The sequence below is a fragment of the Notamacropus eugenii genome, chromosome 7, assembly GCF_028372415.1.
Source record: "Notamacropus eugenii isolate mMacEug1 chromosome 7, mMacEug1.pri_v2, whole genome shotgun sequence".
NCBI lineage: Eukaryota > Metazoa > Chordata > Mammalia > Diprotodontia > Macropodidae > Notamacropus > Notamacropus eugenii.
In genome coordinates, this window is record NC_092878.1 from 87,545,241 (window position 1) to 87,833,598 (window position 288,358).

At 38.8% G+C, this 288,358-nt stretch overlaps 2 protein-coding genes, 1 long non-coding RNA gene and 2 pseudogenes across 7 annotated transcripts; 4 read left to right on the plus strand and 1 right to left on the minus strand.

Moving 5' to 3' along the window:
• The first annotated feature begins 16,686 nt into the window (after nt 1-16,686).
• GALNT7 (polypeptide N-acetylgalactosaminyltransferase 7) lies at nt 16,687-214,032 on the plus strand. Of its 2 annotated transcripts, none has more exons than XM_072622927.1 (12): nt 16,687-16,954; nt 119,095-119,555; nt 178,652-178,818; nt 185,150-185,280; nt 185,594-185,673; nt 189,988-190,170; nt 192,570-192,687; nt 196,862-196,984; nt 198,505-198,723; nt 206,278-206,376; nt 207,686-207,814; nt 211,611-214,032. In XM_072622927.1, exons 1-12 carry the CDS (start codon nt 16,829-16,831, stop codon nt 211,746-211,748), a joined length of 1,974 nt encoding a protein of 657 aa, XP_072479028.1. In that variant the 5' UTR covers nt 16,687-16,828; the 3' UTR covers nt 211,749-214,032. The 2 variants fall into 2 exon arrangements, with proteins under 2 accessions (XP_072479028.1, XP_072479027.1); XM_072622926.1 differs by lacking the exon at nt 189,988-190,170 and adding an exon at nt 190,312-190,494.
• LOC140515078 (U6 spliceosomal RNA) lies at nt 45,671-45,771 on the plus strand (annotated as a pseudogene).
• On the plus strand, nt 83,456-84,244 carry LOC140513318 (SUMO-activating enzyme subunit 1-like; annotated as a pseudogene).
• A 12,914-nt stretch (nt 214,033-226,946) lies between the features above and the next one.
• Nucleotides 226,947-230,071, minus strand: HMGB2 (high mobility group box 2). 4 transcript variants are annotated; one of them, XM_072622766.1, is made up of 6 exons: nt 229,776-230,071; nt 229,204-229,260; nt 228,600-228,772; nt 228,283-228,428; nt 228,001-228,175; nt 226,947-227,483 (listed from the first exon to the last, which is right to left on the minus strand). In XM_072622766.1, the coding sequence occupies exons 3-6, from the start codon at nt 228,747-228,749 to the stop codon at nt 227,331-227,333; spliced, it is 624 nt and encodes a 207-aa protein (XP_072478867.1). In that variant the 5' UTR covers nt 228,750-228,772; nt 229,204-229,260; nt 229,776-230,071; the 3' UTR covers nt 226,947-227,330. The 4 variants fall into 4 exon arrangements, with proteins under 4 accessions (XP_072478867.1, XP_072478870.1, XP_072478866.1 ...); XM_072622769.1 differs by having other exon boundaries at nt 228,600-228,767; nt 229,776-229,867; XM_072622765.1 differs by lacking the exon at nt 229,776-230,071 and having other exon boundaries at nt 229,204-229,559.
• Nucleotides 230,019-230,785, plus strand: LOC140513251 (uncharacterized). Its single transcript, XR_011970121.1, has 2 exons — nt 230,019-230,108; nt 230,572-230,785. It is a non-coding gene; the product is annotated as an uncharacterized lncRNA (long non-coding RNA).
• The last annotated feature ends 57,573 nt before the right edge of the window (nt 230,786-288,358 follow it).

Sequence of the window (288,358 nt, forward strand, 5' to 3'; positions counted from 1 at the left end):
TGTCCAGTTGTTCACGACCTTATTTGGGGTTTTCTTGGCAAAAATTATGGAGTGGTTTGCCACTTCCTTCTCCAGTTCATTTTATAGAAGAGGAAACTAAGACAAATAGGGATTTAAGTGACTCGCTCAAGGTCACACTAGTAAATGTCTAAGGGTAGATTTGAACTCAGGAAGATGAATCTTCCTAATTTCAAGGCTAGTAGTCTATTCACTGCACCACCTAGCACCACCACTGCACTATAATCTTGTCACATTTTTTCTCATCTATTAAATGGGAGATTAAAAATGTACCTATCTTTTCTGTGTGGTGGAAACCTTTGGCAATCTGGTGAAGGTTGTGGATCCTTTTTTAGAATAATGTTTTTCAAATGCATAAGGATTACTGAGGCAACCAAAGGTTAGTGGAAATAAAAATGTAATCTTTGTCTCCTTGAAGTTCACAGACCCTCTGAATTCCATGGATCTCTGGTTCAGAAACCCTTTTTGAATGTAGTTTCAGTGTACTGACCTAGGTTGTTCATTGGTGGGTGCCGTTATTCTCCATAGACTCTGATCAGTTCAGTTGGTGGCACTTAACCTTTAAGTAAAATTATCCTCATGCTATGAGGGAAAGAGCCCTAGATTTGGAGCCAGAGAGCCAAACCTTCCTACTTCTGTGACTTTGGACACAGTCATGAACATCTCTGGCCCTCAGTTTATTCATTTATAAAATAGGGCTGGGGGAAGAGCTGGGCTCAATGACCTCTAAGGTCCCTTCCATCTCTAAGTTAACAATCCAATGTTTTGAGTTTGATAAGCTTGTCTACTTCGTAAGGGAAGGTGGTGACTGCATTCCTTCTCCCCTACCTCCCTTATGTGTGTTGGAAGGGGTGAGTGGGATGGGGTATATATTGTACTGGTGACAAATACTGAAGTTCCTGAAGTATCTCAATGGGCACAACAAAGCAGAGAAGCATATCACAAAAGTGACTTGGGTCTTTCTATGTTGAGGCAACCTCTGACACAAAGTTTATGTATCGTATGTTGTAAACATATGATGAAGTAGAATCATAAAGCCACATGAAGGACACCTGAAACATGCAAAGCATTATTTCCTGTCTATTGAAGTGGATAAAACTGTGAGGTTGAGTAAACAGGGACACAACATGGATGGTATGAGTCATCTGAGCTGGGAGTCATTTCTGGGATTAAGCATAGGAATAGATGCCCAGGGTCAACTCACTTTAAAAAAAAAAAAAAAGGAAAGACACAGGAAGGTAGATATAGATCCAAGGACATCTAGATTTTAGAAAATAAAGGTTAGTCTTCTTGGGATTGATCCAAGTTGCTACCATGAGTAAGAGCTGATGAATAACAGCACAGTTACCGTCATTTAGCCAAAACATTGTGGTGGCTAGTCCTAGATGCTAGACAGAGCATAAGAACAGGCTAGCTGAGCAAAGGTCCACACCTCAAATCATAAGAACCGACCAGACAGAGCATGCTTGTGACTGATTAGTCAAGAGCACAATATCCAGAATGAAGAGAGAAAATAAGACAGTGAAGAGACTAGGATTTCCTAAATTAGAAATCAGGGCAGGAATAATGAAAATAGGGGCCTTCCCAGGAAATGATATTTCTCTTTTCAGAACCAGGAAGAAAACGAAAGCCCCAAATAAATAAATATTGAAAAGGGTATAATCTTTGTGCCTATACATATGGGAAATGACTTCACAGAGACCACACATGTGGGATTAACAAGAGTTAGCTCAGGTAAGGAAACAGATGACAGAGAGAGGGTTCTAAGAGGAACAAACCAAGCAAAGCGGGGACAGCCGCCAAAGACAGGCCCAGGCAGGGCCAGGCAAAGGATGTTGGCATGAACTGAAACAGATTTGTCTAGATAGAAGAGGTATACCAAGTTGACAGCTTCTTCAGTTTATTCATGTTCATTTTCCTCTCAAGTCTTAACACACAAAGCCCATAGAAAATTTTATCTTATGTTTTTGCTTCACTTTAATTAAATTTAGTATGCAAAAAAATACACTTATAAAATAAGATAAACTAAAGGGCAATTAATTCCACAGCTTCCTTAAATCATTCAGTCAGCCAGTATGTTTAAGGGTTTCTTTATAATAGGCAATTAGTATTAATAGCTTACATTTATATTCTGCTTTTAGAACCCTCTGAAGGTAGGTGGTGCAAACATTATTATCCCAATTTCATAAGTGAAAAACTGCGATTCAGAAATTTTAAGTACCATCCCTAAGATTGCAAAGTTAAAAAATATTAGGGCTGGTAACTGAAGACAGCTGGTCTGACTCAACTCCAGTACTCTTTCTGCTGTACCTGATTGTGTGACATAGAGTCTAGGGACAGAAAAACTTTAAGCCAAAGTGTTTAAAACAATAGGTAACTGAAGATGAATCAAAAATAAAAATTAAATGATCTCTGAAAATATGATATTAGTCAATCAGTAAAAAGAATCCAATATACCAAAATCAAATTTATAACTTTAATTGGAGGCATTAATTTATGGCTTACAGTGTTAACTAAGATAAAGCAACCAGGTCTTTGGCCTAGGGCAGGAAACTTAAAGGGCTGCAGTCAGAACCATCCCCCTCTGGTAAGCAGCCACATCTTGGGGTTATCCAAACCCATTCCTCTCTTCCTCCACAACATATGCTCCTAACTGCCCCAAGTACAAGAAATTTCTAGATATGTCCCAATGCTTGAGGACTACCTTCCAAAACAGACATAAACTTAATTAAAAAGCAAGCTTCAGTGTACTCTGTAGGCTAAATTTTTGCAAAATTGAATTTACCTAAAAAACTAACAACAGTATTTTGAGTTTCTACAAAGAAAAATACCATACAAAATCAAATAAATAGCATTTCATTGGCTCTCCAACTGGTCATTAGAAATAAAGCCCCAAACCTAAATAAAGAAAAAAATTAATCTAACTGTTCTGAATCTAGTTACCTTAGGAGACTGAGGGAAATACAGAAATAATACATGTTGAGCACCTGGTAAGAGGCAGAAAGACAGAATAACAGATAGAGCATTGGACTAGGAATGAGAAGTTCTTGGTTCTGGCCTCAGCTATGCCAGAAACTAACTATGGGATCTGGGCAAAACCATTTCACATCCTCTGGGCCTCAGTTTCCTTCTCTGCAAAATGAAAGGTGGATATCCAAAGTTCCTTCAAGCTCCAAAGATTCTATGAAATTACCTTATAAGATCCATTCACAGGGAAGACAGTCTAGTTCTCAGCAGTATGGTGGGAAATGAAGTGAAGAAATAACAGCATTCTAAACAAAAATGTGTTAAGGTAGTGTTTTAAGACTACATGACAGTTTGGGCAGATAAAGCACCATTTTAGTGAACAGAGAACTAGTTACCCAAAGCAATCAGATAGTTCTCATTCTGTGGCAGTTACAAATGTTGGGTAGGGAGGCAGGAAAAGCCCTGCTACCAACTAAATTATTTCTTGATAATAATTAGTAAGTAATTTAGTAAATAGACAGCAAAGTGGCACAGTCAATAGAGTACTGGGCCTGAAGTCAGGAAGACTCATCTTCCTGAGTTCAAATCTGATATCAGACATTTAATAGCTGTGTGACCCTGGGCAAGTGACTTAATGCTGTTTGCCTCAATTTTCTCATTTGTAAAATGAGCTGGAGAAGGAAATAACAAAGTAGTCCATAATCTTTACCAAGAAAAGCCCATATAGGGGTTGGACAGAGAGTTGGACATGAATGAAATAAATGAACAAAAATGAAATTCTTATTATTTCACCGTTTAAAGAATAATGCATTATTTCATCCTTTTAAGGAATCAGAAAATCTAAAACTCTGAACTGACACCCCCCAAAAAGGTTAGAGAAAATGAATTTTTTTAAAAGTGAAAAAGAAAGAATTTTAGCCAATGGATTTTCTGGAACCCCATGGATTAAGCGATTATCAATAATAACTGTTGCTGTTTCCTTTCCAGCTTGATTTAGTTATTTTGTCTTTGGTTCATTAAAGGGGCCATCCCCTGACTACTTCTTAAACTGGCCTATTCACTGAATGGGCGCTACCTCATCCTAAGTGAGTATCTGAATAGGCCTAAAGGGACCAAGATCTCCCATTGCATCCTGGGCCATCTCCAGTCATCCTGATGAATACCTGGTCATTGGATCCAGATGGCTCAGGAGCAGAAAGTGAGACTGGTGACCTTGCACAGCCCTCCCTCACTCAAAACAAAGTCCAATGCAAGTCATGTCTTCATTTCTCCGATGGTGTGGTTTTCTTCAGCAACAAAAGGCAAACACAATGATCTGTGAGTAGACCCAGCTGCCTGAATGGGAACTCAGCTAGCTAGATAACTCAGCACCTCCTCTCCTGTCTGTCTCTGCCTCCCCTTACTTCTCCTCTCCAAAGGAAGGTAAATTTGGATGGCCAGAGGATGCCCAGTTAACTTGGGGGTTTACTGGCTAGATTTCTTTCTCTTTCTCCTTTTCTTTCCTTTCCTTCCCTTTCCTTTCATTTCCCTTCCTTCCCTTTCCCTCCCTTTCCTTTCCTTTCCCAAAACTTTAAACTTACTACACTCTAAAGCCCATAGATTGGACAACACTAGGCCCCTGCCCAAGCTCCACTTAAGGGCTGTTTTCTGGACCCTCCTGGATTAAGAGTGATTATCAATAGTAACTTGCTGTTTCCTCCTCAGCTTGACTTTAAAATGGGTGAGACAAGAACCTAAGGTCTTTGTTCTAAGGTCCAGCTCAAAGCCTATGTCCTATGCTCATATCTTATGCTTATCCTCAAAATTATTCCATAATATATCATTTTATTTAACATCTCTGTTCTTTAAAAAGTCTGACTATACCTCTGCACACTGTTTTCCCTAAATCAATAACATAAGATCACTCTGAGTTATGAGAAGCAACATATCTTTGTTAATACAGACTTCTGAATAGTTACTAATGAATTTCATAAATTTTACAAGAAATTCAAATTTCATAAATTTCTCAAGTATATACTTTTGTTTGCAAAACTCACCAAAAACTCACTCAGGATGGAGCGGTGCATCCCAGAATCGTAGATCTAGAAATGAAAGGGACTTTAGAAGCTATCTAACTGTATGTCCTTATTTTACAGATTAGGAAATAAGAGCTTGAGATAAAATCAGTAGCATGGTCAACATCATAGAAGTAGTGATGTACAGAGCACAGATTTCAACCATAATATAAAGTGAGGGCCCCGATGACAATAGGAATCCATTCCAGCTGCATATAAGAATGGGATTGTTCCTGTGAAAGGTGTCATGGGAGTAATAAGTAGAAAGGAACTTCTGTAAGTGAAGCTTACAATAGCATTGCTTTTGTAGTTTTCACACACACACACACACACACACACACACACAACTGAAACCTCCAACAACCACTGGGCCTTAGGAGTTTAGAGATCAAAGAGATAACTTTCCTCCTCCTTTTCTCAAGGTCCAGCTGAAATATCATCTTCTCTGTGGGAATTTCACTGATTTTTTTCAAGTAAGAATTCTACCCAAATTACCATGGTAATTTATTTGTAATACATATTTATATTAGAATCTGTTGTCACTTATCAGTATATGACTACAGATTTTCTGCCCCTCTGAACAGACAATTCTATGCCCACTATTTTGATTTTTGAACAGACTACTGGCTGATCCCTTAATTTTTTTTCTTCCTGTCACCTCTCCTATGCACACTATCATATTCCACTTTAGATTATGGTTATTTTGCACATTTCCCATCTTTTCTACTATAAACTCCAAACCTCATGAAAGAATGGCCTTTTTTCTTTGCTTTACTCACAATATTTAGCAAGAGCATGCCTTACACAAGGTAGATATTCACTGTATGAATACTACTGAATACATTTTCCAGATAGGGAAACTGAGGATCAGAGAGATTGAGTGATTTGCTCAATATCATCCAGTTAATACTTAATACCCAAACTATCTTCCAGACTCTGCCCTTGATGATAATTGAGATAAAGGTGAGGAATAGGGAAAGAGAGAAATATTTCCATAACTGTTATTATTATTATTAATTTTGAAACTGGGTCTTCCTATCTCAGGCTAGAAATCCATTCATGGGCCCAGCCTTGTCAACGACTGGCACGGGAGTGCTATTTCTGACTTAGGCTAGCTTGTCCCTCCTTAGACCATCTGGTAGCTCTCTGCTGCCAGAGACTCACCTTCTTGGTGTTGGACTTAATGAGATACCTTATCAGCCTCAAACCAACTGCAGCTCAGAACCAGCCTCAAGCAGTCCATCAGCATCTACCTCTTCTGTAGCAGGGGTTAAAGTCATGTACAACCACATATTATGTATTCTATTATTTTTTTCATGTAAGCCTAGATTCCAGTAAATTATTACTCTGAGGCAGAGGGTCACTGAATATTGGTGTCGGGAAAGGTCTTAAGAGGTCATTTGAGCCAACTTGAAACAGAATCTCCTTTACAGTAAGCATCACAAGTGGTTATTCATTCTCTACTTGAAGATATCCATTAATGGGTGATAACTACCTCCTGAAGCAGCCCTTTCCATATCTAGACAGCTATTAAGCTTTTCCTTTAATCTTACGGAAATCAGCCTTTCTGCAATTTCAACACATCTCTTCTAGTGACAAACCTTGGGGTGTGGGAGGGGACAAAACAAATCTAATCAGCAGCAGTCATTGTACCAGCTAGGTTCTTCTCCAAGCTAAACAGTCCAAGGTCCTTCATCATGGTCTCCAGCACCCTTGCTCCTCTCCTATGGATACATGGATCTGTCAAACATTCTTCCTAAAATGTGGCCCCCAGCAGTGAACACAGTATTCCAGGTGAGGTCTGACCAGGGCAGTGTAAAGCAGGCATTAAATATAAAGTGGGAAAGGACTCCAGATGTCACTCAGTCCTAGCCCCTCATTTTGGAGATGAATACTAGTTTGAAAAGTTAAAGCACCATATGAATGTTTGTTATTTTTGAAGTGACAGAGCTAGGCTTTAAACCCAGGTCGTCCGAATACAAATCCAGTATTCATTCTAGTAGCCTGTGTTGCCTCTTATCTATTGGCACACCTCAGATGACACAAGTATACTTGTAGGGCTAATGATCTCTGGATTCTTTTCCAGGCTCAACTGGCTCCAAAATAGATGCTCTTAACCAGGAATTTATGAACAGATTTCAGGACATCCATGAACTTGGATGGGAAGGGGGAAAAAATTTATTTTTATTTGTTTTCTCTAACCTCAAACTAAATTTTATCATCTTCTTCATTTATGAATGTAGGTAACAAACCATAGCAGTATCAGCAGTATGTGTGTCTTTGTCACCAAGAGAAATCAGATATTTTCATATCATATTATAGTTGTCACAGAAATCTCAAAATATCATTTATGCTCATTACTCTTTTAAAATTACTATCATTATTGGACCTACCCCTAGATAAATTCATCACCAATTTAAAAAACACTTTAATAATTACAGTTCAATATTATTTTTTTCTTTGTAATTCTGTGTATTTTATTTTATAGATTTAAAAACATTACACTGAGAAGGGGTCCACAGGCTTTATTATATTCTCTAGTTTATGACATAAAAAGTTTAAGAATTCTTGGTCTAGTGAAATAGATATGGATTCAGATACCACCAGATATAAAGAAATATAAATAGAGATCTATATGGACATAGGGGGCAGCTAGGTGGTGCAATGGATAGAGAACCAGGCCTGGAGTTAGGAAGATTCATTTTCTTCCTGAGTTCAAATCTGGCCTCAAACACTTACTAGCTGTGTGACCTTGGGCAAGTCACTTAACCCTGTTTGCCTCAATTTCCTCATCTGTAAAATGAGCTGGAGAAGGAAATGGCAAACTACTCCAGTATCTTTGCCAAGAAAACCTCAAATAGGATCACAAAAAGTCAGACATGACTGAAATGAGTGAACCAAACAACAAATAGACAGAGAGAGCTATATCCTAGGCAGCAGATACAAGACAATGAACTTTATAGATAGATTAGGCTGGGTGGGATTGAACTGGGGAAATGTCACAATGCTTTCAATGATCCCAAGATATTCAATGCCACAAACCCTATTTCTTTATCTTCAGTATCCTCAACGTGATGCCATTTGACTGAGAATCCTGGAACACTCTCATTTCAGAGGAATCAAAATCTGAAGTCCAAAGTCAAGTTTCACGATGGGCTTAAGTAAGTGACCTCATATTATAAACTTGGAACAAGAAGCAGAACAAAAGAAAATGAGAACATGGACTCAATCGCCAACTGCATTGGAACATAGATCTAAATCTACAATGGAAAGGAAAGGGAATAAGCATTTATAGAGTACCTACTTATGTGCCAGGCAACGTGTTAAGTGCTTTTTACAAACATTTTCTTATTTGATCCTCACAACACTTCAAAGTAAGTTCTATTACTATCCCCATTTTATAGTTGATGGGAAAATGGTTGAACAAGTTATAGTAACATAATTGTGATAGAATTGTGGTTGTTCAGTCACGTCCAACGTTCTGTGACCCCATTTGGGTTTTTTTTGCAAAGACACTGGAGTGGTTTGCCTTTTCCTTTTTCAGCTCATTTTACAGATAAGGAAACTGAGGAAAACAAGGTTAAGTAATCTGCCCAGGGTCACACAGCTAGTAAGTGTCTGAGGTTAGATCTGAACTCATGAAGATGAGTCTTCCTGACTTGCAGGCCTGGGCACTCTATCCACTGTACCACCTAGCTGCCCATTTATATTTAATGAAATTGAGGCAAACAGAGGTTAAATGACTTGCCAAGGTTCACAAAGCCGTTAAGTATTTAAGGCTGTATTTAAAGTCAGGATATGTTTTAAACTCATATGAGTTTCTTCAAAGACCGTCTTCTTCAATTATCTTATTTTACAGGTGAGGAAACTGAGGCCTAGGACTTGCCCAAGGTCACAAAAGTAATATCAGAAGTGAGATTTGAACTCAGCTCCTTGGATGATAGATGATCATGCATTTAGGACTGGGAAAGATCGTATATGCCACTGAATCCAATTCTTTAATTTTACAGATAAAGAAACTAAGGCCCGGAGAGACTGATCAAACTTGCCCAAGGATTACTTATTTAGCAAATATCTAAAACAGAATTGAAGCCCAGGTCTTCCTCACTCTAAGCTCATCACTCTATCCAACGTTCTACAGAGCAGCCTCCAAAACTAATATGCTTTCCACAGTACTAGGGATGATGAGAAAAGGCAGGTTGGTCATGTAACAAGGAAAGAAAACTGAAGAGAAATCCTAAGCACTATGTTGGTATCCCTGAAATATTAAAAAAGAACCAGCGGAAGAACTCCAGGATGTTGTGAATTACTTAGAAAAGCAAATAATAATCACCCCCTAGCTTTTTCTTCCAACTGTTTGTCATCATTTCTCTAAGAAAATATTTTCTCGTCTATGACAGTGGAGTCACAACATTTGGACTCTAACACCGTAGGCCCTGATGTGCTTGCTACATCAGGAAGCAGAAATGGCATTAAAGAAAATGAAGACTGGAGAAGCAACTAGACCAGAGCAAATAAATGGAGGCAGACAACACAATTCTGAGGGTGTTGAATGATCGCTTTTCAAGACATCTGAAAGAGGGGAACAATAACTAAATAACTGGATAAAAACCACCAATGATATTATGGCCAAAAAAGAAAAAAAAAGTGATTTAGAGGACATCAGTAACTATGACCCCTGCTAACAGATCCTGCCTCTGACCCTTATTAGTTGTGTAATCATGGTCAAATGACTTAACTTTTTGGCATTTGTTCCCTGATTGATAAAATGGAGGTAATATCATCTACAGTATTTACCTTACAGGGCTATTGTGAGCATCAGTGATTCTCAAACACTGCCTCCCCCTTCCTGCTCAGTAGGTAACCTCACCAAATATGTCACTGAAAAAATTGAGGCCATCTGTCTCAAGCTTCCTCTTCTCTCTAACTCTACACTGAAAAATCACTCAAACACCATCACTTATTCTAGCCTCCTTTGTTCCAGTCTGGAAGACAGAGGCAGCTCTTCCCCTGTCAACCCCTCTACTTGGGCCCTTGATCATATTATCCCCTCCGGTAGGGGATATTCAATTCTATCGAATTCAAATTTCAATTAATTTCTCTGTCTAGTTTTCAGATTCTCTTTATCCACTAGCTCCATCCCTATTGCTTAAAAGCATACTCAGATCTCCCAAAACTTTAAAATCCCTTGACTCCCTCCCATTATTCCCTCAAGTGAACATATTGTATCTCTTCTGCAAACTCCCAGAAAATCTTGTCTATTCTTTTTACCTCCACTCTCTCATCACAGAATTCTCAACCTTGGGTATTGCTCCCAGTCTTATTGCTTGACTGAAACTGCTGTTTCCAAGGTTACCAATAATTTCTCAATCGCCAGATCTGGTGACCTTATCTCAGGCCTTATCCCTTTTGACCTCCTACAGTATTTGACACTGTTGACACTCTTTCTGCCCTAGGTTTTCCTGGTTCGCCTCCTGCTTGTCTTAACTATCCCTTTACAAGATCACCATCCCTGCTGTAACTATATGAAAAGATATACTTAAAGACTGTCTTGGGTCCTCTTCTCTCTCTGTTCTCTTCTCAAGAGCACTCTGATTATGTCATCAGTTCCCAAGGGTTCAATTCTTACCACTATGCATACAGCTCACAGGCCACACAACCAACTGCCTATAGGACATCTACATCAAGGTATTGATTACAATAATAAATAATCTATGTATATATGTATGTATAGATACATAGGTAGTACTTTAAGGTTTGCAAAGTGCCTGATTCTCACAACAACCCTGTGATGTAGGTGCTATTAACCCCATTTTACAGAAGAGGAAACTGAGGCTGAGAGAGAGGTTAAGTGACTTACCCAGGGTCATATATCTAGAAAGTCCAAGGCAGGATTTTAACTGAAGCTTTCCTGACTTCCAAGTCCAGCACTCTAGCTACTGTGTAACCTAACTGCCTGAAATTTGGCATGTCCAAAATTGAATTCATTTTGTTTTTCCCTTAAGCTGTGCCCCTCCCATCTTCCAAACTTTCCTATTTCTGTTGAAAACAGAACCATTATTGCTGCTACCCACAAAAATTCAGTCATTCTTGATTCCTTGATCGTGTTCTTTACTTCACATCCAATCAGATGCCATGACTTATCTAGCAAACCTCTACAAAGTCCCACATGGCCACCCTCTCTTTCTCATGAACACATCTACAGACCCCTATCACCTCTTGCCTGGATTACTGTAATTGCCTCCTAACTGTTCTTTCTTCATCTCATCTCTTCTGTCTCCAATTCACCCTCTGGACAGCCATGAAATTGATATTCCTTGAGTCCAGGACTGACCATGGACCTCTCCTACTCAAGTTGCTCCAAGGGTGTCCTATTTTCTCTTGGACCAGATATAAACCCATTTTTATAAGTTAAAGCCTTCCACAATCTCACTCCAACCTACCTTTCTAGATTTACTTCACATACTCTAAATGCCTACTAACCTGGTCCACTGGCCTTATTCCATACATGACATTTGTCAGCCCAGGTGCCTTAGCACAAGTCATCCTCCATGCTGGTATGACTCCCTTCTCACCTCTGCCTCGCAGAATCCTTTGTTTCCTTCAAACCAGAGCTGAAGTACCCATCCTATAAGACCTACTTCAACTTCAGCTGTTGTATCCTACCCCAAAGGAAATTATTTTCTATTATGATTTGCATTTTATTTTCAATATATTTTTTTCCTACAGAACATAAGCTCCTTGAGGTCAGAAACTGTTAAATTTTATTTTTTTAAATTTCCTGAGCCTAATCTGAGGTCTGACACATAGTAGACACTTAGGATCATAGAATTAGAACTGAAAAGGTTAGAGTGGGAACTTAGAGTTCCAGCTTGTCCTTTTACAGATAAGAAAGCTGAGGCTCAGAGAAATTGACTTGTCCAGGGTCACACAGGATCTTAATAAATGCTAGTTGAATTAATGAATTGAATGAGATATCTGCAAAATGCTTTGTGAATCTTAAAGGAGTATATGAATGATAACTACTAATATAATAAAATAAGAAAATAGGAGGAAAGGAAGCTTCCACAAAGGATATTCTATAGCATGTAATTTCTTTACATTCACAAAACTGATCGAAAGGCCCAAAGGCTATGAAATTCCACAGTATTTTGTTGTTTTTCAGTCATGTTCGACTCTTCACGACACTATGAACAATTGTCCGTGGGGTTTTCTTGGCAAAGGTACTACAGTGCTTTGACATTTCTTTCTCCAATGTGTCCCCATTTTACAGATAAGGAACTGAGGCAAATGGAGTTTGTTACTTACCCAGGGTCACACTGCTAGTAAGCATCTGAAGCCAGATTTGAATCCACATTTCCTGACTCCAGGCCCAGCACTCTACCCACTGTGCCATCTATTTTATTTGGTTGAGATCTCCTCCGAAAGGTTCTTCTCTTAAAAGGAGTCTCTAATTCATATACTAAGATCATGAAAGAGTTCTTTAACATAACAGCAGAATAACTTTGCTCCACAAGCCTCTGATTATTAATATGAAGCGAGGCATAAAACAATGGTGCTCTGTCACTGATGTGGTTGTTCAGAACAAAGGACAAATTGAAAGGGGATTCCTTACAAAGAGACGGACCAGCCATGAAACAGAAATACAAAATAAGAGATCCACGTGATAAGAAAATACCAAGTATCCCACCAGGCTGGGCAGACTCCTTGTGGGAGACTTTCGGGAGGTTATGGACAAGAGTTGCAGAGGATGAGAGGTCATGGGTAGGTTGTGATATGCACCAATGGAGGAAACAGACAGTGGGCAGCTAGTGGATAGAACACTGGACTTGGAGTCAGGAAGACCTGAGTTTGAATCCTACCTCAGACACTTATTAGCTGTGTGACCCTAGGAAAGTCACTTAACCCGTTTGCTTCCATTTCCTCAACTGTAAAAAATGGGAATGATAATATCATCCTCCTTGAAGGGTTGCTGTGCGGATCAACAGAGATAAAATGTGTAAAATGCTTTGCAAGAGGCAGTATATAAATGTTGTTGTTCAGTCTTTTCAGTCATGTCCAACTCTCCATGATCCCCTTAGGGGTTTTCTTGGCAAAAATACTAGAGTACTTTGCCATTCCCTTCTCCAAGTCATTTTACAGATGAGGAAACTGAATCAAATAGGGTTAAGTGACCTGCCCAGGACTACACAGCAACGAAGTGTCTGAGGCCAGATATGAACTCAGGAAGATGAGTCTTCATGATTCCAAGCCTGGCACTCTACCCATTTTGCCGAGCTGCTCATATAAATGCTAGCTATTAAGTAATCTGTCATTAGTTCAGATCCAAGGACTGGTTTTGTTTAAATTAAGATATACCTACCCTAAGAAAAAAGATGACTCTGTGTCAATCAATCAATCAACTAACATTTATTAAACACCCATCAGGAACTGAGGATACTATGACAAAAATTAAATGCCCCATCTGTTTGATCCTGGGAAGCAATGTGTATGTACACAGCTAAGTTTACATCAAATACATACAATGCAATTTTGAGGGAGAGGCATTAGCAGCTGGAGGATCAGGAAAGGCTTCAGGTAGGACGTGGCACTTGAACTAAGGGATTCTAAGAGAAGGAAATGAGAAGGGATTGTAAAAGCACAAAGACAGTGACATATAGGGAACATGGAGGTGAATTTGGCCGCATTGCACAATGTATGAAGTGCTGAAATGTGCAATAAACCTAGCAGGGTGGGCCAGAACCAGTGTGAAGGGCTTTAAATGTCAAACAGGGGAGTTTGCATTTTTTTCATAATGGCAATAGGGAGTTGCTAGAGCTTCTTGAAGGGGGTGGTGCTGTGATCAGAACTGTGGCTAAGGAATATCACTTTGGTAGCCATCTAGATGACTTAGAGACTAGAAATAGGAAGACCAATTAGGAAACCATTGCCACAGTTCAGGCAAAGAAAGTTACTGAGAACTTGAATTAGTCTAGTGACTGTTGGAAGAAGGGTACAAATGGGGGAGATGTTCATAGGATTGTAGATTTGAAAGTGAAAGGGACCTTCAAGGTCATCTTATTCAAATTCCTAATTTTACAGATGAGGAAACTAAAGCCCAGGTTGAATGATCTGCCTAACATCACATAAGTAAAGACAGAGATAAGATGAGTAGTCCAGTTCTTGGACTCCCAATATCCACAAGACTTGGCACCAGATTAGACACAGTGAGTGAGAAAGAATGAGGAGTTAAGATACCAAGATTGTGACTCTAGATACCTAGAAGGAGAGCAGTTACCTCAGTAGCAATAGGTAAGTTCAGAAGAGGGGTGAGTTTGGAGGAATGATAATGAGTTGTTTGGTCATATGGGGTTTGAGATGCCTGTGAGGTAGTCAATATTATCAAAGCTATTATTTAAGTATTAAAACTATGAACTGCACTGACTTCTGAGACATCCTTGTTATTCAGTCCTGTTTGACACTCTGTGACACCATTTAGGGTTTTCTTGGCAAAGACACAAGAATGATTTGCTATTTCCTTCACCAACTCATTTTACCGATGAGGAAACTGAGTCAAACAACGTTAAGTGACTTGCCCAAGTTCACATGGCTAGGAAGTGTCTGAAGTTGAATTTAAACTGAAGTCTTCCTGATTCCAGGTCCTCTAATCTTCTGCACCATCTACCCCTTTTGAGACATTCTCTATATGCTTAACCAAATGCATCCTATAGCACAATACTTACACCTTTCTTAATATTGCTTTATTTCCACATAGTAGCATTTCTTTAAAAAAAAAATTTGTGTATTGTAGATACTTTCCAGATAGGCTTTCTCTAAATCCTCCAAGGGGAGGGGATTAAATGATTCAGGGGATTGGTAATGGGATATGTAAGCCTTTAATTTATGGGTCACTGGTTCAAATGTACCTTGAGTTCATAGTAACCAAAGTCAGTTAGTCTGACAGTTGGTATTCTATGTCAGTTTGGTTCCAAGAGGTGCCAGGTTCGAATTTCTTAACATCTCCAAGAACAAATTTATCCAAAATCCCCAATGAAGGAATACAGTCACCATAAATGTAAACTGAACGACATTCACACTTTAACAAGTGATTTATAGAGATATGGAAAGAAATCTGGACAGCTAATAGCAAATGTTGTGAGTGGCACAATTTTGGTTTTCCTTTTGGTTAATCACTGTTAGAGCCAAAGACAATAAGGCCTTTAAAAATTCAGTTACTCCTAGAAGTAAGAACTCCATGGACTTGTGATTCTATTTTTTTCAGATATCCCCCAAATGTTTAAAATGTAGATAGATCCTCCCACAATCTTATTTGCTATTGCAAATTAATCCGAGCAGTCTGGACGGCATTTCCACATTTTCCGTTTTTTACCATGAGCCTCAGTATGCTGCAAGCCTAGTAAAAGGTGACTTCTCACTCCCTATTAACGTAACAATGTATCAGTCTTTTAAAGCTTCAACATAAATGTTTTCTCTCATCACTTGTTGAACACCATTCCTCTAAATGAACTGACTTTATCCTCCCAAATCCTCTGCCCCAAACCTTAAGATGCAAGTTAAAAAACAAAAAATAAATTCAACTTAAACAGAAGAGGTCTATCCGAATTGTCCTAGGGTCTTTTTCTTTTTTGGTTCCCGCAGTATTGTTTTGCTAAGTATGGGACAGGGCTGTTTGCCACTTCCTGGTATGATAAAGATGACAGCTTGAGCAGAAAGAATATTTCCTTAGGGTGGAGGATTTGGAGTAATATTTACTGAAGCCCTGCAATAGAACACAGAAAAGCATGGCCCCCTCTCTACAGATTTGGTCTCTTAAGCCTTTCAACAAACAAATGGAAAAAAAAAGTGGCAGAATCGAGGCTGGGGATGGCTAAGAACTGGGGGGTTGGGGGACTGCAAAAGAGAGGTTAAAAAACATCATTTCTCCATATAAACACGGAGTCAAGCCGCCAGACTTGCTAAGTTTCAATACTGCCTTTATTTGCAGAGTGAGAACGTGACCTAAAAGGAAAGGAGGATGGAGGAAACACAGCCTGGCTTCTCTCTCGTGCTTGACGGCGGAGCCCCGCAGCCGGCCCCCGCTGCCCGCCCCGCAGCCCGCTCCCCCGCAGCCCGCCCCGCAGCCGGCCCCCGCGGGCTCCTGTTTGCACAGCTCACCCGGGCCTTTCAGTTACAAATCCAGCTCCTTAAGGAGCCGGGGGCAAGCGAGAACAATCAATAAGCAGAAATCCTCTGGGCTATAAATCAGCCACGTGGAGCTGCTGCGGCGGCTGCCGGGCTCTAGACTTCCTGGTTGCCGATCTTCCCTGCGAGGGTTTCGGGGCGCTGGGTCCCGCAGCCCAGAGTGGGCTAGCCCGCAGTGGTACAATAGGGGAAGCGAAAGAAAGCCGGGGGCTTCTCTCTGCAGAAGTTATTGATGATCCGAAGAAGTGGGGAAGGGGGGGGGAAGTTTGTGTGACTCTGGGAAACTCTGACGGCCACCGGGGAAGAGGAGTTGGGGTGGGGGGCGGACGGGGCGGCGGCGGAGGACCCGGCGAGGCAGACGCGAGTGGAGGAGTTGGAGCCGCGAGCCCGGGGCGGCTGCAGGGAGGGGGCGGCGGGCGGAGGAAGGTGGAGAGCAGAGGGGAGTTCCGGATCTGGGAGTGAGCGGGGAGGAGGGAGGGGGAGGAGTGCAGCCCGAGGAGCAGGGGGTGGAGGGAGGGAGAAAGCCGTGGCGGCGGCGGCGGCTGCGCTGGGGCTGCTGTGTCTCCCGCTGCTGCTGCTGCCGCTGCTGCTGCCGCCGCCGGAGGAAGATGAGGCTGAAGATCGGGTTCATCTTACGCAGTTTGCTGGTGGTGGGAAGCTTTCTGGGGCTGTTGGTGCTTTGGTCATCTCTGTCCTCCCGGCCTGACGGCCGGAGCCCGCCGAGCGGGATGAGGGTGAGTGACCCGCGCCGGGGGCGTGCGGGGGGGACCTGCAACTTGTGCGGGGGTTTGGTGCGTGTCGCGGGAGGAGGGGGCGGCTGCTCGCGGAAAGTGGGTGGCTGTCCGCCGCAGCTCCGCAGGTGGTGCTTCTGCTGCAGCCGCTGAGGCGGGGGCCCGTGCCCCCCCCCGTGTCAGCATCCCCTTCTCCCCTCGGCCCTGCCCCGCCCCCCTTGCCTCCCCCTCCCTCCTCCAGCGCCTCCTCTTCCCCGGATTTCTCTAATGACACCGGGCGCTGCGGCTGCAGGGGCACTGCGCCCGGCGGGGCAGTTCAGCCGAGGGGGGCAGGGCGAAGGGGCAGTCCGGGTGCCCTTGTGTCCTGCGCCACCCCGGCCCCGGCGCGAACCGGAGGCCGGTCCAGGCTGCGGCCTGCGGCGGCGGCGTTTACAGGCCTGAGACGGCGGGGAGATGCCGTGGGCCGAGCCCCTCGCTGGCCGTCGCGTCCCGCTTCCCAGGTTCCCGGGCTCACGTTCGGAGCCCGGCGCCCCCCGCTGCGCGCGCGCTCCGGGGAGGGGGGAGGAGGCAGGGCTGCCACTGCTGCCGCTGCCCGCCGCGCGTACCCAGCACTTACTGCCCCCAGCGCCCTCCGTACATCCCCCCCCCCCGCCCGGCCGAGGAGGGACGGGCGGGCTGCACAGGCCTTTCTCTCCTCCTCATCCGGCGGGAGGGGACTTCAGCCTTGGCCCCGACCTCCAGCCCAGGGCCGGGCGGCTCTGGGGTCTTTACTCGCGGGGTGAGCCGCCTGTGGGGCAGTGAGAACGCGCCCCCCTTCCCCGGGGCTGCCCTGAGCCTGTACTGGAGGTGTGGGTATAGTTGTGTTGGCACGTTCCTGCAGGGCAGGGACCGTTCCCTTTGCATCCCCTGCACTGAGCCAGCGCCTGGCACACAGTAGGCACTTGGTTCATGTTGCTCATCGGATGGATTCGGGTCCGTCCTACTCTCATCTAACTCCGCGCTGACTGGGCGGGGAGCCGAGGCTGGCGGCTCCCGGGGGGACCCATCTATCTGCCGGGCTGGAGGCGAGGGTGTTAGCTTTAACGCTCGCTTGCTTTGGAGGCTTTAGGCAGACACCTTGAAGCGTTAGTTACAGAAAGCCACGCTCTCCTTGGGAGGCAGCTCCTTATTCCCGCCGGTCTGTGCTTCTAGTGGCGAAGTTTAGAGCACGTGCCTGATGCCTGGGGCCGGAGCGGGTCCTTCTGAGCCCTCTGGGTGAGTTCACCTGCTGCTGACCCTCAGCATTGGCGGTAGGCCAGCCCACATGTCCGGAGTAGGAATCCAAGCCCCGGTCCACTTCCAAAACCTGCCCCTTGGCCATAACCCTCTTCCTCCTCCCCTCTCCCAGAGCCTCTGTGGCTGGCTCGTTGGCCTGAGTAAACTGAGGACTGGAACTCTGGGAGTGTTCCTAGAAAGAGCACTTTAAGTGGAGAGGAAAGTGGCTAGGAGAGGCCGAGAATGCCATATTTTTATTAAAAAATTCATTAGAACACTTTGTATTAGATTTGCTGACTTCCCAATCGGATCATGATAATATACAGCCTGCTGCAAAAGGATGACAGAACTATCTTCTAAGGTGGGGAGTCAGAAAATAAAATAGGAATTTTAAATTTAAATAAATAAAAAACAAAACATTTTGCCTTTTCCTGCCATTAAGGCTTAGAAATGAAGGCAAAATTAACGTGCTTTTGGTCGGATTTCTTACATCACTACAGTGGAATCCCTTTATGATGCTTTAGAGGGAAAGCATAACAAGGGACCCAATACCCACCTTTATCAGCTGCACCCCTCAAAACAAGTTCCAGAATCTGCCTTCATTTCTGAAGGCATAATTTTATATGCTGTTTTCCTGCTGCCTTTTCAGGCAAAGCAGTGTTTTTGCTGCATAGACCCAGTGATCAATCAGTAAACATTTATTCAGGTTGACTGTGTGCCAGTAACTATGCAAAGTGCTGGGGATAAAAAAAAGACAGTACCTGCTCTCAAGGAGCTTCCCATCCAACGAAGGTGGTAATTGAAATAGTATGATGGGGTTACCATGTGTCAATATGTGGAACTTACTTAGGCATGGTCAGAAAATTTAGTGTTGGACCCTAGAGCTCATTCAGTATAATTATTATTTTTTTTAATTTTACACATGAGGGAATTGTGACTGACAGTTCGTGAAGTGCTTTTCCCAAGCTTGCGTTTCAACCCAGGTCCTTACTCCAAATCCTGTTTGCTTTCTATTCTAACTTCCTGGCATGATTTGACCCTTGATCTACCTGAATCTGTAACGAGTTTTGTAATAGAAGTTGAATGGGGAAGGCAGATACAGCATACTTTCTGAACCGCTTTCAGTCCTGGTTTTTTCAGAGGTGGTATAAATTCAGTTCTGGTTGTTAAGCTCTTTTGAAAAGTCACCTTATTAAGGATTAGTATAACCTCTTAAATGCTGATTTATGGTGACTCTAATAACTGTTTAAGTAGAATGACTCCACCTCTTAATCAATGACACACCTTACCCAGTAAGACCGATCATTCCATTCAAGGTGTAATTTCTGCATTTTGCCAAAGACACCAGCTCATTAAGCCTTCAAAATATCATGAAGATTAAAAAAGAGAGAGATTGTATGAAAAACTTAAGCCCTTCAATTAACTGTCCATTCAGTGAGTCTGAATTGTAGATGTAATCATTTCTTCAGTTGTGGAAGTATCTTGAATGAAGAAACAAAGTATTTTCCTTTTTCCCCAAAGAAAGTTGGCTACTGTCATTTATAAACGCTAACTAGCCTTTATGGTTTTAGCAGTGCCAAGGATAGGATGGCAAAATAGTTGAATTTAAATAATACTTTAAGTTTTTAAAGTGCTTAGCACTGGGATTGGAGACTGGGGATTTGAATTCAGATTCTTTCCTTGCCACTATCTGAGTGTGAATGTCACTTAACTTCTTTGTCCTCCGTTCAGTTTCCTTATTTGTTAAAAGGGAAAGAGGAGGGAGGGAATTGAAAGCAGATAATAGGATCATAGCTTAGTGGTGAAAGTGACCTTAAAAAGTTATAGATAGTCCAATCCCATAATATTACAAATGGAGGAGGGTTCCCATGGTTGTGCAGGTAGCAAAGTAGCACCCATAGGGTTTAAATCCAGTGCTTTCCCTACAAACATCTGTTTCTTTCAAGTGACCCTTGCAGCTCAACCTATTGAAACTCTGTAAATTATCTAATTTGAGTCTCACAAAACCCAGTTAGTTGAAGTAGGTGTTACAGATATTATCTCCATTTTACAAATGAGGAAATTGAGATTCAGACCGTGACTTGCCCATAGTCAAAACAGGCAGTAAGTCAGATTTGGAATTGCAACTCATCTTCCATTATGCCCAATACATTTTCTTAAGAATATTCCTGCTTGAATTCCCTTGTCCTCTGAATATGTAGAGGACAACAGCTGCCAAGGCTACGCAACTGGCACGTGTGAAAAATTCACTTAGAATTATTAAATAAATAAAAGTCCTTCCCATGCTGACATCGGCTTTAGTCCAGAGTGAATTATTATGGTTGAGTTATAAGACTCTGAAAATAGAAATGTATAATGGAAATGTTGACAGACCTTTGACTTCAGCAGTCTGCTATAATAAATTGAGTACCCGTGAAGTTACAATGCTAACTGATGTCTTCTTCCATTTGCAGTTGAGGCTCCTTTCTAGCGACTTAAAGTATGTAGGGTCAGATGTCTTGCAGCTTATTCAGTAACTGCCCTGAGTTCAAGATCATTTATGTGATAAGACAGCTAATAACAGGTTTGAAAGGAATACATGGTGCTCTTTTCTCATTAGAGTTGAATCAACTCTCAGTAGTGCTTGTAAGTTTAGATTTTCAAAAAAAAAAAAATCTTCGTTGGATAATGTTCAGTTGTAACCTGAAAAACTCTTGACTTTGACCCTGACATTTTGTTTGAAACGGAAACTTCATTAAAACTTCCTTGGTGGCAGAGCTGTTGTTGGTGCAGTATAGAAACTGGGGCTGTATCTTTTCCCAGTGCCTGAATTATCACCACCATCACCACTGGAAGCAGTTCTCCAGGCTTGATTGGCAGCTTTTTGGATGCACACTTTTCTGTCCCTTCTGTATATGTGTAGCCAAGGATCCAAAGGTTCTTCTTTTTTGAATGACTTGCTCCTTGTATTACAGTCTCATTGTGAACCACCACCTAGATTCTATCCTTGTTATCTCTTGCTTTTATTACTGTGGTAACCTTGCTATATAGCTCTGCCCCTCAACTCTTCCACTCTAAATATCGCTGGTCACTGGTGCCAGAATAATCTCCTTGAAATATTGTCCCAAGCTTGTTTAAGAACCTTAAACCTGTCCCTTTTCCATTGAAGTCTGAATTCCTCAATTTACTGCTAAAGACCCTCTAGCTTTAGACTTAGCCACTTTCAGTGAAGCCAACCTTTTTCAATCTCTTTTCCTCCCCCCTCCTCCATCTTGACCTTGTCTCATATTCTTTTCATAATCTTCCTACTCTTATCCATCAATTGATGTTCTTCAAATAATCTGTATCTTATTCTGAATGTTTGTGTGCACGTATGCGTGTGTGTGCTTTGAATTGTTTCCTGAATGTTTGACATGTTTAATTCCAACCAAAAAGTGAGAGGAGCAGTTATAGCACAGCTCCAGGCACATAGGTGTGCATTTTAATTTAGAATAAGGGAATTGCATTAACTTGTGTCATCTCAATTTTCTTCCCCCAATTCTTGAATGTGGAAATCATCAAATCAATGCTAGAAGGTACCTTAGGGATGGACTTGTCAAGTGATTTAAGCTCCTAATACTAGGAATATATGCATTATCTCATTTGATTCTCATAACCATCCTGTGAGGTAAGATAATATAGGTCATATCACTGTTTTACAGAGAAGTTGAGGTTCATAGAAATTAAGTGACTTGACTAGAATTTCCCAGTTAAGTGCCAGAGACACTGTGCCAAACACAGATTACTTCTGACACCCAAGTTTCATGCTCTTGTCTGTATTACAACAAACTTCCTCTCATCTGATTTCTTAAATTTGTTCTTTTTACCTAATAATTCCATTTACTTGCATTTGTTTTCTGTTAAATATTCACAGTTTTTAAGTAACTGTGGGCTCATAAAAGGTATCTAATATATTTTACTCTGAAAACTAATTAAATTGATAAAATGCATAAGTTAAGCTCTCTTTGCCAGGTATTGTGCTGAGTATTAGGGATATGAATATAAAAAGAGACATCCATGCCCTAAGAGCTTACATTTTAATAGGGGCATAGTAGACATAGCAAAGTGGTAACCCAGGGTGGGAGTTTGGGTTTGGAAAGCCACAGAACTGCTCAAGTGATTTACTGGCTGTTAATTGCCAAGCCTTTTCCAGAAGTAACCGTACTTTTAATTTGATTATAGTGCCCAGCAAGAGGTGAAAAGTGATGGGATGTTGGAAGTATATGCAGAAAATGACTTTGGGGGTAGCTGGGTGGGATATAAAGGCAAAGCAGCGGCTAACCTAAAGCTGACCCTGTGGTAACCTCACTGTATAGTCCTGCCCCTCAACTGTTCCACTCTAAATTATCACTGTTCGTCAGTGCCAGAATAATCTCCTTGAAATATTGTCCCGAACTTAGGGTCATCTCATAGAAATAGAGGACTAGTTTATACTGACTCTAGTGCAAATTTCTGCAGGGACTGGAGACGTGGATCCTAGAGGTTCAGCATGGAGGGTGTTTGCTGGTCCAGGTGCAGAGAAATTGATGTTGAGTTGGTTTGGGTGGACAGTTGTATGGGGTCATCGAAGTGAATCTCCGAGTTCCTTAAAAGCTTCTAAATTCTGCCATTTATTAATACTGTACTTTTCCATTCTATCAGAAACCAAGTATATCTTAACAAATGTATCTTCCAAATAGTGATCCAGTGATAGGTACCAGTTCTTGGGCCTCCCTTTTATATTGGTCTGTGGCTGTCCACCCTTGCCTGCTACTCTTCATCTACTAATAAACTCTGAGAAGGTTAGGAAGAAATCTGACATCGTTATCCTAAATTACAATTTGGTTTAAACAGAGATGCACATGATACCCATGACAATACATGAACAATTGATAAAAGGCTGATAGAGGTGAGTGGAAAGAGTTTGGAATAGCCACCAAAATGTTAAATGCCGTTAAATGCCATTTATTCATCAACAAGATGAACAAAAGAATGGCCAAGCTAATGTGAGAAATCCCCGTGTCAAGCAGGCACAATCCCAGGATGATGGTGGTGTTGGGGTTGGAAGCCTTGTAAACTGCAGCATGGAAAAATAACTTTAAAAAATACTGGGAGACTTAGCAAGGACTAGAGGTGAATGAGACATACATAATTCAGATATTGATTTGGTTTTGTCTCACTAATTTGTGCCAAAGAAGAGGATCTGTGCAGAGGAAGGAATGAGTTAGTGGGTGGGTATAGTGATATTTTTAAATGGCATTAATAAAAGATTTTATTCACAAAAGTTCAGGAGACAAACAGGGCAGTTTTGTTACTTCCTTGCTAGATTTAATATACAACCAAAGAAACAAATTACATATTGGAATAGGTTCATATATAGTTCTTTTTTGTTCCTTATATATGCAAATATTAGTTTTTGATTAAATTCATAATAAAGAAATTTTTTAAAAAATCCTGATTACTAATTTTCTTGAGGTTTATCATGAAAACAGACAGCAGATAGCACCTTTTGAGCATTTATTGTATTCAAGAAACCTTTGATTTAACTTCAGTAATTGGAATTTATTTAATAATTTACATTCAATAATTATGTAATAATTTAACCTCAATAGTTAACACCCCAAGATTGACCACTATGAATAACATTGGGAAACTGAGTAGTAGGGTGGGGAAGCATATTGAATTTGTTCAGAAGATCTGAGTTCAAATCCTGTCACTTCCTTGTGTGAGTCACTTAATTGTTTAACCTTATCTGTAAAATTTGGGGATTGGAAGGTGGTGGTGGTCTAGATCAAAGGTTTTCAATTCTTTTTTCTTTTTTTTGGTATCATGAGATCTTTTGCAGTCTGAAGCCTATACACCTCAGAATATTTAAAATGCACAAATAAAGTAAAAAGCATAGACTTACCAAGGAAATCAACTATACTGAAAGTCACTTATCAAAGTATTAAAAGTATTTTTAAAAAATATTTTAAAAACATTCAACTCCCAAAATAAATCAACAGATGTCATCTAGATGTGGTCTTGAATGAATGATTCTAAGAGGTTCTGTGATTGTGTAAGTAAAACTAATGACTGTATCAGAAAACTGCCATCTGAATTTAAAGCTATTAAAGGAATAGATTGGGGCAACTAGGTGGTGCAGTGGATGGATTTTAGGACTTGGAGTCAGGAAGACCTGAGTTTAAATCTGCCCTTAAGACACTAACACATATGACCCTCAGTAAGTTACTTAACCTTGTTTGCCTCAGTTTCCTCATGTAAAATGAGCTGGAGAAGAAAAGGGCAGACCATTCCAGTATCTTTGCCAAGAAAACCTCAAATCAGGTCATGAATAGTTGGATTAGATTAAACGATAACACAAGGCATAGATGTAGGTATATTGTCCCCTTTGTGGAGAGAGAACAAAAGAATGTCTCAATAGTCTTGGTGAATTTTTATCTTTGTGAAGGAAATACATGTCAGAAAATGACTTAAACTTTTCCTCCCCTCTGTCCACCTCCAACCTCTGGTTCTCCTTTAGAGATAGCAGTCATTATTGGATTTTAAGCAGTATTCTAATTCCCATCCTTTTATATTTTGCATTTTTTTGTTCCCCATTTTGCCATTTCTTTGATTTTTGTGGATAAGAAATTTGGTGTCTCTTGGAGGACAAGCTAGAAGGGAAGGGAATGAAAAATGATGTAGTCAGGATAGCCGTGAGATAGCCATACACAGAGTAAACTTAAGCTACAATAGTAATAATTTCCCTCCCTCTTTTAAAAGGACCCAGTGTGTTTAATGGTAACCATCTCAAGCATGGGGAGGGAAGGAAAAAAAAAGGAAATTTACATGATAACGTTATTATATGTTTAAAAGGAATACATAATATATTTGCAGTTTCATGTGCAATCATCTTTTTTATTACACTTATGGAAATGCTTGTTTTATTCCATAAATTAAAAATTAAACAAATATGGAAAAAATAAAGAGGACCCAATTTGAGCTTGTGTTTTTGGGCTATGTGTTAAAATGTGTAGGGGGAGGGGTTTGTGGTAGACCTAGGGAACCCCACCACCATTTTAGAAGCTGCAACATATGTGGCCTTACAGTTTTCTCAGTGCCAAAGGCACCTGGCCCATGTAATACCCAACCCAGGACCTTAGCCTCATTAGCCCTTGCTTGTCACTTGATCTAATCAACTAGAATAACTATCTCAGCTGATAAGGAGGCTGATGAGCAGTTTCATAGGCTTAAAGAAAAAAAAGATTGAAGATTTTTTTGAAAGCTGTAATTATTAGGAAGTAATTTAAAAAGAACTAATCTCTCTCTTTTTTACAATTCTCTTGTATAAATTACATACCTAAACAATATTGTCAGTTGAGCCACCCGGCACATCACAGGTAGTAGTGATCTTTGGTTTCCTGTGTGGATTAGATCTCTTTCATCACTTTGCAATGTGACGCCTAGTGACTTGCATTTCTGTGACCTGGTAAAAACCTAAAATTGAAGGTTGGGGGAACGATCTTTTTCTAGAAAATACAAGGCAGTTTTTAACATAAATGTTACTTGACCCATTAAGAAGGAGAAAGAAAATGGCAACTTTTTTCACTTAACATTTAAGTAATCAAAATTTTATTTTTCTGCTATGAGATTTTTGTGATCTCTTTCTTCCTCCCCCCCCCAAAGGGGAATAAGGTATCACATTGATGAGATTATATATCCTTGAAATACTAAAGTATATGGCCACTGATATATGCTAAATACCACTAGACAAAACTCCCTTTCCCCCCAAAATGAGAACCATAACAAATTATTATCACACATTTCCAAGTCAGATGATTTCTGACTTTGTAACCCCCAAAATGGGAATAAGGCACCTAGATTATTTGTAGTAAAATTCTATGCCCTTGAAGGTACATGGGCAAACATTTAACGGCAGCTACCGAAAGCTTAAATCCTGTTGGAGAGGAAAATGTTCTTGTTTCATTTACTAGATATCTTGAATATTTGAAAATATTAAATGCTTCCAATTTTTCTTCCTTTACAGAGTTGCTTCCAGGCTTTCCAGCCTTTATACCATTCTCAGGCATTGCTTCTGAGACAGCATTTAAACATGCCAATAGGGAAACCTGATTCAGTTCACTGAGTACCAGAACTGGTGCACTGAAACTTGAAGAAAAAATTAACTCTGCATTATCTAATTAGGCTTATAGAACTGTTGCAGAACTCTCTTATTTCCCAAATCTAGAAGGTACAATTAAATTCCATATTACATCAATACCAACCAGCCTGCTAATAGGTTTCCAAAGCAAAGTGATTTGAATATGTGATTGCCAAGGATATTTAAAACTGGATGAATTTAAATTAAATTATATACCATAGGGAACTGTGCTGTATGTGACCAGACTAGGTGATAATCAGTCATTTTGTATACTTCCTCAATTTAAGACTACATCAGGTTCCCAAGAGGTATTCTGTCATTATAAACTAGGGTGTTTAGCAGCTAATCATCTGACTTGATAGGTGTGATAATAATTGGTTATCATTCTCGTTTTGGGGAGAAAGGGAGTTTTGCCTAGTAGTATTTAGCATGTATTGGTGACCACTACTTTAGTATTTCAAGGATATATAATCTCATCAATGTGGCAATCTGGCACAGATTGTAACCCCTCTACCATTTAATAGATGGTCTTATAGAGTTTCTGGGGCCAAAATACCAATCAACTTGTCTGTGACAAGCCAGAGGATGATCGCTTATGAACTCACTCTTAGCTGACCCTTGGCCAACAGAGATGTAATTCATCACCATCACCTTTGGCAGCTTGGTAGGACCATCCAAAACTTGGAGTTGTCTGCCTATAGCTTTTGATTATAATAGCTGAGATTAATATAGTGCTTTAAGGTATGCCAAGCACTTTAGATATAGTAACTCCTTTGAGAATCCACAGTCACCAGCACTGTGTGATGAGGCATTGGGAGAAGCCATATAAAAAGACAAAAATGTATGCTGATTAAAATGTAAGGATGGCTTTTAAAAGATAAAAATGATGAATTGTATAAATGTTAATTGAAAAGTAGCACACCTCTGTGTCACTCCTGGGATGATACACTGGGTCTCTTAGCATGGCTGTTTTTGAAATAGCCTGCCAGGACTATACCTCTCCTGACTTCAAGTTGTCTTGTAGCAAACACTTGTTCTAGGATAAAATCCGGTAGAGTTTCTTGTTTCACAAGCAGGTGTTCTCTTTGATGTGAGCAAGGTATGAGGAGCTTTTACAAATGGGCACAGGCCTAATTACTTCTTGGAATATTTCCTTGCATCAAGAATTTGACTGTGCTAAAGGGCTCTTGATATAAATCGTTTTAGGAAACTTGAATGTGGAAAGACAAAAATATTTGGGAATAAGGTAAACCCTTCAATTTAGTGCTGATGGTAAATGGGTTGTGACTTTAAGAAAAAATTTGTTTTTATTGTTCATTTTTGTCTGACTCTTCACAACCCCATTTGGGGCTTCTTGGCAAACCTACTGGAGTGGTTTGCCATTTCTTTGTCCAGTGTGCCCCCATTTTACCAATGAGGAACTGAGGTAAATATGGGTTGTGACTTGACCAGTGTCACACAGGTTTTAAGTGTTCTGATGTTGGATTTGAACTCTGATCTTTCTGACCCCAGGCCTGATCCTCTATCCTCTGCACCAACTTGATGTCCTTTATTTTAACACTTATGTTCGATTAATTGTGAAAATAACATTTTAAACTGAATCTTTACTGTTGCCCCAGCATGCTAGCCTGGCTTACTAAACCATCATGAATCAGTAGGCATAAGTGAATATTGAAAGCCATCTTACTTCTAATATGAATATTATATCTGGACATGAAAAATGAGAAAAGGAAATAGTTTGGATGGGGTGGGTATCCTTTACTTGCCTTTAAGCTCTCCATTTTTATAGAGAATTGTATAAAGAAAGCCCTCTACTTAAATTCTTACAAAACATATTTGTTGATGGAAACACCATCCTTGTATATTTTTTTTAAAAATCCAGTGGAACTGTGGGATTAGCAGTGGTGAAATATATATTCGTAGACAATGACCTAATTTATACAGAATGAGTTTTGTGTTCCTTTGACCAGATTAACGATATTTTTCAAGACTTTTGGCCCACTGGGAAACACTTTTGATGATATTTTCAAGGGCAGTTAGCTTCTAACCTCTCAGGTTTTGTGCTGTTGCCTAGGATTCAGTCACACAAACCTCCATTTGGGGGTCCCAATGAAGATAATTTTTCAAAATTAAATTGCCCCCTGCAGAATTGTGCTTTCAGTCTCTGTTGGCTGTGTAGGCCATAAATTTTGTAGTATTTGCTACCTCTACAATCTGTCATGGCTTTCAATCTCCAATCTCTTTTGAAAGAGCATTAAAAAAACAAAACAGAATACAACAATAACCCTCTTCAGGTCTCTCCTAATTCTTGCCAGGGTGATTTAAAATGAATAAAAAATCCATTAGATTTTTTGGCAAATAAGCTATGATACTATCGTTCCACTCTCTCAATTATGGTACAGAATAAATGACTACAAAATGGTTTTTAGAGAAACGGAACGGAAATGATGGAAATCACATTGCTTTCCACATGCATATTTTTCTGCTGGAGTAGATTGTTTAGTTTTTGAACTTGGAGAAGACTCACAGAGTTGGAAGACCCAAACTTAAATGCCATCTGATTTTTAACAGAAATGGTGGTAGAAATGAGGGTAAGACCTACCTTCCTATTCATCTCCTTAGTAAAAACTCTGTAATAACAACTCCCATTTAGGTTGCACTAATTGAATCCTTCCAACACTTCCATGAGGTAGATGGTTCATCTAAGTAGAATTACCCTGATGTAAGGGTACCCTGCTTTGAATGGAGGAACTGGGGCTTAAAGAAATACAGTGATTGCTCAGGGTCACCCAATACATGGCAGAGAGTTCCAGGTCTTCTAACTCCAATTTCTGCACTCTCTCCGCCCCACTATCCTGCCCAAAGAGGTAACTTTTATCCTTAACATTTGTCAGAAGGAGTTTGCTGGGGATTGTGTCTGTCTCATGATTCATTCTGGAGTAAGCTTGGTTCTTGCGGTCTAGTGATACCATAAACACTCTGTTCATGAAGGTAGTTTGTTGTTTTTTTTTTTCCTCAGAGTAAGGCCCATCTGTGATGTGCTAAGTATTATGGACTCCTGAGATTTCTCCCAATTTGGGAAACCCAACAGCATAATGGTGATGGGTGGGGACTGGGCTCATGTTCTTTTGTATTAGCATTTCTTAACCTAAGGTCTATGGACTCCCAAAGTATCTGTGTGTGGATTTCAGGGGATCTGTGAACTTAGAAGGAAAAAAAGTATAACCTTTTTGTTTTCACTAACCCATAACTGAAAGTTAACATTTCCTTCAATTGTAAAGGTAGGCAATAAAACAGTATTCTGAGAAGGGATCCAAAAAAGATTAAGAACCTTTGTTTCAAATAAACAGGTAGCTAGGTGATAAGTGGATATAGCCCTGAATATGGGAAGACCTGAGTTCAAAACCAACCTCAGACACTTACTGGCTGTGGGACTCTGGAAAGTTACTTAAATTCTGTGTATTTCCTCACCTAACTTCCAGGTTTGTTGTATGAATCAAAGGAAAGTATTTGTAATATTTTGTAAGCCTTAAAGCACTATATAAATGCTATTATTGTCATTATCATCATTATTGTCAATAGTATTTTGCACAAAACAAGAATTAAAATGCTATATTAATGAGTTGGATTAAAATACTTTTTATTAAAATGGTTGAATTCTCCCCCCATCCAATTTCTTACGTGCATATGCTAGAAGTGAATTTTTTTGGTATTAAATGCCTTCAACTTGAAATATTTTTAAAAAGTTATTTTTCATGGGTGGTGGGGGTGCCCAGTTATGAAACAAGCATTTCTCAGAATGTGTATAGCTTGATTTTAAAGTTTAAAATATAAATATCTATAGGTCACATGTGGCTGTCACAGGTTGTACCAGTATACACTGTGTGGATGGATGGATGAATGGATGGATAAATAGATAGATAGTTTCACAACCCCAGTTATAATTTAAATTGAAAAGCCTTTAGGCCCTAAGTGTTGCAATTACAAATGGAAAAAGCTGTCAGTGATGCCCCCGAAAGTGGGGTGAAATAAGGCCATGCTGAGGGATGATGTTCAGTGTTATTTTTTCATGTGAATTGTTTGAACATTCGAGGAAGGTTTCAATTAACCTGGCTTCCTTTTACTTTCCGTGAGCTGCTGCAGGATTTGTGCCAGACACTGTTATTTGAGCAGTCAGAGGCTACTCTGAGAAATAGCTTTGTAAGGGGGCCCAGTCTTGTTTCGTGCAGGGCAGCTGTCCTGCTTGACCTCTTCTCAATTAACTAGTAACTGCAGAGAAGCAAAGTAAATGTGGAAAGCTTTGCCATGTCTTAATAAAACCAAAACAAAAACATAACCAAAATAAAAACTCCCTACCCCCTTACAGTGCATGCTGCTTACACGTTTATCCCAGTTTAGATAGCCCATGCTGGGCAGTACTAGGGAAAGGAAGCCTGTCTTGTGAAGTGAACACTTCCTCTGCCGTACAAGTCTGATAAAATGCTGAAATAATAGCTCATGGGAAGCTATTGAAAGTAAACGGAGTACTCTTTTATTATAGAAAATGATAAACATTGTGGACTAACTGAGCTATGTCAGATGTTCTATGGGGCACAGTTATGTTTAGATTTGTTTCCTAAATGAAAACTAGAATCTTGTCTTCCTGACTCTCTTTTCTCTGTTAGCTTAAATGTAATCTAATTCCTTTTAGGTTGGGTTTTTTTGAGATAGTTTTCATTTCTCCTTTTGCTGAGGTCCTGCTCTTTTTCTGATTGATTATGGGGTTTGATATTGTAATCACTCCTGGTGGGTATTCAGTGTAAAATGGCTTCCTTCAAGGTTTTTGTTTTTGTTTTAAGATAGCATTATATATACACGTTGATGGTTAGAAACCAAGCCTGGCATTTGGGCAAACAGCATGTTGCCTCCAAATCATGAGACTTACTTAACTGTACAATTTTCTAAGGGAGCTAGCTGGAGGAGTTGCATTTTCTGAATGTGGCCACCTTTGCTAATGAGAGATAACTGAAGCTTTTCAGCTGCCTTTTTGCTTTATTATTTTCCTAAGCTGGTACATGTGATGGGCCAATATGCTATAGAAAAGAGAATCTTATTTCTTAAAAAAAAAAAAAGGTACCAGTAAACAATTATTCTTAGGCTAGTTCTGACCCAGTTATCCATACTAATTCTCTCTCCCCCTGACTTACCACCACCAACCATGCATTTTGGAGAAAAAAAGAAAAAAGCTTATAAGTGGAAACTCAAGTCTTAAGACATCTTAAATTTTAGAAAGGTTGAGTAACAATCAGAAGCCCAGTATTTAAATCGGGATCCTTTGGGCAGTCCAACTCCTTCTCAGGAAAAATTATTTTTTTTGTTTTAAATTTTTTACATTTAATTTGTAGTTTACTTTTTCTTAATTACATATAAACAAAAATTTTTAGCATTTCTTTTGTAAAAATTGTGAGTTCCATATTCTCTGCTTTCCCTCCCCCCCAATTCCTTGAGAAGGCAAGTAATTTGATATAAATTATACATCACTATAATGTTTTTAAATGTATAAAGTAAAATATGTAAGATTATGAAACCAATTATATCGACATACACTAAAACATTAAAATTGTATTGAAACCATTCAGTTATATTGAAATACACAAAACACACACAAAAAGGTCATGGTTCCCAGATTAAAAACCTCTCTACCTTAAGCTTAGTTTTGTAACTGAATCCTCAACAGTACCATTAAGTTGGACAGGCCAACCATTATAACCATTTTTCAAGAGAGAAACTCAGGTTCAGAGTAAGTGATTTTTCAGATAATCTGACTTCAGATCCAAATGGTATGCAGTGGTTTTGTTTGTTTTAAGTCACAGACCCTTAGGTTTGGAAGGGTGGACCTTGGGGATTTGTGTAGTTCTGTTTCCCTTCTTTTCAGAAGCATTTTCCATAATTGACCGAATAGCCTCTGCTTGACCATTTCCATTTGCAGGGAAGTCACTTTTTTTCCCCCCAACTGTCTACTGTGACAGCTTCATGTATTAAAAGTTCTAACTTATAAATTCAGCATTGATAGTCAAGGTTGAGAAAATATTCATTCAATAATCATTAATTCACCTTCTCTGTCAGGTGCCAAGCACAAGAAGTACAAGAAACTCCCCTCCCCTCAAGGAGATCACTTTCTATGGGAGAGAAAACACATGCACATATAAATGTATACAGATTTTTTTTTTTTAATACAAGATAATGAGAGAGGTCATCCTGGTAGGTGGGGCATTGTGAAAGGACTAGTGTAGAAGGGGGTGTTTGTGCTGACTTATGAAGGAAAAAAGATCCTAAGGGGTGGCCAGGAGTAGGAGGGCATTGTAGGAAGGAAAAACAACTTCTACAAAGGCATACTCAGGGAAGATAGGGTGTCATATAAAGTCTAACAAGAATCAGCCTGGAAAGATAGGTTGGAGCTAGGTTGTGAATGATTTTAAGAGCCAAAGAGAGGAATTTATGTTGATCCCAGGGGTAATAGGGAGTCAATGGAGATTAATGAGCAAGAGAGTGACATTGTCAAAATGGTGGTTTAGGAAAACCATTTGGCAGCCCTGTGATAGAATGCAGAGGGGAGAAACTTGTGTCAGGGACCTTAGTTAAGAAACTACTGTAATTGTCCAGGGAAGCCTGAGGAGGACCTGAACTGAGGCTTTGTACAGTGAAGGGAACAGATAAGAGAAATTCATGGAGACCTTCACAATCGCTTGAATATGTGAATGTGAGGACTCAGGGATGGACTCCAAGGTTGTGAACCAGGTGAGTTGAAAGATTATGGTGCCCCAGAAATAAGGAAATTCAAAAGAGTTTGGGAAGAAAAATGACAATCTTTACATGTTGTTTAAGATGTCAGTGAGATATCCAATGGGTGACATAAGGCACTGTGCCATATGCTTGGGCAGGTACAGAGAAGAATCCATTTGAGGAAATAAAATATATAAAACAGAGATGGTGCTAAGTGGCACAGGGCATTTAAAAATAAAGGGATCTAGGTATCTGAAATATTGGGGGGGAGGGTGGTGGTGGTGGTGGTAGAGGAGGGGTCATCAGGAAAACTCTGCATGGAGATATTTTCCTATTGAGTAGAAATGTACCTCCCAGGAATCTTACCTCTGCTTCTGGGGACACCCAGGACAAATCTGTTCCTCATGTAGATGTTTGAAGGAAACTCTCATTGCTTTTCTAAGTCATGGTTATACTTTCTATTTACAAATGCTTTCCTTAAAATGACCCTTTCAGGTAAGGTTATAAATGTTTTATCTCCCCTTTGCAGATGAGGAAACTTGAGGTTAGAGAAATGTTATGTAATTGGTGTCAAGTCCAGGACCCCTAATTTCAAATTTAGTGTTCTAGATGATCAAACTCCTTGATATTATGGGATTATATCATCTGTCATCTTTGTATCACCAGGATTTACTGTGGTTTCCTGCTCATGAGAAAGAACTGACTTCTGACACCAAATTTGGCTTCTGACATCTATTTTATTCAGTGTGAAATGATCATGGGAAAACAACAACCACTCTGAGCTTTCATAAGAGGAGATCAGCGGTTTTTGTAATGATCAGCTTTACTGAGTGAGAGTCTAAGTGGTGTGTTAGACTTGGACTTTTGGAGTTAGGAAAGACCTGGTGGGTTCAGGTCACCTGCATGCATGGGTGTGTTACCCTGGGCAGGTCACTGAGCCTCTAATTTCCCCAGGCCACTCCTATCTACATTGGTACAAAGAAATCCCTCAATGGGAGCTCCCATTGCTGATAAAATCACAGAGATCTATTCCAAGCGGAACTCATCTTGTCTCAAAGGGTTGTTGTGAGGCTCAAATGGTGATAATGTGCAATTAATGTAAATTGTTTGTATGCCTTAAAGTGCTGTGTAAATATCAGTCATAATTAGTGTGTGTTTATTTTTGAATAGGCCAAGCCCAGTTGCCTAAGGAAGTGCTTCTCTGAGGTTCACTATGAATCATTTTAAAATTAGTAATAAAAAGGAGAGCCCAAGAATCTAAAAATCTCTCCATTTGGTCAGGCTCCTAATTTCTTATAAAGACTGTCCTGGAGACCTCTTTTTTTAGCTTAGAACCCCATGACTTATGTTTTTCCTAGTTGATTTAGGGTAAGGGTATTATGTCCAAATTTTAAAATGAATGTACTAGTAGAGATATGACTGACACTTCAAAAAACAGAAACCCAACAATCACAAAACCCCATCATAGTCCTGATTTGGTTCAGTGTGGATCTAATTGCTAGGGAAATAGGACTCAATCTGCCTTTGGTCAGTAGTGTAATCATTTTCACTTTCTTTCTTCATTGCTTCATAAAATTGTACCCCAGCTCCCTAAAAGGAGTTACTGTCTTCAAAAGTACCTAATTCACCACCTGGTGGAAAATTGAGATCCCTGAGCTTCAAAGAAAAGGATTCCATCTTTAAAAGAAAAGAAAAAAGCTAGTGATGTCTTTCTTCGCTGAGGAAATTTCCCAAAGAGCTAAGGTGATGTGATTGAAATGGGCAATGGAATTTGGGGTTGAGTGACCTCAGGCGAATCACCTCAAGACTCCCATTTCTGCATCTTAGAGATGTGAAGCAAAGAGCTGTTTCATAGCACGAGAATATCACTTAATATCACTTAATGATGATTTCTTAAAAAACCACTTAAAAGCTTCCTGTCTTGAGCAATATAATGAATTAAAATGGAAGTGATCTTTATATAGGAAAGACAACAGAGTTCTTCAGCTTATGAACACTAAATATAAATCTCCATATTGTGGGGGTGGTTACCAAAAACAAGTACAAATCTGTTTGACTGAAAAGCTCTCGACTGTCTCCTTGCACATCCTTAGCACTCTCCAGCTTCTCTGTTAACTCAAGTGTAACTCAAGCATTGCTTGCTTGCTTTTTTTTAAAATTCAGTTTTATTTTATTTTATTTTCAGTTCTAAATTCTCTCCCTCCCATCTCCCCCTTCCCTGACCCCGACCCATTGAGAAAACAAGAAAAACACAACTGTTACAAATATGTATAAGTGCAGCAAAACAGATTCCCATATTAACCACATCCAAAATGTATGTGTATGTTTGTGTGTTTGTGTGTGTATGTAACTTCTGTCCCAAAGCCCACTGTTATAGCACTTTGCTTATTGTTAGAGATGAATGCCCTGCTTTGTGTGAAGGGCCCTATCCCTTACTTGCTACACTAGAGACTTTGGGGAGTTCCTCCTTGGGTAAGATCTAGAACTTTCTCTCGGTTGAGCTGACTTACCTTGCACCTAATGGAAAGAGCTACTTCACTCTGTATTGTATGATATATATCCTCCTAAGTATACCTTCTCTAATTTCCCTTTTGCTATAACTGGATAAATGAGTTTCTTTGCTATCTGTTATATGTATTTGTTGAGGAACTGGTATTTGGTAGCAAAGAGGGCAAGCCTTCAGTATAGAACTTGGGATCCTGCTTCCCCATCAGGGGAGCAATCAGAAGTTAGATTGAACCTAATCATATACACCCTAGACTAACATAATTAAGGGAGTAGATAGGTGTAATTCTAGCCTGGTACCTTCTCTCTTTCTGAGGAAAGCAGAGTAGTCTCTGAGGCCAACCTTCTGCCCCCTTCCCAGAAGGAATGAAAGTCTCTCTTGGAGAAGGGTGGGCAGGAGAAGAGGCTAGAGATGTCCATTCTGCTTTCTTTTGAAACTAGTATGCACAGTGACAGCTCTCCACATGCACAGGTCCTTAGAGAAGTGATGGAGACCTCCAGCTCCTCTCATGCCAGCTTCTTCCAAGAGTCTTTTCCTTCAGCATCCTGAAGTGGACTTGGTCTCATCTATCTTCCTTCTTGAAGTTGAAAGCCAGAAGTACTTAAAGCAACTAGAAGCTCAAAGTTGGTTGACAATTGAAGCAAGATCCAGTGCACTGCTTGCACTGGGTGGGGCATTCATCCCCACCAATGAGGAGAGAGTCCCATACCAATGGATTTTGGGACAGGGGTGACATATATGTATGCATGCATGTACTATATACATAATACATGCATGCATATGTACATACATACACATTTTGTATCTTGAGCACATCAGCTCTCTATCTGGAGGTGGGTAGCATGTTTCATCATGACTCCTCTGGAACTGTGGTTGATCATTGTATGGATCAGAGTTCCTAAGTCATTCAGAGTTTAATATTGTTTTCTCTGATTAGACCATAGATCCGTTGAAGTTCAGATTATCCATAGATTTTTGAAAATTCAGTCTTTTGTCTTAGTAGGAGCTCTTGCATAATGAGAAGTTTGAAGAAAGCAAAAAAAAAATAACCCACAAATCTAAGTCTAAGCTCATGGTAATGAATTCAGGTTTCCTGGGGAAAATTAGTTGATATTGATTATGACACATGTAGTAGGAAAATAGGAGGGTATGTTAGTGTATTTGTAACTGGGAGAAGAGAAGAAAGAATGACTCTTAGATTCCTGGAATAAGTAAACTTAAAGAAATTTTACTGATAATAATAGGTAATAATAATAAGTAATACTTATAGAGTGCTTTAAGGTTTGCAAAGTTCTTTTAAAATATTATTTCATTGGATCCTCACCACAGCTCTGGGGAAGCAGGTACTATTAAAAATAATTTATGTAGCATTATAGATGGGCATTTATGTAGCACCTACCATCCCTGTGCCAGGCACTGTGCTAAGTGCTATGATTATCCCCATTTTTTAGATGAGGAAATAGACTGAAAGAGGTTAAGTGACTTGCCCAGGGTCACATAAGCTAGTAAGTGTCTGAAATTGGATTTATACTTAGGTATTTCTTACTCTAGGTCCAGGGCTTTATCCAACTGATCCTCCAGGCCTCTCATTTTATGGAAGAGGAAATGACTGTCCTAAAGTCACAGTGCTAGTAAAATTGATTAAGCCAAGATTGGATGCCAGGTCTTCAAATACCCAGGCAAGTGCTCTTCTCACTAAATTTAGGTTAATTTTTTTTTTTTTGGTTGGTAGGGGCTAACATCACTGCCTTCCATTCAGGAGAGTGAAAAAGGCAAAGTAAGGCCCAAGTACAACCCACCAAGGCCATCAGAGTGGGAGGGCCAATTCTGGGCTTCTTAGCTGTTTAATTTGGGGGCTTTCACGTTAATCAAGCTCAATAATTTCCTATAGGTCCTTTGACAGTATTTCTGTACCTATTTGGGTGGCCCACATATCCTGTTTCTATGACTTACCCTTTTGACCTTGCAGTTCCCTTTCTCTGCTGGGCTTCTGTAAGGGCCCTGCATGAAGACGCTATTCTGCATTATGAGTTTCTGACCTTTTGCCTCTAGACCTCTCAGTCTAACTCAGATTTTTGACTAATCTCATTTTGATCTCTGCTATGCCACAAGATGAACTCCTCACTCCTCCTTTGTACACTGAATGAAAGTCCCAACAGTAGATAACCAAACTGGAAGACTCTCATTGTACAGAATAATAGAGAAAAAAAAATTTTTTTTAATTTAAGTGGAATTTTTTAAAAGTAGCCATGCACATTCACATCCCCCATAGAAACTTATGCTTGATTTTAATTTTGTTGTATCATATATTACCACCTACTCAAGGCAAGAGCAGACTGATTTTTTTTTAAAATGTGGGCAGCTACATGTCTCTATTTTTACAATTACAGAAGTGTACATTGTGGTGCCATAGATAGGACATTGGCCTAGAAGTTAGGAAACTTGAATTTTAGGCCTAACTACAGCTTTATGATGCAGTCTGTGACTAAATTTTTTTGTTGTTCAGTCATTTTCAGTAGGGTCTAACTAACTCTTTGTGATCTCATTTGAAGTTTTCTTGACAAAGATACTGGATTGGCTTGCTATTTCCTTTTCCAGCACATTTTATCGATGAAGAAACTGAGGCAAACAGGGTTAGGTGATTTGCCTAGGGTCACATAGCTAGGAAGTATCTGAGGCCAGATTTGGACTCAAGAAGATGTGTCGTCCTGTCTTGCCCAAGGTCCCACAACAAATAAGTGTCAAATGGTTGGGATTTGAATTTCTGACTCCAGGGCTCTTCTGTCTTTCTCAACACTCTAGAACACTTGGATAGGATGTTCTCAGTGATGTATCATAACTGGTCATTCCAGGTGTGAAATGGTGAAAGCATTAAAAATTTAGGGAGCTGCATTTAGAGAGCTACAGGTTTTTGCAGCTTGGTTTAGAAATATGTTTTGCAGATTTATTCTCTGCCTGTCCTCTTTAAGGAGGAGACAGTAGCCCTTCCAGCTCAAATGATAGTTTGGCAGTGTAGGGGTTTGAACTAATTTTGACTATTCTTTCATGCAGAAAGTACCCAACCTTGAGTCAGGGAGCCAGAAATTTTCTAACTGAAAGAGGAGCTGCCCTCTGAAGGACTTGTTTCTACTGTGAACTTCCTCAACTGTTACCCTCACACATCTCACAGTGTTATTTCTGCTTTAAGATATTTGAGTCTATTGAATTTCTTTTCCTCTCTACCAGGAAGTTAATGGGTTTAGTCACTTCTCAAAAACTATGAAAAGTAGCAGCTGATCCTGGCATTTAAGCCTAACCTGCCTTCTCCACCCCCCACCCCCCCATCTTGGCTCCAGACTTTCTTTTCAAGCTTATCTCCCACTAGTCTTTTATAAAGCCTCTTTTCCAGACAAGCCATACTACCCATCAACCCATGTTAATCCATCTCCCACTCTGTTTATTCCTTGGGTCATGTTAGTACCATGAAAGTCACACAGGCTCTCTCCGTGCCTCTTCCCCATCATCTCTGATTGTTGAAATTAATTAGCTGGTCAAGTTTACTTATTGCCAGGCACTGTGCCAGGGATACAAAAAAAGGCAAAAACCAGTCTCTCCCCTTAAGGAAAGACTAATGGGGGAGACTGTATTCCAAAAGTCTTAGTGCAGTTAATTATTGTTATATATTAATTAGTATGTTAGCTTAATAATGGTGCTAAGACTTTTGGAGAGCTGTATTCTCCAATTATATGTGTGTGTGTGTGTGTTCACACTTACAAGATACTAACAGAAATTAGGTGACTCAAGGGGATAGAGCATTGAGCCTGAATTCAGGAAGAGCCAAATTCAAATCCAGCCTCAGACAGTTAACAGCTACATGGGCAAGTCACTTAACCTCCCTAAGCCTCAGTTTTTTTCTGTAAAATGGTTATAATAATAATACCTACTTCCTCAGGGTTGTTGTGAAGATCAAATGAGATTATATTTGTAAAATGTTTTAGCAAACCTTACAGCATTATATAAATGCTAGCTGTTTTATTATTATTATACAGGAGAGATAGAAGACTACCTTAATTGGGAACACTCTAGCAGCCGGGAGGACCAAGAAAGACTTCCTAATTGAGTTTATAAGGAAGTCAGGGCAGCTAGGTGGTGCAGTGGATAGAGCACCAGTGCAGGAGTCAGGAGACACTTGATACTCCCTAGCTGTGTGACCTTGGGCAAGTCACTTAACCCCAATTGCCTCATCCTGGGTCATCTCCAGTCATTCTGATGGCTCTGGAGGAGAAGTGAGGCTGGTGACCTGCACAGCCCTCCCTCACTCAAAACAAAGTCAAGTGCAAGTCATGTCATTATTTCTCTGATGGCATGGTCTTCTTTGGCAGCAAAGGACGAACACACATAAGGAAGCCAAGAATGCCCAGGATGTGAGGGAGAACAGTATTACACATATGAGGGACAGCTGGTGTAAATGCATGGGGGGAAGAGATGGGGTATGGTGTGGAAGGAATAGCCTGCCTGGATCGCTGTGTGTGGAAAAGAGTAAAATGTAACGAGTCGAGAAAGTCAGGGAAAGGCCATGTTATGAAGCACTTTAATTTAAACACAGGACTTTACAATAGGGAGCCACTGGAGTTTGACTGAAGAAATGTGATGTGGCCAAACCCAACTCAAGGGCTTTTCTTTCACTGAAACCTTAAGAACTCCCAGTAGCTGAGAGTGAACTCTCCCCCCTGAAATTTAGTATGCTAGTTTGGGGTTTGGGTTTTACATCCATGATAGGATCCTAAATTGAGATGAAACAGAGCCTTAGAGTTCATCTGGTTACACCCCTCATTTTATAGAGGAAACGACTAAAGTATAGAGAGAGGTGTTAAGGACTTGTTTGGAGTAAGATAAAAGTGAATAGAGCTGAAATGCTTATCCCTTGCTATCATCTGTTCTGAGTTTTCACAAATCTCTTCTCATGCATCACCTTTGTTTACACCTTCCCCATCCCCAAGTTCTAATCTGTTTGAAGTGGAGAACTATCTTAGTTCATTCACCTTTGTATTCTTGGTCCCCCTGGCACTGCCAAATTTTCTTCCCTTTCCACCTCCCCAAAATGGCATGCAATCCAATGTAGGTTCTACATATACATTCACATTAAACATATTTTCACCTCCCTGCTCATCTTTACCCTCCTGCAGATGATTCTCGAATTGTCCAAGCATTTCTTTTGCCATGAATTTCAAGTTAAAAATCACATATTTTACCAGTAGCAGACAAAGCTCTACTAAGTTTCCAGGTCAGCTTTTTGGTCTGTAGCAAGTGGTTCATAGTTACTGTTTAAAAAAATATTTCTTTAATCAATAGGTGTCAATAAGGAAGGAACTGGAATTTGGATGGAGTGCTTTCCCCACCCCTCTTCACCCTTTCATCCCTGTCAGCCTCTCAATTATGCTTGTGACTTTTCTTCATTGGTTCTCTAATACTTTATATCTTACAGTTTATAAACACTGCCCCCATTCTCAATTCAGTATTCTTAATGTACTTTCATCAGGGTCATCTTAATTGTTGAGAAAGATATTATTGAGAAACAGTTCAAAGATGCTGTTATACTCCCAGTGATGCATTGTTTTAATAGTTCTGGTGAAATTTTAATGAAAAACAATTACATTAAATTACTTTAGGAAGCTATCAGGGAGATTTGAATTGATGCATTGAGATGGTCTGGGCGCAGTGTTTAAAAATAAGAGAGAAGCATGGGAAGATTTATATGAAATGATGCAAGGTGAAGTAAAGAAAACCAGGAAAACAGTATACACAATGACTTCAACAATGTAAATGGAAAGAATAAGAGTAAAAGAAACTAAAGCTGAACACTATGTAATATAATGTTCAAGTTTGGCCATGAAAAAAGAGAGGAGAAAATGCAACTGCTTCCTCTTTTTGCAAAGATGGGTTACTCAGTGGATACATTGGTTAATTTTGCTGAACTGTGCTTTTTCTCTCTTTTTTGTTAGAAGACATTGCTTTCTGGGGAGACGAAGAGGTAAAATTGGAAATGAAGGTTATTTTAAAAATTTATATACACATACATATATACATACATATATATTAGTTCCCAATTCTCTCCTTTACTCCAGTCCCTCCCCCACCTATTAAGAAGGCAAGTAATTGTTATTCATTATACATATAAAGTCATGTAAAACAGGAAATAAAGATGATGTAAAAGCAAAAGATAAATACAAATAAAAAAAATAAGGGAATTCTATTAAATTTAATTCAGTAAACATTTATTAAGCTCCTACTACCATGCTAAATTCTGGGGATGCAGATTAGAAAAAGAAAGTCTTTGCCCTCAGGGAATTTATAATCTATAGCTGAATCTGACCTTCTGCCTTCTGTGAAGGATAATTTTAGGAGGAATTTATAACTCCACCCTTCAGCCTTCTAATCTGAGAGAGGAGACCAAGGGAGATCGTATCTGAGGCTTAGTGATGTGATTAGAAATGACCATTTTATCCTGGGAAGGTCAGCTTTTCCTGTGATTCACTGTTGGAAACGTGATTTTTATCAGTCAAAATGACCTTAAATAAGAATATTACCATGTACTTTGCCTCTACGCCCTAAGGACCATGAGACCTCCCAGATTTGTAGCTGAAACTTTCCATAGGTGGTGTCTTGGCCATTAGAATGTGAACTCCTGGAGAGAAGGAGCCTTACTTCTCTGTCGGTATCTCCAGTGCTCAGCACTGGGCTTTTCACATAGCAAGTAATTAAAAAATTCTTTATTCCTTCATTCATTCATTCATCTTGGGGGAGGAAGAGGTGCTGGTTGAAAAGGGCTGGTTGACTTGGAAGAAATAATAGCTTTATTCCTCAAGCTCTAGTGGGTGTAGCTTCAGGAATTACTGGGCCTCTCAATATAGTTTCAGGAAAAACGGTTTCAATTGCTTGTTTTTTGCGCAGCATCATAAGCCTTCATTAGGCTCCTGGCATGATTGGAAAGGAGCATCATTCTGCTGCCAGGCCAAAGGTAAGGGAAGATATGAGGTTTTATGTTGTACTTCGCAGCAAGCCTCTCCTAAAATCCCTCCCTTGTCTGAAGGCCTTCTCTCCCTAGCAAAAGCAGCCTGTGCTTGTATTCTTTCGTCCTGATCCAAATTGGGTTCTCTCCATCCTCGATGAGTGAGTGGAATACAGAACAGAGAACCTGCTGTTGCTTTATAAAATTTGTTACCATACATACCCCAGATCTGGGGCATATACTCACATGCGTAACCATGCCTTCATGTGTACACACAAATGTACATATATACATCCCAGCCCTTATATTTATACATGTAGATACACACAAAATCTGGAACACATGGTGGGGGTGGGGAAGGAAAGAATAAAAATTTAAATAGCACCTACAACATGCCAGGCACTGTGCAAAGAACTTTACAGATGCTATCTTATTTCATCATCACCACTCTGCAATATTGGTGCTGTTATTATCCCTATTTTACAGTTGAGGAAACCGAGGCAAAAAAAGTGCCCAGAGTCATGCAGCTAGTGAGTGTCTGAGGCTGGATTTGAACTTTCTGACTCCAGGAAACACTCTATCCACTGTGTCACCAAGCTGCTTTCTGGCATACCTTACCTTATATTAAAACAATTCTAAGCCCAATCATTGATTGCCCTTGCTCTAAGAGAAGGTTCTTTCAGGAGCTCTCATACTTGGACAGTGACATGTACAGGCTTGGGGCCAGCCAGCTCCTGGGACCTTAAATAAATCCGTACCTCTACCAATATGGGTCAATATCTCTGCAACTTATTGTCTTAGAGAGTCTGCCTAGAGCGGAGATGTGAAACACACCTGCCAACGTTTCTAGTTTCCCTCCAACCAGATTAAAATGTAATTGGGAAATAGTCAGCAAATAAATAAAAACACAATATAACATAGATAAATGTTTAATTTGTGGTTTTCTAAGGCATTCTGTGCCCAGCAGAGGTCTATTTCTATTAGAGTTTGACACTACTGAATTGTAGAGGATGGAATCAGTCAGTAAACATTTATTTAGGGTCTACAGTGTGTCAGGGACTATGCTAAGACTGGTGATACAAATGTAAATACAAAGATGGTTCCTACCCTCAAAGATTTAAAATCTAATGAGGTAAGACCATATACCAAAAACTACATGGTGGGGAGGTGGGGTAGATGGGCAGGTAACACCTCTGATAAACACTGACTCATCTAACTTCTCAGTGTCTGCTGGCAGTTCTCAGTCTCTAAGTGGAATAGGTGGAGGGACTTTCTACAATGGAAATTTTTAACATTAATGAAGTCACAGGCTGAGAGCACCCCTTCCCCACCTCAAATCCTTAAATAAGATTGGCCTTGGAGGAATAGGGAATTGGAAAGAAAATGGTATGATCTCCGTCTATTCTCTCACTCACCCTCTCAGCCCCTCTCTTGCCAAAGAAAGCTAGGCACTACTGGTTCCTCTTGGTTTTCCTACTTCTAAATTCTTACTTTCTAAGTTTCCTACTTCTAGGCCTCACTGAAGATGGGAGGGACTATGTTGTTCTGGAAACCAGTGTTCCCTCTTCTCCTCATCAACCTTGAAACCTTCTACCTTTTCTTACCTTTTTTTTTTTTTAATGTATTTAAAGCAAGTATGAGGCAGTAATATGTTAGAGTATCTGGGTTAAGGACTTCTTTGCCAAAACCCATCCTTCCTTGCCCCACCCCGTCTTGTGAATCTTGGGTCTTCAGAACTTAATAGCACCTTATAGACTCTCCTCTATTCTCTCCTCCCTTTTGCTTAAATGACTCCAGAAATGCTTGGTTTGTCAGTATAGAAGTAGCTATAATTATAGTCATTTACCCTGAATTGCTCACTAGTTATACCTAATTATCATGTAGCACAATAATGATTATGCATATCATTCAATATGTGTCAGATTAACCTGGTTCTAAGTTTTATTTTATTACAACACTAGGTTCAATCTAGGTTTTCTCAATCTTCATAGTTGGGTCTTAAAACATCATAGGGAATTCTTAAACCCCCAGGACCTCTGCCCCCCACTTCTCTGCAGTGGTGATATATTAAATGTATGACTGTAGGTTGAACTGTTTTCCATATAGTATCCAGCAATCTGTCTTTGTTTGGAAGATGGCCATGGTTCATATTGGAGATGCTTAGGGTCAAGTAGTGCTGCCAGGAAGTTAGGCAGAACAGTGACTGAGGTGGGCAGATTAGTAGAGAATGTTTCCAAGTCTCTTTTATTTACAAGCCAAATTGGCAGAAAGTCTCCTTTCGTATTTGCTTTTGGTGATTGCCAGCCTCTCTTAATAGAACACTCCTCAAACATATCCAATGTGTATTTAGTTTATTTATATCTTTAATTTTACTGCCCTGGGACTTTTGGAATGATTTCTTCCATAAGTTAGTCATTACCTGTCATGGAAACTTTGGGTTTTGGCCCTAAACTACTTGCGTTTGACCTGGAGTACATAGTACCTATTTTGGAAATTCTGAGCTTTTCCAATAAATCTACTTTTATCCTATTTTTTTATTATCATTTTCTTCATATCATAGATTTAGAGCTAAAAGGTAATTCAGTGGCCATCTCATCTAACCCTCTAATGTTTATAGATGAAAAACTGAAGCCCAAAGCATTTAATCATTAATTTCTTCCTTTTTGGACTAGAAATTTTATATTAATGCTACTTTTTCTGAAAACCACTCCATTTCCTTTGTCATTTTGGCTGTCTCTCTTTGAATTGTGTTTCTTCCTATTTTATAAGGCCCATTCACTGTATTAAAGTTGCATTGGGGGGGGGTATTATGAATGAAGGCCAAAAGTGACTAGAAAATTAACATAACCGCAACTTGGACCACCTTCTAGAATATGTCATCCTCCAAGCTCTCATTGTAATGAACCTTTTAGATTATCAGATTGTCAAGCGAGTTGTGTCCCCCAGCACCTGACATTTGCTAGTGGTAGACACTTTATAAGTATTTGTTGATAGACTGGTTTGGTTAATTTAGGATTCAAGTTGCAGGACAAGGATAGAGGAATTATTTGTTAAACTTACCTGTCCTGAGCTTACTTCACCAGCACATACTAAAATTGAAATGATATATAAAGATTAGCATGGCCCCTGCACAAGGATGATAAATTTGCAAAGTATTCCTGTAAAAATAAAGAATAAATGAACTTGCCCATCTTATGTCCCATTCCTGCAGAGTTCTATTTATCCATAGGAATAGGCTACAAATAAATTAATTTTGCCTCTTTTAGGTAATAACTTCATTGTGGAAGAGCAATGCCTTAACTAGAAATATTGGGAAATGATGAGTAGATTAGGAGGGGAGATATTTTTGGCCAGTTTTCCTACTGTGTTACCTTGGGCAAGTCTTTCCTCCTCTCTGGACCCACGTTTTCCCATTTGTAAAGTGATGTGCTGGGACAGGATAATTTCTAAGATCATCATCTTCTAAGTTCATCCTTTTTGAGGTGCAGCATCAAATATGTGTGTATGTTTGCTAGTGTTCTGCTCATCTCTAATAAATTTCTTGATGATGCTTTGCATTTTGTTGCTCCCCAGTGAAGAATCTCTGCTGATACTAGTTCCAGTGCTAAAAGACTATGCTAGCAGAATACAAATCCTGGCAAACCCTGCCAAGCTTTGAGGACAGACCTGGTGAAAGAGTTAGGTCTGCGATCTGAGAACCAGTCCAGCTCAATTCAGAAATGTTCATTGACCACAATGGGAGGAATTTCCCTACTCACACCAAACTACGAAGGCCACTTAATGTCCTTGATATAGATGCAAACTTAGTCCTTTTGGAAATAAAGAAAAAAATATGGAGAGAAGTGCCCAGCATGGTATAGTGGAAAAAGAGGATTAGCTCTGGGATTAGATGACAGGAGGTTCAAATCCCACTCTGATGTTTGGGGGATTAGCTGGCCTCAGGCCAGTCACCCTTTCTGTAAAATGAGAGGGAAGGAATAGATGATCTCAGAGGTCCCGGCAGTTTATGAATCTATGATCCTATTATTAGTAGTGTTACCTCGGCAAATTGTTTCATGTTCTTGGGCCTTATTGTCTCTTTCTATAAGACTAGAACAGATTATCTCTAAAGTTCCTTCTAGGCATGCCTTTGTACAATAGGGTTTGAATCTAGCACCCTGGGTGGCTTTGTTATCAGAAAAATCCATACGAAGCATTAAGTTGTTAAACAAAATCCAAACCATCTGATCTCTATTGTCATGGTTCTAATAACCTCTTGCAGCATTTATTATGAACGTTTAAAATAATACAACATTTTGTGCATTCAGCCCATCACCATAGGACTTAATCATTCAATAAAGCAAATTAGATTTTGAATAGTTAATTTCTGCTTTTCCATTTTCAAATGGGTTTAAAGTTCCGTTGATAGTTGGAATTTGAGAACTAATTAAAATGCTTTCTTACCTGTTAAGCAAATTGGCCTTCCTACTCTGTTTTTCCCTTATTGTACTTGGTTAGGTTACAAATAGTGGTAGAACATGAGAAGCTAATGGAGGGATAGAGGAAACTAGCAGAGCAAACTAATTAGGATTTATATGGCTCAGCTTTTGTGCAACATGCTAATAATGTTATAAAGCTTTTCCCAAATGATACTTCACATGCTTTAGATTGTTTTGAGGTGCTGGAAGGGGGTGGGGCAACTAATGTTTTTGTTTGTCTACTCAGGAAGACTGTGTAGTTGCCTAGGGGTTAATGCACAACATGTTGCAGTTTTTTCCCCCAAATGTCTTGAAGGCTGTGAGGAATTGTTCTTGCCAAATTTTTCACATTCACAGAAATACTCTGTGGCTTTGAATGTAAATTCAGGAACTCAATATGTTCGGGTACAAGGGAAAGATGGACTGATTTTCAGTGATATTAGGATACTAGGAACTAAGTTTGAATACTTGAGTTACAGGTAATTTCCAATGAGTACATGTTTGAGACTATATCCTCCTATAGGAACATCTGCATCTGGACTTCTGAGATTTTTCAAATGGAATCTTTGCAAAGCTCTTCTTTATTTTGTGTGTATGTGGCGGGGGGGGGGGGGGGGTGGGGGGGGGGCGTGTAAGAAGGGGAAGAAGTTTGGATATCAAAGATAGCCTTAAAGTGTATTGCAAACCTAAGAAGTTTGGCTCAGGTTTTCAAAGCTAAATTTAAATTCTTTGGACCAGCTGGAACCAGTGTAGTGCAGTGGAAAGACCACTGTATTTGGTGTTAGAGGATTTGGATTTGAATCCTAGCAATGAACTGGATATGTTGCCTCCATAATCCCTAGGCCAGTGATTTAAATTCCCTAGGCCTCTGTTTCATCCTCAGTACAATAAGAGAGTTGGTTAGACATATAAGAGCCCTTCTAGTTTTGATCCAAGATCCTGTGACTTAATAGGTCCCAAATATAAAGTCCTTTGTTAGTTCTGGGTAGAGCTAACCTGAAATTATTTCAGGTAGTATGCAGTTACGCCTGGAAAAAAGTGGCATGATAGCTATTTCACTCCTCTTCTGCTAAGATTTAACTCCTTTCCTGGTGATTGGGGAATGCAGGTCATGCTATTAAATTATGACTCAAGAGAGGGCATCCCAAAGGTGGATTTGGTCTAGAATAGCTTGTGATTCCTTCCATATCCATAGCAGAGAACCTGGAGCAGGGGACTAGGTTAGTTCTGGTTCTGTATTGGGTAGATTCTTTGGTCTAGGGCATTCTAAGCCTGCCCTCCCCACTCCCCAGATTAAAAAAAACTAGAACATATTGAAGACCTTCTTGAGTGCAATGGAACAGCAAAGTATTTAAAGCCGTAACAGTGACATCCAACAATAATGCATTATTGGTGCAGTATGTGAACTATAGCTGGAACTATGTCCAAAGGGCTATACAACTGTGCATGCCCTTTCATCCAGCAATACCACTGCTAGGTCCGTATCCCAACACTAAAAAAAAAAATTTACAAAGAGAGAAGAGGACTTATTTGTACAAAAAGATTTATGATAGTTCTTTTTGTGGTGGCTAAGAATTAGAAATTAAAGGGATGCCCATCAGTTGGGGAATGGCTAAGCAAGCTGTGGTATATGATTGTAGTAGAATATTATTTTACTATAACAAATGACAAGCTGGATAATTTCAGAAAAAATCTGGACCTACATGAACTTACATGATGCTGAGTGAAGTGAGTAGAACCAGGAGAATGTTATACACTGTAACAACAAAATTGTACAATGAAGAATTGTGAATGACTTAGCTGTTCTCAGCAATACAGTGATCCAAGACAATCCCAAAGGACTAATGATGAAGCATACTGCTGCCTCCAGAGAAAGAACTAAATACAGACTGAAGCATGCTATTTTCACTTTCGTTCTTTTTCTTTTATTTGGTTCTTGTACAAAATGACTAATATGTCAGTGTTTTACATGATTGCATATGTATAACAATTGTTTGCTGTCTCACGGTGGGAGGGAGGGTAAAAGGGAATTTGGAGTTCAGAACTTTAAAACTAAGTTTAAAAATTTGTTGTAATTGGGGGTAAATTATATTAAAATGTATATATATATGCGTATATAAATAAATGAGGATAATTGCCCTTTAATAAAAAAAAAAATCCAAATCAAATTGTAATTTATCTCTCAGCACTGTTGAACCTCTAGGTTCAGAATCGATCAGTGAGCTCTCATTAAATTCCTACTACACAGTATATGTCAGGGACCATTTTGGCATCACCCATGCTGGGGTTACAAATACAGGATGAGAGGCCCTCCCATCAAGGAATTTGGATTATATAGTAAGAGACAGCACGGATGGATAAGTATATGCCAGGTAATTTTGAGCAGAAGACATGAGCAGCTTAGAGAGATTAAGAAAGCCCTCAGGTAGTGAGACCTTTGAAAATTTGGATTGCATTTTGAAGGAAACTGGAGGTCCTAGAGGCAGAAATGAAAAAGGATGCATGGTAGTCATGGGAGACTTCCATATAAAGGGACAGACATGGGATGTTACATGTGAGAAGGAGCCAGAAGACTGATTTAGCTAGACTGTACAGTGTGTGAAAGAGAAGGATGTATCATAAGCTTGGAAAGATGGGCTTGATAGTAGCCTCTGGAGTTTATTGAGGAGATGAGTAATATGGGGCCTGTGTGATAACTTTGGCAGCTGTAAAAGAGACATTGGACGGAGCAGGGAGCCTGGATGCAGGGATGCCACAGGAAAGGAGAGGACTTGACCTAGCATTTGGTCATGTGAATCAGTAGTGGTTAGGAGGGGCTGGGTGCCACATAGGATCAACAAGATTGGATTGGATATGGAAAGAAGGAGGAGTCTAAGATGACTCCAAGACTGTAAAGATGAGTGATTAGAAGGGAGATTTCCCTAATGGATATAGAGAAAAGAATTGTCTCCAAAGTGAATGACAAAGTGACAAGAGGGAGTTTCACTGAAACTTTTTTAGTGAATAATCTGTGACCCTAAGACATTCCAACTAATGTATTTAATTTATTAGAAAGTTAAGAATTTTTGTTCTATAATAATAATAATATAATTATTTTATTATATGTTAATATTATATAATTATTAACTATTAGAAACAGTTAATTTCACACTGAATTTTGTTACTCCTCCTTAAAAGGCTTTCAGATGAAGCTGACTTGGTCAGGCCAGAGAAAAGAAATTTTTGGTTCTTGTTCAATCATGTCCAACTCTTTGTGACCCCATTTGGGGGCAAAGATCGGCAAAGATACTGGAGTGGTTTGCCTTTTCCTTCTCCGGCTCATTTTACAGATGAAGAAACTGAAGCAAACAGGGTTAAGTGACTTGTCCAGGGTCACACCACCACTGGTTGGTGTCTGAGGCCGGATATGAGCTCTGGAAGATAAGGCAGGGGTGTCGGTTTATAATGAATAAAGACACCAGAACTGATATGGAGTAGTAAGAAATGCTCCATGTAATAGGTATGTGTTGGAGTAAAGAGAAATAAAAGACATTTCCCCATATGGTTTCAGTGGACTCTTTAATGAGAACAAAAGGTAAAACATGGTTCATGTATTGAAGGAATAGAGGTAGGAGACTAACTGGCTTCAAAGCAGTGAAGGAAGACCTCATTCCTCTAGGAAATCTGCAGTGTTTTGGAGGAAGGGAAGCAACAATTCTCCAAACATCCCCACTTGTCAGATATTGTTGAAAAAGTGTTAATGGCTGCATGAAACCACCTAAATTGACAAAGGTGGCACGTTGAATCAACTGCCTGACTTGTAGACTGGAAGATCAGAGTTCAAATCCTGTCTCAAACACTTATAACTTATGTGATCCCAGACAAATCTCTTAACTTCAGTGTTAGTTTCTTCGTCTGTAAAAGGAAGATAACAGGATATATTTTGTAGAGTTTTTGTAAGAATCAAATAAAATAATAATATAAGAAAAATATGTTTTTACAAACCTTAAAGTGCTATGTAAGTTATCATCATAATGACATGTCTTAAATATAAGGATGTTGTCTCTTATGATAGGATAATGATATATGTGCATAAGTATAAGAACTTTACAAACCTTGAAATACTATGTAAGTGTTATTATTATCATTGTCCTTACCATCATTGATTACTGAGATAGGATCATAGAATCACAGATTTAAAAGTGAGAGATACCTTAAAAACTATCTTAGTGCACCCCTCACATTTTATACAGGTGACTTGCATAGAGTCACACACAGGGATATGAACCCAGGTTCTCTGAGTCCAAATTCAGCACTCTTTCCGTGCTGCCACATTGTTCATAGCTGGTCCAAATAATTTAAAATCAGTTACCTGTGGACAAAAGAAAATCATGTTAATATTTCCTAGTCTTCATTGTGTGTGTGTGTGTGTATGTGTGTGTGTGTGTAGGTGTGTAGGAGGCTTCTGGAAATGGAACACATGCGGGGAGCTTGGAAGTGAACTTCTCGTTTCAGATGCCAATTCTGTTTTCTGTTCTGAAAAACTTTTAAGAGAACTGTTTTTAAAGAGAGACTAACAAAAATATTAGTCCTCAGAACATTCTTTTGGTGACCTTTAGCTGGTTGGTGGCAAGTGGAGGTTGTACATATAGCAGGAATGCCATTAAGAATTGGTCCTTGAAGCACTTTCAAAAACTAGAGTTCTGATGGGAAATGATTCTATGCCCCTGTGATTTAAAGAAGTTCCAGAATTTCAGAATATCCTGAAAGACCAAGCACCTTTCTGCATCAATTGGTCCTTCTAGTATAAGTAGTGAGTGAAATGAGGTAAAGATGAAGTGCCTTGTGTAAGCTTAATGTCTGTAAGGAACTAGAAAATGCACAGTTCTCAGCATAGGTGGGAGACCCAATACCTCTCTTCCTGCCGTTAAGTTTCTCTCTTTGCAAGGTCTGGGAAGAAAGCCCAGTTTCATAGGTTCAATCACCAGCTCTGTGAAATTTTATTTCCTCCTCAGCTAAGATAGTATTCTTGACTGCCTCTGCAATTTCCTGGGCTTTTAGCAATTGTTTACAGTGTATGAAGACTGTGCTACTTGAATTGTATTATCAGGTCTTCCTGGATGATAAAACAAGGAATGTTCACATTTGGCTGTAGGACTGTAGGGGTTCAAGTGGAGGGAGAGAGGGAGGGAGTATTGTGATAATCTCTGGCTCCAGACTTAAAATGATAGCAATTCAGATCTCAGTCGGTCAACAGAAGTTGGATCCCGTCCTAAAGTATTCAGGTAAGAGAATAAGCTGATCATTTCCTCCCTTCTAAAACATTTCATGTTTAACGGGATGCAAGGTAACCATATTTCCTTGGTTTTTGTCTATGAACTTTGTGAAATCTAAATCTATAATTAATAAGTACTTATAATTTAAGCTTAATTATAAAAAATGTTTGCTCTTAAGCTTGGGAGGTGTGGTGAACTAAGCTGATTGTTTTTCTGTACTGCCTGGCAGCACCAATATGGTGAGTCCCTGGGAGTTGTTGGGTGAGGAAGGAGAGAGCAGCTACCCACTCAGATTGGAAATGGAGTGGATCAGAGTTTCTATACAGATCTGTATTGGGATCTAGCCTATGATTGACTGCTGTATATCTAGCACTGGTAAGATAAAGAAAGACAATATAAAAAAAAAAGATCTAATATTGTAATAGTTTTATTTGTCTAGAAAATGTATGTGTAGCATATGTAAAGTAAAAATATCGCTCCTGTGAGTGCTGATAGATAAGGTCCTAAAAAGTGTGTGTGTGTGTGTGTGTGTGTGTGTGTGTGTGTGTGTGTGTGTGTGTGTGTAGGGGGGTAGGTTTTGTTTCTTTGAGTATATTTTAGTGTATAATAGTTAAACCTCAATCAAAAGTACCACTGAGGCAGAATCTAGAGAGGCTGCACTACAGTTTGATATAGAAAGTCAATCCAGTAGGAAAAATGTTATTGATTTGTCAGGAAAGGGATAGGGAGTTGTGAGTCAAGAGAGGAGAAGGAGGTAGATGTAGAACCACTCTGGAATGTTCTAATAATGGACCCTGGAGCCAAGGCCTTGACAGAGCAGAAAATCGATGACTGTGGAAAGAGGTAGAAGCTGAGTAAGGGACAGGGAAGGGAATGAAGGGGTCAGAGGCTGCAGGCAGGATGAATTGAGTGGCTTCAGTGTGGAAGGAAAAAGAGGGGCATAAAGGGTGAAAAGATAATGAGAAGCTGCCATTTATATAGGACTTTTAGAACAACGTAATGTATATTATGTCATTTAGACCTTGCCTTCATACCTCTATGAAATGAACCTTATAGTGACCAGTTTTACATATGAGGTCTCAACACATTAAGGGACTCATCCATGGCCACACAGCTAGTAAGTATCAGAGGCAAAATTCAAACTGATCCCTCTGGAATCCAAATCTGGTGCTCTTTGCACTGAGCCACACTCCTCCCACAGATAGAGGGAGGAAATAAGCTTTTCTATAGCACCTACCATGTGCCAGGTGCTTTTTACAAATAACAGATATGATCCTTACAACAGCCCTTCAAGGTAGGTGCTGTTATTAGCCTCCCTGTTTTTTTGTAGTTGAGGGAACTGAGGCAGAGATAAAGTGATTCATCCAGGGTCACAAAGCTAGTAAGTGTCTGAAGTCAGATTTGAACTTAGGTCTTCCTGACTCCAAGCCTGTAGGCTGCAGCTCTATCCATTACTTCACTCTAGAGTACTAAAAGGCTATCCCAGGCTATTAAGGGAAGGGCTAGAAACCTTGGCTTTCAGTGGATGGAAACTTTGAAGTTAGCTAGTTCAACCCTATCTGAAGAATGCATCCAACATGCTAGTGGTCATCTCTTTTCTCCTTGAAAAAAAAAAAAGTATTGTTTTCTTCCCCAAATTTCTCCTTTCCTTTTCCCCGTTTTTCTTTTCCTTTGACTTTCACTACCATTTCCCCCAGTGAGGTAGACTCAAAATCTTCAAGTCTCCATTGATTGTTCCCTCTCCCTCTTTATGTACATCCAAATTGGTTGCCGCAGTTTTGGGATTGTATCCCTGAAATAATTATTTCTGGTCCTTTCTTTCTGTTCCACTGTCTGCTTTCATTCCCTCTCACCTGGACTGCTGCACTGGGATAGCCTCCATGCTGATGTCCATCCTTGACACAGTTGCTCTCCCTGCCCCCAAAGCTTTCATTTTTTCCCTTGTACAAAGGGTGTACAAGTCATGCTTAGTTCTACAAATAGGAAAGTATAAATATTGTTATCATATAATCCAGGGGTATTATTTATTCCTTAATATTACTAGGGATGGGACCTGAGAGTTCAGTTGGTAGACAGAATTCCTAGATGAGGAGCCTCCCTCTACCAAGGCAAGTTGGTACTTTCTCTGGAATTGCACCGAGTCACTCAGCCAGGATGGATCAGAGAGGCAAGACTTGAGTCCAGGGCTTTCTGGCTCCAAGGCCAGCTCCCTGTTTCTTTTACTACGCTGCTTCTCATAATCATGATAATAAATACTTGAAATATTGGGCCAAAATTACTAGGGCTTTATTCTTTTTTGTTTCTCTCATATCACACAATTAAAAATAAGTCAACAACCACTTATTAAATAAATGCCTACAAAACAAACAAATAGATCAAAAATTCTTTTGGCTGGTTTGTGAGATTCCTCAATCTGGTTCCTGTTCACCTCTCTTTCTTTACGCACTGCTCCCTTGCATGCAATCTCTGTTTCAGCCGAGCTGGAGTAGTTGGCCAGTACCTTCCTGCTTTGTATGTGCCATCTCTGGATGTGGGGTAATACTCCTCAACATCTGTGCTTTTTTAGATCTTTCTTTTACTTCAAGATGCAACACAGGTGTTTCCTCTTATTCTTTGAGGCTTTCTGAGTTGACCTATATGATAATCCTTCCTCTATCGGTCACTTCTTTTATTATAATTTTACAACCATCATCAACATCATTCCAGGTATCCCAGAAATCTTAGAGCCGTTTTAAGCTATAATAACTTTAAAATTATAAATGCAACAGACTTCAAAGGATTTTTTGAAAGTTTGATTATTTGAATTTCCTTTATACTTAGTTTTTGAATTTAGAATAATTTCTAATTTTAGTTTTAATAGGACATGATTCAATGTCATTATGTGTTGCATATGTGATAATTTTTATTTGACTGATCGGTGTGAGGGAGGTGTTCTGATCTGCCTCCATTAGATTTTTGATTCGTGTCAGAATGCTTATGAGTGCATCAAAACCTCATTCTTAGGCTGATCTTCAGACTGGGATTACAAATGCAATCCTTTCAGGCACCAAGGGACCACTGATAAAGTTAAAAAATTGACTGGAATGAGATGGATAATCAAGATAGAGATTATCTAATATTTATCTACAACATAAAAAAGTGGTCACATTTAATAAGAAACATATCAATATTTAAACATTTTGAATAATTAACCTTTCAGATCTTGGGTTTTGTGTTTTTGTAAGTTTGTAGCCACTTCCAAAGTTACTAAAGCTTTAAATTGCTCTAAGATTTTGGGGGCATCCTGTAGTTTGTATGGTATTTGATAGTTTAACAAACCATTTTACACATAATGTCTCAAGAGGTTCTTTGTGGTGATTCTGTAGAATAGGCAGTATAATGATCATCCCCATTTTATAGATGAAGAAACTGAGGCTGAAAAAGTTTTCAACTTGCCAGTGCCATGAAGTTACTAAGTAGAAGAAACTCCCTGGCTTTCTCATCCTAAACATAGAGCTGTCGCTGGTTGCTTCATTCTTACGAATTGATCTAAATTGATCTATAAATTATCTCCTGCAGTTCTAAATTGTGGTCTTCTTGAAGGCAGGGGCTGGCTTTTCACCTTTGTCCTAACTGCATTTGTTGTACATAAGTGTGTGTGTTCATCCTTTGCTGCTGAAGAAGACCATGCCATCAGAGAAATAATGACATGACTTGCACTTGACTTTGTTTTGAGGGAGGGAGGGCTGTGCAGGTCACCAGCCTTACTTCTCCAGAGCCATCTGAATCCAGTGACCAGATATTCATCAGGATGACTGGAGATGAGGCAATTGGAGTTAAGTGACTTGCCCAAGCTAGTGAGTGTCAGGTGTCTGAGGTGAGATTTGAACTCCTACACTGGTGCTCTATCCTCTGCACCACCCAACTGCCCCTCCCATACCTAAGTGTAGGTGTTGAAAGGAATGGCTTAATGTTCTGGCCTCTGGTGATATGTGGAAAGTCTCATTACTTGTTTTTAGAGCAGCCCTTCAGACAGCCACAGTGTCCCTCTCCCACCTCCTGAGTTTTTTCTTCAGCTCATAGGTGGCAGGAAAGAAAAGAAAGGGGCATGCCTGCATCCACTACTCTGACCAAAAGCAATCTACATATCTTCATTACTGTGGAAAATAACACAAAGGAAATGATAGGGCTAAGCCAGATCTGTTAACTGGTTATAGAATACCATTTATTTTTCTCTACTTAATTCAGTTCTTTCCATTTGGTTCTCCATGAGAAAATGCCTCCTGAAACAGAAACACTTGACCTTTTGGAGTTTTTAGATTGGTACAGAAATGAATTGGGAAATGGCTTACTTTAGTTTGTCGGAAAATGAGAGGGAGATAAATAATGGGACACAAAGAGTTAGATTGGCGGACTTGTAAGGTTTCTGGCTTGAGCCACATCCTGGCTGTGCTGCCAGCAAGAGTGGCAGATGGAGTGCTGGACTGGGTACCCCAAGACCTGGTTTTGGAGTCCATGTCCTGACACTGTGTAGTTCTGTGATCTTGGGTAGATGACTGGCTTGGGTGGTGGACAGAGTGCTGCCTCAGTTTCCCCACCTGTAAAATGAGAATAATAATAATAGCCCCTACCTCCCGGTATTATTGTGAGGATCAAATGAGTATATGTTGGAAATAGTTTGCAAACCAAAACATAAAAGCATGATATAAATAATTGTTATATTCTTATTAGATTCTCTGAGTCTCAATTCTCTAATCTATAAGATAGGGGTTAATAGCACCATGTACCTTAATAATACTGGGCTTTTGTGTGGCATGTACTCTGTAAAACTGATAATACCACAGAAACATGAGCTGTTGTTATTATTCAACTACATTGTGCCCATTTAATCTGAAGTGGGAACAAAAGAAAGGGATTTTAAAGGGTTATTGTAGGCTCCCATTTATTGCCCTGCATGTAGCTAAATAGAATTTATTAGTAGCTATATTTCATATACATGTATTATATATACTATATACATATATGTATTTATATGCTACAAATACATGCTTGAAGAGATTTGGGGTAGAGGATTAGGGCTAGAGGTTTGGGGTTCTGGGACTCTGAGATTGCCAAGGTGGAGTCACCTGGAAGGAATTCACACATTCAAATCGTCTTTCAGTCAAGAGACAGTTTATTATAATGCCCATAGAAGTGGGCAAATTTTCTTTCAGGGGAACTTGCACCCTAATGGGGGTGAATCTAGAACTTATATAGAAAAAGGGGCATGGGAAGGGAATGCCAGGGATGCTAATTAGATAATCTAAGAGTCCAGGTGTCTTTGGGAGCTATGGATGGGAAAGTGTAGAGAGTATACCAGACACTGAGGGAGAAAAGACAACTTTCTGTTTAACAGTCAGAGGCATGGACCTTGGGCAAGCAAGCACCAGAAATAGATCCTTGGGCAAACACCCTGGGTAAGACTCCTTCAGTCAGTATCACTGTCTCTGCCCTGATAAGAGGATTACAGAATCAGGCTTGCAACAAGGGAAAATTTTCTCTTAGGGGATTGGGGGCCTGGGTTACTTAGGGCTTTTGGGGGTACAGGTCCCACAAGCCTATTGAGAATGATAATGTTTAAGGCCCAATTCCTGAGCAACAATTCAAGTGGATTTTTTTTGGTGGGGGGCAGAGGAGATGGACAATCTTGAAAGGAAGGGTCAAGTATATAAAACATATTACATATCCCTAAAACAACTTTAATAACACATCTTTTCTTCTGTCATTTTTTGATCCTTTGTTTATTTCTCTTCTTTGCCCACCACCTTACTCTTCTGGGGGAACCTCTACATTGCGTCTGGCTCTCCTGATGGGTGCTTGGCAGCCCGCACCACTATTTCAGGAAGGGTCCCAAGCAAGCTTCACATCACTTGTGACTGGACTCTTCTCCCTTTTCCTCCTCACCTCTAGCTTTGCCCCCAGCAGATATGTTTTTTCCTCTTCCTCTCTCCTCTCCCTTTTTTTTTACCTTTCTCCATTAGAATGTAATCTGCCATCTTAGATAGTAATATCTCTAACCAAAAATTTTAATACCAAAGGTAGAAATCATAGAGAAGGAATCAGAGGATGTTCTAGGATGTGAATCCTTCATCGAGGGTGAGGGAGGATCCTCCTTCCCTTCCCATCTAGCCAAGGGGGATTATGTTTTCCCAGGCTGTTAGCTCCCAACTTGGAATTAGAATGACTTTAAAATCCTGCTTCAGGATTTTACTTACTGTATGACCCTGAACAATTCATTTAACCTTATGGCACCTCAGTTTCCTCATTTGAAAAACGGAAATGTTGGATTTGATGACTTCTGAGGTCTCTTCCAGGAACCTACTCCCCGGTAGGAATCTAACTTGAACAGAATCTGAAGTAGAAGGGATGCCTGAAGTCACTTAAGAAGCCTTTGTCTGAAAAGGTATCTCTCATGATATTGCTGACAAATGGTCATTCAGTTTCTCCTTGAAGTGAGGTACTTATTCCACACATAGCATCCGCATTGTCTCCCGGTGTCATCTTGGGGTTAAATAGTCTTAGTTCCTTCATTGTTATGCACTAAATATGCTGACCTGGAGTCAGAAATTCAGACACTTTCTAGTTGTGTGACCCTGGGCAAGCCACTTAACATCTCTGTTTACCTCAAAGGTAAAATAGGGATAATAACAGCACTTACCTCCCAGGGTTTTTGTGAGGATCAAATGAGATAATAATTGTAAAGCATTTAAGCACAGAATCTAGCCCTTCCTTTCCTCTCTTCTCCCACTAAGGAAATAATGGTCACAATGATCCTAAGAAAAGTTTACTTCTCCCTTAGAGAAAGAACTGACATTTGGCTTTTTACGTGAGAAGGGCCTCTTAGCAAACCATCTCTCCTTTCCAGCTCTTCTTGCAGGTCTTTGGAATTCATCTAATTGCATCCTGTTGAAAGTCACTCACCTGTTGCAGCATGACAGCTTTTAGCTGTGGTTAAGGTAGCTAAAATGTCAAGCCTTTCCATTCCATTACAGATGTCCCAGTTCCCTTTCGATTCACTCAGGTTTGAAGACAGCAAGGTTCGTCTAATCTTCATTTAAAAATCTATCAGTTGTGTACGTGTTTGGCAAATGCACACCAGCATTCCTCATCTGTTTTGTCTTTGCAGCGTTCTCATTCATTAGTGCTTTAGAAATTTATAGACTGCTGTTTGTTTTTTTTGAACCAAAATAAATGTTACTTAACAATCCCATTTCACTGTGGGGAATCCTAAATAGGGCATTGATATGAGAGAGCTGTCAATCCCATACCTCCTGTTTTAGGATTTCACAGGCAAGGTTATAGAGTATGATCATTTGAATAGCACATGGTTTCTGGAGCTTGTCTACAGAAGCTTTATTTGAAATGGTCTTTATTTGGGTATAGTGTGACCTTTTATGTGAAATCTCTCCTGATCCCCTCAAAGTCTAGCTCTCTCCTTCCCCAACTGACTTGTGTTGTGTCTTCTCTTTTTTCTTTATACTTATTCTGAACACACATGTGTCTCTTCCATTAGAATATAAGCTTGAGAATAAGGATTATTTCATTCCTTCTATCTGCATCCCCAGTGCATAGCTGCTTAGTACTGATTAAATGATAGCATGGATTAGGGAAAGCAGATGTGTTACAGCAAATGTATTTTACAAGATAGACAACTGAAACCAGAGCTGGAAGGTATCTCTAGCATTTATCTAGTCAAACTCCCCTCATTTCATAAATGGAGAAACTGAGGCCTGAAGAAGGCTCCCATTTGATCTTATTGTCAAGCTCATCACCTCCTTGGCCTTCATCTTACTTATCTACTAAAGGGAAACCATAACACTTGCCACTGGCTGCCTTACAGGGCTGTTGATAAACCTTTACAAACATTACTATATAAATGTGAGCTATTACTTATTACTTTCGAATACTTTTTTGTTTTGTTTTTTTGGCAAAGAGCAGGAGATCTCAATGTATGGCTCCGTTCAGTGTAGAAAAATCCCTGGTGTTGATGTTGTTATTCAATTGCTTCAATATCTGACCCTTCATGGCCCCATTTGGGGCTTTCTTGGTAAAGAAGCTGGAGTAGTTTGCCATTTTCTTCTCTAGTGGATCCATTTTGTCAGGTAGTCAGAGGTGAAGTGACTTACCCAAGGTCACATGGCTAGTAAGTATCCAAGTCTGGATTTATTCTCCGATCTTCCTGACTTCAGGCCCATTGCTCTATCCACTGAGTCACCCGTTGCTTCTGTTCTGATGTTGATACAGGTAAATAATTCATCTGGGCCTTAGATTTAGGCAGTTGCCTGGGTCATGGCATTGTTAAGTAACCTGCCTTTCTGGTCAAATAGCCAATTCTCTGTCAGAGGTGGGACTTGAACCCAAATATTCCTAGCTTCAAGTCTGGCTTTTTATTTACTAATGCTATACTGTCCCTCTTTTATCATCATTATTATAGATCATCACTGTACTACTGAAAGTACTATATTGTACCAAAGATAAGAGTTAAAAAGTATGTTGCAACATGCATGCTTCTTTTGTTTGATTACACACAGTCAGAAAGAATAGGCCAGAGGAGGCAAAGATAAAGGAATATTCTAGCTGTCACTTAGGAATCCACCTTGGAATGAGGGGGAGATAGCCCAGGCTTCAGAGGGTCATGGAGTCTAGAGGAGACAGAAGACAAATTTGAAAAAGCTGAACAGTTATAGGTGTCGAGATTAACTAGAAAAGCAATCAGTTTAGAAGAAAGCTAATTGGGTTATGTGTGAGCCATATATTGAGACAAAGCAGCAAGTCATTTTCAGTCTACGAGCTGTTTGAATACCTGTTCTTTGTCATCAGTGATGGAATGCCAACTCTAATAGGCAACTGTGGATTTGTTAACCAAAGAGAAGCAGTGCATAGTGGGCTGATGGGTCAGTTAGGGCCAGGGAAGGGAGGCAGTGAGGTGTATTGATCTTGGATTAAGAGAACTCAACTCTTTGCCTGTAGCTGCAAATCCTAGAATTTTTGAGCAGCTTTCTGATTGAGGATGCCATGGTTGATTTCTGTGCTTGTACAGACTTTTTTTCTGCTGATCTTGTTCTAATTGATGGTTTGCAGAAATGCCCTGTGTATATATGTTTGGTGTAATACTTCTGCAGTAAAGGGGTGCTAGCATCTTTTTTTCTTACCAGTTCTTGCTAGGGTGGGTGTGTGGAGGTGCTAATTATTGTAACTTTTGCTTAAAAGGTAGCTCAGGCATCAGCAGGCTGTCAGGTGATGATGTTCTTTGGCAGATTTTGGAGTTTTGGGACAAGTGGAAGCATTACAGCAAAGCAGATAGCGAATACTGAAATTCTGCCAAAGAAAAATGAAGCAGATCCTCCTTTTGTGAATTGCCCCTGACAGAGTCAGGTTCTGTTCATTCTAGCAGGTTGCTCTGGAAAGCTCAGGTGTGATCACTGCTTTTCTTATACTAATTTTACCAAACATTTATCAGGCCCCTTTTTCTGTGAAGTTTGGATTCAGTCAAAGGGCTGCACCTGGAGGGGTCACATGTGGCCTCAAGGTCACAGGTTTGTCATCCTTGGAATGCATTTATTGAGGCAATTCTCTTAAGACTATAAAGTTCATTTTTATTGTCCAGAGAGTTCCTTCACTGGAAGGGTCCAAATACCAACAGATTTGGTACGTTTCCAATCCAGCCAGATAGGATGCTGGAGTTAGGAAGACTTATCATCCTGAGTTCAAATCTGGTCTCAGACACTTCCTAGCCATGTGGAAGCCTGGGCAAGTCCCTTAACCCTCTTTGCCTCAATTTTCTAATCTCTAAAATGAGTTGGAGAAGGAAATGGCAAACCACTCCAATATCACTGCCAAGAAAATCCTAAACCCTATCGTGAAGCATTGGACACGACTGAAATGATTGATGCTTACATCTCGGTCTGGGGTGTGTTGGAACCAGAGCCAGTTGTTAAATTTTCAGAAATTAATAATGCAAATTAAACTTTTCCGGAGACCTCCATTGTTAATATAGATTATGAATTATAACTAATAATATATAAATATGTAATTAATATATAAATAATATATATTATATATCAGCACATCTCTGAGCTAAATGATGATGCAGTGGATAGAGCTCTGGACTTGGTCAGGAAGACCTTCATTCAAATCAGGCCTCATACACAGCTGTATGATGTTGAGCAAATCATTTAACACTGATCTGTCTCATCCTCATTCTTCATGCGTAAAATGGGTATAGTAATAGTACCAACCTCACAAAGTTGTGAGGATAAAATGAGATACTATTTGTAAAGTATTTTGTAAACCCTAAAGCACTGTATAAACACTAGCTGTTAATTATCAAGAAAATGTTTGCAGGGTACTCTATTAGGTCGTAGAATACAAACATGAAAAAGAATAATACCTACCCTTAAGCATTCTGGGGGGAAAGAAAACATATACATGGAAGTATTATATAAGGTTGGGTTCAGTAAAGAAGTATAGACAAAGTCGTGGGATCATGGATTTAGATCTAGAAAGGGACCTTGTAGGCTAATCCGATCCCCTCGTCTTATAAATGAAGTTGTTATTAGCAGAGGCCTCCCTTTGTAATCTCAGGGATTCTGAGGTGGGTGAGAGAATCTTGTTTGGAGGGAATAGGAAGTAGACCATTTGTGTAACTGATGGAGGAGTAGCATGTAATAACACTGGAAAGGTAGCATAGGACCAAGTTAGGAAGGGCTGTTAATGCCCCAAATTTGCCTGGAGACAATAAGGATCCACTCAATTTTTTTAAACAGTGGAATAATCTAATCAGGCCTGTGTTTTAGGAACAGCAAGTTGGCAGCTGTGCAGAGGGACACTTGAGGCAGCTTCTTGCTCTCTTCCAGCTTATAGATTCATAGGATATTTCAAGCTAGAAGGGATCTAGCCTTAATCCATCCCCTCTCTGTTACAGATATAGAAACAGAGGACCAGAAAGCTTTCAGAGCCTCCCCCAGAACCATCATCCTTTGTGTGGACACTGTAAATAATAAAGTCCACTTGAGATACTTCCCCTCCCTTCCTCCACCTCAAGTGTTTGAAAGGGCAAAGGTTTTTCTCATTTTCTGTAGGGGAAATAGTCCTGGCAGCCAGCCTGGGGATGCCATCCCTTCTTGAGTCAATACTCTCCAAAGCAGCAACAATCCTAAGGCTATTAGGGGGAGGGGAGAAGGAAGAGGGGCTATAGTTTTTCTTTCTTTTTTTTTTTTTCTAAAAATATTTTCAAATTTATTTTGTTAGATGTTTTCCAATTACCTTTAAAAAAATTTTGACATTCATTTTTTGAAAAATTGGAGTTCCAAATTCTCTCCTTCCCTACAGCCCTTGAGAAGGCAAACAGTGATATCAATTATACATACGAAGTCATGCAATACATTTCCATATTTTCCGTGTTGCCAAAGAAGACATACATACACAAAACAACAAAAAATTAAAAGTGAACAAAGTATGCTTTGTTCTACACTCAGACTTCATCAGCTCTGTCTCTGGAAGTGGATAGCATTTTTCATCATGAGTCCTTTGGAATTGCCTTGGATCATTGTCTTGATCAGAGTAGCTAAGTCTTTTGTAGTTGATCATCATGACAATATTCCTGTTACTGAATGCTGTGATCTCCTGGTTTGACTCACTTCACTTTGTATCAGTTTATATAAGTTTATTTAAGTCTTCCCAGTTTTTCCAAGGAGATGCAGAACTGGTTCTTACTCTTACCTCCTTTCCTCTCCATTCTCTCTGACCCTCCATCAAATTTAACTCCTTGGCCCTGCTAACAATGAATGAGCAATAATGTCCATTTCTGTTTTGAATATTACTCCTTTAAAATATAATAGAGCTCACCTTGCCAGGGCTGATATATATTACACATTATATATGTATATTACATATACATATATGTATATATAGTCTCTAAGGAGACTTTAGCAGTCCAATTCAAAAATGTTTTTTTCATTATGATGTTGGAGAGGTCACTTAACCTCTTTGCCCTCAGCTTGTCACCTTTCCCCTCACCTTCCTTCCTTCCCACCCCCAAGTCCAAGGCATCCATCACTAATCCAAGGCAACTTCCATTCTCTTCCACATTCTACAAGCGCTTTTACCACAAGTGCTTTAAGAAGGTTCCACTATTGGAACCTTCTAAAATATTAGAGTGGGATAGACTCTCTGAAGTTATCTCGTCTGCTTCTTGCACCCAGAGGCCAAGAGTCCCTGCATCTCCTAACAAGGCCATGTGGGAGTGATAGGAATGAGGATGGGAATAGGGCCAGTAAAAAAGGCTGAGGATTCTGGGGAGGTTGTAAGGAGTTGAGTAGGAAGGGGAAAAGGCACTGGCAACAATGAACGGGTTTTTCTTTCCTTCCTCTTCTCTTTGCGGATTGAAGCTTAGGAATGATGGACGGGAGTGGGTAGATGATCAGTAGCTGAGGTGCTGAGACAGCATGCCCTTCCTTGGTCCAAACAACCAAAGTGGGCATGGGGAGGAGTGAGAACAGTGAGTGGGGGGTAGCAGGAGAAAGGTCAGAAAGCAGGAGCCAGACGGTTTTCTACTTCCATTCCTTTCTTGCTTAACACTTTACTCCTGCCCCTCAGCTTTTTGCCTAAGGTTGAAGGGGTGGATTGGGATCAGGGATGGAGGATTTATGGACCCTTTGTTCACTTACAGGTCTCTTTTGGATCCCTGACTTGTGGACCCCCATCTAGCACCATGTTAGTGTTTGCATATGGTAGTGTGGTCACTCTGGGAAATATAGTCATTATCCTTAAGGAATTCACATTCTATGAGAATCTATAATATACTCATCCAAGGATTTTTTGCTTGAATGTGTGTCTGTATGTGTATACATCTGCCCCATCCCTATAAACTTTTTCTCTACAGAAATTTTTTGCATAACAAATTTTGTACATGGAACAAGGGATGGCTGTGATTTTATTCATGTTGTGATTCATATCACTTGTATTTTCTGGTTCTGTTTTTTAAACAGTCCTAATGTTCTCAGATTAAAAATAGAATAGTAATGGCTTATTTTAAATACTTCAGTATCATAAAAATATAAATTAAAATGTTAAAAAAAGAATATGTAGGTGACCTTTAAGGTTCTTTTAACTCTAAGTCCTATAATCCTATAATATAGTAAATCAATTTTTAAAATGTGGCATTTTACAGAACCAATTTCCAATGTAATGTGTAACTCTTTATAATATTAAACAAACATGGATAACCTCCTGAAGTCATGATGCCCAGGGTGGCAGACAAACACTTTGGGGTAAAATGTGATCTATTGTGGCATCCTAGAAAAACAGAGAGCAATAGATTTGAAGACAGAAGACTGCCAGTTTCTTAGGTTAACAGATTTTCTCTAGATATTTGCATTCTTTTAGTAGTTTCTAAGTTGAAAGCAAAGATAACTCTTGAATCTTCTCTCTTTCTCCTCCTCCTTTCCCTCCTCCCTTCTCTCTCCTTCCCTTCCTCTCTCACCCTATCTCCCCCCCTCTCCATCACCCTTTCCTTCCTCTCCCTCCTCTTTCAAATCTCTCTTGATTTCCCCCCATTCCCTCCATCTCCCCTCCTTTTTCCTTCCTTCGTCTCCTCCCTTTACCCTGCCCTACCTTTCCTCTCTCTTCCAATACCTCCCCCCTCATCTTGTGTTTTTTCTCCTCCCTTTGTTACCTGTTCTGTGTGTCACTATGCCTATGGCTTGGGTGTGATATACTTCATTGTCCCCCATTATTCAGATGGTGAAAAGATAGGACAAGGGGCAAAAATCCTAACCCTAGCAGCCCTGACTTGGCCAGAAACACATCAGCTGCAGAAATGATTCCAGTTGGGTTACATTCTGTCCAAGTGAACCATCTTAATGGTTTTGAATGACCTTAAATGTCATGCTCTTCCCCACCCCCCAAATTCCTCTCCCTCTTAGTCTATTTGCAAGGAGCTTATTTTGCTTTGTCATATTAAATTAGGTGATGCAATTGATAGCATGCTGAACTTTGAGCAAGGAAGTATCTCTCTCAGATACTTAATATCCATGTGGCCCTGGGCAGGTCAATTAAACTCTCTAACCTTCAGTTCCTTACCTGTAAATTGGGGGTAATAGTAGCACCTACCTCCCAAATGAGATATTTGTAAAGCACTTTGCAAACCTTCAGGAACTATATAAATATTGACTTCTAATTAAAATTAAATTTTTAAAAAAGGCATTTTTTGCCTCTGCAGTAGTCTTTAAGACATAGGTATATCCTGATTTCATGTGAGAGTTTAAATGAGAGTTTGTAAAAGGAATATAATCTGTCAGACTGTCCTAAGGTTTGGTTTGGAAAGTATGAACCATAGTGATTTTGTGACACTGAAATACATATGTTGAAACCTCAGTTTCCCAGAACCATTCAGGAAAACCCTCAGATAACCAGACTTAGGAGAAGAGATACTTCTCTTCTTAGATGTCCCTAGGATAAGGGAAAAAGTAACAAAGGCCTTATGATTGCTTTTAGCACAACTTCTAGGACCTTCTTGGGTAGATGCAGAGGTGATCCAGTCACTGAGGTACAAGAATATATAGAACTAAACAGTAATAACGGATAGCTGTGAATGAATCTCTCTACTGCAGAATCCTCAGTCAAAAAAAACCTTCTATGTAAACACTGAATGTAATTAGAACCTTAAAATACTTTCAGCAACAATGGATATAACAGAAGGGATGCTTAGGTTTCAGCCAGGCCTAAATTTTACTTAATCAGAGGCTCACCCTGCCCCCAGTTGCCAAAACATTGTCATTCCTTGGTGTAGTGGGGGTGTGGTGAATAATTAAAGATTTAAAAATTCTCCTCCTGATGGTTTTTAGGCCTAGACTTTGGACTAGTATAGGTTTGGGTATGGGTGGAGGGGGAGGGAAGTAGGGGCTTCTTTGATGACCCCCAAAATAGAAATTAAAAACCGTTTTAGTGATTCTCTGGGCATTATGGCTTAATGTTATTGTTTTCTACAGTAAGGAAAGAACATTTAGGGGCCTTCAGTTTTTAATATTGAAAAAATTTGAAATCTTTGCCCTAACACTAGAATGCCAAACAGCAGAAGGTGAATATTCAAGTTTGAATGCTCTGTAGACTGGGTCACAGTGACTGCCTTCTCCCTTCCTTCATAGAGGGCCTAGGCTAAGAGCACAGAATACTATTCCAAAAGACAGGTCTTAGAGAAGTCAGACAGTGGTGGTAGGTATTATCATAGCAGAGTTTCAGCTAGAAACTGCTAGAAAGAAAATCAGCTGATTTGTAGAATCAGTTTTATTCATTTCAAGTAAAAGGTTTAAGTTGAATGAATTAGGATGGATTTTTTTTTAACCTGCAAGTCTAATAAATTTGAATGGTCTTTGATGAAACGAATTATTCACATTTATAGCAGATACAGTTAACAAGGGCTGATGAGTAAAATAATGCTAAATCCATTACCATTAAAAGAAGGGAAAGTAAAAAATTCTTAATTATAGACAAAATTTAAAGGTAGAGACAGTTTAGGAAAAGACTATATAGTCATCAAGTTGGGTGAAAAAGTTGCATTTGAAAAGATTTTATGGAATCACAGAAGCTTAGATTTGGAAAGGATCTTGAAGAATCCTGAAATTCAATACTCATTTATAAAAGAGAAACCCAGAGGCCCAAAGAAGTTCAGTAATTTATCCCTCACACAGAAACAGAGCAGAACTAGAATTTAGATATCCTGGCTTCCAGGACAATTTTCTTTCCACCGTGCCAGGCTGTAATGACTGGCTCTCTTCAGAGGATATAATAAAATGTTAAGATGTGGAGGTATAGTCTATCATGACCCATTCACTGATCAGGAATAGAAAAATGATTAAATGTATCCTGAAATATATCTATTGCACTTAAATGAAACATTAACCAACTGCAACCTAGTGAATTATGTTTCCATCAGATTTCTTCCGTGTGTCTTTCTGAAAATTCACTGAGGTGCCATTTGCAGTAAGCATTTTTGTGTCCAACGTTTTTTTTTCTTTCAATAAACTTTAGGTGCTGAGTACAGAGGCTAAATTAGAAAGGTGAAAACAAAGACCCATTATTGTGAATGCACCAGAAAGAATAGAAAAGAATTAGCTATAATATAACCCTGTTTTCTGGGGATTACAAAATTATCAGATTGTTTCAGGCAAAATCCCACTTGTCCAAGTGTCAGGAAATTGCGTGTAGAATACACAGGGGAGAGTATCTAAGTTACCAATGATTGCCTGAGTTCTAACTTATCAGAAATTTGAGGAGAAAAGTGCATGCCCCCTCCCAGTAATTATTCTGAGTTAGCATACTGTGAAACAATACTTACTAACAAAAGACTCCTTCATTTCAAGTGTCTGGCTGAATTTTTTAATACTTAAAAGTCCCTAATCTAAATGAGAGAGAGAACATGGTTCTTAGTTGTTGTCCTACCCATGTCTTGGGTTTATTTGTTGGGGGTGTTTTGTTTGTTTCTTTGTTTTTGTTATTCAGAATAAAAACTTTTAAACATGATCTGTCTAGCCTATGTTTCCAGCTCTTTCTTTCCCTGCAGGCTGAGCCTTGTTGAAAGACTCCTTTTAAGAGGTATTGCGACTGTACAGATGCCAGTATGAGGGACTACCAAGAAAGGGCCTGGTGGAACTGACAACAAAGGGAGATTTTTTCCTCCCTATTTGTCCTTAATCTGTGGGTTCTGTTATCTAAAAACTAAGGGATATGAGGATCTTGCTTCAGTAAAAGGCCCTTTCTGATCTCAACTTGCTGGACAAATCCAGGGTGAGAGGTAGTCAGAGGGCAAATTGAGGAACAGCTATCAGGGTTCAGGATGTATATAACCCAGAATAACAGTAGGTCAGAAGCAAGAGGCAGAGTCTTCCTCCAACGACCCATGAATGGAGCCCGCATCATAGCTCTCCAAGGCTTCCCTGAGGTCTGGTCTACTTTTATGGTTGCTGCTTCCTTAGGTCCCTTTTCCTTTACTGTTCACCAATGACTTCTCATCTGGCATCACAATATAGAACTGTAAGTCCAGGGAATGGGGCCCTGAAGGAATAGTTTTGCCATTTTTCCCTGACATTTATAACCAAAAGTTAGATCAGAGAGAACAACTAGCTTTTGACAAGGGTAAGCAAAAGGTCTCCCAAGTTTTTTTGGTATTTTTTTTTGGTCATCATCAGAGATCCTAGCATATTGTCCATTTTTTTTCTAATTTTAGGACAAGGATAGGGACTTGACCTATCCTGTTGGTATGAGAATGCCCAGTGAAGAGGCTCCCTCTGCTTCTCTGCAGCCAGAGCAGAAGTGTCAGACATATAAGCCTGTGGGCCCCATATGGCCCGCAGCACATGCAACCTGAACTAGATTAAAATATAATTGGCAAATAGTTAACAAAGTAAATAAAAATATAATAAAGCATAAGTATAATAAAATAAAGAAAATAATAAAATACACAATGAAAGTATCACCATAATATAGAATGTAATATATAATTAGACATATAAAAGCATTTTAGAAGTTAATCTCTGTGTTTGCCACTTTCTCTTTATGACCCAGATCTTCTGGCTCCAAGATTGGGTTCTCTATCCACTACACAACACTATTTCATGTGACTTTTTTTACCTTTATAGAAATAATTTAGTAAAGTCAGGATTTTTCTAATTTATTTCACAAATTCAAGGCAATATTAGTTATAACTTACACAGTTAGACGTACAGGTTAATTGGTAACGAGGGTTATATAGGTGTTTACCTTAGTGCACAGTAGTTATATCTATAGCAGGAGTTAAATTGCCAAGTGCTGGCACTGATTTTTCTGTCCTGGAGATCTTTGAGTTACTGACACTTGATCATGAGTAAGAAAAGCCTCTTTGTTTCATAGCAATATTATCAAAATTTTGAACTTTCAAATATTATTATGTTATTCTGGTTAGGTGTCCATGGTAGCATATATAGGCTCAACCCCTACATTCTAGCCAGGCTGGCCTTGCCATTCCCTGTACAAGACATCCCACTCTTGTCTCTGTGACTTTGCATAGTCTTTCCTTAGCCTGAAATACTCTTCCCCTTTACCTCCAGCTTTTGGACTCCCAAGCTGTCTTCCAGCCTCAGTTCCCTACCTAAGACCTTTCCTGATGTCCCTGGTTGTTGGTGTTTTGCACTACTTTAGTAGACAAATAAAGCACTGGACCTGAAGTACAGAAAACCCGAGTTCAAATTTAGCTTGAGATATTTTAGTATTTGTATGACCCAGAGCAAGTTGTAACTTCTGTCTGCCTCAGTTTCCTCATTTGTAATATGGGGATAATAATAGCACCTAATTCCTAAGAGTATTATAAAGATAAAATGAGATACTATACTTAAAACATTTTGCAAACCTTCAAGTGCTATATGAATGCTGGTTATCACCATCATCATCGTTGTCATCATCATCATCATTACCAACCCTATGGGCAGATAAGGTAGATAGCGGGTACTTGGGAGAGGAAGAGAAGCTAAACTGGAATGGAGACCTGGTATTGCTTTGTGGAAGCTTCCTATTTTGAAGTATAAGTTTTGTTAACTAGTTGCTAAGTTGAGTTGTTCCAGTGTGATAAAGGAATATACTTGCTATCAGTGCCCTGTTCTAATTAAGGCTCTTCAGAGCCCTGGACTAGTAATTGAGAGGTATAAAGTTCAGATAAGACTGGGTCCCTTCCCTCATGGCAATAAGAACATATATAAACATAATTTATAATGTGACTTAACATTACAGGGATTCAAAATGAAGTTGAAAATGGGGGAAGAGCAGAGGTCAGGGAAAGGCTACATGGGAAACATGGTTTTTGTGCTGGTCCTTGAAGAGTAGGTAGAGATTTAATAGGCAAAGATCAGGAGGATAGAAGAAGGAAACTATGTATGGGGACAGTAGTTGAATGATCTAGTTTGGCTTGACCCTGGAAAAGTGTCTTATGAGAGAAGGCTGAAAAGATAAAGGTGATACAAGGCTGTGAAGGGCATTGAATGTCAAGAAATCTAAATTCCAGAAATATTTATTGTGTAAAGCAGTTTGAACTTAATTTGATAAGCAACCTGGTACTACTAATGTGACAGCCATTGCTCCATGTTTGAAAGAGTTATTGGCTGTAAGAGTCTGAAGAAGATCTGTATTTGCATTCTGGTTCTGCTACTTATAGGCATTTAACCCCAATGGATCTCAGTTCCATCATCTGTAAAATGGAGAGTGAGGAGGAGGGTGGACAAAGTTGCCCCTTCTAGCTCTAAAATCTGTGATCCTATGTTTGGTGTCCATTGCCTACTGGCCTTGAGCAGAATCAGGATTTGGTGAGATTGAGTCAACAAGGCAGGTGACAAATAGATAAATATAAAATGAATAAATGAAGGAATGAATAAAATCCTCTTTATAGAAACAACAATAAGGATATATGCAAGCATTCACAAGGATACATGATATTTAATGCAATAATTAAGGTACCTCACCAGATCTCTCACATGTCTACGAGGATACTCCTAGGTCAAGGGCAGTAGTAACCTGCCTGAGAGCAAGGAGTTCGTCATTTTCTTATCATTTTCAGTGCTGAGTTATGTGGGGTTCCTCAAAGTTAGCTAAGGCCGACCTTAATGCATTCTGCCATGCCAATTAGTGAAGGGTTCTGTCTCCTCATTTGGAACTGGAGCAGTCTGTGTGTCTCTGAAGAACAACACGCTATTATGAATGCTACCTCCATAGTTGCCCAGATCATCTGGGTCTCTGTTATGTAACAGCAAACTTGGTCCTGTGTGTATGAGCCTTGAATTTCCAAATAACATAGTCAACCCCTTAGGGTACAAGGTCTGGGGAGAACGTGAGGCAACTACATGCTAAGAAGTCATTTTAGAGATATTTTTTGAGCAGAAAAGCAACATGGCTCCTCACATTACCCACAGTACCTTAGATGTAATAGGTATTCAATAAATAATTGATCTTACGCTAAAACATTGATCTTTAAAACCATTTTCATAGTTAGCATTTAATATAATTGAGCTATAATGCATGTGCGTGTGTATAGAACATTTTAATCAGAAATGATTTCCAGTTTATATTTAATCCTGGGAGTTTATGCTATATTATAGACAACTATACATATTATATACGCACATATGCTGTATGTATGTATTTTATATGATAATTTATAGTTTTGTTATTTCCATTTAATTGTATTTATTATGCATTTTATTTTCTGGGTCTGCTTATTTCACTTTTCATAATTTCATATGTCTTTCCTTGCTTCTCTCATCAGTTTCATCATTTCTTATAGCACAGAAACATTCCACTCTATTCACATACCACAATTTACGTAGCCATTTCCCAATCAATAAGCTTGTAGATTCTTGAAGTAAATAAAAAACTCTTAACATGCTTGATGGTTTCTGAGGAAACTGAATCCCAGAGATGATGGGGGAGAAATATGGATATATGAATTTATACATATGTACATGTACACATATATGTACGTATACATATGTGTACGTATGCATATAATGCTTTGTAATCTAGTTAATGACCACATTTATATCTATCAAAAATATCAACAATAACTGTTAATTTTCACGGTTCATCAACCAAAACCATTTATCATCAGATTTAGACTCTGAATTTAAATCTTGGATTACAAAATTATACAGATGGAGAAATTCCTATTCAGCTCCACATCCAGCAAAATGAAGCTAGCTCATCCTGTCCATTAAGAGCTATTTCCTGAGCTTACTTTTTTTAGTCATTCCTTTCTTGAGTCTGACTTAAATAGACGTTAGAGTCTGCATAACAGATCCTTTCCCATCAGTACTATAAAGGATTCCTCTGTCAATTTTTAATAATGTAACTTTGTGTTGATATAGCACCTTTTATCCTAAGTGGCCTCAAGTGCTCTTGGATAAACTTTTAAATAGATGAAACATGGTACAATTTTGAAAGATGGGCCTCCTACTTAACACTGATTTTTTGTTGTTGTTGCTAGGGTGGGGGAAGAGAGGAGGGATAACTACACCTTTGTAAAATTAACACGTCAGTTTTTCTTTTGCTCCATGAAAATTTGATAAACTTCAAAAAATTTCTGGTTTGCAAAGGAACTATCTAGAACTATTTCATGGACCAGTTTTCTTTGAGACAGCTGTGGGGTGCAATGGATAGAGCACAGGGCCTGGAGTCAGAAAGACCTGAATTCAAATCCAAGTTCAAATAATCACTAGCTGTGTGATCCTGGGAAGTCATTTAGCCTCTGACTCAGTTTCCTTATCCGTAAAATGGGGATCATAATAGCACCTACCTTCCAGCTTGTTTTGAGGCTTAAATGAGATAATAATTTTAAAGTATTTAGCATGGTGCCAGGCACATGATGGTAAGCACTATATAAATGTTAGCTATTATTATTATACTCACTTTTTGTAAGACAGAGTTAAATAGATACTCCTCTTTACCTTAAAATGATAACAAATGGAAATGTTGCTTCTAGGAAACAGGATAATAATAGTTTGTATTTACATGGTATTTTCAGCTTTGGAAAGTCCTTTGCATTTGATTCTCCCAATAACCTTGTATGTGCAAGGTGTATGATTATTAATATCTCCACTTTATAGATGACATCTGAAATTAGGAAAAAGTAAATGACTTGCCTGAGGTGTGACCCAGCTAGTAAATGTCTGAGGTGGGATTTGAACTTGTATCCTCCTGATTTCAAATCAAATATTCTCTCCATCATACCACTCAGCCTGGATTTAGAATCCTTAAATTAGCTTTCAGAATCTAAGGTATAGTGGGTTGCAGTACATTCATTTTTACAAACTGAGAAACTAATCCCTGAAGGTCAATGACTTGGAATGTGGTTCAGATCACCCAGATACACAGGGGCAGGTTAAGGCTGTGAATCTCTTCTACTCTCTCTCCCCTGACATATGAGATAGTTTTTCTAGAGAATAGGAAACTTAAAATTTTTTCAGCAAGATTTGATGTTGAATTTCAAGGGCCAGCTCAGGCCCTAAGAAAACACTTTCAAGATTAGGAAATTGATCTTTAAATAGAAAAAAAAAAGTTCAATAAAGGCCCAAAGATGATCTTAAAGGAAAATTAAATATAGTTGCCAACAGCTACAATTTCTTGATCTAAATTAGATTGCCTTTGGAAAACTATCAAGTTCAATTAATGACCCCTAAGGTGATGCTGGAAACAAAGGCTCCACTTTTGTTTTGAGGCAACCAGGGTTAAGTGTGTCTGAGGTCAGATTTGAATTCAAGTTCTCCTGACTCTGGGGTGGTGTTCTATCCACTATACCACCTGACTGCTTTGAGTACCCACTTTTTAATACCAATATCCTTGTCCTGGTCTTGTAGGGCTTTCAAAGAACTGAAGCTTAGCATCATCCAAAAAAGCAATAGAGATGTTTGGGGGATATAAGCAGTCTGGGGCTTATCACTAACAAGGAGTCAATTGCACAAGAAAGCTAATATAAAGGATTGGTATCAGGAAGTCACTCTCTGCCTTTGGATCTCAGAGGGTTGGACACAGTGGCCTCTAATTGTAATAGCTGTGTGACAGGGCAAGTTACTTAACCTCTCTTTGCCTCAATGTCTTCATCTGTAAAATGGGGATAATAAGTGCCTATTCCTAGCCCCCATTGTGAAGATAAAATGAGATAATATTTGTAAAAATCCTGCATAATAAGCACTGTCATCATCGTCATTATTATTACCCTGAATTTGTGATATTATAATAATGCCATCCGACTGGAAAAAGAGACAGGCTGGTGGAATGTGTCATTTATCTGAAGAGACAGATAAATAAAGAGCTTAGTGACCTTTAATACTCTACTATGCTTCTGAGTGATTTGGAGCAAATTCCAAGTCAGTGACCTCTCAAGATTAGTTTCTCAGTTCTCAAATGAACACCCATCTTTCTGCTGCGCTGAGAATTTTGTAATACCCTCTGAAGGGTAGGTATATGTATGGAAGGAATGCCCACATTGGCGAAATCACAGAGCGTTTGGATTGCAATCACAAGCCTTATTTTCTGTGTACTGCAAAAACAATGGCTAATTTGGTCAGATTGTAGCCCTTCCTTATTGCTTCTCAGGATATTTTGAAGTGGTTGGTGGGGAAACAACACTTGGCTCTGTTCCTTGCTAAAATTTGGTCTGACCTTCGATTTGTCATGGGAATCAAAGACCCTTAATATATTGTAAAGGTCAAACAAGTATCTTCTATGACATCTGCTTCTTCAAGAGCCCCAGGAAAATCAGATAATAGAAAGAGGCACTCACTATTCTTTTAAACTTAGACTGATGCCTTTCTTTGGCTTGTAGATTTACAGACTACTCCTGAAGTGGAGTCCTCTTTAGGACCTCCAAAATCTCAACAATTGTGTAGCATCTAGGGAAAAATGATCTAATGTTTTAGAAACCCCCCAGAATGGTGTAAAAATTCTTATTTATTTCTACAAGCTTATTAATTGGGAAATTCATTGTAACTGTTTTGTTTCTTTGTTTTTTAAAAAGGCATAGGTGCATTGTAGTCTGTACCACAGGTGAGATTATGGATCCATTGAAAATATATGTTATCGTTACTCCTACAAAATATTTAATATTATATATATTATATAATATATATTATATATAGTAAAGTCAAGAGGAACTCACTTAACCTTTATGATTGACTAACTTTGAATTTGTAGACAGTAAGTTCTTCCTATGATATGAAGGAAATGTACATATAAAAATATATGTGATATTCTGTAATAAGAAAAAAGTTGTGGCACATGAATGTGGTGGAATGTTACTGTGTTATAGGAAGCAGTGAAAAGGATGAATACCAAGAAGCACAGAAGCTTATATGAACTGATGCAAATTGAATGGAATAAGTGAGATCAGGAAAACAATATGTACATTGGCTTGTAACATGTTAATGGAAAGAAAACAACAACAAAAAACTTTGAAATTATGTTTGGTCCAAACATCCTCCTTCTCCTCCTCCCCCCCCAATAAGGCATCTCCTCCACTCCTCTTTGGGATTGTTGGTGGGGAACAATGCATAATAATTCCAAACTTTTTGATATGTTGAGCTATTTTTGCCCTCTATTTTGTTCGTTATAAGGGATGGCTGTGTGGGAGAGGGATACTTTGGGAAATGCAGGTGATGTACAAATCAAAGATAGAATTCTGAAAACACTGTAGTTTCACTCATAAGTATTTAGTGGTCTAATATCAGTTGTATTGTCAGAATCATAACGGACTTTAGAGTCAGAAGGTACCTTAGGGGTCATCCCGATGAGAAACAGGGACCACTAACCCATATCTAAGGATTCTTGCAGGGGCAGGGTTAGAACACCATCTATTAACATTATCTATATATTATTGTATTTTTATTTAGTTAAATATTTTCCAATTTTATTTTAATCTATTTCAGGAGTCACTGCCTACTCTTGGTCTGTGTTTGATGCCTCTGATGTAAACCTGGTTCAACTACTCTTTAATCAGCTTGGAATTAGGCAAGAAAAGTGTTTATTTATACTCTGACTCATGAAGTCTCATTACTGAACATAAATCTCTCCAGGGAGATAAAAAATGGAAAATGGCGTCTAATATATCCCAAAATATTCATAGCAACACTTTTTGTGGTAGAAAAGAAGTAGAAACAAAATGGGTACTTTTCCTTTAAATTCTAACTAAAATTTTACCTTCTATAGGAAGCTTTCCCTAATCACTCTTAATTCCAGTGCTTTCCCTCTTTTAATTATTTCCTATTTATCCTGTGTATAGCTTGCTTTGTGTATATTTGTTTGTGTGTTGCCTTATCCATGAAAACATAAGCTCCTTGAGGGCAGGGACTAGCTTTTGTCTATTTTTATATCTGTCGCGTTTAGCAGAGTGGTTGGCACATCGTAGATGCTTAATATTTATCAAATGAATGAATTGGCTAAACAAACTATGGGGACAAAGGCAATGAGATTTTATTAGGCAGGAAGAAGTAATTATGAGGAATGAGAGACAAGGTGATATAGAATACTGAACTTGGAGACAGCAAGACTTCCGTTTAGTTCCCACCTTTGACATTTATTAGGCGTGACTGTCAGGAAGTGACTTAATGTTCCCAGGCTCAGCTTCTTTATCCATTAAAATAACGGGGTTGAATTAAATGGCTTCTAAGCTCCTTTCCAGCCCTAAACTTATGATGTTAAGACATTACAGGGGAAGATTTGTATGACCTGAAAAGGAGTGAAATCAGTAAAAAAAAATGAAGGATATGCAATGATGAGAATGAGGATAGACCTAAAAATTAGGCACAGTGCTCTAGAGCAAAAAATGAAACGTTTTTTCCTCTTCTTCGCCCAGAAATGAGAAGAAACTAGTAGGGCTGAAAGTCATCATTATCAGACATGGTTGTATTGTTTTTAACTTCACTGTTTGCTATGGAGGAAGAATTTACTTCAGGGAGAGTTGCTTTTTATCAGATATGACTATTGTATACACACATACACACACACATGCATATATATGGCAACAAGCCCTCCCCCTCCTTTTTTTAATTACTAAGGTAACTTACTATCTGCACAGTCCCTGTCAGTATTACTACAAATTCCAAAATAGTGAATGTAAATTAATGAATGTTTTACTGTTTTTAATTGGGTCAATGCATCCAGATTTTCAAAAGATCAACTGGCAACTTCCTATTCTTGTTTTAAAAAAGGTCTTTTCTTTTGACGCCTTAAGCCTAACTCATAAAAGCCTTTTAGGGCATTTAAAATATTGCTTGATTGACAAACCTTTGACTCACATTCAGTTTTTCTTAGGAATAAAGCCTTTGCATAATAGGGTTCACTACTACTTTCAGGCCTTTAACAAACCACCTTTTCACCATTCACCATTACATTTGCTTTGTTTGAGGTTATTATGCAGTTAGATAGGTTGTATTGTAATACTTGGAGGGTTATTTTTCCCGAGGGATTAGTGATGGCTTGCCACAAATTGAATGGACTATTGCTAGCCAAATTTACTTTAATGTGTATTATGCTTAACGCCCCCTAAAAGTATAATATATGAATGTAAAAAACTTGTCCATGGAAAAACTTGGTTCTGGTTTGTCTTGTTACCTACTTTGTTCCAAATCTTCTACTGTGTATAATAACCCTATTAAACAGAATGTGGAGTCCATAAGCCAGAACTCGTGGCTAATGGGATTGTAGTTTTGGTTCCTGAATGGGGCATGTTACCAGCTCTTTGTTTCATTAGATTATGAGCCTAACCAGCTTTCCTATGAATATGACCTATGGTGGGTCACACAGTGTGACTGGCTTGGCACATGACCATCACAATTATTGGGGGGAAAAACAGCTCAGGCAAAAATGCCTTGATGGTATTGGATCAGTAACATCATCTTTATATATGGACAGCACAGTGGACACATAGAATGGTCTTAAGGAAGGAAACATTAAATACCTATTAAACGCCAAGTACTTTATGATATCTCATTTGATCCACACAGCAACCTTGTGAGGTAGGTGCTATATTATTCCTGTATTACAGTTGAGGAATTTGAGGCAGACAGAGGTTAAGTAACTTGTCTACAGTCACACACCTAGGAAGTGTCTGGGGTCGAATTTGAACTCAGGTCTTCTTAACTCCAGGCTTCTTAACCCCAGAGTTACAGGACTAGTGAGTGGTAGAGTCTGTCCTTTAACCCCCAGGTTTCCTGACTTCCAGTTCAATTGCCTTTTCCATTCTGCATTTCAAATGGGCAACCTCAGTTACTCCAGTTATTTCAGATTTCTGTATCAGAACATATAATCAGTCAGAAAAGGTCACAGACTTTCTATTTCAGCCTAACACTCTTATACAAAAATGAAAAACCACAAAGATGTAATTTCAGAATGGGATTTTTCCCACATGTAGCATTGCAAAATAGTTGTGAGTTACCCCACGGAGTAGTATCACCACTGGAGACTTCCGTATAACTCTGTTTTTCATTTTGTGATAACTGAATAAAGAAGTGGTTGGTTTGCAATTCATATTCATCTCCCAACTTTTAGACCCTTATCTATTCATGTAGAATCTGTAATGCATAGGGAAGACCAACCTGAATATATCTGCCAGTGGTCCAAGAACATGGCTTATTGGATAGGGTTATTGAAGTAGAATAGATGCAGGTTGTGTGACCATGGCAAGTCACCTAACCTTAAGTACCCCAGGAAGCATTCGGATTTCATGACTTAAACCGTAAGTCTGAAACAAGAATAACAACAACAAAAAAACCCACCTAGTAGTACAGTTTTCATCAGGACTAAGCATAGTAAGAATATCTAGCTGTATTTTTCTTTTATTTTTAAATTTTATTTATTTTTAGTTTTCAACATTCACTTTTGTAAAATTTTGAGTTCTAAATATTTCCCCCTCTCCCCTCCCCAAGACAGCACACAATCTGATATAGCTACATATGTATAATCATATTAAACGTATTTTCACATCAGTCATGTTGTAAAGAAGAATCAGAACCAAAGGGAAAGAAAAAAATCACACGTGTCTTTCTGCATTCATACTTCATAGTTCTTTCTCTTGATGTGGATAGCATTTTTTATCATGAGTCTTTTGTCTTAGATCACTGCCTATCTGAGAAGAGCTAAGTCTATCAAAGTTGTTCATCACACAATATTGCTGTGATTATATGCAATGGTTTCCTGGTTCTGCTTACCTCACTCAGCATCAGTTCATGTAGGGCTTTCCAGATTTTTCTGAAATCTGCCTGTTAATCATTTCTGATGGAACAATGGTATTCCATTACATTTATATACCAGAACTTGTCCAGTCATTTCCCAGTTGATGGGCATTCCCTTGATTTCCAGTTCTTGATGACCCTAATAAAAGCTACTATAAAAATTTTTGTGCATGTAGGTCCTTTTCCCTCTTTTATATGGCATAGTTCCAAATTGGTTCTCCAGAATGGTTAGATCAGTTCACAACTACACCAGCAAATGCATTACTGTTCCAATTCTCCCACATTTTCTCCAACATTTATAATTTTCCTATTTTATCATGTTGGCCAATCTGATAGGTGTGACGTGGTACCTCAGAGTTGTTTTAATTTGCATTTCTCTAATTAATAGTGATTTAGAGCATTTTTTTCATGATAATAGATAACTCAGTTTCTTAATCTGAAAACTGCCTGTTCATATCCTTTGAGCATTTATCAATTGGGGAATGACTTGTATTCTTATAATGTTGACTCAGTTCTCTATATATTTTAGAAATGAGGTTTTTATCAGAAAAACTAGTTGTAAAAATTGTTTCCCAGCTTTCTGCTTCCCTTCTAATCTGGGTTGCATTGACTATGTGCAAAAACTTTTCAATGTAATGTTATCAAAGTTATTTATTTTGCATTTCATAATGTTCTCTCTGCCTTGTTTGGTTATAAGTTCTTCCCTTTTCCATAGGTCTGACAGATAAACTATTCCTTGCTTTCCTGATTTGTTTATGGTATCTATCACCCTTTATGTCTAAATTGTGTACCCATTTTGACCTTATTTTACTATACGTTGTAAGATGTTGGTCTATACCTAGTTCTGTCATACTCTTTTCCAATATTCCCAGCAGTTTTTCTTAAATAGTGAATTCTTATCACAGAGCCTGTAGTCTTTGGGCTTATCAGATAACAGTAGATTACTGTAGTGATTGGCTACTGTGTCTTTTGTACCTAACCAATTCCACTCATCTAGCACTCTGTTTCTTAGTCAGTACCAAGTAGTTCTGATGATTGTTGTGTTATAATACAGTTTTAAATCTGGTACTGCTAGGCCACCTTCCCTTGAATTTCTTTTCATTAATTCCCTTGATATTCTGGTCTTTTGGTTCTTCCAGATGAATTTTATTATTATTTTTCTCACTCTATAAAATATTTTTTGGTAGTTTGATTGGTATGGCACTGAATAAGTAAATTAATTTAGGTAGAATTAACATTTTTATCATATTAGCTCTGCCTCCCCATGAATAGCTGATATTTTTCCAGTTATTTAGATATGACTTTATTTGTGTGAAAAATATTTTGGAATTTTGTTCATTTAGTGCCTGAATTTGTCTTGGCAGGTAGACTTCCAAATATTTTATAATGTCTGCAGTAACTTTAAATGGAATTTTTTTTTTATCACTTGTTGTTGGGCTTTGTTAGTAATATGTAGAAATGCTGATGAATTATGTGGGTTTATTTTATATCCTGCAACTTCGCTAAAGTTATTTATTATTTTAAGTAGTTTTTTACTTGATTCTCTAGGAAATATACTATCATATCATTTGCAAAGAGTGATAGCTTAGTTTCTTCATTGCCTATTCTAATTCCTTCAATTTTTTTTCTTCTCATTGCTAATTGCTGTATTTTTCTAATGCTCTATGTAGAATCTGATAGCATCAAGAGATTTGGGTTTGCCTTCTGTTCTTAAAACCTCACTGAAAGAAGGTTGCTTCTATTATCCTAGGACCCTCCCTTTAAAAGGAGAAGTGCTAGGGTTACTGCTGATAGTTTATAAAATGCCATCCTAGATCCATCAGGCTCCAGAAATTCCCCTGATTAAATTTCATAATAGCCTTAAATTCTCTGACTGAATTGCTTCATTAAATCTCTCCCTGGCTTCTGGGGACAGAGTGGGAAGACAGATTTCTCTTAAATTCTAATATCACATGTCATTAGATGGGCTTGCCTGAGATTCATAACAAGTCCGGAAAGATAATAAAGATTGATCGTGGGATATGGTTCATCCCCAGTTCTTAGCATAGATATCATACATAGAAAGGAAGCCATTTCACTTGTGACTGAAATAGACATTTCTAGTGTAGAGAAAATAGGACTTATTTAAAACCCTACCCAATTTTTAGATTTTTCTTCACAAAAAGATTCTCTCGATAATTTTTTTCCTTCTAAAATTGATTTTTAAGAAAAATCATTATGGGCAACGTGATACTATCCAGAATAATTTAGTGGAACACTAGAGAACCAGGAAGACCTGGGTTCAGATTTGGTCAGATTCATACTGGCTGTGTGACCCTGGACAAGTCACTAAAGAGCACTCTTAGTGCTCTCTAGACTAGTATTATCAAATTTACTTAGAAACAGGGTCCACTAACACATACCAAAGGATCCCTGTAGGGAACATATTGACTTAGCAAACCACATATTAATTTAATTCAGGCTGTACTCAGGAGTGTTACTCACAGTAATAGAGCCTCCTGACCTTGTGTTGGGAGCCTGTGGGCTAGACAACATTAGTAGATAAAGTTTCCTCTCTGCCAGGTGTCCAGTATGCAACCCAGGGCCCATGCCACTCCCTAGTATGTTTTGAATCAGATTCAAATGTAATTGAGAAATATTTAACAAAAATAAGTAAAAATATAGTAGAACATAGATAATGTTCATAAGTGGTTTTCTAAGTCCACAACATACGGCAGATAAGGATCCCGGTGTATGGTTTTATTGCCCCTGCTTCTGTTTGAGTTTGACACCACTGCTCTATCCCAAAGAATTCACAGGTTCCAGTCCTAATATCTAACTTACAAAACAGCATAACACTTCCTTAATATTCTTGTGTGTCTGTGAAAGAGTGAGACCTTTGCTTTGTGAAAAGTTTCCAGTAGCTGTGATTCTGGGTGTAGAAAAAGACAGTTGTTGAAGGAAGTTTTGTGCTTGTAGTTCACAGCCAGCTGCTCAGGTAGACTTCACTACTTTGATTTCTTATCAGTTTTTAGTTTGAACATTGCTTTTTGCATCATGACAATTTGGGAAAGAATAAACATTGTACTTAGAGCTAACCAAAACATGATAACATAAAGCTTGTGTTGGAAAGAGCATCTGCGGTGCATCTCACATTCATTCTCTTCTTAAAGTGGAGAAAAGGATAATCTGTTCTCTCAGTTGGACATTGGTTGTGTCTCCAGGAAAGGATAGGCTTGGTCATAATAAGTTACTATGGTTACACACACACACACATACACATACATACACACAGAGTGCACCTTTAAGAAACCATTTACTCTGACTTTACCTCTGATCCCCCAACCTGGAGCTAATTCCAACACAAGTGAAATAGGAGTGTAGCCAAAATTTGTGTTAAGGATCTGTTCAGATAAAGCAAAGTATGCAAACAATCATTATTAGATTCCAAGTATGGTCATTCTGTTAGAAATCCTCTGAATGAATTTGTGGGTTATTGCTTTTGAGAGGGGATTGGTTGAGATTATAGAACAATTGAGTCTGTCCCCTGGTCAGAACCAGGCAGAAGCCTCTTTGGAACGAGCATAGAACCTCAGTCCAGACATGAAGGTGAACACAGAGAATATAGAAAACAAACCTGAGACTTTCTTCACACAGTTAGATACTGTGTGTCTGACCTGCTGTTCCAAGGATGTCTTAGTTAAAATGGACCAGATCCATATAAAAAATAGCAGCAAGTTCCTAACTGGGGATGTTTTGGGCTACCACCAAAGCATGTTTTCTAATATCGGAGAGCATGAGTTCGTGAAGGAGAAAACCAAAGTCCCTAAAGTCAGGCCAGGAGTGGAAGATGAACCTGACACTAAGAAGGCAAAATTGGAAGCCATAGAAATAACAGTGGCCAAAAAGAAAGTGGTTTTCTGTCTATTCAAGTAGGTTCTGGAGGTGGACTGGAGCAGTGAGAAGGCTGAGGCAGCCCTCAGATGGACCGATTATAATTACTTTCTGCTTCAAGTGCTTCTAAAATTCCATATAAAGGGCAGGATACATATGGTAAGGATTCTGAGTTGCTTCAGATCTGAAATCATCTGCTAAAGTCCCTGAGGGTGAACTCTGATCTCCTTCCTTATAACTTTGTCAGCTGCTGCTTTTCAAAGTTTCACCAGTTTGTACAGATGTTGGTAGGTGTTGAGACAGGAAGTTATAAAGGCCATATCTTAGAGGGACCCCCCTCACAAAGATTTCTTCTTTTTCAGTGGGATTAAGGGAAATGGGGTGTCAAGTATCTCGGTCCAAAATGAAAGCAAGCCTTGGTCCTACAGATGACCTGCAGCATGCCACTGAAGTCCAGGTGTGGGTCCCTCCCCAATGTCCCAAAGAGAAGAGCCTTTAACATTGGGATGGAATTCAGCAGGTGTGATTCTTGCAGTCATTAACAGATTCTGGTCAATACCAGGGGGTTTAGAGATGGACTATTAGTGTCTCAGCATGATTGGGTACCACATTTGTCTTCCCAGGGCAGAGGTCACTGATTCCAGCCTTCCTCCAATCCCATTGCAGTCAGGCTTTCTTCCTTTGTTGTATTCTTTGGGATGTTTCTCTGGGATGGGAAGCACTGCTCATCCCTTGGGAGCTTCTCATCACCGTTTCCTTATTCCCTACCTGAAGTCACAGTAAGAGCAATCTGGCTTTAAGTGGGAAAGGCTGGGGAGAGGGGATTGGGGGTGAGGAAAGCCAAGGTTCCAAATTTAGGCAAGTTCCCTTGGGTGAGTTATGAGAAGGGAAGGCACCAGGGCCTGGCACAGAGCCTGACATTTTAGTTTAGAACCCCTTTGTTGGAGAGTCCAATTCAAATTGGGGCTTGTTCCTGGTTTCTCTTAAGAGTTAGTCACTCACTGAGTAGGACATAACTCTACGCTTTGGTTTCCAAACAGATTTCAACCCTTTAATCATTTTGACTGACTAATAATTGCAAAAATTGGGGGGAAAATTTTTGAATTTAAAAATCACTCCACATAGAGGCCCAGCCCAGTGCCTGCTACTGAAGGTAATATTATGTAAGCTCGCAGAATCATTTACGTAGCCTTTTTGGACAGGAGTTTCTTGCATTTTTTACGAAGTTTGAGTGGGGAGGGTATTTTGTTTTTTAATAATGTGTTCTTTTGGCTTTCCTAGAATGGCAGCTGTTGTATTTTACATGTTTTCTGTATTTTCCTGGATTCTAAAAAACATAATAAAATAAAGTTGTTTGCTTCTGGGTTAAAAAGAAAAGCATTCTAAAATGATTGTTCCCTATCTAATCAGATTTGAGTTTTGTAGCTTATTCACAGGAATCATATTCTACAGTACATTATAACAAACATATATTAAAGGATTACTGTATTCTAAGAGTAATCCAGAGCTTGAACAAGACGCCCTCAAAAGCTTAGTAAATAATAATAGCTAGCATTTATGTAACACTTTAAAGTTTGCAAAGCACTTTACAAATATTCTCTTATTTTATCCTCACAACAATCCTGGGAGGCAAGTGTCATCATTACCCTAGTTTACAAATAAGGAAACAGGTCTCTAGGGGTTAAGTGACTTGCCCAGAGTCACACAGCTAGTAAGTGTGGCATACCAGAATTAATTAAAGAGAGAAAAAGAGGGATGGAAGGAGACAGAGGGACAGAGAAGAGAAAAGAATATTGAGCAAGTGTTTAGTATGTGTCAGACACTGTTAAACTCTGGGAATAGTAAGTAAAATGCTCCTGATCTCATGGAACTTACATTCTTAAGAGGGAAGACAGCACAAAAAGGGGTATAGGAAAGCAGGGAGGGGGAAAGTTGTTTGCATGGGGACATGGTGAGAAGTCAACCAGGCAGTGACATAGAGGCAAAATTAGGCAGAAGTTTACCCATCAGAGCTGAGGGAACCAGGGATAGGTTCAAGGTTCCAGTGGCGAAAAGATGAAAGATCAAATACCAGCACAGGTGGGGTAGTAACACAAAATTGTATGCTAAGTACATTAGGGAGTTATAAAACAAAATGTTATGTGAAATCCAAGGTGGGGAGGTGGCTACTGATAAAGGAATCAAGGGTAGAATTTGTGGAGGAAGTAACATTTAAGTTGACTTAAAAGGATGGTTAAGTCTTTTTTTTTTTGTTTGGTTACATTTTCAGTTCTCAACTGTCTCCCTCCCTCCCCACCCTGCCCTAGAGAAGGTCACCATTTAACGCAGTTCTGTAAATATATGTAAAACCACTGTATTTCTGTTTATCAGTTCTTTCTCTGGAGGTAGATAGCATCTTCTTTTCATATGTCTTTTCTAGTTGATTTGAGTCTTTATAGTACTCAGGATAATTTGGCTGTTCACATTTATTCTTGAACAATATTGCTATTACTGTATACCACGTTCTCTCTGTTGTGTTCACTTCACTCTTTACTATTTCATGCAAATCTTTCCCTGTTCTTCTAAAATCAATGTGCTCGTCATTTCTTCTTGCATAGAAGTTTTCCACAACTTGTTCAGTTATTCCCTCAATTTCCAGTTCATTGGCACTACAAAGAGAACTGCTATAAATATTTTAGAATACGTAGGTTCTTTCCCCCCTTTTTCCCTAATCACTTTGGGAAAAGATCTAATACTGGTAGTGCTGATGGCTAAGTCTTAGATAGATGAAGAGGGTAGGACATTCTGTGCATGAGAAACAATGTGAGCTAACACACAGGGATGTGAAAAACAGTTAACATTGGGGAGGTAGCGAGTATAGCCTAGTCTGATTGAAACAGTGTGCACAAAGGAGAAATGCAAAATGAGGCTGGAAAAGGTAGAGGGGTGTTTGATTATGGATGGTTTTGGAAGCTAGGAATAAGAATTTCAACTTACTTGGTAGTACATAGGAAGTCACTGAAGATTTTTGAGCAGAGGATGGCTGGAACAGATATGGTAGACATAATGGCACTTGGCACTTGACCCAGTGCCCTAAGGAGGGCTAAATTTGTAATCAAGTCTTTCTTGAACCTGGGTTCAGATCTCATCTGTAATACTGGCTCTGTGCCATGGACAAGACACTAAGCCTGCTTGTTCATCTTAAAAATGAGAATAATAGCAATAATAAAAATACCTGTAGTGCCTATTTCATAGGATGGTTGTGAAAATCAAGTGAGATGATGTATTTAGAACACTCAGCAAATTAAATAAAGTTTAGGATATGATCATATACTTTGGACTGGAAAGAACCATAAAGTTCCTGTCCTCTAGTCCCCTCAGATTATACATGAGGAAACTGAGGCTTCTAGAGGCCATGCAGTTACCTAGTGGAGTTTAGATTCAAACTCTGGTCCTCTGCCTCCCAATCCAGCATCCTTTCTGCTGCACAGAGAAGCCCTACAGTAGGACTCTAAAGAATAGATTACTATCTACTGAACAGATTACTGTCATTATTGACGATTCTTTTTTAAGAAGTTGAAAGGGAGAGACAAAAGATGGTTTTAGCATGGGATCAGAGTCCCAGAAAGTCTAGTTTTGAAATCCAGCTTTGATTCAGATGACTCACTGATATGAGCAAGCTGCCAAAGGAAACTCTTGGCCTCCTTCACATCTGCAAAGAGTTAGGTTAGTTGTGCTTACCTCTCTGTGAGGATGAATCCATTGATGTTTGTGTAGTCTTTTGAAGATGAAAAGTATTCCTAGAAACTTCACAACCCCACCCGTTCTATGTACAATGATTGGTGTTTAGACTTTAGGCAGCTGCTGTTTGGAGAGGCATATTTTATTCCTACCTGGGTCATTTAAGGTATGCCAGCATGTCAGTTTTTATTACTTCTTGAAAAGATACAAACAACACTCAAATAAGTCTGAACCCATCTTTTATTTTATTATTATTTTTTACTGCCGTAGTAGGACATTTAAGAACTTGTGGGGAGTTATTTTGGCTAGAATTTTAATTTAAATTGCATACCTTCCTTAAAAGAATCAGCTCCTTTCCTTAACCTCTAATATTGGTGCAGCAATTTGTATTTTGTCAAAGCACTTTTGTGTCTATCATCTCATTTGATCCTCTCTAATAGCCCTGTAACTTAGGTGAAGGGTTTGTTTGCCCATTTTACAAACAAGGAAGTTGATTAAGTGACTTGTGGAGGTATGGTATGAGAAAGGACTTCCAGCCCAGGGCTACATTCAACATGCATGTTTCCTTCTCAGTTTCCAACAAGATGAAATTTGGGGAATCAAGTTCACCCAGTGTGTCAGTTTTATGGTTCAGTGTCTCTTTGGAAATATTGTCATACTTTTCATGGCAGCTCAAAAAAATTAAAATTCCCATCCTAGTAGTAGTAACAAATCAAATTAAGTTCTGTGAGCAAATAATATCTAACTGGTGTTCTCTTAAAGTGAATAAACTCTAAATATGTAGAGAGTGACAATATAAGCAGTGCAAGATGTCTGTGAGTTCATAGATTCATAGCTACAAAGGGATCTTAGAGGGAGGTCATCTAATCTAACCTCATTTTGCAGGTGAGGAAACTGAGGGCTAGAGAAGTAAAGATATTAAGAAGCAGTGCTGGGATTCAGACCAAGCTGTAGCCCTCTTTCCAAAGCTTTGGTTATTGTTCATATTACTTAGGTTTTCAAAGAAAGCTAATCCATTCGAGTGAGTTTAATAGTAGTCTGAGAATCAGGGACAGCTAGGTGGTGCAGTGGATAGAGCACCAGTTCAGGAATCAGGAGGACCTGAGTTCAAATCTCACTTCAGACACTTGACACTCACTAGCTGTGTGACCTTGGGCAAGCCACTTAACCCCAATTGCCTCATCCTGGGTCATCTCCAGTCATCCTGATGAATATCTGGTTACTGGATTCAGATGGCTCTGGAAGAGAAGTGAGGCTGGTGACCTGCACAGCCCTACCTCACTCAAAACAAAGTCAAGTGTAAGTCATGTCATTATTTCTCTAATGGCATGGTCTTCTTTGGCAATGAAGGAAGGACACCCACCCACCCACCCTCTTGATACAGATTCTAATCACAGATAGCTTTTAAAGGCAGATAGCAAGTATACTTTACTCATAATTCAGTTAATTTAAAGTTTATAATAGTGGATGTTTGTTCATCTAATTAGGAGGCTGGATTTTGAAAATAAGCAAATCAAGATGTCTGGACTTCTTTTAACTTTGAGGAGAAGTATGCATTCTATTAACTAATCAGAGACTCTTGCTATCTAAGCATATGAAACAAGTTATTTTTTCATGTAGGATAAGTGAATTATAAAAGTATACAATTTCCATGAAACTCTTCATTTCATCCTTTGAGGTACACTTTATACGAGAGCTGCTTTACCATGCCTTAGATAATGTTCAGGCACATCGAATAATGACCTGCAAACCAGATTCCCAAAATGGCAGTGGGACCATTTGGTAGCCTGTGGTGAGTAAGCTATGCATCATGGTGATATAGCATATATAACCAAAGGAAAAGAAGAGGAGAGTTTTCCAGTTATTGTCATTTCTTGATATTGTAATTGATATTTATTACAATAAGTTTTAGTTATAAGGTTGTCCTGAATAATATTGATATTATTATTAACAATTAATATTTTATGGACTTTTCCACTTTTATTATGAACATAAGTCACTAACCAAAACATTTCCATATGCATCAAACAAGGATTTGTACAAGAAAAATTTTGTACTCTGAATTTTAACCAATCATACATAAAGTGCTTTGTAAAGTGCTATATAAATGCTATTGTTAATATTATTGTAGGTAGTTTATTAATATCTAACATTTATGTTTAAAGAATGCCTTCTGCATAATTAGAATTTTCTCAGACCCAAGCATTTTCCACGTGTATTTTATAGTAATCTTGAAACAAAAATATTTCTTCAGCAAAGTTGAAGGAAGATACATAGTTTAAGCTTAGGGTTACTAAAACATAATGATAATAATATTAATGCAGATGCCTCCTTGGAGAAAATCTTTTGGAATACAACTCTTAAGTACTTCCCTTGAGGATTCCTCTTTCAGTCTGGTCCAAGGTGAACAAAGAGATAGCTCTCCTAATTGGATTAAACAAAGACAGTTTCCTGTTTTAATCTGGTCACTACAGGCAAGGTTAAGTCTCTTAGTTTTAGGAAATCAAGATCCTTAATCAACCATAAAATTGATTGTTTTTTGGTCAGATTGTTTTCAGGTCCCATACCCCTGAACCTCAATTAATGCAACTAGAAATATGTCCTTCTACCTTTTATCAGGTGAGAAACATCTTCTAAATGAATATTTTAATCAAAGTTGTAAACAGAGTGGGAATTATTCCTAGATACTTCTATTGAATCAGTCAGCTACAGGTGTAAATTAGGTACAGACTGAGTGAAAGCAGAGGGAATGCCTTGTGATTGGATAAAGAGAAGCAGAAGAACACAGGTCTTCCTAACTCAAGGCTGTAAGCTCTGTCCACTGCATCACCTAGCTACTCAGTTAAAGAAAGACTGACGATTTCTCTTTCAGAATATTCCACAGACTTCAGATTAGGGCAATTTTAAAATGCTTTCTTAGTATTTCTAAAAAAAGATGAGGTGGAACCCTTGCTTCCACAGCGTTTTATTTTATCATCTGTCTTCTTAAGTCAGTTGTTCGCTGCTTTGCCATTTAAGGGATCTAGTTTACTGGTCATTCATCAAGGCGCCTGCACAATGCATGATAAAGCAATTCTTATATGAAGTATGCCCCCAAAGAATGAAATGAAGAGTTGAGGTTTTCCAAAATTACTTTCCTTCATGTTATAATGTGTTAGAAGTGGACCCCTTTAATAAGCCCCCAACAGTGAGAAATGTGCTCACCTAAATAAAGAATAATACCTGTTGTGAAATCAGGGAGGCCTTTATTAATCTTTACATCCATTCGCCCTAAATGGATGGGTAGCCTCCCCAGTAAGGTTACAGGAAGACTACAACACATGGAGGAAGATGGGGCTTCTTAAACTGTTTTCTGAACTTTGGATCTCCCAAGACACTGTTCCCTGGCCATGTGACTCCATGTTCTCCTCTCTGATAGGCCCTTCCTCACACAGCTCCTTGAGCCTGCGCCTTAGTTTCTGACCTCTAATTTGTCCATGCTAGGTCACAACCCGATTTTACAGGTGAAGAAATTAAGAGGTTAATTTGCCCCTGGTTTCCTAACTAGTAAGTAATGGAGGTCTTATGACTCGTTTTAATGCATTTTCCCATTTATTACACGCCTCAGGTAATTTGAGTGATGTGCCCTCCCATTATCCATCCACTTAGAAGAATAAAAAGTTGTAGACTTTTGCTTTGATATGAAAGTGAGTATGGTGTAATGGAATTTAGATGGGATTTGGAGATAGAAGACCTCACACCAATGTGACCTGGCCTGAATCACTTCCTTCCCCTTGAGGAATCCAAGTTTTCTTATCTGTATTAAGGGAATTAGACTCCTTGGCGACTTTCCATTTCTAAATTGGGGTAGAATCCTTATCATTTCTCTGTTGGACCACACAGAAGATACTTGGGAAAGGGAGGAAATGGGGTTAATGATTGAAGAAAGGGACATATGGAAAAGTGATGAGGAAATAAAAGAATAAACTGGGTAGCAAATAAAAAGGTAGGGAAAGAGTGTAGAGGCAGAGATACGTGTAAAGAAATGTGTTGCTACTGCTAAGAGAGTAGCTGTTCAGAACTTCACATCTGGGACCCCCAGGACCTGCATGAAACTTCGCTATTATTCCTCATAGAAGAACTTCAAAAGCCTTGTTGGAAAACACACTGTCTTAGAAAATAACGTTATGTTTGTTTCTTAGAATAATGCTTTTCAAGACAAATTTGAACTCCAGAAACCTTACTACTTATGAATTGCAAGAGAACGGGGAAGGGCTTGCACATAAATTTTTTTGTCATCAAACAGAATTATTAACAGATTTTTTTTTTCTGAGTCCTTCCTTTTCCCATTCTCTTTCTTTTTTCCTGGGGAAAAAAATGTTTGTACTTTAGGAAGTTTGTTTTTCTTGCTAAGTTATCACAAAACCCAATGATTTTCTTAAAATCTTTTTCTTATCATATGCTGAACTCTTATCTTTTATGACATGGGTATTAACTAGGACTGTTCTGGTAAATCTTTAACAACCATTTTTCCCTGGAAGAAAATAATGCATGATGCACTTTTAAGTTTAATCTGCATTATTAATATTTTCCTGTAGCTTTAAGTGTAGGCAGTCAACAGAACAATACATTAAGCCCTGATTTGTGGCATTTGCTGATTTTTGAGCTGTAAATGCTCACACTGACAATTTAGCAGTCAGATCCCTGGCACCTATATGAGCCAGCTCTCAGGCTCCCACTGATAGCAACAAATGTTCATGCACAATTCAAGGGTTTGTTTTTTTTTTTATTTAAAAAAATCAAGTGAAATTTTTAAAAATATGCTATTTTAAAATTGTCTTAAAAGACTGATTGCTTTCTGGGCATACCTTTCCCTCTAAAATAAAATAACTACTCATATACACAGTAATGGCTTTTATAAGAGCTTGAAGAAATAGGAAAAGAGACTTGATATTGACATAAGTCTGGGACACCTTCCAACCAAGTGGGAGCTATGATGGATAAAGTGCTGGACTTAGACATAGAGGGACTAGAATTGGAATCCTCCCTGATATTTATTAACTATGTTAATTAACTATGTAACCCTTGGCAAGTCCCTTCACCTATATGTGCCTCAGTTTCCTCATCGGTAAAATGAATGGGTTGGACACCATGGTGTTCCAGCACCTTTCCAGCCCTAAATCTCTGACCCCTCTAAGACACTGGGTTTTTTCAACCTTACTTGCCTACCTGTGAGGTTAGGATTCAGAAAGTCATTTAACTTCTGTCTGCTTTCAATCTGTCCTAACAGCCTGCCCTTTGCCTGAATTTTGAGATAGACATAAGGCCTGCAGGCTCCCCTGTGCCCTTGACTCCGCAGAGATCCACATGCATCTCCTCTTGACCCTTATTTTAAACCAGCCCTCAAATGCCCAGAAAACCTGGTGCCAGTAACAATCCTTGGCTGTCAACCTTAATGCTCCTACTTTCTCTAGTCTCCTGGCAAATGAAGGAAAGCTGCTCAAACAATAGAAAATGCTTGGCCTTTCCAGTCAGGTGACATCACTGTGTAACCTGCTCTTCATTATCTTTTTGCCTTTTTTAGCGTTGCCAATCCTCTTTGTTGGAAGAATTCTAAATTCCTTAATACTTCTGGGCTCTAGGGTTTTAAAGGGAATGGTTATGGAGCCAATTATTGAGTTAGAATCCTAGCTAGCTACTTGGTTATGCTTCCTTTCAGATGCAAATCTATGGGATTTGATTAGTAGACTCTAAGAGTGAGCTAAGGGAACTTAAGACTAAACTCTATCCACTACTGCCTTATTTATTTAAACCCTTTTTCTGACTTAGAGTAATTGGGTTTAAAGCAGGCCTGTTCAACATATGGCCGGCGGGCCCCTTGCAGCCAAAGGATTTTCAAAATTTAGGGCTGCCACTACACAGTCGCCTACTTGTTATGTGACTTGAGGCAATCAACCATCATCAGTCTGGATCTAGTTGAACCTATCTGCCGCCTGAAGTTTAGCCTATTTTAATTTTGGCCCCTACCTACTGCCAAGTTGTGCAGGTCTGGTTTAAGGAAACCAGCTTGCTCTCTTATGTTCTGGATTTTTCAATTACCCCTGCAGAGAAATCAAAGTACATGTTTTCATCCCAGCTTCTTGTTCCACTTTCTCTCAATGAGGATCCTTAAGAGGCAAAAGCTGAAAACAGTTCCAAGTAATAGGGATCAATAGAGAGAACATGTAAGGTATTTGTCCTGTCCTCCCTACTTTTCCCTGTTCCTATAAACTGCTATTCACCATAGGATTTCCCTGGGCTTCTGTGGGGAATTAACATCTCATTTGACATTACTACCACCCATCATGGTATTCTCTTCCTTGCTTTTAATTAATTGGTAATTGATGGTTGAGAGATTAATAGATGGACTTCCCTGCACTGTTTCTCATTCACTGTAACTCTTTTTAAATGTGGCTGGAAGTTAGGCAGAGTGCAAAAAATAAATGGTGTTCATAGAGTTAATGGAATCCTCTACCTACATTTTAAGCTTACTTAACTCTTAGCCTTTTCCACATTTATATAACATTTTAAAGTTTCTTAAGTGCTTTACAGACAGCAGTGGAAGAGAAAAAAAAGATTGTGTGTCAGATTGTGAATTTCCCTTATGTACGGTTTCTTTGCTTGCTTTTGCTGACCGTGCTTGTGATGTTTCCTGTGATTACGGCATGTTTAATTTGACCAGTGTTCAAAAGGGAGAACTTTCCCTGAGAAATGTTGTAAAGTGTCAGAAAACTATATAGAAAACCTTACAGATATAGTCTGAAAAAAAAAAAAGACTAAGCTTCTTGAGGGCAGCTGCTGTTTATCCCCTATAGCTGCTAGCCTGGCCCTGATAAAAAGTTATTGTTTTGAAGAAGTAGTCTTATTTTAATTTCCACTTGAAAAATTTTCTGCCCTCACTTTGACTAAACTTTTTTCTTCAATTAACAAACATTTATTATTTATTTTCCCTACCTTTTAACTACCCACCCCCCAAAATAAAACCCCTCTTATAACAAATATGTATAGTCAAGTGAATCAGATTCTTTCATTGGCCATATCCAGAAAAGCATGTTTCAGCCTGAATTTGCAGTCCATTACCTCTCTCTTAGGAAATGGGTAGAATAATTCATCATCAGTCCTCTGAATTATGATTGGTCACTGCAATAACCAGTATTCTTTAGTTTTTCAAACTTATTTGGCTTTATAGTGTTAATGTTATAAATATAAGTTGTTCTTCTGATGCTGCCCTCTTTGTTCTGCTTCAGTTCATATACACGTCTTCCTTCGTCTCTCTGAAAACATCCCTTCTATCATTTTTTACAGCCCAGTCGTATTATATTACATTCATATGCCATCATTTGTTCAGCCATTCCCTGATGAATGGGCACCCTCATAGTTTCCAGTTCTTTGTCACTAGAGAATGAACTATTATAGGTATTTTTGTACATATGGGTCTCATCCCTCTCTTTGATCTCTTTGGAGTGTAGGACAAGGGGTGGAGGGGAACGTGATGCTACTTTCCATCATGGATCTAAGTTGTAGTTAAAAATCTGCTGATGGATCATAAATTCTCAGAACTCTAAGGGAATAGACTATCTAGTCTAGGGGTTCTTAACCTGGGTTCTGTGAATGTTGTTTTTTAATCTTCTCATAACTACTTCAATGTAATTGATTTCCTTTGTAATCCTCTATATTTTATTTTATCTTTTTGTATTTAAAACCATTATGCTGAGAAGTCCATAGGCTTCACCAAAGTGCCAAAGGGGGATCTTTGTGACACAAAAAAGATTAAGAACCCTCCCCCCACCCCAGTTTTACATTTGGTTAAGCTGAGATCCAGAGAAATGGATTGACTTTGCCATACATAGGTCACCAAACTAGTAACTAGTAGGTCTGACAGTAGAACTAAGGTTCCCTGACTCTTCTTCTCCAGTGCTCTTTCCACTAAACCACACTACTCTTCTTGCTCTGGATGAATGCTAAGGCACAGGTATTGATAAATTAATGTAGATTTCACAATAACCAGTGGTCTCTCAAGGTGGCTTCCAGCCAAATCTATAGCTGCCCCTCCCAGAGTGATTTATCTATTTATTTTGTCTTTTCTATTAAAGGGGACATCCCCCTAACTACCTTTAAAAGAGACATATTCACTGAATGGGCATTATCCACTTTAAGTGAGTACCCAAAAAAGCCTTAGCCTGAAAGGTCAAGGTCTCCCAGTGTATCCTGGGCTGTCTCCCGTCATCCTGATGAATATCTGGTCACTGGATCCAGATGGCTCTGGAGGAGAAGTGAGGCTAGTGACCTTGCACAGCCCTCCTTCACTCAAAACAGAGTCAAGTGCAAGTCATGTCATCATCTCTTAGAAAACGAAGGATGAACACAACAACAACAGATTAGTTAGCATGCCTTCCTCAAAAAATACTTTGTGAATGAAAGCAGTTTTCCCAGTCTGAGTATAGTTGACCAAGGTAATTTGCAAATGGAAGTTCACAAGACCTCAGGGGTCTTCTAATCGTTGGATTATAGATTTAGAGTTGGAAGGGATCTTAGAGGTCTTCATTTTACAGATCAGGAAACAGAGCCCCAGAAAGTAAATTGACATACTGCAGGTGGTAGGATTTGAACCCAGGCCTTTGTGACTTCAAGTTCAGTGAGCTATCCACTCTGCTATGCTGCCTTTTCAGTTTCTTCCTTTTATAGATGAGGAAAATGAGACCTAGACAAGTTTTTAATAAGAAGATGCCAGGCCAGAACCGAGCCCACAGTTCCTTTTCATATATATTGAACAAATACGCTACACGGAACCCCTTCTTAGTGCCATTTTTAAACAATGTATCTCCTTTACATCATATTTCCTAGGATCATAGTGATCAAAGAAGAAAATATAAACATCAACTTTAAGTACTTTGTAAGTGGCATTGAGGTGGCACAATGGATACAGTGCTGGGCCTAGAGTCAGAAAGACCTGAGTTCAAATCCAGCCTCAGACACTTGCTAACTAGTGTGACCCTAGGCAAGTCACTTAACCTCTGTTTGCCTTGGTTTGGTCATCTGTAAAATGATCTGGAGAGAGAAATGGCAAACTGCTCCAGTATCTTTGCCAAGAAAACCCCCAAATAGGGTTATGAAAAATCAGGCAAGACTGAAACAACTGAGCAACAACAAAATATCAACTCTCATTTTTTAAATTACTAAATTGTTGAGCTGCCTTGAAAGCACCTTAGAGTGCTTTCTAATCGAATCTAAACCCTTCCTTGTGACAGCAACAGCAGTAATAATAGCTTCCATTTATCTAGCACTTTATATATCTTAACTCAGAAAACCAAGGACCAGGAAGCTGGGTGACTTGTCCAAGGCCAAGTTCAGGGCAAGATTGAGACTAGAACTCAGATCTCCTAAATTCAAGTTATAAGTCCTTTGCATTGTACCACACATCTTCAGAGCCCAATTCTGGAAAAGCTTGAACCATAGAATTTTAGAGATAGGAAGAACCTTAGAGAGAGACCATCTAGTCTAACCCATTTGGGTTATAAAAGAGTGAACTTGAGAATGAGAAAGGTGTGAAGTGACATTTACAGGTTGATATTTAAAGATGAAAATAATCACTGTTGAGAGGTAAAAGATAAATCTAGAAGATTCATGAACATTTTAGCCACTTAATTAGTAGCAGCCTATAAAACTAGGTACCCGTGATATACTTTCTCTCTTTAACTAGCACAGGTGTTCAGTTTGCTCTTCATTTCAAGTATTTCCTCACATGACCAGGTAAATTGTCCTCATCTTTCCCTTTTCTTTGAGAAATCAAGATTATTTTCAAAAAATTCTGTAGTAGGTTTTGAGGTTATGTTATTATGTGACTACAACCTACTTTTTGTCAGATCCTGCTATTAATCATGAGCTAGAGGACATCAGAGTACATTGTCACTGGTTATTCGTACCCTTTGTGATACGAATTAGCTTTTGGAAAGATTTTGTAGACATAACCTTGCTGTTTCAGTACCTGTGTTAGTTAATAACATACCTTTTATTTACAAACTTAAGAGTTTATTATTGAAATAAAATTTTCTTTTCCCATGGAATTATGGAGGTTTGACTCAAGTTTTAGAATTCTCTGCGTAACCTTAGAGGTGGACATTCATCAATATAAAAAGCTTTCAAAATCACCAAATTGACAGATTTCCCTTAGAGAGAGACAGAGACAAAAAGGGACACACACACACATACACACACACACACACACACACACACACGCTGAGAGAGAGAGAGAGAGAGAGAAAGATTAGGGCAACCTAATTCCACCATGCCTATTACATTTGGGACTAATTTTATTTTATATATTATTTCTGTTCTCTGAGCCTTTAAAAGAAATCTGACTTTCTAGTTTAGTTCTAGTAAAGAGAGAATATATGGGAGAAGACGGGAAGGATAATAATCATAAAAAGTGAGTGAAAAATGCCTTTTAGAAATAAAGGGATTAACTAACTACTATTTCTCCTTCTTTACTTACTCTTATCAAGACTTCAGGTGTTCTATTCTGAAGGGGGCTGTTGATTGGTTTAGCCACATCAGCCCATTAGGACAAAATTTATACGCCTAGACTAGAGCCCTGCCAAGAAATCAATAATACTAGCAGTGATTAATTTTTTCCATTTTACTGTTCCCTATCCCCTAAACTAGTAAATGCAGGACTCTCATTTTGTGCAGTAAACGGAGAGGTGAGAGGTAATATAATTGAGGTCTTTGATTAGACTTTGTAGGTACTATGTATTTTGTTTATCTCAATTTCCTCTTGGTTTTAGGGGATATAAGACCCAGACTTAGCTACCAAATAAGTATGTGTGGAGTGGAAGGTAGGTAGGGTACAGGCTAACTGATTTAAGGCTCATGTGATTGACAGGCCTCTCACAACTAATTGGTAGAATTGCTGTGGATTGCTAAACAGCCAATGTGTTTCACTCCCCCAAAGTGGCAGGAATTTATTCAAGAGTGAAATTATCCTTATAATAGTTTATAAAGTGTTCCAGGAAGAAAAGTATAAAATAAGTACCATGAGAATTGCTACAATAAAATTACGGATGTGATCCTAGCACCTAAAAGAGGATAGTTAATCTTACTAATAAATGGAAAAAGGAAGGAATAGAAAGCCATTTTAAAGTTAGCTGAGTCATATATTTTTAATATTCTTTTAATATACAATATAATCTATTTCTTTACTTCATGGCAAATGTGCTTCATCTTTCAGAGAGACTGAATAAGGAAACTATACTGTGTTATGTTCTTGGCCTCCAAAATATTACAGCAGTATCTCTACATTCCAACACTTAATCCTGCCCTGTATTTTGCTGTGAGCATTCACATATATCCTAGAAAATAGGCTATTATACTGTAAGTGATTTATGAGTGATTTTTCCCCCTCTTCCATTTCTTGTCACCTCAGAACTGTCTTTTGCACAGAAAAAGAGAAAAAAGAGCCTTTGTCTGAAGTGACAAATCCAGGATCTAACCATAGGGGCTGGACTTGATGAGTGGTGTCTTCGGCTAGTTTCCCTAGTTCACTTTAGAACACAGGGCTAATGAGGCCAAGGCCATAGTTTTACTCCTAGATGAGTTGGCCTTTTCCATTACTGCATCATACTTTTTAGTTACAAAAGGGTAAAAGCATGTAAGCATTAACAGAAATCCTTCAACATTGTGGGAACTGCAACCCTAGGTACACAAGAGTGGGTAAGTAGGGCCACCTCTATAGAGGAAAAACAGTTTTAGTAATAGTATATTGAAAAAAGACTAAAATATTTATTCTCTGCTCAACTATGTTTAAACTGTTTTTCCTTTGTTTCATATCTGGAAAAACTCACCTAAAATAACTAAAAACCTTTGGCAATTCAGGCCTCTTTCATCTAAGTCATCAGAGTTCACTAATGTTTTGTTGTGAGGAGTTTCTCAGAAACAGAGCTTCTAATTTGTGGGGGAAGAACTAATTGAATACAAAATGAATTGCTTATCAATATAAAGATTTTAAAAATTAGACCTGTACATTTTACTGCTTCTGGAAATTAAAACTGATCATTGACATGTATTTTAAAAGAAGAGCTATTTTCAGAATTAAATAAGGGCCTCTGGAATTCCAGACTCCCCTGTGTGTGTGTTAGTATTTGCTTTTCTGTGTTGTTTGTTTGGATTAGTGGGTTAAGGATGAGGGGAGAAATGGGAGAAAATGTTATGTGGCTGATTTCCCCTGTACTTCCTGGTTACCAGAATGTCCATGAGTTTACAAAGTTGAAGCTCTTTAATCATATGCCCTAGAAATATATTGGCACTGGTTAAAAATTCGATCCTGGTTCTTAATGGTTTCTTCTTGCCTCAGGAGTCATAGACAAAAGTATCCTTTCCAGCAGCTGTCTTTGCACTAATAAATGAAGGGTATCTAGCACTTCCTAGTCCCTTTAGATCTTTTTGGAAATCACTGGGGACCAAATTATGAAAGTACTTTTTAAGCCTCATTTTTGGGTTGAGAACTAAAGAAATAAATATTGACACTGTGCCCACACCCTAGGGAAGTCATTCCATTTGGAGTCAGGAGATGTGATTTGAAATTCCATTACTAATATATGCTGACTGTAGGGCTGCTTTATCTCAGCCTCAGTTTCTCTGTGTGCTAAATGGGAGGTAATCCTTAGTCCTACCTGCCTCACATAGGTATTAGCAACCTAATAGTGCTATGTAAATATGAATGAATTCTAGGTTTCTTAGATACTGTGGAAAGTGAAAAACAAGACTCCCAGCCTGGGATTCTTTCTATAACCTAGAGTTTAATTGGAGAGACAAAACCATGAAATAATTAGTGGTCGATAGAATAGCAAGCAATAATAGTAACTCACATTTTGTAACGTATTAAAATTTGCAAGGACCATTTTTGTACCCTTACAACAATTTTATAGAATAAACTTTTTAAAAATATCCTCCCCAAAATCTTATGCAGTGCTATAATTATCCCCATTTCATAGATGAGGAAACTGAGGCAAGTTCAATGACTTGCCTGAGGTTGCATAGCTAATAAATTCATCTGAAGCAGGATTTGACTTCAGCTCATCCTGACTCCAAATCCAGCCATATCTACTGAACCACATATTTGCCTCAGTAAGATAAAGATGGTTCAGATAACCATTGTGGACTTGGAACAGTTAGAGAAAGCTTCATGGAAGAGGTAAGACTTGAGTTAGGTGTGTAAAGATGGGTAATTTTTGGAGGAAAGGAAAAGAGACATTTTAGGTTGACAGAGATCAGTACAGGCAAATAATAGAGATAGGTATAAGTATCATCCATGAGCCAACAGGGAGGAGGCTGAAGACTTCACTGAAGAGAACAATGTTTCTTTCAGAGTAGCAGGAAATGATGGGCTACACAGGTGTTATTTGCTTATGAAAGACTGAAAGCCAGGCAGGGGATTTGAGGCTTGAGGTAGTAGGCTACTAGTAGGGAGCCATTATGTGTTTTTGAGTCTCAGTTCAAATGACAGAATGAAAAGCAGTCTTTAAGGAAGATTGGTCCAATAGCAATGTTCAGGATGGTGGGCAAGCTTAAAGACAATATTAGAAAGCTGAGGTGGTAATCCAATCCCGAGCTGATAATTAACTGAACTCAAGTGGTTAACAAAGAGAATGAAGAAGGCAGTGAATTCAAGAAACTTTTCAGAGAAAGAAATGATAGGGTAGAGAATCAAGTGCCTTGTTCTCTAGAGGTTCACAAAACAGTAAGAACTGTTCAAATTACAAATTTATGATGTATCATTCCAGCTGTGCTGTGAGTATTGCTGGAAAAGCCTTCTATCATCTTATATCAACTCCCTACCTTTCTCCACAGTGATTGGTCCCCAATTTTTTTCTCTCTTCTCAAACACCCAGCCACCATATGTACACCAGATAATTTAGCCTCCTGCTTCATTGAGTTAAGGACCATTAGATTTGAGTTCCTTTAGCTTTCCTCATCCACTGGTCAAAACTTGTCAGCAGCATTACCCACTCGCTTCTTCTGCCTTTTTGTCACTAGAGGTCTCCCCTGTTCCTCATTAAAGCTAACGAGATACTTTCACCACTAATCTCATTCACTAGGTCTTTCTCCATTAGTCACCAATAAGGAGGGCATCATAGGTAGAGGAGTGGATTTGTAGTCAGGAAGACTTGCTCTAGTGGGTTAGCAAAGTGCTCGAGGTACTTAACACGTTTCTTGATTGGTCTCAAATTCCAACTCTGGCATAACTAACTGTGTGGAGAAAATCACTTGGCTGCTGAGCCTCAGTTTCCTTATTTGTAAAATAGGTACATTATAGAGTCTAGAATATTGTCTCATAGGATTGTTTGAGGATCAAATAAGAGAGTGTTTGTAAAGCACATTAGGAAAATTTAGTGCTATGTTAATGTTGCTCATCGTTTTATTCATCCTTTCTGTCTCACTTCAATCTCTCCCCCTTGTTCCTCTTTGCTTTGATTGTTCCAAAACTAAAAAAGCCTTCCTTTGACCCTTCTGTCCCATCCAGCTGTGATACCATCTCTCTCCTCTCTTTAACAGCTAAACATCTGGAGAAAAGTTGGAGAAGACCCAAAACTCTGATTTCATCACCATTCCCTCTATTCATAACCTCTTGTAGTCTTATGACTCCACCAGTCTACTAAAATGGTTTTCTCAGTAGTCAGAAATGAGCTACTGTTTACCAAAACTATTTTTTTCAGTCCCATCCTCCTTGACCTTTGTGGTAGTAGACACTATTGACACAGAATGCCCCCCCCTACTCTTCCCCCCACCCCTCAATTTCTTGAATTTAGAGACTTCATGCTGTCTTGGTTTTTCTCCCTCTTGAATAAATCACTCCTCTGTCTCTTTCACTGGCCCCCTTTCCTCTTGTCCGCCTGTTATTAAGAAAGGTTTTACACAATATTATTTCTTTTATCTCCACATACTTTCCCATGTGTGCCTCATTCACTAACTACCCTTTTCTGTTCAGATGATTCCCAAGTCTATATATCTCCATCCATGAACATTTTTCTGAACTTCACACCCATCTTTCAAACTGCCTAGAGTCTCCAACAGATGGACCATTGGTACCTTAAACTCAGCACGTATAAGACTGAGTTAATTGTATACCTAAAAACCTCCTTCTCCCTTCACTATCTGTGTTTGTGGCAGGGCCACAATGTGTGTCTCACATTCAAAACCTTGGGGTTATATTTAATTCTTCCCTCCAATCAGGTACCAAAGTTCTGTCAGCCCCACCTCTGGGATCTCTTACTTCTGCCTTCTCTCTTCCCACTGCCTTGACTCTGGTGTAGCCTACTCTAAGTCTTCTGCCTTTTTACATCTTTCCTTCCTAAATGTTTTCTTAGTACCACTACCATAAAAACCTCCTTATGAATAACTTTAATCACATCCAACCCCTGTTTAAAAACACAAAAATTTCAATTGTTCCCTATTTTTTACCAAGCAAAATTCAAACTTTGTTGTCTGGCATTCAAGACTCTTCACAAATATGGTAGTACTTTGACATTTATGTTAAATTACTCTTGTCTTAGTATACATACTCCAGCCAAACTGGACTCCTCCATTACTCCTTTTTTCTAAATGTGCTCAGTAAGTTCTTGCCACCAGGCATTTGATTATGTTATTCTCTGTACCTAAAATGTCCTCTCTAACCCTTTTTCCTCTTGAATTTCTACCTCTCCTTAAAAACTTAACTTACATGATATTTTCTGTACAAAGCCTGTCATTTTGTGAATGATTTTTCTTCCCAAACATGACATAGAACTTCATGATTAATTTCTCTAGTGAATTTATTATGTGATATGGTATAGCGGGGTTGTCTATGTTTACATCTTACCCCCATACTTAAGGGTCAACACGATGACAGGGATCATCATGTCTTATTCAGATTTTATATCTCAAACTACCCTACCACCCCCTCTACACAGTAAGTGATTAATAAATACTTGCTGAATTGAGTTGACTTTCCATTACAGTTAAGTAAGAAAGATTAACTGGGGAGATGTTATAACCTTTCTCTAATGTTAGGGAATGTCCACACCCTTGGGAAGCCTGCCAGGCCTTGGCAGTGTGAGTAGAAGCCCATGTTCCCTGATGTAATTTGGGACTTGGAAGCATTTCAGGGGGGTCCCATGACTCTTGTGGCTTCAGTTAACTCTGGGCTAAAAGGGTGAGCTTGATATAGGGAGTGTCAGTCTAAAACTAAGCCATTTTAACCACTGGAGACATCTCTCCCTTGCAACAGTCAAGATTTTCTGTGCTGTACCCAAATCTCAAGCTCTGTAACTTCAGGGCTTCTATCCTGTTAAACTACACCTACTCCCTCATCATTGTTATCGTTGCAGTTATTATTATGGAAGGCCTATTTCAGTATTAACTTGATTGACAAAAGAACATTGCTGGCTATGAGCTAAAATGTCAGAAGAGTTTTGTTTACACATGACCTTTGCCCCTTCCCAAGCTCTCTTGAGTGTCCTTTCTTAATCCCACCCTCTTAATATGAATTCTTAGTCTTGATATGGAATGAGTGATATTGCCATGTCCTCCCTCATCCCCTGTTTCTAGTTGAATATCTCACCTAAAAATAGAATCATTTCTTTTCCACAGGTGATTTTCTAGCCCCACTAGAAAGTGTTATTTTATGCCTTATATAATACCGTTATTTCCCAGTGCCCATCTGGGATCAAAGGACGTTGCTTTTTAAACTTTCAAGGGAGCTTTATATACTATCTGTCAATATACAAATGCCTGATTTGACCCTTTCATTTTTTTTTACTTTCATTTCTGCACATTTGCCTGTCCTTCTTGATCATTCCCCAAGAAGTCATAAGAATCATTTATATTTCTCTCATTGATATAATGTCCTATAAGGTTTTAGGGAAGATTTAGAAATCATCCAGTGACGATCCACTGGAATCACCAGATAAGCAAGGAATAATGATGGGGACCATTTTTTCTATTGTACAATGTAACTGTCACGTCAGTGGATAGAACCAAAGGATCCTATAATAAATGAACACTTCTGTAGGAAGCATCCACTGTGATTCTACCCCTCTCTCCTCTTTGTCCTAAGGATTGGTCTTGGCATTGAACTTAAATTAACAGTTAAATTAACAGTTTATAAGTTACCTATAAGAGGTTTCCCAGGAAATACCAAGCCAATTTGAATGAACAATATGTAACCTGAATAGGCAGAGAATTTTAGTCATATCAGCCTCGTTAGCTGTTAATGTTACTTCTCACTGAGGAAATGTTCATAAGAGCATAGTTTTGGAGCTGAAAGGGATCACAGAGTCCAACCTCCCCTCCCTTCTCTTTTTTCAGATGAAGAAAATGAGGCAAGGAGTAGTTAAGTGACTTTTAAAGTTGTACAGCTAATAAGTGTCTGAGATAGGATTTGAACCCAGATTCTTCTGGCTCCAAGTTCAGCACCCTCTGTTGTCATTATCCTTTTAGAGGGCTGAAGTTTTGCAGGGTTAATTTTTATTTCTTATACCACCAAATGATTCTTTTTAAAAATTTTTGCATCATCTACTCCTTTCAGCATGCATTCATCATCGCACGTGCACTGTCTATGTCTGTGCGTGAGAGAGAAACTTTAGGTTGTATAATAATATTTTATATGTGATGCGTACATAGTATTAGAAGGCAGTTATTCTAATAGATAGCATTTATATAACACTTTAGACTTGTAAAGTATTTTTATGTGTTTTCTCATTTGATCCTCACAGCAACCCTGGGAAACAGGTACTATTACTATTCGCATTTTAAAAATAAGAACACCAAGACTGAGAAAGGTTAGGTGACTTATCCAGGGTCTCATACACAGCTGATAGGTATCTGAGGCCAGATTTGAACTCTGATATTCCTGATTTCAATTCAGCACTCTATCTGTTGCATCACTTACAGAACCTCCAAATCTCCCCCATCCTCACCCCCACCTCTCATGAATCACTTCACAGTGTAGTGTAGTGTGTATCAGGTTTTTTGTTTGTTTGCACAACTTAACCTATGATAATAACTACATTTTCATGAAAGAGGCTATATTTTAAGAATGAAACATATCTGAAAGCCTTTCTAAAACAACTCAGTAATGAGTCATGCAGCAATGTGCAGTAACCTATCTATCACAGCCCTACGATGCTCTCAGATGCTCTATGTCTTTAGATCTACAAGATCTTAAATAATCTTAAATAATCACCATAGTATTGAGGTGGGTGGCCTTGTACCCCTCAAATACAGCTTTACCCTTCAGGGCCTTCCTTACACACTAAAATAATGAAATTAAACACCTTCAGGGATTATTTGACATACACTCTAGAAAAGGATCCAAAAGATAAAATTGGGCTAATTTATTTAATGCCAGTTACTGGTTGTGAAAGGCACTTTATACCACATAACTTGAGGCTGGATGTTCTTTCATATTAATAACAAGGAAGTATAATTAGCATATTCATGCAGATTGGAGGAAAGAGGCAGAGCTGACCTCCTGGTTTCAAATGTGAAGTTGAAATAAGGAGCAAGTTTAAGGGGAAATGAAAATAAGCTCCAGGTTGGACTTGCTCATTTTGAGTGCCCCATGGGACATCCAGGAATATGCCTAGATGCCTGTTTCTACTTCACTTCTCAGAATTATTGTTTAAGCCTCATTACAAGCCCTTAGCAAAGAAATGCTGTTTTCAACTCGCAAGTATGTTTTGAATTTCACAAGACTCATTTCTCTTCATCCTTCCCCAGCTCATCAAATGATTTCCTGTGGTAATAGCTCTGATCAGAGCAATTAAACAAATAATTAGCTTTGAAAAGAAATATACACAAAAGCACAGTTAATTTACTAATTGCCTGTGTGGACAGTAACTATTTAGGGTCCCAAAATTAGCTTTGTGGAACTAAGATTAGCACCAATATATTAACTTGACCACAAGTAGAAAGCACTTCTTTTCTCTGAAATACCAGATTGCCTTTGAAAAGTTATTTATCCAAATCTAAAGAAAGGAAGAAATTAGGAAATGATTACTCATAATTTTAGATATGTGAGAAAAGTGAAACTATTTTCCTCTCTGGGTTGGATTCCTCCTGTCCTCCCGTTAGCTCCAGTTAATGGAATTTAAATTGATGTGTATTCAAGAAAGTTAACAACAGATGGCATACAAGCTAGGTGTTCTCTGCTTGGTTGTCAGACCTCATTTGGTCTTTGCTTGACTGTAAAATTTCCTGTGGCCTACAGAAATGTGTTACGGGAAACCCCTGGCTTGGATTTTAGGGAAGGTAAGGGAACTTAGGCATTAATGAGTAGACTTTTCATGCTAATGTTAATCCAGAGAAGGATATTGTTTATATAGAAAACCAACTTTCCCCCCTGTTTTACTCATTACATTGAAAATTGAAAGCCTATTTTAACCAGTTGACTTGGTAGGTTGATATATCTTAAAAACAAAAGTGATTTTGATTAACTATTTTATCAAAGAATGTTTTTGAAGGAATTGAGAATTTAATGGTACCGTATCTCACAGGAAAATGTCCATTATGATGTCATTCCCAGGTCCAGGCCTAGTCAGAGGATTAATGATCTTGACAGCCCCAAAAGACACACTTTAAAAAGTCAAATAATACTACTTAAAAAAAAAAAACCTTCTTAATGAAATTGGATGTTGTCTTTTGAACTCTTTACATTGTAATACTCTTACAGACAGTTCTAAATTTTTCCCTCCATTTTTATTTGGAAAACTAGAAGTAATATTCTGAAGTCCAGCCTGATCTAACCTAACCTTTAAGTATCAGATCATCTTTTTTTTTTTTTGGTGGGAGGGTGGGGGAAGTTAGAGTTTCCTCAATATGTGTAATAGTAATCAACAAGTATATTAAGCACCTAGCATTATGTGACAGACTGTGCCAGGAGATATGGGATAGAAAGACAAAATGAAACTGTCCTCGAGGTTACATCATTCAGGGAAAACAACATGTGCATGTATGTTGAACATAAAATCAAAAGGCTAGAGACTGATTTCATTGATACAGGGGATTCCCAAATGAGGAAACTCCCTCTACCAATGTAAGTGGGGCACTTTCTCTGTAATTTATAGAGTTGCCTAATGCACAGAAAAGGAAAGGGGCTTGCCCATAGTTACCTAGTGTGTGTGGAGGCAGGAAAAAAAAATTCACAAAGTAAAACTAAGGGAGTGGGAGGGGAGGTACTAGCCATTGGGCAAAACAGCAAAAGCCTCACTCAGGAGGTGGTCCTTGAAATGGGATTTTAAGAAAGCAAACCATATTAAGAGGCAAAAATAAGGTAGGAGTACATTCCAGGCATTGGAGTAGCCTATGCAAAATTACCAAGATGGGAGGGGACACAGATGTATGAGACAGTGAGCATGCTATAGAGTAAGAGAAAGGGGGGTAATAGAGTGATAAGTCTGGAAAAAAAGGCTGGAGATGTTTTGTGAAGGGATCTAAAAATAAACTAAGAAGTTTGCAATTGGTTCAGATGAAGCAATAGGGAGCCAGTGGAACTTATTGGATAATGAAATGACATGGTTAGATCTGCTCTTTAGAATTATGTCTTTGGCAGCTGGTTATGCACATGTGTGTGTGTGTGTGTGTGTGTGTGTGTGTGTGTGTGTGTGTACAAACATATACATATTTGGAGATAAGTAGGTGTCTACAGAGCTGTTCTATTCATGCTATGAATCAAGAGGATTCAATTTACTTTCCAAAACACCAAAATTGATGGTATTGGGGAAAAGGAAATGAAGAGGACTTCACACAGATGAATACACACATATATGAATACATACTCCAAATATAGACACGTGTGTTGTTTATACACATATGGTAGATTCTTAATGCAGAATATATACAGAGAAGGATATATATTATCAGGATGCTAAAATGCACAATTGATTTGTAGTTGGCTATGGAAATTAAATCTTGGCTAATTTAAAATCTGGGAGACTTTTAAAGATACATACATATCTTCCAAAGAATATGGTATGTGATACTGAAATTTTGAAAAATTTTTTTTCAGAATTTGATCTTTAGGGAAAAGAACTTTGATTTTCTTTTACCTATGCCTTATTTTCTTGATAGATTTGTTCTTGTTTAGGAAGGATGAGGTCATTACTCTAAGAGGTCAACATTTGTCAAACAACTAGAAGGAACAGTTCTGAATGAATGAATTAAAACAGCTGGGGGAAGACAGTAACAGACTTCCTTTCTTAAAACAATTCAGAGCTTCTTGAAATGGAGGTAGGAGGGAGGAAGTCACTGAAGTGTTGAGTTCAAGTATTGGCTTACATAGAGAAAACAAATGAAAAATCATTTATTAAGCCCTTACTATGTCATGACTAGGCTGGGGGTACAAGTAGAAGAGTATATAACTTTTTTGGTGAAGGGAGCAGAAGCAGAAGAACAATTTATATAATAATAACAATCCTGTAAAAATAACCTTGAAAGACTAGGAGCTGTGACCAATACATTGATCAGTCATCATTCCAGAGGACCCAGTGTTTCACAGATAACGCACAGGAGACACTAGAGTTTTCATTCTCCAGCCTCTAACAGGTTCACTCCTGATCTAGTCAGACAGGCAGATGGCTTCAGAGGGGTTAATATCTGCTTTATTCTAATCTAGTCTTCTCAAAGAGTTGTAGGAGAACCAGCTCCTACAGCATTCCCTAATCACCCTTCTGGCAGGGACCAGTGAAAAGGGGGGGGCAACTACCCTCACATCTTGATGGGGTCAATCTAAACAGGCACACTTGTGCACTCCTCTAAATCCCCTCAAGCCTCAGTGGGGGCCAGTTGAGGCACACACAGATTCCTCATACTTTTTCCCTGATGAATTCCCTCCTCACTCACTGTCCAATGCCCACTTACTTTTATAGGTCAACAGACAAGTCATCTTGCCAACAGTAGCCTCACAGGTTAACTTTAGCAATATCATCATTCTGCGCAAGCATATTAAATAATACATTATGTCACCCCTTATCTCACGATGCAGCCTCAGTAGGACTGTCTGTCACTATGATTCTAAGAACCACTATCTAGAATCCTTGAAACTATTCTGGGACCTGGAGACTAGACATTCTCATGGCCATGGATCCTGAGAAACTAACTCTAAGAAGAGTAACAAAATCCTCCAAGATAAAATTGTACTACCCAATTCCTGAAATAAAGATGATGGTCTCACTGCAGATTCACACACACACATTATGATCTTTATTTGTGTATATACATATATACACACATAGGTATGCCATACACACACACACACACATATATACACATATATTTTTAACGTGGTCAATATGGGAATTCATTATGTTTGAATATTTATGGATGTATATATATGTTTCTAACTATTGTTTTTCTTGTTTTCTCTATGGGAGGTAAAAGAAGTGGTAGGAGGGGGGAAATGCAGGCTTGATAAGATTTTTTTTTTTTAATAAGCTTCTTGAGAATAGCAGGACTATTTTGCTTTTTTTAGCTCTTAGCCCAGTATCTGGTACACAGTAAATTCTTAATAAAGGCTGTTTTATTCATTCACTTATCTTAAACTTATGAAGTTAAATTCTGAGCCCAAGAACAATGCTTTTGATCTATAGCTATTAAAATTTATCTTATTAACTCTGTCCTGTTATTCTAGCTTTTAATAAATATTGTTGAAATCTTGATATTCGGTATCTCATTTATCTGTTGGCTTAGTAACCCTGTCAAAAAAGAAAATGAGGTAAATGAATCTATACTGGATGAAACATGCTGGCAGTTAGGGGTCATCACTTTAAATATTCACAAATTGTCTTTTTTTAATAGTATTTTAATTCTATAATAGATCCATTATCTCACTGATGCGGATATTCTCTCCAGTGATACATGCTGTATCTTTGTCAGCATCCCCACATAGCACAGCACTGTGTACTGCATAGACCAGTGGTGGTTCAATGAGATCATAATTCCATGGCAGTGTTGATATGGGGACTCCTAATGTAATCTAATGATAAATAGTCTAATGATGCAGCCTGATTCTCATTATGTCTTCCCATAAATCCTCAACAGAAGATCTACTCAGTGTGTGGGGAGAGATTATTTCCATAAATCATAGGCAGGTTATAAGTATTTTATCTTTTTTTGCATGTGTATTCAAAGGTACCTTTCCCCCATCTGTTTTGACCATTGATCTGAAACTACTCATAAAAGCTAATTACTTGATTGATTTACATTTTCCCCATCTGTTTGACCATTAATTTGAAACTACTGATGAAAGCTTGATTTTATTACTCTTCCAGTTACCCATTAAAATAACAATATATTAACCTAGAACCACTTCCTGTTGGCCTTGGAATACACCAAGTGTGTTTCCGCCATTGGTTTCCATATATCACGGGTCAGCATACGAGATTAAATGGGAATTTGAGGGGAGTTTTGCAGAAGCTACAGACAACACATGAAAGCTAGCAGATAACAGAAAAAGCTTAGAAACTCAGAAATGCATAAAATATATGTATAGTATTATATAGTAATCAATCCAGATTTTACAATAAGGTACTGTAAACACCCCATAAAACAAAAAGAAAACAATTCTGACTTCTTCTCTGATTCAAAGGGAGGGCCAAAAATTTTAGGTGGATTTTCCAAATTGGGGAGGGGATGACCACATCCCTAACCCCCTCAATGTGGAAGTGATAACTGTAATCCATTTATGTTATTCCTAATTCTGCTTTGCTTAAGCAACTAGGTGGTACAGTGGATAAAGAACTAGGGTTGGAATGAGGAAGACCTGAATTTAAATTCAACCTCCAACCCTTACTAGCTGGGTGACCATGGGCAAGTTACTTAACCTCTAACCTCTGTTTGCTTCAGTTTCCTCCACTGGAAAATGGGGATAATAATGCATCTATCTCCCAGGGTTATAGGGAAGATCAAATGAGATCATAATTTCAAAGCATAGTGCCTTGCAAATAATAAGTGATGGGGTGGTGGGACCCCAAAAGCTTTATGGCTTTTTTCATATCTCTCTGGAAGCTTCCCGATCTCTCCATATGCCCCTGCCCTGTAAGAAAATTTTCCTTTGTTGCAGAACAAGTGCAGGCCCAACCCTGTAATTCCTTAGATAAAGGACAGATACAGGGGTGCCTGACCCAAGGACTCTCTCTTGCATCAGATCCCCAAGGCCCATGTCTCTGACAACTACCTCAATGTCTATTATCAACAAAGTGAAATAACTCCCTACATTCACCCATTCGTAGATCACTGACACCTGCTCCCAAGACACCTGGATCCCTAGATTACCTAATTAGGATCCATGGCATTCCTTTCCCATGCTCCTTTTCTTTATAAGCTCTAGAGTCACCCCAATTAGGTTGCAAATTCTCTGAAGATAACTTCACCCACTACTATTGGCATTACAATAAACTGCCTCTTGACAGAAAGATGGCTTGAGTGTGTGAATTGGTTCCAGGTGACTCTGCCTTGGCATTCTCAGGGTCCCAGCATTCCAAACCTCATCAATAAAGTACTATTGAAACATGTTATTATTATTGTTAATATTATTGTTAAGTCAATACTAGAACAACTTTAATTCTCTACATGCATTCTTAGTTATGGTGAAGGAAGCAGCCCAAAATCATAGGATTTGGAAAAGGAGGTGAAAGGTACCCTGAAACTAAAAATTTATTAGCAGTGATTCACAAATATAGATAAGTCATAGTGGACTATATTTCATATTTGCAAAAGCTTCCCAGTTTCTTTTCCTCCAATCCCCCTTGGCTTCAATTTTTATATTTGTAAAAGTAATGGTCCTGGGCTTTAGGATGCATAGAACTGTTTTCTGTAGATGACTCTATTGTCTTTAAATACAACGTGCCCCTGTTTTAAGAAAACTACACTCAACGTGTGAGCCTTCAAATTTACAAACACAGATTGCAGATTTTGCTATTTAGCCACTGAGGGCATCTGGATGTGAATTTTGTTGGTTTATGTCACCACATGTGTATTCTAAGGCTGTCATCTCAAAGAGTCCTAGCTTGTTGCAACTCTGATAAATATTTCATATATGGTGACTATGCAGTTACTTTTCCTTATAGGAACATGACTTTATATCCAAGCTTACTTAATAGTTAGGGCCTGGTGTACCTTTCAAGTTTGTCACCTTTCTATTGGTTTCAGCCCTTCCGCAGAAACAGGGAAACTTGTGAGACATAGAGCTCAGTTGACTAGCACCAATTCTCTGGTTTTTAAGCATAATGACCCAGTTGAAATGGACTACCTAGTCCAGCCCTATGATTTTTATAGTGTAGCAGTTGTTTCCTATTGCTTAGCGTAAAACATAAACTCCTGTTAGAATCTAAATCCGTGTAAGCTAGCCCCAACCTGTGATCCCAATGAGGTTTTAACAAACTCCATTGGACATTTCTCCACCTTTTGACCAGAAAGCCAGCGTAGTGTCCCATACAAATGAACCTAGAAAGTAAGGACCTAGTTTTGGGAATCCAAGGTGACACATCAAGGGTCTATGTTGAGCCTAGAGTTGTCTTGAACATTCCTACCCATAATCCATTGCACCTTTAAGATTAAGACATGGCAACAGCAACGACCACAGCGCGTGAGAGTTTTTTCTAGTAGACTTGGAACTTCATAGCAATGCAAGGACTTAAAAAAAAAATTCCCAGTGGTCTTCTAAGGCAAAATGCCCTCCACATCCAGGGAAAGAACTATGAAAGTCAGTTGCAGAATGTAGCAGTTCATTTTTTTATGTGTGTATTATGTTCTGGTTTGTTATATGATTTCTCCCATTCATTTTAATTCTTCTATACAGCATGACTATGGAAAATATATTTAATAAGAATGTATGTGTAGATCCTATATAGAACTGTATGCCATCTTGGGGAGGGAGGGGGGAGGTATGGGGTAGGTAGGGGGAAAAAAATCTAAGTTATATGGTAGTGATTGTAGAACACTAAAAATAAATAAAATTAATAAAATTAAAAAAAAGTGATTGGATGCCAGGGTGAGAAGAGATGGCAACATGGCAACAGGGGTTGTCTGCCAGCCTCAGGCAAGGACTTGGCAATGTAAGCATTTGATCAACTTCAATCACTGTCATAAAGCAAAAATAAAGCAAAACAAAAAAATCCCTTAAAAAAAAATTAAGACATGGCAGACCTCAGGTTCAGTGAGTGCAGACTTTGCTTAGTTTCTTTTGCCTCTCCTAACTCTTCTATTCATTATGCCCAGAGTACCAACTCCTTTAGTTAAAAGCTACTGAATCAGCAGAAGGAACTGGAGAGAAGATGCAGACAACAGCTTTATTTATGGAAAAGATCATTTGGGGTTCACATTTTTTGAGCTGGGGAGACAGGTTTGTCCTTAACATTCCCTGGTCATATGGAATCTTGTAAATAGAATACATATTATTCAGTAGTGGCCATTTTTGAAATGCTGAATGCCAAGAAAGTGATTCTTGAAGGGAACCAGGGGCTTTCCATAAGCCTTCCATTAAGTTCATTGCCCACATTTTGCTTATTGTTGTAGTTTGCTTACTGCCCTAAATCTGATTAAGCCAGTGATGCTTACACGATCTCCAAGGACCATTTTTCTAAATCCCTTTGAGGTCATATCACTCCTTTAAAAGCCTAGCTATCTTGGGGAAATATTATAAACAATTTAATTTTATTTTAACTTTGTAAGAGGGTGAGGCTGTGCTGAGTAGCCTGACCTAACCACCATCTGCTTAGAAGTGATATTATTTTCCAGTATATTTCCACTCCATGAATAGGCTGACCTTGGAAGATCATCCAGTGATTCTCTTTTCTATCCCTAGTCAGTTGGGTTTTGTTGAATTTGGCTGCAGAATGAGACAGCTGGACTTTATAGATGGACCACATTTCAATAGATCGTATTTTGATTATTATTATTATTTTACTTTTATTCATTTATTATTAGACTTAATTACCATTCAGAGATTATGCATATTCTTATGGTTTGGGGGAGAAGTTTGGAATCCATTCTTTTATCATGGTTATCTTAAGAATTCCTTAATGTGAAAGTCTAGCATGGTGATTCTTAATTGACTTCAATCAGATTGTCATTTTATATAATTAGAAAATGTGATTTCTTCAGTGTGGGTACTTTCTCCAGTGAAGGAGATTGCAAACCATATGTGTCTACCCATCCTTCCCTGCTCTTGCCTGTATAAATCCTTCCAGTACATCTAGCTAGATATGCTAGCTAGATACCTTCTTCTCTTCTTGGCATTTCATAGAAAGGATACAGATGAGCTTGTAGGAATAGGATCCATTGGGTATCACTCATTCTTCCTGCTCATCTGGCCCTGCTTTTTTCCTGGTCCTATATTTTTTCCAGTGATAACCTTTTGTTATTCAGTTGTTTCCATCATGTCCAACTCTTTGTGACCATATTTTGGGTTTTCTTGGCAAAGATACTGGAGTGGTTTGCTGTTTCCTTCTCCAGCTTATGTTACAGATGAGGAAACTGAGGCAAATAAGATTTTAAGTGACTTATCACATAGCTCATAAGAGTCTGAGGCTGGATTTGAACTTAGGAAGATGAGTTTTCCTGACTTCAGGCTCTTTGCTTTATCCACTGCTCCCCTAGCTGCCCCAAGACAACTTTTACACTATATTCTGGAATAAGTATTCTCTTGTAATGTGCTGTTCTCCATTGCCCTTTGGGTGAGCTTCAGTTCATCACTCAACAAAAATTTATTAAATCACTACAGTGTGTGAAGCAGATCTTATCATTGATAGAGCTTGGAAGCCAGAAAGATCTTTCCTGCCTCTGACAAATACTAGCCACATGGTCCTGGGTGAATCACTTGAACTCTGAGTGCTTGAGGACTTTCTATAATAAGACTACATTTAAGGGAAGTAGAAAACGGTTTCTCCTGTGGCAGGCAGCTCCTTATACCCAAGAAATCACAAATTTATTTCTTGTTCCTACTATGTGCTAGGCACTGAGAATCCAAAAACAGAAACAAAATAATCCCAACATACACATAAATATATGTCAGTGTCAATATATAGCCATTTCTTTGAGGGGGAGAGGAAAGGAACATTAACAGCTGGTCAGAATTAGGAGTCCAGATTTTGGTCCTTCTGAGACTATAGAATTATATGATTCATAGAGACAAAACACTACAGAAAAATATTCCTGTTAAAAAAGATGCTTACAGGCGGAAGTTTTGGGGTGATTAAGAGAACTCTGTGCAATTTCCCAAAGGCAATCAATCTGGCCCCCACTTTTCTTCTTCACTTTGGCACTCTGAGGTCCAGCTTCAGATTATGATATGCAGTTGGATGGACAATCCAGAGTGACCATCCATTAATACCTATTCCTCAGGCCCTGAGAATATTTGTTAAATAATAGCATTTATTATGTAATTTATATGATAATGACAATCATAGCTAACATTTATATAGTGCCTACTATGTACTGGGTACTTTGTTAAGCACTTTGTAAACATTATCTGATTAGGTCCTCAAAAAACCCTGGGAGGTAGGTGCTACTATTATTCTCATTTAACAGATGAAGAAACTGAGGCATTTAACTGCAGCTAAATGATTTGCCCATAGTCACTCATCTAGTAAGTGTCTAAGGCTAGATTTGAACTCAAGGTTTCCTGACTCATGACCTGGCAGTCTATCTGCCAAACCACCTAATAACATTTGAGAGGTCATATTGTGTGACTAGATATCTGTTCTCAGAGCCAGGAAGACTTGGGTGATGGGTTAGAGCATTGGGTTTGGTGTCATGAAGACCGGAATCCAGATCCTGCCTCAGATACTTACTAGTTGTATGACCCTGAGCAAGTCACTTGAATTCTCAGACCCCACCCTCCACCTCCCCGAACTCTGAATCCATAATCCTGTGACCCTTTAGGTCCTGCCTTTGACACATATTAGCTCTGTGACTGGGCAAATCGCTTAACTTCTTAGTTCCCCAGGCAACTCTCTTCGGTGCAGAGAAGGTACCAGTCTCTCTTGGCAGACTCCCCACAATAGGTAATTCTCTTGTGAACTCCCTCTACGAACGAATTCCCAGAGCCAGTGTCTATCCTAGACTGTGTGCTAAAACTCAGCGTGGAGCAGCAATGTCAAACTCAACTAGCAGTTGAGCCACTAATCCATGCATAAGGATCTAGTTCTAAAATGTGATAATCACAATTGTACTGTTTTTTATTTTCTTAAATATTTCCCAATTATTTTTTAATCTGATTGGGGCCTCCCTGGAGAGTGTTATTTGAGGGCGTCCTGCAGGCAACCAGACCAGCCTGTTTGATATTTCTGGTGCAGAGCACAAGATGTTAACTTATTTCAGGTTTCCACTAACCTATGATATTTTCAGAATACTCTGATAGAGTTTCTCGTGGTTTGGAATTTAGAACTGTCCTATTCTCTCTACTTCCTGTCTTTCTAACAGCACACAGAACAAGTCTTAGGAATTAAAGATCTTCAAGAAGAGATCAAAATGCTTTTATATGTAATATAGGAAAACATGGACTTTGATCAACAAGATTCTACTATTATCATTTTCTCTTCTCATTGCTCCATAGCATAGCCATGGAGGTCTGGAATTGGAGTCAGGAGACTTGAGTTCAAGAACAGTTATATTCATCATTATTCATATTTTTGACAGGCAGTACAGTATAGTGAATAAAGGTGACTTGGGAGTCAAGAAGTTCAGGGTTCAGATTCTGTCTTTGACACACACTGATTGCTTGACCTTGGGCAAGTCACTTAACTTGATAGTGCTTCAGGGAACTCTGTAAGACCATAAATTGTAGTGTAAGCTCTCCTCTGAATAGGTAGAGAGAATTTCCTAGCTAGGCAATCCTTACACCAATGAAATCTCTGTTCTAATCCAAACCCAATCATTTTCATAGAACTCTTTTAAGATCTGCCAATGCACATATTGGCTATGGGATCATGACCAAGGTACTTAACCACCTTGAAACCCAATTTCCTCACCTGTAAAATGGAAATTAATAATACTTTTTCCTATTTATCCCCACAGAGTTGCTGTGAGGAAAGGGCTCCATAAGCCTTAAAGAGTTCTATAAATGTGAGCTGATGTGGTTATCCCAGCCCCTCAAACAGACCTGGTCTGCTCCCTTATGCAAAGTATCCAGTGCTCTGGAAATTACTTTTTTCTTTAAATGAAATATGCTACAACTCCAGATCAGAGTTTCAGATTTACTGCTGTATTTGCTTCTGGGGTGCAGTAGGGGACAAGGTTTGGGGAAGGGAGAGAAGAATGTGTCTTAATACAGTATATCAAGGGAATCATCTCAATGCAAAGCAAAATCTTGGACCAGTTTTGCATCTTCCCATTCTTAGGTAGGATCATTACTACCCCAAGGTAGCAGTATGGTCTGTAACACACTTAAAAGTTCTATCTATGTCTTTCTCTTCTCCAGTTACTCTCATTTTCATATTCCCTTGGAATCATTTCTGGATTACTAGTGGAACAGAATTCCTGCATGTTATTGTACCATATGATCGAAGAACCCCTTCCTAAAAGCTTTGTCTTTTTTAGCTAATAGCTGCTTTTAGCCCCTAAGAGGCAGATGGAGAAGGATATAAGGTCAAACTTGATCAGCCAGCATCTCAATCTTAAACACAATTCTGAGGGTCTTCCCTGGTCATCGTGCCACAGTACAAAGGGAACAGGAGAGAACTGTAAGGCAGCCTTCACTGAATGCCACTGTACTTAACCATTTGAACTACTGCTGCCTCTTGAAAGGTATCAACATTGTGGTTCCTAAATCATGATTTATAAGCCAAACCCTCCAAACTGAGCTGGTTAGAGCCATTAGGATCTCTTTTGTTGAGTAGGAAAATACTGACTCAGGTCCACTGAATACAAACCCCTACCTGAGTCACCCATCATTCTAGGCATGCAGCCAGCCAGCCTAGTGATAGATGATACTTAATACAGCTGCCACCAGGCTGCTTTATCATAGCAGAGAAGTTTTATTTATCATATGCTGGACTGGCAGAGAAACTACATCCTGAGTAACACAACCTGTTTTTAAGTTTTCATTTTCCTTTGCCTTAGTACCCTCACTGTTTAGGGTCTTAATTATTTGTTTCCTTCAGAAATTCAAGACAAGAAGCTAAGTTCATGAAACAGAGTAATATAAGAAGATGCTCCTGTCTATTTAACATGGAGAGGGAATTTTATAAGGAAATAGTGTCTTCATTTATATTTCCCAACTTAAAAGATACCTTCCAGTGGAGTGGTTCTCATGAATGAACTGTTTTGGATTCACTCTTTACACTATTCTATCATTGCCTCTGTTTGCTTTCTTTAAACATGAAAATTAGTTTCATAAATTCTGCCTGATGTACTCACCGTATACCTTTTTCCCTTTTGTATAGGAAGACAGAGACGCCAATGCTCCTATCCTTAACAGAGGAAGCAATGAATTAGCTCCTGGAGGTGACAGATTCAAACCTGTGGTACCTTGGCCCCACGTGGAAGGGGTAGAAGTGGACTTGGAGTCTATTAGAAGAAAAAACAAAGCCAAAAATGACCAAGAGCATCAGGCTGGAGGTGTCAATCAGCAAAATGCCCTCCAGAGACAGTATCTCACTTTTAAGCCTCAGACACTTACCTACAATGAACCTGTGCTCCGCCCAGGCATCATTGGTAATTTTGAACCCAAAGAGCCTGAACCTCATGGTGTTCTTGGTGGGCCTGGAGAGGAAGCAAAGCCATATGTTTTGGGACCAGACTACAAAGAGTCTATTCATGCCAGCATTAAAGAGTTTGGATTTAACATGGTGGCAAGCGATATGATCTCTCTAGACCGCAGCATCAACGACTTGCGACAGGAAGAGTAAGCAGATGCCCTCTTACTATTCTGATTGGGAGTGGTTTGGTTTGGAGTTTGCAAAGGCATAGATTTTTCTTTTATAAGGGAAGATATTCATTTCTTTCAAAGGGACTAGTTGGGCCTCTGGTAGTTCAAAGTGGTGGCTCTCTGGAGATGGGGGTAGGCGAACGGGGATATGCTTTATAATTTTTTAGATTCCTAATTAAGGGTTCAGTTAAGATTTCCAGGGGTCATGTATATTCCTACTAACTAGAGACTTATTTAACTTTCTAGTACTATTTTCCCTGACCTTTTCAGTAGTGTTTTCTTTATCTTCTTTCTCTCAGTAATCTCCTCTCCTCTAGCATCTGGTATTTTTTGCTTTAAAAACAAAAACAAAAGCAAAAAACCCTGATCTAGTCATTTTCCTCCATGATCTATGGTCTTTCTGGTTTCCTTTTGTAGATGTTTACAGTTTGCCATCTGTTTATCTGTATTCTTCCTCTCTTTGTCCAGTTTCATTTATTGGACTCTGCTAGAACCCTTAGTTTAGGACAAATTGGATAAAGCCTTATTCTTGCGTCATTTGCCCTGTGACTTAGTAAAAAGAGTGATGTACTTCAAGTCCAAAGACCTTACTTGGTTCAGAAATCCCCCCTACCCCTTCATCCACCTATTGGGCAGGTTATTTCACCTTTTTAAGCCTCAGTTTCCCTATCTGTAAAAGGAACATAATTCTATTTGCATTACCTACATCCTGTCTGTTGTGAAGAATCAGAGACATTGATGCCTCTGAAAGGATTTCACCACAACAGTGCACTGTGTCTGTGTGAGTTCTGTGAGCATTCCTCCTATTTGCTCTCCTCATCTCAGTCTTGCAAGGAGAAATCACAAGGGATGGTGTTGGCCTTGTCTCTTAAGTAGAATTTACATTATCACAGATTTTCAAAGTATAGAATGTATATAGTACTAATGATTTGATCTGAGGTCACATCCTGCCTCTGACTCATACTAGCTGTGTATGTTGTCCCTTTAGCCTTTCTAAGTATCTAACCTCATTCATTTTACAGATAGGTTTCTCTGTGGGAGGTTGGATTAGATGGCATCTGAGGTCCTTCCAAACTTTAAATCTGTGACCCTTCTGTAATTTCCTCCTTTTAAAAATCAGAACAGTAAAATTTTGATTTCTTTTAACATTTGATGTTATTATTCCATTTGTTCCCCGTGTTATCATTTAAGAGGATATCAGGGCCACTGTTCACCAATAATTAAGGGAAATCTTCAGACTTTGTCTCCTGTTCAGTCATCAAGATGTATGAGGATTTTTTACATTAGTACCTTCACATTCTCCCTTAACTACATTTTGTAATTCCCAGCAGCCTTTTTTTGGAATCTGGATTCTTAACAGAGCTTTCTTTCTTTGGGAAACCCTTGGGGAAAGGACAGACCTTTTCCCCTTCTTAACACTGAGGTTATTTAGAAAGAACAATTTTGAAAACATCATAGTGGCTACTCTACATTGTTCATAAGTCACAACAAGAAAGATCATAAGAGCATGTTTTTAAAACAAACATTCAGAAAGAAGACAACCAGCTCTTTCGGACTGTGAATTGGCAGGAGAATGTGCACATTAACCACCCTTTCTGACTTTGGGCAATCTGTATTCAGTTTAGTGAATGTCCATCATCTTCCTTTCAAACACTCACCAAGGACAGAATTCCATGGAATGCACAGGTATGCAGACCATCAGTGGCCCTCAGGACTGGCCTTGGTGGTTGCTTGGCTAGAGAAGGTGAGTGTTTTTCACCTTGTTATCTTGCTACCATTATACTGAAACAACCATCCATAAGATTCCAATGCCAAGTTTTGGGTTGCTTTCCCAGCTGTGGCATCTGACACCGCGGCTAGCTTGTTTGCTACTGTGACTGTGCTTTTGTCTTTTCAGATGAGTGTTCTCTACCCTCAAAAACCGGTACAGAATTGCCCAGCTGCTCGCTTGATACATTGCAGTTGTGAATTACACTCACTGAGTAATTTACTGGCTGTTGATTGCTTATTAAGAGGATTGAATGACGATTTTTGGAAGGAGCTATGTCCAGGTCTTTTTCTAAAGTGGGCTGAGCCAAAAATGACTTCACTTACTTTACCATTTTCTACAAAATTTCTTGTGTTTTCTTCTTGTATAATTAGAAGTTTAGGGCTCTTCCCTCCCCACCACCTTCCTGTGAATGGATGCTTTAGAAACACAGATTTTCTTTGCACATTTCTTCTTCAAAAAAGTCACAAAATCAAAGGTATATAATCTCAAGCCTTTGTTTTGAATTTTTTAAAAGATGAAATAGTCATGACTTCCCATTGAATTAAATATTTAACTTTTTCTACTATCTCAAAGACAGCAGGTCATAGAATATCATTGGTTCATAGCTTTGGAGCTGGAAGGGACCTTTGAGGATCTGAGAGAACTTTGAAGAAGCCAAGTGTTACATACATCATAGATTTAGACAAGAAAGCATTTTAGAGGCCGTATCCTCTAAACGCTTCCTTGTAGAGATGATGAAGCTGAGCCATGGGCAAGTTAAGGGACTTGTCCAAGGTCAACTAGCTAATAAATACTGAATTTGACATGGTTCAGTGTCCTGTCCACTAAAAACCATGCTTCTAAGAATAAAAATAATAGCAATCATAATAAGCACTTTAAAATTCACAAAGCACACTACAAATGTCTGATTTTATCCTCACAACAATCCAGAGAATGGTAAGGTGCTAACCCAGTTTTACAGATGAAGAAACTGAGGCCGGTAGGTCAAATGATTTGTCCAGGGTCTCATAGCTAATGCGTCTCTGAGATCAAATTTGAACCCAGGGCTTCCTGACTTAAAAAGTTGAACACTGTCCACTATATCACTTGTATGCCTTTTATTTGCTGATAGTTTAGTTCTGATTGTCAATGGGATGTTTCTGTTTTTAAGAAATGCCTGTCTTCCAACACAACTGAGTTTTAGCTTTGCTTGAACCCATAATAAATAGTAATCCTATGTATTTTAGGTTATTGACTTAAACTGAATTGTGAGGACTTCCTTTCCCACCCATTCCTGTTTTAACAAAGAAATTCTTCATCTCTCCCAAGATATTTGAAATCTAGTTGATAAAATTGTTGTGATCCTTTTTCCAATTAAAATGCATTTAAAGTCAAGTCCTAACTATTGTTCATGGATCAAGATTAGAGATTTTAGTTTGAGCTGGCTGTCACTTTGGGGGGCAGGGGAGGAGGGGGGTTTCTATGAAGGGAGCTAAACGAAATTATTTGAAAATAACTCGTAACAGGAGTTATTGATACATTTGGATGTATCTTGAATAGAATAGTATTTGTAAAGCACTTGGCACAATGCCTGGTACCTAGTAGGTGTTTAATAAGTACATGTTCCCTTCCTTCCTGCAAGATTTTTCCATATTTCAATGTTTTGATTGCCAGACTACATATTGGCCACATATCCCATATTTTAATCTGATTAGACATTTACTGTTGGCATGTCATCCCTTCCTTCCCTAACTCACCTACAATATTCGCCAGACCTTCTACACTAAAATTTGCCATCCTTGGTTCCAATCCCCAGAAGTCCTTAAGAAAAATAAATAGTTTTACATGACTTGTGCTAGACATGCTGTTGGTGTTCTTTCCCCAAAAATATCATTTACTCTCTGGCTGACCTCAGCCTGAAATTTATTGCTATAGACACAACTTTTGGGTATGTACAGGGAATTTCCAGACTAATTTAAAATTAAGTAAATTCTCATAGCCAGTATTTCCCCTTCTTTCATGCTCACCCATAGTGAAAACAGCACTGGATTTGGAGGTAGAGTTCAAAGTCTCAGCTCTGCCATTTAAAAGCTGTATGATTTAGGCAAGTCACTTAGCCTGTCCTAGCCTTGGTTTCCTTATCTGTAAAATGAAGGGGCTATACTAGGTGGCCTCCAAAGTTCCTTTTGGCTCCAAATTTGAATTTTTCCTTTTCAACAAGCTCCCTCCACTCCATTTATTCTGGAGACAACAGCCACAGTTACTCCAAGAAGAGAGTTAACTGGATACCGGATGTGTACACTTACGTGTATATGCATGCGTGTGTTTACCTCATACTGCTACCCTTGTGGTTGTTCAGTCATTTCAGGGTATCTGACTCTTTGTGACCCCATTGGGGGATTTCTTGGCAAAGATCCTGGAGTGGTTTGCCATTTTCTTCTTTCTCTCTCAGATGAGAAAACTGAAGCAGATAGGGTTAAGTGATTTGTGCAGTGTCAGGTCCTCTTTAATCCAGATACTGTGCCACTTACCTGCCACTTATTTTTGTACAGTTAATATTGCATAATTAAGTGTAGTTGTATGATGTGATATGTGTGTGTGTACCACATATGTAAATGTACTGCATTTAATTTTTTCTACTCTAGTAGCAGGACTAGTTTTTGCTTTAAGTCCCTGACTGATTATTAGGAGTATTATCTAGCTAAGCTGGATATGATCTCTAGCCACTCCTAAGGTATCCTTATTTACAGCCATTGTGAAGTTAGGAGAAGAAATCTGACCTGACCTTCCCTCCAAAGCCCCCATGATCTATCATAATCACTTCCAGGAGCTCAGTTTTGAGAACTGTAAGATGTTGCCACTTAGGGGGTGTTCATAGGATCATAGATTTAAGAAGAGACCCTCTGTAGATCATCTTCTTAATCTGAGCTCCACTAACTTTTTGAAACATCTTTTTTGTTAGCTGTATTGAAAGTAGGTGGCTTCCTTTGTAATCCTATGCATTTTATTTTATGCATTTAAAAATATTTTTTCCTGATTCATGTTCCAGACTGCCAAAAGAGGTCCATAACATACAAAAAGGTTCATTTTTCAGATAAGGAAGTTGTAATTTGAAGTTAAGGAGAATGAAAGAAGTTAAGTAATATTTGCCTGAGGTCTCACAAGAGGTCAAAGGCACAGAGCCAAGATTCAAACCCAGGCCCTCTGACTCCAAATCCAGTACTTCTTCCATTGTACCATAAGATGAGGAGATTTTCTCTGCCTTCAATTGAATAATTTGCCTTATTGCTAGTTATTTATGCAGTTAATTTTTCTCAGATTTAAAAACTTTATATAAGTAATCCCAATAGTTTTTTAAAGTATTAGTGCAAGGAGAAAAAGGAGCTGGGGCAGCTTGTCCCTGGTCATTTTGGGGGGAACTGGAGGATTTGAGCGTCTTCTGAGAGAATTTTGAATATTTTGTATGTGACACACACAAGCCATATCTCTCTCAAAAGGCTCTATCTGTTATTGCCACCCTCACCCTCACCAAGGAAAACTAGAAGAAGGAGAGAAATGGAGGAGAGAAAGAACCAAAGGAAATTCAGGCTAGTGTTTCTGGGGTTGTAGAGAATCTGACAGCTGTGATTGAGGAAACAGGGAGTCCCTGATTACTGGAACAAGGGGGCTGTGTACCTTTTCTCCAGCCTTATAATTCAGGTTCTGGAGAGGTCATTGAATTCCATTAAATGTAGTTTTGGATTTTGTCAGGAGAGGATGATGGTTTTTAAAAACTCATCTCACAGAGCAAAAATCATCTCTCAGAGCAGCTGATCTCTTTTTTTTAAAGGTGATATATTTATTTTTAGTTTTCAGCATTTACTTCCATAAGTTTTCATTTTTCCTCTTTCCTCCTCATTCTCTTCACAAGACAGCCTGCAATCTGATGTAGGCTTCACATATACATTCCTATTAAACATATTTTCATATTAGTCATGTTGTACAGATGAACGATAATGAATGGGAAAAACCATGAAAAAGAAAAATAAAACAAAACAAAAAAGAAAATAGTTTGCTTTACTCTGCAGACTCCATAGTTCTTTCTCTGGATGTGAATGGCATTTTCCTTCATGAGTGCTTTGGAATTGTTTTAGGTCCTTGCATTGCTGAGAAGGATTAAATCTGTCACAATCAGTACTCTCACATTGTGGATGTTACTATGTACAATGTTCTCCTGGTTCTGCTCCCTTCACTCAGCATCAGTTCATATAAATCCAGGTTTTTCTGAAGTTCGCCTGTTCATCATTTCTTATTGCACAATAGTATTTCATTACATTCATACCATAACTTGTTCAGCCATTCCCCAACTGATAGGCATGTCCTCAAAGAGAGCTGCTATAAATATTTTTGTACTTGTGGGGCCTTTTCCCATTTTTATGATCTCTTTAGGATACAGCCCTAGAAGCAGTATTGCTGGGTCAAAGGGTATGCACATTTTTATAGCCCCTTGGGCATCGTTCCAAATTGTTCTCCAGAATGGTTGGATCAAAAGCAGCTGATCTCTTGCCAGTATGTTCCAAAGTGCTGAGTTTAGGGGGTGAAACAAAGCCTTCATTCCCTAAGTGACTTGGGGTGAAACAAAGCCTTGACTCCCTCCATTGTAGATGATCTGAATTTTGGAGACGTTATAGTTTGTCACTGTTCTCCAGCCAATCCCCTGTTGTAAAGTTCATCAGAAAATACCAACTTTACATTACTGGTTATAATATATGTAAAAAATGAGGAGTTATGACTCCACCTTTTCTCCCATAAGGATAATTTGGGTTCTTGTAGGCACCAAGATAAGGGCAGCTAGGTGGTACATTGGATAGAGCACTGAGCCTGAAGTCAGGGAGTTTCACCATCTTCCTGAGTTCAAATCCAGCTTCAGACACTTACTAGCAGTGTGACACTGGGCAAGCCACTTAACCCAGTTTGCCTGAGTCCTCATCTGTAAAATGAGATGGAGAGGGAAATGGCAAACCATTCCAGTATCTCTGCCAAGAAACCCCCAAATGGGGTCAGAGAAAGTCAGACACAGCTGAACAATCACAACCAAAAGCACAGAGATCCAAGCCCTTGACTTCTCACTCCTCATTAGCAGAATATAGTCAAGAAACACAGCCGGGACTTTAGCCATACCTATTCTAGTTATTTTAGAAGCAACAGCCACAATTTCCAAGAGAAAATGAGAGAGAGCAATTTACTGAATTTTAGACCCAGTGCTGTCTTAAGGGCCTTGGAACCGTTAGCTAGATCCGAACTAGTTAGTCCCATTGCCCTGTCTCGTCAAGGTATTGTAAGGGGGAAGAGAGGAACAGTGCCATCCCAGAGCAGAAAGGGATAAATCCAAAGAGCAGGGTTTTAGAGGAAAAAAGAGGACTAGAATGTATCAGTCATCAAGCATTAATTATCTCTCTACTAGGTGCTAAGTATCAATAAAATGAAATGGTTTTTGACTTTAAAGAGCTCATATTCTGATTGGGGAAACAACAATGCAAGATAATTGTAGGATGAGGACATATCAAGTGGGGGATTCGTAAAAGCTTCATGTAGCAAGTGGCACTGGAGCTGAGACTTTAGGGAAACCAGGAATTGGCAGAGGTAAGGAGCGTGTGAGTGCCAGGTGTTGAGGATGACCAGTGTAACAGGGAAAAGGAAAATGAAGTGTCTGTATGAGTTATAGCAAGAAGGCCAGGCTGACTGGACCATAAAGTGTTTGTTAAAGAATATGGTGTGTGGGACAGCTAGGTGGCACAGTGAATCGAGCAAAGGCCCTGGAGTCAAGAGGACCTGAGTTCAAATCCAGCCTTAAACACTTGATCTTGTTAGCTGTCTGACCTTGGGCAAATCACTTAACCCCAATTGCCTTGCCTTCCCCCTCCAAAAAAGAAAAGAAAATAATATGGTATGATGAGTCTAGAAAGGTGGTTGGAGCCATGTTGTGAAGGGTTTCAAAGGAGAAGAACTTATGTTTGACCCAAGAAGTAATAAGGAATCATGGGAGTTGGAGCAAGGCAGTTAGTGACACGATCAGGTCTATGATGTGTGTGGCGGATAAATGAGAATGGGGTAGAGGCTAGAAGCAGTCAGATGGAATGAAGTAAAAACCAGTCTCTTCCATTCTAAATGTAGTGAAATCAAGCTGAAGCTAACCTCAAGACTTCTGTGAACCCTCTTTCTCTGTGCTAATTAACACCAGTACTGAGAAGCAACTGTCAAGAGGGTCAGGGTGACATTTGAAAGCCAAGCAAGCTGTCTGGTTGGATCCAACATTTTCTTAGATAGAGATAGAAATACAAATATTTGCTTATGCAACCTCTTGAGTACCCTTGTAAATAAGTTCCTTATCTCCTGCTGGGCAATGTAAACTAGAGATGGACAAACAGTATAAAATGGTGCAAAGAAAAGTTGGATCTTGAGTTCTGAGATGGTTGAGGTGACTGTGATCTAGCATGGGCTTAGAGCCCCAAAGCTCAAGGAATAACATAGCTGGAAACTGATGAGGGGGCCTTAGATTTAGAGCTGGAATGGACCTTGGAGGTGACCTAGGCCAACCACCTTATTTTATAAATGAGGAAACTGAGGCCCAGCGAGGTTACATAACCTGACCATAGACTTAAAGCTAGAAGGGATGTGAAAAGTCATCCCATCTAATGCTGTTTGTTTTTTTGTTTTTTTTTTTTATGAAGGAACCCAGGCCTGGAGAGTCACTCAGTAAGTAGCAGAGTCCAGGTCCTGTGACTCCATATCTGGCACTCTTTCCTCCCTGTACAATTCACTGCACATGTGATAGTATTTAACGGCCTTTAGTAATAATTCTACTAAGCCCATCATTGGCAACCAGATATTTTTCCTTCTCTTTCAGGTCCAAGGGGAGAACCTGAGCATAGTAATAAAGCCACCATGTGGGTGGATGATCACATTTCTTATAATCTGCTGAGACACTAAAGTAGAAAAATTTATTTTAATTTGAATGCCGTCTTTTTAATCAAAAAGAAAATACGCAAACAGTTCTGCTGAGGTTCCAGTAAGCAGATCAGGGCATCAGAGAAGGATTAGAGACCTGAAGTTACAAGTTTCTTAAAACCCTAGAGGTGAAAAAACTGTCATTTCCAAGAAAAGAGTTGTAAAGTCTTTACTAAAAGAGAATGCAAATTACCCTCTGCCTCATTTTCTGTGAGGCATGAGCTCCCTCCACAGCCTGAAAAATCAGAACTGCACACTTCTGCGGTGGCTCCCCATCCAAATATAAATACAAGAAGATACTTAATACCAAATCTCTTCTCTGGAGAGAATGAGGGAACATGAGTACTCCCAAATCTCAAGGCTGCCTCCTAAAGAGTCTTGGGCAAATTGATGTATATCAGAATTACTCAGTCAAATCACAGCAGGTACTTTAAACAAAGTCTCAAATGCAAAAGAATGGGTGGATTTTTTGCTGAAACCATATATCCAACTAAATTTAAGGCCTTTATGGGGTCCCATACTTATAGTCTCCTATGAATTATTGAAATGTTGAATGCATTTAAGGCCAAGGAAATCCTAAAACTGCACTTAACTTTCATTTTGCTAAAGGGGAAGTGTGGTGTAGTCGATAGAGTTAGCCTCAAAGATAAGACCTAGTCTCAAGTCCCACTTTTGATACATAGTGATAATGTGGCTCTGGGCAAGTCAAGTGACTTCTAGTGCTTCTAAGCAAGTCTAAGTCTTTGTTGCAGATGAGTTTCTAATCTTCATTGAAAGGATGAAACACCAGTTTATCCTCGCTGGAGAAATCATTGTTGAGACAAAAACAAAGACAAAAAAAAAATCCAAATGAACCCTATTTTTGCATAGGTGTCATTTCAAGAAATCTGGAAATAAAAATTCTGAAGTAGTAGCATGATAGGTAGGCTTCAAACAGTTTTAATTACATGAACTACCCTATAGTATATTCAGTATAAATATGTAGAGTATTTGCTCTTTGATGAGGATTGAGATTTTTAAGATGAGGAGGACAGTTCCTGCCCTCTCACATAAAAGGAGGCTGAAAAAGGGAAGATACTCCTAGGGCATGGTAAGAAAAGAAGGGTGGAGAGATGGGGCGGGGGGGGGGGGGTTTGTTGTGTGTGTGTCTGCTCAGCTCTGGCTTTAACCTGACTGATTTTTTCACTGGGGCGGGGAAGAATGAAGGAGTGCCTGAGCATGCACTTTCCTTCCAATGTTAGTTCTGGTAAGAACTGGCCAATCAGAAAGAGGGGCTCCAGGGCCAGGTGATTTTTTTTTTAGGCTGAGAACACTGCTGAGCCATGGTAGTCAAAGAATTCTGGAGAGCAGAGCCTAGAAAGGAGTGAAAGACCGAAGACAGTTGGCCTGGGAATTTTCATTAAAAGGGAGGTTATGGGAAGAACTACTTTTTCTTACTTTTTTTAACTTCAACAAAATTTTAATCATTTCAGGACAGTTTGGGTATTTATTTAGACAAATGTGCCCTATGTATAAAGCTTCAAAAATACCTGTAGAAATACAGAAACAGCCACTTTTAAGAGGCAGAAAAAGGTTCAAGACCTTAAAAGTTCTCAACATGAATTTAAAAAAAATTTTTTTTATATTTCAAAATAATTGGTGTTCTTTGTAATCTTATGCATTTAAAAACATTTTGAGAGTTGATAGACTTCTCAAGGGGTGACAGATCATTGCCTCTCTCCTCATTTCAGTGAGTAATTCTGAAGGGCCTGACAGGACCAGACTAGCTAGGTGGACAGAGCATTATTGCCAGGGCACTGTGCACTCAATGTAGAACATTAGGACCTGGAGAAGTCAGAGACTTGCATATAGGTAGGAGCATATAAATACAATAGAACTTTCTGTTCATGATTTTGGTTTTCCTAAGTCTTTTGGCCACCAGAAAGAGGTAGAAAGCAGTGAAAACAAAGCAGAGATAGTGGAATAAATATAGAAGTAACTTATCAAGCAAGTGTTCAGTAAACATAGGGGCTGTTGATCTATTTAATTTTAAGTATAAAGGACCAGAAATACCGACCCAGAAGAGTTCAAATGTTGAAGAGGACCGGGATGGGGGGTAGGGGGGCTTCTTTTTTGGGAACTGGGGAAGATGTTGTCAGTCCTGTCCCACAAATAATGAACAAAGGGCATGGGGCAAGCATCTATAACATTGGAGGGTGATGGGGCAATGAGCCAGAACAACCAAGGACACAGTAGTGGGAAATCACAGTGCTGGGGGAAATGGGAATAGGAGCTATAAATGGTATGGCCTGCAAGAGTGGACAACCAGGCTGTGCTATGGCAAGAGCATGAGACTATCCACACTTTGGTACATCCACATTAGTCCTGTGCAGTAGGGATGTGCTTTTGTGGTGGAAGTGGGTGTGCAGGGCTGTTCAGTCTCTCTATCCCTATATGATTTCTTAGTGGAACCACTAGAGGTTGCTGTGAGATATGGTCTCAAATTACAGGCCACAACAACTGATAATGTTCAACATGATTAACCTGTTTTCAGGTGCCCTTTGAGAGCAAGAGCTGGTTTTTTTTTTTTAGGCTTATCCTTAGTATCTTGCCTGACATAAAATAGGTGTTTAATAAATGCTTGCTGAGTAATCTATGCTAGAATTAGATATTTATACAAACATATTCTATTTACTAGCAAGCCATGGCCTAAGAGTTAACAACACTTTGAATATGTTAGTGTTTTATCCAACTAACCTATTCTGTTCAGTCCCATTTAAGGTTAAATTAAAGAGATTTTGTAGGCTATTGGGAATAAACACAACTTCTTTAATTGATCAAGGACATTTATGGGAACCTGTTTTTTCTAGAGCTCTTACTAGGCTGGGGTGGTTGGATCTTTGTCTCAAAGCATTCACATTTAGAATACACTGACTGAACTTGTTTTCTTTATCAGGCAGAAACAACTGACCTTAGCAAGAATAATTAAAATAGGAAGCTCTCAGATGCCAACTTTCTACCCTGGGAGCCTTCAGGCCACCTCTCTTTGTTTTCTACATAAATGGTGTTGAACTACTGCTTTCTCACATGAGAAAGGGAGTGACTCCTAGGTCCTCTGTTTGCGAGAATCTACATCCCATGGTTTCCCCATCTTTCTCGAGGCCTTTTGTTCCAAAATCCCTATTCTTAGTAGCCTCACTAATCACCCCCATTCCCCACTCCACACTGTAATGGTCCCAGACACCAGAGTGGCAATAAAAGCCTTATTTTTATCAAATTTTTAAAGACTTGTTACATTGGGCCACTCTCCCAACAAATTTCATGGGAAAGACTCATGATAAAAATGATTATGTCACCCAGAATTTTATTTCTTTATTATTGGAGCTACCCAGATCTCATTAACTAATCAACAGAATTTAAGAGACTACTTTATCTTGGGCAAAACAAATAGTGTATATTCTAGTGACTGAGCAGGACCAAAGCTGAGTGGTGGATCTATATCCAAGGGTAGCTAGCTTAGTTATGCCTCCACATGGCATATCTAAGAAATGGTAATAATAGTAGTACACATTGATTTGGTACTTCAGAGTTTAGAAAGTTTTTTTCTTTACCCTGTGATACAGGGATGTTATCATCCCCATTTTATTGATAAAGAAACTGAGACGTAGAGAGGCTTTGACTTGTGGCAGAGCTGGGATTAAAACTGAGCTATTCTTGACTCCAGATCAGATAATCTTATACTCTGTGAGACTTCTTCTATAAAATGAAGTATAACACCTCATGATGTAATGGATTGGGTACTGGAAGACCTGAGTTCAAATTTTGTCTCAGGTACTTACTAGCTGTGTGACCCCAGGCAAGTCATTTAATAATAGTTTGCCTGTTTTTTCTTAGCTGCAAAATGGGGATATGTAATAGCACCTACCTCACAGGGTATATTTGCAAAAAGATTTTTGCACAGTGCCTGATAATAGGTGCTATATAAATGCTTATTCCCTTCCTCTCTTCTATATTCTTCTGTTTTGAAACAAGAAGCTGATGAAATGCCTAAAAGCTATAGTTTATAACTTGGTTTTATGTTTTTTGTTGTTGAGTTTAACTGAAACAATAAAAAGAAGCATTTATTAAATACCTACTGTGTGCCAGTTCCAAGTGCTGGAGATTTTTTTTTTTAATCTTAAGGAATTTAAATTTGTTTGGATAAGTATAATGCAAGGTAAGGTGTGATAGAGACAAATAAGACATCCTGAGTTTCCTTGGAAGATTTGAGGAGGAAGAGGACACTTTATCAGGCTTCACAGAGGAAGAGGCTTCCAAGTTGGGTCTTAAAGGGAGAGGGGGATTCTGAAGGTAGAGGGTTCATCCTAGGCATGAAAGATGACCTGCATAAATGCATGAAGCTTAACCCCATTGTTAGATGCGAAGAGAAGCAACTTCTTAACAATTATGGCTCTCCAGAAATGGAATGGGTTGTGAGTTTCCACTTTTGGACCATTGTCAAATGGAGACTGGATGAGAACTTGACACACATGTTGTAAGGAGATGCTTGTAATAATGACCTCAATTTTCCTTTCAGCTCTAAGATTCTATCATTATTCCTCTGTGTAGACTCCCAGGGCCCGTTTCTCTGCTCTCTTTTTCTCAGGGCTAAGGAAACGAGAAGGCAGGAGTCTAGGGGGTAACCATATTCAGACAACTACAGGGAGAGGAAACATAAAAGGTTTGGGCATAGATGGTGTGACAGGTTTTTCTCTTCTTCTACAAGTAAGGATATTTGGGCAATTTGTGACAGATGGGGAAAGGTGATATATGCCAAATGTACTTTCTACTTCACAGACTTGGAGGAGACAGCTGTGGTGTAATGGATAGAAAGCTGACCCCAGAGCGTAGAAGTCCAGGATTCAAGACCTACTTCTGCCACATATTGGCCATGTGACCTACATCAATAGAGAAAACTTCCTCACCTAGGAATTCCCTATGTCAGTGAAACCACCAATCCAATCCGTGTCCCATTAGAGCAGGTCTGTACGACCTGTGGCCTTCCAAAGGATTTCCTCTACATACGGAGGATGTTTCCCTCTACATCCTTCATAGGCTGCCAGAAATCCTTTTGTGTGCTGTAAGCGGCCCAAGGGCTGCAGGTTGCGTAGGCCTGCTTTGAGGGATGTGGATTTTTGGTAAAAATCACTTAACACATTTTAATTCTGCAAGTAATTCCTTTATCTTCTAAGTTACTTATTCACTATTCTATGGATGTTGTTCAGTCATCTTTTTCAGTGGTGTCTGATTCTTTGTGACCCCAGTCATTTCAGGGTGTCTGACTCTGTGACCCATTTAGGATTTTCTTGGCAAAGATACTGGAGTGATTTGCCTTTTCCTTCCCCAGCTTATTTTACAGATAAGGAAACTGAGGCAAACAGGGTTAAGGGACTTGAGCTCATGAAGATGAGTCTTCCTAACTCCAAGCCTGGCACACTCTTATCTATGGCATCACCTAGCTGCCCTATTCTACGCATTGTAGAATCTTATTTATGTAACCTTCTCAAAACAAGGATGTATAGAAATTCATTTAGTCTCATTTTTAACTTCTTTTTGTTCTTTCCTCACTGTCTACAAATTTGCCCGTTCCAAAACACAAAAGAAAATAAGAAGACATCAAAACACACACAGGCAAAAACACATTCACTTGACTAAATCATCTTCTCAAGATATTACTCTGTATATCCTCTCCCTTTGCCAAACTTCATCCACACTCATTGACTCCATTTCCTCACCTCCTACTCACTTCTTAGCCCTCTGTAGACTAACTTGCACAACCACATCATTCTCCTGAAGCTGCTGTTTGCAAGGTTACCTCAGTTTCTTTACTGCTAAAACCTATGGCTTTCTCAGTGCTCATGCAGCTTGCCCACCTGGATACTTGTCAGAGCTGTTGATCACCCCCTTCTCTTCCTGACGGGGGTTTCTTCCTTTGACTTCTATAATACTCTTTCTGGTTCTCTTGCCAACCTGTCTGACGTTCTTCATTTCCGTTTTCTGGATCACCATCCAATTTCCACTCTCTGTTTATTGATGGATGTCCTCCTGGGCTTGGTCCTCTTCTCTTCCCTGCCTTCACTTTCTACCTTAGTCTCATCAGTTGTCATGGATTCGGTTATCACCCCTATGCAGACAACTCTTGAATCTGTATATCTCATAAATAATAGGAGAAACCTTATTTTCTGTTCTGAACTCCAATCCCATACATCCCCAAAACTTGCTAGACTTCTCTGCCTGGATGTCACATTGGCATCTTAAACTCAAGATATACAAGACAGAACTCACTGTTTTTTTCTCTCTCTTCAACCTATCCCTCCTCCACACTTTCTCATTTCTGTCAAAGGTACCATTCTCCTATTGATCCACTTATGCAGCCTCAAAGATTCAACCCTTACTTTTCCCTGCATCCACTCAATTGCCAAGTCTTTTTGATTCTACTTTCACAGCATCTTGCATGTGTTCTTTCCAGTCACACGGCCATCACTGTTCAGGTTGATTAGCCTCTCCTCTGAGATCCATCCTTTGCTCAGCTGCTAAAATGATCATTATCCTAAAGCATGAGTCCGATGGTGTTATTCCTTAGGTATCTTACATGCCTTCTTCTTGCCTTTACAATAACATTGAAAACTGCTAGCCTTGTTTTGAAATCCCTCCACAACTTCCTCCAACCTTTTTCCATACTTATTTGATGCTACTGCCCCTTATGGATGATATATTCCAGCCAAACTGTGCCCTAAACTTAAAATTCCATCCCCCATCTAGATTCTTATTCATATTCTCCTTCCTCCCAGCACCTCTTAGTATGCTACTCAGCTCAGTTGGCTTCTCTTATGAGAAGACTTTTCTAAGACCCTCAATTGTAGATTATCTTGTATTGACTTACCTGTCTACTTATTACACACATACTCACAAACACACAAATTTAAGTTCTCAGAGGGCAAAGACATTTTCATTTTTTTAATTTGTATCTCAGTGTCTAAGAATAGTGACTTTCCATAATTATCTATTCAGTGCTTGTTGAGAGAATGAATAACAGCCAGTAAACAAACACAAAAATAAAATTTTTAAAATTACACCCCTCATTTCTGTTAACCTTCTTTCTTATCAGTTTGACTCCAACTAGCCTCATTTCTACTAAGTGTTTCAAATAGGGTAGAAATGTTTATGGATTAGAGCTAAATCTATAGAGTTTCTCTTCTAGGAGATCAAATTTCTTTTAAAGATACTAAATTTCTCAAAGACTAGTCTTACACACTATAAGAATCTTACTTATAATCTATGAAATATGAATAAGAAATGTAAAAAAGTGAGAGTTTGAAAAGGTCTTGGTTAGGATTTCTCTGAATCCCTTATACTCTAAAAAATGTTCAGCCTCTGGCCAAACTGGTTTCTCTGAGCTTAGCCGGGCTGCTCCTTGGATTACAAATCATTCATCATGGGACCCATAGCCTTGATGGAACCTATCAGAGTATATGCTTTGCTGGTCATTAGTCACCTCCGTAGCATAAAGAGGACCTTAGTAAAAGTTAAACTCTCAAATACTTTTTGTTGTATGCCAACAGCATGGTAAAAGCCATCAACATGATGGTATATGAGATCCCTTGAAGGAACTGAGAATCATCAGTGTGGAGAAGGCAAGCCTTGGGCTTGGGTGGGTGGGTGGAGTATTACAGCTGTCTCTAGGAATTTTAGGGGCTGTCACATGGAAGGAGAGATTTGAACTTGTTGGTTATCCTCAAATCTAGGAGCAGTGGATTTGTTGCAAAGAGAGAAATTTAGGTTTAGTGTCAGGAAAATCTCAGGAGGTTGTGAATTCTTCCTTACTGGTGATGTTGTAGGGAAGATTTTTGATATCAAGTTCAAGTTGCCTAAATATTAACCCTTAAAGTCCTTTTCAACCTTTATATGCAATACATATTAGGACTTAATTTCCTTTTTCTTACTCCAGCACTGAGCACAGTATTTAGACCTCAGAGGTAGGCACTTAATAAATGGTGATTGAGCAAATGAATGATATTCACCAGAGGGAAAGAACCAAAACTAACAGCCAGTTAGTCAGTAAAGCCTAAGAGTTGAACTAACCAGAACAGAGAAAATCTAGCTAAGGATGCAAACAGCACTTTTAGGAGCAGAAGCGGAAATGTTCTGAAGGAATGAAAGAGGAAACAGAAGTGCTAAAATAACATAGCTCAGGCAGAAGTCCTTTTCCTCTGAGAAACTCAGTAACTTCCAAGGGCTGGTGACACAGAAACCAGAAGATGCCAAAAGAGTGCAAGGTCAGTGCCAGGGAGGCATCTGAATTCAAGGGAGGAAACTTTACAAGAGAAAAAAAAGGCTTCTTAACCAGGAAACCCTGTAACTTGAAAGAAGTCCTAATGAGCATCAGTGGATCTCAGTGGGTCTAGCAGTAGGCCTGTAATCAGGAAAATATGAGTTCACATCAGCCTCAGACACTACCTGTGGGACCTTGGGCAAGTCATTTAAGTCAGCCTCGGTTTCCTCATTTGTAAAATGAGGATAATAGCAGCATCTATCTCACAGGGTTGTAGTGAGGATCAACTGCTTAGCACAGTGCCTGGCCCATACTATGTGCTATGTAGATGCTCGTTAATATTATCATTATTTATTTATTGTTGGTTGGTCATATCCGATTCTTTGTGATCTCATTTGGGGTTTTCTTCAAAAAGATACTGGAGTGGTTTGCCAGTTCCTTTTCCAGCTTATTTTTAGATGAGGAAACTAAAGCAGACAGAGTTAAGTGACTTGCCCAAAGTCACACAGCTAGTTAAGTGTCTGAGGGAGATTTCAACTCAGATCTCCCAGACTCCAAGGCTGGCACTCTATCCACTTCACCTGTCCTATCATCATTATTATTCATTCCAAATCTATCTCTCTTTCACTGCAGTGAGCATGAGTTGTTTATATGCATTATCCCACTTAGTTTTCACAACAACCTTGTGAGATAGGTAATAGAAGTATTATTATCTTCATTTTACAGAAGGGAAAACTGAAGATCAGATAGGTGAAGTGTTTTGCCATATGGTCATGTAGACAAGGAATCTATGAACCAGAATGATTCATACCCAGGTCTCTCTTTTTTCCATATCTAATATTATTTCTTCTTTACCACACCATCACTAAGACACAGTGCCTGCCCTTACAGAAGTTATAGTATAAGGGTTGAGGGGAGAAGGGAATGACATTGTTTTTAAGAAACTGTAGCGCCAGGTTGAGTGTGATAAATGCATAGAGATGGGCCTGGGAGATGAAAACAATTTCAGTTTTATTTAGGTTAAGAGGATCGTCCTAGTGGTTCCTTGTCAGGCCTTATAGATCTGAATGTTGACAATAATGACATTCTGAAATGAGACCCTCATCCCTAATGTTAGAATGTTTTATGGTTCCCAAAGAAAAGCTATTTTCTTTAACAAGTTCCACTGCCTCCATTGAGTCTGCTTCTATTTCCAGAACTTTTTCAAAATTGTAGCATGTACATTTTGCTTCATCCCACTAAATAATCCATTTGATATGTCTCCAGTCCATAAGTCTTGAACCCATTTTAGTGCCCTAGGATTTAAAGCTGGTGGGGACCTTAGGACTCATCTACTACAATCCCTTCATTTTATAGAGGAGGAAACTTAGCCTTTAATCAAGTAACAGTTGTTGAAATGGTTTTCCACAAAATCTGCTCCTTATTAAATTGAGTAAATCTCTGGTAATGAGAGCAGATAGAGAGAAGAGGGAAAGAAGCTGTCACCAAAAAAAAAAAAAAAAAATTGCTTTATCCCATACCATCCCTTGCTCTACTGATGTCAGGCCTTATGGTTTGTATGGTTTGAGGATCTGAGGGTTTTTTAATTTTTTTGAGATGTTTGAAAAGGGGCAGCTGAACCAGCCAAGAGATGCTCTACACAAAAAGAACAGCCTCCCCCAGACATCAGCAACCTCCCCCTTCTTGTAGGGGAGAACCTCTTTGGAAAAGAAAGCTTTTAAATGGCAAATCAGCAGCAATAGTCAAAGCTGTTTCAATAATAAAGGGGAAAAATGCAATTAACCTTTCATGATTGACAAGCAAAGTATGATAAGCTGTGTTGGCTTGGCAACAAGAACAACTTTTATTTTCTTGTAAAAGGTCAAATGATTAAATTTTTCAGTGCAGTTTAAGAAAAAAAATTTTGAATCACTCACTGAACTTAGCTTCTAAATTTAGGGTATTATGTTAAGTTCATCCCCCACTCATTTTGTGGTAACTGTATTTTCCTCATGACAATGATGTCCAAATGACTTTGGATTGGTCTTTTTTATCAGAACTCCAGACTGGGAACTGGGCTCATTAAGCTGGGAAAGACCCCAAAAGGCACTAATTCGTTCACTTTTATCCAGTCAGGGCCTCATGGAACCCATCACAGGCTGTCCAGTTTTTTAATTTTCCCAGAGAGGATGCCACATCTCTCAAAGGGGAAGGCAATAAAGATTTCTGTAGTGCCAGCTTTATGCTAGGCACTGTGCTTATAGGGTCTTTTACCAGTATTACATTTGATCCTTACAACAGCTCAGTAAGGTAATTTTATAATAGAGGAAACTGAGGCAAACAAATTATGTAACTCCAGAGTCATAGCTGATAGCTTGACTTCAGAAGCAATGCTCTATCCTCTCTGTAATCTAGCTGCCTCTTAATCCATCTGACTATTTCATAACCCTTATCATGGGTAGCGCTACTCAATATTTGTGTTGTAAGTGAATTATCATGGGTGTGTATTTGATTTTATTTGCCCTACTTTTTCCCTATCCAGTGGATTTGGGCCGGGTGGGGAGAAAGGAGTGGAGAGTAGGGTGATAGAGTAGGGAGAGGAGTTCAGATGTGTGATCCTAAAATTCAGAGTGTGATAATTTTCCATTAATGCAGACCAGTACTCATTTGTAACTTAACCGTCTTGAACTGCAGCTTGCAGTCCCCTTTGACAGATAAATGATTTGCCTGTTAAGTTCCCAAAGATCTGATGCCTGCATGAGATCTTCCTTCCAGGCGCGAATGAATGAGGTGGGAGCAAGGATGGTATGCACTCTGTTTATTCTCAGCTAGCTCAGAGTATATATAGGCATTCTACTTCCATACATGCAAGAAGTTTGTAAACTGTGTGCTGAGCTTACGTGCTTGGCTGTTGTTGTTCTTGCTCAAGATAATTGTGAAGGTTGGGTTATTGCATAAGGGTGGTCCATCACGTAAGTCATGCAAGGATATGTCGTCTCAAGAGATTTCTCCCGAGGGCATCATAACCCTGATAACCTGAGAGTTCCAGACCCCTTACATTTGCCCCAGTCACATAGTATGGGTGAGAGGTGGACTGGACCAGTTGAGCTAAGCCATGCCACACTGCTTTTCTTCCTAAGAGTAGCTTTACCCAAGACATACATGTGTATGACAGATACTCTGTACATTGATTCATCTTAGATTTTAGAAGACAGCAATTCAGCATGAGTCAGTGGTTTGGTTGGTGTGACAGCTGAGAAAACTGTCATGCAATCATACAAGAGATATATAATTACCAGGGTGTCGGAAGGTGATTGTCCCACTATACCATGTTCTTCTCAGATCTGAACACTTCTGAGGTATTGTGTTTGTTTTAGCGCATCACATTTTAGGAAAGACCTTGTAAGTTAGAAAAGACTCAAAGGAAGTCAACCAGGATAATGTGAGGATCAGTTAAAAGCATTAGGGATGCTCATCTTGAAAAAGAGAAAAAATGAGAAAAAGATGGCTAATTTTATTAATAATAATTTATTAATCATAAAGCAAATAATTTTGTTCATAGTAAAATAAAATAATTTGACTGTGTAGTACTTGATGGTTTGCAAATTAATTTACATATGCACTGTCTGATTTGCTCTAAGAAAAACCTTGTGCGGTACGTTCTGTTTTATACCCATCTTATAGATGAAGAAACTATGACTCAAATGAATTAGGTTGATGACTTGCCAGTTGTCACACAGCTAGGAAGTATCTGAGGTGAGATTCAAACTCCATTTTTTCCACTCTGTTCACTCCCAACATATGCCTCCTGTCAATTGTTCCTCTTCCATTTTGGTCACTTGCAGTTTTGATTTTTCTGAGGTCATGGTATTGCATGATTCATAGCTATGTTGCATTACCAGGAGGATGTTGACATCCAAGAGTAAGCTTTCTGCCAGAGTAAGCAGTCTGGGATTGTTAGGATGCTGTGAAGTTTCCTGCATTCAGGCCAGCCTGCTTTCTTCCCCCTCCTGTTCAATTTTGAGGCCCATTCATTCTTTATCTGGACTAACTGCCAAATTTACTTTAAGTTTTTGAGATACATGAATGGGCTGTCCATTGGCAGGTAACATAATGTAATCTGGGAAGGGTAAGGACAGGACCTGTGATTTTATAGGTATAGGGAGCTCCCAGTGAGGAACTCTCTCTACCTGGGTAGGTTAGTACCTTCTCTGCCTCTTATTTTAATGTTGCCTAGAGCCCTGAGAAGTTAAGAGACTTACCCAGGGTCACACAGCTAATTTGTTAGAAGACAACTGAGTGGAGGATAGATTGTCTTGGAAGACTACTTGAGGCAGAGACCAACCAGAAAGTTATTGAGATAGTCCAGAAAAGAAGTGGCAAGGCTCATATGAGAGAGGCTCATAGCTGTAGGGTTGAAGACAAGGGTGTATGGAAAAGATAGGTGTTTCAAGGTAGAAACAGCAAGATTTGGTGGTAGATTGGGAACATGGAGTGAGGAATGGAGGATGACAGCACACTATGTAGCTAGATGACACAGAGTGCTACCTCTAGTTCAGATTCAGCCTCAGACACTTAGTGTATGTGTGACCCTGGACAAGTCACTTAATACTAATTGCCTCCCAAAAAAGAAAAGAAAAGGTTGTGAGCTTGAGTGGCTGGGAGAATTACCCTTGACAGTATCAGGAAAATTAGGAAGAGGCAAGGATTTAGGGAGAATTCTCTAGAGAGTTTGAGGTACCTGTAGGATACACACACATACATATATATGCATATGTATGTATATGTATATGTGTGTACATCTATACACATATACACACATACACAAATATGTAGGGCATCTATATATGTATATATGGCATCTCTATATAAGGACATCCATATATGGCCACCTGTATATATAAGGGCATATATATAAGCATATATATGTCTAAAATGTTCAAAATACAGCTGACGATATGAAAATGGAGCTCAGAAGAGAGGTGAGGGCTGTCAAGAACACCTTTCAATATGGAGATAAGAAAATGAGCATATGGGTCAGTAGTTGCTGTCATCCTCTCAGTTACCATTCTTTGGCAAAAGTCCTATTTTTACTTTTTGGCAAATACTGAACCCAGCATTTATTTGGATCTTTGCCTTTCTTTTTATAATTGTCTCTTCTTTGAGAAATCTTGAAAATTGACTGCAAATCCTTTTAGAACAGGGGTGCTTAGCAGTCTGATGAAGCCTGTAGACCACTTTTAGGTTTGTTGCCTATATTCATAATTGAAGGAAATACTCAATTTTAGTTACAGGTTAATGAAAATAAAGATGTAATTTTCTTTCCATCCAAGGTCACAGGACCCCTCGCAGTCTCTCCACAGACCCCAGATTCAAACCCCTTGCTTTAGGATTCCATCATCTCCTTTCATAGTGGATTTGTTGGCTTACATTCACTGTTGAGTGCTGTGAGGGGAGATGACTGTCATAACAGAGGCTGTTCTTTGTTGCCTTTAGGCACATGTTGTAAACACATCTTCCAAAGAGAACTTGTGAGCTATTTACTGTACTCTACCTTTTAACATCTTTATGTCTTCAGACTTAATTTACAGGGAAAATGTCAATACAAATCTGTAACAGCTCCTATAGCAGCGTGTCAGTTGGACAAAAATCACAGGTTAAAAGAATCAACAACTGAATGTTTGTAGATGGTTTAAGAACTGTGATTCTTGGCACCCTTTGCCCCTTTTCTTGGAATCACTAAAGCAACAGAAGCGGGTAGCCTATGTAACAGAGGGCGGTTTTGTATTTCTCTCTCTTTCACTGCATTTCCAGCGTGAAGTAGTTAACTGTCTGGTAATGAGCCTTCGTGTACATAGCTAGTCTGGGTCTCAGACAGAAGATACCATTTGTTGGAGAACCTCTAATATCTTTCCTAGTTTGGTAGAACTTGGTAGAGGTTGTCCTTCTTAATCACAGCCTTCAGGAATCCAGTTACCTTGCTGCCAAAATGAGCGATCAGAACATAGATTTTTGTGGGATATAAAGTTGCATAGTAATTCAGAGAAAAGTTGTTTTTTTTAAAGTCAGGTTAAAATGGGAGACTAGGAGAGATTCCCCAGGGATCAACTGGGCTATAACCACCACACACAAAAAGATGTAGCTTAACTTTGCCAACAATACAACAGTCTCATTGTCATATATATATTATATAATATATCAACAATATTATTGCAAAACAATGTGGTTTGAGGCAAAATTATTCATGGTATGTTTATAGATAAGAAATAGTCATAAAAAATAACTAAACAAATTTCCTGCTGTCATCCTGACAAACACATTTGGTTGAAAATATGGGTTGAATGAAGCTCCTCTTTGAATCTAGAAAGGTAAAGAAAGCACTGTTTTAAAAAATCCAACCATGTTATATCTTGAGAATATAATACAAAAGGAATTTGTTTTTATGACTTCACCCATTTCAGGAATACAATTCACTGTGATCCTATCTTTGAGTTTACATTAAACATTTTCACAGGGTATGCTGCCTATCTAGTAAGGCACCTTAATAGGTGTATGTTGAAGGAGCCTAAAACCACTCTTTATTACACTGACCAAGTTATGAATGCTGACTCTTACTTCTAATAGAACCCTGCTCTAGGATTGAAAAATGGAAGCAAGCTATGCTAGTACAATTCAGAGGGGCAAGTCCAGGCTGGCTTTGACTTCCCAACTGTATCCCTGTTTGTCCCCTCCTTTCCTTCCCTTCCTCCTCCCACTGCGTAGGTGGTAGATCAGCCTGCTCCCTAACACCAGCCAGGCACAAATACCTATGAATGCTCCCACATACTGTGCAAGCGAAAGGATACCCAAGAGCAGCTATGGTTGGTATCCATATATTCGTACCATGCTTCCTCCCCATTACAGTTCTTTTCCATAACACCGAATTCTTAGATGCTGTGCCATGAAGTACTTCCTAGCACTACCTGTGCCACCAAAAATCACTGGGGCTCTCTATCTGCTGAGTCCACTAATAGATATACTCCTATACTGTTATGTAGGATCTCTAAAATACTTGAGTGAGAAATACTCTTAGAAACTCTATAGCATCTCCATGGACTATATTTCAGGGGGGTCTGTGAATTTGGGTGGGGAAAAATGCATCCTTATTTTGAATAGCTCTAACTGAAATTTAGCATTTCCTTCAATTATTAAGTTAATTAATAAAAATTATTCAGAGGAAAAAGAGTCCATATGGTTTGCCAGATTGCCAAAGGAATTCAAGGTTCCAAAGAAGTTAAGAATTAAAAAGATGTTAGACTCTGTCTTAGGGTCTATAGACAAAACCACCTGTGAAATCTTTTTGCAGACTTTCCTAGCCCTTCTCGAAAAAGGGGTGGATGCAACTGAGCATCACTCTAGTGATACAACTGAAAAATGACTGAACAACTATAATTATTATTAGATTGCCAAGGTGTCCCAAAAAGTCTTAGTGAGATTTTAAGGTTTAGCTAAAAGTGTGTGTGGGGGGGGGGGGGGGGGTTACTAAATGTGCCATAGCTAGGTATATAGTTGATAGAGTCAGGCATCAGACAGTAGTTGTGTGACTCTGAGCAAGTCATGTAACCATGTTTGCCTCAGTTTCCTCATCTGTAAAATGAGCTGGAGAAGAAAATGGAAAACTACTCTAGTATCTTTGCCAAGAAAACCCCAAATGGGGTTGCAAAGAGTTGTATATGACTGAAAATGACTGGATAGCAGTAGCTAACTTATGTACCAGGGACTCTGTTAAGCTCTAGAAAGGTCTAGATTTCCTCTTTGTGTGGCAAGTTCTTGGTTATTAGTGTTGGGAGGTGGTGATGCTCTATCTCCTACAGTTTTCCTCCTGCCTCCTGTAGTTTTTCAAAAGCCCCTGTGCCCTGTAATAACATAAATTAATGCCTTCTCTCAAAGAGATTCCTGAGTAATTATAATGATCAACCTTGGTCCCAAAGAAGAGTTAAAAAATGTGCCTGCTTCCCTCCCTTTTTCGCAAAGGTAGAAGATTATGAGGAGTAGATATTGTCTATACAGCCAGATTGGATGGATACATTGGTTGTTGGTTCTGCCAGAAGCCTAATAATTGCAAACTTTTCTTGCCCCTGGGGGCCTGGCTACATTCACTTGTTCTCCACTAAGGGACTCCTGCTCTGAACCCACCAGTGCAGTGATTCAGTTCAGTCCTGGGGTCACCTGACCACCGAAAAGAAGGGGTTAGACACTTTTCTCTAATATTCTAAAGCTTGTTACACCCCCACCACAGCACTCTAGGGAAAAATTACTTCTCCCCAAGAAGAGATATAGAAATTTATTCAATACATAATGTAAATCAACTCTGCAAGAGGGGAACTGCCAGAGTGCATCAGTAAAAGAAGCTTCCATAGCCCAGGTTTATCACACCAAAAAAATCCTAAGTCCCTCCTCCCCCAAAAGATTTAATTTAGTATATAAAAAGTCCAGCTTGGTACTCATGTCTAATTTTTGAGGGTTTTGTTTTTTAACAAAATTTATGAAGCACCTAGATTTATAAAAGTCCTGGAACTGGAGTCAGAAAGTCTTGTGTTCAGATCCAGGCTCTGACCTACTAGCTTGGGCAAGTCCAGTTTCCTGTCTGCCTTAGTTTCCTCATCTGTAAAACGTGGATGATAATAGCATCTTCTTTCCTGGGTTGTTGTGTGAGATAATATTTGTGAAATGCTTAGTGCTGTATAAGTACTATCGTTATTATTATTGCCAGAAATATGGATTCCTGGGTTGTAAATTCCCAACTTTGTTGTCTTCCTCTAAATAGAAGGAAGAGAAAGAGGCCTGGGCTTGGAATCAGAATACCAGGTTTACAGCCCCAGTTGAATCCCTTTTTAGCTGTGTTTCCTTGGCCAGGCATTCATCCTCTTTGGGCTTCAGTTTCCTTAGCTGTGAAATGAGGGGCAGCTAAGTGGCACAGTGGGTAGAATGCCTAGCCTGGAGTCAAGAGGATCTGATTGGGTCTGGGCAAGTCACTTAACCCTGTTTGCCTCAGTTTCCTCATATGTTAAATAAATTGGAGAAGGAAATAACAAACCACTCTACTATCTTTGCCAAGAAAACTCCAAATGGGGTCATGAAGAGTGAGACACAGCTAATTGACAGAATACAATAAGGAATGATACGAAACAAATAACAAGCAAAATGAGGAGATTGGACCAGATTTTCTCCAAAGTCCCTTCCAACTGTAAAACCCTGTGATCTTAAGATATAGAGAATGAATACTTCCAGGTCGGAAGAGAAGCAGACTCTATGACTGTCCATTTATAATTATTGATAAAATATCATTTGTCACATCTATATTTCTTGGACACATTTTGGTATCTTTTGTGCATGTAGCCCAGTTTAATTAAGGAAACATTTTATAAAAGTACATAGTTAATGAATATGGTATCTAAAAGCCCATTATACTAAACTCAAGCCATGTCTTGTTAACAGAGAAAATGGTGTTTTTAATGGACCCAATATTTCTAACCTGTTAATTTATGTTGAAGAGAATACTGGATAATGGCTTTTAGAAGAGTCAAAACCAAGAAGCATAGAATATTAATTTTCTTCATTCCTGGAACAGGAACAGACTGGTCTAGTTACTACCATATTTACTCACATAATACTTCCCTCCCTCTTTTAGATATTTTGCTGGTAAATGGGCTGGGGGAATGGGAAGGAGAATTATGGATTGATGTGGCCCAGTAGTGGAAGAGCATGTAGCAGAGCAGTGAAAATAAATGAGGTTTCCTAGGTAGTTTAAAATATTAGCTAGAATTAGTATTGAAAAGAGATCATGGTGACCATCAGGGGAAATCCCAATTTCAGAGTGCTGATGACCATGTAAATGTAATAGTGCTAGACTGTCCGATTTCAGTTCATTGTGAATTGTTATTTGATGTATGGCATTCGATCCATTTCACTTTTCAGTAATAATCCCGATTTTTATCAGTGACCGCTAGAATTTTTCCATTAAGTTTTCAAACCAAATGTAATAGAATTCCCTGTAGGTGGTAGCAAAAACACAAGCAAACACCACACCTGTCCTTTGGTTTTGCATACACCTGAGTCTCCAAGAAACACATTCATTAAACAAGCACTTATCAAGTACCTACTGTGTGCCAGGCTCTGGGCTAGGTGCTAGACACAGAAACAAAAAAGAAACTGGCTTTTCCTTCAAAGAACTTACATTCTGTTGGGGAGAAACAACACGAACACAGAACTGAATTCAAAACACATAGAAAATTAATAATAATAATACCTAACATTTATGTAGAACTTACTTTGTGCCAGGTATTGTGCTGAGCTCTTTCCAGTTATCATCTCATTTGATCCTCACAACGACCCTGGGAGGTAAGTTTTCACAGAGGAGGAAACTGAGGCAAACAGAAGTTGTGATTTACCAAGTAATTTCCAGAGGGAGGGGGCACTGGTAACTAGGGGGATCCAGAAAGGTCTCATGCCCCATCGGAAGAAGCATTCAGTTGAGCTTTAAAGGAAACAGGACATTTTAACCAGCAGAGGCGATAATCATTAACAACCATGTTGATTTGCCTGTTTCATTTCACAGAGCATTTTTCTGCCAGCAGCAACCCTCTGAAGTAGGAAGTATAAGCTTTATCATTCTCTGCTTTTACAAATGGGTCTGCCCATGAGACCATATTGGTAAAGTGCTTTGCAAACCCTAAAACATTAAATAAATTGCACAGCTAGTAAGTGGCTGAAATGGGACTTGTATTTATCCACTAGACCAGATTAATAAAGGGAATTCAAGTGCTAAACAGAAGGGCGCATGGACAGGGATGAGAAAATAGACCAGTGATTTCATTAACATGGGGAATGAAGAAGCACTCATCTACCGTTTCCCCACAACTGTAGTTTTTTAAACAGTTACTTAGAGCAGAAGTGTCATAAAAAATACAATGAAACATAGATAATATCAATACATGATGGTTAAGTCAGTAGGCAGTCTTCACATGTTTAGAGGCCCCTGTTTCTACCAATATGTAGGAAAGTCAGAACTTGAACTCAGATATTCTTGACTCTGAATCTGGCTGTCCTATCTACTACCCCATGCTGCCTCTCTATTCATAGGACAATAAAATTTAGATACAGGCAGGAGCTTTAATGGTCATCTTGTCTAACCTCATTATCTTACAGGAAACCCACACCTGGAGAAACTTAGTGGTCTGCTCAATATCTCACTGGTAGTAAGGAGCACAGCTAGAATTCAAATCTTTCAGCTCTGAATCTTGGGCTCTTTATCCTGGTTCTCTCTCTCTCTCTCTCTCTCTCTCTCTCTCTCTCTCTCTCTCTCTCTCTCTCTCTCTCTCTCTCTCTCATAAAAAGTGTAACACAAATAATCCATCACTAGATGGTGGAACATAAAAGAAACTTTGATAAGTGAACAACTTTTTTTTTTTTAATTCAACTCAGCCCCTAAAGCAACATCCACTTTAAAAATAGATACCTTAGAGTCAATTTTTTTCTATCATATCAGCATTCCTGAGAGTTGTAGAGAAATGCATATCTCTAATTTTCTTTCAAACCTGCTTTGTGCTTTATAAGAATTTCAAAAGATCCAAACTGGTGATGATTTTAACCTGTTACCCAATAGATTGAAAAATGGCAGACTTTTGAAAGATGTGGCATGATACGAATGGGAAAGCTTATATATGGATCATAGGAGTGAAAAATCATAGAACTAGTTATAAAGGAGATTTCAGAGGTTATAGTGTCTAATTCCTTCATTTTACATATGAAAAAACTGAGACCCAGAGAAATTGTGACTTGCCCAGGTTCACACAGGTGAGCAACTGTGTAGTATAATGGAACAATGAATTTTGGGTTAGAAGACTTCTGCTTAAGGCCTAATTCTAACACTTAGAAGCATTGTATCACACTTTTAGAGCTGATTAGGACTTTAGGAGCCATCTAGTCAGAAACAGAAACCCGCAGAGATTATGTAGCCTAAGGTCACATAGATTGTAATGGACAAAACCAGTATTGTTTATATTAATTTTTTTTAATCAACAAAAATCCACCTTCTCTCCCTAACTCCTCTCTGTCCCTACCAGTTAGAAAGAAAAACAAAATCCTAGTTAAAACTTGTATTGTCAAGCAATGACCATGTTAAAGTGTGTGTGTGTGTGTGTGTGTGTGTGTGTGTGTATGTGTGTGTGTTTAAATCCATACTCTTAATACTTACCTCTAACAGAAGGTGACTGGCACATTTCATCTCAGCCCTCTGGAATTTTGATTGGTCCTTGTGTTGAACAGAGTTCCTAAGCGTTTCAAAGTTATTTGCCTTTACAATATTGTCATTTTATAAGTTGTTCTCCAGATTCCATCCCCTTCATTATTTCTTATAGAACAATGGTATTCTGTCACAACATAACTTGTTCAGTCTTTCCCCAACTGATTGACATCCCCCTCCAGTTTCCAGTTCTTTGCCGCCATAAGAGCTAGTCTGAACATAACTGTACATTATCAGTTCTTTTCCTCTTTCTTTGATCTTTTTTGGGAGGTATAATAGTGGTTTTTCTAGGTCCAAGGGTATGTAGAGTTTAACAGTTTTGGGGGCATAGTTCCAAATTGCTTTCCAGAATGGCTAGACTAGTTCACAGTTCTACCAAAAGTTCATTAATATACCTCTTTTCCCACTATCCCTCTAGCATTTGTCATTTCCTTTTTTTAGTCAGTTTTGCCAATTTAATGGATATGCCATAGGATCTGAGTTATTTTAGTTTTCATTTCTCTAATTATTAGTGATTTAGAGCATTTTTATATGACTATTCATAGCCTGGATTTCTCCCTATGAAAATTGCCTATTCATTTCCTTTGACCATTTATTATTTGGTGACTGGCTCTTATTCTTATGAATTTGAATCACTTCCCTTTATATCTTAGAAATGAGACCTTTATCAGAGAAACTTGCTACAAAGAATTATTCCAACCTACTTCTCTTCTAATTTTAGCTGCATTGACAAAACCAGAATTTCAACCCATGAGAAAATTACTTAAACTTTCTGAACCTATTCTCTCATCTGTAAAATGGATATAATTTGTACTACTGCATATAGTGTGGGTTTTTAAAGAAAAGCACTTTTTAAACTATAAATCAAGCTGTTATTATATAAATGGAAGAGTTTGATAGAGAGGATATTATGAAAGATTTATCCTTAGATTGAAAGGCTTGAAAATAAGAATATTTTTGAAATGTATCATTCTGTTATAATTTTTGTTTTATTAAATCTTGATAGTATTCTTGCATAGAAACCTGTATCCTTATTCAATCAGAGCTGTTATGCAATGTAAAAAAAAACTTCCACACTGAAATTTTGCTGACTATATTCATTGGCTCCCCAAGTATCTGAAAAATAATATTGGGAATCAAAAAAAAATCATATTATTAGAAGTCACCAAATTGGGAAGTATCCCTCTTCCAGATTATAATTCTTCAACGTATATGTGTTTCTTCCTCCTTTCTTGCCACTGATGAGTGGTGATCCATTTGGTATCTTGATTTTATAACCTTACCACTAGTATGAATGTGATTCTATGGTAAATGTCTGAATTAGTTGTTTATAGTGGAACTACCCATAACCTGAAACAAATGAAGATGGATAGAAAGTTGCCTTAAACACAAAATTTATATGCCATTTATTGACACAATACAACAATAGATAAGACTAGAAGAAACACAAACACACCCTGTTTCTCAGAATGGATGCATTCCTAACAAAGTTGTCTATAAAGTGATTATGATTTTCTCAGTTGCCTTCATTATTAAATTTCATATTCCTTGAAATGACCAATGAGAGAACAATAATGATAAAAAACTTATAATTCCATAGTACTTTAAAATCTATACCAGTGTCCTAGGTAATAAGTAATATAAATATTATTATCTCCATTTGGCAGATGAAGAAACTGATCAGAGCTTGCCCAAGGCCATATAGGTAGTATCAGAGCCAAATCTCTCCTTATTATAAGTTCATTACCCTGGCCATACTACTAAAGATGATGTAAATTTAACATCAATAATCTGAATTGAAAAGTCCTAGTGAGGAAAGTTTCAAAATTGTGGGTAGTTCCATGGTATGTTAAACATTATAGGAGAATTTTAATGCCATTCTTGCTAGTAGATATGGTCTCTTCTGACAGGTTCATTTTTATTTGTTAGGATCTTTCCCACTTTGTGATCTCCCTTCAACTGTCTACCATATCCGTGCCCCAAATTATTTTGTGAACTCCCAAATAGGGGGCGCAGTTCACCAAATTTCCCATATGGAATCAGCAGCCCTTTTAAATTCATACTTAAGTCTCCAAATAATTACATGGTTTCTCTCTGTTTTGTTTTTTTAGTTTTACCCACTTTGGTCTTAAAATGGCTATATGAAAATGAACTGAGGAACCATCATGCCCTGTGGCTCTAAGTTTTCAATATGGTCCTCCATCTCATTTTATATTTTTGAAACTATTTCTTCATAGTCATAGTTTTCAAATTTTAACTAAATAAAAGTTCTTTCTCTTCACTCTTTAAACCATGAAACTGTTTACATACAAATGAGGCCTCATCCTGCCTCTTTTACAAGCTAATTTAAGTATTTAATATTCACATCACGGTTTATTTTCTGTCCAAAACTGCTCAAACCTTGCCTAATAACTATTTCTTCATGCACATATTTTAGCTGTTTTTTTAATTAAGCCAAAATTCTTTTCCTATGCCTTTCACGTTTCAAAATGTTCACCTACAACGAAAACAATAGTTTATATCCTTTACCAGTTGGTTAAACCTTTTTCCTTCATATAAAAGTACTTTTCCTAACTTTTTTTAGCACTAAATATTTTCTCTGCGAAAAGGGCCTTAAAGGGACCATACCTTATATTAATATCAGCGTACTTGGGGGTACCTAAATCCATACTTGCAAATGCCATAATTTTCTTCCATTGTTTTCTTGTTTAAGTGTCTAATAGTGGTGTTGTCCTACACTTTTCCCATCTCCAGTATAACACATGATATGTTGTTGTTCAGTCATATTGACTCTCTGTGACCCCAGTTGGGGTTTTCTTGGCAAAGATTCTGAAATAGTTTACCATTTCCTTCAACTCATTTTATAAATGAGGAAACTGAGGTAAATGGGGTTAAGTGATATGCCCAGCATCACACAGCTACTAGTCTAAGACTAGATTTGAACTCAGGTTTTCCTGACTCCATTCTATTCACACGGCTGGTTGCCCCACACTTGATACACTCCAAGCAAAAAATGCCATAAATTGGTGGCTTGAGGTAATATAAAATAAATTAATGGCCTTATCTACCAGTTCTTATGAGTTCAAAATCTTGTATGTCAACATCCCTTAGAACAAGGGAATCCTCTTGAGCATGGAAGGAGTATTCCCTTGATTTTTACTGTTTTAATTAAAACACTCAGTGTCACCCTATGCTTGGACTCATTTAAATTCCAGGAATTTTGAGGGTTGGGGGGAAGTCAGCAAATCAGCCCTGGCCTACCTGGATGTCCAGCGGTGTTATCTGTGTTATATTGCATGCTGCATTCTTGTGGGTTTCTTCTTTCTAGTCAATAATCATTTTGTCCTGGTAAGAACCCCTCTGGAATGTCGTGTTCATCTCTCAGTTTTAGGAAGGACATTTAGGAATCTCCAGAGAGGATTCTCAAATGTAGGCATTTGCATTTTCCATAATGGTGAAGGACATCTTCATATTCATGCTCGTATTATGACAGTTTGAAAAACCTGGGAACATTTGACATCATTGGACTTGGCATCAGAAAGATCTGACCCTGAATCCTGTATGATCCTGAGCAAGTCACTTAATCTTTCTCTGTCTCAGTTTCCTCATCTGCAAAATGGGGATAATAATAATAGCACCTACCTCCCAGGGTGGTTGTGAGTCTCAAATGAAACAACACCAGTGAGGCACTTTGCAAACCTTCAAAAGGTGCAATGGAAATGTTAGCTATTATTGTTATTATGACAGCTGCCTTCAAGTGTGTTTGAAGGTCTGCTTTGTAAGAGACGGTAGTCTTCTTCTTGGCCCCACAGGGCAGAAGCAGGAGTGGTGGATGTAGGCTTACAGAGGCGAAGTTTGGCTTAAAGTAAGGAAAAACTTTCTGAGAAAGCAGCCTTCCCCTGAACAACCCATCCATACACGTTGGATGTGCAAATGGAATTCTTTTTGTCAGCAATAGGTCGGACTGGATGGACTCTGAGACAACTTCCAGTTTTTTTTTTTCTGTATTTGAAAAGGTTTTTATTTATTTTTAGTGTTTTTTTCTTTCTTTCTTTCTTTCTTTTAAAATTTATTTAACTTTTAACATTCATTTTCACAAAATTTTGGGTTCCAAATTTTCTCCCCTTTTGTCCCCTCCCCCCACCCCAAAACACCGAGCATTCTGATTACCCCTGTCTGCCAATCTGCCCTCCCTCCCTCCCCACCCCTTCCCTTTGGAAGGCAAGCAATTCAATATAGGACAAATCTGTGTAGTTTTGCAAATGACTTCCATAATAGTAGTCTTGTGTAAGAACTAATTATATTTCCCTCCATCCTATCCTGTCCCCCATTACTTCTGTTCTCTCTTTTGATCCTGTCCCTCCCCATGAGTGTCGACCTCAAATTGCTCCCTCCTCCCCATGCTCTCCCTTCCATCATCCCCCCCACCCTGCTTATCCCCCTTATCCCCCACTTTCCTGTATTGTAAGATAGGTTTTCATACCAAAATGAGTGTGCATTTTATTCCTTCCTTTAGTGGAATGCGATGAGAGTAAACTTCATGTTTTTCTCTCACCTCCCCTCTTTATCCCTCCACTAATAAGTCTTTTGCTTGCCTCTTTTCTGAGAGATAATTTGCCCCATTCCATTTCTCCCTTTCTCCTCCCAATATATTTCTCTCCCACTGCTTGATTTCATTTTTTAAAGATATGATCCCATCCTCTTCAATTAACTCTGTGCACTCTGTCTCTATGTGTGTGTGCGTGTGTGTGTGCATGTGTGTGTGTGTAATCCCACCCAGTACCCAGATACTGAATAGTTTCAAGAGTTACAAATATTGTCTTTCCATGTAAGAATGTAAACAGTTCAACTTTAGTAAAGTCCCTTATGACTTCTCTTTGCTGTTTATCTTTTCATGCTTCTCTTCATTCTTGTGTTTGAAAGTCAAATTTTCTTTTCAGCTCTGGTCTTTTCATCAAGAATTCTTGAAAGTCCTCTGTTTCATTTAAAGACCAATTTTTCCCCTGAAGTATTATACTCAGTTTTGCTGGGTAGGTGATTCTTGGTTTTAGTCCTAGTTCCTTTGACTTCTGGAATATCCTATTCCATGCCCTTTGATCCCTTAATGTGGAAGCTGCTAGATCTTGTGTTATCCTGATTGTATTTCCACAATACTTGAATTGTTTCTTTCTAGCTGCTTGCAATATTTTCTCCTTGACCTGGGAACTCTGGAATTTGGCCACAATGTTCCTAGGAGTTTCTCTTTGGATCTCTTTCAGGCGGTGTTCTGTGGATTCCTTGAATACTTATTTTGCCCTCTGGTTCTAGAATTTCAGGGCAGTTTTCCTTGATAATTTCATGAAAGATGATGTCTAAGCTCCTTTTTTGATCATGGCTTTCAGGTAGGCCCATAATTTTTAAATTGTCTCTCCTGGATCTATTCTCCAGGTCAGTTGTTTTTCCAATGAGATATTTCACATTTTCTTCCATTTTTTCATTCTTTTGGTTTTGTTTTGTGATTTCTTGGTTTCTCATAAAGTCATTAGCCTCCATCTGTTCCATTCTAATTTTGAAAGAACTATTTTCTTCAGTGAGCTTTTGAATCTCCTTTTCCATTTGGCTAATTCTGCTTTTGAAAGCATTCTTTTTCTCATTGGCTTTTTGAACCTCTTTTGCCAATTGAGTTAGGCTAGTTTTCAAGGTGTTAATTTCTTCAACATTTTTTTGGGTCTCCTTTAGCAGGGAGCTGATCTGCTGTTCATGCTTTGACTTCTCTCTTCCCAGCTTTTCCTCTGCCTCTCTAACTTGATTTTCAAAATCTTTTTTGAGCTCTTCCATGGCCTGAGCCCATTGGATGGGCTGGGATACAGAAGCCTTGACTTCTGTGTCTTTGCCTGATGGTAAGCATTGTTCTTCCTCATCAGAAAGGAAGGGAGGAAATGCCTGTTCACCAAGAAAGTAACCTTCTATAGTCTTATTTTTTTTCCCTTTTCTGGGCATTTTCCCAGCCAGTGTCTTGACTTCTGAGTGTCCTCTCCACCCCCATCTCGCCTCCTGATCTTCCCAGCCAGCACTTGGGGTCTGAGATTCAAATGCTGCTTCCCAGCCTCAGGGCTTTGGGCAGGGGCAGGGCTGCTGTTCAGTGTGAGATTAAGTTCAGGTGCTCAGGTCAGGGCAGGGCCGCCTCACAGGCTCCGTTCCCTCAGGGGGTTTATGCAGAGACCTTCAACAATGGATCCGGGGTCCTGCCTGCTTGGGGAGCCCTGGTCTGCTCCCGCCTCCGCCGCTGCCTCCCGAGAGACCCTCTCACCGACACTTGTCACCTGTGGGTGGAGGGACCTGCGTGGCTGCTGGAGATTCCATCCCTGAAGCCTGCTCGGATCTGCTCCTTTTGGTGCTGTGCCGCCGAGGCAAGATTGGGCTCTGCTCTGGGTCCGGGGCGCGAGGGACCTTTTGCGAGAGGTTTTCAGGCTCTCTGGAGCAGAAATCTTGCCCGCTCCGTTCTTTGGCTTCTGCTGCTCCAGAATTCGCCAGTGGTTCTTTTTTTTTTTTACAGGTATTTTATGGGCAGTGGGTTTGGAGGTAGCGTATGTGCGTCTTTCTGCTCTGCCATGACAACTTCCAATTCTGAAAATCTGTGTCTTTTTGATAGTTTTTCAGTTTTTTTTTTCCTTTAGAATGAAAAGAGGGACTTGAAAGTTCATAACAGTCCATCTCCCAGATTTCCCATCATGGGGAAGATAAAAGCCTAACTGGTAAAAAAAAAAGGTTTTTACCTACCTATTCTAGCAGGTAAAAATCTAACATTAACAAAAACTTTCTTTTTCTAAAAGACAATATTGTTTTAAGAACAACTTTGAGTAAGGTATTTTGACTATTATAATACCCGAATTAACTCCAAAGGACATGCTGTCTGCGTGCAGAAAAAGAAAAGATTAATAGAAATACATGTAGAATAATTTTACATACACACATATTTATGTCTAATGCTTACCATCTCTACGGCTGGGTAGGGAGGGAAGTAAAAAATTACAGGATAACTTTATTATATATTTAAAAGAAAGGGCAAGTTGTACATAACTGACTTGCAGTTTCATGTACAATCATCTCTTTTCCTGTTCTACTGTGTTTTAGAAATGCTTGTTTTATTTCTTAAGTTCAAAATTAAAATTTTTTTTAAAAAACATTCAGCAATAAAGGTTACATAACCGTCCTTGGTAACTCATTCTCAAGCAAAACAGCCTTCCATCAGGAATTAATGTGGCAGCTCCAGTTTAATGTCTCCTCCCCTGTCCTTAGTGGAACACTCAGATTTGGTTTTGGAAATGCAAATTACGCATAGTGGTCGATGAGATTCATATAGAGTGCGTGTTGAGAGCATAGAATCACTATATGCTCAGATAGGGAATTGGATGGACAAGCAGCTATCTCTGAAGCTGAGTGTCTATTGGGGGCTTGCTTGCAGTGAGTAGTAGGTATTTAATAAATGTCTGTTAAATGCAAACAAATCTGTAAACATTTTCTGCCACATTTGTGAACTTAGATTTTTAGAATTTAGAAAGTGAACACAACTACTCTAGCCTTCTGATAAACTTGTACTTAAAGGGTCTCAGCTTGTTCCTTACCACATTCTTCTCAAAGTTACTTGGAACTGTAACCCTGTCTCAGCCCTTTTGGCATGTTCTAAGTTTGTATTTCTCCAACGCGATGGATAATGGTGTATGGTCTCAGATTTCAAGTGTTCAAGTTCAGTTAGCTGCAAATATATGGTTCATACTGTGAAACATTTTTTTTGTCCTTCCCAAGCATTTTTCCCATCTTTTTTTTAAACGCATGTGTTCTGTCCTGAGATTCTCTGCCAGATTTAAAATGAATAGAAATTCTTTCCTAAATTTTGTGATCTGAGATTCCAAATCATTAACTGGACATACGTGCCTCAGTGTGTTTCTAAATGGTGAGGCTGAAAGGCTGTCACCTACCAGGGACTGCTTTTCTGGGGTTTTCCTGCCAAAGTAGGGAAGCTAAGTGATGCAGTAGATAGAGAACCTAGCCTGGAGTTAGGAAGACTTGAATTCAAATCTAGCCTCTACACTTCCTTACTGTGTGACCCTAGGCAAGTCACTTAACTCTGTTTGCCTGAATTTCCTCATCTATAAAATGAGCCAGAGAAGAAAATAGCAAACCATTCCAGCATTTTTGCCAAGAAACCCTACATAGGGTCACAAACATGACTAAAATGATTGAACAATAACAACAAAGAGAACCAGGGGAGAGAAATGGAATAAGTATTAATGTAATACTGACTATGTGCTAGCTACTGTGCTAAGTGCTTTACAAATATTACCTCATTTGAGCCTTACAACAGCCCTCTGAGGTAGGTGCTGTTATCATTCCTCACTTTTACAGTTGAGGAAACTCAAGCAGTAATTGAGTGACTTTCCCATGCTCATATATTTATCTGAGATCAGATTTGAACTCAGGTTTTCCTGACTCCAGGCCCAGAGCTCTATCCACTGAGCCACCTAGCTGCCTACCATGTATCATTTGGATAGTGGTTGTATACATACTGTACATCTAAGGAGTTACTCTCCATCCGTTTTTTTCAGGTATGTATTTATGGCATTATAGATAGAATGCCAGATTTAAGAATCATGAAAACCTGGATTCAAGTCCTGTCACTTAACTCCCTAGCTCTTCAATACTAAATCACAGTTGGGTATTGATCTGCACTGGTGGAGGGAGTTCCCATGCTGGGATTCCCCTATCCTTTGCAGATTTCAGTAACTGGGAATGTAATTATAAAAAAACTTTAAACTATTCTTTCCCAAAAGTTTCATAACTATAACATCCCATGATCTTATGATATTTTAATGAGGAGTATACTGGTGCCCATCCTTCTTTGAGGTTCACATATACACAATACTTAGTAAATTCTAGTCACAGGGGCACTTGAAACTGGGAAATCCAGGTTCTAGTGTTGCCATTTAGGCTGTCTGTTTTTAACCTCTCTGAGTCTTCTTATCTGGAAAATGAAGGCATTAAATTGGACAATTGCTAAGGACCCTCTCAGCTATTTGACTCTGTGATTCAAAATTTACTCTTATAAAGCAAGGCTTTTGCCATCCTTTGTGATAATTGTACTTTTCACTACTTTCCTTATTCAAATACATCTAGTTTAAACCTGTGAGTACTCTGAGCAGCCTAAATGGGGACCCAGCCAGTTGGGTAACTCAACTTGTCCTCTCTCTCTCTCCCTCTCCTCTCCAACGAAGGGTAAATTTTGATAGCTAGAAGCTGCCCAGTAAACTTGGAGTTTACTGATAAAATCCCTCCCTCCCTCCCTTCCTTCCTGTTTTCTGAAAGACTAACCCTTAACGATTTCACTCTGGAGCTCACAGATTGGACCACATTAGGTCCCTACCCAAGCACCTCTTAATGGCTATATTTTGGACCCTCCAGTCTTATAGTGAATGTCAATAGTTTCTGTTTCTCTTTGGACCGGCCATCCTGAGGGTCCTCTCCTTCCAGTTTGATTTTTTTTTTTTAATTAAAAGAGCCATCCCTTGGCTCACTTCTTAAATTCACTGAATGGGTGCTACTTCACTCAAAGTGAAAACCTGAAAAGGCCTTAGCCTACAGAGGGCCACACTCTCCCATTGCATCCTGAGCCATCTCCAGTTGTCCTGATGAATATTTGTCCACTGAATCCAGATGGCTGTGGTGGAGGAAGTGAGACTGGTGACCTTGCAGAACTCTCCCTTACTCAAAGTCAACTGCAAGTCATGTCATCATTTCCCTGATGTCATGGTCCTCTTTGAAAATGAAAGACAAACACAACAACAACATCTAGTTTAACTCAAGTTTGAGGCTGCGAAGGCAACACACAAAGGCTCTGCCCATTCCCATGGAGAAGGACATCCTTAGCTCTTTGGAAGAAGCTCTAGTGAAAATGACAACAGGATGGACTGGAAGAAGGGTTAAGTTTGGAGTGTGAGGACATTGTTCAAATCTTGGCCCTGCTGTTTACAACCTGTGGAGGCAAGACTATTAATATCTCTCTGTTCTATAAAATGGGGAGAATTGAACTAGGTTAGTAACAGTCCCTAGAGCTCTAAAATGCATGATATAAATCTGGCAAGGTGATTAGCATTACTACGGGACTTAATTTGATACAGATTGAAACCTAATCAATGAAACATATTTACCCAGTGGTGAACAAGCAGATGTTTTTGTCAAGTCCCACCCCAAAAACATAGTATAGTTAGGTAGTATTGAGTGGAATCTGTTATTCTTTTTTGTATCCCCAATGTCTGACACACAGTTGGCACTTAATAAATGCTTATTGGTGAGTAAATTTCATTTTTTCTCTATTCTTTCCCATTTCTCTCTTTCTTTCCTCCCTCTCCCCTTTTGCCATTTACCTTGTAAGAGGCAGCTTGATGTAGTGAATTGAGACCACCCTTTCCCCTATATGCCATGCTAATATTCTAAACATTTGTGATGGTGGAAATAAGTCTTGTTTAGTGTTAGACACTACTAATGTTCATTGCTCCTCTTTCCTCAACTCAGCCAGTTGTTCTTTTCATTTCCCCCTGTAAATCTGTAGGCTATGATTAAGGGATGATTTTGTTGTTCAGTGACTTTGATCATGTGCAGTGCTTTATGACCCCATTTGGGGTTTTCTTGGCAAAGATACTGGAGTAATTTGCCATTTGCAGATGAGGAAACTGGGGTAAACAGGGTGAAGTGATTTGCTCATAGTTAGGAAGTGTCTGAGGCTGGATTTGAACCCAGGGAGGTGAGTCTTCCTGAATCCAGGCCTGACGCTATCCACTGCACCATCTAGCTGCCCCCAAGTAATGATTAGCTTTTCCTTGATCAAGGAATCTATAACTTCTACAGTTGTGGCAGGAGCTACCTCAACTATCAAAACCAACTTAATCCTAGCACATAGCCTTTTGGTCCCTCCAGTTTTTCTGACTGATCTACCTTCTTCCTTGTGAATAGCCCCTCACCCTTGGATCCCACCATTACTTGACCCAGAGATATTGTGCTCATCTCTCAGCTATCTATCCCCTTTCTTCATCCTGACTCCTCTGGCAATGTGAATACTAGTTTGGACTAATCTCTGCTTCTGACCCTCCCTGACACTTGTTAGAAATTCTATACCATATGTTTCCAGGTTGTGGGTGTTTGGCAGCTCCGTATCATCAGATTGACAATTGAGACAAGGAACTCCCAGGAGTCTGGAGAAAAAGAGTCAGTCAGCAAGATACTTTCACACATGCCAAGCATTCCCCCTAAAGCAACAACTCATCTTTTTTAGCAACAATTTTCTTCCACTAAGGGATGCTCAAATTATGAAACACCATGATCTCTAAAGAATTAAAATCATAGGGGTGCCCAAAGGGAACGGTGTAGATCTAGATTGGTATAAATAGGTCCTGACACTTTATAAGTGACAAACTGTGTACAAGAAACATCCTAAAAGATACCCTCCAAGAGATGTATGATTGAAAAAGGGAATGGGCTCATGAGACAGTAAGAACAAGGCATAACTTGAGGGCTATCTTGGTACTTTGTAATCCTAAAAGACCTAGAAGAAGGCCCCCCCACTACATTGGTTGGATCCTCTGTGGAAGACTTATGGAAGGCTATGGACAGAAGTCTCAAAGACAAAAAAAAAGGTCTGGCTAAGTTATAGATGCATTAGTAAATTTTAAGTATTTTTTCACTGTTAATTTTAAATGCAATATTTTTAACTTTAAAGTTTAATATATTTAATTTAATTTTTAATTTAATATTTTCCCAATTACATGTTTAAATAATTTTAGCTTTTTTTCAAATTCTGAGTTCCAAATTTTCTGCTTCCCTCATTGAGAAGGCAAGCAATTTGACATAGGTCATAACGTGTGTAGTCATGCAAAACATATGTCCATGTAAGTCATACCATATACATTATTAAAGAGATGCCCACATTGAAGTGCTCCCCTGAAAGAATAGAGAAGATGAAAGGAGGGGCATATAACCAAGGACTAGTGTAAAAGAAACTGTAAGAATAAGATCAGAGAGACTTGAGTCTAGAATTAGCTGAGGCTTACCCCTCAAAAAAGAGCCAAAGACAACAAAAAGGGCTTCCTTTGTTTGAAAGATAAATAATAAATCCCTCTTCTGTTTGGATTTGGGATAGGGCATGACCCTAGTGATTACACTTGGTGAATATATGTCTCACAGTTTGATTCCTTACTTGATAATGACAGCAGATTACTGAATAATCTGATCATTATCTCTGCTGTTGGATCTGTCATCACATCTTGTACAGTCTTAACATAATCATGGGAGATACCTTGTTCAAGGAAAAGACTTCAAGGCCACCTTTTACTTTCCTGAGAGAGAGATTTAAAAAATAAACAAGCCATCCAGTTCAATTTGGCAAAACACCTACCATCTGCTAGGCAACATGGGGGACACGGGATTACAGAGACAAAATAAGACAATTGAAACTCACAGAGCTTCTTTTCTACTGGAAATCCCCACGGGGGAGAAAAAAGAAAAAGAATAAAGACACTCATTGCCCAGATTATAATGTACATTAAAATGGACAAATTGTTGAGTTAGTCCATAAATCAGTCAACAAGTATTTATTAATTACTTACTCTGTACCCCACACTGTGCTAGGTGCTAGAGATACAAGTACAGAATCTGAAAGAATGCTTGCCTTCAGGAAATTTATGTTCTCCCAGAATATTCATTACTAGTATCAACATATCATTTAGCAAGCATTTATTGAACACCTGTTATGTGGTATAGGCACTAGAGATACAAAACCAAAGATGAAATAGTCCCTGCTTTTAAGGATCATCCATTCTATTGGGGAAGATAACATGTACATAGAGAGGGAGTTTAGTGTAGGGGATAGAGCACTGAGCTTGGAATAAGGAAGACCTGAATTGAAATCCTATATTAGCTATGTACTCAGAGGGAGACTCTGGACAAGTCATTCAACCTTTCTGTACTTCAGTTTCCTCATCTGTAAAATTAAGTACTTGGACTTGATAGTCTCTAAAGTTGCTTCCAGTCAAAAAATATAGTCTTATGATCTTATGTGTATGCAAAAAAAATTACAGATTAATTTTGGAAGACAAACTCTGGCACCTAGCAAGAAAAGCACTAGCACCTAGAAAGAAAGACTTCATGTAGAAGTTAAATTTTTTAAATAGTATTTTATTTTTTTCCCAATTACATGTCGACAGTTTTTTAGCATTCATTTTATATCAGATTTTTTGAGTTTTGAGTTCAAAGTTTTTCTCCCTCCTTCCTCACCTCCCATCTTCTGAAAATAGAAAGCAATTTGATATAGGTTATACGTTTAAGCTGAGTTTTTAAGGAAACTAGGATTTCTAAGACACAGAGATAAGGAGAGAGTGAATCCTAAGGAAGTTTGGGAGTGGGAGAATCAACCATTACAAAGTCTTAGGAACAGGAGATAGTATGTAATGTTAAGTGTATCTTGAACAGATGTCACAGATCTACAAAGATCTGGGACAAGAATTTAAGAGGGGGAGGAAATTTGCTATATTGCATTTGGAAAATCATACTGCTCTTTCAGTAATCCCAATATTCTAGTTGTGTGAAAAGCCCCCCCCCCACCCCCCCGCCTTTTTAATACCAGTATTCTCTCAATGATGCTACAGGGTTGTTATTCACGGACCATTCCAATCTCACAAGAATCATTAAAATTCCCAGTAATACAAAGAGTGATGGAAAAGTGTATGTTGGGTAGGAGTAGGCTGTACCTTTTAACCAACAATTGACTAGAACATATGACATGGCACTAAAAACATCATGACTGGAAAGGAGAGGTCAGTTTGTCATGGAGTGAGAATTGGGAACTGCTGAGGGAGAACCTAAATGATGCCGTGGTGTGCACAATCTTTCTTTTTAAACCCCTCATTGGGCATCCACTGTGTGGCACAGATCATAAATGAAGGAACAGTAGAAACACCTACACGAGCATTGCACGGAATGAAAGAATGTGAATGGGTTGAGTTGGTTGGGTTTTGCACTGATGGAAGTCATGCTGTGCCAATGAGATTACAGATTGGCTAAAGACTAGTGAAAGAATAGTAGATGATTCTGTTTCCATTAAAAAATTATTCAGTAAGCACCTAAATTAGCTTTTAATTTACAACCTTTAAGAGACTTTATGTGTAAGAACACTTGTTTTGAGTCTGAGGAACTAGGTTCAGATCCCAACTTTATGACCCTGAGCTCTCTGGACCTCAGTGTCTTCATCTGCAAAATGAATGGGGTTATATTAAAAGAACTCTGAGGTCCCTTTCAGCTCTCTCTGCCCTAGGAACTGCCAGTTAGTAGAGATACAAAGACAAGAAAACACCCTACATTAAGGAGCTTACATTCCTCTGGTGAAAAGAACAGAGATAACCTCTCCATTTGTGTTAACAAATAACAAAAGGGAGAACTATTCAGCTCTTATTTTGTTTCCATCATCCCAGCAGGAAAATTATCTTGAAATTATTAAAAGAGGAGTAGAAGGGTGAAGAGCCCATGTCCTTAGGTACCTTGCATGGAAAGGTAATGAGAGATGACCTAATTACTTTAAGCCAACTCTATTCCCCTCAGTGCAGGTCAGTTACATGCCAGAGTTCTGAAAGAACCAGCCAGCTTGATTTTGAGGAATTGTGGTGAGTAAGAAAAGTGTCACAAGACTGGAGATGGAAAAAGGTTATCCCAATTTTCCCCCAAAAGGTGGAAAAAAATCGATTCTGAAAATTTAAGACTAGTGAACTAAATGTCTATCCTTGGTAACATTTTGCTAGATTTTAAACAGAAGCTTTGTGAGTACTTAGTGAACCCATGTTGACTCTTAGTGACCAAGACTTTTTTTATGAGAACATCTTGGTAAACTAACTTCACCTCCTGTTTTGATAGAATATCTTGACTGATAAATAAGGGAAATGCTGTAAACATAGTTTATATGTATTTCTGTAAGGTATTTTATAAAGCTCATAGTATCCTTAATAAGATATAGTAATGTAAATTCTAACTAGTTCAACAACTATGCCTAAAGAGTATTGATTAATGGACTAATGTGATGAGGGAACTAATCACTCCGACTCCACCATCACCATCCCTATGGATTTTCAGGAGTTGGGGAGGCAAGTGACCTCAGAAACACTACCAGATAAATACTCAACTAGCGGAGTCTGGAGCCCACTTGTTTCCATGTTTGCCTCATTTATGTTCCTTGGGATCTGATCATCTCTGGCATGTTCCCTGGTTCTTTTACTGTGCCCAGAGTTGAACATGGACTGATAAGGCCTCTACCAGAGTTTCATAACCTCCCTAGTTTAAATGTGACAGTCTGCTCTAAGCTAGCCATACTGGCTTATGAGTGCCAGTTCTTAACATTTTCAATGAACCTTTAGACCTCAGAAATCCATGATGGTATAAATCAGGGCTTGATTTATTGTTATGTTGCTTGTCTAGACTTAAGAAAGTGATGGAGAAAATGCTAATATGCAGATTAAACTTAAAAGTGTTTCACAGGTGATATGTGTGTATATATACATATACATATGTATATACATGTAGGTGTATGTGTGTGTGTTTTCCTGGAGCAGCACACTCCACTCTAAGTTCTATGTCCAGTGGCATAGAAACTCAAGGAAACAAAATTCATATAGATAGCTAAACAAGAAGAGAATTCCTAGAAAATGAAATTTTAGATAGATGAAATTCCTTGATTTCATGGCATCGAATGAGTATCATCTTCCAAACACACAGTAACCCTACAGTCATCATTTACCAGGGCATCCAGGGAAAAGAAGTTTAATCAGCAGATCACCAGCAGAGAATTGTCTCTTCCACTGTATTTTATTACGTCTGGTAATTGGGAAAGAAGAGCAAATGGAAAAGAACTGGAAATACATTCTATGAAAAACTTTCACTTATGTAACAATCATCTATTTCTGCTTATTGTTGGGTTGCATAACGGATGCGGCTCTTGCTTTTCCCATGTTACTTTGTTTTTCTGTCTTCTTCCTGCTCTGAGAAGACACTTCTGACATATGTCGTCCTCCTTAGTGGTTGACATTCCACAGAGCAGTCTTTGCTTCAAGCTTAGAATCTTAGAATTATAGAGCTGGAAGGAACTTTAGAGATCACCTAGTGATTCTAAACCAATCTTATCATTTTATAGGTGATGAAATTAAGACCCAAATAATACAAGGGAATTTGCCTGAGTTTGGTTCAGCATTTTTTGACAAAGACTAATGAAGATACAGAACCTATGCTTGCCATATATGCATCTGATATAAAATTGAGAGGGAGATCTAATCCATTAAATTATAGAATCAGTATTTAAAGTCACCTTGACAGACTGGGATATAAACTGAATCTAATGAGGTCGTATTTAGTAGGAATAAATGTCAAATCCTATACTTAGGCTCACACAGTCACTTCCCAAGTATAGAACGGAGGAGACCTGGCTTAACAAAATTTTCAATGCAAAATTCAGGTTTTGGTTTTTTAAAAGAATTGGTCAGTATAAAACAATGTGACATGGCTGCTCCCTTCCTCACCTTCCCCCCAAAATCTAATGCACTCTTAGGCTATACTAAAAGAAGTCTCATGCCTAGAGGAAGAGATTTAATGTTGAGTCGTTGTCAGTTGTGACCAATTCATGACTTCATTTGGGGTTCTCTTGGCAGAGATATTTAAGTGGTCTGCCAGTTCCTTCTCCAGCTCATTTTACGGTTGAGGAAACTGGGGTGAACAGGGTTAAGTGACTTGCTCAGGATTACACTGTTAGTAAGGTCACATTTGAACTCAGGAAAAAGTTTTCCCAACTCTAGGCCTGGCATTCTATGCCCTATGTCGCCACCTAGTGGCCCCCGAGAGTTGTATTCTGTACCAAAATGACTACATCTGGAGCCATTGTATTCAGTCTGGGGGTCTAGATTTTAAGAGAAATATTGACAAATTAGAGTGGACTCAGAGGACTGAAAAAGATAGTGATATGTCTAGAAGCTATGCAATACAATATTAGATCCATTTGAAGGAACATGGGATATTTAGCCTGGGGGAAAAAAAGAAAGAAAACCTAGAATGATACGTGTATGTGTGTAGCAGCAGCAGTGGCATAGGAATCAGGGATGCTGGCTTCTCTTCACGAATGCTGCTGTTCACTTCCTGTGTGATATTAGGGGCAAGCCACAGCCCTATACTGAACTTCAGTTTTCTTGTTAGTACATCGGCTGTTCTATATGTTAGATCTCTCCCAGCTCTGAGGGTCTGATTCTATAACATAACAGCTTGCTTCAGAAACTTGGAGAGGTACCATATAGAATGGGGAGTAAATAATGAATGTACTTACTCCATTTAACTCCAAAGGATAGAATTAGTATCAGTGGATTGACATGATGAACAGGTAGATTTTGGATCAGTATTAGGAAAAGTTTCCTTATCAATTAGAAACATCCAAAAGTACAGTAGGCTACTATCTATGTTACGAGGCTGTAGATATCTCCTATCTCTCTAGTAGACTGTAAAGCTCTTGAAGGCAGGGATTGTTATATTTTTGTCTGTGTATCTTAGCACTTAACACAATATCTTACACATATTAGATCTTTAATGCTTGAATCATTAGACATATTCAAGCCAGAGACTCCTTGCCCCAACATTGCTGTGGGGCATCAGGTATCAAGTAGAAGGCTGACTTTTGGGAGTTAGCATGTAATCCAATTCAACTTAAACTTTTGTTAAGCACCTACTATGTGCAAAGCATTGTTCTGTGTGCTACAAATACAAAAGCAAAAATTTCTACTGGTGTACATGTGTACAGTTAAGTACAGGTAAGCAACAACAAAGTAGCAATAGTAGTTGTTGCTGTTTGGTCTTTCAGTCGTATCCGATTCTTCATGACCCCTCTGGGGGTTTTCTAGGCAAAGAAACTGGAATGGTTTGCCATTTCAGTAGCAGTAGTAGTAGTAGTAGTAGTAGCAGCAGCAGCAGTAGCAGTAGTAGTAGCAGTAAAGTAGTGGTACTAGTAGTAGTAGCAGTGGTGGTGGAGGTGATGATAGTGACAGTAGTGGTAGTAATACACTTGTCCCTTCCAAATTGCGACTTTTCACATTGCAGTTTTGATACATCATGAGGTGATATAAGAAATTAAATTGGAATTTTTGGAAATTTTGCAGAAGCCTCAGATGACATGTGAAGGCCAGCAGATAACAGAAGAAGTTTGGAAACTGAGAAATGCAGAAAATATATGCATAGTATTGTATAATATCAACACATTTTATTTTTTAATACTGTAAACATCCCATAAAAGAAAAAGTTTAGACTTCTTCTCAGATATGAAAGGAGAACCAAAAAATTTGACATCAATTTTCCAGATCACAGGGGTACCACATGCCTAATCCCTGTGATGTAGAAGGGATAACTGTAATGAGTAGTGGTGGTGATAGTAGTAGTAGTAACAGCAGCAGCAGTATCAAGCAGCATTTAGCACTAATATTTGTAAAGTGCTTTATCAGTATCTCATGTAGTCTTCACAACAACCTTATCAGATGGTGCTATTATTATCCTCATTTTTCAGAAGAGGAAATTGGGGCTAAAAGGTTAAAGTGACTTGTCTAGGTGTGTCTGAAGCAGGATTTGAATTTAGTTCTTCCTGACTCCAAGTCTAGCACTAGTCACTAAGAAGACTGACAGTCTGGGTATATAAAAAAATATTTATATCATGTGACGTGATATAAAGGCAGGAGATGGGATGGCATCTATGGGAAACAAAAGGTAGGCTAATTGGGCTGGAACAAGAGTGCATGAAAGGGAGCAATCTGAAACAAGACAGGAAATATAAGCAAGAATCAGCTTGCTAGGGACCTGAAGTATAAAGGCAGAGAATTTTATATCTTATCTTAATAGCAATAGGGAGCTATTGAAGATTTTGGAGTATGAGAATGAACGTGGTCAGATCCATGTTTCAATAATGTCCATTTGGCAGCTATATGGTGCTAAATACCAGAAGGAATGCCAGGAAAAATGAGACAGTCCTGGAGGTCAGGTAACTTATATGAGACCTTTGACCAAAGCAGGGGAAGCTTAGCTTAGAAGTATTTTCCTTCACCTAGAATCATAAGCTTATAGGAAAAGAAAGTGTAGAGATCATCTCAACCAACTCTGTTCATTTTACAGACAAGAAAAGTGAGTCCCAGAGAAATCAAGTGAGTGGCCTAAGGTGGCACAGAGAGTAAGAAACTTCTAAGGCTAATTATTAACAGGCCTATTACTGCAACATTTCCCCACTTTTAATGTGTCTGAATGGGAAATTCAATTTGGATTCTGTTACTAATTTATCTAGCCACTGGATGTCAGCACTGTTCTACCTAAAAACCAAGTTTGCTTGGTTTTGTCCTTTTCTCTATGTCCTGAGATGTTAAAAAGACCAGGGTCTCCCACTGCATCCAGAACCATTGTCCTGACCTATGTCTTGCTCCTGGACTCTATGACTTTGGAGGAGACAGTGTGGCTGATGGCTTTGCACAGCTCTGCCTCACATCCGTTCACTTGTAAGCCCAGACATCACCCTCCTGATGTCATTGGTCTCTTTGAGAGCAGTAGCAACAGTCCTGAGGTGGGCCCACAAGGAGGCTTGGGAGGGAAGATGATGAGGGGTTTCTCCATTGACCACTATTCAGATGTAATAATGGCCACTTTGGAGGCTAATCTCTTTTCCCACCTGAAGATTTACTGCTTTTGACTAAAGTCACTAGCAGGCCTTCCCTTATGCCCCACCTACCCCAGTAGTCTTAAATTTCTTTTCTGTGAGGCAAGATTGAAGGAAAAGATTCCCAAAACGTTTATTTTACTGAGATTCCTGAAACTGTCTCAGAAGAGAGATAAAACCTTTGGGGGAAAACACTGTTTTATGAGGGACACATGCAGATATATTATGCATTGCCTGGTGCTGTTGGTTGATGAGAGCACATTTTGACAGCTGTGCTATGCTGTCTGAAATTGGGAAGCCTGCTAAATTTTGGATTTGCAGAGATTGTTAGATTTGTAGCTCAGCATCCAGATCTGGCATGGCTTTATGTCAAAACTAGAGATAGTAAAAAATAGATAGTTGAGGTTGAGGAAATGTAAGTTTATGCCTTGAGTGTTTTGTAATGCTTGGTTTTGAAATACAGTTTTAAAATTGTTTTAAAAGTGTTGTGTTAAAAAAAAAAAATAACAACCATGGCATTCTTTATTCTTGTCTCTATGCCTCCAAGTGCAAAAATCTAAGTCGTACAGATACCATGACAATATGGGAAATTTACTTTTAAAATAAGAGTATGGCTTTACTTAAAGAGGTGACTATTAATCCTTGTGTGATTCTGAAGTCATTTATTTTGTGAGGAGGAGAAGCAGTGCTGGGAGATAAGTGAGCTAGATAGGCATGTATGTGCATTTGTCTCAAACGCCCATAGATCAGAATACGTACAGAAATTTCTTTTAGATGCTAGGAAATTTGACTTTTAAAAGTAACTTTATTAATCTCCGCTGTCCTTGATGTGAAAGAGCCCAAAACATATTTCACAGAATGCTGCACTCTCTTGAAAGCCCATATACAGCAAGCAGAAATTTGTCATAAATCTACAATGCAAATATACTCATATTTTTCTCACATTGCATTCTTGATTCAATTTTAGCTGGCTTCCTTTCCCAGAGTTCACTTTGCTACAAATTATAAAGTTGGGTGATTGGGAGAAGTAGTTTGTTGATGGGTATAAACTTTAACAAACAAACCTGTATTTCAGCATATACTGATAATATCACAGATCTCATTCATATTCAACATCTTTCAAATGCCCCTTCTCTATTTCCACAACACCTCCAAGAACTTTTGCCTAAAGAGCCCAAAAGCATAAGGTGTTTAATTGTAACCCAAGTTTGTAGGCCTGCTTTTATGAGTGTCCAATGAATCAGGATGCCCCACTCAGCTAGTAGAGAAATTTCTGTAGCCAAGAATTTGCTGAGCCATCTCTCATGCATTATACTAAGGATTAGGTTGTCTGGTGTTTGGAGTTAGGAAATAGCTGTGTCAGGATTCTCCGAAACCATCATCCATACAAACCCAAGACTGGGGCATGAAGAAATTAAAGCCAAACTAAAAACATTCAAAGTGTGTACAAGTAATTTTAATCAACAGTCAAAACTCTGACACTAGTGCTATAGGTTTATTGCACCCAAACATGCGGTCACTGTAAAACTGATAAATTTGAGAAAGAAAAGTGATGGTTTCACAAGAAGTTGATTTTTTTTTTTCCAGATAAGCTGGTTGGAATCCACCTCATCAGTAATAAAGCCAAAATTAGGTCAAAACTATAGGGCATATTATATGACTTGAGTCCAGAAGAAGTCCAAATTCTTGAGTTCAAATACTACCTCAGATTCTTACTATATGACCCAGGACAAATCATTTAAGTTCTCTCAGAAAAAGTTTTCTCATCAGTATAATGGGGATGGTAATAGCACCTACCTTCCCTTCACAAGGTTATTGGGAAGTTCAAATGAAGTAATATATGTCAAGCAAATCTAAAAGAGCCATATGAATGCTAGCTCTTATTAGAGATAATAATAAGAGCTGGCATTTATGCAGTATCTGTTGTGTCTCACACTATATTAAGCTCTTTACAAGTACTATCTTATTTGAGCCTCTTAACAACCCTGGGAGGTCAGTGTTATTATTATCACCTCCATTTTGCATTTAAGAAAATTGAGGTAAACAGTAATTTGCCCAGGGTTACATAGCTTATAAGTATCTGAGACTGGATTTGAACTCAAATCTTCCTGGATTCAGGCCCAGCACTCTATCCACTGCATCATTTAAATAATAAAAATAATAATAATGGATTTCCAAACCAAGTTTGAGAGCCATTCAACACCAAAACAGAATCTCAGAGCTCTATGAGACCTCGGCAGTCACCTAATCCAACCCATATGCCATCAAGCATCCCCTCTACATCACACTCAACAGTGACACTGAAAAGAGGAGAAACCCACTATCTCTCAGGCCTTTTCTGTGGATTCCACTTTGGGATGACTCTAAGTATTGGGAAGTTCTTCCTCATCTGAGCTGAAATTTGCCCCTTTCCAGTTTCTGCACCTTGCATGTAGTACTGTTCTCTGGGGCTAAGACTTTTCAGTACTCTAGCATGGCCCTCAGGGTCTTCTTCCCTCAAAATACAGCATGCTCAACTTCTTTATGCAATATAAATATTGCTTAAACTAGAGGCCTTTCACATTCTGCTTGCCATTCTTGGATCCTTCTCTAGCAGGCGGAGAGGCAGCTGAGGCACAGTGGATAGAGCACCAGGCCTGGAGTCAGAAAGATCTGAGTTCAAATCAGACCTCAGATTTTTACTAGCTGTGTGATGACTTACAAGCTGCAAACTCTATCTGCCTCAATTTCCTGAACTTTAAAATGGGGATATAATAGCACCTACTTCCCAGGGTCATTGCTTTGAAGACCAAATGAGATATTTCTGTAAAGTGCTTAGTACAGAGTATGCACTTATTAAATACTAATTCCTTCATTCCTCATCCATGCCTTTCCTCAAATGTGGCAGCATATGTGATCTGGCCAGGGCAATGTTCAGGGAAGCTTGGCTCAGTGGATGGAGCATCAGAATTAGGAAGATCTGAATTCAAATTCAGGCTTACACATTTACTAGCTGTGTGACCCTAGTCAAGTCCCTTAACCCTGGTTTCCTCAGTTTCCTCATCTATGAAATGAATTAGAGAAAGAAACAGAAAACCACTCCAGTATCTTTGCCAAGAAAACCCCAGTTAGGGTCAGGAAGAGCCAGACAAGACTGAAATGACTGAACAACATAGGGCAGCATTAGCCCTAATCCTGGATACCATGTCTCTCTCAATACAATCTGATGGAATGTTGCAAAGCATCTGTCCACTTTGAAGAGAGGTGTCATTCATCTCTGCCTTGTGCTGAGCAGAATAAGGGAAATAGTCGGCTCTTTAGCATATATTTGGGTGACATGGAGGCTCTGGGAAGCTTGGCTTCCATACTGAAGTAGTCCACCTTAATCAGGGCCTTGTTTGCTCATATTCCCGCCTTTCAGTTCAGGGCTCCTTCTACATCTACTGGAACTAAGCTTCCCTGCCTAGCTCAAGGCAAATGCAAGACAAGTGCCCTACTTAGGGGCACCCAAAACAACTGAAGGACACAACTTCGAATGACCAAGTTTAAGAGCTATAGTAATGCTACCCATAAGAAAGCAGCACTTGTAATTCAGCTGATACAGGGAGGCTATTTGGTGAAATACATTAGGGTGAATTTCACAGCCCTGTGCCCTGTAGAGCTCTCCTCCCCTACTCAGTGCCTGGTTGATATTTTCACTGTACCCTGCAGTTTGCTTTTTTGTATCCAAGTAACAAAAGGACAGAACAAAGATCAAAGAGGCAGATTTCTGATCAATAAAAGAACATAGCTGACCAGTAGTAAAATGAGCTGCCTTTGGAACTAGCCAGCCTCTCATCACTTAAACTATTCTAAACTAAACTAAACTAGGCAACTCTAATGGTTGGTCCTAGAGAAAAAGGGCAGTTAGGCAGTTGACCGTGGACCTCGTTGAACTCTTCCTGAGTTCAAATCTAGCCTCGGACACTAACTGTGTGACTGTTAACAAGTCACTTAACCCTCTTTGTCTCAGTTTCTTCATCTGTAAAATGAGGTGGAGAAGGAAAGGGCAAACCACTCCAGTATCTATGGCCAAGAAAACCCCAAATGGGGTCATGAGTCAGACATGATTGGGAGGCAGAGAACAAAAGGGAAAACAACCCAGTCATAAGGGTTTTGGCAGTCCAGATGTAGAGTAGGGAGATGATGGAGTGGCTTGTATGAGGAAAGCTAGATCCTAGTGTACTGGGGTAGGGACAGGGAGTCAAGGCAAGATTGCCTCCCTCCTCTGAGGGAGTACCTGAATCACTGAGATCGTCCATGCCTGAAATAGGCAAGAGGCTCAGGCATCAGGAACCTGGGCATTGCAGGAAGCATTATTTTGCTACTTATGGACTGGAGAGTCTTCAAGGTTCATTGTTTTCCTATTAATAGGCACTATTTAAACTAACCTTGAGAGTCCAAACTCATTAAGCCTTTAAAACTGGGAACTGCAAAACCTAACTCATAACTCATTTCCAAATGGATTTTGGGAGAAAATGGTGTCATTAAATGCAGGGAGGTATAGTTTATGAATAATTACCATTATTATTATTTTACAATTACAAAATGCTTTCCCATGCGTTATCTCATTTAATCTTCATAATCTTGCAAAGTAAGTAATATAAGTTCTAGGAGTTTTTTAGTCTGGATCTCTGACTTCACTGGCATAGAGAACTTTCATTGTGTAAACACCCTCCCACCCCATCCCCCTCTTACAGATAAGAAGCTTGTTTATAGTTGCCTGAAAGCATGGCAGTTAAGTGACTTGTGCATGGTCATACAACTACTATGTCAGAGGCCTAACTAGAACCCAGCTTCTCCTGATTTTGCACTAGCCTGATACTAATACCATGTGGCCTTTCTAATTCAAGTATTATTACCTTTATTTTTACCAAGTGAGGTAACAAAACAGTTAAAGTAATATGTCCACAGTCATGAATTTTGGAAGTAAATGGTGGCCCCAAGTTTCAAACCCTTGTTTTCAGCTTTAAGGGCCTCTCTCTTACCCACCCTACATGCTCCTCCCCTCCCCCTTTAAAATGTTATATTGAGCATTCACCTAGGTGACTTAAACTATTGCCTTTGGGAAATGGAATTCTCCCACTGCCCATTCAATTTTAATTCTAATTTATTTCGATTTCTTATGTAACAGTCAATGATATATGGCTTTGTCATGGATCAAAATTCCCTCAGAAGAATCAGAATTACAAATAACCAGAAGGATTGGGGAAAACATATAGGTATGGATATGTTGTAGCATATTATCATCAAGGACTTGCTTTTGAGAAGTGGCCCACAAGGCAGAGTACAATGGACAGAGCCCTGTGTTTGGAGTCAGGTGTCCTAGGTTCACATCCTCCCTCTGTCAGTTGCTATGTGTTTCAGGGATGGAGAACCTGTGGCCTCCAAGCCACATGTGGCCTTTGACTAAATCCAAGCTTTACAGAACAAATCCTTTTATAAGGGTATTTGTTCTGTGAAGTTTGGATTCAGACAAAAGACCACACTTGAAGACCTAGGGGGCCATACACAGCCTCAGGGCTGCGGGTTCCCCACCCCTGTTCTAGTCACTTAACTTTTCAAGCATCTTAGTTTGCTCATCTGAAAGTGAAGGTACTGGTCTTCTAGGGTCTCTTTTTTTAGTCCTAAGGGTCTCTTTTTTCAGTCCTAAGTCTTGTCATCGTATATGTGATCAGAAAATGAGAAGGCACTGGTTATATATGAACCTGGGTAGGCTTTTGGGAGATAGTGGAGGACAGAAGGACCTGGCACTGTGGTGCTTTGGTCCACAGGGTCACGAAGAATCAGACATGATTGGATGACTGAACAGAACATATTAATAGGACATAAGAGTCAGTGGGCAGCTCTAGTGCAGCCTTATTCCCTTGAGATAGGCAGAGAACAACATAGGTCACCAGCACTCATTGTTTATTGAGGATTTATGGAAAGAACTGGAATCTCAGAGCAGAAGTATTTGGAAAGGCTATTGTGTTCTGCTTAGGTTGCAGGAGTAACCACCTAGATACATCAAATTACATAACATTTTTCCCTCAGGTAACTTTAAGATGCTATACAAAAAATGTTTAAACATGATAATAAAGGAAAAGAGGATTGAAAGCTTTGTGGGGAAAAGGGAACAGGAGGGGAAAATACAGATATAAGCAACAGATGCATTCAACAAGTAGCAGACATTTGGATTGTATGGAATGCTCGTTTCAGTACCATTTACTGCAGGATATAAATCAACTTGAAATGTAGATAGAGCTCATTTCTCCCCTATATAAATATTTAGTTTTAAACCTCTATTTTCTGTCTTCTTTGATGCCCATCCAATGTCTGCTGTCAGCAACTATACTTAACAAAAGTTTCCAAACACCCTCCCCCTCCCCCCTTTCTTCAGCTTCTTTATATGTTTTGCCTTCCATTAAATTGTGAGCTCCTTAAGGGCTCTGTTTGTTATTCTCAGCACCTGTGCCTGATGATTGCAGTAGGTACTTAATGAATGTTATTGTCTAGACAACCTGTGGGGGTAATTTCTAAATGGGGAGAAAGCCTTGGACCTGAATCATGGTGAGACAAATGAAAAGTCCAAGAGGCCGAGTTTCTGGGTACTTACTAATCAATTAATTAATTAGACTAGCAACTAATAACTTGAGGTCAGTGGTTTCTCTTATAACCAAAGACTCCAAATGGAGATTGCTGAATGTTTAAATAATTTTAGAAAAGGGGTTGTCCCTGAGGATAAACATCAGCTCTAATTGGTGAACAGTCAATGAGAGAATGAATATTATAATAAAAGGTGGGCTTTTTCTAATGAAAGTCTATAGGAATGTGACTTAGATTGTGTCAGCACTCCTAGATCATTCCAGCTCTAGCAGCCTATACAAAGGAATCTGTTCTCCACCCAGTCCTACTAGAGTGGGACAATGGTGGGCTTACAGTAAGAATTCCACGTAGATAAAATGGAGTGAATTTTTGGGCAAGGTCAGAAATGTCCTTGAGAGACTGAGCTTTGAATGAGAAAGCAAGAAGAGGATGTTTGGGTCCTGTATATAAAATTGATTATTAATATAATAAGAAAAATAATCATTTTTCTCAATGGTTACTTATCTTGGATAGGGCAAAATGGAGATTGTTTAGGAAGGTAAAAGTTTGGCCAGACTTTGCTTTTGTCCATGGTGACTCAGTAGTCATAGATGAGCTGTCTATTTCTTTTATATCTTCTTCTTTTTCCTACTTTCTCAATAATCACAATAATACTTTTCATGCTGATATCAGGGCTGTGCACGTGATACATACTCAATAGCTACTCACTTATAGATTGACACCTGCTTTGTGCTTCTAAAACACATTTCGTCATTGGATTCTACAGGATTTTTTTCATTATAAAAATTTTTGCTTATTTTCCCACCACCAGGCTAACAAAATGTCCATAGACATTAGATTGATAGTAAATAGGTTTTTATTATAAATACTGCTGGTTGGGTGATGGGTCCTGGACCCTTAAAAGGAAAAGACCATCTTTTTGAAAGCAACCCAGTCTTGGAATTTTCTCCCACATTTCAGCAACCCAGATCACTGGCACCTCTGCCCAAGGCACTTGGCCCATCCCAGACTACTTATTACTCCTTAATCCCAACCAGCTCCTTTCAAGACACAGTTTTGTATATGAGCATCAGTCTCACCCCCATTAAGTTGCAGGTTCACTTGGAACCCTGTCCACTTCTATTGGCATTACAATAAACCTTGCCATTTGACTGGAAGATAGTTTGAGTGTGTCAGTTTGTTCCAGGCAATTCTGCCCCGTACCCTGACATTTCAGAATTCCCAGCAACACCAAACCAAGTCACAACCAAGTTGTTGTTTTCCCTCTTTCTGTTTCACCTTCCTTTTTGCCACAGCACATTTTTCACTTTGGAATTTCTAGAAAAGACATCTCTCTCTCTCTCTCTCTCTCTCTCTCTCTCTCTCTCTCTCTCTCTCTCTCTCTCTCTAAATAAGTATAGTCAAGCAGAACAAAGTGTTTCTTACTGCCTTTCTTCTAAATACATGTGTCTCATTCTGCATCCCAGATCCATCACTACAAGATAGATAACATATTTCATCATTGGTCCTTCAAGATACTGGATGATCATTCCATTGGAAATGAGATAAAATAGATTTCTGTTCATTAAAAAAAAACTTTAAAAAGTAGAGAGATGGAAGGTTTGAAATGTTACATGAACTTTCAGAAGATGTCACTATAATTATTTTTACTTAATCATTTTACTTTGTCACAAGGCAGCCCTCAGACAGATTGGAGATAATCTGAAAATGTAATATGAAAACAAAACACATAAGCAGAACTTTTTTAAAAAGAGAAAATAAAATTAAGACAGAGTGAGGGTAAGCAAGCTTTCACATAGTACCAATGATTTTTGCATGAGAAGTGACTTGCATATACTAGGTCCTTAACAAAGGAATTACTAAATTGGGAAGAAAAATAAAACTAGCAGTAGAGGTGGGAGGTGGTAAAGGCCTGGACCAGAGAGTTGGGGTAAAGGTATGGATGAGAGAAATTTTGGAGAGCTAGACTGGATGGGATTTAACAACTGACTAGATATGGTGGGTAAGACATGATTAGGAAGCAGTTGAATGGAAAATAATCCTGAATGCTAAGACGGAGCAACTGAATACATAGGAAAAGAATCAGAAGAGAGAGAGTCACTGATGCCAAAAAAAGAAAGGCTATGGAAGAGGAAAAGGTGGTCAGTAGTGGCAAAAAATAATAGGGTCAAGGAAGATATTTTTCTAAACAAGTAATTCTATCCTGTGAGCACATCCTGATTTATTATTCACCAAGCTTTGACAGTTCACCCCTGTGACCCAAAAATATAATTTAAAATGAGCAAAAGAAATTCCAATTTCTAGAAAGAACTTTTCCGTTAAACTTCAACTGCTCTCAATCCGATGAAGCTAACCCAGTTTTTAACTCTTGCTTTGGACCAACACTTACATCTGCTTACCCCCTTCAACCTGCTTCACTGGAGAATTTTCAACTAAAAGCTCTTAGTTCAGGTTAGCATCAAGAGGTGCTTGCTACCTTTCACTGGCTCTGGTTACCTACACAGTACCTACAAAAGAAATTGGGCTTCCTGCTGCTCAAGACTCCCATCAGCATTCTAGGCAAATCTTGGAGTCTGCACCAAACCCCATGGACTTCTAACTTCTAAGGTCGGGGGTGGGAGTGGGGAGTTCCATTCATTCCCCTCCCCCCCTTTTTTGGAAACTCCCTCTTTGTAACCTAGAATTGCTAAAGATTATGTAGCCAACCTAGCAACCCCAAGCACTTTTAGAACCTGGTTCAGGCCAGCCAGTTTCCTTTCATCTCTCTGAACATTTAGCCACATTTGAACATAACGGAAGAGTTTTTTAAACCAAGTTGCACGGTGGTTTCCTCACAGTAAGTTAAGCATACATTCTATATGACTCAATAACCCCCCTCCCTCCTCTTGCTTCAGTTCAGAACCAGAAAAACAAAATAATGATTGAAGTTCAATCCCAGGTCATATAAAATGATACTGATGGACATGGAAAAGCACTGACAAATTATTTTAACAGCATTCTCAAGCTACATGAATTGAGAACCCTAAATAACCCTTTCCTAAAGTGCATTCACTAGATAGAGTTCCTTAATGAGTAGAAGCTGCTGCAGGAATGAAGTGTAGGAATGAAGTGTAATTGGGGGTGCCTTATTTTGCTTTAGACCATACATAGTGTACACATGTGGCGCTCTCTCTCTGTCACTCACTCTCACTCTCTCTCTCTCTCTGTCTCTCACACACAAACACACACACACACACACACACACACACTCTGCTCTGATATTAAAACAGAAATGTTTGTATTTTGTTTATTCACTATTTTATATAGACTTGTCAATAGGACAGAATCTGCCCAGTAAACATAATCTTAGTAAAATTGGAACTAGTGGGTCTGTTATGTTTGTATAGCTATAACTGACAATTATAGAATGCCTCTAAATATTAACCCAATTACAATCTTTTTACAGATGCAAATATTGGCATTATGATGAAAACCTGCTCACTTCCAGTGTTGTCATTGTCTTCCATAATGAAGGATGGTCAACTCTCATGAGAACGGTTCACAGTGTAATTAAAAGGACACCAAGGAAATATTTGGCAGAAATTGTGTTAATTGATGATTTTAGTAATAAAGGTAATGAAATATAGAATGAACATTATATTTTGCATGTTCAAAAAACTTAATTGTCTAAATAATATTAAAAATGAAAGCTTAGAAATGTATTAGTTTTTATAAGATATGGGTTTATCCAGGAATGGAAGATAAATGGATTTTTATAAAATCAGAAATTTTGAGATTTTAAAGGAAACTATCAGTTTATGAATGAGTCATTTGAGGTAGGTCAATTTAGGAAGTCTTTGAATGACTAATTATTTTTAGCAGGGACAGAGACTTGCCTCAGTTTTTTGGCCTTAGATTCTATAAGAAATTAATAATAAAGGAAATTTATTGAACAACTTAACATCTCAGGTGTGTTGTAATGGTATGCTGAATCCATCCATAATTGCCAGAACAAAGAACATGACCTGTTTCTCTGCCTTGGAGTTTGGCCCTTGATTGATGATATCAATATTGACTTTGACAGGGAAAATGAATTTCTAGTTTATGTGTATAAGAAGCTGCTCTTAAAACTCATTTTGTTCTGAACTTGATTTAAGCTTTTGAGTAAAACATAAATATCTATTGTCTTTTATGACATCTTACTCAGGAACCATTTCCAAGAACAAATATTGGTTAATCTTTGAACAGTGTTACAAGTTTTTTTTTGAAGATACTGATAATAATTTCTAGTTTGTTTGTTTTTTGTTTGTTTTGTTTTTTGATAGGAACATTTCCTTTTCTGCCAACAACTGCCCTCAAGTATAAAGTTGCATGCCAAACATCAGAAATATAGAACGAGAGCTAGAGAGTTCCAAGGGAAAACCAAATAAATATAGCCTGGGTCCTAAATAAACCCAAACTCATATTTATGACTTTATTTCCCCTTTGTCATTGAAGTGTTAAGTTGGACTCTGAAAACTGGCCAAGTAGTCAGCCCATTCCACAAGAATATTTTGTCTGTTCTCATTGAACATACTTTGGGGAAAATCTTCAACAAGCCAGTTTTTACTTATATTTTTTACCCTTGCCCCAGAAATAGTGATGTCATGTGATAAAATTGAAAAACATTGGTCAGATTGTAGAGGTTATGAAAACATGATTAATAAATGTAAACAAACAGGCATGAAGTGCCTGATGGATTGAGTACTTGCTAGGTGGTTGGAACAAATTTTAGACAAATCTTAGTCTTAACCTCAAGTCTAATAAGGCTTGACAACACTTTTCTCCAACATTTAAATTTAACCACTCCCACAACAAGGGCAACCATTTAGTTAGGGGCTTGCATAGCCTCTAGTATCTTTGTAAAGTAGCAATCACAATCCTGATCTTTTACTCATATGGTACCACCAACAGAAGGAAATAGAAACGTACTTTTACTGCCCACTTCCTTCCTCTCCCTTTACTTTGTGCAGCTGATTCTCAGTTTTTGAAATCTGTGAATTAGAACCTACTGTATTTTTTTTAAATGCAGTAGCAGCAAGTGCATTTACTTTAGAATATTATAATTTGGTAATTGGCAAAGTCATCCTCAGTAAGAGTAGAATCACTGCCTTAAAAAAATAGTTGAATTTTTTTCGAAAATGTGTTTAAAGATTATATAAAGAATTTTTTTTTCAGAGTCCACAAAAATGGCATTAAAACTAGAAGTTCCACCTTTCAGCTTATAAAGATTTGGCAAGTCCCCTTTGTTAATAAATACACATAGAAAAAAAAGAGCATCCTAAAAGGACAATGAAGAAACCTTAAAAGATTTGCTATCCAAAAACAAAGACCTCCAAGGAAAAGGAGAATAGTAGTTTTCAGGGTTTGTTTTTTCCTCCTATTTCAAGTGTAAGGTTTTATAATAAATCATTTTGTTTCTTGAAATTTTTTTTAATTTAGTGTTTTTAGAATATATTTGAGAGGCAACATGGCCTAGTGGATAAAGAATGAACTTTGAAGCTAAGAAGACCTCGGTTTAAGCCCCACTACTGACACTTACTGGCTATGTGACCTTAGGCAAGTCATTTGAACTTCTCAATGAAGTTTTAAGACTATAAGTGGTAAAGAAGATGCCAGTCTGCACTTAGAGTTTCCTCATCTGGGGATACCTCTTAAACCAATGAAGTCACAGGCCCAGCCACTACTCCATAATTTTGAAAGTTTATCTTTGAACATGGCTTGGAGTCTATGTAGTTTAGAGTACTCACAACCAACTTTTTGACAGATCTCTTTGGCACATTTCTGTTTTGATTCTTACCAGAAGAGCACAAGATCTTAACTTCATTTTTTTAAAATTTCAAAACAACTTTATAAGTTAAAGGTCTTATGTCTGTTAATTACACAATACTTGATTAATCAGGTCTGAATGAAAAGTTGCTTTTCATCTCTATTATTTAAATTTAGAAAATAGTACTTTTTACTTAAGAGTTTTGCTTCAAAGGTCAAAGCATTTCCAAATACAAAGCCCCTGGGAGGAAGGGTGATGAGGATGCTTTATAAAGAAATAAATTGAAATACATAAAAGTGAACAGAATCTTCTCAATTCCAGTTTGTAAGCTGGAAATAATAGGATGTCCTCACTAGAAGAGTTATGGACCATTGTCTTACAGTGCCATTCTTAATTATTGAACATGTACCAATCTTTGGAACCCATGCTTTCATCCTTAAACATTTTGACCAACACCCTAGTTTCTTTATTTAAAAGAAACCTGGCTTTCCCCTGAGGATGCTACATCCCTAGAAAATCCGCTCCCTTGGTGCCTACTCCCTCCCTCCCCATAACGAAACCCCTTGCCCACTCCCTTGTATTCATGGGACCAGGATGAGGGATAAGCATCCTTCCTGTTATACACAGTTCTTTTTAGACCATTCCTCTGCATCTGTCCCTCAGTACCTTCCCTTTTTTGAGTTCTGTTTATTTCACCTGTGATGCCTGCTTCTCTCTATCTACTTACCTCTAGGTCATAGAATCATAGAATTCCAAAGTTGTAAGGTTGTTTGGGGCAACAGCTTTTTTAAATGCAGTAGCAGCAAGTGCATTTTCCTGACCCCATTTGGGGTTTTCTTGGAAAAATACTGGAGTGGTTTTACCATTTCCTTCTCCAGCTCATTTTACAGATGAGAAAACTGAGGGAAACAAGAGTTAAGTGACTTGGCCAGGGGTCACACAAGCTAGTAAGTGTGGAGGCCATATTGAACTCAGAAAGATGAGTCTTCTTCACTCCAAGACTGGCTGTCTATCCACTGGGCCACCTGTCTTCCCTAATAGCCCTCTAGTCCAACCCATAACAGAAGAAGAATCATTTTTACACCATATTTTACATAAGCATTAGAGCCCTGAATTTAAAGTTAGAAAATGTCCTTGCTCTCTGCCTGTCTCTATGACCAAAACATTTTACTTCTCTGGAGTTCCCTTTTCCTTATCTGTCAAATCAATAGACTTGGTCTGAATGACCCTGAAGTCCCTATCAGCTCTAAATTTGGGGATCCCAAGTAATCCCCAGGCTTTTGCCTGAAGAGCTCCAGTAAAATAAAACCTATCTCCCCCAAAACAGCCCCTTCCATTCATTTCCCTTACTTTAAACCTAAATTTGTCTCTTTACAACTCTCACCTGTATCTTCTATCTGGGACCAAAAAAGAATAAGTCTAATCCTTCTTCCATAAAACAACCCTTCAGATTCTTGAAGACGACCATATTATATTTCCTAAGTCTAACTTTATCCAGGTTAAACATCCCCAGTTCTTTCAATCAGTCTTCTAGATCCCATGGCAGAAATTGAGTTCCTTCACCATCCAGGCTGCCTTCCTCTAAATGCTCTCCAGGTTATTAGAGTCCCTCTAAAAATGTACCCCCTAGAGCCTTCATGTAGTCTAATCACAGCAAAGCAAAATGGGATCATCACCTCCTTATTCTTGTAGTGTTTAGGGCCGTCTTGTCCACCATCTTGATTTGTACTATGATTGTAGTTCACTAGAAACTCTAGATCTTTTTCCAGACCAATGGCTGTCTAATCACGTCAACTCATCTTGCACTTGTAAAGTCTGGCGGTTGTTTGTTGTTTTAACCCAAGTGTAAAACATAATTCTATTAAATTTCATCTTGTTAGATTTGGCCTGATGTGTTAAGATCATTTGGGATCCTAACTTTGTCATCCAGTATATTAACTTAGCCCCCCCCATTTTATGCCTTTATCCAAGTCATTAATTAAAATGTTAAACAGCTTTCCATTGGACACATCCTTCGAGCTGATACTGAACTACTACACACACAGTAGGCCTCAAATCAGTGGGAGTTTTAGTTGTTATTGTTTGCTTGTTTTGGGGTTTTTTTTAAATTGAATTGTGGCTTAGACTACACAGCTCATGTTGCATCCTGGGCCACGGTTAGCCTAACCTTAGAGGTTTAGCCTAACCTTTGAAGGACAGACCCCTCCCCTAAGCTTTGTTCTTGACAATAAAGATTAACTGTACATTGATTATTTATCAAATCAACTAAGAGATCTGGGGAAGAACGTAAAACAATAAATTATTTCTTGTGCTGGGTTTGAAAGTCATTTTGTTAATAAAAAAGTCACTGATTTAAAAAAAAAAATCAAACCCTTCCTAGATAAGAAAATATCCCAGATTTCCTTGGGAGAGAGGAAATAAATGTTAGAATTTTTAAATTTATGCTTATTAAATGATTATGATAACTAACCCTTGTATTAGTGGAAATCTTTAACTTTATTAGTGTGAATACCTATGTATGGGCTTCTGTCTAGTAGACTTTCTGAAGATCAGCCAAGTGACTGTTATGTATGCCCAGATTGATTTGCTCATTTCAACAACCAGCTCTTCTCGAAAAGTAGCTATGGTGGTGTTTTTGTGTGTGTGTGTTAGTATATTTATGGACCAATTTCTAGACTATTTCAAAACTGGGCCTCATTTTTGTGTGTCTACAAGCCAGCTATTATGAAAGCTTCCAGAAACCACTTCTGCCTACAGTCAGCCAATCATATGTGTGTTTAGGGATATAAACAAAACCTGTTTTCATTCAGAAGGGAGTCGTGATGGAAACATTGGCATAATGTGATCAAACTTGTTGCAGCATGCTAAAATTCCTCTACCAAATGAAGGCTGTAGATGTTCCAACACGTGCAGTACAAAGGAAGTGATACACCTTCACTTTTGCTTTCTCTTTCTTGGCCAAGGACCCTTTTTTCTAATCTCATGTTACAGACAACTATAGTACTATCCTTTTGAAAAAAGTAATCCAGCCAAGATGAGATTAATATGAACAGAGGAGAGAAGAGGAAAGAAATATTAAAGAGTTTAGTGGGAAAAAGCACAAACTTAACAGTTATACTATAAATGTGAATGGATTAAATTCCCCTAATAACAAGAAATATTGGAGAAAGTCCAGGAAGTAACAGATAAATGGCCTGTATAATAGTCATATCTAAATGAATGGATATTGCAGATAATATTCATCCTGAAAAATCTTGAGCTAATGTTTTATGTCCAGAGCAAACTATATATATATATATATATTCTTCCCCAGAGCTTATAGAATTTAATTCTAACTGAAAGTCTAAACTGGACAAAATTAAGTATAATGATTATAATGCATATTATATGTTATATAATAATACATTATTATATATTATATGTGTATATATAATATGTAAATATATACTTAATTAAAGTATAATAATTTATATTTATTGATTATATACTGTATAGGTATTATTTATAATATATTTGTTTATATTTATAAATTATTTAATTATGCTTAATTATTTAAGTATAATAATTTATGTAATAAATAATTTATATTTATTAATTACATATTGTTATATAGAATTATTACTATTTATAACATTATATATTTATATGTTATATTTATAAATATATTTTTATATAAAGATATATAAGAAATAATTACTTAAATGCTTAGTTTTTTAAGTATAATAATTTAAGTAATAAATAATAATAAATTATATTTATTAATTATATATTGTTATATAAATTGTTTATATTATTAATAGTAATAAAAATAATAAATTGTTATTTAACCACAATAATTATTTTTTTAAATGTTTATTAGCCTTATACTTATTTTTCACTCTTGTTAAACAAACTAATCCTACATAATGCATACTAAGCTGAGGTGTAACCAAATACATGCACATCAGTTTTTCTTATTTTCCTTTTAAATCAATACATTGGGCAATAACTTGGGTTTTCTTACAGCATAAACAATCTCCATCAAAACTATGTAGCTTAAGTTCCACCATTCAACTGAGTTTCCTATAGCCTATCCACATTTCCAGGGGAAATGATGTTGGAATGCAAACAAACCTAACCAATAATATTTGTGTATTTTTTCCCATTTTTTCCCAGTACACTTAAAAGAGAGACTAGATGAATACATTAAGCAGTGGAATGGCTTGGTGAAGGTATTTCGAAATGAGAGGCGAGAAGGTTTGATTCAGGCTCGAAGTATTGGAGCCCACAAGGCTAAACTCGGACAGGTAGGAGATTTTCATGTATAGCTTCATCTCCACTGAAAATCCACTCACATAGATCAGGGAAGAAATCAGAGATCTTTTGAAGTTAGAAATGTTAAAGCATTTCATGAAAACTATGCACTGTGCTTGTCCAAGTAGAGTGTTGTAGTTTAAATGATCTTGTAGTGGTTCTGTATTCAAATGAGGGAATGCTGGTTAAACAGATCTCACATGTATCCCAATTTAAAGTAATGCTGTCTCTGTCTTTAAATGATATGTGATCCAGTATATATATACAGAAGTAATTTGTGTTCTGTCACCCTGCCTCTTTTCAAAGGTTCTGATATACCTTGATGCGCACTGTGAGGTGGCAGTAAACTGGTATGCACCACTTATAGCTCCTATATCTAAGGACAGGTAACAAACACTTTCCTTCTCTTTTTGTTTGTTTGATTATTTTTCCTCTTATTTGAAAGTAATCAGCCTCTTAGGGCTCAGTTCATTATGTCAGTTTGTCCTAAGTGCTGCTATTTTATCCAACTGGTATTTTTTAGGGGAGATCATCCCAGACTGAAATAATATCTGATATTTCTGAGGTAAGTTTAGAGATTTCCCCCCAATAGAAAATGAACTCGTAGTTAGGCAAATGAAGAGACCCCTTCCTTCCTTTATAAATACATTTACCCAAGAATAATTTTAAATATCCCCATTTGAACTGGAATGAGCATCAGGAGGACTTAAAATGACCATGCTTTGTAGTGAGGTTTTTTGTCTAGAGTCCAAGCCTGCACTTTTCCTTGGTACAATACTCCAGTCCTCACTAAGTGGGGGAAGGAGAATATAGTGGGAAACACAAGAACTCCCAGTGAGAAAATCCCACCAGTGCAGATCAGAAATTATTCTGCAAACAAGAACCTGAGACACCTGAGGTTAAATGACTTACATGGGGTCACCCAGTGTTTCAGAGGCAGGCTGTGAACCCAAACCTTCCTGTTTTCACGTTTTGCTCTCTATTTTCTTTGCCATGCCTGCCTTTCATAAGTTTTTAAGCCCACTGTTCTGTCCTCTTTTCAGATATCACTTTTGCTGTAGGAAGGAGAGAAGGAAGGGAGGGAGAAAGAATAGAATGACAGAGAAAGGAAGGAAGTATACAAGCAGTTATTAAGCACTTACTGTATACTAGGTACTGTGCTGATCACTTTACAAATATTATCTCATTTGGTCCTCGCAACAATCCTGGGAGTTGGGTGCTATTATTATCCTCATTTTACAGTTGAGGAAACTGCGGCAGACTGAGGTTAAATGACTTGTACAGAGTCACACAGATAGTAAGTGTCTGAGGCCACATTTGAACTCAGATCTCCCCAACTCCAGGTCTAACACTCTATCAGGTTATACTACTTTTTTAATGTGAAATAGTGACTAGTAATCATAATGTCTTGAAATTCTTTCCTGGTTCGGTCTTTAATTTCCTCAAGAGATTTTGTTAACCTAGAATTATAATAATTGCTCCACCTCTTCTTCTGAACCTTCTAGAATTTAATGCCATTACCAAATTCCAAGACTTTCCAGGTGGTTATTAGAAAGCAGCAGCTTGTTCTTAAGGGCGTCAGTGGTCCTAAGCAACAACTGCAGTTCTTTGGAAATCCAGGAAAATTAGACATGCTAAATCCAAACATGCCATCATGGTGGCATCTCTTAATGTTTGGAAGTGGCTTAGCTTGAACAAATTAATTACCTTCCTTTTTTCCAGGACTTTGCTTTTCCCTGTTGATTTTTTTTCAGGTTTCTATTAAAGGTTTAAAAAAATTATAGTGAACTTAGAAAAGGGAAAAGTCATGGAATTAGCACAAAACCCCATAATCTAAAGCAGGAAGGGATCTCAGAAACCATCTGAACCAACCTTCTCCTTTTAGGAGTGAGTTAACTGAAGCCCAGAGAGTTTGTGACTTTCCCAAGGTCACACAGATAGAGTCAAGGATGGGATAGTAACAAAACCAAGGCTCTTTCTACTGTGCCCTGTATCTGGGCATCAGTTTCATTGTGAGTCTGTTATTGATTTCTCACTTCATGTGTTCATTGGTACAAGATATGAGGGAAATTCATTAAATGATATTAAATGTTTTATACTTTACCTTCTTTTTCCTCACCTTAATTTAGAGCAGAAACTTACATTCTTAAAAAAGTTCATTGGCATAATCAGTAGCCAGCCCATTGCTAGACCTCTCTTGGGGATAGAAAAGAAACACAAAATGCACTTTAATTTACTTGAGGAATAAGAATCAATCAATCAACATTTATTAAATGTCTTCTGTGTGCCAGGCACTATGCTAAGCTATGATAGAAGAGAGATGAAAGATTATGTAAGAAAGAAAGAAACAAGGAACTATATGTAGATACACTTGGAAAATAGTGGAAAAACTTATAAGAAATATTAACCCCTCTCAGCTTGTGCCTTACAACACAATTTAGCCCTGGAAATATTTGTTTTTTCTTTAACCCTGGCCATGCCAACTTAGTTCTTCATTCTATTTTAGAGTGAATCTGGTACAGAAAATCCAAACTTTTAAGATGCTATCAGGAATTGAACATTCATAAAGAAATCTAAAGAGTTACAAGGAATGTTTATGTGGCTTTAAGCTTGTGAGGGGAGGCATAATTTGGTGAGGAAGGAAGTGAATTAGGAGTGGAAAAAAACACATCAAGAATTTGAGACTGATTTGTTGTATTGAGTTCACCAGACAGCTCCTTTCACCTCCTCTCTTCATCTTCCATTTTACAAAATGCAGGGAAGCCCTGCCTATTTCTCTTTATAGTTTGCAAGGAAATTGGAGTTTAGTTAATATGTAAACTGCCTCAGAGGTCCTTGAAAGACCCCATGGAAAGTCAAAATAATAGGGTTAAAACAGGAATATGACTTTTTTTAAGTAAATACTATGTACATGGCCATGTTAATTAGCCACAAATAGTCCTTGTGTCTAGTATGGCACAAATGTGCTTTGATACCATTTCTGCAGACATTTAAAAATGTGAAGTAGAGAGAGTAGAAGTAATTTACTTTCTAATGTGGTGTAGTGGAAGAAGTTATGGATTTGGAATCGTAGGACCTGAATTCAAATTCTGGCTTTCTACCTGAGTAGAAGTAATCTTGAGTTAATAAATTCTCTTTGCTATGCCTCACTTTGCACATCTGTAAAATGAGAGGCTTTGACTAGATAAACTGTAAATTCCCTTTCTGCTTTAAGTCTGGGATCTTAATCTGTGAATCTAAGGTCTCTCTTGAGGGCAATACGTAAGTGATATATAAGAGAATTCTGGGAGAGCTCCTTTAATCCTACAGTGCCTTTAGCTCTCCTTGTGGGCAATTATAACAAGAATAATAAAGCTTGCTATATGCTAGGCGCTGTGCTAAGCACTTTAAAGTTATTTGATCCTCGAAACAGCTCTGGAAAGTAGGTGCTATTATTTTCCCCATTTTACAGATGAGGAAACTGAGGCAAACAGGTTAAGTGATTTGCTCAGGGTCACACAGCTAGTCAGTGTCTGATGCTAGATTTTAACTCAGTCTTCCAGACTCCAGACCAGGCACTTTATCTACTTTATGTAGAACACAAACTCAAAGAGAAACATTTCCCCATGTTTGTCTGCCAGGCCATCACTGTAGAGCAAGCGTTCTTCAATTTTCTTTTTATTGAACTGTCTAGTGAAACCTCTGAATCTCTTCTCAAAATAATGTTTTAAATGCATAAAGTAACATACATAAAATTACAAAGGAGACCTATTGTGTTTAAAGGACGTTCTTAAAATAGAATTTTCTAAAAGTTCATGGACCCAGGTTAAGAACTCCCCAGGTTCTTTTCCCACTTGGATTCTGCACTTTTAAAGATAACATGATATTTGTAAAGCACTTAGCACATTTCCTGGAACATAGTAATGCATAATAAATGCCACGTACCTACATGATTAGGGAAGATGCTTATCTCTATTTCAGTAAATAAATGAAAAAAACTCTTTAGGATAAGAAGACTGAAACAAGGATTATATTCATCTTTATATAATGCTAAATTTTATTTCTTTTTGATTTTCTCTTCAGGGCAGCAAGTAGGCAGGATGCTCTGCCTTAAACATAGAAACCATTCCTTGTTTTTGTTTGGCCTGGGGTATTTCTTTCCTTGCCCCTGGTGGGGATTGGGTGGATTGGGGCAATGGCAGGGGGGTGGGGGGGCGGGGCGTTGGTTTGTTATAGTTCTGTACCTTTGCTGACAATTTGTGCTCTTTTCAGAGAAAATGCTAATGTCCATCTCTCCACTAACTGCCCTGAAGAAATAAAATCAACAAGAACAGAACAACTAGGGCCGAGTCCTGTCTGTTTCATTCATTCTCTCATATATTTATTTTCAGGGAAAGGAAGAGACAGGCTAGTAGTGGTTTATCCACAAGCTTCGGTGCCTATGGAACAACTAAAGGAGAAAGCATTATTAACAAACTAAAGGACTCCACTCTTTGTCCATGCATCCCACCCCTGACCTCTTTATTCCTTCCTAGTTTAGAAGAAAAGGGGAATCCATTTTTTTCCTTCAGTGGGACAGTTCCTTAATCTATTATTTGTCATTAGATTTAGAAGATTATGACAGACTTACAAATTTGACAGCATCATGGGACTTGTTAGATTAGGTAGTTTTCAGTTCGTGAGTTTAAAATGATTTTTCTCATTTTCTGTAAATGTTTCAGAACTACATGTACTGTGCCTCTAATAGATTACATAGATGGGAATGATTATTCCATTGAACCACAGCAAGGTGGGGATGAAGATGGTTTTGCCAGAGGGGCCTGGGACTGGAGTTTGCTATGGAAACGTATTCCACTAAGCCACAAGGAAAAGGCCAAAAGAAAACATAAAACTGAGCCTTATCGGTAAAGAACATTGCTTTTTTTTCTTCTGAAGTCAAATATTTCTCTAAGTGGTTTGTTTGTTTTTTTCCCTCCTCATGAACTCGTGTAAAATATATGGGTCCATACTTCTCCATTTCATCCTTCCTGCAACCATCACTACAGAACCATATGTACTGTGCCGATTATAGATGTCATAGATGCCAACAATTTTAACATTATACCCCAAGGGGGTGGTGATGAAGATGGGTACGCTCGAGGAGCGTGGGATTGGAGTTTGCTCTGGAAGAGAGTACCTCTGACCCAACGGGAGAAGACAATGAGAAAGACAAAAACTGAGCCCTATCGGTAATCACTAAGTAACTTAAGTTCCTCACTAACAGACATTAACCTTCTGAATACTTGTGTGAAACTAGGATTCTGCTACTAACAACCTCTGTGCTATAGCAGATATATTTTTTTAAATGCTTCATTCCTTTTTACTAACACCACTAGTAATTACCCTCCCTACCAATAAAACTGCAAAAATTACCTTTGCTGATTCTCCCTTGTTGCACTTAAATTGAAATCTTTACTCAAAATGTGCTCACTGAAAATTTGCTTTTTCCCAGGGGGAAAAAAAGAATGATATGAGAGCTTTGTTTCCAAGCACCATTGAATGAAATCATTCCTTCTCCACCTCTCCTATGAGAGTTGTAGTCAAATTTTAATTCTTTTGAGCATAATAAGGATATCATATGTATAACATGAAATACAGGGTGTCCCAAAAGTCTTGGTGGTAGTTTTAAGCTTTAGTAGCTTAGGACTTTTGGGACACTCTTTATAAGCTGCTTAAAATTCAAAATTCCCATATCTCCTTTAATGCCTGGATGTAACTCCTGTGAACATTGAAGGGCAAATGGTTTAAAAAACCCAACATAATATTGCTTTAAGTTTTATGTGCCATTTCTACCCTACACATTTTATAGCAGGTCAAGTTTGATCAGTAGAAGTGTTCTTAGTAATGTGTTCAGCTGGAAAGAAAGCTCTTTCAAAAATCAACTTTCCCTACCCCTACCTCCCCCCCAACCCATTTTCCAAATAAAACAATTTATCACATCTCATTTCTTTTGGTTTCTCCACTGATGAATGTTAATCTCCCAAATATGACATAAAATGAAATATTTTCTCCAGATATTTCAGGAGTGGGCTTTTTTCCTCTGTGTTTAAATTGTTTCTTGTCAAATCTCTGGGAAACTCTGGTTTGATGATTATTTCAATTATCCTTTTTATATATACTGTTGTTCAGTGTTGTGGAGGGGAGTGGTCATGATTTTATGGAAGATGCTTACAATGTTGTTTAAATCTTTTATGTGATTTAGGGTTTCATGGTGTCCTCATACTTTTTATACTTTTCCTTAACTGAAATGGCAAGCAAAAGGAAATTATAAAACTTCAATCTGGGAATAGCAAATTAGAACAGTTATAAAACAGTCCAGAAATCATCTATTTGTCTACTTACTGGGCTAATAAAATTTTTTAAATTATTTACCAAGTTGTCATAACAAGTTATTCCCTTAAAATCATCTGTTTAGTTGTTTAAAATAACACCATCCCATGATTCTCCAGATTAAATATCTGCTGAGATATTTTTGCAACTCCAAAAGGCACAGTTATGAGAATAATTTTAAGAAACAGAACAGCATATGTCACTGGACTATGGCTAGATATTTTGGTAACGTACTCTGAGGACAAGCCAAAGACGAGAACAGCTTGTGCCTTATAAGATTTTCCTTTCTTAATAGAATTACTGTTCCATTCCTAATGAGGTTTTGTGTGCCAATTGAGGCATCAGGTTACCACCAACCACTGCAGATGCACAAACTGTAGTTATTCCGCTGCCATCCTACAGAGATTTACACCCTCCCCTCATTTGTCAAGTCCCTAAACTATTAAATTAAAAAATGGCAGGCTGCTGCTAGTGGGTAGTGGTTTCCTTCTTCCCAGAATAAGTCATAGGAATCAGCGTAATAGCAGTTGGCAGAGCCGACAGCACCACCACCCAGCTGCTTAGCAGTAGGAGCCGTGAATGCTTCGTATTCAACTGAAGCCAAAACTTCATTTTCAGCCTGTAGGATCTCCCTGGATTGGCAGCAGAAAGCTAGGCAGGGATGAGGATCCTTCTAAATGACTGAGCCAAGGCTCAGTCTAAGTAGTTTGTAAAAGGGAAAAAAAAAGTCAGGAAATTCACTGAGGGAGTGAACCTAAATTGATTATTTTATGAAGGCTTAATAATTTCATATTGTTTGGTCATCAGTTTGATCTTCTTCCAATTATTTGATTACTAGATTGCGCACAAGAGGGGATGGTTTTCTGTTGACTTCTGTTTTGTTTTGTTTTTTTGACTTGTATGTAATGGTTATTTTATTGTCTTGTTTTCTTAGCTCCCCAGCCATGGCTGGTGGATTGTTTGCCATTGAACGGGATTTCTTCTTTGAATTGGGTCTCTATGATCCGGGTCTTCAGATCTGGGGTGGTGAAAACTTTGAGATTTCTTACAAGGTAAAACATTTAATTTTAACAGGTGCAGTTTATTTAAAGTGGTCCAGACCTGTATGACTTTTCAAAGTTGGGAGAGATCCTTTGGTAAAAGCCTGGCTTTTTTATTTTTCATTTCAGCAAACATTTATAAATTTTATTAAATGTGTTAATGTTCAACAAATATAACCATTGATTAAGAGAACCCCTGACTCCCTCTAATCCAAGGGTTCTTAATTGGGTTTGCGAACTTTTTAAAAATATGTTTTGATAAATATATCTCTATATAAGTATTTTCTTTTGTAATCCCATGTATTTTATTTTATGCAATTAAAAAAAAACATTCTGAGGAGTCCATTGGTTAAACTAGACCAGAAAAGGTCCATGACACAAAAAATTTATTAAGAACCTCTACTCTAATCTCATAACATGGACCCAAACACCCACCAAATAAGTCAGAGAGTCCTCTGAGCAGCCTAATTCATTTAGTGGGTCTCCCAGTTCACAGGATGATGTACCATAAGGCATGGATGAGGGACTCACCAAATCAGTCAGGAATTCGTTTGATCACCCCTGCTACAACAAAAAGAAATAATCTCTTAAGGAAGCTTATATTCTACTGAGGAGACGTAGCATGTCCTCAGATAAGCAAAATAATACCAAGTGACTTTAAGGAAAGGGGTTTAATAACTGTAGGGATCAGGTAGGATCTGGAAGGAAGCTAGGGATTTCAAGAGTTAGAGGAGAGGAGAGAGTGCCTTGGAGACAAGGGGACCCTCTACACAAGCACGTGAAGACAGAATTTTTATTTTTTAATGTTTATCTTTAAATATCAAAAAGAATATTTATTAATTTTTTATGTATGAGAAAAGAAGATGGCCTGGGTTATGTGACAGGAGCCAAGAAGAAGTAATGGAGAGTCCATGTGCTTCCCTCGGTTTCTTTGCAATGTCAAGAAAAAGCTCCAAGTGCACTAGTTGGTGCCCCTGTGGGAGAGGCAGGACTAGTCACAGGATGGACAGACACAGGTTGTGATAGACCTTGTTGGAGTGATTAACGACAACAATGAGTTCACGAGTTCATTTGAATATTTGAGAATCCAAAATTCCTCTAAGGTACAATTTAAGCTTAAAAAAAAAACCACCTACCTGTTTTTAAATGCCTTATCTCATGAGGAGCTAAGACACTGAGGAGTTTAATAAACACTTATTTACTGACCCTGACAAGGGAACAATTAAGGCTGAAGAATGAATGTGTACCGGTTTTGGAGAAACTTTTTCTATAATTAATTAATTAATAATAGCTAGCACTTATAGAACATTCCAGGGTTTACAAAGCGCTTTAACAAATAGCAGTGCCCAGCATGTTGACTCACTTCCTACCACCCTAACCATTAAGTTCCAAATTGCTTTTTAAGACTAAAGGATTGGGGGGGGGGAGGGGGTTGTGTGTTTCAAAGTTTCTGTCAAATTCTTGAGTCAGATGCAGACATTCCTTTAGGAGGGGGAGTGGCTTAGAGGAAGTTCCCTGGGACACATCTCTGCCCCAGTTAATGTCTTGTCCTCACTGCCCCTCCCCCAGGTGAATTAATCAATCAGCTAGCCCCTTTTATGTGCCAGGTACTGTACAAGGCCCTAGAGACAGAAATACAAAAAAAAAAAAAAATCAAAGTGAGATAGTAAAATGATAGCAAATGATAGACAAGAGAAATATGCAGTAATCCTAAGGACAGTGGGGAGTCACTGACATATTGAGGCAAGGGAGTGACATGATTAGACCTGCGCTTTAGGGGATATCTCTGGCTACTGTGCTGAGAATGAAGAGACTACATGCAGGGAGATTGATTAGGAGGCTATTTCAATCATTCTGCTTATAAATGACAAAATATCTCTTGTTTTATTATGGTAGAGAGAAAGAGGATAGAAATGTAAGATGTTAAGGAAGCAGAATCAGTAAAATTTGGCACATGATTGGAGGAGGAAGGCAGAGCTAGAACGAAGAGTTTAGGATGACTCCTAGGTTACAAACCTGGGTAACTGGAAGAGTGATGCCCCTGACGAAGGGGAGTTAAAAGGAGGGCGAGGTTTAGTTGGAAAAGTGAGATCTGTTTCAGGCCTGTTGAGATATCTGTGGGACATCCAGGTGTATGTTGGAGTTAGGGGTCTGGAGCTCAGGAAAGAGATGAGGACGAGGTATGCAGATTCACACAGAGATGATGTTTAAGTAACAAAAACACTTATTTTTAAACAAATTATAATATAAATTTATAAACAAAATTATATTTAGTAAACAAAAACAAAATGGCATTTATATAGCACTTCAAGGTTTGCAAAGCACTTTACAGATGTTTCATTTGATCCTCACAACAACCCTGGGAGATAAGCATTATTATACCCATTTTACAGATGAGGAAACTGAAGCAGACAAATAACTTGACCAGGGTCACACAGCTAGTGTTTGGACTCCGGGCTTCCTGACTCCAGGTCTGGAGCTCTATCCACTGTGCCACCTTGCTGCTAATTAAATCCACAGGAGCTGATAAGATCAGTAAAGGAGAAGAGCACCCAATTCTTGTGTATACCCACCCATAGGAAGCAGTGCGTGGAATATAAACTTTCAAAGGAGATTTGCCACAGGATCAACAAGCCAAGATAAATAAATTTTTTTGAAAAAACCATAAGAACAGGGGATCCAACAGCACATAGACATAAGCACAAGTATGTACCCAGAAACCCAGAGAATGTACAGAGGGAAGGGAAGAAGACCAGGAATATGAGGATTAATGTATTGATGGTGGGCCAGGACAGGGTTTTTGTTCAGCCCAAAAAGGCCGAAACTCTGTTTAGTTTCTTCCTGTGTAGCATAAGGACATTAATACCTCTGTAATCCCTGTCCTACTGACTCAAATGAGGTATAACATAGGAAAACGTGTTTTGCAGAATTCAAAGTGTTGTAGAAATGTCAGATATTATTATCTCCTAAGAATTACATTCCGGAAAATCAATTTATGGTCAAATTTTGTATTCATTACTCTAAGAAAATAAAATGTGATGTTAAAAATAAAATTTAAAAAAAAAAAGGAGATGGAGATACAGGTAACTGGAGTAATGAGAAAGAAAGCAGTGTCAAGAAAACCCAGAGAGGAGGAGGATTCCTTAGATCATCCTAGGCAGCGGTCAAGGCCTGTGAGCTCCCTGGCAGTGAAAGAGATGACCACACCTATCACAGCACTCCACAACTCCTCTGAAACTGTTCCCAAGGGGCAAGTGCCACTCTTTGGTGCTGACTGGCCATACCGTCTGTGCCCTCCCTACATACTCTCTCTGCCCCTTATAACGGATTGGTCAGTTTGATGAAAAATATGCTGGTTGTCACCTGCATCTGATTCCCATCTCCCCCTTGGCCAGTAGTAATAGCTAGCATATATACGTGTGTGTGTGTGTGTGCATGCACACACACACACACATATATGTACAGTGCTTTAAGTATTGCAGAGCACTTTACAGATACTTCCTTTGCTTCTCATGAAGACCCCATGAGGCAGGTGCTGTTGTTATCTCCATTTCACAGATGAGGAAACTGAGGCTCAGATAGTTGACTAGTACTTACAGCAAGTAAGGAATCTGAAGCAGGATTTCAACTTAGCTCTTCTGGAGTCAGAGCTGGTGCTGTAACCATCACTACCTGACCAGGCACAAGTGCTTATGCAGTCTGTAGCAGGACTAGAGGGTCTCTTTGCACCTATTTGTAGCCCTCCCTGCCCCCTCCTCTTTCACCTCTGCCTGCTGCTCAGCAGCCTTAGGCCAGCTTCCCATTTGTCTAGACCTTCTTTTCTTAGGATTGTTTAGAAAACTGTTTTGAAGAAAGGTTGCTAGGGTTACACATGTTGAAAGGGTCTTTTTGGTGGCAAACCGATTACTTTGCTCCCAGCAGGCTTCTGTGTTGTATAATCACATGAGAATAATTTATCTAAAGCTCTTTACAAACCTTCAAGTGCTCTATAAACCTTAACTTTTATTATTATTGATATTGTATAGGTTGTGGAAATTGCAGTGTCTTAACATTTAACTGTGTGAATATTTTACTATCTATGTCTGTTGTCAGAAAGATAATTTAAGATGAGATTTTAGGTGCTTTGGGAGTTTTACCTTATTTAAAACAAAAGCAGAACACATGCACATTTCTCTTTCCTTGGTAGATATGGCAGTGTGGTGGAAAACTGTTGTTCATCCCTTGTTCTCGAGTTGGGCATATATATCGTCTTTCGGGTTGGCAAGGAAACCCACCACCAATTTATTTAGGATCTTCTCCAACTCTAAAGGTGAGTCCTATCATTAAAATCATAAAAAAGGGTGAATTTTTTCAGAAGTGAAATCTTTAAAATTGAGGAAAGATGATGAAGTATGCCAGCCACTCCTAATAGAGAGGGACAGAATCAAGGTGCAGATGGAGACATAGACCTTTGGACCCAGCCAGGAGGGGATTTTGTTTGTATTAATTATGTTTGTTTATTACAGAGGTTTGTTGTTTTGTATGGGGAGAAGAGAAGCAGAGGAGGGCTAGGACTAGGATAACAAAAAAAGAAAAGGGTCATCAAAGCATCTTTTTAATGTGCAGGAGAAGGCCAGAAAGAATCACAGGCAAAGCAGCACAACTCTGAAAGTAAGACCCACCAATATGTCTGTATGGAGATATATACACAAATACACATATATGTGTGTGTATATTTAAAATATGTATATTTTAAAAGCAAGCTGCACATAATAGATTCACAACTTTTTGTACAATCTTTTTCTATACATTTCTATGTATGGAAATGCTCACTTAATTTGGTGTTTGTTAAGCAGAAAATTTTTAAAAATTAAAAAAACACATCATGGTATGGATAGCATATTAATGGTACCTGTTACAGCTAGTCAAATTGTGAAACATGGTTGAACTAAAAGTGACCTATCACTTGAAAAGTTAAAAATAGAGTTAGAGGTTGTTAGGAATTCTGAATTATTTTTAGCGTTATTTATCCACCCCAAATACTAGACTTTATCAACTCAAAAAGAGATATATAAAGACATCTATATATGAATACTCAGAAAATCAGCAACAATAATAAGTTAATGGGTCAGATTTTTATTTCCAACCTTAGCCTTGTGTTTATTTTTTATAAATAAATTATTTTTTTTATAATGGAATCATAGATTTTTAGAGCTGAAAGTGGCCTTTTGTTCAGTCATTTTTCAGTCATGTCCAACTCTGTGACCCCATTAGGCATTTTCTTAGTAAAGATACTGAAGTGGTTTGCCATTTCCTTCTTCAGCTTATTTTACAGATTACAAATTTACCTGAGTAAACAGGGCTAAGTGACTTGCCCAGGGTCACACACTAATAATTGGCTGAGGCTAGATTTGAACTCATGAAGATGAATCACTACAACATCTAGCTGCCCACAGAAATGGCCTTAAAGATCATCTACTCAAAAACTATCTTACAGATAAGAAATCAGATGCCCATTGAGGTTAAATGACTTTCCCCAGAGCCCCTTGATCCCTGCCATAATTGGTGACTGCCTTTCCTGTCCCTCTTTTTCACGGAAACCCAGCCATGCCCAGTACTTCATTCAGTACTCTCCTTCTGAGCCTTGCTGACTACCCTGCCTCCTACATTTTCCTTCTCCACCACTAATCAGAGAAGTCCAGCATCCCAGGACAGGGACTCAGATGAGATCAGAAGGAAGAAGCATAGCAATTTGAAGATGCCTGAAATATTAAAAATATTTTTAAAATAATTTTTACGCTAAGTAAAAATTTAACATGTTGTCTTGTGAAATGTTTTTCTTTTCAACAGAATTACATTAGAGTTGTGGAGGTTTGGTGGGATGGTTACAAAGACTATTTCTATGCCAGTCGCCCTGAATCAAAAGCTCTGCCCTACGGGGATATATCTGAACTGAAAAAATTTCGGGAAGATCACAACTGCAAAAGTTTCAAGTGGTTCATGGAAGAAATCGCTTATGATATCATCTCACATTATCCCTTACCACCCAAGAACATTGAATGGGGAGAGGTAGGCATGAACTCGTACTTGGTGGTCACAGTATGTTTATGTGTACTCATTGGCACATGGACTCCTGTGGGTGTTAGGGATGCATGGTCAAGGGTAGATAGAGAAAGGAGAAAAAGGTTTGGTTAAGACCTGCCTCCTTCCTCTTTCCTGCTAATCAATTACAGCTGACCAACGGGGCCATCCAAAGTCTCCCTCTGAGCACTGAGTGGAACTGCTGAGGAGAAAAGGAGAGATAAATTGTTATGAATAAGAGTAATTCTATCTTTTAGGATCGCTCTTTAAAAAAAAAAAAGGCTAGATGCATTATACCCCGATGTAATAGGTTATGCTAACTTGTCTTGTTCAGCTCCTACCTGGACTGTTGTAATCTGTTCAGGTATATTTTAGGAGGAACACTGGCAGTGCTAGAGTTGATTAAGCTGGGTTTCTGGAGTGGGTGAGAGGACTCAGAAAACTGACCAGAAAGTGATAGATTGGCATACTTTGCCGGATGAGGGCAGCTGGGAAAGTTGAATAGATTTAGCATGGGGTATTGGCTGCCATAAAAAGTTTTGTGCAAATCGGTACTTTTCCCCCTTCTTTGATCTCTTTGGGCTAGGTCAAAAGGTATTCACAGTTTTATAGGCCTAGTATCAGCTTGCTCTCCAGAATGGCTGGATCAGTTCACAACTCCACTAACAGTGCATTAGTATTTACATTTTTCTACATCTCCTCCAGCATCTGTCATTTTCCTTTTCTGTCATGTTAGCCAATCTGATAGATATGTCATAGTATCTCAGAGTTGTTTTGACTTGCATTTCTGTAATCAGTACTGATTTAGAGCATTTTTATGTGATTATTGATAGCTTTGATTTCTTTGAAGATCATTTTGATACCTAGAGGATGAATTGTGCTGGGAAAAGACTTGAGGTAGGGAAGCCAACTAGAAAGCTGTTCTAATAATCCATGTACGAAGTAATGAGGGCCTGCACAGGGTGATAGCAGTATTATAGGAGACAAAGAGGCATAGAGGAGAGGTGCTGTGAAAGTAGACACTAAATGACATACAACAGATTAAGTATAGTGATGGAGGTGGGGGCAGGGAGTAACAGACCCTGCCATTACTGGTGAAAGGAGTTAGCAATTTTTTGGTCCCTAACAGATATATATATATAGAGAGAGAGGGAGATACATATAGATACACATATATGTATACAAGTGTATACATACATAGTCAAAGTATTTTTCTTTTTTGGACATATATTGATAGGGAAATTTTTGAAAATCATTGTCTTCAAGAAAATATATCTCCATCCTTTCAAAGGACCATAAGTATGGAATATTGTATGTATTGTCAGCCTTGCTTTTTTTCTCATCCTTGTTTAATCTTTGTTCTAAGGGATGACTTTTAGTTGGGAAGGTTAGGGGAAGGGTATGTACTTGGAAATGGAGGTTTTATGAAAACAAAAGCCAGAAATAAAAATTAGATCGAAAAGAAAAGAAAACCACTTTCCTGGGAAGAGACAAAAGTTGAGACCACAAAACGGAGGAGTGAATGATTTTAGTCATCTCACATTCAGTAAAAGGTATCAGTTGTTCCTTGGGCAAGGATAGGACTTCAGTGAATCTCTGACCAACCTGATGGACAGGAAGGAATCTGAGACTAGATGAGTGACCAAAGCGGGATGGAAGGGATCTCTGCTCCTAGCCTGAAGATCCCAGACCTGTAGCTAGGTTAGGAAACAGATTCCAGCAGGCACATAGGATCATAAATTTAGACTTGGAATTGGTAGACCTTCAAAACCAGCACTCTCATTTTAGAAATGAGGAAACTCATGTCCCAGAATGTGAAGTAAGTACCCGGGGCCACACAGATAATGAGTAATATAACCAGGACTCAAAACCTGGTCCTTTGACACCAGAGCTAGTACTGTCCCCACTGCTCAAAGACTAAGCCCCTTTAGCAGCCCTAGCAAACCCAAGGTGCCACGGCTACCAAGCGCATGGGTGGATATCTAGCATCTAGCACTTGATGGGATTTGTGTGCTTGCCAGAAAATCAGCTTGCCAGTGGTTTCAGTGAGTCAAGAAAGGAGGAGTTAAGAAATAGTAAAGCCTCCTTTCCTCCCTGTTTGTATTAGGCACAGAATAGTATTTTTCTTATTAATCTAATTTTTGTTGATATCTTCTATTTTCACCTCACCTTCAGTTCTGAGTATTTGTCCTTCCTCCTGGCCCACATCCCCAGTAAGCTATCAATCATAATAAAGATTTTAAGTTTAAAATCTCAAAGTAGCTTAGGCCACACCAACCAAATAGTGGTGCCTGAAAGTATATTTAGTATTCCACAGATTTCGATTTAGATAATCTAGAGCATTTTCCCTTTACTTTTGTCCATCCCCTTTGGTTTCTCTGGTATATCCAAGGAGCCTGAAATAAGGATTGCACACCATTTTCCGAGAAGGGGTAGAAAAGAAAAAGCTCCAGTCCTCTCCCTCACCCACAACTGGATGTTGAGGAACCACTGAACGAAGGGAAAGTGGTGGTAACAAGAAACCAAGAGGGGTTGAGAATGTACTCAGCCTTGGGACTTTATGGAGGAAGAAAAAGGTAGAGAGAATCATTGGAGCAGTAGACGCCCCCAAGACACCATTCTGGAGCCTGGTTTCCTTAGTGTGTTAGGTGAATGGAAAGGAGAAACTATATGGATCTTTTCACTTCGTCTTTTTATTTTGAGTTGGAAAGGGGGAAATTATGGCTGAAAGGCACTTCCCTAAGTGGGAAAGGGCCAGAGTCCACAGGTGGCCTGACTCTCCTTACATTTCTACTTTCTAGGCCATAAAGCTGGCCCAAGGAAGCCTGTTGCCTGGTCCAGGTGCAGAAAAATTACCTTTTCCCTTAGTTCTACCAAGACAAGTTTGGAGTTTCTATTAAAAAAATAACTCTTACTTGGAGACCGTAGTGACTAGCATGCTGAAATCCTGCCTCAGACAACTCATTATGTAATCTTGAGTATGAAACCCCTCATCAGCCTCAGGTTCCTCATTTCTAAAATGGGGAAAACAGCTCCTGCCTCATTGTGAAGATCAAGTGAGACAATACAGGATGTCCCAAACATCTTAGCTTCAAACTGCACCAAGATTTTTGGGACACTGTTTACAGAAAGCACTTCACAAACCTTAAAACCACTCTTTATGAATGTCATATTTTTTATTTAATATTACTTAGAAGCTAAGGGAAAAATTAAAGGGGAGAGAGAGAGAGAAAGGAAGGAAGGAGGGAAAGAGAGAGAAGAACTGTCATAGAAAACCATGGAAAAAGATGAGTTTGCAAAGTAAAGTTTTATGGTTCTTATTTAATTCAAGTCTAGCCAAGCTGTTAGAGTGACTGACATCACTTAGAGGGAACCCAGTGCCAACTCCCTTATCTTTTCTTAAGCTCTGTTATCTAGGATGAATGCTTAACAAACTCTTAACTTGTAGTCTGAGGAAGACTTAAGTTGGCACTGATTGCACGGTTGGCAGCTGAATCATTCTGTGCTTGAGCCTGCTTCCTATTCTGCATACATTCACCCAGGTCATTCCCTTTAGCTCCAGGCACACTCCACTTTCTACTATGAAGCCAACCTGATTCTCTTTAGGTCTTGTCCTTCCTCCCAAATCCTCCAAGAGGAGAAAGGCACTTCCCTATGTGGGCCCCAAAGATTTTACACTAGGATTCATTTCTTCCTACATTAACCTTGCAGATAATTGTCTTTTTTTCCCCCTACTCTGGGTCTCTGTACCCAGACCACTTAATACCTGTGTGATATTGGACAAACTACTTAACCTCTCTTGCCTTCAGTTTCCTCATCCCTGATTTAATAACCCCATGAAACCCTACCTTAACTTGTTTTTTCTCTTATTATTTTTGAGTCACATTCACAGTTGCTTAGTCTGGTTGGACCTTCCAGTAAATCCAGAATTTTTCACCTTTGATTCAAAGCTAACATATAAATTTGGGCTCTAATGGCCAGATAGTTTAAATGTCAGGTGCCATCTCACTTATTACTCATAGTCCTTCAGCAATCCTTACCATTGGCTGACATCAAGCCGACTCTTAATGTTTCCCTATTGCAAAATCTCTTTTCCCTTCTGGAACTGTCAAGCAAGCTCCTTTCTATATAAGGAATGCCTTTCTTCCTCTCAGCTCATTTGTAGGTCAGAGATGGATGGCATTGCCTTTTCTAGCACAGATGTGGATAACCTTGAGTTTCTGACTTCTCTGGGGTTCTCTTTGATTACTCAGGAATCTTCAATAGAAAAGCCTTTCCTAAATTCCTTAACATACATGGCATGTTGAACTTTCAGTAATAGTACGTGTACATAATTTGCAAACTGAAGCAAGAAGCATAATGGGTAAGAGAGCCAGGCCAAAAGGTAGGAACACCTGGGTTTAAGTCTCACTTCAGATATGTTATGTTGGTGTGACCCCAAGCACGTCAGTTAGCCAGGCAAGCACTTTAAGACTAATTTACAGAGCAGGTTCTGACCTATATTGGTTCAGGAAGTCTACCCAGGAGTTCTATATAATAATGAAATCACAGGTACAGTCCCTATCCCTAACTCCCCACCTAAAAAAAAGTCCAGTTACCCAGCCCACGCACTCCATAACCAAATGTACCTCCTGATAGCAGCTACATGAATCAAAGACATGCTAATGAGTCTCTAAGGAGCGTGACTTGCAAAGTTAACCCTATTCAGTACTGCCTGAATTAATTGACACTTGGTATCATGCCAGTCAAACTACCAAAGGACTGTTGTATGGAATTATATAATAATTATTATGTATTATATTATATACAAATATATTTTATATAAAATGATATATTACAAAATAATAATTCATTTTGCAGAACAAAAGGTCTCAAATCTGAAGGAAGCAGTGAAAAAGTAGGAATAAAGAGGGGCATAGCAATTACCAGACCCCAAATTATATGATTAAGTAGTAATCAGCCAAACTATTAGGTACTGGGTTTTTCTTTAAAAAAAAAATAGAAAAGTAAAACTGGTTAAATAAATAAACATGAACCAGAAACAGTTAGAAATAGTAGCCCACTGTTTCGCAAACCCATGAACTTACTTAGGTAAAGACTCCCTATTTAATAAGACCCCCTAAAAATTAGAAGCAGAAATTAGACCGGCATCTTATGGTATATATTGAATAATCATGGATTATAACCTGAATATGAGATCTCATCACACATGTATGCATACACACACACACACACACACACACACACACACACACACACTTCAAGGAAAATAGGAGTTGCCTTTCACAACTATGAATCAAGCAGAAAACCAAACACAGTCAGAGGTGATCGTGGAAGATCGTGGTATTATATGAAGAGTAAAAGCTTTTGTACAAATAAAATCAATGCAGATAAAATATGAAGAGAAACTGTCTAGTGGGGAAATAGTCTGTATCAAATATCATTGATAAAAGTATGGTGATATCCCTACTACTTGAGAGGCTGAAGCTGGTGGATCTCTCGAACTCAAGAGTTCTGAGCTTGTGTAGGCTAGATAATTTGTATGTCTGTACTAATTCCAGCATTAATATGGTAAGCCCTAGAAGGGAGTAAGAAAAAAGGAGAGATGGGTTTGCCTAAGGTGGGATAAAGCAGCCCAGGTTGGTGATGGAGCAGGTCAAACTGATCATTAGTGGGATCAGGCCACTTAGTAGCCCTTGTACTTCTAGCCTAGTCAAGATAGGGAAAAATTAGCCTTTAAAAAAAAAAATCTGATGTCTAAGATATACTTACTTGTAACAAAAGACCAAGAGCTCTTAGCTAAGTGGTCATAAAATAGGAAGTTTCCTCCCAGAATTGCAAATTGTATAAGACCTTGTGAAAACACAATACAACTCAAGAATTATAAGAGAAATGCAAATTTAAAAACTTCCTTCCCTTTACTTCATAACCTTCAAAGTGGGAAGGATGACAAAAAATAATAAATCAATACTGCAAAGACAGGAAAACTAATACAGTGAATTGGTCCAACCATACTGAGTGACCAGTTTGGAGTCACACTCTTCAATTCAGCAAAGCCACTACTGGACATGAGCTAATGCCAAGCAAAATGCCAAAAGAATAATGTGCATCGTAACTACAGAAATATGAATTCAAAGATCCCTAAAAGAATGCCTATATCTTGAACTGAAAAACCACAAATGGTCTTGGAAAACAGAATGCCCTATTCTTGGCAGAGATGTAAGGGGACTTCTAGGGATTGAATGTTGTATGTTAATTGGGGTTTTTTAATGTCAGGTTTTTTTTCTCACCTGTTTTTCTTTGTTTTAAGGGAAGGTCTGTTTCTGAGAGATAGAGAGGAAGTTATAAAGAAATGACTATGATATAAACAAAAGGCCTTAAGAAAACACACTTCTTTTTAGTGAACCCTCTTTCAATTATGAGGCAGCTAGGTAGTGCAGCGGGCCTGAAGTCAGGAAAGACTCATTTTCCTGAGTTCAGATCTGACCTCCGACATTTACTGGCTATGTGACCTGAGCAAGTCACTTAACCCTGTTTGCCTCAGTTTCCTCATTGTAAAGTAAGCTGGAGAAGGAAGTGGAAAACCACTCCAGTATCTTTGCCAAGAAAGCTCTAAATAGAGTCACAAAGAGTTGGACACAACTAAAACAACTGTATAACAATTTCAGTTATAGCAAACTCATAAGACTTGATTAACCAAGTCATTGTGTATGATAATACAGCTGTTGTTCTGAGGGTCCTGAAATTTTCAATGATAAATGCCTTCTCCTCTATCCCCTTCATGCAATAGATAAAAAACTCTGGGCCTCGACTCAGTAAGACCTAAGTTCATCCATAGTCAATTAGTAAACATTAAGTGCCTACTATGTATCAGGTACTACACTAGTACTAGGGTTACACAAGGAGGCAAAAGCCAGTTCCTTAGAATCTAAACGGTAAGATAACATGCAAACAAGAATTTCCTCATATGTAAATTAAGGATAATGATAGCATCTGCCTCCCCAGGGTTGCTGTGGGGATTACATGAGATATTTGTTATGTGTTTAGCACAGTGTCTGGTACCTAACCTAGCATTTAATAAATGCTGGTTCCCTTCCTTCCTTTTTTTTGGACCAGTAACATGCAGCACTTACACAGTGCTGAATTTGCAGTCAAGAGACCTGAGTTCAAATCTTAACTCTTCAATCTGTTACCAAGGGAGAACTTAGACAAGTGGTAAAGTCTCTTACCTATAAAATGAGGGAGTGTTGGCCTCTAAAATTTCATCTAGCTCTAAATCTTATGTATACATTCTAGCCTTTAATATTGCAAACTGTAGGCCATTTGAAAACTTAATATTAAAGCCACAATATCAATGCCACAAGTCTCAAATTTTGAGAGCTGCCATTTTGTTCACCTAGGAACTACTTTCTTGGAATAGTCATCTCTAACCTTCTGTATGTTAATTGAATTTACAACAGTAGCTTTTAAACATAAAGGCTTTGAACTCATGGTATGAGAGTAAAGAAAGCTAAATACTAATATAGCATCTTTCTTTTTCAGATCAGAGGTGTTGAAACTACACATTGCATTGATAGCATGGGGCATGCAAATGGCGGCTTTGTGGAACTGGGACCTTGTCATCGGATGGGAGGAAATCAGGTAACTCATATCATGTTTTAGTTCTAGTCTAGATTGAGAAAGACAGATATAACTGATCATGGAGTTCTTCTTTGACAACTAAAACGTTATCATGACCAAACACTGTTAAGTAGAAAGGGTGCTAATAGTATCAGATATCAGACACTAGAATTTGACATTTATTACAGTGTCCTGTTTGATAACTATAGATTTCCACTGCTAAGATGGTATGTAATCTTGTGCCCCTAACAAGTCATTCTTTTTTATTATTTTTTATTCATTTTATTAAATATTTCCCAATTACCTTTTTAAGAAATTTCTAACTTATTTTTTTAAATTTCGATTTCCAAAATCTCTCCCTTTCTACTTGCCCTTACCCATTGAGAAGACAAGCAAAAATACAGCATCAAAACTTAGTCATGCAAAATACATTTCCATAGGAACCATCCAACAACTCATTCTCCGACCCCCTCAGTATATTCTCATTTCACCATATGAGCTTGTCCTTAACTTTAGATTCTTATACAATAAATAAATTTTAGCAACTTTTTTCTAATTTTCAAAGGCTGAAGAATATAATCCTTTAAATGCTAATGAAGGAGACTAGGCCTGTGATTTTGCTGATATAGGGAATTTCCAGATTAGCCAACACCTTTTCTAGACTAGAGGACTGAAAGGTTGTGAAGCCAGTATGCTAGAAGCAGGATTGAACGTGTCTTCCTAATTTCTTGGCTGCACTCTATCCACTACACCACACAGCCTCTCCAATAAAGTATGGAACTTAAAAGTATGCTGTCCCTGACTCCTTGTACCTTGTAGTCTTGGAAGAACTTAACTCGTAAGTCATATAGTAGCATGGCATAGACCCTATTATGAAAGTAAAATAAGATATTATACATAATGCACTTCGCAAACCTGAAGGTGCTGTATATATGCTAGCTGTCATTGTCGTAATTATTATTATTAAGACTTATAGCATGACAAGGTCATAGATTTAGAACTAGATTGTACCTTAGAGGCTGGCTAGTATGATCTTTTCATTTTACAGATGAAAAAAGACTTACCCAAGGTCACACAGTAAGTATCATAGGTAGAATTTGAACCCCAGGTCTCATTCTTCCAAATCCTGCACAGGAAAAGTCTGAATTCAAATTTTACCTCAGATATTTAGTTAGCTAAGTGACTGAAGGCAAAACCACTTAAATTCTGTGAGCTGATCTGTCCTCATAAATTTTCGAATTTAGGAAATTGTAGTCATTGGCCTTGCATCAGTTTTAAAAGGGGGGTGGGGCTATCACTGGGGAAGGTCTCATTTCTTGTTTGCTATTAGCTTTTCAGAATCAATGAAGCAAATCAACTTATACAGTATGACCAGTGTTTGACAAAGGGACCTGACGGATCAAAAGTCATGATTACACATTGTAGTCTAAATGAATACAACGAATGGCAATACTTCAAGGTATTTCACATTTCATCTTCTAAAACCAAACACAGCTTTTTCTTATTTCATTCCCTTAAATATTTAATATTTTAATATCAGTTTTTCAGAATTTATTTTTAAATCTTGTTTCATTTGGTTAATCTATATTTAACTAGTCCCCAAACCTCATTGCCAGATTTGTGAATTAAAAACATGCCACCATTTTCCTTTAATTAGCCAATTACATAGGCTTCCTAAAACTTGAGGTGGCTCCCTATCATAGTTAGCTAATTACTTGCTGCCAGACGTGATTATGTTCATTTGTTGAGAACATCATTTCTGTTAGAATTCTAGAACCACTTTTCATGTAGTTAGAATATCAGCATTCTGTATGACATTCATTCTGGCACTATAGATGAATTAATTTGGTTTTAGAAATAAGAATGGGAACTAATTATCAGAAAATGTGGGTTTGGTTTTTTCGGTGCCATAGTACTCGCATGCACATACACATACACACACTCATACACTCGGCTTATGCTTGCGATCTTCCAGCAGGTGGAGATAGAAGTTAGGAATATGGAACTGTGAGCCTTGCAAGTTTTACCTTTGGCTTCCTCATCTTTCTATTCCAGTAGAGGAAAAGCAACCAGTTAGCTTGCTTCTTTTACTGACTTTGGGTTTCCCATTCTTTGTTGGGCAATTGTTTCTGTTAAAGGTAATGCTATTACTTTTTCTGATTTTGAATATTGAAAGTCCTCTGGCTAATTGTCACATGCCCAACATAGTAGAATATTTATATATAACTCTTAAGAGTCTAGACATAGCTAATATAAAGCAGTTTGTGTGGAGCAACCAGATGGGAAACCTTCCAAGTAACTAGAAACACTAAGGCTTAATTAATTCATCTGGTGTGTACTAGCTGTTTCAGTGCCATATCTGCTGTACAAGCATACATTTGCCTTTAAAGCCACTATGATGTGACCTAGAGATGGTAAGTTAAAATCTTTCAGAAATGACCATTATTGTGGTAGTGATGAGTACATATGTTTTCCCAACTTTATGACAATTTGTGATATATTTGGCAAAACATGAAAATGAAAGCTCAGGACAAACATGAAAAAAGAAACATTTTGTTTCAGAGAAAAGTGTGGAATAACAGCAAGAAAAGTTAGGCATATAAGAAAGTCAGTAGGAAATAAAGAAAACCCACGAAACTTACATAGGTATGTAAATGTATTTTTCCCCCACTCCTCAAAAGCCTAATTGTTCCTCAACCAAATAGCTAACCTCCGTTCATCACATTAGACAGAGGTAGATAGGAAACTATACAAGCAAACATTCAGAGATGGACAAAAGGGAATTTTTAAAGTGTTTGATGAAAAACCCTTTTTTGAATATCTGGGTGGACATTTAATTTAAAAAAACCAAGAAGTATTAAAATTAATGTCATTTGTTGTTCATTTAGTCACATCTGACTCTTCATGATCCCATGGACCATAGCACAACAAGCCCTTCCATTTTCCATTATCTGTCAAAGTCCATCCCAGTTCACGTTCATTGTTTTCGATGTAATCATCTATGCATCTCATCCTCTACCAACCCCTTTTCCTTTTGCCTTCAGTCTTTCCTAGCATCAGGGTCCTTTCCATTGAAACCCATCTTCTCATTATGTGGCCAAAGTATTTAAGCTTCAGTGTTTGACCTTCCAGTGCATAGCCTGAATTAATTTAAGTATCACCTGATTTGATCTTCTTGCTGCCAAGAGACTCTCACAAGTCTTCTCTGTCACCACAATTCAGCAGTTAGTTCTTCAGCTTTCAGCTTTTCCATACATTGCTATTGGAAAAACTCTAGTTTTGGCTGTGGACTTCTGTCAGCAAGGTAATATCTCTGCTTTCTAGTATGCTGTCTGGATTTGCCATAATTCTCCTTCCACAGAGTACCATCTTTCAGTTTCATAACTGCAGCCACTGTTTGCAGTGATCTTTGAGCCCGAGAATATAACATTTTACACTACTTCCATTTCTTCTCCCTCTAGTTGGTAGGATCTTGGATTTTGTTTTTTTTTATGTTAAGCATCAAACCAGCTTTTACTTTCTCCTCATCAAGAACCTTCTTAATTCCTCTTTACTTTCTGCCATCAGAGTGGTATCATCTGCATATTTTGAGATTATCAGTATTTCTCCCAACAACCTTAATTCTGGCTTTGATTTATCAAGCCTGGAATTTCACATGATGTACTCTACATATAACTTAAATAAGGTGACAGTATATAGCCTTGGTGCATTCCTTTCCCAATCTTAAACCAATCAGTTGTTCTCCATCCAGTTCTAACTGTTCTTCTTGGCCCACATATAGGTTCCTCAGGAGGCAAGTGAGGTAATGTGGTACTCCCATTTCTTTGAGGACTTGCCACAATTTGTTGTGATCTACACAAAGTCAATGAAACAGAAATAGTTGTTTGTTTTTTTTTTTCTGGAACTCCCTTGCTTTCTCCATAATCGAGCAGATGTTGGCGAGATATGGTCTCTGTTTCCTCTGCCCCTTTGACTGGTCCACTTTTTAGGTAATTCTCAGTTCACATATTGCTGCTCTTTCTCTGTAAGGGCAGCTAGGTGGTACAGTGGATAAAGCACCAGTGCAGGAGTCAGGAGGACCTGAGTTCAAATCTCACCTCAGACACTTGACGCTCACTAGCTGTGTGACCTTGGGCAACTCACTTAACCCCAATTGCCTCATACTGGGTCATCTCCAGTCATCCTGATGAATATCTGGTCACTGGATTCAGATGGCTCTGGAGGAGAAGTGAGGCTGGTGACCTGCACAGCCTCCTTCACTCAAAACAAAGTCAAGTGTAAGTCATGTCATCATTTCTCTGATGGCATGATCTTCTTCAAAAACAAAGGACAAACACACATTGCTGCTTCTCTAACTTGCGGAATCTTAAGCATAACCTTGCTGGCATGTGAAATGAGCACAATTGTTCAGGGCATTTTCCTTCTTTACGATTGGTCCTTTCCAATCCCACAGCCACTGTCTTATTTTCCAAATTTACTGGCATATTGAGTGCAGGACTTTAACAGCATCATCCTTTAGGTTTTTAAATAGCTCGGCTGGAATTCCCTCACCTCCACCAGCCTTGTCGTTAGCAGTACTTCCTTAAGCGGCCCATTTGATATCATTCTCTAGGATATCTAGCTCTAAATCAGTAACCACACCATGGTTACTGGTGATATTACAAAGCTGAGGTCTTCCTTGTATAGCCCTTCTACAGTCTTGCCACCTCTCCTTAATCTCTTATGCTTCTGTTAAGTCCCTACCATTTTTTGTCTTTTATCATATCCATTTTTACATATGTTCTCTTGATGTCTCTGATTTTCTTGAAGAGATCTCTTATCTTTCCTATTCTATTATTTTCTTCTGTTTCTCTGCATTGCTCATTTAAGAAAACCCTGTTATCTCTCCTTGGTATTCTCTGGAATTCTACATTCAGCTGTCTCCTTTCCCTTTTGATTTCCTTCTTTTCTCAGTTATTTTAAAGCCTTCCCAGGCCAGCTATTTTACTTTCCTGTTCTTTTCCTCTAGAATGATTTTGTTGCTTACTCCTGTACAATTACCCCTCTGCCCATTGTTCTTCAGGCAGTTGTCTACGAGATGTAATGTTAGAACTTATTTGTCACCTACAGACACACACACACACACTCTTTCTCTCTCAGCCTTTTTGATAGGAGGGATTTCAAGACTGTGCCACCACACTTGGCCATTTAAAAATGGTTGTTGACTCACCAAAATATCTAAATGTAAATTTATTTATTGCTTTTTTTCCCCCTAGAATCTACACAGATTTACTCACATTCCTTCAGGAAAGTGCTTAGATCGCTCACCAGTTCTGCATCAAGTATTTCTCTCTGAGTGTGACTCTAATAAATCCACGCAAAAATGGGAAATGAATAATATCCTTAATGTTTAGAACAGAATAAAACAAACTAATAACCTACCTACTGACACATTAATTTGTACGGGACTGAAAATAGCCTGAAACCTGCTGCAGCTCCTCACTTTGTACAGCTCCAAACCTGGAACCTCCTGATGTTTGAAGGACATAGATGAACTGTGATAGTATGATAGCATTATCATCTGCAGTTACTGTTTACAAAACTGCTTTTACCTTAAAACTTTGTAGATGTTTACATCTTTGTGTTTGTTTGTTTGAAGATGACGTTGGTAATTTGTGCCCCTCCCAGCTCTGCCGATAGGAACAGAACTGGAGGCATTGTTCATTACCTTCTTTGGGATTACACTCAGGGGTCTGAAGGCAGTTTTTTGTTGTCGTTCGTTGTTGTTTTAAAACACACACTTGAAAAAGGGCTGGAGTAACCAGACTTTAATATATCACTTGGTGATTATCAACTTGTTGTATCTTTATTTAATTTTACATCCTTTTCAAGCACTGCCACAGGTTATTAGCCAGGGTGGCCTTCCACCACAATCATGCTGCTTTTTTGAAAGGTGAATTTTCAACACATTTAGTGCCTCTTTCATTTTTCAGTATATTTTTCAAGAGCATCTGAGGAAATTTATAGTATGGTTATGTTGGAATTGTCACCTAGTTAAGGATAACTTTTCCCACCCAGAAACTTATGTGCTACCATTTGCAAACAACTTTTGAATGTTATATAGCTTATGTTAATGGAAGGCACAGACCACTGCAAAAGTAACTTTCTGGTATGTGAAGATTTTGTGGCATTAAATCTCTTATCTGCTGGCATTGCTAGAACCTGTGTTTTACCACCAACTCCTAAAATACCAAAAAAAAAAAAAAAAGGCTATTAAATGGAAAATGTTTCTTAGATGACATTTGACATTTGGTATGCCTAGGTACATTTAAAAAACTAAACATTTCCCAGATTTGAATCTTCCTCCCCCCAAAAAAAGATGAAGTTAGATTCTTCAAAAACTCCTTCAGAATTACAGCTAAAAATTTCCAAGCACTTGTTAGATCAAGCCTTACATAATTGCTATATATCATAAACTAAAAACTATACAACTTGTGAAGCCAAGAATGATCTGTCTAGTTCTAGATGAAATTCATTTGAATAAACTGAACTTTTCTTTAATATAAAGAAATATTCAAGATGATAATCATTAAAAGTATCAGCCACAAATTCCGCAAACATTCTACTATACTTGGCATTAGGTTTGTTTTGTTCATATTTTTTCAAATTCTAAACTTCCTTAGGCTCATTGTCTTTTGCTAATTATTTTTCCCATAACAATAAAGGGTACTTTTATTTTAGATGTTTTTGTTCTTTCCTTATTCCCTTCCCCTCACTCCCTCATATTGAGAGGACCTAATACAAAAATTCGTCTGATTTTTGTTTCTAAAAACTCCATTATCCAAAAGTACAAAGAATAAATAAGATTTATAGTAAAAGGCAAATTGGACTTTCACTCTGAGCATGCTAATACTTAGTGAAAGGGCTTTAAAATCCACTCTGACAAAGGAAATAATCATCAGAGCTTTAAGAACATTATTTACGTGTTGATTTTTTTACAATTAGCTAATTTTGAGATTTTTGCCTAATTTTTGAAGATCAGCTAATGTTAAACATCCCAAACAGCGTACTTATTTATAAAGCTGTATTCTGTCATTGTATTTTGCTACTGATTGGGGAATCTTAAAGCATTTTAACTTTCATTCCCTTATAAGGATGTTTTATATAAATTCAAAACTCAATCTAAGGGAAGCTTGCTGGGATAAACTAAGGAATGTGGGTAATTTCATTGCTTGTTATACAAAAAATGACTCCATTTTCCATGTTAAGTAGATTATAATTGTGCTGACTATGCATAGGCATAAAAAAGGTGGCACAGACTGTGCACATGTAATCTAAATGGGTATTCTGTTCAGTTCATTAAAAGCTGACATTCTGTGAATATGATTCTATATCCTGCAACTGCAAACTTTACAAAACAAGACCATCAGAAACTGTTGCAGTAATAACTTTTCTACTTTAGGCTGCTTTGGAAATAATTCCCATATCCTTGCTTTGTAAGTTGATAATATCACTATGCATTTCTACAACATTTTATAAATTTGATTTATGCAGATTTTGATACACTGTATGTTTCTGTAGAAATTGTATAAATGTTCAAAAGTTTTATTAAGGGTTAAATTTGGGAAGCTTATGTACATTTTAATTCTGGGTTGCTCGTTTTTTAGGTGAGAAAAATAAAAATATTGTATTTTAAAACTTGTGGTATTTCTTAAGTCATAGTTTTTCCGAATATAAAAACAATATTTTTTTTCAAAATGGAATTACTTGATTTTACTGTCTAGAACATAATCAGAGCAGATAAAATTTCCTTTTAGGAGTACAATAGTTTCAAATGTAGTACATTATAATAATTTTGTTTGAGACAGTGGAATAATACTGCACATGCTTGGAATACTCACATTATTTTTCTGTAGTTTGGAGTTGTTTAGTTGAAGGAAGTGTCCCCATTGATGAAATCTCAGATCTTTGGACATAAAAAATCACTGGCCTGGAAGGGGACCTTAAATTTGCCTATGGTTCAATAGAAGACAAACGACTACTAGGGGGAAAAATTTTCCAGGGATTGATTTCACCACTTAACTTCATAGCTTGTTTTAGTGTTTAATCACACTAACAATCAGGGCAAAAACTGTATGAAGATTATAAAGAAATCAAACAGAAGATTTAGTAATCAAATAAACAAGCAGGCACTGTTTTAAGCAGTGAAGAATCAAAAAGGCAAAGACAGCCCCTCCATTCCTACCTGCCCAATATGCTCACACTCTAATTGGGGAGACAAGATGCAAACCACCATGTACAAACAAGATAGATACAAGACAAATTGGATCACAGAATACATGAAACGGCAAAGGAATAACCAGCTAGTGAGATGACTAGAAAGGTAGGAAGGGGCCAGGTTATGAAGGACTTTAAATGTCAGAGGACAGTGAGTTTCAGATATCCAGTAATAGGAAGTTGAAGATTTGAGAGTGGAAGTGAGGGAAAAGATAAGGACTGGATAAATGCATCTGAAAATCTTCTGCATAGAGATAGTAACTGAATGCATTGGAGGTGATGAGATCACCTAGCAAAATAATGTAGAGAAGAGGGCCCAAGAAAGAACCTTGAGGAATACTCAAAATTAACAGATACAACTTGGAAGACCCAGCAAAAGGAGACTGAGAAGGAGCCATTCCACAGGAGAGAAGTCTCACAAAAACCTAGAGGGGAGAGAGTATCCACAAAAAGGGGGTGATGCCGTGTCAGGCGGCAAAGGAATCAAGGATGAGGACTGAGATAAAAAACATTAGGTGAATCAATGAGCTTTTTGAGGATGTAGATGGGCATGTTGGGAGAAAGCAGAAGGCAGACATGAGAATAGTGTGAATGATGGAAGGGGCATCTGCTGGAGAAAACAGGATGAAGTAGGATCATTTGTGCTGGAAGGATTTGCTTTAGCCAGAAGGGTCACTTGTGATTTGAGAGAGGGGGAAGAGTGAGAGAAAGCATACGAGTACCAAAAGATGAGGCGAGAAGTAAATGACCTTTTTCAGTGGACTGAGGCAAAGTTCTCCACTGACAAATGGAACTGTGGGACATTTGAAGGTGAAAAAGCAGTTGCTGTGGGATAGTGACGAGTAAAAAGATTACCTTGCCAGTATGAGCCAGTTCAGAGTGTGCAGCAACATTAAGTATGGTTTCATGACCTGCATCTTTGTTCAGATGGTTGGGAGTCATCCAAGGCAGGGACTTGGCAGAACAGGATTGATGGCAGGGTAAGGAAGGGAATTCAAGATGATGATACTGAGTTGAGCTGACTTATCCAAGGGTCAAAGATGGAGGAGGGATAAGAATACAATCAGCACAACAGTGACAGCTCAGAAAGGAGGGATTGAGGTCACAGTTAAGAATGAAGAAGTTGAGTTGGAGAATGTAAGGTGGAGGGGAATGACCAGAGATTGCAATCAGGTAAAAGAAGTTTTTGAACAGAGTTCTTGAACATGGAAGTGGAACATTTGGGGGTCCTTGGCAAGATCCAAGGGCATGACAATCTCTGTTTAAGTGGAGTGGAGGGAATAAGACATGGGAAATTGTTGGGGATGGAAGCTCAATTCCATGTGGACAGTCTCGGGCGGGTAAAGATGGGAACTTCTAAATCTTAGAGTTCTCATGAGGCCCCCCAGAAAACAGCAGGGAATCGAGGAGTGAGACTGAGCTATCTCGTGTATTTCCGCCTCTTCCCGTGAGAAACGTGATGGGAGAGAGCTCTCCCCGCCCTCGAGATTGGCCCGGGTCTGGGCACACCTATTGTTATCTAACAGGCACGGTATTCAGGTGCAAACTACGCGGCCGGAGAGCTTAAGTAGGGTCAGGAAAGCCCGAAGGCGCTCTTAGCGCCGAGGGGCCCTGACAGGACAGAAGGCTCCATTTTTCCTCTCTTCGCTCTCCCCTCCCCCTCTCTCCCCACTTACACTTCTACTTCCAATCTCTTACCGTAAGATCTTGCCTCCTTGGGAGATTTCTCTCTCCTTCCTAAGGAAGAGCTCCCCCTGCACATGTAACCAGAACCCTGAATAAAGCTCAACCCTTGTTCGACTCTGATAGGTCTCTTCTCTCATACGTTTATCCGGTTTGGCCAACCGAAGACCTGGGACAGGTAAGGTAAGACTCGGGTAGCCCTCAGGCCTCTAGGCCTGGCAGTTGGCGCATCCAAACAGGGACAGGAGCGCAGATATCCTGGGTGGTTGGGGACACCCGGAAGGGGCTATGAAAGACGCGAGTCCCGAATCCTAGATTCGGAAGGAGAGAAAGAGTGAGTAGCTTCCCACACCCATGGGAAAAGGGCAGGGATGGGGAATCAATTGTCAGTAATAAAGCCAGAGGAACAGGAGGTCTGGGTTGAGATACTTTACAGGGAATGCAGGGAGGCGGGGGTCACTATAGAGTTAAACGACCTCCGAGAATTTTGTAAAAGGATCTGGAAGGTCTCTCCTTGGCTCGAGCAGACCGGAATATCAAGAGAAAGATGGGGAGCGGTCGGAGAACAAATGACCGCTTATGAACAACAATGCCCCGGGGAGCTGGAGGATTTACATTTCCTGATATTCGGTGTGATTAAAAGTCTTTTGGAAGGCCCGGAGAGACCAGGGCGGGATTGGAATGAGAGTGGAAACGGAGAGAGGGGAGGGGAGAACCCTGGCAAGCAGAAAGTTAAGGAGTGTAGAGAAAAAATAGGTTCGGAGCTCCATCTAGCAGATGGGAAAGGCGAGGCAGGGGAGAATACACCGTGTCTTCCCTCTGCGCCTCCTTATAGCATGCTCCATTGGTCAGACAGTCTAGGGCCACAGTCCAGTTTGGAAAAAGGAATACGAAAGGCTATAGAGAATGGAGAAGACGTAGGGACATTCCCTGTGCTAGAAATAGCGGACCCCAGTGTCCCCGGTGGGGTTCGGAGGAGCCACATACCCATAGAGTGGAAGAGAGTAGCGACTCTCAAAGAGGCTTGTACCAAGCACGGCCCCAATTCACCCTTTGTCATAGCCATGCTTGAGACTCTCAGTGGTCAGTTCGTTCTGACTCCTAATGACTGGAAGAGCTTAGCCAGAGCCTGCCTTACCCCTGGGCAGAATGTGATTTGGGTATCAGAATTTTCTCAGAAGGTAAAGAGCACTACCAGTGGGCTGGGGGCTCAGGCCCCCCAGGCTTATCAGCGATTTACAGGAACAGGGCAGTTTGAGGCTACAGGAAATCAATTACAGTACTCGGCTGCCGATTATGTCTTGATTGCCAGAATGGCTATTGCCGCCTGGAAGGTTATAGCCTCTAAGAAAGAGAGAGAGTTTCCCATGACTAGGATTACGCAAGGAAACAATGAGCCATTTACTAATTTCATTTACTAATTTTGTGGCCAGGCTGCAGGAGGCAGTGGGTCGAGACATGGGAGAGGAGAATCAAGGGACAGAGATAGTGTTAAAGACATTGCTGCAGCAGAATTGTAATCATGACTGCAAAAAGGCAATGCTGGGACTGCCAAAGAATGCATCTGTTGAAGAAATGATACAGAGATGTGACAGGGTAGGAAGTCAGGTCTACTTGGCACAGGTGCAAGGGAAGTACCTGGCCGCAGCCTTATGTAATATCTCTCTGGAGAGAAAATGTTTTCACTGCGGAAAACCGGGACACCTTAAGAAAGAATGTAGGAAAGAAATAAGTACAGGGAGGGGCCAGGACCCTTGTTTTTCATGTGGAAAGCCAGGTCACCTAGCTAGACAATGTAGGAAGTCGGGAAATGGGGTGAGGGGCCCCTCGAGGGCCCCGAAAGTGTACCCTTTGGCAGAGAATCGGGACGGCCCCTTTGAGGGAGAATACAGGAGATTATGGGGCCAGAGGAAGGAATGCAACACCTTTACAGCTTAGATAAGTGCCAGCTTGCAGCTCATCAGTTTACTATGACTCCCCTGAGAGACCCCATACAGGAGGAATCCCTGATATTACAGAACCCCTCTCATGCACCCGTAGTTATATATACAGGAGTTTATCCCACTGGCACCACAGCACTTCCATGCTCCAATGTGGTAGCCGAGCCAGCTCATATAGACAATCAGCTTCCCATAGCTATTGCCCTTCCCTTAAAGCACTCAGTTCAAATCCAGTTACTAAAGGAAATAGGACAGAATAGACCTGAGTGTACAATCTGGCTCAATGGAATTCCCATGACTGGCCTCCTTGATACTGGAGCGGATAGGACCTGCCTTAGCGGTCGCTCAGTACCCCGGCACTGGAAGCTCAAAGAAAGCCAGAGACCAGTGTGGGGAATAGGAGGGTGCCAAAATACCTTAGAGACAATGCACCCAGTAAAGTGGGAGGCAGAGGATCGCCAAGGGACCGTATGGCCGTTGGTGATTCCAGGACTTAGTTTTAACATCTGGGGCAGAGACATCATGAGCCGCCTGGGGATGAGGCTATCAAATTTTTAGTAAGGGCCATTGCATTTGCACTGGAGTCCCCACCCTTGAATTGGAAGTCAAACACCCCGATCTGGGTGGAGCAATGGCCCCTGACTCCAGAAAAACTCCAGGCACTACAAATATTGGTTAAGGAGCAATTAGAAAAAGGAAATATAGAACCATCACAGTCACCCTGGAATGCTCCTGTGTTTGTTATAAAGAAAAAATCCGGGAAATTCAGGTTCCTTACAGATCTAAGGAAGGTAAATCAGTCTCTCATGCCTATGGGAGCCCTGCAACCAGGTCTCCCTTCTCCTAATGCCATCCCGGATGGTTGGTCACTTATAATCATTGACATTCAGGATTGTTTTTTTTCTATCCCTTTAAACAAAGTAGATTGTCCTCGGTTTGCTTTTACAATACCTCACCCCAATAACAAAGGACCTGCAAAGAGGTATCAGTGGAAGGTATTGCCCCAAGGTATGAGTTGCAGCCCCACCATCTGCCAGTGGTATGTTAATCAAGCATTAGAAAGCCCCAGACAGCAATACCAATGCAAAATCATCCACTATATGGATGACATCCTTATAGCTGCACCTCAGCTCAAGGATCTGGAGAAGTGTTTCCAAGCAGTAGAAAGGAACCTTCTAGGACTAGGATTAGTTATTGCTCCTGAAAAGATACAGAGAGGACCCAGTTACAAATATTTGGGATATCAGATACAGGGCACCATCATTCGGCCGGAACCCCCAAAATGGGATATAAAGATCCAAACACTCAATGATGCTCAGAAACTAGTAGGTGCTATCCAATGGATAAGATCAAAGGTGCCTATACCTCTACCTCTCATGCAACCTTTATATTCACTATTGACAGGAGACTCTGCTTTAAATTCCCCACGAACATTGACTCCTGAAGCATCCCAGGCCATAGAGGCAATAAAAAAACAATTTTTAGAGTCCCCACATTCCGGTGGGATCCAGGAAGAGATGTGGAGGTATCTATTATCTCCACCACACCTCCCTATGCCATCATACACCAAAAAGAGAAGCCCCTAGAGTGGGTGTATTTAAGTAAAACAGGAAGCAGTTTACTAAACAAGTGGGAATTTCTAGGACGGTTAGCACTAGAGGCAGTAAAAAGAGCTACTCACATGTACCAAAAACAGCCAATTCTTTATGCTACACTCACCACTAAGGATGTAGAAGAGTTAGCTCAGAATCACGTTTCTTGGGCCACTATACTCCAGTGGGCCCAGGTGAAACCAAATTCGACTTTTCTATTCAAGGAGTTGTTACAGTGGGCCCCAGAACCAGTGAAAAGGTACTCACCAAACCCAGTAGAGGGGCCTAACATTTTTACAGATGCCACAAAACATCACAAGGCATCTATTTATAATTCGGCTTCCCAAGAGATATATATAGTTAACACACCCTACACCTCTACTCAACAGAACGAGTTGGAAGCTATAATCCAAGCTCTCCAAATATATAATGATATACCCATTAACATTATTACTGATAGTCAGTATGCATCTTTATTAATTTCACGGATTGAGCGGCTATTGACCACCATTAATAACAGAACACACCCTTTTTATGTTTTACATGTGCGCTCACATACTAATGGCACAGGACCAATTTTTGAAGGAAATCAAATAGCAGACAATTCACTATACCTTGTAGGGCATGCTGTGGAACCACAGGAAAGGGCCCAAAAGGCTCATGATAGGTTCCACCTAACCACAGAAGCCCTCTGCAAATTATATGGGATAACTCAAGAACAAGCCAGAAAAATTGTTAAGAGCTGTCTCCAATGTGTCCCATTCCACCCATCTCTAGACCAGGGTGTCAATCCTCGTGGCTTGGCACCCAATGAAATTTGGCAAATGGATGTCACCCATCTTAAGGGCCAGCGCATACATGTGACAGTTGACACATGGTCTGGATTCCTTATGGTGACTTTACAGCCAGGTGAATCAAGTGCTAAAGTAATTCAACATCTTTGGCACTGTTTTTCTGTTTCAGGTTTACCCTTAGAAATAAAGACAGATAACGGTCCTGCCTACACTTCTCAAACCCTTACACACTTCCTCCGCGATCTAGGGATTCGACATGTTACAGGAATCCCCTACAATCCACAAGGCCAGGCCATAGTGGAAAGGGCCAACCTCACCTTAAAGGCGATCCTCGCTAAACAAAAAAGGGAAAGAGGTTGCCTAACACAATCAGAGCTTGATACAGCTGTGTATACACACAATTTTTTGCATGTCTCAAAAAACTCACCTACTACTCCAGCTATGAGACATTTTGTGACTATTCCACGACAACCCCGCAAGGAAAGTAATACCCAGGCTGGAAATAAGGACACATGGGCCATGGTAAAGGATATGGCCTCAGGGAAATGGCAAGGTCCGTATAAGATACTAATATGGGGTCCAGGGTATGTTTGTGTCTCCACAGGAAAAGGGGATGCGTGGATTCCCATTAGAAGGATCCGTAGGTGGAAACCGGTGTCGGAGACGACGGAGACGCAGGAAGCAACGAGCCCGGAGACCCCGGAGACCCCAGAGAAGGACCATGCACCACCTGAGTCTGCTGCTGACAGCTTTAACCTTGCTGCCCAGAGAGGAAGCAGCACTCATCCCAACCACTGACATTGCTGCCCACTCCATCTAGGCATCTCCTTTCAGCGGCTGAAGGAGGACTTTGGCATCACAAACCCAGGACACATGGGGGGAGGTGACCAACTTTTTGCCTGAATACCACAGGCTTGGCCGTTGAGGTCCATTTGCATGACTGAGGGGGTGGTGATGTGTAAGGCGCCAGCACTGAGCTACTTCTCTTAGAATATGCTTTGGAATTAGTGATTGCCCTTCCCCTTGTTGTAATTCAGCCATTTAGCTTCATCTTTGTTTTGTTGGATGCCTCTCTTTGTCAGTTGTGCTAGCTGCAGATTTCTGTGTAAATGAAGTTCTTGTTGTGGGGTACTCATATGCTAAAGGCCTTCCTAACCCACTCAGCCTCCAGCCGCTATTTGCTTTAGAGGCATGTGCGCTCTGCGCAAAACAAAAAAGGGGAGATGTTGGGGATGGAAGCTCAATTCCATGTGGACAGTCTCGGGCGGGTAAAGGTGGGAACTTCTAAATCTTAGAGTTCTCATGAGGCCCCCCAGAAAACAGCAGGGAATCGAGGAGTGAGACTGAGCTATCTCGTGTATTTCCGCCTCTTCCCGTGAGAAACGTGATGGGAGAGAGCTCTCCCCGCCCTCGAGATTGGCCCGGGTCTGGGCACACCTATTGTTATCTAACAGGCATGGTATTCAGGTGCAAACTACGCAGCCGGAGAGCTTAAGTAGGGTCAGGAAAGCCCGAAGGCACTCTTAGCGCCGAGGGGCCCTGACAGGACAGAAGGCTCCATTTTTCCTCTCTTCGCTCTCCCCTCCCCCTCTCTCCCCACTTACACTTCTACTTCCAATCTCTTACCGTAAGATCTTGCCTCCTTGGGAGATTTCTCTCTCCCTCCTAAGGAAGAGCTGCCCCTGCACATGTAACCAGGACCCTGAATAAAGCCTAACCCTTGTTCGACTCCGGAAAGTCTCTTCTCTCATACGTTTATCCGGTTTGGCCAACCAAAGACCTGGGACAGGTAAGGTAAGACTCGGGTAGCCCTCAGGCCTCTAGGCCTGGCAGGAAATGAATAAATGGAGGAATTAGGAGGTTAGGGTGTTTTGAGTATCAATGTTTTAAGTGCTTTTAGCATGAAGGCAGGGATTGAGGATAGACTGTGAGCCAAGCACTGAATTCCTTGAGAATGGAAGTTAAGTATCCTAGAGGTTAGTAGATAAAAGCTACCAGAATCTTAACTGAGTGATAAATATGAATTGATTGAACCTTAAAGGAGAAGTTGCTCTGGTAGAATCTGAAAGTAGCAATGGGGAGAAAGTAGTTTTCCAACTTCCCCATCATAAGAGTGGGGCAATGAGTACAAGTGCAACCAGTGCTGGAAAGGACAGCCACAGATATTATGTCATCAGGAGAAAATCAAGTCTCAATATAAGATAACAAAGTAAGAAAGGAAAAAGTTTAAGATGAAAGCAAGTTTGTTATCAATGGAGTAGACGTTCTAGAACACTGAAAGGGGTGATAGCTCTTGAATGGGGACATTGTGGGGACTGGGAATAAAAGAACAGACAGTAAGGGATGGGAAACAAATTATGTTTAACGGCAGCTAGGGGTTCAAAATCACTGAAATGCTGAGGGCATGATGGGAATGGAAGTAATGTAGCTAGATGGTACTGTGGATAAAGCACTGGTTCTAGGGTTAGGAATACCTGAATTCAAATCCTTAGGAAGTGACCTCAGGCAGTCTGGCCATTTTAGTTGTAAAAGAAGAGTAACAGTGAGTTCAGGTAGAAATAGGGACCACATAAGTAATAGGCTTATGAATGGGTAGTATTACCTTTGTGGTTTTACCCACTCAAACTAAAGCTAACTAGTTACTAAGCAAATAAACAATGGTATAATGGTACTCATTTGTGGCACATACAAGTAGCTTCTCTCTGGCCTGAAGTGATACAGAGATTATTGAAAATTCTTTAATACCAAACAAGTTGATTGAGGGACCACTTATCACCTAAGATTACAGTTGCTATCATGTACATACTGGGTTTTAATTTGGAGAACACTAGCCTTGTACATGCAATTCTAACTAAAGGTAAACTCCAATTAGATTAGAAATCTGGTTGTAAAAACTTAAGGTGAACTTTTAAAACTTGTAACAGATGATGACAGAATTGCATGCAACTATTACAAATCAAGTCAGACTTGATTTTAAATTTGGGATAAATTGACTCAATGAGCAAATGTTTTATAGAGCCAGAAAGTCATTAACTTGGAATTGAAAATTATGCCAGTTCATCACAATGGTGTTTTTAAAAAAAGGACCTCAAGAAAACAGAAGGGGAAGAGAATAAAAGAAAGCGGGGAAGAGGGTGATAGAAGGGAGGGCAGATTGGAGCAAGGGCAATGCATGTCTTGGGATATGGGGGGAGGAGAGAGATGGGGGAAAAAATTGGAACTCAAAGTCTTGTGGAAATGAATGTTGAAAACTATAAATAAATTAATTTCTAAAAAATTCTCAGAGGAAAGAATCTAGCATTAAAGAGGATTTGAGAAAAATTTCTCTCTGAAGGTGGTGGCAAAGTGAGACTTTAGCTGAGCCTTGAAACTCAGGGAGGCCAGGAGTGGAAATGAGAAGGGAGAGCATTCCAGACATTGAGGTAAGTCAGTAGAAATGCTTGAACTTCACAGATGGAGTTTGAGGAAAGGCAGAGACCAGTGTCAATGGATGCTTAAAGTACACGAAAGGGAGTAAATTGCAAAATGGAAAGGTAGGAAGGAACCAATTGATGAAGGGGTTTGAAAGCTTCTGATCCAAAGAGCATTGTGTTCCTTCAAGACAAGGCCTAGACTTCCATTCAGAGAAAGCAAAAGAATTTCTGGCTAAATAAAAGGGCAAATACCATCCTGACCATTTCTGAGGCCATTTTAGCACTTAGATATAGGGGTAGAAACAAAAACAAAACAAAAAAACTCAGTGGATCCCCTTGTCTCATTCAGTACCACAATATCGCAAATGAAAATTCATGCCTTTGATTTCAAACTCTTGCACTTTTTAAGTAGGCTTATAACAGCTCAGGGAGGGGGAAGTATATGTATGTGTGTGTATGTGTGCACATACATGTGCATATCTATCCATATCCAAACTTATGATTTTATTGGTCTAAGGAACTGCCTGTATAGTTTTAGCGAACTGTTGAAAAGGCACTGAGACATTAGGCAGAATAATTGAGAAATAAGACTTGAACCCATGTTTTCCTGACTCCAAGATCAGCTTTCTACCCACTAACCCTCTATTAGATCACTGTTACAGAATTTTGTTTGTGTAGTATTATTTTAGATAGGTAAGTAATAAATCACATTATTATTATGAAAAATAAAATAGGACCTCGAGTATATCTGATCTAGTCTACTTAGGCAAGAAAGTTGTTATACATACTTGACAGATGAGCCAACTGAGGTTCACGATTAAGAAATATGCTCGTTATACATGTGGTGATGGCTTTTTAACTCAAGTCAGTCCAATATGATTATCAAGATAGCTAAATGGCTAATCTCCTTTAAAGTCAACTCAAGATTTATTGATAATCGGGTTTCTTCTGGTCTTTTAGGAGCTTTTCCCCTGTACATAGCTTTATTAATTCCAAATGAAATTTTATTAAACTTACAAATCTGAAATAAACCTTATGAAGGATTATTGATTTCCATGGCAGAAGAAAAAAACTTTAGGTGGCAGAATGTGATGGGAATGCCTTAGGCTACTAAAGAAACACCATGTTTGTTGATTTTGTTGGTATTCATATAAACAAACTTCCATTTATGAGCACTATTTTCTCTTACCCAAGAGGGTATTTTCAGTGAAATTCCAGATCAGTATGCTTTGGTTTTCCAAACAAAGAAGAGAATGGTAGCAAATCAAAACCAAAAACATGGATTTAAAGTAACAAAAGCTTGTGGAAATTTTGACATAAGCAATGAATAACCACTCATTTATCTATTCCAAGAGTTTTTTACAAGTTGCTAAGAAAATTAGATACTATTCAGTAGCCAAAGTGAGTCGAGAATTATACATTATGAAATTTCCACCAAAATGAAACATCAAGTTTCCCATAACAGTTTCTAACAGGAAATTCAGTCTTGTACTAGCTAGCAAATATAAAAAATTGGACTAAACCAGCAATATCTCAAGTCCTGGCATAACTGGGAGCCTGTTTGGGTTAGGTTTCTGCAATGTACAAAAACAGCTACTTTGTACAGAACATTTTTAGTAAGAAACATCACCCTTCTGAGGAATAAGAACAATGCTTCGTTTGTATTTTTTATGATATGCAATCTCTTACATGCCATACTTGGTGTGAATGACACTAAGATACAAAATAAGCTTTCAGAAAAAAAATCCTATTATCAGCTCGTTGTTAGAGGTTTGTAACCTGTAATCATTTTGGAATAACCAAAACAGAAAAACTAAAAAGAAAAAAAAATCTCACACCAAAATAATTACGTCTCAAAGTCTCAAATAACAAAGCCTCAACAATTAACACAATTTCTGGAAAAAATGAAAGGTAAGGAAATGTGAAAATATCACCCAAAGTGCTTCTAAGAGGCAATTTTATACCATTTGCAAATTAAACCTAAATTTGAGCTACCACTCAAAATACAATATTGATCTTAGCAGCGCCTCAACCTGAAGAACTGGGGTTGGGGAAGAAGGATTAATTCCTTTGCTCATTTAATACAGCTGATGTGAATTAACTAAAGTCCTTGTCTATTTGACTGAAATATCTCAACTTCAGATTAAGAAATTTATAGGAAAAACTCAAATAGGGTGAATTATTTCCACTTAGATACCAAATCTGAATTTATATCCAACTAATGTACTAGCAGCATATTACAGACTACATATAAGCAAAGCTAAAAAAAAAAGGTGAGGGATGTGAATGTTAAACTTCTATTTAGGAAATGATGTATAAATTGAAAATTTGGTTTATGTTCAACTGCACATTCTACAAAAATACCTCTTAAACTTTATAACCAATTAGCAGCTTTCATTTTAACACACTAGGTTGCCAGACTAAACTCATGACAACTGCCTTCCTTAAACTAATAAAACTACTACTTCCTCAGCACTAGAACTTTGACCCACAATTTCAAATTCTAATGGAATTCTAACATGTTTTTCCAAGTGTTATAGTTTGGCCACAATATGTAAATATATCATCTTTTTAAATGATTTCTACCTCTGTAGTCTCAAGAAAAGTTCAACTGAAAGTTGTAAAAAGGAAAAAAAAAATCTAACTGTAGGTGAGTTCAAGTTTACAGTAAAGAGTTTAGCTTTTTTAAGCTTTCAAAAACAACACTTTTCTAGCTCAAGAAATTATGGGACCTTTAAAAACCTAACTTGAAGGAACCCTAATCATTTTTTCTGGCCCCTTCATTTTACAGATAAGGGAACTTGGAAGCTTAAAGAGGTTAAGTAACTTGCCCAAGGTCACAAATTTTATGCTGTTTTTCAAATGACCTATCAGCTAAATTAAGGGTAGTTAAATTAGGACAATAAACAGTAGTAATGTACATCATTTTATTACAAAATATTTTATCTTAAAAAAACAAAATGCAACGTTCTATAAAACTTAAGATTTGCTATGATACTACTTCCTAGGGCTTTACCATGCTACAACAATACACTGTCAAGAAATTCAAAAGAAACCATTAAATATGCAGAAACATTCAACATCAGAAGCTTTAAACTCTATCTGGAGTGGCCCCTCAAAAGCTCCTACTTACATTAAAAAATAGAAGTTCTCCCTACAAAGAATCAATGACGTTTACCTATACACAAATCTGTACAGTTTTTATACTGAAGCTAACAATGAGCTGCACTTGAGTTCACATTCTTAGCAAAACAATGACTTTCATCACACAAAAAATCTTTACAGCAGGAAATCCATTTACTCTTCATCATCATCCTCCTCCTCCTCGTCTTCCTCATCTTCCTCTTCCTCCTCCTCCTCAGGTTCATTCTTCTTCTTAGATCCTGTTGGCCTGCCAGGGCCCTTCTTTCCTGCATCTCCCTTGCCCTTGGCGCGATATGCTGCAATATCCTGAAAAATAAGTATATTCTGATTTCAGCATCTAGTAGCATTATTAACTCAACGTTGTAACTCAAGAACCAAACTTCATTTAGCAATTAACCAATAATATGGATGGAATCGTTAGCCCTGAAAACGTAGCTCAAAATGACAAGGACATTACCTGCTTCTAAAATTACACATAAAAACATTTTTAGATTCACGAATACACTCAGGTTAATACATAAATACACAAGTTAGAAATGTCATAAACATCTGAGATCATGTACTTGCAATATATAAACAAAAATATAGATTACGAATGTCATAAATATCTACTTTACATCATAAATGTATTTAAGTTAATATATAAAAATGTTTAGATTATAAACAAACATCTCTATTTTAAATCATAAGTATATTTAGGTTCATAAACATATTTAGATTAATATATAAAAGTACATTTAGATCACAAATATCTATAGTTTAAATTCATAAATATATTTACCAACTTACGAGGAATAAAGAAAAAAGGAGACAATTATCGTACCTTTTCGTATTTCTCCTTTAGTTTAGCAACTTTCTGTTCGTAAGGTAGCTTGTCTTTGGCCGACTGTTCAGACCACAGTTCCCCCAACTTTTTAGCAGTGTCTCCAATAGAAAGGCCTGGATGTTCACTTTTGATCTTTGGACGATGTTCAGCACAGAAGAGGAAGAACGCAGATCTGAAAACGTAAGTAAAGCTTAGTTTTTAAGAAGCGCGTCTGTGTAAAAACAAGACCCTGCATAGGGAGAAGCCCGACGAAAACTTCAAAGGAGCCCCACTACTTACGGGGGTCTCTTGGGGGCGTTCGGGTCCTTCTTCTTCCCTTTCTTGTCACCTTTGGGAGGCACGTAGTTCTTCATCTCCCGATCATACCGAGCTTTATCTCCTTTCGCAAGGTCTTCAAACTTGGACTTTTCTTTGGCGGACATGGTCTAAAGACAACCAGCGTCATCAACGCGCTTTAATGCCAAGACATCTTAATCTCTGCCCTGTTTTCGCCCCCCCACCCCGCCCCCAGCCTGACGTTCCCGGAGCGCCACTGGTGCCGTTTGGAAGGCAGCTTTTGACCACCTTTCCCGGCCCCCCTCCCCCGCCCACCTCACCTTCCATCTCTCCGAGCACTTTTTGGAGAACTCGGCGAAGTTTACGGGGGAGTCCGGGTGCTTCTTCTTGTGCTCCTCCCGGCACGTCTGCACGAAGAAGGCGTACGAGGACATTTTGCCCCTCGGCTTGTTGGGGTCTCCTTTGCCCATCCTGACCCGCTTCTTACTCTATTCTGGGGCGAGGAGGAAAAGCGGCGCGAGGTCAGGATGAGCGACTTGGGGGCCGCGGCCGCTTCCCGCCGAAATCACTCCCCTCACTCCCCCCACCCCCCACCCCAAGCCCGGCCTCTCGGGGGAAGAGAGGGGGGGCCCCCCGGCCCGGGCCTCACGGACTGCGGCCAGGGGCGGAGCTCCCTCGGCCAGATAAACACCCAGCGCGCCCCGCCCCGCTCGGCTCCACGCGGCCTCCGCGTCCCTCCGGCGGGGCCCTCCGGCCGACCACATCCCCAACGTGGCCTCTCCCAGCCTTCCCCTCCACCACTCCGCTGCCCCGACGGCCCGCCGGCCGCCCGAGCCCGGGCGGAGTCAGTGACTCCTCAGTCCCGGCTCCGAGGGCAGCGGCGGCAGGGTCTCGGTCCCCTCCCGCGAGGGCGCCGACTCTTGCCTGCTGTCGGGTTCCTCACAGGGTCTGGCGCGGCGCTTCCTCCTCACTCCGGTGCTCCTGCGGCGAAATGGTTTATCACTAACGCAATCCCCAGCCTCTTGTTTTGCACTGTTCTCCCCGCCACGGCAACTTGATGATCCGTGTCACGGTCCCCGCCCCCCGCCTCCTCTGATTGGCCTTGAGGACTGTTCGAATCCCGTAGGTCCCCGCCCCTCTGAAGCCCCTAGCGTTCAATTGGCCGACGGCGCAGGGCGCACAACCCTCTCGCCGGAGCCTAGCACGTTCGGTTGCTCCTTCGGGTCGTTAACTCCTAGACCCGTTAGAACCGGTCAGGAGAGGAATGAAGAGCTCGGCCCTAATTGGGGGCGGGCACGGGTTTGAAAAATGGCGGGCCCGGCGCTGATTGGCTAGGGCGGGAACGAGAGCACGGGGTTGGCTAGGACTGGATGAAACCCGCCAGTTTTAAAAATACAAAGACACCAAGGAGCTTCTGTGCGCTTGGGTACTCTAGATAGCCGGAACTTTTTTCCCTGTGACGTGAGCCAAGAATTCCGGGCCCGATCAACGGGCACCTGAAAAGCTGTACCCCACCCTCGGGGCCGAAGGAACTGGCGATACGAGACCAAACGGCAGCTCCCCTCAGCGGTTTCCGGGCTGCTCGGAGGAGGACTTCCCCGGGATTGCGCTTGCCGGCGCCTCCCGCGCCCACCCCGACGTCCCCCCCCCCCCCAGGGGACTGGCGCCTCCCTGCAGCCCTGGAGCGGGGAAGGTGGCAGCGAACGTTGAAATCCGGAAGGCAGCCTCCGCCCCTGCAGCCCCTCCCGGGAGCAGGCGGTTAGTCTGGGCAGCAGCCGCGCCTTCCTCTCCCGCCGCTTTTCTCTTACATGGGTGACCACCGCCACAATGTAAACAAACAACCGCCTCCTCCACGCCCCTAATTGGTTGCCTGGAAGCTGGGGTGGGGTCGGGGTGGTGGGGGGGGGTTGGGGGTCCCAGCTGGACCACTCCCTGTAGCTGCGCGGCCGCCTTCCCGCGCTCTTCCCCGTCCCCAATGCGGACTACATTAACCGTGGGCCTGAAGCTAACGATCGTGGAGCTTGGGGAAGGATCTCCCCCTGCCCTGTTCCTCTTCTCCCCTCGGGGCCGCCGACTCCTCGAACGCCCCAAGAGAGCAGCGGGGCTGGGATGGGTTTTGTATATAAAGCGCTGCCGGGGCCAGCCGAGAGATGAGCCCCCGCTCCCCAAAAAGCAGCCCAGGTGTGGGGAGCCTAGCAGGAAATGTTCCCAGCTTGGGAAGCCCCGCGTAAACCGGGCCCGAGCGGGGCTTCAAGCCTGGGGCTCTCCTGCCCACGACTTTCATTCTTTCAGATGCTCCCTCCTCAGAACCCAAAGGTAGAAGCCACATCATCGTAACCCAAAAAGCTTTAAAGAGAAAATCGAGAAGTTAGATTTGAAAACAAACCCAACTTAGAGAACTCAAGAAATAACGTGTTTGTGAAAAACCGTGCTTTTAGGTGGTCTTTGTTTTTCAGCATGAAACTACCGTTTTAAACATAAAATAATCCATTTTTTAAAAACTTCATGAGCGTTGTACGACCTTACTGTGGTTTATTTAGCATTTCACCGACTCTGCTTGACATACGAATTTGTAAACATGACACTTGTGCATCGCATATTTCCAAACACCCAGTTCCCTCTCGTTGTCCGTGGTCCGGAACAGCTTCCTACGCTGCAGCCGGTCACTCCATCCGCCAAACAAACGAACGAGAGGAGCGTGTGCCGGCTGGACGACACCCAGCGCCCTAGAGCCGGTCCTCCTCCCAGGCTGCGGAAGTTCCCCCTACAGCTCTGCAGTTCCAAACTGAAGCGCAGTGCGGTTGTGGGGGTCGTGCGGCGCAGGCTTGCCCAAGATGCCTGATCCTTGCAGTGTGTTCGCTAAAGCAAAGGGCTGCAAGCAAACCAGACTTTCTATTTAATAACAGGCACCAGTGCGTATCCTTCAAAGCTATGAACGCTGCAGACGGTGAATTAGTTATGCCAGTTAAAAAACTATACTATTCATGAGATTAAGTTAGTAGGTTAGGAATTCACAATTTCACTCTTCTCTAGCCACAGATTATAATGCTGAAGTATCACAGTGCCTGTGCTTGATCGCAAGGGGGTAAGGGAGAAAACTCTGAAAGGTACCTTAAGGCCACCTGATCTAATCCCCGCATTTTGCAGATGAAAGGACCAAGGTCAGGATTCAAACCCAGGATCCTTTCCCCTGCACCACTATCCTGGTAGTGGCAGGTTACGAAACAAACATACAGTTATTTAAACTATATCTGTGATCTCCAGAGTAAGTTTTAATTCTCCTAAGAAGAGGAGGGGAGTCCAAGAGATAAGAATCACTTTTAGTATTTCCTGCCTGTAATCGCAATCTCTGAAGTGTGTGTAATGCTTTGTATTATTGCCATTGGTCGTTTCATTGATTCCTGAAGCAAATGCCTTGGTTTCCTGTGCTATGAATTTTTAAAGGTCCATTGGTAGGTTATATGATCAACTTCTTTCCCAAAGTCCTTGGTACCAAAAATAGGAGAGGCTTAGGGGCATGGACTGGGCTCAGGAGGCAGCTAAGTAAGCTGACAGCTGATAGGCAAACTTAGAATTTTTCTGTATCTCTGCCAGGCTTGGATCACCTCTACAATTAGCTTTGCCATTTCCCACTCGGAGATTCTAGAAATGGAAACTCATTTTTTAGTTCTTTCCCAAAATTCAGGTTAACCCCCAAATTACCATAGTTATAATCCCTTTTTGCATGAAATATTGCAACCTTAGCACTATACATGTTTGTAAGTTTTATAAATGCCAGAAAATTAATTTCTTTATATCATGTAAGGCAGCTCACAGTAAATAACATGCTAGGAATGTAATTTGCAAACTTTGTATAGGCTACCTCAGCTCCGTTTTAGCAGCAGATGCATGTGAAATGCACATTACCCATGGAAATGTACGGAACAAGTTTAATTTACAAATGCAGCAATGACTAATTTTATAGCAGTTTTGATTCTGCTGATTATTTGAGTACTATAATTTGCCCTTTTCAACATCAAACATGATTTTTTTCTTTCTGCTTTGCTCCATTTTTTAATTGATGGTACCTTAAAGTAAGATACCAAGACTGGTATACCGTTTGATTTTGCACTATTTGCTACAATTTCTGTGCCTTTATGTATTTATAGCCTGACCATTACTTTAAACTGAATTTTTTTAGTAACATGACTGTCTTAGTAGTCATGCTGATTATAAGTAAGAATATGTCTTTGATGTGAAATAGTTCATACACAACACAAAATTCCTCGGTTTGACTTTTTAACTCCATCATAATTTGGACCTATCTTTCCAGTCTCAAAATATATATTACTCCCTTTCCTACACTCACATAAAAATACTCCTGACTCCATGAATTTTCACTGGCTGTTCCCCATGCCTGGAATTCTTTTCCCTTCTCATCTCCAAGTCCTGGCCTCCCTGCCTTCCTGCAAGTCCCAGCTAAAATTCTCACTCTAACAAGGGAACCTTTATATCCCTTTATGCTAATACCTTCCTTCTTTGGATTATCTCTAGTTTATCCCACCTATATCAATCTTGTTTGCATGTTGTCTCCCCCAGCTCCACGTGCTCTTGATTTGGGATCTTTAAATGTCATATCTTTGACATATCTATTCAAATCTCATAGGATTTGATTTTCTACTTTCCAGGTACTGTGTTCAATCAATGACAACTTATAGGACTGTTTTTTGCCTTTTTTGTTATCACAGCATTTAGCACATAGGAGGTGTTTAACAAATGCTTGTTGACTGACACTCAGTGGTCTAGCCAAGCTGAACTTATTGCTCACACTCAGCACTCAATCCCCCATTTCCATCCCTATGCACTGGCCATACCACATGCATGCAATCCTCTCCCTCCTTTTCTTAGAAATCCCTTACTTTAAGACTCACATCACCTTCTATATGAAACCTTTCCTGATTTTGACACCCCCAGCTGCTACAGCCTTCACTCTCTATGCTACCTTGTGTTTATTCTATTTATACTTGTGTATGATCATGTTGTTTCCACTCCCAATCCCCCAACTATTATTAGGCCCCTTCTTTAGAGAGGGGCCTGTGTCATTTTTGTCCATATTTCCAGCATATAGCACAAAGGTGGTCAATAACTGGGGCAGCTAGATGGCACAATGGATAGAGGGCTGGGCCTGCAGTTAGAAAGACTTCTTCCTGAACCCAAATCTGGCCTCACAGACTCAGACTCACAGCTGTGTGATCCTGGGCAAGTCACTTAACTCTGTTTACCTTAGTTTCCTTGTCTATAAAATGAGCTAGAGAAGAAAATAGCAAACCAGTCCAGTGTCTTTGCCAAGAAAACCTCAAATGAAGTCACTAAGAATCGGACATGACTGAGCAACATGAACAAATAATCGATAAGTGCTTTGGGCTTCAGGACAACAGGTTTTATGTCATGGAAAGAGCTTTTGACTTAGGATCAGAAAACCTGACTATTCCATTTTCTCAGCCATGTGAGTTTGAGCAAGTTATTTCAAATTTGAGCCTTGATTCCTTTATTAAATGAAAGAGTTGTATCATTTAATTTCTAATGTCTTTTCTAGCTCAAACTTTTCAGGATTTTTTTAAAATGGATTTGAACTCATCTTGTTTTATATGTATTAAGGTTCTTTTTTTATGAAATCAAAATATTTACAACATATTGAAAGCCATAATACAATAGTACCAATTTTGAATATCCAAAATTGTATGTGATTTTTTTTAAATACACAAGTTTATAGTTTACATTTTTCTACAAACAGTGGGATTCCAAATTAATTTCCAGGCTACTGCACTAGACCTAGTACTTATCTTTTATTGAAGACCACAGTTGGAATTAAAATAGGAGAGAGAAAAAGAAAGCTTGTAACTTACCAAAAAAATTATTTTCCTATAACGAAATAGATATTCAGCTGAATGTGGGACAAACTAACAATCATATTGCAAGCTAAGAACAGCTGACACCCCTAAGTTTGACAGTTAGTACTTAAGATAGATTTGTTATATTCATTTCCTATCACATGACAAGTTTCACACTATATTCTGCAACTGTCTTTATCAACATCTGCAGTAAGTTGCCACTGATTTTGTTTTGAATGCAATCCATGGAAAGTGGAAAATCAAATCTTTACCGTTCAGTCCAGTATAAGATCTTAATAAATATTTCAGTCGAAAACATAAACACTAAAGATCCACAATTAAATTGACAATTCAGTTAGGCTTCATGCGTATAGATGACAGATGTTTAGATTTACTATGCAGTTTTGATTTACCCTTTGGAGTATAACAAATAATTTGATATAGATGTATAGGGCATTCAAAATGAAAATTTTTAGTACATTTTCCTAAAATAAGTATATTTTAAGGAGTAGTCAATAATTAATAGACATTTAGCTTCCAAGCACTAGGAATACAAATAAGAAAAAGACAACTCCTTCCCTCAAGGAGCTTATAGTCTAATGGGGGAAGAAAATACACAAAAGAAAGCTAAAAAAGTGTTGGGGGGAAGGGTGGCAACGCTACCGGGGCATTTCCAAGATGGGAAATAAGGTTAACTGGACAATTCTGAGTGGGAGTTTTGTAGATCGATATATTGCTCTACCCCATCAATTGGAGGGGAAAGAAAACGAGGGTTCTGAGGAGATATTGAATAACAAGGTTGAATCAGTCTCCATTTCAGGTCATGAGGGTCATTATCCTGTGGAAAGCATGGTGTTTGAAGAGTTGAAACCAAATCAGAGCAGCTGATAAAAAAGTATACTTAGAAGTAGTTGGAAGCCTGAAGTTACCATAAATCATCTAGCTTTCTAATGGAGGTCAGTTTACAATGTAATTTCATTTTTTGGCAAGGCTAAATCTATATTGCATGCAATATAGATCTTGAATTTCTAGGAAATAAATAGCATAGATGGATGAGTAAACCAAATTGCAATTTAATAGCTTTCAGCAAAACAAATTACTCCTTTGACTTTTCCATATCATTCTTTCTTAAAAGTGTTAAGAACAATGAGTTGTGATTCTCTTCTATACCCACTTGTGCCAGATCTTCACTGTAGTAACAGAGTTGAACAATATTTCTTTAAGGAGCTGTAGGTTTAAAAAGCCCTCATTATGCATCCCTGCTTCATGATTTCTCAGAAAATGTCCTCTCCCACTGCCTTTAAAAACAATCTAACATTATCAAAATAGCAAAATCTAACAATCAAATTCATCTCTAAGGAAACTGGGAAAATTGTTAAATCAACACCTATTGTACATACTATATAAACTAAAAAAACTTTCTGAAAAAATGCTTCGATTTTATTGTATCAACTTACTATATGTTGATCACCTACTATATACCTAATATGCATACCGTACTATATATGCACTGTGCTATAAGATTTGGTGTAATATTATCTGGCTCTGCCACCTACTAACTGCATGATATTGGACAAGTCCATTTAAATCTTTAGGGATGTTTCCTATTCTTTGACAAAGTTGACCAAAAAAAAAGCAATAAATACTGGAGGCCTCATGGAGAAAGTGTTATATTAATGCACTGTTTGTGGAGCTATGAACTGGTCCAGCCATTCTGGATAGCAGTTTGGAACTCTGCTCAAAAATCTCTAAACCGTTCATATGATTTGACCCAACAATACCATGACTAGGTTTATGCCCCCCAAAAAATCAAGGAAAAGGACCTATTTGTACAAAAATATTAGTTGGCATACCTCAGAGATACTGTGGGTTTGGTTCCAGACCACCACAATAAAGTGAATATCACAACAAAGTGAGTTGCATGATTTTTTTTGTTTTCTAATGCATGTAGAAGGTAAATTTATGTTCATGCAGTCTATTAAGTTTGCAATAGTATTATATCTTTAAAATGTACATGCTTTAATTTAAAAACACTTTATTGCTAAAAAATGCTAACCAATATCTGAGCCCTCAGCACGCTGTAATCTTTTTGCTGGTGGAGGGTCTTGCCTCAATGTTGATGGCTGCTGACTAATCAGGGCGGTGGTTGCTAAAGATTGGAATGGCTGTGGCAGTTTCTTAAAATGAGACAACAATGAAATTTATCTCATCAATTGACTCTTCCTTTCACAAAAGATTTCTCTGTAAGATGTGATGCTATTTGATAGCATTTTACCCACAGTAGAACTTCTTTTAAAATTGGAATCATTCTTCTCAAGCACTGCCATTGCTTTTTCAACTAAGTTTATTCTTCAACATTGTTGTGGCTCAGACAACAGGGAGGCCTGAGGAATGGGAGAGAGTCAGGGAAATCAGTGAAGCAGTCAGAATACACACATTTGTGGATTGAGTTTGCAGTCTTATGAAGGCACAGTTCATGGTGCCCCAAAACAATTATATTAGTAACATTTTGATCACTGATCACAGATAATCATAACAGATATAATAACAATGAAAAAACTGAAATATTGCAAGAATTTCCAAAATGTACAATTCATGATGCTCCCATGCTGTTGGAAAAATGGCACCAATAGACTTATTTGACATAGGATTGCCACAAACCTTCAATTTGTTAAGAAACAAACAAACAATACAAAACCCTCATTTTTCTGTGAAGCACAATAAAATAAGGCATGCATGCCTGTGTAGCAGTCTTTTTGTTATAGAAAAACATTAGAAACTTGAGATGTTCATCAATTGGGGAATGACTGAACAAGTTGAGGTCTGTGTGGTGGAAAACTATTGTGCTGTAAGAAATCATAAAGGTGATGGTTTCAGAGAAACCTAGGAAGATCTGCATGAACTGATACAAAGTAATATGAGCAGAACCAGAGAACAATTTATACAATAACAATGATATTATAAAAATAAACAATTTTAACTTAGGAAGTCTGATCAACACATAACCAACAATAATTCCAAAAGATTCATGATGAAATATGGTACCCACCTCAAGATAAAGTGGTAATGGATTCAGAATGTGGATATAGGAATTTGTTTTGCTCAACAATACAGTTTTGTAACAGAATTTGTTTTTCTTGCTTTCTCAGTTGGGGGTGGGGAGTGGAAGGGAAAGGAAGAAAATTTTTTTAAAAATGAATATAAGATCCAAAAGGGTAGGAATTGTCTTGCTTGCCTGGGCATCTTTGTATCCCTTGCCCTGGCACATAGTAAGTTCATAATAAAATAAAATAAAAATAATAAAATAATAAAAGCTTTATTTAGCCTCAGATCTCTCCACTTTGTCCTCCCCAACCTTACTGACTCTGTCCCCTGTCTTTCATTTTTGTATTCTCATTATTTCTCTTCCATATTATTTTCACTTTTATTCCCTTTGATCTCCACTCCTTTCTTTATTCCTTCTAATCTCTTTGTTCTACCTAGCTGTTTTCACTCTCTGCTCTTAATATCCTTCTATAGATTCTCTGTTATTGTCATCTAGGATTTTAAATAAAGTAAACCTTCACTAATTTTCAGAACAAACAAAGGGGAATAGGGGAGTGGAATGTTAGAATTAATGAAAAGTCTAAGTGGTATACATTTTCAGAAAAATATAGTTTTATTCTTTTCAAATTGTAGTAACTGCAACTTGTTTGGAAAAGATTGTAGGTCTCAGAACTTAGATATTCGTGTAAATATATAATTAATAACAAACACACTTCCATTATTTCAATACAAATGTTGTTGCTAAAGGGCTTTGTACTTAATTGAACTACCATTTCCCTTGTACTTCTGATTTGTTTTGGATTTTTAAAAAAATATCTTTGACAAAACTACTTGCTTCTTCTTGGTTTTGGGGGGTTTCTTCCCCCCCTAAAGGCCCCTGTAACATTGCTTTACTGAGGCAGACAGCATGCTGTAACTAAAAGAGCTTTGGTCTATAAATCAGGAAACCTGGTCTCTTGTCCTGACTCTGTCACTCACCCATTGAATGTCCTTGAATAAATCATTCCATTTCTTGGGGACTTTGATTCTTCCCTGTTTTGAGATGAGTTTGGCTATATGATCTAGCGCTTAAAACATCTATGATTTTATGGTTACTGCCAATTCTCTACATAAAATAAACATTTGCTTTTTCTAAAACAATTCCACTGAACAGTCACTCTCATTTAAACAAATACTCCACTATATTCTATTAATATTTTGCAAAGCAAGAATAGAAGAAAAGTTTTGCAGCTAATTCACAGTTCTTTGTCCTTTGTTTGGTAGCAATGGCTCCTAACCCTAACCCTCTTACTTTTCCTCAACTCAAGAATCTCAGACACTCTCTTCAGAGAAATCCATCTACATTCCAAACTACAACATCGAACATAAAAGCATTTAGTAGGCAGGAGATGACTAATACCGTCTCTCTTTACTGGATAGACTTTTCACTTTCTAATTCACTATAGAAAAATTGGACTGCCCTGGTTTTATTTTCATATCCTACAGATAATATCCCTTCCCCTGTTACCACTCGAAGTTCTCTCATCACCCTCCCTACACACTTATCCCTAGTCCTGTTTCTCCTGAATTCCTATCCTATTCTGTCTTCCCCTTCCACTGTGACCTCTTTTAAGTGATCTTGATCTGCCAATAACAAAATTCACTCTAAGATCCCTTCCTCTCACATTCCCATCATCTTAACATACACTCAAACTTAGATCCCACCAGAAGACAGTAACTTCATCCCTGGCTGCTCTTTCAGTAGTACAAACTTATTCTCCCTTCTGCAACTCCCCCAATAGAGAACACGCATACGTGCACACACACACACACACACACACACACACACACACACACACACACACCACACCACACCACACCACACCACACCACAGAAACACACTGGGACAAGAGTCTTCTCCCATCACTTTGGCACCATTACATGTGTCTATATCGCCTTATCTGGAGCCTTATTACAATCACATACTCCTCCTTCCACCTTTCTTCCTCTTCACCCCAAACTCTGTCCTCTTACTTGTCAACATCAATATGCACAATGATGTGGTCCTTGCTTGTCACTCAGGCACTCTGAACTGGATTCCCTATACCCTAAAGTAGATGTAAAGTATATGAAGGAGAGTAATGTAAAATAAGCCTACCCCCCAATAAAACCCCAATAAAACAAAAAACACTGAGGGCCAGATAGGGAGGGCTTTATATTCAAGGTTGAAGATTTTATATATTTAAAGGCAGTATCGCACAACAGAGTGCAGGATTTAGGCATTATGGTGAATTTCAAATGAGATAAAGTATATAAATGCTTTAAATTTTAAAATTTTCTTCCAGTCATCCAGATTAAAGTCAGTCATATCCAGTGCTCCCTTCTCCCATACATTTTTAGTTTTCTTTTATCTCCTGTGGTTGTATTTCACGGGGTCTATGTAACTTTGGTATTTTCATCAGGAATACTGCAAAATCATCTATTAAAGATCCATTTTTTTCCCCTGAGTAAGTACACTGAACTTTGTGAGTGAACCTTTTTATTTTGCCTTTTGAAATATAGATATATAAAGAATTGATACAAACATATGAATAAGAATCCTTCTCCAGTAGATAAGTAGTTAGAAGATATTAATAGGTAATTCTCAAATGAAGAAATACAAGCTATTAACAAGCCTTTGACTTTAAAATCAACACTCTATCCATAGACTGAGCACCATATCTGAAGTGCATTCTGTCCCTCCTCACATACTCCTGCTAGAATTCCTTCTTTCAAAGCTCAAATCAAAGATCACCTCGAGCTCCTTATAATGTCTGGGCTCTTCCCCTGAAAATTACTTGTATTTACTTTGTTGATATTTTGCATGTATTTATATGTACATGTTGCTTCCCTCAGTTAAGTTTTAGTTTCCTGACGGCAGGGATCATTTCATTTTTTTGTATCCCTTCACTTAACATAATGCCTACATAAAAGTTGTTTAATAATCTCTCACTGATTAATTGAAAATTAAGCACGTTTTAAAATGATGGAACATGATGTGACTGAAAAGCAGCTAGAGAACATGAAATAAAAAGGGAAGCTAGATTATTAAAAGGACAGAATTTGCTGAAAAAGGGATGAAAAACATGGCATCTATAGCTCTAACCAACTAAATTTTATAAACTATTATTAAAAATTGTCTTCATAAACTAAATAGAAATGACAGAATTTAGATTTAAAGTACAAAGAAAAATCTCTTGGTTAGTCCTTAGTTGCATTGACCTTGAGATCATTGCACAAAGCAAAATACAATTTTAAGTACAATTCATTCATATGATTACAACCCAAGCCCATTCCCCTTAGCTCTGGGATCACTTACTCTTCCTGGATTTAGAGATATTTTGCATTCTTTTGGTTTTGTTTTGTGATTTCTTGGTTTCTCATAAAGTCATTAGCCTCCATCTGTTCCATTCTAATTTTGAAAGAACTATTTTCTTCAGTGGCTTTTGAACCTCCTTTTCCATTTGGTTAATTCTGCTTTTTAAAGCATTCTTTTCCTCATTGGCTTTTTGAACCTCTTTTGCCAATTGAGTTAGCTTATTTTTCTAGGTGTTATTTTCTTCAGCACTTTTTTGGATCTCCTTTAGCAAGGTGTTGAGCTGCTTTTCATACTTTTCTTTCATCTCTCTCATTTCTCTTCCCAGTTTTTCCTCCACCTCTCTTACTTGATTTTCAAAATCCTTTTTGAGCTCTTCCATGGCCTGAGCCCATGGTATATTTATTTTGGATGTTTGGGATACAGAAGCCTTGACTTCTGTGTCTTTCCCTGATGGTAAGTATTGTTCTTCCTCATCAGAAAGGAAGGGAGGAAATATCTGTTCACCAAGAAAGTAACCTTCTATAGTCTTATTTTTTTTCCCTTTTCTGGGCATTTTCCCAGCCAGTGACTTGACTTCTGAGTTTTCTTTCCACACCCACCACATCTCCAGATCCACCCAGCCAGGGCTTGGGGTCTGAGATTCAAATGCTGCTTCCCAGCCTCAGGACTTTGGCCGGGGGCAGGGCTGCTATTCAGTGTGAGATTAAGTTCAGGTGCTCAGGTGGGGGCAGGGCCACCTCACAGGGCTCAGTTCCCTCCGGGGGTTTATGCAGAGACCTTCAACAATGGATCCAAGCTCCTGCCTGCTTGGGGAGACACTGTCTGCTGCCACCCCCGCTGCTGCCTCCCGCGGGGGCCTGAGTTACGGGGATACCCCACTTCCCTCTCGACCAGCCAAAGAGACCCTCTCACTGACCCTTGTCACCTGTGGGTGGAGGGACCTGCGCAGCTGCTGGAGATTCTGTCCCTGAAGCCTGCTCGGATCCGCTCCTCCCGGGTGCTGCCTGCGTCCAAGGCAGGGCTGGGCTCTGCTCCGGGTCTGGTGCGGGAGGGACCTTTCTTGTCAGGTTTTCAGGTCTCTCTGGGACAGAAATCTCCTCCACTCTGTTGTTCTGTGGCTTCTGCTGCTCCAGAATTTGTTGGGAGTTCTTCTTTACAGATATTTTATGGGCTGTGGGTTTGGAGCTAGCATATGTGTGTCTTTCTACTCCGCCATCTTGGCTCCTCCCCCTGATTTAGAGATATTTTGGACAATCAGATATTCAAATCCACAACTCTCAGGTCCCCACTGAATGGTCATTCTATTGCTAACCACACTGAAGACACATAAATCCAGTCAAATATTTATTCAAGTCATATGGCAAAGTAAGGAAAAATAAATCACATAGCTTGTATCTACTACTTCTTCATACCCCCAAAGCAACCTGTAATAATTCTTTGCAATCCCCAATAGATGTCCCCCCAGAGAAGGACAAAATTCTTGTAAATTCATATTTGGATGTCAAGGAGTTAGAGAAATTTCCTAGCAACATCTTCTTAGTTTCTTCTCAGACTTGGAGAATATATGCCCCCATCTTAGGCATTCCAAATTTCAGAGTCAGGTTGGTTCCAACTTCCCTGTTTCTCTTCTTCAGTTCCTTCCAACATATTCTCTGCCAAGTCATTCACCATGACTCTTTCAGACTAGGTTGCCTGCCTACTTTCCCCATCTCAACTCTCCCTTCACTATGACAATTCCATTGTTCTCTTAAATTTGCCATGCCAAAAGCTGATGGACTAACACACAGGCTTCTAGAGGACACAATCACAAAAATAAGCATAGCTTCTGACCTTGGAACCTGTCCACCTACATCAGAAATATTTATTAATAATAAAAATCCTTACTCACCTCTTAAATATCTTCTTGATAACATGAAAATAGTGAAACAAAGCTAAATTAAGCTTATTGTTGAATACTGTAGCTGAAAATGTACTGTATAGCAAGAGCTTCATACAGAGAAATGCTCTCTTTTTTAGGCTGCCACAAGAAAGCTATTCATAATTTTTCTGAGAGTACAGAATACAAAAATAACAAATAACATTTTCAAAAATAACATTTTGATAAGATTCTTGGTAGCATACTTGCAATTATGCCAAGAAGGTATTAGGTTGTAACAATCACTCAGCTTGGCATAATTATAATTTAGCATAACCAAGCCCTCCCAAATAGCAAGAAGGCTGTGAGATATCAAATGTTTCAAAATGTTCCTGGGGATTTCTTAAAAAAAAAATTTTTTTTATTACAAAATCATTCCCTAAGTATTTTTTACTACCCTAGTATCTAAATTCTGTCAAGGCTATTGTTATGAAGGGGGGAGGCCACTAATTCTAGGCTAAATGAGTGACTAATATCCTTCTCTCATATATAGGGTCCCAGCATAGCCTCCCCAAATTCAAACTACTCTGTGGCCCTGCATCTACTCAAAACCATAGCTCGAGAGCCCCCACCAATGTGTTTTCTTTTCTTTTTTATCAGCCAGAGGATAATTGAAAATAAAGGCAATTAATAAAACAGTTTGGGGGGAAGAGTCAAAACACAACATTCTCTCCATAAATCTTGAGACACATATTTCCACAAACATGCCATTAATGGGAAGAGTAAGGATACATATGGACCATGAATGAAGAGCACACATTTAGGAAAAATCTATGGGTAAGATGCACATGTGGAGGAGAGACTCTGGTCTTTGACTCTTCAGTACTACCTATGTCTTCTGGAAATGTCATCAAACTTTTCTCACTAGGCCCCCTCCCCTCAGAGTGTATGATTTCTCCTTTGGAAGTCTCTTGACTAAGGTAGGTTGTTTCCTTGGTCTTGGCTGGTCTTCTGGTGGTTGCTAGCAGGAGTGTGTGGGAGCCAGCTCATATTGATAGTTGCTAAATTTTCAGTGTATTTATATTTCAGAAAACTACAGTGAATCAGGACTGGATTTATTGTTTTGTTGATTGTTTAGACTTAAGTGAGCATTGGAAAAATGTTCATAATGCAGATTAAACTTTTAAAATGTGTCCAATTTTTTGGAGAGCTAGCTGTTCTTTCTCTTTGTCCTGATCTAGCTCTGGCAATGAGTGTGTCAACCTCATTATCAATGTGTACTGTCCTGGAAAATATACAAACAAGGTAGGTGAACTTATCCACAGCATTCAAAACTTCTTCATTTCTGTAACCGATGGTTCCATGTATGGATGGAAGGAAGAAAGGTATGGGAGAGATGAGGTATTAGACTGACTAACAAACTGAAGGTCTGTTGTGCTGACCTCATTGTTTTATGCCTGTGAAACCTGGACAGTATACCAGCAACATTCCAGGAAACTGAATCGCTTCCATTTGAATTGTCTGAGAAAGATTCTGAAGATCACCTGGAAGGATAAGGTATCAGACAATGAGGTCCTTACATAGACTAAACTGCTAAACATTCAATCTCTGCTTCAGAGAGCACAACTCTGAAGGGCTGACCATGTTGTTCAAATGCATAATGTAAGCTTGCCAAAAAGACTGTTTTATGGAGAACTCACATAGGGCAAGCATTCACATGGTGGTCAGAAGAGGTAATACAAGGATACTCTCAAGGTCTCTCTTAAGAACTTTGGAATTGTCCTTTTCAGATCATAATGCATTAAAAATTACATGTAATAAAAGGCCATGGAAAGAGAAACCAAAAATCAATTGGAAACTAAATAATCTAATTCTAAAGAAGGATTGGGTTAAAGAAGAAATCATAGAAACAATCAACAACTTCATTCAAGAGAATGACAATAGTGAGACAACGTACCAAAACTTATGGGACACTGCAAAAGCAGTTATTAGGGGAAGTTTTATATCTCTGAATGCTTACATAAATAAAATAGAGAAAGAGGAGATCAATGACTTAGGCTTGCAGTTGAAAAAGCTAGAAAAAGAAAAAATTGAAAATCCCCAAGTAAATACCAAATTAGAAATACTGAAAACCAAAGGAGAGATTAATAAAATTGAAATAAAGAAAACTATTGAATTAATAAATAAAACCAATAGTTGGTTTTATGAAAAAACTAATAAAATTGATAAACCTTTGGTTAATCTGATCAAAAAAAAGAAAGAAGAAAACCAAATTACTAACATTAAAAATGAAAGGGGTGAACTCACCTCCAATGAGGAGGAAATTAAAACAATAATTAGAAACTACTTTGCCCAACTTTATGCCCACAAATTCGACAATCTAAACGAGATGGATGAATATTTTAAAAAATACAAATTGCCCAGATTAACAGAAGAGGAAGTTGAATACTTAAACAACCCCATCTCAGAAAAAGAAATTGAACAAGCCATCAATGAACTCCCTAGGAAAAAATCTCCAGGGCCAGATGGATTCACAAGTGAATTCTATCAAACATTTAAAGAACAGTTAATTCCAATACTACATACACTATTCTTGAAAATTGGGGAAGAAGGAGTCCTCCCAAATTCTTTCTATGATACAAATATGGTTTTGATACCCAAACCAGGAAGAGACAAAACAGAGAAAGAAAATTATAGACCAATTTCCCTAATGAATATAGATGCAAAAATTTTAAATAAGATTTTAGCAAAACGAATACAGCATCTTATCACGAGATTAATACATTATGATCAGGTAGGATTCATACCAGGACTACAGGGCTGGTTCAATATTAGGAAAACTATTAGCATTATCGACCACATCAACAACAAAGCTAACAAAAACCACATGATTATCTCAATAGATGCAGAAAAAGCTTTTGACAAAATACAACATCCATTCCTACTAAAAACATTGGAGAACGTAGGAATAAAGGGAACTTTCCATAAAATAATAAGCAGTATCTATCTAAAACCTTCAGCAAGCATTATATGCAATGGGGATAAGCTAGATGCATTCCCAATAAGATCAGGGGTGAAACAAGGTTGTCCATTATCACCACTATTATTCAATATGGTACTAGAAATGTTAGCTGTAGCAATTAGACAAGATAAAGATATTCAAGGAATTAGAATAGCCAAAGAAGAAACTAAGTTATCACTCTTTGCAGATGATATGATGATTTACCTAGAGAATCCCAGAGATTCAAGTAAAAAATTACTTGAATTAATAAACAACTTTGGCAAAGTTGCAGGGTACAAAATAAACCCACACAAATCCTCTGCATTCCTATATATTAGCAACAAAGTTCAACAGCAAGAGATAGAAAGAGAAATCCCATTTAAAGTTAGGGTAGACAGTATAAAATACTTAGGAGTCTACCTGCCAAAACAAACCCAGGGACTATATGAACACAATTACAAGACACTTTTTGCACAAATAAAGTCAGATTTAAGTAAGTGGAAAAACATTAGTTGCTCATGGGTAGGCCGTGCTAATATAATAAAAATGACAATTCCACCCAAATTAATATACTTATTTAGTGCCATACCAATTAAACTATCAGACAATTACTTTCTAGAGCTGGATAAAATAATATCAAAATTCATTTGGAAAAACAAAAGGTCCAGAATATCAAAGGGACTAATGAAAAGAAATGCTTGGGAAGGTGGCCTAGCGCTACCAGACCTTAAACTGTACTATAAAGCAGCAATTATCAAAACCACTTGGTATTGGCTAAGAAACAGAGAGGTAGACAAGTGGAATAGACTTGGCACTCAAGATGCAGTAGGCAAGGAATATAGCAACCTTCTGTTTGATAAACCCAAGGACCCCAGCTTCTGGGATAAGAACTCATTGTTTGACAAAAATTGCTGGGAAAACTGGACAACAGTGTGGCGGAAATTAGGCATAGACCCATACCTGACACCGTACACAAGAATAAAGTCCAAATGGGTACATGATTTAGGTATAAAGATTGATACCATGAATAAACTGGAGAAGCAAGGAATAGTGTATTTATCAGATCTATGGAGAAGGGAAGAATTCTTTACTAAAGGAGAGATAGAATGCATTATGAAATGCAAAATGGATAACTTTGAGTACATTAAACTGAGAAGTTTTTGCACAACCAAACCCAATGCAACCAAAATCCGGAGGGATGTAGTAAATTGGGAAAAAAATTTTACAGCTAAGCTCGGGGATAAAGGCCTCATTTCTAGAATATATAGAGAACTGACCCAAATGTATAATCATACAAGTCATTCCCCAATTGATAAATGGTCAAAGGATATGAACAGGCAATTTTCAGAGGAAGAAATTAAAGCTATCTATAATCATATGAAAAAATGCTCTAAATCACTATTGGTTAGAGAGATGCAAATCAAAACAACTCTGAGGTACCACATCACACCTATAAGATTGGCAAACATGACAGAACAAGAAAATGATAAATGCTGGAGAGGATGTGGGAGAGTTGGAACACTAATTCATTGTTGGTGGAGCTGTGAGCGCATCCAACCATTCTGGAGAGCAATTTGGAACTATGCCCAAAGGGCTACAAAAATGTGCATACCCTTTGACCCAGCAATATCGCTACTAGGACTATATCCCCAAGAGATCATAAAAATGGGAAAGGGTCCCACATGTACAAAAATATTTATAGCAGCACTCTATGTAGTTGCCCAAAACTGGAAGTCAAGGGGATGTCCATCAATTGGGGAATGGCTGAATAAATTATGGTATATGAATGTAATGGAGTACTATTGTGCCATAAGAAATGATGAACAAGAAGACTTCAGAGAGGCCTGGAAGGACTTATATGACCTGATGCTGAGTGAAAGGAGCAGAACCAGGAGAACTTTATGCACAGCAACAACCACAGTGTGTGAGAGTTTTTTCTGGTAGACTTAGATTTTTGTAATAACACAAGAACTTCTGAAAAAAAAAAAATCCCAATGGTGGACCTCAAGGCAAAATGCCTTCCACACTCAGAGAGAGAAATATGGAAGTCACTCACATAATGTAGCAGATCATGTTTGTGTATGTGTATCTGTTTGTGTATCATGTTCTGATTTGTTATACGGATTCTTTCATTTATCTTAGTCTGACTACATAGCATGACTATAGTGAAAATATACTCAATAGGAAAGTATATGTAGAATCTATACAGAATTGTATGCAGTCGCGGGGAGGGAGGGAGGTAGTGGGGGGTGGGTGGGGAGGGATAAAATCGCAATTGTATGGCAGTGATTGTTAAACATTAAAAAAAATTAAAAAATTAAAAAAAAAAAAAAAAAAAAGAACTTTGGAATTGATTGGGTGATATTGGAAACACTGGCATAGCTCAGCATGGCCTGCCCACATCAGTCAAAGTGCTCGATGAGCAAAGCAGAATTGAAATGGCTCAAGAGAAACATGCGATGCACAAATTTTTTTTTTCATTTTTTTAAAAATTTATTTATTTAACTTTTGACATTCATTTTCACAAAATTTTGGGTTCCAAATTTTCTCCCCATTTCTCCCCCCCCAAAACACCCAGCATTCTAATTGCCCCTATCACCAATCTGCCCTCTCTTCTAACATCCCTCCCTTCCCTTGTCCCCATCTTCTCTTTTGTCCTGTAGGGCAAGATAACTTTCTATACCCCATTACCTGTATTTCTTATTTCCTAGTAGCAAGAACAATACTCGACAGTTGTTCCTCAAACTTTGACTTTCAACTTCTCTTCATCCCTCCCTCCCCACCCATTCCCTTTGGGAAGCAGGCAATTCAATATAGGCCATATCTCTGTAGTTTTGCAAATGACTTCCATAATAGTCATGTTGTATAAGATTAATTATATTTCCTTCCATCCTATCCTGCCCACCATTGCTTCTATTCTCTCTTTGGATCCTGTCCCTCCCCAAAAGTGTTGACTTCAAATTGTTCCCTCTTCCCACTGCCCTCCCCTCCATCCTCCCTCCCACCCCTCCTATCCCCTTCTCCCCCACTTTCCTGTATTGTAAGATAGGTTTTCATACCAAAATGAGTGTGCATTTTATTCCTTCCTTTAGTCAAATGTGATGAGAGTAAGCTTCATGTTTTTCTCTCACTTCCCCTCCTTTTCCCTCCACTGAAAAGTCTTTTGCTTGCCTCTTTTATGAGAGATAATTTGCTCCATTCCATTTCTTCCTTTCTCCTCTCAATATATTTCTCTCTCACTGCTTAATTTCATTTTTTTAAAGATGTGATGCCATCCTATTCAATTCACTCTGTGCTGTGTGTGTGTGTGTGTGTGTGTGTTTGTGTGTGTGTGTAATCTCACCAACTACCCAAATATTGAAAAGTTTCAAGAGTTACAAATATTGTCTTTCCATGTAGGAATGTAAACAGTTCAGCTTTAGTAAGTCCCTTTGCTGTTTACCTTTTCATGCTTCTCTTCATTCTTGTGTTTGAAGGTCAGATTTTCTTTTCAGCTCTGGCCTTTTCATCAAGAATGCTTGAAAGTCCTCTATTTCATTGAAAGACCATTTTTTCCCCTGAAGTATTATACTCAGTTTTGCTGGGTAGGTGATTCTTGGTTTTAGTCCTAGTTCCTTTGATTTCTGGAATATCATATTCCATGCCATTCGATCCCTTAATGTAGAAGCTGCTAGATCTTATGTTATCCTGATTGTATTTCCACAACACTTGAATTGTTTCTTTCTAGCTGCTTGCAATACTTTCTCCTTGACCTGGGAACTCTGGAATTTGGCCACAATGTTCCTAGGAGTTTCTCTTTTTGGATCTCTTTCAGGTGGTGATTGGTGGATTCTTTCAATATTTATTTTGCCCTCTGGTTCTAGAATCTCAGGGCAGTTTTCCTTGATAATTTCATGAAAGATGATGTCTAGGCTCTTTTTTTGATCATGGCTTTCAGGTAGCCCCATAATTTTTAAATGTCTCTCCTTGATCTATTCTCCAGGTCAGTTGTTTTTCCAATGAGATATTTTACATTATCTTCTATTTTTTCATTCTTTTGGTTTTGTTTTGTGATTTCTTGGTTTCTCATAAAGTCATTAGCCTCCATCTGTTCCATTCTGATTTTGAAAGAACTATTTTCTTCAGTGAGCTTTTGGACCTCCTCTTCCATTTGGCTAGTTCTGCTTTTTAAAGCATCCTTCTCCTCACTGGCTTTTTGAACCTCTTTTGCCAATTGAGTTAGCCTATTTTTCAAAGTGTTATTTTCTTCAGCACTTTTTTGGTTCTCCTTTAGCAAGGTATTGACCTGCTTTTCATGCTTTTCTTGCATCTCTCTCATTTCTCTTCCCAGTTTTTCCTCCACCTCTCTAACGTGATTTTCAAAATCCTTTTTGAGCTCTTCCATGGCCTGATCCCACTGAATATTTATTTTGGATGTTTGGGATACAGAAGCCTTGACTTCTAAGTCTTTCCCTGATGGTAAGTATTGTTCTTCCTCATCTGAAAGGATGGGAGGAGATATCTGTTCACCAAGAAAGTAACCTTCTGTGGTCTTATTTTTTTTCCGTTTTTTGGGCATTTTCCCAACCAGTTACTTGACTTTGGGGTCCTTTGTCAAGAGTAGGGTATACTCTGGGAATCTGTGGGATCTCAGTTCCTCCAAGGTGGCACAATCAAGCGTGTACTGATCTGGATGCAGAGAGGGATTTTTGTGGCTAGAATCTTAGCAGATACCTCTCCACAGCTACCTGGCCTCCAGTTCCCAAGTCAGCACTGGGGGCAGATTTTCAGATAAGGTGGATAGGCAGGGCCACCATTCAGTTTGAGACAAAGACCAGCTCTTGCAGGGCCTCCCCCCAAGGCTGAGGTAAGACTCAGCTCTCCAATGCCCCCAGGGGTTTTTAGGCTCCAACAGTGGAGCTTCCATATGGGCTGCTGTGCCAGCTGCTGGAGCTATGGGAAGGCCCTTCTCCCTTCCTGGCCAGCTGATAAAACCGTGTCACTGACCTTTGGTGCCTGTGGGCCGAGGGATCTGAGGCTCCGCTACTGCGACTGGAGGTTCTGCCCCTGAGGTGTCCTCCTCCCAGAGTCTCCTCGCGGCATGCTTGGCCAAGGCTGGACTGAGCTCCGCACTCCGCTCCGTGTCCAGCGCAACCAACGTTTCTGTGGGCCTTTCAGGTCACTGTAGGCTGGAAATCTCCTCCACTCTGTTGTTCTCCACTTCTACTGCTCCAAAATTTGTTGAGAGTCCCTCTCTACAGGTATTTTTTGGGCTGTGGGGAGGACCCTGTATAAGTGTGTCTTTCTAGTCCACCATCTTGGTTCTGCCCCGATGCACAAATTTAAAGAATACACCCTAAATGTTCACATGGACTATTTGTGCCAGACCTGTGGTAGAGCTTGTATTGGTCTGATCAGTTACAGTCCAACACATTGAAACTTGACTCTAGCATAGTGATGTCATTTTGGTCCTCTTCGAGAATGAAGGACAACAACCCAACCAACCAGGTGCAATAATACTCTCTTCTAGGTATCTGTCCCCTAGTGCCAGACTCCACTGGTCTCAGATGTTCTTGTGGTGGCTGCTGAGTACGTAATCTCTGCTTGGTATTGACACCTCTACCAGCTTCTGAGCTTCATCTCTTTAAGGCTTCTTCCAAGCTACCTCAGCTTCAGTTATTAAACTATGCTGGTTGGGATATACTGCTGATAAGAGAAGGCTAATACTTCTTAAGTCAAACCTACATTATCAAGCTTTAAAAATACAAAAATAGATATAGTGAGCCTCGGTTAAAATTGTCTTTTCTTTTCAACCTAATATTTCAAAAGAGATCAGTTCTCTATTACAAGTAACTATCTATGTTAGAATTAGAGAGTTTCAAGATCCTCTCTGTCTAATCATTCAAGTGATTTTGAACCAGAAGAAGTAAACTAAAGAAATAAAGTAATTCACTCTCTACAGTATTTAATACTATTGACCCACCCTTTCTTCCTTGATAGGCCTTCTCTGGATTTCTGGTTCTTCTATATTTCTGGCTACTTCTCAATCACTTTTACTGAATCATTTTCCATATGCCTAACTTTGTGCCCTTTGTGTCCCAAAGCTCTTCTAAAAGAAGAGCTTTTTTCTCTCTCCACACACTCTCTTGGTAATCTCATCAGTTCCCGTTGGTTCAATTATCATCTCTAAGCTCATTGTTCCTGTATCTACATTTTTAGCCCTACTCTCTTTCCTGCAGTCCAGTCCTGTAGCTCCAGCTGCTTACTGAACATTTCTAACTCACCTCTCATGTGGATATTGCAACAGCCTCTTAATTGTTCTTCCTGCTTTTAAATCTCTTCCCTTCTCCTCACCAACAGTTCTCAAATTTTTTAGTCTCAGAATTCCTTTACACTCTTAAAAATGGAAAATTCCTCAAAGAGCTTTTGTTTATGAGGGTTATGTCTATATTTACCACATTAGAAATTAAAATTTAGTATAATTATAAAAATAATTTTGACCTCATGGACCCTTAAATGACTTCACTTTCAGAACCACTGCTCCACACAGCTGCTATACCAATATCCCTAAAGCATAGGAGGGACTATTTTAATCCCCACTCAAATAGCTCTAGTATATTCATTCATAAGGGGTTCATGGATTTTCTCTTAATTTTTTTGATAACTATTTGAATGTAATAGATTTCGTTTCTCTCAATTATGTGTTTTATTTTATTTTATGCTTTTAAGAGCATTATTCTCAGAAAGGATTCATAGACTTCACCAGGCTCCCAGAGGCATCCATGATACAAAGAAGGTTTAGTAGTTTAGGAGAAATTAAAAACTTTGGAATTTAAAATCCTTTACAATCTGACTCCAGCCTAATGTTTCAGGTTTTTGTAGTTTAAGCACTCTGTGGTCTGGCTATATTGGCTTCTTGTTCCTTACAAATGACATTCTATCTTTTGTTTCCGCGCCTTAGCACAGGTTCTTCTAAATGTTTGAAATCCTCAACTCCCTCACCTCTTCCTCTTAGAATCCCTAGCTTTCTTTACAGGTAAGATCTGGTTTAATTTCCTATAGAAGTCCTTTCTTGATTCTCCCAGAGGCTAGTAGCCCCCTCCCCCCCGTACTTACTTGATATATAGTTTGTATTTACTTATATGTTGTTTCCTTGAATAAATTATAAATTCATTAAGGAGCTTGGAAGTTTGAAGGTAATATGCCAAGGTATGTGAAGCTCAGAGCCTGACTCACAAGAGACACACAATAAATGCTTGTGGATTGATTATTCTCCATCCACCCACTCCCCATTCCTGCCTTTATTATGTATATCTGCCAGCTACAATGCCAAATATATGAACCCTTTTGTTTGTTTATTATATTCTTAAACTTTATAGAAAGCTCATTGCACAAAGGTTCCTTCTTGTAAAGCTATAGGAGGACAACAGAAGGGGCCTTGGAAAGCCTGTACAGATGGAGGCTGCCACTGGTCAGACTTATTCCCTCCTGGTATCTTTCAAGATTTTGCAATGAGGGGATGAAGACAACACCTTTTGTAATAGGACCAATTTTTTTTCTCCCACCATTTGTCTTAAAAGAAGACAAATCTGCCCTGGGACCAGATTGCCTTTAACTTTACCAAAGCACCATCCTTTCCAACACCCCCCAGCAACATAGGGTAGGCCCAGGACAAAGCTGCCCCTGGGACTTGATTTTGCCCCAACTTCCCTTTTGCTGGTCATCTAGGGGCATTAAAAGTCCCAGCCCTATCCATTAACCAACTTCTAACAACATATTGTCATTTTTACACTGAACCACACAGGATTGATTCATTTGGTGAGACTGTCATTCCTACTGTTAAGATTATTTTTATCTTTATATTAAATAAAGTAATAAATGTAAAAGTTTATCTCTTCTAGATTCCAAAAGTACCTATAGAAACCATGCAATTTTACCATCTTAATACTGTGTCATCTATAATCAAGTTATTGTCAATCCAAAAATTTTTCACTTCAATAAAAAGATATGTTAAGAATTTAAGAACAATATTCTTCTTTCTACTGTGTAAAAATAACCACAATGAATAAGTGTTTGTATAATGTTTAATGAATAAGTAAATGTTATTTGCTATTTTTATGAGAAACACTACTACTTATACAGTATTACTTTGACTTAAGTAAATATTTACATAAGATTTATTCCATTGTCTCATTTCCAGAAACTGTGACAAGTGTAAAAGTATTTATTTCAGTGTTGGTATGGATACCCTGATTGCTAATAGTAGAAGTAGTAACAGTTCCTATCCCTGAAATAGGGGAATATGGCTTCTCAGACTTGTTGGGTGCCTAAGCCTATACAGGTCCTCAAACTCTGATGTTACACTGACCAGATTCATTACCATATGAAGATGGGGGGGATTGTATCCAGAAAAGCTAAGTTTTACTGTATCTGTGATTACATATTCTTACTGTGTTAGGACAAAGTAAACCTTTCTTTTGTTAAGTGTTCAACAACTTGAGAGTGCCTCGTTTCCTTCTAACAGTAGACCTGTACCCAAGAAGATGCTAACATTTAAGCTATGCCCTCATCACCTCCTATGTGGGGATCCTGTAGGTAAAAATACACAAAGACTAAGACTATTCTAGTAATGCCACTCTCTCCACTGAAGTGGCATCATAATTCAATTTAATTGTGTAGGCCTCAGAAATTATTTCAATGGGGAGCAGAACTGTTATATAGTGGGAAAGAATGAGAAGCTGCCATAATAGTCACATTTCACTCTTACTAAAACGGCACAGCTTTGGAATATGTATCATTGCAGGTATCACTGAACAAAAGTATGACTAAAAATACAAAGTTCATATGGGAAATAAGTTGGAAACCAGCTCCTCTTAGACCTGTGACCTTCAGATGAACAGAGTAAATGAAAACATGCTTTATTGAAAGAATCAACCTGATAAATTTTATGAGCAAACCAGGAGATAATGTGACATTTGTTATAATAATTGTGATGATGTAAAATTTATTACTTTGTTACTTTGCTTAATGATTATCATTATTATCAAGTGAGGAACAAACAGAGAGATATATGTTCTTCCAAGGTAGTTGCCATAATCATGGAGGATTCATGCACAAAGTCCAACTGGAAAAAGAATTTCGTATACATGGGGAGGTCCTACAGGTGTTTCTGCTTGTGGATGGCATTGTGCTGACCTCAGAAGAGATTGGCCTAACAATTGATGAAGGAAAAACTAAATGTATAAAGAATACTGCTTGTTGGGGTGGAACCAAGATGATGGAGTCCCAGCACCCATTTTCTAGAGCACTTCCAAGCCAGCCAAGTACCTGTAAAAAAATGGCTCTAAACAAATTCTGTAGCTGCAGAATCCACAGAATGATGGAGTGAAGCAAATCTCCAGCTCAAGATACCTGGAAGGTCACTGGGAAGTGTCTATCATGCCATGCAGGGCAGCCAGCACAGACAAGACCTGAGGAGGCCTTGGGGAGACTGAATCTCTTGCACCTGTGGCAGTCTCCAGACTTCAGGACCCCAAAACGCCAAGGACAAATTGGAAGGTCAGCGGAAAAAGCCTGTGGGACCAGTGTGGGACGAGTATTGTGGAAATACAATCAGGATAAAACAAGATCTAGCAGCTTTTACATTAAGGGATCAAAGGGTGTAGAATATGATATTCCAGAAGTCAAAGGAACTAGGATTAAAACCAAGAATCACCTACCCAGAAAAACTGAGTATAATACTTCAGGAGAAAAAATGGCCATTCGATGAAATAAGAAGACTTTCAAGCATTCTTGATGAAAAGACCACCACTGAATAGAAAATCTGACTTTCAAACACAAGAATCAAGAGAAGCACGAAAAGGGAAACAGAAAAGAGAAATCATAAGGGACTTACTAAAGCTGAACAGTTTATATTCCTACATGGAAAGATAGTATGTGTAACTCTTGAGACTTTTTTCAGTAGAAAAGACTTTTTTCTCAGTAGGTAGCTAGAGGGATTATATACATATAGACAAGGTACAGGGTAAGTTGAACAGGAAGAGATAGTATCTAAAAAAATAAAGTTAAGGGGTGAGAGAGAAATATGTTGGAAGGAGAAAGGGAAAAATAGAATGAGACAAATTATCTCTCACATAAAAGAGGCAAGAAAAAGCTTTGAATGAAAGAGAATAAGGTAAGAGGGGAAAAGTGAACCTTATTCTCATCACGTTTAGCTTAAGGAGGGAATAACATGCACACTCAATTTGCTATAAAACTCTGTCTTACACTACAGGAAAGTAGGGGAGAAGGGAATAAGTGGGGGTTGGTGGATGATAGAGGGGAGGGCAAATGGGAGGAAGGGGTAATTAGAAATAAATACTTTTGAAGAGAGATAGAGGCAAAAGACAGAATAGAATAAATGGGGGGAGGGGCAGGATAGGATGGAAGGAAATATAGTTAGTCTTCCACAACATGCCTTTTATGGAAGTCTTCTGCATAACTACACATATATAACCTATATTGAATTGCTTGCCTTCTCAGTAGGGATGGGTGGGGAGGGAGGAAGGGAAAGAAGTTGGAACTCAAAGTTTTACAACCGAATGTTAAAAATTGTTTTTACGTGCAACTGGGAAATAAGATATACAGACAATGGGGTATAGAAATCTACTTGTCCTCCAAGAAAATAGAGAGGATGGGGATAAGAGAAGGGAGGGGTGTGATAGAAGGGAGGGCAGATTAGGGGAAGGGGTAATCAGAATGCATGCTGTCTTGGAGTGGGTGGAGGGGAGAGATGGAGAGAAAATTTGGAACTCAAAATCTTGTGGAAATGAATGCTGAAAACGAAAAATAAATAAATAACTCAGAATTTTAAAAACAAAAACAAAAGAAAACAAAAAAGAATACTGCTTATTCAGGAAAGATGGAAGGAAGGAAAGCTGGAAAGAAGGAAGGAAGGAAGGAAGGAAGGAAGAAAGGAAGGAAGGAAGGAAGGAAGGAAACATTAAGTACCTACCATGTGCCAGGCACTGTGCTAAACACTTTACTAATATTATCTCATTTGATCTTCACAGGCACCTTGGGAGGTTTGTCCTATTAGGATCTCCATTTTTCAGTTAAGGAAACTGAGGCAAATAGAGGTTAAGTGATTTATAAATGGTCCATTGAGATATTAAGATATAGGAATATAAATATACATGATATAAATTCTTAGAACTGTAGATGGAAAATGAACTAGGATCAGAAATGCCTAAGAGGAGGATACTGAGCTAAGAAGCATCATGATGCAGTACAAAGAAAACATTAAATTTGGAATCTGAGATTCTGGATTCCAATCCTGACTGAACCACAAGCTTTCTCTTCTATACAACAAAAGAATTGGACTAGATGACCTCTGAGGTCCTTTCTAACCCTAAATCTATTATCAAAAAAACTTGTGAGTATGTATGTAAACTATATCACTCCCCTGCTGAGGGGAACACAAATGTTTTACCACAGTGCAATCCTTAAAGTTGGGAGGATACACTCAGCTTTGCAAAAGAGGTCGCAGAGCTTACTCATCACCATGATGCTTTAAATTCAACCTCTACCACCCCCAAAACAACTAGTTCAAGTAGGTATAATATAGACCAATGAATTTAAGCCAGAAGGCCTGAGTTCTAATCCTGGCTCTGCTATTTAAGAGTCATGTGATTTTTGGTAAGTTTCAGTTTTTTTCATTCATAAATGGAAGAGCATGCCCTAAATCAAGGGTTCATAACCTGAGCTCCACAGACCCTGAATGGGTCATTGAATAGATTTCATATGAGAATGTGAATACAGATGGAAAAAAATTACATTTTTTTCACTGACCTCTACCTGGAATTTAGCATTTCATTCAATTATGAACACAGGCAACAAGTACTATTCTGAGAAGGGGTCTTTAGTCTCACAAGACTGTCAAAGGTAGGGGTCCTTTACACACAAAAAGAAGGTTAATAATCTCTTGGCTAAAGGAGCTCTAAGGTTTCCTTCCGCTTTTAATCTCATGAGCTGTGAAGTTCCATTATCAACTAAGCAATATCAAAAGTGCTATGTACTCTTAAAGACAATATGGTCCAGTACTTTGGACACATAAACTTTAAAAGGAAACAGAGATGATGAAATATATGAATGTGACAAACCCTCCCACAGCAGGATTGAGGCACTCATCTCATCAGGGTTTTCTGGAATTCTCTGGCTCTACACCCCCACCTTTGGAGGCCAGGGGGAAATTTCTTAAAGTTTAAGCTTGGCTCACATTTAGTCTTGGCAAAATGGGGAAGAGGAGAAACAGTAACAACGTGAATCAGGTATTGTAAAACTATTTCCTCAACATAATCAAATGATAAACACAAGACCCATGAAAGTTCATTTACAGAAAAATATAAACAAGCAATGACAATAGGGTAACCACTGTTAGACTCCTCCATGGTAAGGAGGTAAGGACTTAAATTCAAGAGCATGAATTATTTTGCTGGACTGCAAAATAGGGGTTTTAATTTCATCTTGGCCCTAGGTTGTCTAAATACTTCCTTACAGGTGCATATCTTCTAGCAAGCCAGGCCAACATTTAGGCTCATTCTCTTACTGGTAGAAACTTTTTTTCCAATATGGAGCCCTCCTGCTGTCAGAGCAAGAGTTCCAATCTCTTAATCTCAAGAGGATGCCCCCAACCTAGAAGTATCCATCTAAACATTGCCATTCACTCATCTGTGTTCAGGAAAGAGACCCCAAACTGAAAAGGCATCCAAGGACCAAGGGCCAGACTTAGGCTTCCTAAACCAGCATTGATTTTTGGCTGTCAAATGCTTCCTGTTTGCCCTTTCTGCTGAATTAGGGGTTGCCCTTCCTTTATCCCTAAGGGAAAGTCAAGGGAAGAAGAGCTACTTGCCCAACACATAGATTCAAAGGTTTAAAATTTTCTGTTCTTCTTATTGACAAAGCACTACATATTCCTGCATCTGTTAGAGGTGAAAGTGAGGGAGGACCAAGGGACAATACAAGGTTTGTTCCATCTTGCCAAAGTGCTACAGTTTTTCAGCACTGAGCTAAAAGCTTCCTCAGGAGCCACAAGGTGCAGCTTCAGAACTGAATTATGCTTTATTTCAGAGCAGACTACGGGGGAATGGGGAGAAGAGGAAGGGCTTATGGCTATTTATCCCCCTAAGTTACATTAAGTAACATATTTTATCCTGCCAGATGGAAAAGCAGTGATTGTACATGTTAACTATCCTGATTTGAAGAGGACTTAAAAGCACTCAAACACTACGTTCCCAAAGGTGACAGGATAATGATGTTGCATACAACTTCTGGGGAGAGATTCTTATTAAGACTCACAGAAAGCAAGTCTGCTTGGCAATCATACAATCATTTATTCTATAATTATTTGAACAGTACCTCCTCTGTACTTATTCGGTCTCAGTCTTCTTAGTCTCTTTTGTTGCATTATTATCTATATCCTAAATCATTATAGTCATTTCCTAAGGTTCTATCCTGGACCCTCTAATTCTTTCTCTCCATCATTTCATCAATTTCCATGTTAGTTCAATTACCATCTCTTTCCACATTGCTCCTAGATATAGTCAGGCCTATTCTTTTTCCTAAGCTCTCATTTCTCATCATGAAAGGTCTGTTGGACATTCTGAACTGACTGTCCCACAAGCATATCAAACTTAGCATGTCTAAAGGATATGAACAGTTTTCAAATGAAGAATTTCAAACTATAAATGGCCACATTAAAACATGCTATAAATTGGAAATTGTAAGAGAAATGTAGGTTAAGGACAACTCTGAGAAAAATCTGGAAAGACTTATAGGAACTAAAGCAAAGTGAAATGAGTAGAACCAGGAGAACATTGTATACAGCAACAGCAATACTGTATGATGATCAACTGTAAGTGATTTAACTATTCTCACCACAACAGTAATCTAAGATAATTCTGAGAGACTTATGATGAAAAATGCTATCCATCCCCAGAGAAAGAATTGATGATGTCTGAATGCAGATCAAAACATACTTTTTCTTTGCTTTATTTTTCTTGGGTTTTTTTCTGTGTTTTTTTATTTCCCAAGAGTAAGACAGAAATATGTTTTGTGTGACTGCACATATATAATCTATATCAAATTGCTTACTTTCTCAAGGAGGAGGTGAGGGAAGGGAGTGGAAAAGCAAGCAACCCAACATACACAGGGGAGCCTGCTATCACAGCTTCTTAGATCTCCTTTTCTAAAAGGAAAGCAACTTTGGAGGGCTCAACAATCACTTTAATCAAGCACATATATCATTCACTTAGTTGAGGGGGAAAAGTCAGCACCCTAAACTTCAGAGAAAATACAAACAGTAACAAAGATCAACCAATACACAGGGCTTCCAGCTGCCTGACAGATCAACAGACAGATAATTGTCTGACATAGTTACCAGACAGATAAGTTCCAACATCTGGGTTTTCAAAGCTGGGGGGCTGCTTCCCACAGTCTCATCTGGCATACAAATTTTCTTTCAAAAACTAAGCCCCAAAGTAAACTTCACTTCAGAGTATTTATATATTTTTCAGATCCAGAGAGCATCACAATTCTTGAGAACCAGTGCATCAGAAATTAACCAAAAGTGTGGGCCTCCCCTAATCAAGCTTTCCTTAATGGGCAGGGAAGATTTTTAACTCTCTGATTAGCATTACAGGGAGAAAGAGAAAGAATTTGAAATTCAAAAATTTTAAAAACAAATGTTAGAAATTATTTTTACATGTAATTGGGGAAAAATAACAAATTTTAAAAAAGAACAACTCTGAGGTTTCATCTCATGTTATGTAAACTGACAAAGATGGCAAAAGATGGGAATGGTCAATGTTGGAGGGACTAAGGGAAGACCTCCACACTGATGTCCTGTAATGGAGCTATGAGTTGGCACAATCATTTTGAATAATAATTTGGAGTTATGGAATAAAAGTGACTAAACTGCATATATTATTAGACCCAGGAATCCCATAACTGGGCATATACCCAAGGAAGTAAAAAAAGGCACAAAAGTCCAGTATATACCAAAATCTTCATAGTATCACTTCTTGTGTGTGTATGTGGTAACAACTACAAAGCAGGTATTCATAGGTTAGGTAATGACTAAAAAATACTAAGGTATAGGAATGTAATAAAATATTATGATTCGATAAGAAATGATAAATATTACTGTAAATGAATTGGACTTTTACATAACGTAAAAATCAGAAAAAATACTGGATAATAAGGTCTGAAACTAACATATGGCCATGGCAGCAGGAATGCTCCTCATAGCTGCTTCCTCCCTGGAGTGACCACCTTCCTCTATCCATATCTTTTGAGAGTATATATGTCTGGACCCTTAATTATACATCAGACTGACAAGCGCTTAAACTGTCTTCCTCTGGACAAGTTATTGCTCAATGGCATGACCTTTGGGAAGTAAGGAAAGATATTCTATCCATCATCCTGGCACTAACCTCATCCATGAAGTGTTCCTGAGTCTGAACCCCCATCACTAGCTGTTTAAAGCTCTGATGGTCCAGGCTAATTTGTTTGTTCAGCCAATTAAGAGATGTTTATACTTTGTAAGAAGACCACCAAGTATACATGATGTTGCCATATTGAAACCTCTGTAACTAAATCCTGTGACTACATCAGGTGAATTGTGGCAGTTCAAATGCTTCCTCTTTTAAAGCCTTAAGTGACTCTGTGGATAGACCACTGAAACTGGAGTCAAGAAGATCTGAATTCAAATCTTGCCTCAGGCACTTACTAGCTGTGTCACTTAACCTCTGCTTCAGTTTCTTCATCTGTAAAATGGAGACAGTTGGGAAGGGGGATGGGGTTGTTGGGAAGATAATGAATCTTCAAGCCCTCTATTAATGATTGTTATTACTATACACTGAATATACTCCCAGGATTATCCTAGACACTATGGAGGACATGAAGGGAGAATAAAAACAGACTGTCCTCAGAGAGCTAACAGTCAGATTGGAGAGCCAAGCCTGGCCCTTGAACTAGAAGCAGACAACAAGGCAATGTATACCATCATGGTACATTTTATAAATGCTATTGCTTAAAGGAACTCTATCAGGACTGGGGTGAACAAGGGTGGGAGGGCTGTGTGGCAGACTAGCGACATGATCTGGGGATAAGATTGGTAGAAGGAGTTGGAGAGAACACATCAGGGGAGGCAAATAGTTTGAGCAAGGGCACAGAGGTAGAAAACATGATGGCATATTCAAAAGATTGGTTATAAAAACTAATGTAACTAAAATGCTGCTGAGAAGTAATTTAGGAATCAAATTTCAAAAAAAATGCAAACTAACAACAACCATATAAAATAATATATCAAATCATTAATAAGAGAAGTATACATTAAAAAAACTCTGAGATTTTATTTCACAGTTATCAGATGGGCAAAGGGAGGAACTATGAGAAGATAAGCAAACAAATGCATTATTGGTAAAGCTGCAAAAAAAACAACTTCTGAAAAACTATTTAGAATAATAGTAGAGAAATTACCTTTTAAACCAGCAATACCACTATTAAGCATCTTCCCCAATGAAATTAAAGACAGAGGGAAATGTTTCATATATACAAAAATATTTATAGCAGCACTTTTGTGATAGCAAAGAACTATAATGAACATGACAGGCAGTATGAGGTAGTTGGATCAAGTATCCTTAGAGTCAAGAAGACTTGGGTTCAAGTCCTGCCCCTAATATAAAGTGACTGTGTGATCCTAAATAAGTTACCTAAAGAGACCTATTCACTGAATGGGTGTCCACCCCACTCTAAGTGAGTACTTTAATAGGCCTTAGCTGAAAAGGTCAAGGTCTCCCACTGCATTCTGGGTCATCTCCAATCATCCTGATGAATATCTGATCTCTGAATTCAGATGGCTCAGGAGGAGAAGTGAGGCTGGTGCCCTGCACAGCCCTCCCTCACTCAAAACAAAGTCAAGTGCAAGTCATGTCATCATTTCTTCTTCAGCAATGAAGGACAAACACAACAACAACCCCCTTAGGACTCCAGACAACTGTCTAAGACTATACATTGCAGAGCTGTTTCTAATCTGCGTTAGAAGAGGGAATTTACTCACTAGAAGTTCCCTTCACATACTAACTCCCCCTACAAAAACGAAAACAAAAATTAGAAACAAAGTAGGAGTGTATAGACTAGAAAACTGCTGAACAAATGATTATATGTGACTATGATTCAATATTAATTTTTATTTTAAATAATACTTTCCCCAATTACATGTAAAGACAATTTTAAACATTCATTTAAAATATTCCTTTCAAATTGCAAATTTTCTCCCTCCCTCCTTCCACTTCTCCCTGAGACAGCAAGCAATTTTATACAGGCTATATATATATGCAATCATGCAAAACATTTTGTGATGGAATATTATGGATGCAATGACTAATGTGAAAGAATATATAGTAACTTGGAAAGATTTGTAAGAACCAATATAGAGTAGATCAAAGAGAACAATTTACACAATGACATACATACAAACATATATACATATGTGTATACATATATATGTGCACATACACACACATATATGTGTGTAGTGGCACTATACTTTTCTGAATTATCTATATAACCTTTTTTCCTCAGTCTCCTTTCATGGATGATTATTACTATCTTGCTCCCTAACTGCCCATACCCCCAGGACTCTATCTTGGTCTCTCTTCTCTCTCTCTTGTTGAATTGGGTTCAATTATCTTTCTATGCAGATGACTCCCAAGTTACAAATCTAACTCCTCATCTTTCTCCTCTTCTTATCACCAATCAAATGTCATTGCCTAATCTATGCCTGTATGTCTCACAGGCATCTCAAACTTAATATGTTCAAAACAGGACTCATTCTCCCTCTCCACACATTCTACTCTGTTTCCTAACTTTCCTGTGTCTTTTCAGGACACTATCATCTCTCTAGATATCCAGATTCATAATCTAGAGTTATTGTAAAAAACATGTACATAGCAGTATTAATAAATAAAATATTAATAAAGTATCAATACTTGTTCATTAATTCATTCTCAGCTTTGCATTCTCCAATACCACAATGTTGAATCAATTGTCAGATAATGCCAATTTTACCTTCACAACATACTTCACTTCCATACCCTTCTGTTCCCTCACATAGCTACTACTCAAGCTGGGGACCTCATTCTGCTCTTTCAGGGACTATTGCAATAGCCTCTTAATTGGATTCTGTCTCCAAATTCCTCTGGAAGCCATCATCCACATCCCTGCCAAATTGACATCTCTAAAGCATAAGCAAGTCTGATCACATCACACTGTTGCTCAAGAAGTGGTGACTCCCTTTTGCCTTAGGATAAAATGCAAACTCTTTGATTTTACATTTAAAACTCTTCACATTCTGGTTCCAGGTTATTCTTCCAGACTAATTGCACATTTACTTCCCATCATGTATCCTAAGTTTTAGCCAAACTAGAACTGGCATTCCATCTTCCATGTCTTTGCATAGGCTACCCTCCACCATACCAGGAATACTCTCCCACCTCACCACCAACTCTTAGAATTCTTAAACTTCCTTCAAATGCAACTCAGGTACTATCTCCAAAACCGAGACCTAGGAAAGACTTTAGCTTAAAAAAGCCAAAATCACCCATTGCATCCAGAGCCATCACCAGTCATCTTACCATTGGACTCCAGTGACTTTGGAGGAGAGAGTGAAGCTGATGACTCCGCACAGGCCTGCCTCACTTAAACCCAAGTCACTTGCAAGTCAAGATATCACCTCCCTGATGTCATTGATTCTCTTTGAGAACGAATGTTCAACAATAACAACAAGGCACTGTCTCCTGTGGGAGACCTTTCTTAATCTCCCTAATTGTTAGTGCCTCCCACCAACATACTTTGTATTTACTCTGTACATATTTTGAATATACTTTTCTGCATACAAGTTGTCTCCTCAATAATATGTAAGATACTCGGGAGGAGAGAATGATTTGGGTTTTTTCCTTGTACCCGTAGCTCCCATCAGGGTGTCTAAGAAATAGAAAGTGCTTGTTGAATTAAATTGCAACAAATAATCACTGATTCAGAGACTGGATAGTGAAGGATACTTCTCTCTTTTTGGGAGAGAAGTAGTGAACTACTAGTAAAGAAGACAAACATGGTGACTGTTTTGTTTAGCATATCTTTGTCACAAGAGAGAGTCTATGGAGTTGGGAGGGGAAGGAAGAAGAGATTCCCTGGAGAATTACATTAAAAAAAAATATCAGCAATAATATTTTTGTTTTTAAGAAAAAGAAAGTCAGATGGTCATGTAATGGAGGGCCTTCAAAATCTGGTAAAGGAGGAGTAAATGAGCATATATCACTGAGTGCGTACTATGCACTAGGCTCTGGAGAAGATATGAAGAAACTTGAGAAATAGATCCTGACTTCAAGGAGGTTATCGTCTAAGTAGAGAACTAAGAAATATGCTTATAAAAAACTATTAACAATTTGAAGTAGGAAATAAATGATGAAGCCCTGTGGTAGAAAGGAGAGTGCTGAATTTAGAACTGAAGTACTTAGGGTCAAATCCTATCTCTCCCTTTTACTACCTGTGTGATTTTGGACAAGTCATTTAATTTTTCTAGACCTCAGTTTCCTCTCAACACACGGAGATTGGAATAGATTACTTCCAAGGCCTCTTTGGAGGTAGCTGAGTGGCTCAGGGGTAGAGTGCTAGGTCCTGAGTCAGGAAGACTCAAGTTCAAATCTGATCTCAAACACTTACTAGCTGTGTGACTCTGGGCAAGTCACTTAACCTCTGTTTCCCTTAATTCACTGGAGAAGGAAATGGCAAGCCACTCCAATATCTTTGCCAAGAAAACCTCACAGGCAATATAATCCACAGGATCACAAAGAGATGGACACAATGGAACAACTAAGCAAAAAACTAAAAGGTCTCTTCAGTTCTAAAGATATTTTCTTAAAATGAAGGTCTACTCATGTCATTGCCCCCCTACCCCTACCCTTTTAAACTCTGTTGGCTCTCTATTACCGCTAGGATGAAATAAAAATTCTTTAGATTGATATTTAAATCTCTCTATAACCTGACCCTTGAGCCAGTCAGTCAAAAAACATTTATTAAATACCCACTCTGTGCCTGGCACTATGCTAAATGCTGGGGGCACAATGAAAGGCAAGAGATTGTCTCTATTTTTACTCATTACTCCCAGCCATTCTATCTCCTGTCTTTGAGTCTTTGCATTTACAGTCCTTCATCTTTGGACGTACTATCACTCCATTTCTTCCACTTAGAATTTCTGGCTTCCTTGAAGACAAGTTTAAGGAGACTCTTCTACATCGAAAACTTTCCTGATAGTTCTTGCTGACTGTATATTTCATTTCCAAACTATTTTGTATGTATAATGTATTTACTTAAAATATGTACATGTTCCCTCCAGTATAAATGCAAAAACCCCTTGAGAAGCCCCAGAACAATTGTGGGAGGCCATGTTGAGGTGGGGAAAGGACAACTGGGAGAGATAGAAAAGGAACTCATCCCAGCCCATCTGGCAATTTCCTGTTTTAACCAATTATTCTTGCTGACTAGTTTCTACTCTGTAAAAGTACTGCCAACTGCTGCCTGTACTCTCCAAATCCAGCAACCCATGGCAAAGTTCCTGTATCTCCACCCTAGTTAAGGCCTTGTTCCTCTAAGGTATTTGTCATTGTTGTGGAGTATGCTCTGAACAGCTTATTAATAGAAGATGGATTCTGTATTAATGATGAGATTTTTTTTTTAAGTTTCTATTTGCAGTTGATTCTATACATGGACTCATAGAATATGACAAAAACCTTCTCAATTAAATCCATACTCATTTGGAAAAGATCAGCCTGACCATTCATATCAGAGAAACAAAATGGATTAAGAAGTGTGAATGAAGGTGGAGACAAGATGATGGAATAAAGAAGTACTCAGCTGAGCTCTCCCAAACACCCCTCTAAACAACACTTATAAAAAGGCCAGAGCTGAATAGAAAATCTGACTTTCAGATACAATACTGAAGAGAAGCATAAAAAGGTAAACAGAAAAGAGAAATCATAAGAGATTCAATAAGATTAAAATGTTGACATTCCTATATGGGAAGATGATATTTGTAGCTCCTAAAAACTTTGCCATTATTAGGGCAGTTGGAAGGAGTATAAATAGGGCATGGGTATGATTTGAATGTAATGGTATGATTTTAAAAAATAAAATTAAGGGCTAAGAAATAGGTATATTCTGGGAGAAGGGAGAGGAAGAATGGGGAAAAGAAGAAAGAGCTGCTATAGTGGAAAGGCAAATGGGGGAGGGGGGGTATCGGACAATGTGTGGACCTTACTCTCATGGGAATTGGCTCAAAGAGGGAATAACATACATACTCAGCTGGATATCAAAATCTACCTTATCCTTCAGAGAAGTAGGGGGAAGGGAATAAAGGAAGGAGAGAGGGGCTGATAGAGTGATGGTCGATTGGGGGTGGCAATGATCAGAAACAAACCAGACTTTTGAGGAGGGATAGGATAAAAAGAAAGAGAAGGACAAAAAAAGTGGGAAATAGGATGTTGGGAAACACAGTAATCATGACTGTGAATGTGAATGTGATGAGCTCACCCATAAAATGGAAGCCAATAGCAGAATGGATTTAAAAAAACAGGGTCCAACAATATGCTGCTTACAAGAAACATACTTAAAAATAAGAGACACATAGTGAATTAATTCTGGCCCATAGTGCAAAGCTGTCCCCATTTCACCTTCTAAAGATGAGAGAGAAAGAGAGGGAAAGAGAGAGAGGTAGAGGGATGGGGGAAAGAGAGAGAAAGAGAGCGCAACCTTGCATTTCTTGTTTAATGAAGTTAAGCTGTAGGCTCTTGAAAGTTTTATGTCTGTTAGTCTTAAAAGGGTAGGGGTGAGCTAGAGCAGAATCTATTATGTTTTAGCTAAGGTAAAAAAAAAAGCAGGGATATCAATCATGATCTGAGATAAAGCAAAAGCAAAAATAGACCTAATTAAAAGAGATAAACAAGGAAATTACATTTCACTAAAAGGTACCATAGGCAATCAAGTAATATCAATACTAAACATATATGCACCAAATTGTATAGCATCCAGATTCTTAAAGGAAAAGGTAAATGAATTACAGAAGGAAATAGACAATAAAACAAAACTAGTGGGGGACTTCAACTTTCTCTTCTCAGAACTAGATAAATGTATCCATAAAACAACCAAGAAAGAAATTAAGGTGATGAATAGAATTTTAGAAAAGTTAGATATGATAGACCTCTGGAGAAAACTAAATGAAAATAGAAAGGAATATACCTTTTTCTTAGTTGTATATGACAGCTTCACAAAAATTGACCATGTGTTAGGGCATAAAAATCTCAAAACTAAATTCAGGAAAGCAGAAGTATTAAATGTATACTTTTCAGATGAAATATGAAAATTATATTTAATAAAAAAGGTCATGGAAATGTAGATTAAACTTTAATTGGAAACTAAATAGTCTAATCATAAAGAACAAAGAACAAATCATAGAAACAAAAAAAGTTTCATTAAAAAGAATGCCAACAATGAGACAACATGCCAAAATTTCTGGGATGCAGCCAAAGCAGTACTTAGGGGAAAATGTATATCTCTAAATGCTTATACCAATAAAATGGAGAAAGAGCACATAAGTGAATTGGGCATGCAACTAACAAAACTAGGAAAAAACAAATTAAAAATCCCCAGTTAAACACCAAATTGGAGATCCTGAAAACCAAAGGAGAGATTAATAAAATGGAAAATAAGAAAACCATTAAACTAATAAATGTTGGCTTTATGGAAAAATCTGTAAAATAGGCAAACCATTGATTAATTTGATTTTGTAAAAAGAATAAACCAAATTACTAAAACCAAAAATGAAAAGAGTGAATTCACCACCAATGAAGATGAAATCAAAGCAAATATTACGAGCTATTTTGTCCAATTATGTGACAGTAAATGTGACAATTTAAGTGAAATGGATGAATATTTTCTTTTCTTTTTTTTTTTATTTAACTTTTAACATTCATTTTCACAAAATTTTGGGTTACAAATTTTCTCCCCTTTTATCCCCTCCCCCCCCAAACACCAAGCATTCTAATTGCCCCTATGACCAATCTGCTCTCTCTTCTATCATCCCTCTCTGCCCTTGTCTCCGTCTTCTCTTTTGTCCTGTAGGGCCAGATAGCTTTCTATACCCCTTTACCTGTATTTCTTATTTCCTAGTGGCAAGAACATTACTCGACAGTTGATCCTAACACTTTGAGTTCCAACTTCTTTACCTCCCTCCCTCTCCACCCCTTCCCTTTGGAAGGCAAGCAATTCAATATAGGCCAAATCTGTGTAGTTTTGCAAATGACTTCCATAATAGTTGTGTTGTATAGGACTAACTATATTTCCCTCCCTCCTATCCTGTCTCCCATTACTTCTATTCTCTTTTGATCCTATCCCTCCCCATGAGTGTCGACCTCAAATTGCACTCTCCTCCCCATGCCCTCCCTTCTATCATCCCCCCTACCCTGCTTATTCCCTTATCCCCCACTTTCCTGCATTGTAAGATAGGTTTTCCTACCAAAATGAGTGTGCATTTTATTCTTTCCTTTAGTGGAATGTGATGAGAGTAGACTTCATGTTTTTCTCTCACCTCCCCTCTTTATCCCTCCACTAATGAGTCTTTTGCTTGCCTCTTTTATGAGAGATATTTTGCCCCATTCAATTTCTCCCTTTCTCCTCCCAATATCTTTCTCTCTCACTGCTTGATTTCATTTTTTTTTAAGATATGATCCCATCCTCCTCAATTCACTCTGTGCACTCTGTCTCTATGTATGTGTGCGTGTGTGCATGTGTGTGTGTGTAATCCCACCCAGTACCCAGATACTGAAATGTTTCAAGAGTTACAAATACTGTCTTTCCATGTAGGAATGTAAACAGTTCAACTTTACTAAGTCCCTTATGACTTCTCCTTGCTGTTCACCTTTTCATGGTTCTCTTCATTCTTGTGTTTGGAAGTCAAATTTTCTTTTCAGCTCTGGTCTTTTCATCAAGAATGCTTGAAAATCCTCTATTTCATTGAAAGACCAATTTTTCCCCTGAAGTATTATACTCAGTTTTGCTGGGTAGGTGATGCTTGGTTTTAGTCCTAGTTCCTTTGACTTCTGGAATATCCTATTCCATGCCCTTTGATCCCTTAATGTAGAAGCTGCTAGATCTTGTGTTATCCTGATTGTATTTCCACAATACTTGAATTGTTTCTTTCTAGCTGCTTGCACTACTTTCTCCTTGACCTGGGAACTCTGGAATTTGGCCACAATGTTCCTAGGAGTTTCTCTTTTTGGATCTCTTTCAGGCAGTGTTCTGTGGATTCCTTGAATATTTATTTTGCCCTCTGGTTCTAGAATCTCAGGGCAGTTTTCCTTGATAATTTCATGAAAGATGATGTCTAGGCTCTTCTTTTGATCATGGCTTTCAGGTAGTCCCATAATTTTTAAATTGTCTCTCCTGGATCTATTTTCCAGGTCAGTTGTTTTTCCAATGAGACATTTCACATTATCTTCCATTTTTCCATTCTTCTGGCTTTGTTCTGTGATTTCTTGCTTTCTCATAAAGTCCTTAGCCTCCATCTGTGCCATTCTAATTTTGAAAGAACTATTTTCTTCCGTGAGCTTTTGAATCTCCTTTACCATGTGGCTAATTCTGCTTTTGAAAGCATTCTTCTCCTCACTGGCTTTTTGAACCTCTTTTGCCAATTGAGTTAGGCTAGTTTTCAATGTGTTATTTTCTTCAACATTTTTTTGGGTCTCATTTAGCAGGGAGCTGATTTGCTGTTCATGCTTTGACTTCATGTCTCTCATTTCTCTTCCCAGCTTTTCCTCCACCTCTCTAACTTGATTTTCAAAATTCTTTTTGAGCTCTTCCATGGCCTGAGCCCATTGGGTGGGCTGGGACACAGAAGCCTTGATTTCTGTGTCTTTGCCTGATGGTAAGCATTGTTCTTCCTCATCAGAAAGGAAGGGAGGAAATGCCTGTTTACCAAGAAAGTAACCTTCTATAGTCTTGTTTCTTTTCCCTTTTCTGGGCATTTTCCCAGCCAGTGACTTGACCTCTGAATATTTTCCTCACACTCACCTCGCCTCCTGATCTTCCCAGCCAGCATTTGGGGTCTGAGATTCAAATGCTGCTTCCAGCCTCAGGGCTTTGGGAGGGGGCAGGGCTGCTATTCAGTGTGAGATTAAGTTCAGATGCTCAGGTGGGGGCAGGGCCACCTCTCAGGCTCAGTTCCCTCAGGGAGTTTATGCACAGACCTTCAACAATGGATCCAGGCTCCTGCCTGCTTGGGGAGTCCTGGTCTGCCGCCACCCCTCAGCTTCTGTCTCCCGAGGGGGCCCGAGCCATGGGGGCACCCCACTCCCCCCTCGACCCGCCAAAGAGACTCTCTCACCGACCCCCGTCACCTGTGGGTGGAGGGACTTGTGCAGCCGCTGGAGATCCCGTCCCTGAAGCCCACTCGAATCTGTTCCTCTGGGTGCCGCGGCCACGGCAGGGCTGTACTCAGCTCCCAGTCCCAGCACCCAGTCCGCAGCGCAAAGGACCTTTTGCGAGAGGTTTGCAGGTCTCTCCAGAACAGAAATCTCCCTCGCTCCAATGTTCTGTGGCCTCTGGGTGCAGAATTCGCCATGAGTTACTTCTTTGTAGTTGTTCTATGGGTTGTGGGTTGGGAGCTATGTGTATGTGCGTCTTTCTACTCTGCCATCTTGGCTCTGCCGAATATTTTCAAAAAAGTATAAATTGCCCAGATTAAAAGAAAAGGAAATAGAATACTTAAAGGATCCTATATTTAAAAAAATTGAAAAGCCACAAATAATCTCCCTAAGAAAAAAATCTCCCAGGACTAGATGGATTCACAAGTAAAGTCTAATAAACTTTTAAAGAACAATTAATTCCAATACTACATAAACTATTTGAAAAAATAAGCAAAGAAGGTGTCCTATCAAATTCCTTTTGCAACACAAACATGGCGTTGATGCTTAAAACAAGAAGAACAAAAACAGAGAAATAAAATTATAGACCAATTCCCTTTCATGAATATTGATGCAACAATTTTAAATAAAATACTAACAAGAAGATTTTATATATATATATATATATATATGTATATATATATATACACATACATATCACAAATATCATATACAATGACTAGATGGGATTTATTCCAGGAATGGAGGGCTGCTTTGATATGAAGAAAAACTATCAGCATAATTGACCACATTAATAACAAAACCAACAGAAATCATATAATTATCTCAACAGATGCAGAAAATGCTTTTGACAAAATACAACAAGGAGAGGCTATGTGTGTCTGTCAGAAAACTGAGGGGCTTAATTCTGGTGCACAGTGCAAAGCTGTCCCCACTTCACCTTCTGCAGATGAGAGAGAGAGGAGGGAGGAATGGAGGGAGGGAAGGAAGGAGAGATAGAGATAGATACATGGTGGGGCAAGGAAAGAGAGAGAACAACCTTGCAGTTTCTTGCTTAATGAAGGACTAAACTGCAGGCTTTTGGAAGTTTTATGTCTGTTAGCCTTAATTCCTGTACTTTAAAACCATGATTAATTGTTCATTTGTGTGGAGAAAGGGTTGAATATAGCTTTAAGGAAGGCAATTGGGAAACCTGAAAAGCAAGGAAACTTACATTACTTTGTTGCCAGAATTCACTAGCTGAGGGATTATATTCAAAGACAGAATATTATTGATAATTGTTAACAACTTGCCAGAACATGATGTTCTCCTAGGATCAAAGTAAATCTGGAAAGCTGTAATCTCTAGCTGGGGTGCCTCATGAAATACTAATAATCCCTATGCCACTTGCTAATAATTCCACTCATTCCTATGAAAAACAAACTAGAAAGCATAGGAATAAATGGAGCTTTCCTTAAAATCATTAGTATCTAGTATTAGTATCTAAAACCATCAGCAAGTATTATCTGTAATGGGAATAAGCTAGAAGCCTTTACAGTAAGATCAGAGATGAAGCAAAGGTACCCATTATCACCACTATTATTCAATATTTTTCTAGAAATGTTCTACCAATAAGACAAGTAAAAGAAATAGAGGGAATTAGATTAGGCAATAAGGAAACAGAACTATCACTGTGCAGAGGGTGCTATACTTAGAGAATCCTAGAGAATCAAATAAGTTGAAAAAATGAACAACTTCAGCAAAGTTGCAGGATATAAAACCAATCCACATAAATCATCAGCATTTCTCTATGTTACTGACAAAGTTCGGCAGGAAGAGACAGAAAGAGAAATTACATTTAAAATATCTACAATATAGCCTACATCAGATTGCAAGTCATCTTGGGGAAGGAAGAGGAGAAGGAGAGGGAAAAGTTTAGAACTCAAAATCTTTTAAAAGTGAATGTTGAAAACTAAAAATAAACACGTTTAAAAAGAAATGCTTGGGAAAGTGTGCAAGGACATTGTGCTAGACCTTTAAAAGACCTTAGTTTTCAAAGAACTTCTATTCTCTGGATTGATGATGGAAAGTTCGCCATTTCAGTGAGTGGGTATTATTAATTTTCTTTGTTGATAATGATGATAGATGATTGAGTAACAATGATAGGGCTTTGTGTAAGGAGAGAGAATGACTGGTATATGGGAAGCCAGAGTTTACTCTCTATATATGAGATGTTGTGGGAAAAAAGTACACCAATAAATAGTAGAAACCACACACAAAAAATCTGCTGACAATATAAAATACTTGGGAGTCTACCTGCTGAGATAAACCTAGGACACAGAATACTTTTCACATTAATAATGTCAGATCTCAAAAAGTAGAAAAACACTAGTTGTTCATGGGTATGGTGATCCAATATAATAAAGAAAATTCTACCTAAATTGATTTACTCATTCAATGCCATTCCATTTAAATTACCAAAAAAAAAATTTATAGAACCAGAAAAAATAATAACAAAATTCATCTAAAAGAAGAAAAGGTAAAAAATATCAAAGGACTCAAAAAAAGTGAAGAAATTTGACCTACCAGTATCAGATCTCAAACTGTATTACAAAACAGTAATCATCAAAACAATCTGGTACTAGAAAAGAAATAGAGTGGTGGATCAGTGGACTAAATTAGGTACACAATACACAGTAGTAAATGGCTAACCTACTGTTTGACAAACTCAAAGATGCAAGAATTTAGGACAAGAAATCACTATTTGACAAAAATTGATGAGAAAACTGGAAAGCAGTTGGGCAGAAACTAGACATAAACTAACATCTCACCTTGTATACTGAGATGAAGTTAAAATGGGTACATGATTTAAACATAAAGGATGATAACATAAGCAAATTAGGAGAACATGGAATATTTTACCTACCAGATTTACGGATAAGAGAAAAATTTGTGACTAAACAAGAGATAGAATTAAGGGATGTAAAATGCATAATTTTGATTGCATCAAAATTTTAAAAACTTTTGCACAAAAAAAAAAAAAATAACCCAGTGCTTACCATGATTACAAGTAAAGCACGTAACAGAGGGTGGAAGGGAATTAAAGCAAATTTCTCTTCATTTCTCAAATATATAGAGAACTGATGCAGGGTACAAAATAAACCCACACAAATCTTCTGCATTCCTATATATTAGCAACAAAGTCCAACAGCAAGAGATAGAAAGAGAAATCCCATTTAAAGTTAGGGTAGACAGTATAAAATACTTAGGAGTCTACCTGCCAAAACAAACCCAGGGATTATATGAACACAATTACAAGACACTTTTTGCACAAATAAAGTCAGATTTAAGTAAGTGGAAAAACATTAGTTGCTCATGGATAGGCCGTGCTAATATAATAAAAATGACAATTCTACCCAAATTAATATACTTATTTAGTGCCATACCAATTAAACTATCAGACAATTACTTTCTAGAGCTGGACAAAATAATATCAAAATTCATTTGGAAAAACAAAAGGTCCAGAATATCAAAGGGACTAATGAAAAGAAATGCTTGGGAAGGTGGCCTAGCGCTACCAGACCTCAAACTGTACTATAAAGCAGCAATTATCAAAACCACTTGGTATTGGCTAAGAAACACAGAGGTAGACAAGTGGAATAGACTTGTCACTCAAGATGCAGTAGGCAAGGAATATAGCAACCTTCTGTTTGATAAACCCAAGGACCCCAGCTTCTGGGATAAGAACTCATTGTTTGACAAAAATTGCTGGGAAAACTGGATAAGTGTGGCGGAAATTAGGCACAGACCCATGCCTGACACCGTACACAAGAATAAAGTCCAAATGGGTACATGATTTAGGTATAAAGATTGATACCATGAATAAACTGGAGAAGCAAGGAATAGTGTATTTATCAGATCTATGGAGAAGGGAAGAATTCTTTACTAAAGGAGAGATAGAATGCATTATGAAATGCAAAATGGATAACTTTGATTACATTAAACTGAGAAGTTTTTGCACAACCAAACCCAATGCAACCAAAATCCGGAGGGATGTAGTAAATTGGGAAAGAATTTTTACAGCTAAGCTCGGGGATAAAGGCCTCATTTCTAGAATATATAGAGAACTGATCCAAATGTATAATCATACAAGTCATTCCCCAATTGATAAATGGTCAAAGGATATGAACAGGCAATTTTCAGAGGAAGAGGTTAAGGCTATCTATAATCATATGAAAAAATGCTCTAAATCACTATTGGTTAGAGAGATGCAAATCAAAACAACTCTGAGGTACCACATCACACCTATAAGATTGGCAAACATGACAGAACAAGAAAATGATAAATGCTGGAGAGGATGTGGGAAAGTTGGAACACTAATTCATTGTTGGTGGAGCTGCGAGCGCATCCAACCATTCTGGAGAGCAATTTGGAACTATGCCGAAAGGGCTACAAAAATGTGCATACCCTTTGACCCAGCAATATCGCTACTAGGACTATATCCCCAAGAGATCATAAAAATGGGAAAGGGTCCCACATGTACAAAAATATTTATAGCAGCACTCTATGTAGTTGCCAAAAACTGGAAGTCAAGGGGATGTCCATCAATTGGGGAATGGCTGAATAAATTATGGTATATGAATGTAATGGAGTACTATTGTGCCATAAGAAATGATGAACAAGAAGACTTCAGAGAGGCCTGGAAGGACTTATATGACCTGATGCTGAGTGAAAGGAGCAGAACCAGGAGAACTTTATGCACAGCAACAACCACAGTGTGTGAGAGTTTTTTCTGGTAGACTTAGATTTTTGTAATAACACAAGAACTTCTTACCAAAAAAAAAAAAAAAAAATCCCAATGGAGGATCTCAAGGCAAAATGCCTGCCACACTCAGAGAGAGAAATATGGAAGTCACTCACATATTGTAGCAGATCATGTTTGTGTATGTGTATGTGTTTGTGTATCATGTTCTGATTTGTTATACGATTTCTTTCATTTATCTTGGTCTGACTACATAGCATGACTATAGTGAAAATATACTCAATAGGAAAGTATATGTAGAATCTATACAGAATTGTATGCAGTCGTGGGGAGGGAGGGGGGTAGTGGGGGGTAGGTGGGGGGGATAAAATCACAATTGTATGGCAGTGATTGTTAAACATTACAAAATAAAAAAAAAAACAACCAAAAAAAAATATAGAGAGAACTGAATTAAATTTATAAAAATACAAGTCACTCCCCAATTGAAAAATGGTCAAAGGATAAGAACACACAGATTTCAGAAGAAAAATTCAAAGCTATCTATGATCATATGAAAAAATTCTCTAAATCACTATTGATTAGAACAATACAAATTAAAACAATTCTGAGGGATCACTTCCCAACTATCAGATTGACTAATATGGCCAAAAAGGAAAATGACAAAAGTTAGAGGGATATGGAAAAATAGGGACACTAATGCATTATTGGTAGAGTTGGGAACTGATACAGCCATTCTGGAGAGCAATTTTAAACTATGCCTCAGGGGCTATAAAACTGTGCATACCCTTTGACCCAGAAATACCACTACTATATCTGTAGCCCAGAGAGATCAAAGAAAAAGGAAAAGGTCCTATATGTACAAAAATATTTATAGCAGCTCTTTTTGTGGTGGCAAAGAATTGGACATTCGGAGATATCCATCAATTGGGGAATGACTGAACAAGTTGTGGAATATGATTGTAATAGAACAGTATTATGCTATAAGAAATGACAAACAGGATACTTTCAGAAAAACCTGGAAAGACTTACATGAATTGATGCAAAGTGAAATGAGCAGAACCAGGAGAACATTGTACACAGTTACAGCAATATTGTACAATGATCAACTGTGAATGATCTAGCTATTATCAGCAATACAATGATATAAGACAATTTCAGAGGACTTGTGATACAAAATGCTATCCACCTCCAGAGAAAGAACTGATGTAGTCTGAATGCAGATTGAGGAATACTTTATTCTTGGGGTTTTTTTGTCTTTATTTTCTTTTGCAACGCAGCTAATACAGAAACATTTTGCATGACTGCATATGTATAATCTACCGAATTTCACCATATAATCGTCACAGGTTTTATACCAAATTTTTTGCAAAACAGGTGGGGTGCAACCATCATGTGAAGCTTTTAAAAATTTGTGCTGGTCTTACTTAAAAATTATTTATCAGTAACCTGTCTTTGGTGCAAGATTAGGATGCATGGAATACTCTTGACTATACATTAAATTTGGGAAGATGCCAAGTCTTATCATATCATATGACTTACTCATGCAACTTCAACTGCCTGCTGACCTGTTCCCCTTGTGCCAACAGCTCTTCATTGGATTGAGTGACAATACAGTTACTGCAGCACTCTAAACAAATCATGCTAGTTGGCTTTCTGAAATATACTGACAATGTACATGAGCTGAGAATTTTAGGCTTGCTGCTTGCAATGTGTGAGAGATAAATGCGTATTCATATGCCACTGGTGAATACATTGCTACTCTGTTTACCTTTTAAGCAGCTTGAGGAACAGAATTATAACATTTGACGATTATGCAATGAAAGGTTATAAACCAATTTTTGGACTAAACACACACACACAACAGGGTGTGATGATTATGTGGTGAAATACAACATATTAAATTGCTTTCCTTTTCAAAGAGAGGGGAGAGAAGGAAGGGAGGGAGAAAGATAATTTGGAACTCAACATTTTAAAAAGCAAAATTTAAAAATTATTGTTTACATGTAATTGAGAAAAATAAAATAAAAAAATAGGATACAATTTTTTTTTAAAAAAAGAAGCCAGAATGACGCAGTAGATACTGGATCTTGCTTCAGAGAACCTGGGATTGAATCCTAGCTTTAATACTTAATACCTTTGTGACTTTGGGAAAGTCATTTAAACTTCTCTGGGCTTCAGTTTCCTTATCTATAAAATGAGAAGGTTGGATTAATGACCCTTCTTGCTCTGAATCTTCAACTACCCTCTCTTCTTGGATAGTCTCTCTTCTCTGGGTTTGCATGACATGACTCTCTCTTGGTTATCCTCTTACCTCTAGGATGGTTTCTTCTGCATTTTCTTTATTGGTTCATCTTTCATATCAACAACCTCAAGCCATAGCTGTTTCCCCAAGACTGTGTCTTTGGCCCATGTCTCTTATGTCTGTAAATTCTATTACCTCGTGACTTCATCAGCCCACATAGGTTTAATTATGCACTCTATACATATGACCGCTGAATCTATAAATCCAGTCATAATCTTTCTTTAGAGCCTTATTCCCACATTCCCATCTGCCTATTGTATATGTCCAGTGGTAAAATATCTTAAACTTAAACATGTCCAAAAGTGAATTAATAATCTTTCACCCAAAACTCTCCCCTAGGCGTACTAACACCTCCTAGAATAGCTGGACCAGCTGCTGACATCTCTTGAACCAATCAAACCATTCCCTCTGCTAAGATTTAATCACTCATCCTTAATGAGGTGTGAATGGGCCAAGAGGTATTCTGGCCTCTGTCAAGGCAAGGTCCCAAATAGGTGTTAATGAGAATAGAGGTGTTAATGTGTATTCCCATACATTTCACCCCAGATGCAAACAAAAGCCTAATCTTTTAGTCTTATTACATTGCTCTGGTTTACTCTGGTAATATCCTGTACATTCCCCTCATTCCCACTTTGAATAATACATATCTACATATAGTATACATACCCTACCTCCATCTCCAGAATTATAAGCACTTCTCAAGAAGGGTATATGTAATTTTTTATTATCATTTTATTAATTTATTTATTTTAGTCTTCAATATTTATTTCCACAAGATTTTGAGTTCCAAATTTTCTCCGCATCTCTCCCCTATCCCCACCCCAAGACAGCATGCATTCTGATTACCCCTTTCCCCAGTCTGTCCTCCCCTCTTTTATCCCCCCATCCTCCTCCCCTTCACTTTTTTTGTAGAGTGACGTAGATTTCTATACCCCATTGCCTGTACATCTTATTTCCCAGTTGCATATAAAAACAATTTTTAACATTTATTTTTAAAACTTTGAGTTCCAAATTCTCTTCCTTTCTCCCTCTCCACCCACCCATATTGAGAAGGCAAGCAATTCAATATAGATTATACATGCGTAGTTATGCAAAGCACTTCCATAATAGTCATGTTGTGAAAGACTAGTTTCCCTCCGTCTTATTCGCCCCCCCATTTATTCTATTCTTTCCTTTGACCCTGCACCTTTTCAAAAATGTTTTCTTCCAACTACCCCCTCCTCCATCTGCTCTCCTTTCTATCATCCCCCACTCATTCCCTTCCCCCTATTTTCCTGTAGGGTAAAATACCCAACTGAGTGTGTATGTTATTCCCTCCTTAAGCCAAATTCAATAAGAGTAAGGACCACTCATTCCCTCTCACTCCCCCCATTTCCCCTTCATTGTAAAACTTTTTTCTTATCTCTTTTATGTGAAATAATTTACCCCATTCTGTCTCTCCCTTTCTCCTTCTCCCAATACATTCCTCTCTCATCCTTTAATTTTATTTGTTGGATATCATCCCTTTATATTCAACTCATCCTATGCCCGCTGTCTATATCTGTATCTATAAGTGTGTATGTGCATATATATATATATATATATACACACATATATATATGTATATTTTTCTTCAACTACCTTAATACTGAGAAAAGTCTCAAGAGTTACAAATATCATCTTTCCATGTAGGAAAGTAAACAGTTCAACTTTTGTAAGTCCCTTATGATTTCTCTTTCCTCTTTACCTTTTCATGCTTCTCTTGATTCTTGTATTTGAAAGTCAAATTCCTATTCAGCTCTGGTCTTTTCATCAAGAATGCTTGAAAGTGGGGGGAAGGAGCCAAGATGGCAGAATAGAAAGATACACATATACTAGCTCTGAACCCACAGCCCAGAAAATACAGAAATAAAATAAAGAAGAACTCCCAACAAATTCTGGAACAGCAGAAGCCACAGAACAACAGAGTGGAGGAGATTTCTGTTCCAGAGAGACCTGAAAAACCAACGTGAAAGGTCCATTGCACACCTGGAGCTGAAGCTGAGCCTGGCCCTGCCTTGGCCACGGGCACCGAGAGGAGCAGATCTGAGCAGGCTTCAGGGATGGAATCTCCAGTAGCTGCCCAGGTCCCTCCACCCACAGGCACCAAAGGTCAGTGAGAGAGTCTTTTTGGCTCACCAAGAGGGGAGCTGGGTATCTCCATAACCCAGGCCCCCTCGAGAGGCAGCAGTGGAGGCAGCAGCAGACAGGGGCTCCCAAAGCAGGCAGGGGCTCGGATCCATCGTTGAAGGTCTCTGCATAAACCCCCTGAGGGAACTGAGTCCCGTGTGGCAGCCCTGCCCCCACCTGAGCACCTGAACTTAATCTCACACTGAATAGCAGCCCTGCCCTGCCAAAGCCCTAAGGCTGGGAAGCAGTATTTGAATCTCAGATCCCAAGGGCTGGCTGGGTGGATCTGGAGCCAAAGTGGGTGTGAAGAGATTACTTAGAAGTCAAGTAACTGGCTGGGAAAATGCCCAGAAAAGGGGGAAAAAAAATAAGACCATAGAAGGTTACTTTCTTGGTGAACAGATATCTCCTCCCTTCCATTCAGAGGACGAAGAACAATGTTTACCATCAGGGAAAGACATAGAAATCAAGGCTTCTGTATCCCAAACATCCAAAATTAATATTCAATGAGATCAGGCCATGGAAGAGCTCAAAAAGGATTTTAAAAATCAAGTTAGAGAGGTGGAAGAAAAACTGGGAAGAGAAATGAGAGAGATGCAAGAAAAGCATGAAAAGCAGGTCAACACCTTGCTAAAGGAGACCCAAAAAAATGCTGAAGAAAATAACACCTTGAAAAATAGGCTAACTCAACTGGCAAAAGAAGTTCAAAAAGCCAATGAGGAGAAGAATGCTTTCAAAAGCAGAATTAGCCAAATGGAAGAGGAGGTCCAAAAGCTCACTGAAGAAAATAGTTTTTTCAAAATTAGAATGGAACAGATGGAGGCTAATGACTATGAGAAACCAAGAAATCACAAAACAAAACCAAAAGAATGAAAAAATGGAAGAGAATGTGAAACATCTCATTGGAAAAACAACTGACCTGGAGAATAGATCCAGGAGAGACAATTTAAAAATTATGGGACTACCTGAAAGCCATGATCAAAAAAAGAGCCTAGACATCATCTTTCATGAAATTATCAAGGAAAACTGCCCTGAGATTCTAGAACCAGAGGGCAAAATAAATATTGAAGGAATCCACCAATCACCTCCTGAAAGAGATCCAAAAAGAAAAACTCCTAGGAACATTGTGGCCAAATTCCAGAGTTCTCTGGTCAAGGAGAAAATACTGCAAGCAGCTAGAAAGAAACAATTCAAGTATTGTGGAAATACAATCAGGATAACACAAGATCTAGCAGCTTCTACATTAAGGGACCAAAGGGCGTGGAATATGATATTCCAGAAATCAAAGGAACTAGGACTAAAACCAAGAATCACCTACCCAGCAAAACTGAGTATAATACTTCAGGGGAAAAAATGGCTATTCAATGAAATAGAGGACTTTCAAGCATTCTTGATGAAAAGGCCAGAGCTGAAAAGAAAATTTGACCTTCAAACACAAGAAGGAAGAGAAGCATGAAAAGGTAAACAGCAAAGGAACTTACTAAAGTTGAACTGTTTACATTCCTACATGGAAAGACAATATTTGTAACTCTTGAAACTTTTCAGTATCTGGGTAGTTGGGGGGATTACACACACACACATACAGAGCACAGAGTGAGTTGAATAGGATGGGATCATATCTTAAAAAAATGAAATTGAGCAGTGAGAGAGAAATATATTGGGAGGAGAAAGGAAGAAATGGAATGGGGCAAATTATCTCATAAAAGAGGCAAGCAAAAGACTTTTTAGTGGAGGGAAAAAGAGGGGAGGTGAGAGAAAAACATGAAGTTTACTCTCATCACATTCGACTAAAGGAAGGAATAAAATGCACACTCATTTTGGTATGAAAACCTATCTTACAATATAGGAAAGTGGGGGAGAAGGGGATAAGCAGGGTAGGGGGGAGGATGGAGGGGAGGGCAGTGGGAGGAGGGAGCAATTTGAAGTCAACACTCTTGGGGAGGGACAGGATCAAAAGAGGGAATAGAAGTAATGCGGGGCAGGATAGGATGGAGGGAAATATATTGAGTCTTACACTATTATGGAAGTCATTTGCAAAACTACACAGATATGGCCTATATTGAATTGCTTGCCTTCCCAAAGTAAATGGATGGGGAGGGAGGGATAAGGAGAAGTTGGAAGTCAAAGTTTGAGGAACAACTGTCCAGTATTGTTCTTGCTACTAGGAAATAAGAAATACAGGTAATGGGGTATAGAAAGTTATCTGGCCCTACAGGACAAAAGAGAAGATGGGGACAAGGGAAGGGAGGGATGTTAGAAGAGAGGGGAGATTGGTGATAGGGGCAATTAGAATGCTCAGCATTTTGGGGTGGTGGAGGGGACAAATGGGGAGAAAATTTGGAACCCAAAGTTTTGTGAAAATGAATGTTAAAAGTTAAATAAAGAAATTAAAAAAAAATAAAAAACTTAGTACTTGACATCAAGGATTTTATTAAAAAAAAAAAAAAAGAATGCTCAAAAGTCCTCTATTTCATTAAATGACTATTTTTTTCCCCTGAAGTATTATACGCAGTTTTTCTGGGTAGGTGATTCTTGATTTTAATCCTAGTTCCTTTGACTTCTGGAATATCATACTCTACACCCTTTGATCCCTTAATGTAGAAGCTGCTAGATATTGTGTTATCCTGATTATGTTTCTACAATACTCGAATTGTTTCTTTCTGGCTGTTTGCAATATTTTCTCCTTGACCTCAGAATTCTGGAATTTGGCTACAATATTGCTAGGAGTTTTCCTTTTGGGATCTTCTTTAGGTGGTAATTGGTGGATTCTTTCAATTTCTGTTTTCCCCTCTCGTTCTTGAATATCTGGGTAGTTTCCTTGATAATTTCTTGAAAGATGATGTCTAGGCTCTTTCTTTGATCATAGTTTTTAGGTAGTCTAATAATTTTTAAATTATGTTTCCTGGATCTCTTTTTCCATGTCAGTGGTTTTTCCCATGAAATATTTCACATTGTCTTCTATTTTTTTCATCCTTTTGGTTCTGTTTTATAATGTCTTGATTTCTCATAAAGTCATTAGCTTCCATTTGCTCCATTCTAATTTTGAAGGAATTATTTTCTTCAGTGAGCTTTTGGACCTCCTTTACCCATTTGACGAGTTCTGTTTTTTAAGGCATTCTTCTCCCTTTGACTTTTTGGACCTGTTTTGCCATTTGGGTTAGTCTATTTTTCAAAAAGTGTTATTTTCTTCAGTATTTTTTGAGAGCCTCCTTTAGCAAGTAGTTGACTCATTTTTCATGATTTTCTTTCATCACTCTCATTTCTCTTCCAAATTTTTCCTTTACTTTTCTTATTTGATTTTCGAAATTCTTTTTGAGCTATTCCATGGCCTGTGACGAATTCATATTTTTCTTGGAGGCTTTGGATCTAGATGCTTTGACTTTGATGTCTTCTTCTAGTTGTATGTTTTGATCTTCTTTGTCACCAAAGTAAGATTCTATAGTCTGAGATTTTTTAAACACTGTTTGCTTATTTTCCCTGTCAAATACTTGATTTTCTAACTCTTTATTAAGACAGCACACTGCTTCTAGTGTGCAGGGCATCCTGTTTGAAACTTCAGGGGTTTTGTGATTCTTTTCAGAGATACTTCAAGGGGCCTACAGATTTTCAGTTCTCTCATGGTGGTATGATCAAAGGAGAGGTGTTTACTCCTTTCCTGACCTGCGCTCTGGTATATGAGTGATTACAAGCACTCTTTTTTTTGCCTTAGAACTGTGAGGAGGTTTCCCTCTCCACTGCAGCCACAAGCTCTGCCACACCAGCACTCCTCCTTGCCCCAGGAGTACCACCCAGGACTGTAACCCACATCCAAACAGGGTAAAGCAAGGGAATCCTGCCTCAAGGCCAGCTAAAATATCTCTCTGCAATTTCCCTCTGATCAACTCCCTTGATCTGCTCCCTCCCCCCTAATCTGTTAGCTGGGAGCTAACTGATGCTGCTGCTGCCACTTTTGCCACCACTTCTGCCACCCAGACGGTTTTGGACCATGCTCCTCTCTCACCCAGGTCTGACAGAGTTTTCCCATGGACCTTCTATGCCGTCTTTGGGGTTTGTGGGCTGAAAAGTTCAGAAACCACCACAGCTGCCAGTGATTCAGTTCCCTGAGACCTGATCTAGCCCTGTTCATGCCAGTGTGGCCCATGCTAGACTGTGCTCTGCTTCCAGCCTGATGCAACAGACCCTTCCTGTTAACCTTCCAAACTGTGCTGGGCTTGAGATTTGTTTCACTCTGTCATTTTGTGGGTTCTGCAGCTCTAGAATTTGTTTAGAGTTGTTTTTACAAGTATTTGGAGGGGTTTGGGGGAGAGCTCAAGCAAATGCCTGCTTTTACTCTTACATCTTGGTTCTGTCCATGGGTCCCACCCTCACCCCTTACCCCTACCCCATGTAATTTTTGTCTTTGTATTCTCAGCTCTTTAAGGCCTCCTCCACTAAAGATCTAGTCTGGTGCTTCATCATGGCATGGAAATGATGTTGGACGCTGTAAAGCTGTGCCAACAGGACCCAAAACTGTGCCAGTATCTACCATACTTAAACGGTTATCAGCCTCATGCTGTGTATATATCTGTTATCTCAGAATTGGTTTAACTAAATCCAGGATTCCCGATGGAAAAAAAAAAAATCATCCCGAGCAACTATTAAAGACTAATGGTTAAATCATAGAGGGATTACAAACTTGAAGGGGAAATAAGAACCCATTGGGTGCATCACCCCCTTCTTCCTCATATCCAAACTGTTGCCAAGGCCTGCTGATTTCACCTTTGTAGCATCTCTCAAATACACCCCTGCTTCTCTCCTCTGACTTTTTTACCACTCTGGTGCAGGACCTTATCACCTCATGCCTGGATTATTGCAATAGCCTCCTGGTAGTTCTATCTGCCTCAAGTCTCTCCCCACTCCAATCCAGCCTCCACTCAGCCATTAAAGTGATTTTCCTAAAGCGCAGGTCTGATCACGTCACCTCTTCACCCAACTACTCAATAAACTCCAGTGACTTCCTATTACCTCCAAGAGCAAATAAAAACTGATGTCTGGCATCTAAAGCCTTTCAAAACCTAGCCTCCTCCTACATTTCCAGTCTTATAGTTTAATCTCCAACATGGACTCTTTGATCCAGTGACACTGGCCTCCTGACTGTTCCACAAGCAAGGCACTCCATTCTCCCTCTCTCTTGGCTCCCAGAATTTTCTCTAGTTGTCTCCCATGCCTGGAATGCTCTGTCTCCGTTGTTGTGACTACTGGCCTTCCTGGCTTCCTTTAAGTGCCAACAAAAACCCAGCCTTCTACAAGTAGCCTTCACTAATCCCTCTTAATTCTAGGACTTTTCCTCTTTTAATTATTTCCTGTTTAGCCTGTATATAGCTTGCTTTGTGTGTGTATGTATGTGTGTATGCATACACACATATACATACATATATATGTATATATGTATGTGTGTATATGTATATAAGTGTAGTATTCTTTACATTGCAAATTCATTGAAGGCAGGAACTGTCTCTTGCCTCTTTATAATACCAGCATTTAGCCCAATGCCTAGCCCATAGTTGGTGCTTAATAAACATTGACTGGTTGATTTAAATTAGAGAAAATTGATGTATAGAAATATTCTCAGCTCCAGGAGAAAGCCTTGCTTATAGCAGGTATTAATTAATTCTTTATCAAATTGAATTTAATTGCATCATTAACAGTTGCAAGGACCACTTTTCAATCTTTAGTCATTAAGAATAGATCTCCATTAACAACTGAATACATTTATTTGTCATTTATTCAGAGGAGTGAAAATTAGGTGGTTTCCTTTCATTTTCATTTGTAAAATTCTCCAGGTAGCCCATTCTTTTAGCCTTCAGGTCAGTGGGTCATTTTCTTTTTTTAGTATGTTCCCTTTGAGGTTTCTCCCAGTCATTATACCCCACCCTATGCCATATCCCTAAATTTGAGGGAGTTTAAAATAAATTTCATCTGAAAACCAGTGATAAGCCACATGGGTTTGGCCTACTTTAGTTTTAATCCCTGTAGGCTTTCCCTAAAAAACTAATGAAAGACTAGACTTCTCACAGCACTATTATCTGCGCTGCCTCTCTCAAATTCCCATTTGTTAAAAAAAAAGGTTCAAGCCTAAAGAAGGTTAGTCCAGTTCAGTCTTTGAAAAGTCTGTGATTTGCTGACTTTTGAGATCACAACTATATTGCATCCCCACCAAAGCAAAACACAGTCCAGCTTAGTACAGTGCAGCAGAACATGTCTTTGTCCAAACTGCCATTTGGCTAGCCTACTCATCAGGCTGGCTATCCCACTGATGTACATATGGTATGCATCCATCTCAGAACAAGTGAATGACTGTCACATTCTTGTAAGTGCTCCTAGAAAAGTGAATATGAGGGCAAATATGTCCATATAGATGTTGTGTCCATGTGTGATATCCTTTCAGGACAATGTAAATGTAAATTCCCTGAAGGCAAGAATTGTTTTATTTTTGCCAGAATGCCTTGCAAAGAGTAGGTGTTTAACAAATGCTTGTTCAACTGAATTGTGCTAAACATATAGAATCTTCTAACTATATTTCAAGGCCATCACTAATCTCTTTTAAAGCTGGGTTTAATCCAAATTCTTTCCTAGTCTACATCTATTCATAAAAGAGAGCAAAATCTAAGGGAAGTTGAATTGGAAGTGATGTCAGTGAGAAGCAATCTCCAGGATTTGGGCCAGCATTTACTTTCATCTTTTCTCACTGAAATAGTATATAAAGAATTGTGCTGGGTTTCCCTGGATATTAAAGTGGTAGAAATGTCCTGTCTTCCTTCTCTAGGGTAAATAAATAAATCACTTGCATTTAATGACTTTACTGAAGTTTTAAGCTATTAAAGCCATAAGGCTTTATGATTTCAAAATACTTTCCATGCAACAACCACATGAAATAGGTAGAACAAGAATTGCTACCTTTTTAATTTAGGAAACTAAGAATCACAAAGTTAAGAGACTGGGGCCACACAGCTAGTAAGCGCTGAAAGACTTCAAATAAGTCTTCAGTATTCTGGTCCATTATTCTTATCCTGGGTAAGAAGACAGGCATAAAACAGGTTCCCCTGCCCCTCTTTTTCACCTTCCTTTTCTCCCTCATTCTAAGAGGAAACATGTTATTGTGTGAAGCAGGAATCCTATGAACTCTTTGGAACAGTCCGAGAAGCTAACTTTTGGAATGAAATAGTAACAAATAAAACTGAGACATCAAAAAGATTATTCAAAGTGTAACATTTGAGGATCCAACATCTATTCTTGGCTTTCATTTTATATTTTCTCTTAGTGTAAAACATTTGCAGCTGTCAAACATCACCATGAAAGCAGCATGCTGAGTGCATGGAGTGCTTGTCTTGAGTCAGGAAGATTTCAGTTCAAATCTCAACTCTTTTTACTTATTAGTTGCATGAACTTGGGAAGTCCACTGAAGCTCTCTAAGCTTAAGGCAACTATCTAAACTAAATTACAAATGGGTTGGGATGTGCCAAGGTAGAGGAAATTCTAATATGTCCATTTCGTTTACCAATGAAATCACAAGCCATCTGCATATTGATATATGAATAATATCACTCTAGCTATTTGATTACATCCATCTTGTGTTTTCCCAAAAGTTGTTGCCACTTAATATATTGTTTCTCTTTCCTAACATGTCTGAACAATAGGATCTTAAATATGAATGCTAACCCAGGTGACAATAACAATAGTAACCACAAATATATATGTATGTGTGTATGCATATAAATATATACACACATACATATACATATATACATACATACATACATACATACATATTTATGTATATACATACAGACATACATATAGGCAGCTAGGTGGCGCAGTGGATAGGTGTTGGCCCTGGGGTCAGTCAGGAAGACTCATCTTCCTGAGTTCAAGATACTCACTAACTGTGTGACTCTGGGTAAGTCACTTAACAGTTTCTTCATCTTTAAAATGAACTGGAGAGGGAAAGTGGCCAACCACTCCACTATCTTTGCCAAGAAAACCCCAAATGCGGTCATGAAGAGTCAGACATAACTGTACAAATACATAAAAACATACACATATATATGTATACACATGTATATGTTTAAGATTTGCAAAGTATTTTATTCATGTTAGCTCATTTGATACACGTTAATTCATGTGATAAATTTTTGTCCTATATTTTCAGTTTTTAGGTAGTATAAACTAAATCAATGGCTACAAAATTAACGTGTATTCTTAGATTTAGGGTAAAAAAATACCTTGCTGATGCCCAAATTAAAGCCA

Excerpts from the sequence above, each read along its gene's own strand:
- HMGB2 (XM_072622766.1), bottom strand. The coding sequence starts at position 228,749 with ATGGGCAAAGGAGACCCCAACAAGCCGAGGGGCAAAATGTCCTCGTAC. Across the intron at positions 228,429-228,599 it reads AGTGCTCGGAGAGATGGAAG|ACCATGTCCGCCAAAGAAAA; the intron begins GTGAGGTGGGCG and ends GGTTGTCTTTAG. Across the intron at positions 228,176-228,282 it reads AACGCCCCCAAGAGACCCCC|ATCTGCGTTCTTCCTCTTCT; the intron begins GTAAGTAGTGGG and ends TTACGTTTTCAG.
- GALNT7 (XM_072622927.1), top strand. The coding sequence starts at position 16,829 with ATGAGGCTGAAGATCGGGTTCATCTTACGCAGTTTGCTGGTGGTGGGA. Across the intron at positions 119,556-178,651 it reads AACGACTTGCGACAGGAAGA|ATGCAAATATTGGCATTATG; the intron begins GTAAGCAGATGC and ends ATCTTTTTACAG. Across the intron at positions 206,377-207,685 it reads ATCGGATGGGAGGAAATCAG|CTTTTCAGAATCAATGAAGC; the intron begins GTAACTCATATC and ends GTTTGCTATTAG.